This window comes from Grampus griseus (assembly GCF_964374135.1).
Source record: "Grampus griseus genome assembly, chromosome: 4".
NCBI classification, from domain to species: domain Eukaryota; kingdom Metazoa; phylum Chordata; class Mammalia; order Artiodactyla; family Delphinidae; genus Grampus; species Grampus griseus.
In genome coordinates this window covers 114,082,502-114,370,859 of record NC_138997.1, presented here as the reverse complement: position 1 = coordinate 114,370,859, position 288,358 = coordinate 114,082,502, and the positions used below count along the sequence as shown (strand labels likewise).

General features: G+C 39.8%; 7 protein-coding genes and 1 long non-coding RNA gene across 16 annotated transcripts; 4 read left to right on the top strand and 4 right to left on the bottom strand.

The window, feature by feature from the left end:
- Positions 1-18,549: 18,549 nt before the first annotated feature.
- LRIT3 (leucine rich repeat, Ig-like and transmembrane domains 3) lies at positions 18,550-43,293 on the bottom strand (the record flags this gene model as incomplete). The annotated part of the gene is made up of 4 exons (XM_082653669.1): positions 18,550-19,673; positions 21,084-21,389; positions 39,953-40,425; positions 43,178-43,293. The coding sequence occupies 4 exons, from the start codon at positions 43,291-43,293 to the stop codon at positions 18,550-18,552; spliced, it is 2,019 nt and encodes a 672-aa protein (XP_082509795.1).
- A 5,618-nt stretch (positions 43,294-48,911) lies between these two features.
- RRH (retinal pigment epithelium-derived rhodopsin homolog) lies at positions 48,912-63,583 on the bottom strand. The gene is made up of 7 exons (XM_082653595.1): positions 63,447-63,583; positions 58,180-58,370; positions 56,554-56,653; positions 55,862-56,015; positions 54,768-54,936; positions 50,598-50,776; positions 48,912-49,298 (listed from the first exon to the last, which is right to left on the bottom strand). The coding sequence occupies exons 1-7, from the start codon at positions 63,550-63,552 to the stop codon at positions 49,184-49,186; spliced, it is 1,014 nt and encodes a 337-aa protein (XP_082509721.1). The 5' UTR covers positions 63,553-63,583; the 3' UTR covers positions 48,912-49,183.
- Positions 63,584-72,874: 9,291 nt separating this feature from the next.
- GAR1 (GAR1 ribonucleoprotein) lies at positions 72,875-79,890 on the bottom strand. Of its 2 annotated transcripts, none has more exons than XM_082653654.1 (7): positions 79,664-79,890; positions 79,111-79,324; positions 77,458-77,612; positions 76,929-76,988; positions 75,492-75,630; positions 73,890-73,961; positions 72,875-73,530 (listed from the first exon to the last, which is right to left on the bottom strand). In XM_082653654.1, the coding sequence occupies exons 2-7, from the start codon at positions 79,310-79,312 to the stop codon at positions 73,517-73,519; spliced, it is 642 nt and encodes a 213-aa protein (XP_082509780.1). In that variant the 5' UTR covers positions 79,313-79,324; positions 79,664-79,890; the 3' UTR covers positions 72,875-73,516. The 2 variants fall into 2 exon arrangements, with proteins under 2 accessions (XP_082509780.1, XP_082509781.1); XM_082653655.1 differs by lacking the exon at positions 79,664-79,890 and adding an exon at positions 79,533-79,657.
- Positions 79,891-80,167: 277 nt separating this feature from the next.
- LOC309822086 lies at positions 80,168-91,455 on the top strand. Its single transcript, XR_014296690.1, has 3 exons — positions 80,168-80,282; positions 86,034-86,086; positions 91,301-91,455. It is a non-coding gene; the product is annotated as an uncharacterized lncRNA (long non-coding RNA).
- Positions 91,456-91,710: 255 nt separating this feature from the next.
- On the top strand, positions 91,711-129,405 carry CFI (complement factor I). 5 transcript variants are annotated; one of them, XM_082653752.1, is made up of 14 exons: positions 91,711-91,920; positions 104,655-104,934; positions 106,766-106,919; positions 109,726-109,892; positions 110,763-110,876; positions 111,021-111,131; positions 114,688-114,711; positions 114,876-114,896; positions 117,737-117,772; positions 119,612-119,715; positions 119,887-119,990; positions 122,819-123,096; positions 127,525-127,629; positions 129,001-129,405. In XM_082653752.1, the coding sequence occupies exons 1-14, from the start codon at positions 91,864-91,866 to the stop codon at positions 129,216-129,218; spliced, it is 1,773 nt and encodes a 590-aa protein (XP_082509878.1). In that variant the 5' UTR covers positions 91,711-91,863; the 3' UTR covers positions 129,219-129,405. The 5 variants fall into 5 exon arrangements, with proteins under 5 accessions (XP_082509878.1, XP_082509882.1, XP_082509879.1 ...); XM_082653756.1 differs by lacking the exon at positions 104,655-104,934 and having other exon boundaries at positions 91,717-91,920; XM_082653753.1 differs by lacking the exon at positions 110,763-110,876 and having other exon boundaries at positions 91,783-91,920.
- Positions 129,406-133,406: 4,001 nt separating this feature from the next.
- Positions 133,407-154,775, top strand: PLA2G12A (phospholipase A2 group XIIA). Its single transcript, XM_082652891.1, has 4 exons — positions 133,407-133,822; positions 150,980-151,056; positions 152,285-152,450; positions 154,501-154,775. The coding sequence occupies exons 1-4, from the start codon at positions 133,615-133,617 to the stop codon at positions 154,617-154,619; spliced, it is 570 nt and encodes a 189-aa protein (XP_082509017.1). The 5' UTR covers positions 133,407-133,614; the 3' UTR covers positions 154,620-154,775.
- A 6,061-nt stretch (positions 154,776-160,836) lies between these two features.
- On the top strand, positions 160,837-177,705 carry CASP6 (caspase 6). Of its 4 annotated transcripts, none has more exons than XM_082653139.1 (8): positions 160,837-160,863; positions 161,515-161,679; positions 167,244-167,283; positions 169,104-169,250; positions 169,690-169,766; positions 173,021-173,196; positions 176,339-176,498; positions 177,158-177,705. In XM_082653139.1, the coding sequence occupies exons 3-8, from the start codon at positions 167,255-167,257 to the stop codon at positions 177,394-177,396; spliced, it is 828 nt and encodes a 275-aa protein (XP_082509265.1). In that variant the 5' UTR covers positions 160,837-160,863; positions 161,515-161,679; positions 167,244-167,254; the 3' UTR covers positions 177,397-177,705. The 4 variants fall into 4 exon arrangements, with proteins under 4 accessions (XP_082509265.1, XP_082509264.1, XP_082509263.1 ...); XM_082653138.1 differs by having other exon boundaries at positions 161,515-161,705; XM_082653137.1 differs by lacking the exons at positions 160,837-160,863; positions 161,515-161,679 and adding an exon at positions 161,090-161,178.
- Positions 177,706-180,949: 3,244 nt separating this feature from the next.
- Positions 180,950-272,467, bottom strand: MCUB (mitochondrial calcium uniporter dominant negative subunit beta). The gene is given in 9 exon segments (XM_082653730.1): positions 180,950-181,125; positions 181,127-181,155; positions 182,520-182,636; positions 183,241-183,444; positions 185,311-185,471; positions 196,301-196,405; positions 200,408-200,578; positions 201,092-201,167; positions 272,328-272,467. Coding segments are annotated over 9 exon segments (1,002 nt in total). The 5' UTR covers positions 272,424-272,467; the 3' UTR covers positions 180,950-181,082.
- Positions 272,468-288,358: the final 15,891 nt, after the last annotated feature.

Here is a 288,358-nt window from a genome sequence, read left to right as displayed (position 1 = left end):
TGAACAAGTTGATCTTTGGTAGAATTAATCCATTTAAAAGCGGAACTTCATTTGATGGCTCTGTTCCTATTTTTCCAGCATGCTACACAGCTTGGAGCAATTCACACTTATTGACTCTGTACCTAACATTCACCTGGAAGTTACTGATAAAAACAATAAACAAATCAAGAGTCTGAGAGCACCGAGCTCACCAAAAGTCAATAACAGGCCTTTTACTTAGTTTCCTGTAAACATGCTATTTATTCTAAAATGAATAAAGGAAAACATTCAGCACCTAGCAATCTATTTCATGCTTTTTTAATGTTACTGAACACCCAGTTAATCGCATTCCAGAGAAGGGTGATATTTCTGGGGCACAGAAAGAATGGTATTCACAGCTATTTCCCCAATCACATTTACTACCTTGAGCCAAGAACATCCAGTTGATTGCTTAAGGGAATGTATCTCACCTGAAATCCCCTTGGGTTGCATGCATTTGTTTTATGCTGATTATGTTGAGTCAAATTCTATCGGACATTTAGTCCAGCAAGTCTTAACCAAATTCTGTTCTCCTAGTTTAATATCTGGCTTCGGGTAATTCACCTGCATGAAAGTGAGGAAACCTGGGTACCAATAGTGGCTCTGACCTTGGATAAAATGCTTATCCTTCTGGGTACTAGCTTCCTTCTCTGTAAATTAAGAGGGTTGTACCAGACGACTTCTAAGGTGTCTTTTGGCTCCAAGATAGTATGTGCTGTGATTGGCAGTGTAAGGGACTACCAGTTACTACTATTGTTCATCCACTGAAAGGAAGAAATCACAGCATTTCATGAGGATCATGGAGAGCCAACTCCAACATCCTCTGTTACCAAAATAAGGAAAATGAGGCCAATAGAAAAAAAAAGGTGTCCCAGCTAGATAGTGGTAGAACAGGCTGAGACCCAAATCTCTTGAGACGTTGTTGGGTACTTCTTCTATAAGACGCGGCCAAGCACAGTTCTTAAATCTCATACTGGAAGTGGAAGTCTGACATCAGCTAAGGAATGGAATCAAATTCCTCTTCTCTGTTCTCATTGCTCTTTGCTAATATCTCTTCCAGCATTTACCACGTTGCACTGTAATTAGTTGGGCGTGGGTGTGAACAACAGACACATACATACGCTCATCCCCAAAGGCACTTATGCACACTTTAGACTGTGAGCTCTTTGAGGACTTTGTCAACTCTAAAGAGTTTTACACATAGTGGGCACCCCATAAGTGTTTGCTGGATATCACTGCATGAAATGCTTCTAGAAGAATGTATGAGAGGCTGGGAGTACCAATATTTACCCCTCCTCTGCTCCATCTTCTACTCCCCGTCCAGATTTTGCTCCAGTAGCTCATAAACACAAACCCCTGACAGCTACATGGAGATCACAGTGACAGCCTTATTACTGGAGGCTCAGTAAATCTCAGCATACATGATATCCTGGTGAAGGTAGATTAGCAAACACCAGTTGCACTCAAGCCCAAAAGAGGCTTTATGCTTCCTCCCTTCTAGCCTTGGGAGCTACCCAGACAAAGAACTGGATCCACAAAGAAACTGAGCTTGCAGAAGACCACAAGCTGCCTCAGCAGCCAGCCAGGCACCCACAGAGCAGACAAGGAGACCTGTCTTCTGTCCCAGCCTGGGTCTGAGCATCCCATGAGACCAGACACCATGTAAGACATCTGGTCCCGACCAATCCACGAGGTGTGCTGGGCTGGGGGTTGGAGGTGCTCAGGTTTACAAGGCTGCTGTCTGGGGCCAGGACCAACTGATGCCTGACTTTCACCAGTCATGTTAGCAGCTCCTCTTCCTTTGAAGAAAAGGCTTGAAGAAGGGGGGAGAGAAAAAAAATACAAAGAAAACAACAACAAAAGAGCTCACCAAAATACCTCCTTGCACAAAAATATCAAGATGGAAAAGTAGATTCTCCCCCCTTAAGAAACCATTATTAAGAAGAAAAAGAATTTAAATCAAATAAAATGTTTAAAATAAAATCCTTTTTCAAAGAATGCTACTTAAATGGCTGTATTGGTTTTACAAAATGAAAGTTATTAAGAATATTTGGCTGATTTATATGAGCCTATTATGAATTTTTAATTAGTTTATATATTATTTTTCCTTTATAGAAGTAATACATGATTATTGTAGAAAACTTGGAAAATAGAAAAAAACAGCAAGAGGGAAAAAATTAATTGCCCAAAGTCCCAACCATCATATAACCATACAACCATCTTATATAAGACAACAACTTATATAACAAATGCATTCTTTCTGAATATTTTTTTACAGAGTTATAATCATATGATATAAATGTAAATTTTATTTAAAAAATAACGTATGTTTTCTGATGATAAAAGTAGTATGTATTCATTGTAAAAAAATTACTTACAAATACAGAAAATAAAAATCACTCTAAAATCCACAAATAGCATATTACTTTATAAAAAGGAAAATGAAAAATGACCACATCTGCGACTTCCCTGGTGGCACAGTGGATAAGACTCCAAGCTCCCAATGCAGGGGGCCGGGGTTCGATCCCTGGTCAGGGAACTAGATCCTACATGCATGCCACAACTAAAGGCCCACCTGCCACAACTAAGGAGCCCACCTGCCATAACTAATGCCCAACCAACACCCAGCGCAACCAAATAAATAAATAAATATTTTTTTAATGACCACATTTGTGCCAAAGTTTTGCTTTACAAAGGTCTCACAAATATCTGATTTTGAATCTGCAACGAAATTGTAGTAGAAAGTTATACTTCTAAGGTAAGCTTCTATAGTTACACTTCTAAGGTAAATTGATAATTTCTAAAGTAAATTCCCTCTCTTGTGGGAAATTATTCTGAAAACTTTTTAGCACATCACTTTTTCAGATTTCTAAAATCCATTGTCTACGTGATGCACCTAGAAGGAAATGAAGATTGTATCCAACCCAATGCCAAGTCCTAGTGATTCCTCTGGGCTGTAATCTAAACTGATTGTATAATCTGAACTGATTATAGCCCAGATACGTGAAGCCTTTAGAACTAAACTTTAGAGACATAACTTTACTTGAATCATGGCTAACCTTTTAGCAAATAATATCAGTTAGGCATCATTAAGAAGCTCTAACCGGGCTTCCGTGGTGGCGCAGTGGTTGAGTCCGCCTGCCGATTTAGGGGACGCGGGTTCGTGCCCCGGTCCGGGAAGATCCCACATCCCGCGGAGTGGCTGGGCCCGTGAGCCATGGCCGCTGAGACTGCGTGTCCGGAGCCTGTGCAACGCGAGAGGCCACAACAGCGAGAGGCCCGCGTACCGCAAAAAAAAAAAAAAAAAAGACGCTCTAACCTCAGCTGTGCATTGTGTAATCACCTGGGGAGCTTTTAAAATCCCAAATATGTAGGCCCAGACCAGGGAAATCAAAATCTCTGGGGTCTGGTATCAGTGCATTTAAAAGCAGGTGATTCCAATGTGCATTCAAGGTTGGGAACTCTGCTCTAGGGAAAAAGCATCACACGCCCCCCCCCCCCCAACCTCCAATAGTGCTTAGAATGTATAGAATGTCTTTCACCTCAATGGCAAAACATCTCTGGTACACTCGTCCCCCAGTGTAGATTAGAGATAGCCAGAAACAAAGTGTATTTTTTGTTTTCCAATTATATTCTTTTTTCCTAATTTTTATTATAAATATATTTCAAATATATATATAATCTGATTCTCTTATTGTAAAGTTTCAAGAAATATTCTTAAAATTTTCAAAACTAAGTTAATTTTAACTCATTGATAGTTTGTATCATATCTGCTCTCCACTTCACATCATACATACATTAAAATTGCATATAAGTTAAAAACTTCAAAGTAAAATACAACTGTAATAAGTGCAGGAGAACATTTGGAGAATATATATGCAATTTGGGGATGGGAGGGCCTTTTTAAGCAATATGTAAGTGTGAACATGACTGATTTAACTATACAACAAACCTCTCTATGAAAAACACCATAAATAAAGCTAAAATACATATAAAAAGCAAGGGAAGAATACTTGTGATATATGTAGCAGAGGTACAATTAATATCCTTAATATTTAAATATTCTTACAAATTAAAAAGGCAAAGACCACCAGTCCACATTAGAAAAATGTGAAAAGTCCAAAAATAAGCTATTCACAAAAGAAACATAAACAACCAAAATATAAAAGCAGATGTTCAATCTCAGCAAGGAAAAAATTAATTCAAATTGAAATAATAAAGAAATATTTGACCACTTACAGGACTGTAAGGAGACCTTGATTCTCTTGGCGGGAAAATAACTCCAAAATATCCTTTATCCAGATTCACCAGTTGTTAACATTTTGCTGCATGTGCATCATTAATCTCTTGCTCTCTCGAAATACATATTGAAGAATAGGTTGCATACATCATAATACATCACGCCCCTCCTCTCCTCAGTATTATTACATGTGCATATTTTATTATCCTTTCTAAGGAATTTGTTTACTGCCATTGAGTAAAGAGATAATAATCTAGCTCGCACTTATTAAATATATTAGTGGATATCAAAATCATAAAACTATTCTCCAGAAGAATTTCCTTGATCATCATAACACATATTAAACACCTGGAAAATGGACTGACATAGTTGTTTCCTTCTCAGAGTTTGGCTCCTAAAACATGACCACAGTGAAGAAACTTGTAGCCATACATCAAGAACTTTATTTGAATTCCAAGACAGTACCAGAAGGCCAGTTTATCCAGGAGTAGATTGTCACGCGCGCACATAAGCACAAACACACAGATGCACCCGCATGTTTAAAGAAGCCAAGAAGCTGGGATACACCCCTTGAGCAATGCTTTGAAAACTAAAACCCTAGGTGTCCAATTTTACAAATGTGCAAATTGCTAAAGTGAAATAAGATTCTGCTAAGGGTAAAATGATATCAGGATTGGCAGGGGTGTGTGGGAAGGGAGGTGAAGGACTACTAAGGAAAGAGAATTCGATGAATGTTGAGTTTGTATTTCCCTGGGATAAGGAAACTACTCCATTTGTCCAGAAGAAAGAGAATCAGCTGCTGTGTTTGGACCCTGGCTATAGATATGGTGTGTTTGGACATATGGCAAAGATCATGTTTAAACAAATACCAAAAATGCCTGCCCAAAGCAGTCATATTCTAATAATACACATGAACCGTTCGATTCTGTCTAGAGATGCATCTTAATTGCATTAATATCAGAGACAATTTTCTTTTTAAAAAATATTTATTTATTTTGGCTGCGCTGGGTCTTAGTTGTGGCACACAGGATCTTCATTGCGGTATGCAGGATCTTTTAGTTGTGGCATGAGGGCTTCTTAGTTGCGGCATACTTGAGGGCTCTAGTTCCCCATCCAGGGATCGAACCCGGGCCCCCTGCATTGGGAGCATGGAGGAGTCTCACCCACTGGACCACCATGGAAGTCCCATCAGAGTCAATTTTCAATTTTCACTACTTCTCCTTAAATGTTAGTCTTTCCTTAACAAGCTGAGGAACCTGATCTAATCACTTATGTTCATTGAAGTTCTGGTGTTTTTTCCAATGCAGGTTGGACATATGAAAAAGGATGATAATCATAAACTCTGTCAAGCTGAAAAAAATAATTTCATAACAGATTTCTATCTGTAATTCAGAGGTGGGTCTTTAGTTGGGTTTCTATTTCCTACCTTCATTCTAATCTTTGATCTACTGGCCTGTATTTTTTTTTTCTTTTTTTTACTTTGAAACAATGTCAAACTCACAAAAAGGTTGCAAATGAACTCCAAAATGTGCTTTATCCACATTCACCAGTTGCTGACATTTTGCCACATTTGCATTACCAATCTCTTGTTCTCTCCAAGTACATATTGAAGTTTGGGCTGCATGTATCATAATACATCACACCTCTTTACTCTTCAGTAGTATACATGCATCTTCTAAGAACACAAATATTGACTTTATTCTCTTATATAATCTCAGTACAGCTATTAAACTCAAAGAATTTAATATTATACTTTTACCTTATCAATCATCCTTATCCCAATTTCATCAATTATCTCAATAATGTCCTTTATACTTTTTTTCTCTTCAGAGTCCAGGATCCAGTCCAGGATAACATATTGCATTTAGTTGTTATTTAGTCTTTGTTCTCATTTAATCTGGAACAATTCTTACTCTATCTTTAATGACATACTTTTAAAGAATACAGGCCAGTTATTTTTGAGAATGTTCCTCAGTTTGGGTTTATCTGCTGTTTTCTCATGATTAGATTCATTCTATTGTATCCCCAGCCAGAACACTAAGTAAGGGATATTGTGTCCTTCTCGGGAAATGACATATTGAGGCAGGTTATGTCTGTTGTCTCCCATCAGTGATGTTCATTTTGCTATCCAGTCAAAGGATTGTTCTGCTCATCCACGGTACAGTAACCATTGTTTCCCATTGCAGCAGTGAGCAATCTGTGGGGAGACATTTAGAGACCATGCAAATATCCTGATCCTTCTCAAATTTTTTACCTGGATTTATCATTTATTGATAATTCTCACCCAAACCAATCTTTAATGATTACAAAATGGTGACTCTTGATTTATCAATCAGCTTTCTGCTATAAGGAAGGGCTTTCATTTCATATCTGTCTACCTGTCTGTCTACCTATCTATCTATATATCTATCTACCTACTTACTTACCTACCTACCATCTACTATGTATTATCAGTAATGACTCATGGATTTCTATTTTATTCAGTGAGTTATAAACTATTACTGTCTTTATTTATTTTTTGTTTAAATTTTCCCAGATTGAGCCAGAAGGAGAACCTTCAAGCTGGATTCATTGCCCTATCATTTTTTTGATAGGGCATTCATTGCCCTTCAAGCTGGATTCATTGCCCTATCATTTTTCTTTTTGAGCACTTCCTTATATTCTGGCACAAGAAAATGTTACCTTCCCTATCACAGTCTTGAAATCAGCTATTTCTCCAAGGAAACCTGGGTTCCTTTTAGTGTGGCATGGTATTTAGAAGGTAAGATTTGGGTGCTAGGTGTGCTCATTACTATTGGAGTGTAATTGCTTCTAGCTGTTCAAAAGGTAGAGCTAAGAGAGGAAAAACATATGTACATAGATAGATGATAAAGATAGACAGATGGACAGACAGACAGATATGAAATAGTTCATACCTTCAATTCCAAATTCCAATCCACCCCACAAAGTTTTTTCCTTGCCTTTCCCTATCCCATATTTGTATCTTCCTGCACAGTAAAAATCCTGGTTTCCAAGAATATCAATCCATTCACTCATTTATTTATTCCTACAACACATAAGAAATAATTTTAGAATTGCTACACCTATAATACTACAAAAAACAAATCTAGAAAAAAAAAAGGGTTCAAGCTTCATTTGTGGGTTAATTTCTCCCCCTAGACTGACAGTATATAGTAAAGGACTGTATTCAAAAGATATTTGAGGAAAACTTCTACTTCTAGTAAGATAGGATAAACATACTTTTCTTTATTTCTTCTGTTCAGTACAACTAAAAACCCTGGACTTTATATATAAAACAAACATAAGAAGACTGAAAGGTGGAGAGAAGGCAGACCAGCCAGGGACCTCAACATCTGAGGAACGACGTGATGGTGAATTCCCTGGGTTTTCTTTTTGCTTCCTGTATCCCACACTTGGAACTGAAGGAGCTAGCAATCCAGAAATTTCAATAGGCATAGATAAACACAAAACAACAAAAGCCTGTTCTCTCTAGCCAAATCGTAGCCTAGCAAGATGGAAATCTTTTGGACGATAACTAACTGCTCTACTCTAACCAAATATCACAGAAAAATCTGGGTCCCAACCCCACCCCATGCCAGCAAAAGCCAACTGGGGATCCTAGACTTTCACCCTTGCTGGGCTGTAATGAGGTATCCCCACCCTTCCCCAATTACAACTGCATGTAAATCTACAATGATCTCAAAATAAAAATTTTAATTAAAAACAAGAACAAATTATTTGGATTACTTCTTCCTTCTCCCCTTCAATGTGGATAGGTTATAAATTAGAAATGGTTGGGATTTGTTTTTGCTTACATTTAGTTTTATTTTCCCATACTTGAGGATTTCATCTTAATTTTTGAATATGTAGAACATTAATATGCTTCCAAAAGAAAAAAAAACTATACAAAAAGGCATAGTCGGGCATCACTGGTGGCTCAGTGGTTGAGAATCCGCCGAGCAATGCAGGGGACACCGGTTCGAGCCCTTGTCCGGGAAGATCCCACGTGCCGCAAAGCAACTAAGCCCATGAGCCACAACTACTGAGCCTGTGCTCTAGAGCCCACGAGCCACCACTACTAAGCCCGCGAGCCACAACTACTGAAGCCCATGCATCTACAGCCCATGCTCTGCAACAGAAGAAGCCACCGCGGTGAGAAGCCCGTGCACTGCAACAGAGTAGCCCCCGCTCACAGCAACTAAAAAGAAAGCCCACGCGCAGCAACGAAGATCCAATGCAGCCATAAATAAATAAATAAATTTATTTATTTATTTATTTAAAAAAAAAAAGGCTTACTCAGAGAAGTGTCCTCTTTCCCCTATTTTCTCCACATTAATCTCCTCTTCCCTCTTGCCTTCCACCTCCACACCCCTTTAGGCAATCTATTTCACTGCTTTCTGGTTAAACCTTCCTATGTTTCCTTTTGCAAGAGTAAGCAGATATATGTATGTATGTTTTATTATTTCCCTTTCTTTCTAACTAGGTGTCTAGCTCCAGAAAAAAAAAAAGTTTACTGGCATTTTTATTGGGATTTTTTTTTTAATTGAAGTATAGTTGATTTACAACATTGTGTTAGTTTCAGGTATATAGCAAAGTGATTCAATTATACTTATTTATATTCTTTTCCATTATGGTTTACTATAGGATATTGAATATAATTCCCAGTGCTATACAGTAGGACCTTGTTGTTTATCTATTTTTTATATAGTAGTTTGTATCTGCTAATCTTTATTGGGATATTAAATTTATAAATTAACTTTGAGAGAAATTATATTTTGATGATGTTGGAACAATCTAATCAAGATTAAAGACTGTCTTTCTCTCTGTTTGAATTTAGTTTTATATTTTTCAGGAGTGATTTTTTTCCTTATATAGATTTTAAATATTTCACATTTCATTTATTTCTAAGTATTTTCGATTTCTTGCTATTGTAAACAGGGTTTTCTTTTCCAAAATATCTTCTAGTAGTTATTATTTGCTTATATGAAAGTTATTAAGTTTGGTGTATTAATTTTATTAACCTTGCCACCTTGCTGATTTCTTTTATTGAGTTGTTTTTATCACTAATTCTCCAGGTTTTCTAGCATTACTATTATGTCACCCTCAAACAGAGTTAGTTTTAATTATTTTTCTGTTCCAGTTTTTATTCCTTTGTTTTCTCTTGTCTAATTGAGTTCGTTAATACCTCCCTTTTTTGGGTTTTTTTGCGCAGGTCTCTCACTGTTGTGACCTCTTCCGTTGCCGAGCGCAGGCTCCAGACGCGCAGGCTCAGCAGCCATGGCTCACAGGCCCAGCCGCTCCGCGGCATGTGGGATCTTCCCGGACCGGGGCACGAACCCGTGTTCCCTGCATCGGCAGGCGGATTCTCAACCACTGTGCCACCAGGGAAGCCCGGTCATGATGTTTTCTTAATGTGGTATTGAAGTCTGTTAACTAAAATTTTATTTTGGATTTTTTGCATCAATATTCATAAATGATATTTATCTGGAATTTTCTCCGTTTTAAACTATATCATATTTAGAAATTAGTGTTATACTCCCTTTGTAAGAAGAATTTGGAAGTTTTCCTTCATTTTCTCTGGAGCAATTTAAGTAGCACTAAGACTATCTGGTCTCTTTTGCAGGATTCCGCTATATCATCTGAGCCTAATGACTTTTGCAGGATAGTTTCTTAATAACTTCCTTTAATTCTGTTATAACTGCACTGCTTATGTTTCTATCAACACTTGGGCCCATTGTGGTAAATTGTATTTTCCTATGCATTTCATCTAGGTTTTCTAATTTCTTCACACACATACAGTTATGCAAAGTAGTCCTTCATGGCTTTTTAAAATTTTCTGTGAGCAATAGTTATTTCTCTCTTGTCATTTCATGCTGTATATTTGTGCCTTTTCCCTTTTTAAAATTAGTTAGTGGTTCATCCTTTTGTTGATTAAAAAAACAGGATTTTGGGCTTCCCTGGTGGCGCAGTGGTTGAGCGTCCACCTGCCAATGCAGGGGACACGGGTTCGTGCCCCGGTCCGGGAAGAACCCACGTGCTGCAGAGCAGCTGGGCCCATGAGCCATGGCTGCTGAGCCTGCACGTCCGGAGCCTGTGCTCCGCAATGGGAGAGGCCACAACAGTGAGAGGCCCGAGTACCGCAAAAAAAAAAAAAAAAAACAAAAACAGGATTTTGATTTAATCTCCTGTTTTTCTATTTTCTGCCTCATTAATGTCTAATTCTACCTTCATTATTTACTTCCTTGAGACTTCTTTTTATGTACTTTCTTGTTCTTTTTCTAGGTTTATTTTTTTATTTAGATATTTAATTCACTTATTTTTCTTTCTATTCACTTTCATTTTTATGTACTTGCCACTATGAATTTTCTGCTGATCGCTACTTTAAAAGTATCTCATTGGGCTTCCCTGGTGGCGCAGTGGTTGAGAGTCCGCCTGCCGATGCAAGGGACACGGGTTCGGGCCCCGGTCCGGGAAGATCCCACATGCCGCGGAGCGGCTGGGTCCATGAGCCATGGCCGTTGAGCCTGCGCATCTGGAGCCTGTGCTCCACAACGGGAGAGGCTACAACAGTGAGAGGCCCACATACCGCAAAATAAATAAATAAAAATAAAATAAAAGTATCTCATTAATTTTTATCTACAGATTTTAAAATCACTATTTTTCAGAAATTCTGAAATTTATGCTTAGATTTTAGCTTTCACACAAGTGTTAACTAATGAAAGATCTTTTAAAAATTTCTTAGTGGGAGGTTCTACTTGGTGGATTGATGATGGCCATACATTTTTTACATACTTCCACTGAGACGTGGGGTCTGTTTACCTTCCTCCTTGATTCTGGACTGGACTATTACTACTTAGATCAACAGAATATGTTGCTCTGGATGTATCTTATGAGAACTGTCAGTTACTGCTTTGGTCTCTTGAATCCCTGTACCACCACATAGGAGTCTGACGATTCAACTAGAGAGACCATGTGCAGAGCCTTGAAACTACAGAGAAGGGAAGGGAATGCAGTTAAACCCAGCCTTCCATGTCCCAGTTCCTGCCAAGGCACTGGATATGTGGATAGAGAAGTCATCTTGGAAGTGTATCCTCCAACCAAGTCATCCCAGCTGACACCATAGAATCAGAAATAAACTACCCAGCAGAGCTCTTTCCAAATTCCTCACCCACAAAATCATGTGCCAAATATAATGTTTTAAACCACTACATTTCAAGCCACTAAGTTTACACCTCTTAGGAAAAAGAGAAAATAGCTTTTTATCTCTTATAGCCTCAAAATGCAGCATAAATGTATAGAAAACTTTTGGCTTGCATTTTCTTTCCCTGAATTTTCTGAAAATGCACCTCTGCTGTACCTTGTTTTTTATGTGGCTTTTTAGAAGTCTGATGGCAGCCTGATTTCCTTAACCTTATAACTAATTTGATCTTTTTGCCTGGAGGCCCTGAGGATGTTTTTCTTTGTCTTTAAAGAGTAATAGTTTTAATCTTTCTGTATGTGGTGGCTTGCTTGCTTTTTTTTTTTAATTTCCCTTGGTTTTTAAGGAAGGCATGCATTTTGTTTTTGTTTTACAGGGTCTTTCAAAATGCCTTTAAATCTTTTTCTTCCTACTTAACATTTTACTGTCTGGTCTATAATTCTTAAATGGTATCCTTTCACTCCCACATATTACTTATACAGCAGGCAATTATCTTTTCTACTCTATTTTTCTCTTCCTTCTCCTCTCATTTTTTAGTTGCATTCTTTCTACTCTGTCGGTACGTACAATGCTCACATACTATCCTTCCACCCATATACCCACTCTTGTCTCAGTCTTTGTTCTACAATTAAATGTATTAAATGATGAACATCAGTGCATTTGCCTTAATTTCCCCCTTCTTGCTTCCTTCCTTTCTCTTATTGCCGTATCTTTGAAGGGTACCACACTTTTCTGACTCCTTCTCCCCTAGGAGCAATGCTTTTCCAAAGCTTCCAATTCTGGTCCCACTCACTTTCAAGGCCCTTCCCTGTAGCTCATGCTATGAACTACCAAGTCCCAAACCTCAGGTCAGTATATTTGCACTAGTTTGTCTTTTATTTTCTGGGTGTGATTTTTGTCTCGGCTTCACATGTATTCTCAGCTCTCCTCTTTCTTTCTTAAGCCTTCCTTCTCTTACTCTCCATACCCCCAGGCTTGCAGCAATGGCAAGACATCTGTTGGAATTTGATGTTTATTTCTCTTACAAGCAATGTGAGGTTCATGGTATTCTCTATCTCCTACGAATGCTAAAAATGTGGTCATGTGTGGTTTTTTAAATTTTTTTGTTAAACTAATAGGTTCTTTGGGAAGGGACGAAGGCATGAAGATAATAGGATACAGGTGGCCACCATTATCCTCCAGACTTGCTATCTTGCTTTTTTGAGATGTTTTCTCTCAAAATTCTTCTGTACTCTTACCCTTCTTTCTTTGCTCCTAGGAACCACAGAGAATATGATAAGGAATTCAGCATCAATGGAAACCTATGTAACTACAATACTTCAAGAATTTAACTCCTTACTACTGTCACAATGTTAAACACTTGGGAAATTCCTTAAGATAAAAACAACTAGCACACTTAATAAATGGTGTATTAAAATAATGGCAATGATAGGAAAATTGCTACTTTTCTGTAAGGACTTAATTGTGTATATAAATTATATCAAAATAATACATAAAAAACATTGGGTTTTTTTTTCCCTGAATAGTTAAGGAATGAGTCATCAGTGTTATACCCTATAGCAAGGAGAAGAAAAATTATAATGACTCCCTCATTCAACCACTTAGTTGAAATTAATTGTATAAAAAGAGGACAACACAAACTTATCCAATAGTTTATAGCCTAATTTTTCCACTATTTAAACAAATCAAGACTCATATGTTTACATACAAAATCAATTTTATTATAATTAAACAAAAAGAGGCTACTTAATACAAATGTTAGCATTCTCTTTCCACTGAAACCAAAAGATACAATTTTATTCATTTTCATTTCTTTCTGCTATAGTCCAAATGATTGAACTTTTAGTCCACAATGTCCTTCACTGTGTCTTTGCATCACTCCTGACTTCTGGAATATCCATGAACATCCTGAGTAATATTATAATAACACGTCTTACTCCACTGTTTTCTAACTCTGGTTGTTGGCACTCCACTGTTTTCTAACTCTGGTTGTTGGCAAAAAAAGAAGTTGTTTGTTTTTAACGTGGAGCCATTCTCCTTCTTTGTAATTGCAGTATTGCTTCTGTATCCATTGCGTAGAACAGTGTTTCTCAAAGTCATTACATCACCTGCATCATTCCCCTGGGTTGAGTGTCAAATTGCGGTTTCCAAGGCCCCAGGCTGCTGAATTTGAATTTCTACCTGTAGAACCCAGTAGCCTCCATTTTAACAACCTAAGCAGCCGCTCCTAAGCATAGTCCTCCAGGGAAAGAGTTAGTGCCTTGGGCTGCACTAAGCTAGCCTGGTCTCCCCACAGCCTGCTCCAGTCCTTAACCCTTTCTTGCATGATAAAATTTCCACATGCTTGGTGATCTTAGGTACCTTCCTATGGATAGTCCATAGTTGTTATCAAGGTCCATAATTATTTAAATTTGGCATCCGAAATTAAACCTGATCCTGTAGAAATGGTCTGTTAATGTAGAATACAGCAGAACTCTTACCTTCCTTGATCTATTACTTAGATTGAAGTAACTTAACACTAGCATTTTTAGCAATTACTGTACATAACTCTATTGGTTCATAGAATGATTGTAATCAACTAAAGTCACAGATTTTTTTTTTTACTTGAACGCCCATATTTATTCTAATCCAAACACAAAATTTTCATTTATCCCTGTTAGCTTTAATATGCCATCTTATTAAGATAATTTTCAAGATTTGGTTCCTTCACCTATCATATAAATATGTTCACTGATGGTTTCATACTGCATGAAATAGTCTCTAATAGAAAGCCACAGGTCTCTGTCCTTTACCCTATTTTTTTAAATATAATTCAGTTCTTATATGCAAATTCAAATATCCTCAAATATGTCCTTTACCCTATTCTATCTGGTTTTTATAATTGACTTGGGTGAAGATAAGGAGAGTATCTCTGGGGTACTCTGTACCAAGATGTTCAAAGGCACAGAAATGTCAATTTTCCCTAAAGAAATGAGAGAGGAAGAGTTATTTTATATTTTTAAAAATTATGCCATAGAATGCAAATTCACATGGTTTTTAATGAAGACAGAATAATTCACAGAAATATCTCTCTTCTGCCAGACACTTAGGACAATTGCCCTGGTCTCTCCAGACATACAGTTTTACTTTCCCCTTCAATTAGGAATATTCCAAGGAAAAGTTTGAGAAGCACCAAAATAAGATACCCTGTTTACTTTCATGTCCTCTGCAGAGTTGAGAAGCCTATGTTCATCCAGTCACTTATAAAAATACTGAACTGAATAGGGTAAGGGCATTCTACTAGAAAATTTTTCATAATATATAAAGCCATTTCTAGACATTATTGAGAGGAGGCAACTTATATTACTCCAACAAATCAAAACAAACACCAGTAACTAGCTGCTATTCGATTTTCAAGCAGTCCTTTATCTATCAGCTTAGTAACCTAAAAATAAACCATTTTAGTTTATCAAACCTTTTCCTAGGCTGACATTTGTTGGCTCCAAATGACCATAACATTCATTTCTGCATGCTCAAAAACAAGTCTTTTAACAACCTACTGTCAAATCTGTAAACATGAATCAAGTTGTCTATAATTTCCAGAATCCACCCTAGTCCCCTCTTTAAAAATAAAGATGAAACTTACCTATCTGTGGTCTTGCAGTATTTCTCCTATTTGTCATGACTTTTCAAATACTTTTCAAAAACAGTCGCTCTGAGATTATGGCTGAAAATTCTGTTACCACCCCGGTACCTAATATATCTGGCCTCATTTTAAATACCTTGGAGTTAGTTCACTAATCCCTTATCTATCGTGGGCTGAAATTCCCACTTCTCATAATTTGTTCTCCATATTCAGCTTAAAAACCCATCTAGAAAAGGGAAGGAAAGAGGGAAAGAAAGGGATGGGAAAGAGAGAAGGAAAAATAGGAGTTAAATGATTCTGCTACTTCTCTGATATACCTTCTGCTATCATCTCTAAGCAGTAGACTTATTATTTCCTTGTTATTTTTGACTAAAAAAAAAACAAGTCTTATAGTTCCTTCTGGTCAACTTTACCATTTTTTTTTTGGCCTTGATTTATTTGGGGACTTAATTTATGACACTTTTATAATAAATCTGCTAATTTCTATGCTCATCCTTGGCCACTCTTCCTTCTTTGTACCTTTTATATATATCATTTGAAATTTGAGATTACTAAATAGCCATTCAACCTTCCTAAGCTTTCTTCCATTTTATTAGAATTATTTCATAATTATTCAGCAGTTTGTGTGTGTGTGTGTGTGTGTGTGTGTGTGTGTGTGTGTTTAAATCTCTCTTTGTTAGCCATAATCCCTTTTTGAGACTCAAGTCCCTGGGTCAAAATTTTTTTTCTTTGAACTTTTTGCAAAAGTTTCCCAAGGCACCTGCCTGACTCTATTTAGGGTTTGCTTTTCTGGCCATTATAAACTATTTGCTTGGAGTTCTCAACATCTTTCATGTCATAGCACATCACTGATGATAGCCTCACATGTGACACACCCTCATCATGTATCCTGAGTTTTACAACCTCAAATATATTTTGTCTGAAAGTAAAATATTGTAATCATATTTAATTACCACGTATATTGCTATCTATCATTTATGAGTGCTCTTCACAATGCATATGGTGACACTGATAAACAGGCTGTTGCTTATGTGGAATTCCATGCCACTTGCTATAACGTCAACCTTTCTCTCCCACTCAAGGAAGCATACTGTAAGAACATAAGAGCAATGATATCATCAGGATAACCTTGACTACGTTCAAACGTATGTATTTTTAGAAAGTAGATGATTTATAATTTAATTTATCTTACTATGAGTAACAAATTACTTGCAACTCACCTCATGTGCCAAGTCCAAGTTGAGGATGACAAAGGTGCTTTCTCCTGCTGTTCCTATCCCCTTCACACCACCAATTACCTTTTCCTCACTAGGCAAAATTAAGTCCAGGCTTCACTTGACTTTAATTATGAGAGCAGTCAGTAATTTATCTCATTAGGATGGTCCAAGTCTCCTTTCTTGACAAATAACCTGCCTTCGTACAATTTGGATGTCTTTTGGCTCAGTAGTCTGTAACATTCTCCCACACTATTTCTAATGCGGTAGTATTTTGGCAGTCTGTTTATATGAGCCTTTTAAATATGGCAATGAAATTCCATGCTGTCTTTAGAGTAAAGAAATGCACATTTTTGTAATCATTAAATTTAAAATAAATTATCTAACATAAGTTGAAGTTAAACACAAAACTGTCTTTAAAAGGTATTTTTCGGGCTTCCCTGGTGGCGCAGTGGTTGAGCGTCCGCCTGCCGATGCAGGGGACACGGGTTCGTGCCCCGGTCCGGGAGGGTCCCACGTGTCGCGGAGCGGCTAGGCCCGTGAGCCATGGCCGCTGAGCCTGCGCGTCCGGAGCCTGTGCTCCGCAACGGGAGAGGCCACAACAGTGAGAGGCCCGCGTACCACAAAAAAATAAAAAAAAATTTTTTTAAAAAAGGTATTTTTCAAACAAAAAATCCTAACAATGAATACTGAATTAAAAACTGTTAGATCATTAGACAATGCACATAGTGATAAAAGCACCAAGGACAAAGAGGCTGGAAAGGAAAGGAAAGGAGACAAGAAGGGGAAGTTTGGGAGTTCTGAGCAGGCCATCCCTCCATGCTTGTCTTCTTCTAATACGCAGATTACGGCTAAACTAGAATTCTCTTTTTCTTTTAATTAAAAGCCATTTGGAATGAGCAGTTTTTCATTCTCCAGCTGCTTGTGTTATAATTTCCACAATGTGGTACAAACAAATTAAAGCCAATTTGTTTCTTATATAAAATATAGAACTTGCTTCTCAGCATATTTCAGGACTCCTGACACACCTGTATAAATCTGTTCTACACTCCAAAATCTTCAATGTAAAGGGAATATAATCTTTAGTAAATATGGTGAAAAAAAACTTCTTTTAAAAAACTAAATTTTATTTATGAAGCCCCTTTCCTATCTAATCACGTGACCCACTCCAATTCAATTTCCCTGATGTTTTTAACGTAGAGTTTGACTAAATAAATCCACTGAATTTGCTCTTTCAAAATCCTAAAACATCCTTTTGGGATCTAAAAGACTTTCAAAGTTCTTCCCTCTATCCAGGTAATCAAAATATAACATGGCAAAAGACAAACACTTTAGCTGTGGTCCTTTGGCTACCTGAATATCTTCTGACAAAGCAGAAGGAAAAAAAAGAAGTGAAGGAAGTAAGGGGAGGGAGGGAGAGAAGAAAAGAGGGAAGGGGAAAAGAAGAGTACATTACAAAATATTAAAGAGATTGTTTTAAAATGAGCACATTTTTAAAAAAGACCCCATACAGTCTGTTAGCAGGTGTATTAGAATGCAACAGTTAATATCTTCAGAATGGCCTTACTATTCCATGATCCTCTTTTTAAACTTATTTTTGCTAGTACCTATATTTCTAAGGAAAAATGTTTTCTTCCTTGCAATATAAATACCACTATACTGTGTTGCAATGCATAATGGTACCAAGAGCTAGAGCTCTCCCTGTCCTTGGGGTTGCATTTAACCTTAGTGAATGCAAAATTCTGTACTATTCCACTCTCACCTACAAGGCAATGGCAGCAAATGTGCCCAGCAAATGCCATAAAGCACTATGAACAAGAGTGAACATCAAGGCTTAGCTCATTATACTAAACTTTCTTTACTGCCCAAAAAACTATCTTTTTAAAATTCAGAGTTTACTTTTTATGACTATTTTCACATGAATTTATTTTTAAGAACTAAAACATTATCCTAAAATATATTATTAACTTACTTAGCCTACCTTGAAAATTATTTCTGTGGACATTTTCTCCACAACAAAAATCAAAATTATTTGTCTTTTCAGTTCATAAGTCTCGTGACTTTTTTAAAGCACACTTAAAAGCACTCCATTTGTGATTTTCATGAAGGATATGAAAGTGTCCAAAAGTCATCCAAACAGAGGGGCAACTATATACTCTTAGATCCTTAATTTTGTGAAAGAAATTTTGTGGAGCTCACATTTGCCTGAGCTGTAAAACCTTAGCAATAATACTCTGCTCTAGAACCCTCGCTTTTAAAAGTCATGAGATTCCACACTTGACTTAGAGCAAAGCAGCAATTTTTCTGAATCGTCTCTGGGCCTTCGCGTCCAAAGTTCCCCTACACTTTGAGACCTGGGGGACAGCGTTTCAAATTGGATATAAGTCTCTTTCGCCAAATCATCTTCCCAGAGGGAGTCTGACTTACACCGAAGTTTGCAAACTTTGTACAACAGGAAAAAAATCAATGGCAAGACAACAACACAGGCAGCACCACTCACCACCATAAGGAAAGACCCTTGAGAATCACCTTCTTCTTCAACTCTGTCAGTAGAAAAGGTGATACATTGGTCTTTCTGGGGAGGCATTCCTTTTGGACAGACACATGCTATATATTGCCAACCAGGCAACAAGCCACTTATGGTGACTTGGTTCTTGCTGGAGTCTGCATTAAGCAGTAGCAGGTCCTTCTCACCATACTTGGAATACAACACAGTCACTTCCAAATTCTGCGTGGTGTTAATGGTGTTCCACATCAAGATCACGCTTTCTTCGGTTTCGCTGACTACCTGAAGATTTTCTATTGTGGCATTCGTTTCCATCGGCAGGGCTTGATCCAACAATGCCAACTCTTCTCTTTTACTTGCACTAGCTGGGGGAAGCTTACCGCTACCCATCTCCACCTTGACATTTCTTTTCCCATCTGGGTGGAGTGACTGACGGCTGGCCATGGTAGTGCTTGTAGATATTCTAGTGCTGGGAGTTGTGGCTGAAGAAACAATGGAGGAGAAGAAAGGAGATAAGGAGAAGGAAGCAGTGGAGGGAGGCGATGAAGTAGAAGTAGGAAGAAAAGTGGAAGAAGCTGGGAAGGAAGAAGAGGAGGAATAAGGCCAGGGAGACGATGATGAACCAGGTAGATTTGCAGATGTTCTAGATCCCAGCTGGACCTCTTGCTCAGGGTGGTCCCCAGTTCTTCTTTCAGAAGTTTCTGATGATACGGTGGTCATGACAACACCAACCACTGTCACAGTAACCACAGCTTCTGACATCCCAGCCAAATTTTTGGCCTTACATTTGTAATCCCCAGCATCCATGTAAGAAACGCCTGTCAAGCTTATTATGGACCATCTGACTCCCTCCCCTGGAGATTCCTGAATTACTGGAAGAAAGAAAAATGCATAATCTGTGAGATAAAAGGAAGAAAAGATTCACACAACATGCCAACTCAAAAGGCAACAATTTCTGGTTCTACACGCATACCTCTCACATAAACCAAGAGGGAAATGGCACGCTGCAAGTCTCTGATTGCAGATGATGGTTCTATAAATGGTTTATATGGAAGTGTAGGACATTCTGGGTGCCATGAAGTTTCTATGGGAAATAGTATTTTTGGGGGGGGGGGAAATAGTATTTTAAAAAGACATGGGGCTGAGAATTAAGAAACTTTGGCTTTAGTAAACTTTTGTTTACTAAGTAGTATGTGATTCTAGACAAGCCAATTAGTGTCTTTAGGCCTCTGTTTACACATTTTTAAAATAAGGGGATAAGACAAAGTGATTTCAAATATCCCTTCCAATTTTAACCCATTGTGATTCTGTAAAATGTTTATCACAAGACCTTACTTAAATCTTTCTCAAAATACTTTTTCATTGTAATAAAGTGTTAACTATCCACATAGTCAGAAGGCATAGTGGACCATTTTCTGGCATGGAGGAGTCATAATTTCTTTTCTTATCTTTCACAGTATATTTAATTTAGATAAACAAGTAAATAATGAGGTTTTTATTTATGGAATAATACACAGTGTTTGCAAAATTGGAATTTTAATTTCCTAAACACTAAAATCTGAACATATTTCCTTTCTGTCTTGATTTCTGAAGCTTTCTGAAGAATAATAATATGCACAGAGTGGTATTTCAGTAGCTCCAAATTTAACTCACTGCCTTAAACTGTGGGCTTAGGCCTTGACTTTTGTTTTTAATTCTATCAGGTTTCATTGTTTCAGCCTCAATTTAAATTTAATTTGGAAGAATTTAAAAAATATATCCCTTTACTCATCAGAATATCACTATTGAAACTAAGGCCAAAGCATTGATTTGGTCATAGTAGGATCTAAAAACCTGTGTAATCGATATTTTTAAAAATTACACTTTTTGCCTCATAATAAAGTTCCTATGTAATTTATTATTTGAATAATCATTCGAAAATAAGAAACTTGTTTGAAATTCCCTTAAGGAAATTGTAATTGTTATACATTTTAAAGTGAGCAGTATCCAAGATGATGGAGGAAAGATAAAGACAAAGGCCTTATCTGCAACCATCCATCCACTGAGTCATGTTGTTTTCCATCTAAGAAAGAAATCAGATTGTCTAATTTCATCTACATAGTTAATCAGACAAACTGAGGAAAATATTAATCAATAAAGTATACTTTTCAAATTTCTTCCATTCAACAATCTTAGCATATTTTATTAGAAATAACCAGCCAATCTCAAATCATACAAAAACATAAGATTAAGTTCAGTCATTTGTAAACTCCTTGTTTCAAAGGCCTGAATTAAGAAGATACCTGTATAATTAACTGGCGAGCTGTCTGGTCTGGTCCAGGTGAGCTGCGGGGTAGGGTAGCCAGTGGTATCACACCGCAGCAGAACATTACTGCCCAGAGCAGATGTGATCTGGGTGGCCGAGGTCATCACTGATGGCTTCAGACACTGCTCCAGCTCAGCCCGCTGAAACGAAATCCCTGTGAGGCGTTCCGGTTCACTACAAACCATCAGTGGGTCGAGAAGTACTACCACAGGGTCAGCAACTTTTGACAATGCCATTATTTTGGAAATGTGACAGTCACAGAACCATGGGTTGTCCTGCAGGCCTAGACCAGAAGGGAGGAAAAGGTTGAGAAAGGTTTTCCTGATGACTTCTGTTTACATCACAGCCTCGTGGGATGGCATTTCTACACTGTGGCCCTAAAAACATAAGTGCTTTGAAGGATCAGAGTCACCTCTCTGTCAGTTTTGCTCTGCACTCCAGCCACCTAAATCAATATATCTTGTCAGTTCAGATCATTAATGATTATAGCTAACAGTTATGGAACATTTACTCTGTACTAGGCTCTGTTCTAAGCACTTAACCTGTATTAACTGATTTAATCCCAACAATTCTATGAAAAGAATATTATTTCCCCATTGTAAAGATGAAGAAGCCGAGACACAGAGAAACCAAATAACTTGACCGAAGTCATTTAGCTAAGCAATGTCAGAGTCGAGATTTGAATCCAAGTACCAAAGAATGACATAAATACAGTGATAGATTTCTAGGGTGCCATGAAAGTGTGTGTGTGTATATATATATATATATATATATATTTTTTTTTTTTTTTTGCGGTACTCGGGCCTCTCACTGTTGTGGCCTCTCCCATTGCGGAGCACAGGTTCCGGACGCGCAGGCTCAGCGGCCATGGCTCACGGGCCCAGCCGCTCCGCGGCATGTGGGATCCTCCCGGACCGGGGCACGAACCCATGTCCCCTGCATCAGCAGGCGGACTCTCAACCATTGCACCACCAGGGAAGCCCGAAAGTATTTATATTATTATAAGTATTATTATAGGGTGCTGTGAGGCACCTAACTCAGCCTGCAATATGTCATGATTTTGTGTGATTTTAAGGCATACTGAGGTAGTACAAGTTGTTGTAGCAAAAGTATAGAGTGAGATGCAGGCAATGTTAGGAGACAAGATTGGAAAAACTGGTAGAACATGGCTTGGCATGAGTGTTACATGTGGTGGCCACGGAGGTGCACTGCTCAAATCCCCTTTCAAGAGAGGATCAGCAGCAGGGAATACAGTTAGCTGACAGCCTCCAGTTGCAAATGCCTTCAGGATCTGCCTCAGCTTTCAGAACTGTTAGCCGAAGTGTTGTGTCCTTCAAAGAGGCTATCAGTGAAAGCTTAAAGAAAAGTGAGAAAAATGTTATTGGAAACTAGAGGAAAAGGCACCATTGTTATGGAGTAGCAGAAGGTTTAGCAACACTATCACCTGCGGTTAACGTGGGAAGTAGAAAACGTACTCAATGAAATGAATGTTCTGACTAAGGATATTTCTACACAGTGTTGAAACTGCTGCTTGGTGTCTTCTTGCTGCTCATAGTAAAATGTAAAGGAGAGACAACAGCTAAAGGAAGAACTGTTAAATGTAAAGAACTAAAACTTGCTAAGCTCAATTATAAAACTGTTTCTTACACCCAGCCTCTCCAAAATTCTCAGATTAAGAAAGGGCTTCAGAATAAAAGTCAAATCCATGTGGGTGGTTCTATACAATTAGTTGCTAAGATCTCAGAAGAATCTAAGATGGTGCTTCAGAGCATTCAGTCAGACAAGAATCTCCCTAAGGATCTTAAGGGTGATGTCCCATACCAGCCTTACATAAAAAGCCCAAGGCTGGAAAAGATTCATCTCAAAAAGATTTCTCGTTGTGCAGTGAATTATATATTGATTTGTAAGGAGAAAAGACAGAACAGCAAGTTTAAAAAAATCTAACCCTGGTGGAAGATTTAACTGTCCATTCATAAATTCTAGATTTCTGTTTATGCCTATTTTTATTATAACAGCACTATGTGAGTGGTTCATATTTCTCTGCCAGTATTGGTAAAGTTTGCTGTTTTTATTATCTTCCATATTAGAAACTTCTTTTCTTTCATGGGTGAATTACTTTGACCTTCCTCCTCTTACACTTAGTTCTGTGAATCTATGAGCAGTTCTCTAATACTGACTTAAATTCTACTCAACCTGCCAACAAACATCAAATTCACTCTGTCATATAATAATTAATATGTGTAGGGACTTTCCTCGTGGTGCAGTGGTTAAGACTCTGCCTGCCAATGCAGGGGATACGGGTTTGAGCCCTGGTCTGGGAAGATTCCACATGCCGCAGAGCAACTAAGCCTGTGTGCCACAACTACTGAGCCCATGTGCCGCAACTACTGAAGCCCGCGTACTCTAGAGCCCATGTTCTGCAACGAGAAGCCACTGCAATAAGAAGCCCACACACAACAAAGAGTAGCCCCCGCTCGCCACAACTAGAGAAAGCCCACACACAGCAATGAAGACCCAACACAGCCAAAAAATAAATTAATTAAAAAAAATTTTTAATTGCTTAAAACAAAAATAAATAACATGTGTAGAACGCTTCATACTTTCAAAACACTTTGAGTTGGTATGTCAGATTTTTTCTTTATAAAATAATAACAAAAACAGACTTACAGATATAGAGAACAGACTTGTGGTTGCCAAGGGGTAGGGGAGGTGCGGGGGAACGACTGGGAGTTTGGGATTAGCAGATGTAAACAATTACATATAGGATGGATAAATAAGAAGGTCCTATTGTATAGCACAGGGAACTATATTTAATATCCTGTGATAAACCATATGAAAAAGAATATATATATGTATAACTGAATCACTTTGCTGTACAGCAGAAATTAGACACAACATTGTAAATCAACTATACGTCAATAAAATTTAAAAAAATAAAATAAAATAATAACAACACAAGATGACAGTTATTGGTTGCTTCCTATGTGGCAAATACTGCACTTATCAAGAATTGTAAAGGGTCGACACTTTACCCTACTTTAGGGTGACCAACTCATCCCAGTTTGCCACTGTTTTATGGATATTGGTAGAAGATACAAGACTCCTAGTCAAAGATGAAGAATAATTTCTTAATCACAGATCTGGAAGGAGACATTATCTTTATTATATTGGGTAGTAAGCATATCTAGCCTTTGCTCTGGAGGGAGACATATCTCTGCTTTCCAAAGTGGTAGCTCTTGAAAAGGCAGTTCAGAACAAAAGGCAGTCGCAGTGTCTACCTCTGTTCACAAGAGAAACGTGAGAGACCATGGAAAAGAGAGAGACCATGCTAAAGCGTTTGTCTATCTCAATCCTCACAATAGCATGAGGTGGATAATATTAGTATCATCCTCATTTTAAAGATGAGAAAATGCTCAGGGAAGTAAAGGAATCTGCCCAAGGTCACACAACTGGATGCAGTCAGGATATGAATCTTGATATCCTGATCTTAAAGCTCTCATTCTCAACAACTGTGTATATGTTTTATACTGACCTTGGGAAGCTCATATCATTCTTCCAATTTCATACCAGACATTAAGGCACAAAGAAAGTACTGCCTTGACTTTGTAAGTAGCTGAGAGTCCTAAGTCCCATGTGTTTGAGCCTCCTAGTCTAATACTTCTTCCACCATAACTCATCTCTTTGTCACCTAAAAACATCTAGAGCATGGGTGGCAGCTGTAAGTGCTGTCATCTACAAATAACAAGTGTTAAAGTAGTGATGTCTGGAGCATAAATGTCTATAAAGGGAAAGATCAAGAGCTATAAAGTTAACATTTTCATTTATGCTTTGAAACTATTATAAAAATGTGTTAATGGTGAAACAAAATTCTTTAAAAAACAAATCCAATTGGTTATATCTAAAAGTTATGTAAACCAGGAGTAAATATTTTTAAATCCCTCAAAAATAAAATATTTATTCAAGTTATGAAATATCTAAGGTCAAGGGTACAACTTTTAAAGCCTGAATAATAATAGTAATATGAGGGCTGAACACATTCAAGTGTTTTTTCTTCTGGGGACAAAGTACAAGAACTCTCTGAAGTTAAACTATTACTTGTACTGTATTCCTTCAAGGCAAAGCACCAACCACAATCAGCAATTTGCATTAAGTAATTTATTTTATATAACTATTCTTGGATGGGGCAAAAGAACTTTGCTTTGTCCCTTTTCTAAAAGGGTAAAGTTTTTCATGCATCACAGTAGTTGGATGTGCTATTCTTTATGAAAAGTCAGCGATAAATTCTAGTACAAAAGTTATTCTGCAGACTATAAGTTCTTGAAGGCAAAATCCATGCCTCAGTCAGTTTTGTGGAGGCAGTTATGCTTAACAATTCAAAAGGGAAAGTAAAGTCTTTTCAACAAATGGTGCTAGAACTACTGGACATCTGCTTGGGAACAAATAAACCTCAACTTCTACCTCACACTATACTCGAAAACTATTTTGAGCTTACAGTCATAAGTACAAAAGCTAAGAATATAAAGGTAAAAACTGAATATAAAAGTTAAAACTATAAAGAAAGAATATCTCTATGACCTGTAGGTAAGTAAGTATTTCTTAGATGGGACACAGAAATCACTAACTATAAAAGGAAAAACTGATAAATCGGATGTCATCAAAATTTTAAACTTTCTGAAGGGCAGAGTCAAGATGGCGGTGTGGGAAGACACTGAGTTAGTATCTCCCTACAACTAGGGCACCTGCCAGCCGCTGGTGGGGGACCCTGATGTCCAAGGAGACGGGAGGAACCCCCAAGTGCACCGCTGGGGGTTGGGCCAAATCTCCTGCGGTGGGAGGAGTCTGAACCACTGGACCAACAGAGAACCTCAGATCTGAGGGAATATTCACTGAAGTGAGGTCTCATAGAGGTCTTCATCTCAGCACCAAGACCCAGCTCTACCCAACAGCCTACAAACTCTAGTGTTGGAAGCCTCAGGCCAAACAACTAGTAAGACAGGAACACAAACACACTCATAAACAAAAAAAAAAATGAGATGGCAAAAAAATATGACACAGGTGAAGGAGCAAGGTAAAAACCTACAAGACCAAATAAATGAAGAGGAAATAGACAATATACCTGAAAAAGAATTCAGAGTAATGATAGTAAAGATGATCCAGAATCTCAGAAATAGAATGGAGGCATGGATTGAGAAAATACAAGAAATGTTTAACAAAGTTCTAGAAGAACTAAAGAATAAACAAACAGAGATGAACAACACAATAACTGAAATGAAAAATACACTAGGTTGAATCAATAACAGAATAGCTGAGGCAGAAGAATGAATAAGTGAGCTGGAAGACAAAATGGTGGAAATAACTGCCCAGGAGCAGAATAAAGAAAAAAGAATGAAAAGAATTAAAGACATAACTGCCCAGGAGCAGAATAAAGAAAAAAGAATGAAAGAATTAAAGACAATCTCAGAGACCTCTAGGACAACACTAAATGTACCAACATTCGAATTATAGGGGTCCCAGAAGAAGAAGAGAAAAAGAAAGGGTCTGAAAAAATATTTGAATAGATTATAGTGGAAAACTTCCCTAACATGGGAAAGGAAATAGTCACCCAAGTCCAGGAAGCACAGAGAGTCCCATACAGAATAAACCCAAGGAAAAACACACCAAGACACATATTAATCAAACTAACAAAAATTAAATTCAAAGAAAAAATATTAAAAGCAGCAACAGAAAAACAAAAAATAACACACAAAGGAATCCACATAAGGTTATCAGCTGATTTTTCAGCAGAAACTCTGCAGGACAGAAGGGAGTGGCAGGATATACTTAAAGTGATGAAAAAGAAAAACCTACAACCAAGATTACTCTATCCAACAAGGATCTCATTCAGATTCGATGGAGAAATCAAAAACTTTTCAGACAAGCAAAAGCTAAGAGAATTCAGCACCACCAAACCAGCTTTACAACAAATGCTAAAGAAACTTCTCTAGGCGGGAAACACAACAGAAGAGAAAGACCCACAAAAACAAACCCAAAACAATTAAGAAAATGGTAAATGGAACATATATATCAATAAAAACCTTGAATGTAAATGGATTAAATGCCCCCCCCAAAAGACACAGACAGGCTGAATGGATACAAAAACAAGACCCATATATATGCTGTCTACAAGAGACCCACTTCAGACCAAGGGACACATACAGACTAAAAGTGAGGGGATGGAAAAAGATATTCCATGCAAATGGAAATCAAAAGAAAGCTGGAGTAGCAATACTCGTATCAGATAAAATAGACTTTAAAATAAAGACTGTTACAAGAGATAAGGAGGGATACTACATAATGATCAAAGGATCAATCCAAGAAGAAGATATAACAATTATAAATGTTTATGCACCCAACATAGGAGCACCTCAATACATAAGGCAAATGTTTACAACCATGAAAGGAGAATCAACAGTAACACAATAATAGTAGGGGACTTTAACACCCCACTTACACCAATGGACAGATAATCCAAACAGAAAATAAATAAGGAAACACAAGCTTTAAATGACACAATAGACCAGATAGACTTACTTAATATTTATAGAACATTCCACCCAAAAGTGGCACAATACACTTTCTTCTCAAGTGCACACGGAACATTCTCCAGAATAGATCACATCTTGGGTCACAAATCAAGCCTTGGAAAATTTAAGAAAATTGAAATCAAACCAAGCACCTTTTCTGACCACATGGCTACGAGATTGGAAATCAATTACAGGAAAAAAAAAACTGTAAAAAACACAAATACATGGAGGATAACAGTGTACTAATAAATAGCCAAGAGATCACTGAAGAAATAAAAGAAGAAATTTAAAAATCCATAGAAACAAATGACAACGAAAACACGACGACCCAAAACGCAGCAAAAGCATTTGTAAGAGGGAAGTTTATAGCAATTCAATCTCACCTCAAAAAACAAGAAAAGGGCTTCCCTGGTGGTGCAGTGGTTAAGAATCTGCCTGCCAATGCAGGGGACACAGGTTTGACCCCTGGTCCAGGAAGATCCCACATGCCGCAAAGCAACTAAGCCTGTGTGCCACAACTACTGAGCCTGCTCTCTAGAGTCCATGAACCACAACTACTGAACCCCGTGTGCCACAACTACTGAAGCCCGTGCACCTAGAGCCCATGCTCCACAACAAGAGAAGCCACCACAATGAGAAGCCCATGCACCACAAGAAAGAGTAGCCACCACTCGCCACAACTAGAGAAAGCCCGTGCACAGCAACGAAGACCCAATGCAGCCACATATAAATAAATTAAATAAATTAGTTGAAAAAAAAAAAGGAACAAGAAAAATCTCAAATAAACAATCTAACCCTACACTTAAAACAACTAGAGAAAGAAGAACAAAGAAAACCCAAAGTTAGAAGGACAGAAATCATAAAGATCAGAGCAGAAATAAATGAAATAGAAATAAAGAAAACAATAGCAAAGATCAATAAAAGTAAAAGCTGGTTCTTTGAGAAGATAGACAAAATTGATAAACCCTAAGCCAAACTCAACAAGAAAAAGAGGGAGAGGACACAAATCAATACAATTAGAAATGAAAAAGGAGAAATCACAACTGACACTGCAGAAATACAAAGAATTGTAAGAGACTACTACAAACAACTCTATGCCAATAAAATGGACAACCACAAAGAAATGGACAAATTCTTGGAAAGGTACAATTTTCCAAGACTGAGCCAGGAAAAATTAGAAAATATAAACAGACCTATCACAAGTAATGAAATTGAAACTGTAATTAAAAATCTTCCAACAAACAGAAGTCCAGGACCAGATGGCTTCACAGGTGAATTCTATCAAACATTTAGAGAAGAGCTAACACCAATACTTCTCAAACTCTTCCAAAAAATTGCAGAGGGAGAAACACTCCCAAATTCATTCTACGAAGCCACCATCACCCTGATAGCAAAACCAGAAAAAGATATCACAAAAAAAGAAAATTATAGACCAATATCACCGATGAACATAGATGCAAAAATCCTGAACAAAATACTAGCAAACGGAATCCAACAGCACATTACAAGGATCATACAGCATGATCAAGAGGGATTTATCCCAGGGTTGCAAGAATTTTTCAATATATGCAAATCAATCAATGTGATACAGCACATTAACAAATTAAGGAATAAAAACCATATGATCATCTCAATATATGCAGAAAAGGCTTTTGCCAAATTTAACACCAATTTATGATAAAAACTCTCCAGAAAATGGGCATAGAGGGAATCTTCCGCAACAGAATAAAGACTATATATGACAAACCCACAGCAAACATCATTCTCAATGGTGAAAAACTGAAAGCATTTCCACTAAGATCAGGAATAAGACAAGGATGTCCACTTTTGCCACTCTTATTCAACCTAGTTTTTGAAGTCCTAGTCAAGGCAATCAGAGAAGAAAAAGAAATAAAAGGAATACAAATTGGAAAAGAAGTAAAACTATCACTGTTTGCAGATGACATGATGCTATACATAGAAAATCCTAAAGATGCCACCAGAAAACTACTAGAACTAATCAGTGAATTTGGTAAGGTTGCAGGATACAAAATTAATGCACAGAAATCTCTGGCATTCCTATACATCAACAATGAAAAATCAGAAAGAGAAATTAAGGAAACACTCACATTTACCATTGCAACGAAAAGAATAGGATACCTAGGAATAAACCTGCCTAAGGAGGTGAAAGACTTGTACTCAGAAAACTATAAAAAACTGATGAAAGAAATCAAAGATGACATAAACAGATGGAGAGATATACCATGTTCTTGGATTGGAAGAATCAATAATGTGAAAATGACTATACTACCCAAAGCAATCTACAGATTCAATGCAATTCCTATCAAACTACCAATGGCATTCTTCACAGAATTAGAGCAAAAATTTTTTACAATTCGTATGGAAACACAAAAGACCCCGAATAGCCAAAGCAATCTTGAGAAAGAAAAACGGAGTTGGAGGAATAAGGCTCCCTGACTTCAATGCCACAAAGCTACAGTAATCAAGATAGTATGATACTGGCACAAAAACAGAAAGATAGATCAATGGTACAGGATAGAAAGCCCAGAGGTAAACCCACACACAAATGGGCACCTAATTTATGACAAAGGAGGCAAGAACATACAATGGAGTAAAGACAGTCTCTTCAATAAGTGATGCTGAGAAAACTGGACAGCCACATGTAAAAGAATGAAATTAGAACACTCCCTAACACCATACACAAAAATAAACTCCAAATAGATTAAAGACTTAAATGTAAGACAAGACACTATCAAATTCTTAGAGAAAAACATAGGAAAAACACTCTTTGACGTAAACCACAGCAAGATCTTTTTTGACCCACCTCCTAGAGTAACGGAAATAAAAACAAAAATAAACATATGGGACTTAACAGCAAAGGAAACCATAAACAAGACAAAAAAGACAACCCTCAGAATGGGAGAAAATATTTGCAAATGAAACAAGGGACAAAGGATTAATCTCCAAAATATACAAACAGCTCATGGAGCTCAATATCAAAAAAACAAACAATCCAGTTAAAAAATGGGCAGAAAATCTACAAACAATAAATGCTGGAGAGGGTATGGAGAAAAGGCAACCCTCTTGAACTGTTGGTGGGAATGTAAATTGATACAGCCACTATGGAGAACAGTATGGAGGGTCCTTAAAAAACTAAAAATAGAACTACCATTCAATCCAGCAATCCCACTACTGGGCATATACCCTGAGAAAACCATAATTCAAAAAAAGTCATGGGGCTTCCCTGGTGGTGCAGTGGTTGAGAGTCTGCCTGCCGATACCGGGGACACGGGTTCGTGCCCCGGTCCGGGAAGATCCCACATGCTGCGGAGCGGCTGGGCCTGTGGGCCATGGCCGCTGAGCCTGCGCGTCCGGAGCCTGTGCCTCGCAGCAGGAGAGGCCACGACAGTGAGAGGCCCGCGTACCGCAAAAAAAAAAAAAAAAAAAGTCATGTACCACAATGTTCATTGCTGCTCTATTTACAATAGCCAGGACATGGAAGCAACCTAAGTGTCCACTGACCAATGAATGGATAACGAAGATGTGGCACATATATACAATGGAATATTACTCAGCCATAAAAAGAAACAAAATTGAGTTATTTGTAGTGAGGTGGATGGACCTAGAGTCTGTCATACACAGTGAAGTAAGTCAGAAAGAGGAAAAAAAAATACTGTATACTAACACATATATACGGAATCTAAAAAAAAAAATGGCACTGATGAACCTACTTGCAGGGCAGGAATAAAGATGTAGACATAGAGAATGGACTTGAGGACACAGGGTGGGAGGGGGAAGCTGGGGCGAAGTGAGAGTAGCATCGACATATATAGACTACCAAATGTAAAATAGATAGCTAGTGGGAAGCAGCAGCATAGCACAGGGAGATCAGCTCAGTGTTTTGCGATGACCTAGAAGGGTGGGATAGGGAGGATGGGAGGCAGGCTCAGGAGGGAGGGGATACGAGGACGTATGTATGCATATGGCTGATTCACTTTGGTGTACAACAGAAACGAATACAGTATTGTGAAGCAATTATACTCCAAAAAAGATCTATTAAAAAAAAAAAGAAATTTAAACTTTCTTACCAAAGACACCATGAAGAAAATGAATAGACAAGTCCCAGACTTGAGAAAATATTCATAATGCATACAACTGATAAAAGACTCATATTCAATAATAAAAAGACAAACAACATTTAAAAATTATAAAGAAATATACCAATGGACAATAAGCAAATATAAACTGTCAACACCATTACTTATCAGGGAAATGCAAATTAAAATGATAATGTGATTCCACTCCCTGATGTATCTACTCCCAAGAATGACTGAATGAGAAAGACTGACATCAAGCGTTGGTAAGGATATGGGGCAAGCAGACTGTGTTAGTGGGAGTGTAAAACAGTATAACCTCTTTGGAATACTGGTAGTTTCTTTTTTTTTTTTTTTATAAATGTCTGTTGTTTATTTTATTTATTTTTGGCTTCGTTGGGTCTTCGTTGCTGAGCGTGGGCTTTCTCTAGTTGCGGCGAGCTGGGGCTACTCTTCGTTTTGGTGTGCGGGCTTCTCATTGCAGTGGTTTCTCTTGTTGTGGACCATGGGCTCTAGGCGCACAGGCTTCAGTAGCTGTGGCACGCAGGCTCAGTAATTGTGGCTCACGGGCCCTAGAGCACAGGATCAGTAGTTGTGGCACACAGGCATAGCTGCTCTGCAGCATGTGAGATCTTCCCGGACCAGCAATGAAACCCATGTCCCCTGCATTGGCAGGTGGATTCTTAACGACTGCGCCACCAGGCAAGTCCCTGGCAGTTTCTTAAAACGTTACATATATAGCCATCCTATGACCTAACAACTTCAATCCTAGGAATTTATCCAAGAGAAATGAGAACATATGCTACAAAAAGCTATGCACAAAAATGTTAATAGCAGCTTAATTCATAATAGCTAAAAACTGGAAACAGCTCATGTGTTCAACAACAGGAGAAAAGATGAACAATTGGTACAATCATACAATTGAATATGACTCAGCAATAAGTAACTACCGATACATGCAACAACATGGATGAATCTCAAAAACATAATGCTGAGTGAAAGAAGCCAGGCACAAGAGTGCCTCCTAAATGATTCCATTTACATGAAATTCTAGGGCAGGCAAAATTAACCTGTGGTAATAGAAGTAAAAATAGTAGTTTCCTGGGGTGGGAGGAAATTGACTGAGAAGGGGCACAAAGGAACTTTCCGGGGTGATGAAAATATTCTGTATATCAAGAGTCCCCGGTCTTCCCTGGTGGCGCAGTGGTTGAGAATCTGCCTGCTAATGCAGGAGACACGGGCTCGAGCCCTGGTCTGGGAGGATCCCACATGCCGCAGAGCAACTAGGCCCGTGAGCCACAACTACTGAGCCTGCGCGTCTGGAGCCTGTGCTCCGCAGCAAGAGAGGCTGCGAGAGTGAGAGGCCCGGGCACCGTGATGAAGAGTGGCCCCCGCTTGCCACAACTAGAGAAAGCCCTCGCACAGAAACGAAGACCCAACACAGCAAAAATAAATGAATTAATTAATAAACTCCTACCCCCAACATCTTCTTTAAAAAAAAAAAAAAAAAAAGAGTCCCCAACCTCCAGGCCACGGACTGATACCAGTCCGCGGCCTGTTAGGAACTGGGCTGCACAACAGGAGGTGAGCAGTGGGCAAGCGAGCAAAGCTTCATCGGCCGCTCCCCATCGCTCTCCATCGCTCTCATTACCTCCTGAACCATCCCCCAGCCCCACCCTACATCCATGGGAAAATTGTCTTCCATGAAACTGGTCCCTGCTGCCAAAAAGACTGGGGACCGCTGCTGTATCTTGATGAGGGTATGCATTTTGTGCAGGTATACGTTTATCATCATTTACCAAATTGTACACTTAAAATCCACTGTATGCAAATGATACTTCAGTTGCTCAATTTAAAAGAAATTTAAGGAATTCTCTGGTGGCCTACTGGTTAGGATTCTAGGCTTTCACTGCTGTGGCCCAGGTTCAACTCCTGGTCAGGGAACTGAGATCCCATAAGCTGCGTGGCATGGCAAAAAAAATAAAATTAAATTAAATGTTTAAAAAAAATTTTTTTAATAAAAGAGTGATGTCTCTGGAGATGGACTGTGAAGTTGAAGCTGACTCTGCCTCTTTACCAGCTGGAAAAAGAAGGTTATGACAATTACATGGGGTTGTCCTAAAGGCTGAGATAATGCCAGGCAGTCCTCAGAAGAGTGTCTGGCAAGAAGTAAGCCTTAACTGTGTGAATTTGTTTCCCCCATGCCTAGGAAAGAGCAGGCACACCAACAGAGACTGAGAAGTATTCGTCGAACTAAAACAATGCCATTTTACAGAATTCTGTGGGAATACTCAGGGCCACCACTGCCCTTCTGGCAAACCCCTTTCTGAACAGAAGAGCTCTTTTACGATGGAGCAAATTTGGGTACCAGTAAAAAGGACCAAAAAAGCATTTTATACTCTCTGCTACTGCAGGTTTTTTCCTCCAAGATAAACAGTGATAGGCCTTGCAGTTTGCCTGTGTAAATATGTCCTTATTCTTGAAAAAGAGGCCATGGAAATTTACCCGTATTGCAAATCAATAATCTAGTTTCATAGTTAATTTAAATGTTCATTTACAGGACTAGTTTACATTTTTACAGATACATTAAAGGACAATTTTATTAGGTTGATATTTTTATTCACACAGAAGACAGAGGAAGTAATTGAAAAGCCTCTCCCTAAATTATTTTTTATTAAATAAATATATGATTTAAAGAGATCAGTAAAATAGGATATATGAGGAACAACTAGTATTATTACATACCTTGCATTACAAAGGAGTGGGGAAGAGCATGGGTTCTAGAACCAAATGGCTTGTATTCAAACCCCAGCTCCATCACTATGTGATAAGTGACTTTGGGCAAGTGTTTTAACTTGTGCCTCATTTCTTCATCTATAAAATGGGGATGAAATGGTATTTACCATGGAGTGAGACTAGAAGAAGTTATATCCATAAACTTTTTGGCCATGAGTAAGCATTCCATCAATATTAGCTATTACTATTTATTATTACAAATAGAATCTGTTAACAGCAATAAACATAGGGCAATAAAAATGAAATGGAAACAGAATGTATCCCATTATAATAGTACAAAGGTAAATTCTACAGGGTACCTGGAAATATATAATTGCTACAGTTAAACACTGAGTTCTAGAAAATCTAGAGCTGGTTCTTATTACCATATTTTAATGATGAAATTGGAAGACTCAAATATAGTTAAAAATAACAAAAAAGCCAAACTAGAAAAATCTTTCTTTATAAGACACTCACATCTCAGTCACAGCTGCTATGGATTGTTATTGATCTAAAATCATAGCCTCAGAGGCTGTCCACTTTATATTCTAAAGAACTATCACATAAACTCAACATTTTATTACATTCCTATTAGCAAGACAGAATAAATCCTGTCATCTCCATTTTCCAGATGTGAAAACTGAGTTTTCTGTGTGTGATTCACACACATGAACTAGTCTTCTTTTGAGAGGGTAGCACTTCTTTTCCCCTTTTGTTACCTAGTAGTCATGACTTTGCTAAGGTCAGCTGCCACACATGGCTGGACATGTTTCAGAATATCTTTTGTTATTTATTATCATGATTAAAAAAGTAATGCATGATCATTGCACAACACTTTGAAAATACAGAAAAGCAAAAAGATATCAAAGAGAATAGTTAACCAATTACTGTAACTTTTCAGACTTTTTCTTTGCAAATTTTAAAATAGTGATCATGCTTTATATACAATTACATAAATTTAATGTTACACTAAAAGTATTTTCCCATTAGTTTTTAAAGAATCTGAACCCTTCCTCAACAAAATATTAGCAAACCAAATCCAACAATACATTAAAAGGATCGTACACCATAATCAAGTGGGATTTATTCCAGGGATGCAAGGATGGTTCAACATCCACAAATTAATCAATGATTACATAACATTGTATCCAACAAAATGAAGGATAAAAGTCACCTGATCATCTAAAAAGATGCAGAAAAAACTTTTGACAAAATTCAACATCCATTTATGATAAAAACTCTCAACAAAATGGGTATAGAGGGAAGGTACCTCAACATAATAAAATCCATATATGACAAACCAGCAGTCAACATCATACCCAAGGATGAAAAGCTGAAATATTTTCCTCTAAGATTAGGAACAATTCAAGGATGCTCACTCTCACCACTTTTGTTCAACACCATATTGGAAGTCCTAGCCACAGCAATTAGGGAAAAAAAAGGAAATAAATAAAAGGCATTCAAATCTAAAAAGGAAGAAGCAAAACTATCACTATTTGCAGATGACATGATACTATATATAGAAAACTCTAAAGAACCACCAAAAAAAGAACAAATAATTCAATAAAGTCACATGACACTAAGTCAATATACAGAAATCTATGCATTTCTATACACTAATAACAAACTATCAGAAAGAAAAATTAAGAAAACAATCCCACTTACAATTGCATCAAGAAGAATAAAATACCTAGAAATAAACTTAACTGAGAAGGTGAAAGACCTGTACACTGAAAACTGTAAGACACTAAAGAAATAAATTGAGGATGATACAAATAAATAGATATCCTGTGCTCATGGGTTGGAAGAATTAGTATTATTAAAATGTCTATACTACCCAAAGCAATCTATAGATTCAATGCAATCTAATCAAAATTCCAATGGCATAGCTCACAGAACTACAACAAATAATTCTAAAATTTGTATGGAAACACAGACGATCCCAAATAGCCAGAACAATCTTGAGAAAGAACAAAGCTGGAGGTATTATGATCCCTGATTTCAAACAATACTACAAAGCTACAGTAATCAAAAGAGTATAGTACTAGCACAAAAACAGGCATGAAGATCAATGGAACAGAATTGAGAGCCCAGAAATAAACCCACATACATGTGGACAATTAATTTACAACAAAGGAGTAAAGAACATACAAAGGAGAAAGGACAGTCTTCAATAAATGGAGTTGGGAAGACTGGACAGCCGCATGCAAAAGAATGAAACTACTATCTTACACTGTACACAAAAATTAACTCAAAATGGATTAAAGCCTTGAATGTAAGACTTGAAACCATAAAATTCCTAGAAGAAAACATAGGTGGTAACCTCACTGACATTGGTCTAAGTGATGTTTTTGTAGATCTGACTCCAAAGGCAACGGAAACAAAAAGAAAAATAAACCAACGGAACTAAACTAAAAAGCTTCTGCACAGCAAAAGAAACCATCATCAAAACAAAAAGGCAACCTACTGAATGGGAGAAGATATTTGTAAATCATACATCCGATAAGGGGTTAATCTCCAAAATACATAAAGAAGTCATACAACTCAACAACAAAAACAAATAAACAACCTGATTAAAAAATGAGCAGAGGATCTGAATAGACATTTTTTCCAAAGAAGACACAGAGATAGCTAACAGGCACATGAAAAGATGTTCAGTATCACTAATTATTAGGGAAATGCAAACCAAAACCACAATGAGATACCACCTCACACCTATGAGAACGGCTATTATCGAAAAGACAAGAAGTAACAAATGTTGGAGAGGATGTGGAGAAAAGGGAACCCTCATACCCTGTTGGTGGGACTGTAAATTGGTACAGCCAACATGGAAAACAGTATGAAGATTCCTCAAAAAATTAAGAACAGAACTAGCATATGATCCAGCTATTCCACTTCTGGGTATTTATCCAAAGAATGCAAAAACACTAATTCAAAAAGATATATGCACTCTATGTTCACTGCAGCATTATTTACAATGGCCAAGATATGGAAACAACCCAATGTCCAACAATGGATGAATGGATAAAGAAGATGTGGTATATATACATACAATGGAACACTATTTAGCCATAACAAAGAATGAAATCCTGCCATTTTTGACAACATGGATGGACTTTGATGGTATTATGCTAAGTGAAATAAGCCAGACAGAGAGAAATACTGTATCATTTCATATGTGGAATTAAAAAACAAACAAACAAACAAAATAAAAGAAAAATAAACTCATAGATACTGAGATCATATTAGTGGTTACCAATGGGTGAGGGGAACGGGGGGGTGGGTTGGCAAAATGGATGAAGGGGGTCGATTGTACAGTAATGGATGGTAACTAGACTTGTGGTGGTAATCACTTCATAGAGTATACAGATGTCGAATTATAATGCTGTACACCTGAAACATATAATTTTTTAAAAAGAATCTAAACCCTAAAACATAAAGCTGTTTATCTCCATGGACAATGAAATGTCATAACCCTTTCCCATTTGATCCCTAAGTTCTCATTCAGATTTAACTCACAAGTGAAAAATATTAATGTTCTATAAATTATTTATTTATATTAATATTAGGAACTAATCATTAGAGAGCTATTAATAGAAATTTAGTCATTTGATTTTATTTTCTATATGTCTCCATTGGGTAATTTTATTAGAACCAAGAATTGCATCCAAAGAAACTTTTAAAAATATGTAGAGAAATAAAATCTCAATGTTTAAGAAAATTTCTAACCATTAGTCTTACTCATAAGGATTAAATTAGTGACTAGAATAAAGTAAATATATACTTTAGTATGGGTTTGCATAGTTCCTATTAGAGTATATATTTTAAGGACTCCACAACTATTGTTAAATTAAACTAATTTTTTTCTCTAACCCATCCTACAATACCTCTTTTATTTTCTAATCAAAAATGTTTGAAGGACTAGATAGATAGTGGGAAAAAGATGAAATAGCTGTGTAAGAAAAATTTCTTTGACCTTTTCTCTATCTGGTTCTTATTATTCATATTTTTAGTTTCATAAGTACTAAAATGCATATACATTTCAACAAAAGTAATGCTAAAGCAATTTAAGTGTTGTCACAGTACTTTCTCTTTTTTTCAGTTAGAAAACTTTTTATGGAAGTATAGTTACGGTACAGTATTATATAAGTTACAGGTGTACAATATAGTGATTCAAAATTTTTAAAGGTTATACTCCACTTATGGTTATTATAAAATACGTAGTACTTTTCTTTTTATCAAAAACGTCTCAAATTTAACTTGTATTTTATTTATTCTTTATTTCAGCAAATATTTGGCAAGTGACATTGGTAGGAATTTCTGGGACAATTTCTTAACATCTAGTTGCTTCTCATTCCAAAGTCTTATAAGTCATGTCACTGGCCAAACACTCAGAACTTCTTTCATCCTTCTGACAACTATAACCTCTTCTGCAGCTATGATGGACATAACTTGTGAAATAACAACACAGCCTTATTGGGTGAACAAAACTTTAGCAAATCAAACTGCTTGGTCAAAGCCTCAGGCTTGTGTCTCATACAAAAGTGGAAAAGGCCTCACTGCCCACAGATACCGCTGAGAAGGGTCTCAGTTCATTGATTTCAATCGGGCAACCACATTTACTGGGCATTCACCATGTGCAGAGCACCGTGCAAAGCACTGTGGGAAGACACACAAAAAAGAGAGAAGGGTTTCCTAGAAGGACCTTACATGTTAAAATTCAAGGCAAATACCCATAGAACCTAAAAGAAGTTAGGATCAAAATACACAAAACTAATCACAGCTAAACTAAGAGACCAGACCCATTAGGATACCCATTTAGGGCCAGTAAAATAACTGGTGTCTAGACTAGTTCTTTTTAAATTAAGAATATTTGGAAGATACACTTCCTAACTAATTAAACCAATTAAACCACTGCTGCCTCATAAAGATGCAGATGCCCTTCTCCCACTCCTGAAGAGCCTGATGAAGGGTTGAAAAGAGACCAGAGCAAAAGGTTGGTTGTGGCAGCGTATGGAGCACTGGTGTGCTCATGAGAATCAGTGCAGGTTGGTAGATTTTGTCACTCTTCTCCAGGTTCTCTAAGAGCAGCATTAGTCTCTCAGTTTATGAGGCCAATTCCCTTCCTTCCCCTAACATACACAAACATACACTGCTGCCCTCACTCCACACACATGGATGCATACACGCACACACAAATACATGCGCGCTTGTGCACAGACACAAACAGAGCCATTACACCTTACACAGGGCAGATGGGTAAACTGACCTAGATCAAATGATAAAGTACTATTCCATCAAAAGTGCAAGTATAGAGTAAAACAACAAATTCAATAGACATGAAAATACTGCACAACTGAAGGTATACAGAGCAAATTATCTGGATCTGAGAAGCCCAGAGGCTGTGAGCTTACCAAGAATAATTCTTCTTGCTGAAAGGTCCAGGCTTCTGGATGATGCTGTAACTAAGTGGGACCAGCTGTCCAGGAAATCTGGCGGCAGTGTGGTTAATCTGTTGCTTGATAAATCCAAGTAGGCAAGGTTCTTCAGATACGTGACCGCCTCGTTTGGCACACTGGTTATTCTGTTATTGTGCAAATCCAGGGTCCTCAGACGAGGCATGTCCCTCAGAGATGTCCAAGGGAAAGCAGCCAGAGAATTTCCATCCAAGCGCAACTCATGCAGCTGCTTTAGGTTGTAAAAGCTGCTGGTGTCAAGGCTGGCCACAGAATTATAGGTCAACCAGAGGTACTGGAGCTCCACCAGGTAGTAGAAGGCCTCGGCGGGGATCCTATGGACAACGGTCTTCTCTATGCGAAGCTTCACAGTGTCCACGGGGAAGTTTGTAGGTACCTCGTTCATATCCAGGTCACTACATAGCACAGACCTAGTGTCACAGAGCAATGGAAGAAAACGTGTGTTCTGAGACTCATTTGAAAAAAATAATACTTACTTGAAACAAGCATTGAATTTTTCATTCTCTACTGGTTTGCACAAAATATCTATTCAGCCTGGCTAAACTGTTCATTAATAATTTGCCAATATCATCACCTTCTTCTAGGTTGAACTATATGAAATGGTCATTTTTGTAGGTTAAAAACAATCAAATATCAGCAATTTCATGTGATTCAACCTGAGCTCTTTAGGTGTCAGGCCTGTACAATACACATCACATCTATCCCTGTATTTAATCATCACAACAGCCTAATGAGTTAAATATTGGGTAATAGGTAAAGGCACCAGCTCTAGAGTCAGGCTGATCTTGGTTTGAATCTAAGCTCTATCACCTCCTTTGTGGCCACGGAAAGCCACTTCATCAATCTCTCATTCTCATTCTCTCACTTCACCAATCTCTCATTTTCCCACATGGCGCTGTTATGATGATTAATTGAAATGGATGGAAAATTTTACACCTTCCTGGCACATCATAAGCACCTAATGGGTATTTGCTATTATTATCTTCAATCTCATTTTTACAGATACAATAAATGAGGCCCATCAACATTAGGTAACTTCCCAGGAACACAGAGCGAGTGGTTACACAACAACCTTTCAGACCCACAACTGTCCAGCTCCAACGTGCACACTCTTAACCTCTTCAGGAAATGGCCCATTTTAAAGGAATCCCCTACTGAAGTTATAAATTGATCCTTTTAAAGAGGAGCACAAGAGAAAGGAAGAAAAAACGGAAGGAAGGTAGGAAGGGAAAGGAAACAGCAAGTGTTCATACTAGATGATTAAAATTGAGCCCTATTTTAACAATGTGACCCGTGCATTGCTTTCAGCCTAAGGAATAAACCAGGAACTGCAAGTTTATTTTTTTTTACCACTCACTAATTTAAGTGACCTTGAGCAAGTCACATTGTGGTCTTGTTTAGTGGCATGTGTAAAACAGGCATAGAAAAACAAGCCTGTCCCATGTGTGGGTATAAAGTATGAAAAATCAGAAAATTTAGATTCATTTAAACCTGAAAAAAAAGACCTATTTATCTCCCATTATATATTCAGTCCCACTGGATTGCTGAAAATGAACAATAAAAAGTTTTGCAAAGCATCATCTAAATTATAATACATTACACATATAGTAAATAATAATTATAAAACGGCCATTCAGTAAAACACATCACATTAAATCAGTGAATTTTTAAAGCCAGGCTATAATGTAAAGAGAGGGAAGAGGCATAAGCAACGTACTGGTCACATCATCTCTCTTTAACTTTAGGAGAAGAGCCTATAGCATCATTGGAATTCTCTAGGTACACTTCTCACTCTTCATCTCTATTTTGAATCACAAATTTCAGTGCTACTTTATACCAGAATGATCCAGCTTCTCCTCATTAAGTCAGCGTTCCAGTGTGTTGTAATGGAGGAAAGCCTGGATTGGAAGCTAAAAGACCTAGCGTCTTTGTCAGGCAGTCACTGCAGCAACTCAATGCTGTGACCTCGGACAAGCCATTTAGTCTCTATATGATTTAGTTTATTCATTTAAAAACGACAGTGGTCAAACTAGATTATTTCTGGAGTTCTTGTCAGGCATAACATGCTATGATTTTTATAAAATCCATCAATAATGGGGCCACCATGAAGAAGGAAACATTTCTGTGATTGTTTTCTCAAAGGTAGCCTGATCTGAGTCACTAACTGCAGCATACTTTTGCCAAGTAGGTCTTTAAATTGTTACATTCTTCTCACTGTCTTTAACCACCTAGTGACTATCTCAAAGAGATACCAAGAGTTAGTCAATTTTATACAATAACAAGACAAACTACACAAAAATACACGTTATTATTATTTATTTGTATAAAGTTGTAAGATATAAATTGAGCGATTCTTTTAACAAATTACTTTAAGAGGCTTACTGTTCACTTCAACCGAGTCACACAAAAAAATCTGATTTTGTTATTAATATCTTCTCCAAAAAAAATCAAGGTTTACTATGTTTAGCCAACAAGAATTCTGTTTTGCATTTAACTTCTATCTAAAAGGATTCATGCATATTGTAAATAAATACTTATTCTCACTCCACAAGTAGATATTAAAGCAACACAGAGGTTAAGTAACTTCTGTAAGGTCCCACAGTGTCTGCAACACAAAGTGTTGACCCATTTCTTTCAAACTCCAATACCTTAAAATGAGAAATTCTGATTATGAACCTCTCTAATTTCACTCATGTGATCGTCCTTCCTACTTCCTAAGGTCTATCCAGTTGCCATGAATAATCCTCAAAATGAAATGGAAAACACTGGAAGCAAATGATCTGGGCATGTCACACACCTTCTGATCGGCCCTGCCCTCTTGTGCTTTCTATAATCAGGCTGAACTGGCCACACGCATTTCAGTGGTTTGACCTCCTGCAAGGTTCATTTTGTGAATACAAGTGCAATGAATATTTTATTAACACGGAATGTGTCTGAGAGTCTCAAATAATTTGAGGGGCTTTGAAGGAGTTAAACTGCTCAAAATGAAAACATAAAGGAGCAGGCAACCAGGATTAACACAATTACGTTAAAGCTTATCTAGATTAAATCTTCTCATCTCTGATTTCTGATCAACAATTTGCTTTCAAAAACAAGGCCATCTGGTTTGAGTCCTTTTCCTCAGAATCATTAGAACACTTAGTAGCAAGGAGAGAAGCATACCTTGATCTCATGCCGTCATTTCTGCCATGATAATCACAGGTGCACTGTGAAGGACATGAACAGCTCACTCTTTCCAAAAAGCCAAGCGCAATGCACAGACTTGCAAAGAGACGCATGGTTCCTTTTAGGCGTTATTTGGACAAAAGGTAAAAACCAAATCCTAAGCATTCAGAAACTGCTGTGCCAAGAATACAAACGGCCATTTAGTAACAGCAGATTACACGGGATTAGATGAGATCTGTAGTTACTTAACCTTCAAGTGTATCTTGCAGGGGATCAATCAAGCTAGCCTTTGAATCTGGTTTCAGCAAAGTAACACATTCTAAGGGAAATGAACATCAAACACGTCAGAAAATTTTCAATAGTTGTCCATATCTAGATTTACAAGAAAATGCCTGTTAAATCCCTTTGCTATACAAGTAATTGTTACTACACCTTGAAGATACACATAATGCTCAAAATAATTCAATGTCTTAGCAGATGTTAGAAAACACTGTAGATTACTTGAATGTTGTAACACTACAAATTTTACTTTTTGCTTAACAGTATGAATAATACTTAGTTTTATAAAATTTAGCTTTAGAGACAGAAGCACATGACATAAAATTGATTTAGAGTAATCAATATTGCCACATACTGGTTAGCCCCCCAAAACAAACTAAACAAATTCCAGTACCTAGAGTTTTTTAGGCAAAATGCTTCAATCCATCACTGTCGTGGCAGCACTAAGACTGTGGTGACAGTGCATCGTGCAGTTCTCCCAGGTCATTTCTGTGTAGTGCAGGCTCATCCCAACACATTTAGTTTTTTAGTGAAGCCATTATCTTTTTTCAAGAATATATTTTATTCCAAGTTAGTTTCCCAAGTTATGGGCAATCAAACCTTATCTGAAGCTTAACTGTCCTGTTTTTAGCATATATTAGGCTCTATCAGAAAATAAAAATTAAATTAAATATTTTAAAAACGACTTCCATACACATAACATAGAGAATCCACAGGGTCAATCAAGGATTTAGGCAATAAATATACAGGGCATTTAGCCTTCTTTTGGGGCGGTTCTTTTCATCCCCTTTAAACCAAAATACTTTTTCAAAAGGAAATTAATTCTATAAATGTAAGAATATTATGGAAAATACTATTTAAAGCTAATAGGATACATATAGAAACAATATATTGAAACAATAGTGTCAAAAGAATTTTCTCAAAACAAAATACTGTGGATTTTCAGGATATGCACAATTCATTTATTCATCTGGTATTTACTGAGCATTTACTCTGTACCAAGCACGGAACTAAGTCCTAGGGGTCCAAAGATAAATAAGACATGATCACTACGTAAAAGGAACTCACGTGATAAAGAGAGGCACAGAGTACACTTGTGAGGAAGCACAAGAGAACACCAGACCAACAGTATTGGTGGGGAAAGGCTTCCTAGGGAGGGTATACCTGAGCTGCCCCTATAGGATGCATACTAATGTATTAAGTGGAAAATCAGGAAAGAGGCATTGCAAGCAGAATAACAAAAGGAACAAAGGGATGGAAGCAATAAACTGCATGTGGTCCTTAGAGAAACACAAGCATTTCAGGTTGTTCCAGCATATGACTTGAGGCAGGAGGTTTAAAAAGAGGGGAGGAGATAAAGCTGGAGAGGTGGGCAAAGATGAAGTCATGAAAGAAGGTCTCAGATGCCCTGTCAAGGAGCCTGCACTCAGCCGGTAGGCAACAGGCAGCAGTAAACGTTAAGCCAGGGAGTGGCACAGCACACTACCATTTCAGATAGATTTCTCTGGTATCTGTGCGGAGGAAAGGCTTAAATAGAGCAAAGCAAGGAGGGAGGGAGGCTGTGGTTATAGTCTAGGTGAGCAGCCACAAGCCTGCAACATGGACTGCCCTGTTGGTCACAGCTAAGATAATGCAACCTCCGGAAATGCCTAGGAGGGGAAAATGCCTGATTAGACAAAGGGATGAAGAAGACGGGATTTAAAAGCAACCCCAAGGTTTCCCAGCATGGAGACACAGTTGATTGGTAGTGTCCCTAAGTGCATTTGCAAGCAGGGGAGGAGAAAGGAATGGCAGAGAGGTGGATAGAGCTCTGATCACCAAATGACCAAAATGGTTTCTGAATTATTAATTTCATGAATGTTATGATCTACATAGACGCAAAATATGTTAAAGAGTATTAAAAAACTGCTTAAAGATAAAACATCAGAAATTAATAACTAAGAAGTTAGAGGGAGATACATAACCAAAGCTGGGTCTTCCCAGTCTTTTCATATACGCAAATTAATTGACTAATGTGGTATTAAAATATAATTACGATGTTGAAGTCCTTTATGCTTGAAGCAAAGTTGTCCCTTGATTATTGCTGGAAATGAGTCCAAGGCTTCGCAAATTGGAACTCTGAAACAATTGCTAAACAATATTACATATATTGCCCCTGCCATATACTGGTTCTGTGGCTTTGGGCTCAGACCCTCATTGTGCTTTCTCTGTAAATGGCTCAGCTACAGAGGATAGGACGAGCAAAGAGCTAGTGGCACAAAGGCACGCAGAGCTCTCTGGGAACACTAAACATTTAATTTGGCCAAGGGGAAAGACAAAAGCCTGAAAAGTCCCTGTGGGACCATGTTGAAGAGGGTCATGAAGGTCCAACTGACAGATTTATACTTGCTTGGCAGGTGATTGAAGATTTTTTGAGCTGAAGCTTTGGAAGATTGGAACTTTATTTTTAAAAAGTTATTCTAGTTATAAACTTGATGAATTGATTGCAGTGGAGAAAGGCAGAGGATGGGGAAATAAATTAAGAGATTATTAGGGCAGTTTACAATTCCAAATACATAGAGACAGTTGTATATATATAGGACTAATGCCCTTATTTTCCTTTATATGCAGCCAAAGGTGCTAAAGAGACAAATTTAAAAAATAAAATAAAATAAAGATAAGAAAATACAATATGCAAAGATACACAGCCTCACTAGCAGTTAAGGAAATATGAAATAAAATGAATTTGTTATAATATATAGCTTATAGTTTAAAAAAATTGATACAGCACTATTAGCAGGAATATGATGGGGAAAGTGAACTCATTCACTGACAGTGGCAGTGCAAATTAGATCAATCCTTCCAGAGAGCAAGCTAGCAACAATAATACTGTTTCTATATTTTTATCTAGTAATTCTAGCCTGAGGAAACACTCAAACAGAATAATCCCACCCTCCAAAAAAAAATATTTGTACTAAAATATTCCCAGTGGTTCATCCATAAACCTAAGAATTGGAAGCAATTTAAATGTCCACTATTGGTCCACGATTAGTACAGAACAGACTGGGTCAGGTGACCTGGGGATACACTGGGTGGCACCTAGTAGAAGTTCTTAGCTTAAATACTTACTTATGACCTTATTAATGTTACTAGCTATATTACTTATATTCAGCCTATTTTTTTTTTACCATCTTTATTGGAGTATAATTGCTTTACATTGTTGTGCTAGTTTCTGCTGTATAACAAAGTGAATCAGCTATACGTATACTTATATCCCCATATCCCTTCCCTCTTGCATCTCCCTCCCACCCTCCCTATCCCACCCCTCTAGGTGGTCACAAAGCACCGAGCTGATCTCCCTGTGCTATGAGGCTGCTTCCCACTAGCTATCTACCTTACATTTGGTAGTGGATATATGTCCATGCCCTCTCTCACTTCGTCCCAGCTTACACTTCCCCCTCCCCATGTCCTCAATTCCATTCTCTACGTCTGCATCTTTATTCCTGTCCTGCCCCTATGTTCTTCAGAACCTTATTTTTTTTTTTTAGATTCCATATATATGTGTTAGCATACGGTATTTGTTTTTCTCTTTCTGACTTACTTCACTCTGTATGACAGACTCTAGGTCCATCCACCTCACTACAAATAACTCAATTTCGTTTCTTTTTATGGCTGAGTAATATTCCATTGTATATATGTGCCACATCTTCTTTATCCATTCATCTGTCGATGGACACTTAGGTTGCTTCCATGTCCTAGCTATTGTAAATAGTGCTGCAATGAACATTGTGGTACATGACTCTTTTTGAATTATGGTTTTCTCAGTGTATATGCCCAGTAGTGGGATGGCTGGGTCGTATGGTAGTTCTATTTTTAGTTTTTGTTTTGAATTTTTGAATTTTATTTTATTTATTTTTTTATACAGCAGGTTCTTATTAGTTATCCATTTTATACATATTAGTGTATATATGTCAATCCCAATCTCCCAATTCACCACACTATTTTTAGTTTTTTAAGGAACCTCCAAACGGTTCTCCATAGTGGCTGTATCAATTAATATTCCCACCAACAGTGCATGAGGGTTCCCTTTTCTCCACACCCTCTCCAGCATTTATTGTTTGTACATATTCTGACTGGTGCGAGGTGATACCTCATTGTAGTTTTGATTTGCATTTCTCTAATGATTAGTGATGTTAAGCATCCTTTCATTATTCAGCCTATTTTATAAGATTATTGTTTCTTGCATTACTAAATGTGTGACTGAACCTCTGATAAAAATAATTATGACTAGACAACTTAAAACAATTGACCAAATATATAGTTCTACAATAAGATCAATGACTGTAATAGTGTAACTCTAGATATGGAAAAAGGCAACAAGAAGGAATCAGTTCCTGGACCATAGCAGACTAGTTAAGACAGGCGGTCCAGAGGCTTTGGCTACTGCCAACAGGGCCTAGTCCAGTAACAGCACACTGAGTGGCCTATCAACAAAATCCTCACTTGAACTGGGAATGAGCATTCCTAGCACTGTGGGACAAATTGGTCATGAAATGCCTGTCAAATCTTGGTCAAAATCATGACCAAAAAGGAGGGGATTATAAAATAAAGATATTGCCCACTATCCAGTTCTACAAGAATCAAGTCATTAGGCACTGCAGTCACGGACCTACAATACACCCTGAAAGGAATTCAGGGTGAAGATCAGGATGAGGCACTTTGTTCTCTGGGAAAACTAGCTGAACCAGCCCTCATAGTTAGATATTTTCAGGAGAAAATTTTATGAACCCAGTTTTTTGCATCTTCCCAAACTTAGAAAAGCACTAAAATCATTAACTAAGATATCTATTCCTTGCTATAGCAGTAACCTTCTACCGAGATGTGTACTTGATTGCACTATATACTGGCCTCCCACCTTACCTCTTTGGAACAGTCCTCAGAGCTTTCTTAAAGACTGTTCTTGAGATATAATCTTGAGGTTGGGTCAAGTAAAATTTTCCATTTCTTTCTTACACTATTAATTTTTTCATCAATAAAACAAAAGATAGGAAAAAAACATACAAAAACCCTCACTCTGATTAAACTTAATTCTAGTGCCAAATATATGGAAATACATACACATGAAAACAGTAATTAAAAATGCAGAACACATAATAGTATACACAGATTATAAACTGCTATATAAAATATGTATGTGCATTGACTGATGTGATTTAAAAGCAATAGTGCTTAATATTCATTTGATCATTTTTATTAAATAGACTTAATAAATAATTGCATTAAATTTTTTAAATTGTGAAGTGCTAAAAATGTTTTCCATTCTAGCTGGGAACATCCAACAACTCATTTCAGTAATTATTTATTAAAGACTATTACTTATTATTAATAATTTATTCTAATATTAAAATAGTATTTGTTTCCGATCTAACGGAGGGACCAGGCAAGATACCAGGTACAGCGTAATACATGCCATGATAGGGAGAAAGAGAAGAGGCCTTAATCTCATGTGCCTCTATTCACCAAAGGAGATAAGCAATAAGTTTACATATAAGGAAACAATGAAACATTCCCTACAGTGGCCAGTGCACCAACAGAAGAACTTATAAACTACACGCGAGAAATCTACAGTCTATTAGGACAATCCTCTATGTCTGCATTTGATTGAAATGGGCTCAGATTTTAAGTGAAATTAAATCATTGAAAAAAAAAAGCAAATGTTTTGATAATGTGTGCTTTCCTCTTATTTCAGACTTTTCCAGAAGTCAGTGGGTTTTGGGGTACATCCATTGGTAAGATACTCTCCACGGGCATTGCTTGATGAGTCTGACATTTGAACATGGCAAGCATTGCCCTCCGGAACCTACAATAAAAAAGGGAAAATCTGGCATTACCCATGAGGACCTGGCACTTTTAGAGTACTCTCAAACATGGCTATGATGCCACTACTACCAACTGGCATCTCCAGATAAATTCCTGCTTCCAGCTTTAACATCTGCTGTTGAGACCCTTGGTCAATGTATCAAGCGTATGACACAGTTAAAGACCACTTGTGCACCACTGACTATTAACATTGAAGACACTTAATAAAAACCACTAATTATGTCTAAGAGGGTGCATCTAACGTCATTTGCAAGGAATTATTTACTTGAACTAAGGATGTGTATTTCATGCATTTGTTCTTCTAAGCAAAGGCCAGTTTCAATTAAGAGGAGCTTGAGAATGCCTGACCTTTCCTAAAGAACTACCAAGAGACTCTGAATTTAAAATGTGTTCTTTATGCTTCTTATGCAGTCTGCTTCTTAAAAGTTTTTATGTTTCTTCATATATCTGTGGCTAAAGTTGCTTTCCTAACGTGCATAAATACATAAGTGTAATAGAAGCAGCACTGGCATTCCAGGATCAAATTACCTCACCTCTACTGAGATTTTTCTGGTCAAATATTTAAGCACAGTAGATTGGTTCATCCCAATCTACTGTAGATTGGTTCATCTACTGTTACATCTTTAAGCAGTAACAGGAAATGAAGCAGTGTAAGCTTCACTGATGAGGCAGGAAAGAAATCCTTGCTCAGAGGCTCAACAAAGGGGGGAAGGGGAAGATTCTCAACTATTCTGAGTGACTACACACTCCTGAAGCCCTTTATGTTAGCACTGAATTTTTCCTTGCATTTGAATGATATGTCTTCCTCCTAGTAAATATACAACTATGCTACCCACTTAGGGAGTCCAACTGGCCTTGCTTTGTCCATTTTCCAGTAATAGAACTACTCTCTTCTTTGCAAAATCAATTCCATGTATTTTAAATGGGGTAACCATGTGATCCAAGCTGAGCTCACCATTGACCATCCAGGGCCACTTCTGCCAGAAAGCCATGTGAGACGAAATTCACACTTGGGGATGCTTAGCTTGTGGAACTTGGGTCTTGAGTTACCCGTGATTATCTCGCCTCTGTGTAGGAAGAGCCTGTCACAGAACTGGAGCCCTAGACATTTAAGGTCCTAAATGCTTCTCAAGCTGCATGAACCAAATAACTTTTACATTCATCTGAAGTGAGTTTCTGTCACTTACCTTCCCAAAAGTTTTAGAACATTATCCATTGCCTTTTTAACATTCTTTCTGTATACTTGTTTTAGTTGAGAACCATTTTAGACATAACTTACTTTTTATTAGCAATCACATAAATACAGGGATTGTAGAATGTAGAAGATTTTGCAAACAGTGGAGCTAGGATGGCCACTGAGGGAGGAATCTTCTTCGGGTCACCAAAAGAAGCCCATAAGCACACGATGGAATAAGGGGACCATGCCACCAGAAACATGAGTATCATTATCACAGACATCTGTAAAAGAAATCAATATTCGCCAAACCCAATATCTAAAATATCAAAATAACTAATATACCTTAAACTGCATGAAAAATTATCTGGATTGGAACTTGAATAAATTTATGTTTTTGAAGACACAGAGGAAAAACTGAATTTTTCCCCTCATGCTTTGCTAATGTGCCTGAGGTCATCTATAACAAGAGCTTGTGAAATGGACAGACTGGTGCACGAATGTAAAGAATGCCGGCTTTCTTTTGGTGAGCTGGGGAGAATACAAAAGCTGGCCTGGATGACAGGCAGAAGGACCCACTCCTGGCCCACTTGGAGTAACTGTGCTAGGGACTGCTGGTGTTGCGCTTTCTTTTCCTCACTCTCATCTGCTAATCTAAAAAACAACTTTCTAACTCTTTAAACTCAATGTGAAAAAAAAAAAAAGTCCTCTATTGAGTTCAGTGAATTCTCATACAGGCCATTTGAGCTTGGTATATAATAAATCACATATAATACGTACAGTGCAGATAATTTTGTAAAGGAGCTATCCTTATATTTTGTTTGAATGAAAAATTATAATTACATTGCTCCCTCCTGATTGCCCACTAAAAAGATAGAAAAGGTTTAAAAAGACATAAACACATAAGGTCTGAGAACCACAGATTAGACAGCTCTGTAAAAGTTAAAATTGAATAACCATTAGACAAGTGGCATACTACTTATCAGACTTGAGAATGATTTAAAAAAAATTTTTTTTAATTTTAAAGAGTCAGGAATGAGGGGAAATCAGGTACAGGTGAATCCACTCCACAGAACTACAGAAAGCCTCAGGAATTGGAGATGACAGTTCTGAATGTGGGGCTTCATTTGGAACCTAAAACACAAAAACTCATTAAAATCTGCAAAAAGAAGCAGTTACACTTCTGAATCCCCTCTCTGTTCAGCTAGGAAACAGCCCCCTCTCCCCAGAAGAACCCCAAGGGTCAGTGTAAGAGAGGGTAAAGCAGGGAAACTTGAGACTGGGGGACACCAGGCTCAGCTGAGAGCTGGCGTACTGTCCTGAAAAGAGGGGGGCTACACGCTGTCCCTTCCCTGCACTGAGCCATGAGAATGTGGGTACACAGACTTTTATCTCCTACCCAGAAAGGCGAAAGAATCTTCTCGCCTTGGAAACTGACCAGCCCAGAAGAAAATACCCAGAGGTACAGATCATTAGAAACCCCCCTCTCCAAAGACATATCCCAGTGAAAGAGCACAGCGAGAGCTCACAATCAACTTTTTAGCGCATCACTCTTAAATATGCAGGGACAGTCCCTGATCACCAGACATTGAGGAAACACGCAAACTGACAGGCAGAGACCAAAACAGTGCAGGAACTCGGGGGAAAAAAAATATGTGATGAACAGAAGGAAAATGTAAATATATACACAATATCATCACAGAAATGAGAGAAGATACACATGCATTAAACAAGAAGAGGACACTATCAAAAAGAAGTATAAAATAATGCTTCCATCTCATCTATAAAAGTGAAAGCAGAATTTTTAAAATGCAACAGGAAGGTTGAAATGTATGGTCAGCCAGGGTAAGGGTGAGGTAAAAAAGGTGAACTGTGCAAGTGCAGGGTCAGATCCTGTCTTTATTTAATATTTTATATTTTGTTCAATGTGGACTTTCTACATAAATTTTGATTTTTTAAAATACTGCACTAACTACTTGATTTTTTGATTACTGAGCCTTTTGGCGCCTGCTTAAATTTTGCACCCCAGGCTTGAGCCTCACCCTCCTCACCCAATCCCAGTCCTGGACACGGTTGCGGAAATCTCTCAGAAAGTAGAAACAGGGACTTCCCTGGCGGTCCAGTGGTTAAGACTTCGCCTTCTAATGCAGGGGGTGTGGGTTCGATCGCTATTTGGTAAGCTAAGATCCCACAGGCCTCCCGGCCAAAAAACTAAAACATAAAACAGAAGGAATATTGTAACAAATTCAATAAAGACTTCAAAAATGGTCCACATCAAAAAAAAATTTTAAAAAAAGAAGAAAGTACAAACAAAAACAAACAAACAGGGGACTTCCCTGGTGGTGCAGTGGTTAAGAATCCGCCTGCCAATGCACGGGACATGGGTTCGAGCCCTGCTCTGGGAAGATCCCACATACCGCAGAGCAACTTAGCCCGTGCACCACAACTACTGAAGCCCGCACACCTAGAGCCCGTGCTCCGCAACAAGAGAAGCCACTGCAATGAGAAGCCCGCACACCACAACAAAGAGTAACCCCTGCTCACCGCAACTAGAGAAAGCCCACGCTCAGCAATGAAGACCCAACACAGCCAAAAATAAATAAATAAAAACAAAACAAAAATAATGCAGGAGAGAATATTTAAGAAAATTAAAAGACAAATCCAGGAGATTAAATACTCAAATAAAAAGAGTTCCAGAAAAAGAGAACAGAGAAAACAAAATGGGAGGTGAAACTCACCAGAGAAATAATACAAGGAAACTCCCAGAAGGGAAGACCTGAGTCTCGACATAGAAAGCATTCACCCAGTACCCAGCACGTGGGTGAATAAAGAGCCACACCAAGGCATATCGGCGTGACATTTCAGAAAACTGGAGACACAGAGAAAATCACAAGCTTCCAGAGAGAACGCAGATCACCGTAATGCTGTCAGCCTTCTCAATAGTGACACCTGAAGCCGAGAGACTACATAGAGTAATGTCTTCAAAATTCTTTGAAAGTCATTTTTCTACTTAGAATTCCGTACCAAGCAAACAATCGGTCAAACATAATCGTAGAATTAAGACATTTTCAGGCATGCAAAATCTTAAACATTTGACTTCCTTGTGACCTTCTCAAGACTCTATTAGAGAATGTGTTACACCAAATGTGAAGGAGTTAACCAAAAAAAAAAAGGGAAGACATACAATTCAGAAAACGGGTGATCTGACCTATAAGATAGGCCAAAGGCATTCCCAGCTGGTGACAAAGGAGATGTGGGGATGCTGGCTTCCTAGGTAGTCATCCTAAAGAACAGCCAGTGTAGACTAGGGCAAGAGATCTGGCGGGTATCAGGAGGGTAGCGCCAAGAAAAGGATAAAGTCGACCTAGTCTCTGATGTATTTGAAAATACTAAGAGGAGACTGAAGCCTCTGGTGGAGAGTTTAGAGATGAATTAGTGACAGGTACACAGAAGAGTCAGCAAACAAAGCTACAGAGAAAGAGAGAGAGGGAGAGAAGAGAAGGGGAGAGAGATGAACGGAGGAAGAGAAAGAGAAAAGGAATGAACTGTTAATTCCAAAGGGGAAAAAGTTGTATAAAAGAAGAAATATAAATCAGAGTCTTACAGAGATTTTCAATAAATAAAATTTAGATAATCACAATAATGTAAAATTGGCTCTTCATCTAACCAAATATTAACATTTTACTGATGAGAGATAAACACTGGTGGGGAGGAGTAGGAAAGGTTGGTGGTATAAGAAAAATTTTCTTTGTCTATAGTAGGAAATCAAGAAGTAACAGCAAAGAAAAATAACTAAAACAGGGCTCCCCTGGTGGTGCAGTGGTTAAGAATCCGTCTGCCAATGCAGGGGACACGGGTTCGAGCCCTGGTCCGGGAAGATCCCACATGCCATGGAGCAACTAAGCCCGTGCGCCACAACTACTGAGCCCGCATGCCTAGAGCTCATGCCTCGCAACAAGAGAAGCCACTGCAATAAGGAGCCCGTGCAACGCAATGAAGAGTAGCCCCTGCTCGCCACAACTAGAGAAAGCCCACGTGCAGCAACAAAGACCCAATGCAGCCAAAAATAAATAAATAAATAAATTTATTTAAAAAATAAAAAAATTACCCAAAACAGCAGATAAGCACATCATTTAGAAATACGGAGGCCAACACCAGAAAAAAGAGCCAGAGAGTAAGAATCGGGAGTTGGGGAGAGGTGACTGCAGGGGCCAAGGAACCATGTCCATGTAAAAGCTTGATTACAAAACCTTTTTAAGGATTTTAATGTCTTACCTTTGTTACATCTACCTGATCTGACCAATCTCTGTTGAGATACTCAGTGCAGTTACTAGTAGCATGATGTTTAATGGATCGAGTGACATGGTAATAGCAGTAAAACATCATTATCAAGGGCACAATAAAATTTATCGCAACAACCATCATGGTGTAAGAAACAAAAGATCTGAAAGTAAGAAAAGGAAATAATTAAATCATGACATTAAATCACTACTCATTTAATATACTAAATAGAGTAAGGGAAACAGGATAATTATCAGAAATAATACTGGCACTGTCCAGCAGTCATTATATTATTAAATAGCTTAGGAAGTGCATTTGACTTTGAGTTCATTTGGACTAGGGGTTGGCAAACTATGACCTGTGGGCCAAATCCAGCCTGTCGCCTGTCTTTGTAAATAAAACTTTATTGGAACCACATTCATCACATACAGTCTAGGGCTGCTATCACAGGCAGAGTTGAATAGTTGCAATGGAGACAGTCTTGCCTGTAAAGCCTAAAATATTTATTTTTTGACCTTGCACTAAATCTAAAAAGTTTTAGATTTAGTTTGAGAGTTAGAAATTTTCTATTTGCTTTTCTTCATAATCTTTCATTTCCTTTAATAAACTAAATTACCCCCTTTTCCCTGGTAAATATAGGAAAGCATCACTGATGAGCAAGCAAATCCTTGCAGTGACTGTGCTTTTGCTGCATAATTCTCAGGAGATGCTTTATTACCAGATCATCTAGAAAAGAAAGCCTGGACTTTTGCCAGATCTGCACACTGTCTAGCTCCACTAACACTCCTTTTCCCTGTCAGGTCCTACCTCTAAGGTGCGGATATTGGAAGTATTCTCTGTTTTGCCTTTGCTGCCAGAAGATAGAGGAAGGAACAGAGCAGGGGACAAGGGGAGCTGGATGGCCTTTCCTTGAAAATAAGCATAATTCACTTTTCTCAATTCATCTCTGCTGTAATCATATCATCTATACCAAGGAAGATCTTTGTCATCTCTGCATGAGAAACATTTCATCTGACCTTAAATTTGAAATGGTGAGAAAATGTCTACACTAGAAGCATTTGATTATAAAGTGTAAACATGTCTCTTACACATCATTTTTCCGCCAGTTTATGGTACAGGTGGCCCCAGTAGGATCTGGGGCATAACTAGCCCACCCAACAATAGGCATCAAAGCCCAAAAGAGGCCATTGAACCAGGCCCCCAGAATCATGCTGATGTAAGTGTTGGTGGTCATTCTTCTTCCTATTAACAAACATATGGAACATCAAAGTCATTTCCCAATGATGTGATTCATATCTTCATTTTGTTTTAACTGATTATTCAAAGTTGTCATCAAATAGATTCTTCACAGAGCACTTTAGTTCACACAAAGCCTATCTACATGAATTCACATTCTGAAAAAAAAAATGACATTTAAGCTGAAACCTGAATGATAAAATGATCAGTCAGAGGATAGAAATGGAGAAACACTAGGGAAATAGCATTTACAAAGACCCCAAAGTGGGAAAGGGTTTGGCTAGTACCCCAAAGTGAGAGGACCCCAGAACACACTGGAAAGGTAGCCCAGGGCCAGAATGCGTGGGACCTTGGAGGCTGTGTTATGAAATTTGGGTTTTATTCTAGGTATAATAGAAAATCACTGAAACTTTCAGTCAAGGATTATCAGAGAAATATGACTGACCGTGTTGCAAGCCATACATTTACATTTTGAAGTGAATGTGTATCGAGCAGTACTTAGGCAAAAATGGGTTCACTGAGAAAGCTGAGAAAAGTGCTGTACCTGCATCAGGACAGCAGATGGTCAGGTATCGATCCACAGCCACAACTGTGAGCAATCCAATACTTGCCATTCCAAAAAAGATATTCAATCCAGCATAAATCTGAAGATTAAAATTGGAAAGATTCCACCATTCTACACATCCTCCCAAGAGACATTTACACTTTTATCCCATTGCTAAAATATATTTTAAATACACTGAGAGTTTTTTATTTTACTAATTTTAAAATATATCATCTATTGTCAAATTATAAGTGGTTTAATAAAGGCATTCATAGAAAATGTTTTGAGACTTCATTAATTAAAATAAACTTTTTAAAAAATGTTAAGGCTTAAAGTAAAACTTCTATACATACTCTGTGGAGTGCAAAAACAAACCATAAATTAAGTGCAATGCATATAACCAACAAAAGACTGCTATTCAGAAGATAGACAATTCAACAGGCTGAAAAGACAAACAGAAAAATGGGCTATTAACACAAGAGGAAACCTGCATGTTTATGACATAAGATGTACAATCACATTGAATCTTGAAAGAAATGCAAATTATAAGATACTATTTTATATCCATCAAAATGCTACAAATTCCAAGTCTGACAACCCCAAGTGTTGGAGAAAATGTGGAGTAACAGAAGTTCTAGCAACTGGCACAACCATTTTGGAGAGAAATTTGTCCACATCTGATAAAACTGAAGATAAACATTATCTACAACCAAACCATTCCTTTCCTAGTAATGTATCTAAACTCTCACACATTGCAGGAAAAGACATGTATGAGAACAATTTATTGAAGCCTTGTTTGTGGTTTAAAAAAATTGGAAACAGGGAATTCTCTGGCAGTCCAGTGGTTAGGACTCGGTACTTTCACTGATGGGGCCTGGGTTCCATCCCTGGTCGGGGAACTAAGATCACACAAGCCAAGCCACACGGGGCAGCCAAAGAAAAAAAGAAAAAAATTAAAAAAACCCCAAACAACCTGAAGCACATATTGCAAAACATTAAGGTTTGACAAAACTGGTTGGTGCACACATGGGTATTCCCTACTCTCTACTCTTTTCATTTTATTCTCTATAGTTTTAGAGCTTAAAATAGCTAACTGTTTTAAAAAATTAGGCCAAAAGTCATTAATGCAAATTAATATTAATTTATTTTCTTGTCAGTAAAAATCATCGTAGATATATTCACCAGCAATTCTCTCGGAGAACTTTCCATAGAAAAAAATCAGCAACACGTTGTTTAACTACATTACTCAGATATTATGACACAGTCATTATTTTATTGTTTCAAATGAAAGCAGAGTATTTCTTTTTGAATTTGTAATATGCAAGTTTTTATTTGAATATGCAAATGTTCACTTTTCTTCTCTAGTTGACTGCTAATTTTTTGTTAGTTTAGCTTTTTCCTTTGAGTTGGGGAAATTTTGAAAATATAATGATGGCGACTGATTTCATTTCTCTTATTAAAGAATATATTTCCCAGTCACTCCTGAAGCCATTTTTATTAAGAGCACCATATCTATTATCCTACATAATCTTATTTGATTGAAACCCTTGGGATTTTTTAAAGACATTTAAATGTACATTTTCTTAATCTACTTTATTTTGCTTTGATTCTAAAGATCTCCAATACCTGACATCCTGCATATCCAAACTTCCAACTTCCATGCAGATCTGAAGCAGCAGACATGGGGTAACCAATGCTACTGACCCCTATATCAGTAACAGCCAAGTTAATGATAATTGCATTTGTGGGTGTCCGAAGCTCCTTGTACTTAATGAAGATGCCAAGAACTATTATGTTGCTGAGAACACTTATCATACCTGAGAACATAAACAAAAAAAATCACACATTTTGTTTAATTTGAATGAGTAAAAGTAGAATCAAATTAAATATTTAAGCTCCTTCAAAAATATAGCAAATCCATTTTGGTTCGTTTATTTGCAGAGCTTCAGCTATTCTTCAAGCTAGTTGTAATATCTTCACAGCCCTTTTGTAAAACAGAAATATAAAAATTAAAGCACAAAGAATCTACCAGTTGCCTAAACCAGCACTAAAGACTGGTGTTAATGTCATCACTATTGATCACTCTGTCCTTGATGTTATTCCCTTGCATGTCATGATACCACCACCACTGATTTTTAGGATATACATATGATCATACAATCTCCTTTGGCAGCTTAATTTTCTCATCCTCCTTCCTGAAGCCTGAGGCTCTCCTTTCTCTATAGTTTCTCAAGCCTCAGCTATCATTCTATCCTAACAGTGCTTCTGTCACTTTCCATCCCTGAAATATGCTCCAGTCCCGCATCTCTTTTCATACAATTCATTGCCATTAAACATTTATTAAGCATCTACAGTATGTAAGATCATATGACTGTTTCAATATCACTTGAAACTCAACATGTTCAAATCTAAATTCTTCATTACACATACATACACACACACAGACACACACACACAGACACACACACACAGACACACACACACACACACACACACACACACCCCTATAGAAGAATGCACACTGCAAGGTTTGGCTATCCAGAGAGGAAGTCGGACTGGCTTTCAGGTCCACTGAGAAGCCTCACAGGCCATATCACCCTAGTCAAGTCTCCACAGCCTGGGATCTGACTTCTAGACCTGCAGGCCCAGAAACTCAATGTTGTCGGTGCCCCAGAATTGGGGATTCAGGTAGACTGATGATGAGCTTCTTAATCTGAATGTCAGTGTTTTCATTTACAACAAGAAATATTGTTGAGTGGACTGGATGTGCATGTCAGCCTGTTTAACACTCCCTACATGCAACAAAGGATGCACACATTTCCCATAAGCCAGATGTGGGCCATATTAGGTTCTAACAGCTGAGAGAGGCTAGAGCTATTACCAGATTCCTAGGGGGAAAAGGAGGGGGAAGGAACAAAAAGCATAGAGTGGTGTTCACCATCATGAAGAGAACTCTGGTGATCAGCTCCAGCTATTGCCAGAGAGAGGGAAGGTTTCCAAGCACCAACACCCAAATGTATCAGCTAAGGAAGAACTTCTATTATATCTTGGCACCTTGGTCGAAACTTCCATTCAAAATCCTGTTATACCAAGCTTCCAGATTCCTGTTCTTTCCTCCTGCATGCTGCTGGCAGAATAAACTTTCTACAACATAGAATTAACCAAGGCTCTTCTCAAAACCTCCAACACACCCCAACATCTGTGTGATAAAGTCCACATGTCCCAGCCTGGTATTCCAGGCTCTTTGCCTCAATCTGTTTTTACCCTCTCTAAGCAAATTTTCACACTTGTCAAACAAGCCCTCCAACTAATTATTTATCAAATGCACTAGGCTTGTGGTAAATTTCAACTTTCATTTCTCCCACTTGGAACACCCTACTCCTTTCCTCTACCTTTCCAAATGCTACCCTTCAAAATTCTGTTCAAGGCCAATTCTGCCCCAAAGACTTGTCCTCTGCATAGTATCCTCTCTTCTCTAAATTCTCAAAGTACTTGTTTATATTATACTTTACCTTATGTGATGCTATATTACTTAATTCATATATGCCTAGTCTTCCTGTGTAGATTTTAGGCTTCTAATCATTTCTATGTTGTATATATGATATATAGCAGATTTATTTAATAAACGGACAACTAACACTCATATTGCTTAAGGTCTATTATTCCTGCAAGCATAATTAAGGCACAATGATATCAAATTTGATGATTCTTTGGCTCAATATTTTTGCATCTAGTATTGTAGCTCCAAAACGTTTAGTGAATTGAAGAGTCTTTCTGGGCTAGTTACAGATTTGATGATTTTTAAGTCAGATAAAAACACAGTGCAGTAAATTGTTGCCTACCAAATATGCAACCAGAATAAAGTAATTGTGCTTTGGGGGCGGTTTTAGATATAACAGGGAGAATGAGGTAAACAATTTAGCCCTTTTTCTATTTTCTCTGCAGCTGTCTCAAGCACTCTACTTTATTTCCTATCTGTAGGTGTTTTCTAATGAGTAGACAATAGATCATTTAGTAGTTAGGTCTATGTTCAGTTAATTTCCCCTTGGCTTCTGTGGCTCTCCTCCAATCTCTTTGGCAGATCCTTCTTAATCTACTTCCTGGCCTTTCTTTCTTCATCTCTACCTTATTAAATATATGCATTGTCCAAGTTTCTGTCCTGGACCTTCTTTCTTTTCACATTCAATATACACTCAGTGATTTCACACAGATCCAAGGCTATATGCTGTTACTTTCCAGATCAGTCTCATAAAATTCAAACTCATGTGCGCAGCTTTTTACGGGACTTCTCTCAGACGGAACCCAGAGATTTTCTCTCTTGACCCAAACATGTTCTTCCCCAGATGTGCTCCCATCTTGATGAATAGCTTCATCATCTATCCAGTGGCCCAAAAGAGAAGCTTAGATGTCATCTTTGATGCTCCCTCACCTTCTCCCCCAGTCTCCACATCCAACCATCAATTCTAACTTCTAGCTCTTGAATGTGTCTGTCTCCAATGCTACTACTTCCTCCTCAGAGTCTTTTAAATCTTAATCACACAGGGGCCACCTACCTGGTCTCTTAGCTACCACTACAGCACATTTCTAAAATACAAATTGGATCATGTCACTCAGTGATTCCCCTACCGCCTTTACGGCTTAGGTCTTTCATTAGCTGGTACACAGCCATCCTCTCAGCCTAGTACCTCTCACGCTTCATCCTACAGGTCACCCGTAATGAATCTATTTCAGATCCTTAATTCGCCATGCCCTCTTGCTCCCCAGCATTAACTGGAGAAAGGGAGAGTGCTCAAGTTGGTAACGTTTGTAAGAGCTACAATCTGAGAGAACTGTTAAATTAAAAATTAAATTTAAAATGAAAAATCTAAATAGGCTCTTGGTAAAAGTAACAAATGAAATAAATGCTTTGACTAAATTCTTTTCCTCACGGTTTTGGTTTCGATTTGGACATTTAAGTGAGTTTTGTTAAAGGGAAAGATTGGGGGGCCCAAAGAACAATAAACGTTTGAACAAAAGCATAAAGAAGTTAGATATGCTCCCTTCAGTTCATCTACTAAAAACACAAACAAACAACACGTACTCATAGTATTGATAAAACTGATCCTTGTGATTATAACTGAGGGTTCTAGAGTCGAAATACCTGAGTTCAAATCCTGGCGTAGCTACTTAGTAGATGTGTGTGTTGGGAAAGTTATTTAGACTCTTTATCTGTAAACAGGGAAAATAAAATTTGCTTACTGAATTAGCATAAGGATGAATTATTCTGTACATGTAAATATTTAGAACAGTGCTTGGTATATACCAAGTATTCCAATAATAACATTAGTAGTGGTAGCAGTAGTAGTAGTGGTGGTGGTGGTGGTTGGAGTAGTAGTAGCAGTAGTAATAGTAATTCTAGTAGAAGTCATCATTGTCATCATAGTAAGATTACTATTACTATTACTATTACTGTTACAGGGGTAAGAACCAGCAAGAATATTTTCTTAACAGGAAAATTTCTTTGCATGCTTCTTTTGTAACCAGATCAAAAAAGATAGCTTTTCTTGGTCATCTACCAAAAACTAACTAAACCAAAAGTTTGTATACAAAGTACTTCTATGTAATTGTGATAAGGAGCTTATCTCTTTAAGTAGCATATTGTTTTCTCCTTTCTGTTGCAATATCAAAAAAAATTCAAAAAGAAAACAGAACTTATCCAGTGCTTATCATACAGAGGTATTCAAATGAAAAAGTTGGCTGAGGAACCACATTTTCTACCACAGAAGTAATACTCTGAATTATGGGGAAACTAAGCAATTATAAAGAATAAACTGCGTACAGTAGGATTTGTTATGTTTTTACTCTACTTTTGAATATATTTGAAAATTTTCATAAGTCAATCCAAAAAATAATAAAGTTACTTCTAAAACTCATTACTAAGCATAAAGTTGAAAATGAAGTGACTGCTAAGCATAAAATTAATACCACAATTCAACCTATACATAAAAAAGGTAATCAGAGAACTTCTATTGTCAATTTCCCCATTCCTTTTTTTCAGCCAACAAGTCTTTATCTTAATCCAATATATGCATCAATGAGTGTGTGTATGTGGGAAGAAAGAAACATTTGTCCAACATATACTGTATATATCACTTAGGTATATTTGTGCATTATTTAATTTTACTCTTCAAAACAATTGTGACAGTAGCTTATTCTTATCCCCATTTTACAGATATGAAAATGGAAGAACAAAAAACTTGCTCACTGTTACAAAGATACTAAAAAATGAAAACCAAAGCTCAGTTTTCCAATACAGCATTCGAAAATGAGCTCAATTTACAAACTCTGTCCTCAGTGACAATACACTCTGCTCTCTCTTTTTATGACTTTAATTTTCTTTCCAGGATCTTTCGATCTTAACTAGATTCCACCACCAAGGACAAAACTACAGAAAGTATGTATGAGAATAGTAAATGCTATAAAAATACATCTTTGCCATGGTGCACACTATTCCCCAATAAAAACTTAATTTGACAATGTAATAACCAAACATATGGATATTTACTCATTTTATAAAAAACTTTTCTAAGCCCCATTTCACGGCTCTCACTGCCTATCAAAATTCAAAATAACTTGTTATATTAACCACCATTAACAATGTTTCCATTTATTTTCACCTACATTCTCTTTTTGATCTTTACAGCCAGGAAGTAGAGCAAGTATTATCATCCTTATTTATCACATGAGCACCCCAACTGAGAAAGGATAAGTGACTTCTCAAGGTTGGCCAACAATATAGAACTTGAAACATTATCTCTGAACCCATGCTTTTTCTACTCCCTTATGCTGAAAACCTCTGCTTTTCTTCACTTATTCAAAAACAAAATAACTATTAATGGAATAAACATCCATACCTGCCGTAATCAAGTAAGCTGCAACAATATTGTGTTCAGTCTGTGAAAAGGTCGAGCCGTCTTCATTCTTTGAGTCTGAACTGTTGCCTAAATTATTCCTTAGCATTTTGGAGGGAAGATATCAAGATAGCCTTCATAATGGGCCTTCAATATCTATGAAATGTTTCAAAAGCCACCTAGGGAAGAATTTTCAGAACCAATCATTTCCACTTAAAGACCTCAAAGAAGGGCCTTTTCATAGAGGCCCTCCCTTAACAAATTTAACTGGGCTAAAGAGGAAAGGATTTTTAATTCCCAGAACAAGGGAAAAGCTTATTAGCAAAATAAAGAGAAATAACGAGCAACACACATTTTAACCAATTAGGGCATCAGCTTTATATCCAAGGAGATTATCAAGTGCACACATCCCATTTAAACAATAAACAAACTCAGAAAATCAGATCAGGACCTGACCTAACTGATTTCTGCAGGAAATCAGTTTCAAAATTAAGAGCCAGACTTACTGCTCTAAAACTATTCAGATTAAGGTCCCTGTTTTCTGTTTGACCCTTTCAAGTTTTCCATTTCAATTCCTTTTGTTTTCTCCATAACAATTTAAATCATTAGAGTTAAGTAAAGAAGTAATCTCCCCCATCCTTCCAAATTTTACTCCCCTAATGGTAATAATATTGTTCGGTGTATATTCTGCTTTTCTTTGCTTGCAGAAACATGTATTTATACAACTGTTTGAGGTTTCTTCCACTTTTTTTTTCATTCTTTTCAAAAAATGGGGAGCTATGTATATATAAAATCATTCTGTAATTTGTTTTCCCCGAAAGCCATACCATAAATTCCAGGTCAATAAAGCATGAATATAGCATGATCTACCTTACAATTCACCTCAGTTCATTTACCCTACACTTTGATATGCACAAGTAGTTAATCTGGTAATAATCATAGCATGCACCAGCAAAGTATCTAGATTCAATAATTCATCTTGTAAAGTACTGGGCAATTCTAATATTCTGGATTATATTGTTATAACTCCAAAAGTGGGTAACATAAGTGGGTGACAATCTAATATGAACATTTATTGTTAGAATAATATATCTCTATACCTTTTTTCCTCATATTCTTTATGCCATGCAATATAAAAATCTTACTCTTCTCAATACTGAATTTCTAAAAATCAGTAACTTTACAGAAATGCTAGATGCACCAAAGTTAACAGTGTAAGCATATAACAGAACCACTAGAGGGCTATATTTACCCACTTAATTTCATTTTATAAATCTTAGAATGGCACAGCAAGAAGGGACTGGATAATCCTTTTGCCTCAATTCTCAGTTATACACATATATAAACTGAAGAAGTTGAAATCAGGTTGGTCGATCTGTCCCAGATCCCATAGCTACTAGTACTCAAATTTTTATAAACGTAATGAAATATTTGTAAGTGTATCTATACTAGGAAAGTGAATCTCTTTAGTATTCCAATATCAAAATATTTTCAAATGACCCTAAAGCAATGAACATAGTACCTAAGATGACCTCTCCCTGTTAAAAATCTATGGGTTGTTAGGTTTTAAGTCTCTTTTCTTTTTTTTTTTCTTTTTTTGCATTCACCATTCACTCAAAATTTTTTGAGTTTACTTTGGTTCATACTCCCTTCCTTTTCTGTAATGGATTATGCCTAGTTAGTTTTAGTACCCATTTAAACTTTCCAGAAATAATTTTTTCTATTTATAAGAACTGAAGAGGAGAGATTGGTTCAAGATGGCAGAGTAGAAGGATGTGCACTCACACCCTCTTGTGAGAGCACTGGAATCACAAGTAACTGCTGAACGATCATTGACAGGAAGACACTGGAACTCATCAAAAAAGATACCCCACATCCAAATACAAAGGAGAAGCTGCAGTGAGACGGTAGGAGGGGCACAATCACAATCAAATCAAATCCCATAACTGCTGGGTGGGTGACTCACAAACTGGGGAACACTTATACCACAGAAGTCCGCCCACTGGAGTGAAGGTTCAGAGCCCCACGTCAGGCTTCCCAACCTGGGGGTCCGGCAACGGGAGGAGAAATTCCAAGAGAATCATGCTCTGAAGGCTACCAGGATTTGATTGCAGGACTTCGACAGGACTGGGGGAAACAGAGACTCCACTCTTGGAAGGGCACACACAAAACAATGTGCACATCGGGACCCAGGGGAAGGAGCAGTGACCCCAGGGGAGACTGAACCAGACCTACCTGCTAGTGTTGGAGGGTTTCCTGCAGAGGCGGGGGTGGCTGTGGCTCACCGTGGGGACAAGGACACTGGCAGCTGAAGTTCTGGAAGTACTCCTTGGCGTGAGCCCTCCCAGAGTCTGCCATTAGCCCCACCAAAGAGCAGGGTAGGTTCCAGTGCTGGGTCGCCTCAGGCCAAACAACCAACAGGGAGGGAACCCAGCCCCACTCATCAGCAGAGGAGCAGATTAAAGTTTTCCTGAGCTCTGCACACCAGAGCAACACCCAGCTCTACCCACCACCAATCCCTACCATCAGGAAGCTTGCACAAGCCTCTTAGGTAGTCTCATCCACCAGAGGGCAGAGAGCAGAAGCAAGAAGAACTACAATCCTGCAGCCTGTGGAAGGAAAACCACATTCACAGAAAGACAGACAAAATGAAAAGGCAGAGGAATTTGTACCAGATGAAGGAACAAGATAAAACCCCAGAAAAACAAATAAATGGAGATAGGCAACCTTCCAGAAAAAGAATTCAGAATAATGATAGTGAAGATGATCCAGGACCTCAGAAAAAGAATGGAGGCAAAGATTGAGAAGATGGAAGAAATGTTTAACAAAGACCTAGAAGAATTAAAGAACAAACACCTAGAAGAGTTAAAGAACAAACAAAGATGAACAATACAATAACTAAAATGAAAAATACACTAGAAGGAATCAATAGCAGAATAACTGAGTAAAAAAAGAACAGATAAGTGACCTGGAAGACAGAATAGTGGAATTCACTGCCACAGAACAGAATAAAGAAAAAAGAATGAGAAGAAATGAAGACAGCCTAAGAGACCGCTGGGACAAGATTAACCACAACAACATTAGCATTATAGGGGTCCCAGAAGAAGGAGAGAGAGAAAGGACCCGAGAAAATATTTGAAGAGATTATAGTTGAAAAATTCCCTAACACAGGAGAGGAAATAGCCACCCAAGTCCAGGAAGTGCAGAGAGTCCCATACAGGAGAAACACACCAAGACACATAGTAATCAAATTGACAAAAACAAAGAAAAACTACTGAAAGCAACAAGGGAAAAACGACAAACAACATACAAGGGAACTCCCATAAGGTTAACAGCTGATTTCTCAGAGGAAACTCTGTAAGCCAGAAGGGAGTGGCATGATATATTTAAAGTGATGAAAGGGAAGAAACTACAATCAAGATTACTCTACCCAGCAAGGATCTCATTCAGATTCAACAGAGAAATCAAAAGTTTTACAGACAAGCAAAAGCTAAGAGAATTCAGCAGCAACAAAGCAGCTCTACAAATGCTAAAGGAAATTCTCTAAGTGGGAAACAGAAGAGAAGAAAAGGACCTACAAAAACAAACCCATAACAATTAAGAAAATGGTAATAGGAACATACATATTGATAATTACCTTAAACGTGAATGGATTAAATGCTCCAACCAAAAGACACAGGCTTGCTGAATGGATACAAAAACAAGACCCATATATATGCTGTCCACAAGAGACCATTTCAGACCTAGAGACACATACAGACTCAAAGTGAGGCAATGCAAAAAGATACTCCATGCAAATGGAAATCAAAAGAAAGCTGCAGTAGCAATACTCATGTCAGCTAAAGTAGACTTTAAAATAAAGAATGTTACAAGAGACAAGGCCACTGCATAATGATCAAGGGATCAATCCAAGAAAAACATATAACAATTATAAATATATATGCACCCAACGTAGGAGCACCTCAATACATAAGGCAACTGCTAACAACTATAAAAGAGGAAATTGACAGTAACACAATAATAGTGGGGGACTTTAACACCTCACTTACACCAACAGACAAATCATCCAAAATGAAAATAAATACGGAAACAGAAGCTTTAAATGACACAACAGACCAGAGAGATTTAATTGATATTTATAGGACATTCCATCTGAAAACAGCAGATTACACTTTCTTCTCAAGTGCACACAGAACATTCTCCAGGAGAGATCACAGCTTGGGTCACAAATCAAGCCTCGGTAAATTTAAGAAAACTGAAATCAAATCAAGTATCTTTTCCGACCACAATACTATGAGATTAGAAATCAATAACGGGGAAAAAAATGTAAAAAACACTAACACATGGAGGCTAAACAATAGGCTACTAAATAACCAAGAGATCACTGAAGAAATCAAAGAGGAAATCAAAAAACACCTAGACACAGATTACAACGAAAACACAATGATCCAAAACCTATGGGATGCAGCAAAAGCCGTTCTAAGAGGGAAGTTTACAGCAATACAAGCCTACCTCAAGAAACAAGAAAAATCTCAAATAAACAATCTAACCTTATGCCTAAAGGAACTAGAGAAAGAAGAAGAAACAAAACCCAAAGTCAGAAGGAAAGAAATCATAAAGATCAGAGCAGAAATAAATGAAATAGAAACAAAGAAAACAATAGCAAAGATCAATAAAACTAAAAGCTGGTTCTTTTGAGAAGATAAACAAAATTGATAAACCATTAGCCAGACTCATCAAGAAAAAGAGGGAAAGGACTCAAATCAATAAAATTAGAAATGGAAAAGAAGAAGTTACCACAGACACCGCAGAAATACAAAGCATCCTAAGAGACTACTACAAGCAACTCTATGCCAATAAAATGGACAATCTGGAAGAAATGGACAAATTCTTAGAAAGGTATAACCTTCCAAGTCTGAACCAGGAAGAAGTAGAAAATATGAACAGACCAGTAACAAGCACTGAAATTGAAATTGTGATTTAAAATCTTCCAACAAACAAAAGTCCAGGACCAGATAGCTTCACAGGCAAATTCTATCAAACATTTAGAGAAGAGCTAACACCTATCCTTCTCAAACTCTTCCAAAAAATTCCAGAGGACGGAACACTCCCAAACTCATTCTATGAGGCCACCATCTCCCTGATACCAAAACCAGACAAAGATACTACTAAAAAGGAAAATTATAGACCAATTATCACTGATGAATACAGATGCAAAAATCCTCAACAAAATACAAGCAAACAGAATCCAACAACACATTAAAAGGATCACACAGGCTTCCCTGGTGGCGCAGCGGTTGAGAGTCCGCCTGCCGATGCAAGGGACACAGGTTCGTGCCCTGGTCCAGGACGATCCCACATGCCGTGGAGCGGCTGGGCCCGTGAGCCATGGCTGCCAAGCCTGCACATCCGGAGCCTGTGCTCCACAATGGGAGAGGCCACAACACTGAGAGGCCCACGTACTGCCAAAAAAAAAAAAAAAAAAAAAAGGATCATACACCATGATCAAGTGGGATTTATCCCACGGATGCAAGGATTCTTCAATATATGCAAATCAATATGGTGTATCAATTACACACCATATTAACAAATTGAAGAAAAACCATATGATCATCTCAATAGATACAGAAAAAGCTTTTGACAAAATTCAACACCCAGTTATGATAAAAACTCTCCAGATAGTGGGCACAGAGGGAACCTACCTCAACATAATAAAAGCCATATACAATAAACCCACAGCAAACATCATTCTCAATGGTGAAAAACTGAAAGCATTTCCTCTAAGATCAGGAACAAGACAAGTATATCTACTCTCGTCACTACTGTTCAACATAGTTTTGGAAGTCCTAGCCACGGCAATCAGAGAAGAAAAAGAAATAAAAGAAATACAAATTGGAAAAGAAGAAGTGAAACTGTCACTGTTTGCAGATGACATGATACTATACATAGAGAATCCTAAAGATTCCACCAGAAAACTACTAGAGCTAATCAATGCATCTGGTAAAGTTGCAAGATACAAAATTAATACACAGAAATCTCTTGCATTCCTATACACTAATGATGAAAAATCTGAAAGAGAAATTATGGAAACACTCCCATTTACCACTGCAACAAAAAGAATAAAATACCTAGGAATAAACCTACCTAGGGAGACAAAATACCTCTATGCAGAAAACTGTAAGACACTGATGAAAGAAATTAAAGATGATACCAACAGATGGAGAGATATACCATGTTCTTGGATTGGAAGAATCAATACTGTGAAGATGACTATACTACTCAAAGCAATCTACAGATTCAATGCAATCCCTATCAAATTACCAACAGCGTGTTTTTTTTACAGAACTAGAACAAAAAAATCTTAAAATTTGTATGGAGACACACAAGACCCCAAATAGCCAAAGCAGTCCTGAGGGAAAAAAACGGAGCTGGAGGAATCAGAGTCCCTGACTTCAGACTGTATTACAAAGCTACAGTAATCAAGACAATATGGTAGGGAAGAGATATGGGAACATACAGATATATATAACTGATTCACTTTGTTATAAAGCAGAAACTAACACACCACTGTAAAGCAATTATACCCCAATAAAGATGTTAAAAAAAAAAAAAAAGACAATATGGTACCGGCACAAAAACAGAAATATAGATCAACGGAACAGGACAGAAACCTGAGATAAACCCACACACCTATGGTCAACTAATCTATGACAAAGGAGGCAAGGATATACAATGGAGAAAAGACAGTCTCTTCAATAAGTGGTGCTGGGAAAACTGGACAGCTATGTGTAAAAGAATGAAATTAGAACACTTGCCAACACCATACACAAAAATAAACTCAAAATGGATTAGAGACCTACATGTAAGACCGGACACTACAAAACTCTTAGAGGAAAACATAGGAAGAACACTCTGACATAAATCACGGCAAGATCTTTTTTGATCCACCTCCTAGAGTAATGGAAATAAAAACAAAAATAAACAAATGGGATCTAATGAAACTTAAAGGCTTTTGCAAAGCAAAGGAATCTACAAGCAAGACAAAAAGACAACCCACAGAATGGGAGAAAATATTTGCAAACGAATCAACGGACATTAAAGGATTAATCTCCAAAATATATAAACAGCTCATGCAGCTCAATATTAAAGAAACAAACAACCCAATCCAAAAATGGGCAGAAGACCTAAGTAGACATTTCTCCAAAGAAGACATACAGATGGCCAAGAGGCACATGAAAAGCTGCTCAACATCACTGATTATTAGAGAAATGCAAATCAAAACTACAATGAGGTATCGTCTCACACCAGTTAGAATGGGCATCATTAGAAAATCACAGACAACAAATGCTGGAGAGGTGTGGAGAAAAGGGAACCCCCTTTCTCGCACTGTTGGTGGGAATGTAAAATGATACAGCCACTATGAGAACAGTACGGAGGTTCCTTAAAAAATTAAAAATATAATTACCATATGACCCAGCAATCCCACTACTGGACATATACCCAGAGAAAACCATAATTCAAAAAGACACATGCACCCCAATGTTCACTGCAGCACTATTTACAATAGCCAGGTCATGGAAGCAACCTAAATGCCCATCGACAGACGAATGGATAAAGAAGATGTGGTACATATATACAATAGAATATTACTCAGCCATAAAAAGAAACAAAATTGGGTCATTTGTAAAGACGTGGATGGATCTAGAGACTGTCATACAGAGTGAAGTTAGAAAAATAAATATCGTATATTAACGCATATATGTGGAACCTAGAAAAATGGTACAGATCAACCAGTTTGCAGGGCAGAAATAAAAACACAGATGTAGAGAAAAAACATATGGACACCAAGTGGGGAAAGCGGCAGTGGGGGTGGGGGTGGTGGGATGAATTGGGAGATTGGGATTGACATATATACACTAATATGTATGAAATAGATAACTAATAAGAACCTGCTGTATAAAAAATGAATAAAATTCAGAAATAAAAAAAAAAAAGAACTGAAGAAAAAATAATTCCAAAAATGGCCAGCTATTTGCTGTAGCTACAAGTTTTACAGATTATGAGTGTGGTAGATGCATTCAACGTACTTTTTAATGCTTCCTTCACGAGTGACATGAAAAAGCTATATTGGGATGAGGCTTAGAATACTAAGAAATATAAGTATGTCAAATTTACACAGCTCATGATTCTTCAATTTCATAAACTTTAACTGGCTTAAAGTCAGTCCTCCTATCATAACTCCTCCCAAATTTTCAGGAATGCCAGGAAATATTGCTTGTATTCCACTAAATCTTTTCAGTGCTATGGTAACAAGTACATTTTAGCATGATGCAAGCAGTCAGAATGTTATTTGATTAACAACTCAAAAGATTTAACATCTGAATAATCATCAAATTTTCTTTTACAGTGGAGCTCAGTGATACCACAGTACCAAATGCATTAATGTTAGGCTCCCTAAACATATGAACTCAATTCAAAACCAAATACGCTGGGAACTTCCCTGGCTGTCCAGGGGGCATGGGTTCAATCCCTGGTCAGGGAACTAAGATCCCACATACCACGCGGTGTGGCCAAAAAAAAAAAAAAACCTAAATGCCCCAAAGGAAACCCAGGAAGAACTACTATAAGGAAGAAAAGAGAAAAATAGAGTTTAAAGATAGCTAATGACCAAAAGATATACCTAAGGTAAAAGGTGAAATCTCAAGTGATTTGTCTACCGACCATCAGCCAGTTTAGACTTTTTAAATGTTAAAAAAAGCGTAGGAATTTGCACTATTATTTGTCCTTGGGACAATACCAAGGACAAATAATTGCTTGCTATGTCTTTTACAGACCAAGAGTAAAAGCCCTGGCCCTAACTCTCACTGAAAGTTTCAACCCAAGTATTCTAAATCAAACAGTCTCTTTTCCCAAGTTGTAAACGCATAACCGCTTCTTCCTGTGAAAAATTTTCAGCATATTTGTTCATCATATATACTTATGGCTTACATACTTATTCATCCTGCTGCAATTCCATTAATCAAAAAAGTTACGTAAAACCCAAAACACTGATTTAGGCAGTATTAGGTAAAACATGCTAGAAAACTTAAAAGATATGGCAACCCCATTCCTTCTGAGAATGGACACATGTGAGGGGGGAAAAATCAGTGGCAGGGAAAATTATCCTGTATCACAGTATTCTAACTTGCTATCATGGTTACGTCTTGATACTACAATAGCAGTGAGGACCAAAACCAATTTCATTTGTAATGTCCCTACCCAGGAATCTGAACGTGTAGCAGGCAATCAAATATTTATTTATGGTCAGTAACATCTTAAACCTTGAGTCCCTTAAAAAAAGGAAAATAAAAACATTCAGTAAAACTTTCAACATTCCATCTATGTTAAATGAGAAAAATTAAACATTTCTTAAGAAATGTCATCAACTTCTAGTTCTCAACTTGAACAGAGCTGTTCCATCTTTAACAGATTCATAACCAATACTAAAATTTTCTAATCAATTACTAATTACAACTAGAGAAGCTGCCTTACTAACTTTGATTTATGTACTAACACACAAAAGGGAAAATACAATAAAGTGTGTTGATGTTCTCATATACAAAAGGCAAACATTTTGAAAGGGAGTGTTAATTTATAGAGAATGTTGAAGTACTGCTCTACTAGCCTATTTTTTTAAAAGATCAGTTATATATGCAAACACCTTTTTTTCTATCTTAAATCTACTGGGTTGTTCCTTTTAACTCAAAAATAGCTCTGGTTTAATAAACACAGCTCTAAATAACTTAAAGGAATAAAACACTTTATTTTAAAAATTCAAATACGCTTCAGATGAAAGCTGCCCCTTTACTGAACACCCACAAGTTCCAAGCACTGTACAAAACATTAAAACATTTGTTCATACTCTTTTAGAGCAAAACTGCCTCTTCTGCTACACTCGTTTTTGCATGACGTTGACATTTCAGCTCCACTGTCATAAAATGACCAGCTCTTCAAGATTTGATCATGAAACGAGTTTCTGATCCATAGGTTAATGCCGAAGTCAACTGGTGAAGTTTCTCTGTCAACTGTTACACTTAACGTCCTCTTCCTGATTAAGAGAAAATGAAAGTATTAAGGGTACAGAAAAATGAATATTTAATAATACTATTACCCAAAACTCAAGTCTAAAATCAGCATTAGTTCTTGTAAGCCTTAGCAAAAGTATTTTACCAAATTTAACTGTCATTTGTATTATACTTTTTTGTTTTTCAAATTAATAATACAGCAAAGTAAAGTAGAAGTAGGTAAAAAAATTCAAAGGGAAAAGTGATATAAAATGAAACTATCTATTAGGCTAAAGCAAAGAACACCATGGTGTTCTACGTACTTGCTGGCAAACAGAAATAAAAGTTGGTAGACATTACCACTCCTAGAAATTCAGTCATTTAAAGTTTTTTTTCCACTCACCTCTAAAACCACCACCCCCTCTTCCTCCTCTGAAACCTCCACCTCCACTTCCTCTTCCACCTCTAAAACCACCTAAAAATAAAGGAAACATTCATTAACTGTAACTTATCATATTTTGATAAGCCTGTAAATATCAATATAATTCTTGTAATAGTAATGAATATATATTCACATATTTTACCTCACAGAAAATTTTATGATAAAAATGGAGAAACTGTCCAGCAGCAGGCTAAAATCCTAGGTTACAACTTTTTAAACAAGCTTTCTGCTTTAATAAATTAGAAAAGCTTGTTACTTTAAAGGTCAATTTAGCCCTACCATTAAATGCATGAGTACCTCAACTTTTGCTTATTATATATACTTTTTTTTAAATTGGTTTTATCCTAAGAACAAAGGGTAACAGGTATGGATGGTTTAGCTCTGGGGACACTAGCATAAATACAATGTTTAAGGTCAATGGAGCTGCAAACAGATCAACACTGATGGTCACATGCTGATGAGCCTTGAAATTTAAAATTTTTAAAGCATTTTTTTCTATTATCCATCACGTTTGGCTTCCTATTGCAGTCTCTATTTTTACTCATTTTGGGGGCTAACTTTGTAAAGAATGATGAAATATAAAAAGAGAAATTATAAAATGAGGAAACAAACACATACTTCCAAAATACTGATATAAAAAAATTAAGATTTTAAGAAAATATAGTTGTGAATGCTTTAAAATGTCATATACGAGACTGAATATAGAATGGAAATGAGGGGATCTCCAGTCATCAAATTCTTAAAGGGGTACTCCCAAAAATACTTAAAGATATATGTTAATATCTCTTTAGAGATTATCTCCAAGCTATTTGGACCCAAAAAAAGGTACATTTAAGGAGTGAAGTGATAATTACATTGAGAGGCAAAAGTGAGAACAGGATTCTCTCTTTTCTGACCCTGTCCCAGAAGCTGTCCAACCCCGCTGTGCAGCTCCTCTTCCTCATCTCTTTGGCTCTGCCCATCACCCAGTCACCCACCCACCACACCATCTGCAGATCTAAGCACAGCCAATGCTGTATCCCACCTCATCCCCAGCCCTGCTCATCATCCAACTGCCCACAATGATGAATGTACCCAAGCTGTGGGGAAATACATATATCAAAATACTGAAATCAAAGCAATGAACTTATGGTAATAGTCTTTGGCATGACATCAGAAGATACGGGTTTTATTTCTGAGCTGCCAATTGTGTGATTAGAGCAAATTAACTTTTGTAAGCCTGCATTTCCTCATCCATAAAAAAAGGGTATCACCCACCTTCACAAGGTTTTGCTAAATATTAAAAGAATATACTTGGATGTTAAAAGAATATATGACCAGCTCTTGGCATATAATCACCACGCAATGATGTTAACTAAAAATTTAAAATTCAATTAAGATAATACTATACTTTACAGAAACTAAGCATTACTACTATGGTAATGTGCCAAGACTGGAAGCAGCTTTATTAAAAAAGACAAATAAGCATAAGGGAGGTCCGCCTCTATACAAGACTAAATTGTGCTATACAAGTTGGCTGCGGCTTTGAAATCTCATTAGAAATCTCCCCCGCAGGTAACTTACCACCCCTCGCACCTCTGCCACCTCCGCCTCTTCCTCCTCCTCGACCTCCCCTGCCACCGCCTCTGGGAGGCCCCTTCTCACCCGGAGGTCGAGGTAGAAACCTCTGCAACGGCAGCAGCTTATATGGGTCTATATAAAACTGGAAGTATAACAGAAATAATTAGTGTGATGTACTTCACACTCATTACGTCCAAAACTGAATTCATTATCTTCCCCTAATTCCCTTCTTCTCCAGTACTGCCCATTTCAGTGAATGGTGACACCATCCACAAAGCTGTTGCAATCAGACATCTGAAAGATGGTGATAGTTTTTACTTCATCTTCAATAGCTAACCAATTACCAAGACCTATCGATTCTACTTCCTATATTTCTCATTAAACCATCCACTTTTCTCCATTTCCACTCTTTCAGGACTGAAGCAACAGCATCCAACCTGGCCCCTTCACACACAGTACTGACCTCTTTCCAGGGTGCTCTTTTATTTTTCTAACACTCTCTTTTAAGTATAAATTTAACCATATATATCCTGATAGTTAAAAACAAAATGAAGACTAAAGTCTAAATCCTTTCCCATGACCTGAAGGCCTTAAGTAATCTAGCCCCTGCCTACCTTGCTAGTCATTACTTCACAACTTTCCCCACCCCTCCTAAATGTTCTGTGTCCAAGCTCTACCTCTGCCTTTTTCAGATCCTTAAGGTGGCTTTACTGTCAGACTTGCACACGCTGTTTTCCTTACTTGAAATGCACTTCCTCCTCCTCTGTGACTAGAGCAGTGGTTCCCAAGTGCTAGCCTGACCTTCATCAAAGTCATCCAGAAGTTTCCTTTTAAAAACTGAATCCTCGTCCCTACCTAACACCTACTCGGTCAAACTTCTAGGAGTGGGACCTAGAAATACATCTTCTTAAAAGCTCCCCCAGGTAATTCTGACGTGCAACCAGGTTTGGGAGTCACCTGTGGTCAACTTTGAGGTCTCTGCTTCAAACTCACATTCTCAGAAAGCCAATGCACTAAATTTGGTCTCACGACTAACATTCTCATACCAACATGTATTACTCCTTTACAGCATATATCATAATGTTATTGAAATATCTGTGAAATCATTTAATATCTGATTTCTCCCAAATAATATAAGCTTTATAACTTAACATTATACTTAGAATGAAAGCTTTTCAATAAGATTTGTACATAAAATAAAAAATGTACTCCAGCAGTTACAGAATTGCTAATATGACCACAGATTACCTTCTGAAAACCTGAATTAAACACATTACTTTTAAAGATTAGTAAGTTCAATGTCTAAAATACAGAACATCTCAGTTTAAGAGCTTCACTAGTGATACACTGGAGAAGTCTCAAGTGCCTTAAGTAAAACTGTCCTAAGGTAGATCATTCGTTTATAAAACCAAGGATCCAGGTATCATAAACTTGACTCACCTTCTGCAGTTTTTTAAAGGAAGATGCCTTCATGTTCTCTGACAATTTAACTGAAAAATACTATTAATTTTATTAAGGAATAAGCAATTAATATCAAAGATAATCTTCTGAATTCACGTGTAATTTTTAAAATAACAAGGTTAGAATATACAGAAATATTTAGGAAAAGTAAGAAATGAGTCTCCAAACAGAAGTGAAATTTTAATTTTTGTTTTAAAACTTCCAATTCCACCATCCTATTGCAGTGGCATCATCACATCCAAAGCAAAGTACCTCAACCCTGTGGCACTGATCCAAGTGGCAATCATTTCTAAAACCTTCCAAAAAGGAAGTCACACTTATAAGGCCTATCTTTTCAATATATGTGAAAATACATCCCCCCTCTTGATTCTCCTTTATGGTCCAATCTTAGCAATACTCCATCCACTTTAATGAAGCAGCAAGTTTAGTTTAATCAATACTTAACCCCAGAAAAAACAAACAGTAACCTTTTAATGAGATAGCTACATCTTCCAATTAAAAAGGATACAAAATCTCTAAGTTGTCCAAATATCTCATCCACTTTTCCAATTTGTTCTTTGTTTTCTAAATAAACTGGAGCATTGAAATAAGGCACCTTATTTTCATCTGTGGTACATTTACAAACTATGTCATCCTCACAGGGGTGCAGGAACTCTCCTAATACTGAAATAGGACATGAAAATGTTAAAATATAAAACAATTTCAAATGATATTGACCAACCTCTTCTGGAAGCTTTCCTCTTGGCCGCCTGGGATTTCACCATATCTGTTCTGAGGCAGAAAAGTCTTCCTGGGTTAGTATACCAACTCCACAAAATACTAGCTATGTGACCTGGGGTACGGGTCTCACCTTCTCTGTGCTTCAGTGTCTTCATCTTTAATGTAGGGCTAACAACAGTACTGACACCTAACGTATAGTATTGTGAAGATCAAGTGCAATAATAAATGTCAAGTGCTTAGAAAATGCCTGGCATACTGAGACCACTCAATCTACAATAACAGTTATTTTACTATAATAACTATTATTATTTGATTAAACAACACTACGCCTCATTCTATTGTCTCTTCCTTCTCCCCATCCCTAAGTCTAAGTCAGTCTTTGTTGTTCTCTGGCCCTTTCTTTTTTTCTCCCCTTTCCTAAGTTCCTACTACCACCTCTTCACCAATGACTTTTCAATCTTTTCCAAAGAAGTCTGGAATCTCAAAATAACTACCTATGTATCTGACTCACAGTCACCCCAAACTAAAATACTCAGCATATTCCTGCAAAACCGACTCTCAATTCCTATCACCCAAGCTCAAAACCTGGAGCCTTTTATTCCTAGTATTAGCCAAGTTCTACTGAGTCTGTTTCCACTGAAATATCTCTCCCATCGAACCCTTCTTTTTTTCCTCACTTTCACCATGCTCTGATGTGTCATGCATGGACTGCTGTGGGGCGAGGACCTTTGACTCTAGCCGTTGACCTCTTCAAACCATTCTGCATACTGATCCATCCTACTCTTTATATTAGACTCTGTTCATCCTTTCTCTTCTCTGATGTAGGCTTCTACCGTCAAATCTCTGTCTCACTTTCCATGACTTCCATCCTACCTCTTTGATAATTACTCCAAAACTCCTCTAATTAGGTCTTTTTCTTGACTCCCCCCAGTAGTTTCCCTTCTGAGCAAGTTTTTTTACTCAGTTCACTTAGTTATGAGTAGCAATTAAAAGCATGGGCTTTGGGGTCAGGAAACCTGGCTTTGTATCTCAAATACATCACTTACTGATCACTTCTCACTATGACCCTAGCAAAGAAACTTAACGCTGAATCAGTTTTCTTATCTGTAAAACGGGGACAGTAGGGGTAAACGCACAATATTACGTAGTTGTATCTCCCTTTCAGCCCAAACCCAAATTCCATCTCCACGATGCATTCTAACTGTCCTTCAGCTTTATCTCCCCCTTACTTCTACAGCACGATTATACGTCACTTTACAGCCTCTCCAGAGGCTTGACTCCCCGATCAAGCAGCAACCTCCGTAGGAGAGAGAGCTGCTGGATCTATCTTTCAGCACCTGACTCCCGGTCAAACTTACTAATAACACAAACCCACAACCTCCGTCCCCCGACCCCACTCCATCCTCGCCCCGCGGTGGGCCAAGCTTTGAAGCCTACTTACAAACTACTTGCTCTGGAGGTCCGTGGTCCTGGCCTCTGTTAAAAGCTCCGCGGCCGCCCCCTCGTCCAAATCCTCCTCTGCCGCCGCCGCCGCCTCTGAAATTGCCGCCGCCTCCACCTCGGAAGTGGTGGTTGCTGCTGCCGCCGCGACCGAAGCCGCCACCTCGACTAAAGCCTCCGCGACCTCCGCCACGAAAAGACATGCTCGCTCCCACCTGGTTAGAAAAACAGGGCGTGCCTTTCAGTCACTGTGGCCTCTGGGAGCACCACCGAACCCCTCTGAGCCTCAGTCAGAAACCATAAAAGTAGACAACAATAATAATAGCAACCCTGCCACCTCACCCATGGCCAGGCGGCCAGCGACGAGCCCGAAGAGTGAGTGTCCTCTCCCCAAAGCCCTGTGAGCGCTGACCATCCACTCACCAGCCCCGTCACCCCCGGTGAGTACTTCCTCCCCCAGCTGGCAGCAAGGTCTTCAGCCGCATTCCCCTCCTCCCTCCGCTGGGTTCCACCTCCAGCATCCTCAGACCGACCGGCCCCCTCCCGCCACTCACCGGCGCCACGTGCACCTCAGGCCCGGAGGCTCACACTCTCCCGCCCGGTACTTCCGCCGCACAAGAGCCTCTTCGGCCACCGTACCGGCACAAAACGGAGGTGGGGAGGGAACCAAATAGAAACTCGAATAACTGGTTCAGAAAGCCAGCCAGTCACCCGCGGAATCAGGGACGCTGTCACCTGCCCGAAAAAGCCTTCAGCGATGGAAGGGTATCAATAATATCTAACGTCAACCGCTACTTTACGACAGTTAGGTCTATTTGCCTACGGCGAGCGGAGGAAGTGACGTACAATAGCGGCGTCCTTTGCAGCGTGACGTTGCAGGAAGTGCCGCCCCGCGGCGTTGCCCTTGGCGATGGCTGGCGTCAGGGACCGCCCCTCTCCCAGCGGATCGGCTTGTACCTGGTGGCAGCTGAGTGGCCGTGCACCCTGTCCTCTCAGGCTACGCTGCAGTCCCCTCGCTCGTCAATTGGTTGCGGCTCCAGCAACTGTGCTGCCGGTGGCTCTGAGGACGTTTGAGCCGCGCTTTGCCGGGAGGTGGATCTGGCCGCGTCGGAACTTAGTGGAAGGGCTTGTCTGCGTTCTTTCGAGTCGCTTGTTTCTTCCGGATCTTTCCAAGTACGCGAGATTGTGGGCAGTACTGTGCCCGTCGTTTTGTACTATGGTTTCACGAAAGGAAGAAAAAAAAGTGTGTGTGTGTGTGTGTGTGTGTGTCCTTTTAAAGAAACTGTTACCTGACAGAAAGCCAGACCATGTTTTTGTCTTTTGTACCAGATAGTTTATTCCTTTGTCAAGTACGTTTTCAGCCCCGCAGGACACTGTCTATACCACAAGCCCCTCTCCCCTTCTGTCTTTAAGTCCTTGATATTTTACTTCAACTTCCGCTAAAACTTCTCTCCCAAAGAAGGCTAGCCACCCTCTATTTGTTAAATTTGGTTGGTCTCTTTTCACTCGAATCTTCTGAGACCTTACCTTGATATTTAGCGCAGTCAACCGCCTCTTTGAAAGAGGGTTGGGATTGGTACCTTCTTTAGAGGGTTATTTTCATATTGGAAGAACTTCATAAACTTAACTATGGAAATATTAGGAATCACAGTATGTCTTCTACACTAAAGTGTAAGCTTCTTGAAAAAGCATCAGTCATATAGATTAAAAAATTTTGGTAAATGAACTTTTATTCAGATTTGATAAATGTACTTTAAATTCTATACATCATACAGAGGTAGAATTATTCATAACTGCCCTGCTCTGTTTTACTCTGTTTACGTTCAATGTTTTATCTCCATTTGGTGTCCCAGTATTATCCTCAACTCAGTGTGATGAAACCATTGAACTTTTATGGGACCTTCAAGATTACGTGGTGCCCCTTTATCTTACGTGTAAGGAACTGACAGAGAAGCGAAGTAACTTCCCTAGCTAGTTAGAGGGACAAAGTGGAACCATGGATTCTCACAGCCCTCAGTCCTTTGCTGTACCACCACCCCCAGTCTCACTCCTTGCTCTCTCCAAATTATTCATCATTCCAATTGCCTGTTTGTCCTCATGGTAGCATCATACTCTTGGTTTCTGCATCTTTGGACTCAAGCCTTTGAGCACTCTCCATCATCTTTGTCACCATCCCCACCCAACCTTAGTTGCAGTCTCTTTTATCTAAAGCACTCAATTTCTGTTCATTCCATCTAAAGCTTGTACTGTTACAGGCCTTCTGTTGCCACTACCACACTTTCCTCTGTTATTCCTAACTGAAATCACCCAGTATAATCTACGGCAACTCAAAAGTTGAGAAATAATTACAGTGAACTATAACTTCCTCACGTTCTGAGCATCTTTGTTGTCTCAAATTAAATGCTTCCAGGCTTTTCTTCCTCCCATCTGTACTGCATGTGATGACATACTGAACTTATTAAAAGTTTCCTCGTACCATAGCCATCCTCAGGATCCCAAATAGTTCTCCATGTCCTTTAACAACAAGTCTAAAGTAAAATCTCTACATTGACTAGGCCTTCTGTATAATTAATTTTATTTCCTTCCAGGGCTGTACACCATTTCTCTGCCCCATCAGGCCAGCATCATTGCCTTGCTTCTTTTTTCCTGCCATTGGCAATCACTTCCTTCTTGGAAAAGCTCCGTTTGCCATCCATTAGACCAGCCTTTTTCTATCTTTTTACCCTGGAAGAACCATTGAAGTAATTTTTATGTCTCAGAAAACCCTGCATAATATAAATATATATGTAATATATATATACATATATGTATATATCCATCCTAGTACATTAACATGATCAGCAGCTTATAGACACATAGACATGGTAGTCCAATAATAATTGTCAATGCTCTTTTTTTCAATTGTAGTAAAATACACATAACATAAACTACCACATTAGTCATTTTGAAGTGTATAGTTCAGTGGTTCACATTGTGTAACTTGGTGCTCTTTTGAGTAGAGAATGGTGTTTTTCTATGAATCTGTTTATTTTTGTCCAACTTACTACCCTACTCTGTGTAGTTTCCCCCCTCTCACAAAGGATCTCAATTCTTTTTTTAAATTTTTTTTATCCAAGTAGAGTTTCTGTACAATATTATATAAGTTACAGGTGTACAATATAGTTATTCATAATTTTTAAAGGTTATACTTCATTTATAGTTATTTTAAAATAGGATATCAATTCTGATGCAAATTAAGTGGGAGAGGAAACTTCAATTTTTCATTTAATTTATTAGATTGCAAAAATTGATTTTAATGAATATTAATCATTTTATAGGCCTATATGTGCATAAAAGTGTTATTTTTGAAACTAAAGAAAATAATGTGAAATCTTTGCTTGTCTTTTGCTACGTATATGGTCAATTCTGAGTCGATCCTGAGACTCACATACACAGATCTCATTTTCAGCTGAAATAAGATTATTTCAGTCACTGTTTTTAAGCTCAAAGAAAAAGCTTGCTCACACAAGTAAGAAGTTGGAAAGTACAGTAAAATGTTATTTCGTATGAATGGCAGGATACTCTTTCACAAAAATCCAGAACTTGTAGAAAGGCAAATCAGTTAAGTTTCATCTTATGTTTATAATCATAATCTTACAAACTCTCCCTCTTCTCTCAAAGTCAGGTGCACAGGTTGAGGAGCAGATTCAGAGAAAGGAACCCTCATTCAGTCATTTACTTGTGTTAAAGGGAGGGAAAATATGGTTCAGTTTTGTTCTGCAGTTCCCTCAGGTGGTTTGGTCTTAACTTGAGACCCTCACTCTAAAGTGCAAGCAACAGTAGAAACATTTCAAGATTTTTTTGGCCGTATGATTTTTCCAGAGTTTCAGTTTCCATTTAAAACCAAGAATCTTGTCACTTGAAACCAAGATATTTTCTCCAGACCCTAGTATTCCCACAGTTCACTTTTCAGCTGAAGCATCCTGTTAAGAACCAAAATCAATATTAGTTTCTCTTACTGTATAACAAATTACCCCAAAACTTAATGGCTCAATGTAATAAACATTATCTTGAATAATCTCCATAAGTCAGAAATTCAGGAGCAGCTTAGCTAGGTGGTCTGGCTCTGGGTCTCATGACGTAGCAGTCATGATGTTGACTGGGGCTGCAGTCATCTGAAGGCACGACTGGGAGTGGAGGATCAATCTCTGAGGTGCCCTCAGTTCCTTGCCACGTGGGCTTCTTTACAGAGTGCTTAAGCATTCTCATGACATGGCAGCTGTCTTCCCCCAGAACAAATGCTCTCTTAAGTCATAAGATTTTATGCATGTGGCAGATTTCCGTGGTCTCTGTCCAGATTTTTACACAGTTTTTTAAATGTTCTCAGGTAAACTGGTCTTTGATAAGGTTAATTATTTTTGTATCATTATCCAGAATTTTTTTCATTTCAGCTCCAAAAGTTTCTACCAGCAACTCTCCTGGAGGAAAGAAGGGTGTTGTGAATTCATTAGAATTTTCTCTTTTAAGAAAGTGAACCATCTCAGGGAACAATGCTCAAATCATTGAAGGGCACCGTCGGTCAGTTGCCAACACATTTCTTCCAAGATGTACCTTTTGTTTCCAATATGAAGACAAAACAGTAAATGTATCTTGGCCTTTGCTTGTTTTGGGCAGCATTTTATAGCAGAAAAATTTTCTCAAATTTCACTACAATTTACATCATATAAGTGCTATCATATGACATTTGTTGTTGAAATCTGTTGATCCATCAATCTGGATAAAAGGTTGTTTTTTGGTTTATTATACAAAATCTCTTTAGCATCATGTGACATGTCATCAATTACATCAACTTATCAAACTTTGAGAGTGAAACCTTTCTAGTTTCTCATATAAAGTCTTATCCTGACATTTTGCTCTCTCTAAATTTACATACTAGAATTGTGAGGTTCTTCCCAACTCTGGTTTTTTTTTCCTTTTTTAGTCAAAATGTTCTGCCACTTGATAACTACCTTTCTAAAAGGTGACTTTTTTAAAACAAGTTTTTCACTTTGGGATTCCAAAGGCCATTTGAAATTATTTGCTCTCTTACTGTGATTTGAGTGTAAGTTGTGATTCTTTATTACTATCAGAATTACCTAGGCCTAGAATTCTCTTTCATCTCCCACTTTGTCTTCAAAAATCACCACATTGAACTCTAAGTCATGTTTATAAAACAGGTGTTAATAAAGTGTAAAACAAACTAAAAAGAAATCAGAAAAAAATGAAATCGTTATAACAATTCACTATTAACATACAAGCTCTATCCACGCATTACATTTGATTGATATGTCTCTTAAGTCTCTTTTATTCTTTATCAGTTTTCTCTCCTTATTTTCTTTCATGGCATCTACTTGTTGTAGAAACTGAGTTTTTTATCTTGTAGAATTTCCCATCTTCTTGGTCATATAAACCATGTTTCTCTGTCCTCTGTGTTTCCTGGAAACTGGTAGTTGCCTGGTAGTGAGATCTGGAGAATCGATTATGTTCAGGTTCAATTTTTTTTTTCCAAGAACACGTCTTACAGCATCACACGAGGAGGCACATGACATCTGGTTGTTTCTCTTTGGGTGTTGTTAAGATTGATCAGTGGGATCAGTATATCACCCTGATCCATCTGTGAGAAAGCTCCCTGCAAGCTTTTCACCTGACGGCTTTAGCAGGTATCAGTGATCCTCATCTAGATTCGTCTACTCGTGAGGGATTGCAAAATGGTGATATGCTAATTTTATCATTCCTTTAGCAATTATTAGCTGACATAAAGAACTTTTCTTCATTATTTTTTAATATTTTTTTTTCCTTAAATCCTTTGTTATCATTGTCCTTTTTAATGCTTAAAGTGTTTCATCTTTGGCTGTGAGAAACCCTTCAAGTTTGGTCCTATGTCTGTTAATACCACTTACTAGCCTCTGATAGCTTCCTTGCTCTCTGACACCAGATGTCTCTATCTAACATATCTTATACATTTCCTGCCGCAGCCCTTTCTTTAGGGAGCCCTTGTTCCTTTTAGTAGGAAAGGGTATGTAAAGAACACAATCTGGCACTAAGGGGTGGTGATTGCTTCTGGATTATCACGACTTCTATGCCTTATCATTGGACAGAGATAGGAGATATCTTTAGTACATATTTTTAGAAAGAAAGAAAAAAAAACATGGTTTGTACTGATATGTCCAAAGTTAAGACTAAAGGGTTTTTGCTTCTTTTGAATTTAAACGTGTGCCTCTCCTACCCTGAAATTATGACATTAACATAATTATTTACTTGAGCCTATATACATATGTATGTGTGTGTGCATAAAAAGTTGTCAAGTGTTAATATTATTATTAGCACTGCTGAATCCTATTTAAGATTTTGTTTGTATCAGTTTGCTGATATTTTGTTTAGGATTTTTGCACGTATAGTCATAGATGAGGTTGGTCTTCCTTTTCATTGTGCCGTACATACTGGTTGTGTAGCTTCTGACTACAGAGCACTGTGTGGATGATTATGTAGGAGAAGGTGGGGTGGGATGTGAGGCCTTGGGAGATTGCCTATAACTTGCTTTTTTAAGTGCAGAGATACCCTGAACCCCATGAAGTTGTACCTGGAATGGTTCTCTGCTTCTCCTGCCCCAGTGTTCACTCCAGGGGAACTAGGTTAGAACATGCACTGCAGAGAGCCTTTTGTAGGTTTTATCCTGGAGCAAATGCTGAAGTAAGTTTCCTGAAGAATGGGGTACTGGCTCAACTGTTTTGCTCTTCGTTTAATTGATTACCTAGTCTATCACTTCTCACAGATTCCACTGTCTTTATTTACTTTGTGGTCTCCCTTATTCTGGATACAATTGTTGTCACTTACATCCGTTTAACATTTCAAAACCTCCTTTAAGTTTTGCAGTTAATCTCTTCCTCTCTGTTTTATGTCTTCCAGTAAATCTTCACTGTTTGTATCCTGTTGATGGACTCCCTCTTCATTTTTCAATGGTACAATGGAATTATTTTTATATTTATTTTTACTGAGATGTTGGAAGGGAAGAGATGTAAACTGTATAGAATGTCAGTCATTGTGAGCCGTTTATTACATTTTCTATTTGTTAATTGCTGACAGATTAGGAAAAGTCATTTTCTTATGTTGATTGTGTATCCAGTCGCTTTAATAAACTTTGACTTTAGGTCTAATAGTTTTCAATTAATTTTATCTAAGTAGACAGTCATTTCATCTACAAATAATGGCAATTTTGTCTCTTCTACTCCAATATTTATAATTTTTTTCATGTTTATTCCCTCCAATAACAGCAGTATTGAAATATTGCATCCTTGCTTTTATTCCCAGTTCTAATGGGTTTGGCTCTAGTGTTTCACCAGTGTATATGGTGTTTACTGTTGGTTTCTACCCTTTATCAGGTTAATGATATTTGTTCTTTTCCTAGATTGCTCACTTTTTTTAAAATTAAGAATTGGTGTTAAACTCATATCAAATACCTTTTCCATATCTTGTGATATAATTATATGGACTCTCTTATTTAATCTATTATTTTAATTAAAGATTTTAATATACTGAATTACTCTGATATCCTAATGTTGAACACCCCCGTATTTCTGAAATGGTCCCCACTTGGTCATGGTATGTTATTCTTTTACTATATTGTGGTTTATGGTATATGGTTTGCTAACATTTTATTTAGGGCCCTTGCATGTATATTAATAATTAAGAGTAGCTTATAGATTTCTTTCAGAGGCTTGTCTTACCCAGCTTTGGATAAGTATATTAGAGTATTGCTAATAAGTTGGAGAGCTCTTTATCTTTTTTCATGTTCTGGAAAAGTTTAAATAACAAGAATGATCTTTCCTAAAAGAGTTGGTAAAACTTCGTATCTTGGGGGTTTAAATCTTTAACTTTTCCATGTCTTCTTAGCTATTAATTTATTTGAATTTTCTATCTCTTCCTGAGTCAATTCCAATAATTCCATTTTCCTGGAAATTTTCTTCCACATCTTCAGATTATTTCATAAATTGCACATGATTTTATCACTTAAGGTTCTAAGTGACAAGCCACCAAACCAACTCTGGCTAACTTTAGTAAAAGAAAATTCACTTGGAAGATAATAGGATGTTTACAGTACTGACAGGTGACTAAGCACCTAGGCTTAAGAACTAAAGATACTTAACAAGGCCAAAAGGAATCAAAAGAAGCTTATCTTATAGCTGAAGCAGTCTAACCAGTATGCTGCTGCTGCTTCTGCTGCCTCAATAAATAATTCACAACTGTTTCTTTGTCCTCTTATCACTTAACTCAAGACTCAAACACCAGAGAGAGGGAGAGAGAGAGACTCTTTGATCAGTCCTTGGGCTATAAAAAGGAATGGAAAGAGGCTGGATATGGATTTCTCAACTTCCATTTGGAAAGCAGGTGCCTGGAATTACTCTCCCACCAAAACAACTCGTAATAGAAGAAAGATAATTCCACACAGAAAATTGGGAACCTATTATGAAGGATAATGGATGTTGGCAGCCCCCTAAAAATGTCCACTTAAATAGCTTTCCTCTAAAATTGTTTTACTCTCTCTTTTCAAAAATTATTACTCAAAATGACTCGTGTTGGGCTTCCCTGGTGGCGCAGTGGTTGGGAGTCCGCCTGCCGATGCAGGGGACATGGGTTCAGGCCCCGGTCCGGGAAGATCCCACATGCCGCGGAGCAGCTGGGCCCGTGACCCATGGCCGCTGGGCCTGTGCGACCGCATCCTGTGCTCCGCAACGGGAGAGGCCACAACAGTGAGAGGCCCGCATACCGCAAAAAAAAAATGACTCGTGTTATTTATCAAGTCTACTACTTTTTTACTTTTTGGTTTATTTACTATTGTTTATGTCTTTATTAGTTCCTTTCTATTATTTTAATTCTTTTTGTTATTTTTTAAATGGTATCCTGAGTTGCATGCTTAGTTCATTTTTTTCAGTGCTTTTTTTGTTATAAAATTTTTAACATAACTTGGATATATAAATGTCTTTTTATTTTCTTCTTTCTAAGCTTAGAAATTTCACCCCTTACCTAAGGTTTAATATTTGTTTCAATAAAATTTCTTTTAGAGATAAGAACCTTGATTCTAATTTTAGCAATATTATAAAGTATATCAATAAGAATTTGGTCAGGAAAACCAAAACCACTATAAGAATTTTAAGCAGAAAAGAATATTGGAATATTTGCATTCTTGTGGGATGAACAACAGTATACATTTAGAATTTTTTCATAGGTCTTATGTCCCAACTTCTGCCATAATAAAGTCTGAAGAAACCTGGGTATCATCTGGACTTCTTATAAAGCATTACATTGTTTCACTACATTAATGGCATTACCTTAATCAGAGCAGATAAGCAAGAGGTGGCTAACATACTGAATGCCTTGATTAGACACACATGCTCCAGAGGTGATAAATCCTGGCACATCAGTAAAATTTTAGGAAAACAGGGCTCAGAAACCTTCCAGAACATATTCTCTAAATTAAAAGATAAATTATTTTGTCTTGTACTTCATTTCACAAAGAAGGAAGCACAAAATTTAGTGAGCCTTTTTGGGGATATTCCCTTTGGGGAATATTTGACTTCTGGGCAAATATTTCACACTGAAGAATAGTTCATTGGCTACCAGAGCAGGAAAGAGTTCTGCACTAATCCAGAAGACCCTGCAGTGTTGGAGGTATCAATGGTGGGAGAAAACATTGTGGAGTGTTTGAGGAAGACTCTGGGAGAACTACAATACAGGACCCTGGGGTTCTGGAGCAAGGCCATGCCATCTGTAGCAGAGAATTATATTCTTTTTGAGAAACAACCTAGGCACTACTGAACCCTGGTAAATGTGGAACAACCGAACATGACACTGTGTCACCTTGTAGCAGAGATGCCCGTTATGAGCTGGGTCCTAACAGACCCATGAAGTACAAAGCTGAGGAGGCCTAGCAAAAACATAAGATGAAAATGTTACATCTGGAACCAAATACAAACAGCAAAAAAGGGCACAAAGTACATGAGCAAGTGGCCCCAATTCCCCCTTTTCCCCCAAATCCAAACCGTTGCACCTGTGTTCCTCCCTCAGCTCACACCTGTGGCTCTGTGGGGACTCTGGTAATGACCAGCTAAAGGAGGAGGGAGAAGTTTGGGTTTGGTTCACAGATGGGCTCAGTATGTAGGTACAACCTGAAAATAGCAGCTGCATTACAGCCATACTTAGTAATGGTTCTGAAAGACAGTGGTGAAAGAAAGTCATCCCCATGGGCAGAGCTTCAGGTGGCACACCTGGCTCTCCACTTTGTGTGGAAAAATAAGTGGCCTAAGGTTAGACTATATACGGAATCACAGTTTCTAGAAGGGGAGAAACGTGGATGTACATATAGGAGTAGGGCTGAAGTGTAAAAATCTTTTTATCACATGTTAACGCCCACCAGAGAACATCCACCAGAGAAAAGTAATAAATAATCAACAAAATGACTCAGCCAATTGATAATCAGCCAATCTCAGTCATCAACCACCTCAGTACCAGCACAATGGGCACAAGAATAAAGTGGCCATGGTGGCAGAGATGGAAGATACCCATGAGGCCCATAGCATGGACCCTGAAGGTTTCTTTAGCTACTGCCATCAACCAATGTCCAGTCTGACAGCAACAGAGACCAATGCTGAGCCCCCAAGATGGCACACAGTTCATCAAGGATACCAGCTAGCTACTTGCTGGTAAATTGACACATTCGGTTCTTTCAATCTTAAAAGGGCCAGTGGTACATTCTCACAGGAATAGGCATAAATTGTGGGTAAGGATGTACCTTTTCTGTCTGCAGGGCCTCAGGATCATGAGCTAAAGGATTACAGAGTATTTAATCCTCCAACAGGGGATCCCGTATAACATCCTGCCGGACAAGGGAACCCACTTTATAGCAAAGGAGATGTGAGCTTGGGCCTATGACCATGCAATCCACTGGTCATATCACATACTATACCACTGTGAAGCTGGCACCTTATGGAGCATTGGAGTAGCCTGGTGAATGCCAAGCTGAGGTGCTACTTAAAGGCAATACTCTGTGAGGACTGGGTGCTATCCTCCAGGAAGCAGTATATGCATTGTATTCCCAACAGAGAGAAGACACAGGCCTGGGAGCCACGGAACAGAAGCAGGAATAACCACACTTACCATCACTTCTGATGACCACCTGGAGGCCGTGTGCTCTTGTCTCCACACTGTACTCTGAGGCCTGTTCCTCACAGGAAGCACACTTTTGTCCTTTGGCACAACAGGAATCCCACTGAATTATAAGGTGAACCTTCTGCCTGGTGCACACTGAGCTGCTTGTGTCTGGGGACCAGCAGGAAAGAGGAGGCGTCACCATCTTGACAGGAGTAACTGACCCTGATCCTTCGGAGGAAGTTAGGCTGCTATTACACAATGAGGGTAGGGAGAAATGTGTATGGAACCATATGAGCTGCTCAGGTGTCTCTTGTGACAGTAAAGGGATAGAAACAGCAACAATGGTCTGAGAAGTGAATGGTAATCAGGGGCTGGATAACTCCTGGAAGAGGTTGTGAGTCATCCCACCAGGTAGGTCACTGAGGTCAGCAGAGGTGGAAACTCAGGGTGAAGGAAATCCAGAATGGATAGGAAGGAGGCAGGGGGTGAGTATCAACTGCAGCCCCAAGGTCAACTGCAAGGGCAGGGGCTACAGTTCCCTCCCCTACCCCTCTCCGCAACCTCCCTCTCCTAAATAATCTCTCAGGAAGAAAGGTCCCCTGCAGTTTTGAAGGGGCCGCCCTTGAAGCCTATATGGAAAGTAGGTCTAAAAGGTGCAAATGGTAGACTCTGAAAGACAGGGAGATGAGTTTCCCAGATCCGCCTTCAAGGAAGGTCTGGCTACCTGGCCGTGAAGTGTGTGGTCAGCTGACACTTCCTTCTGACAGCCACTAACTGTCAGATCCTTCAAGGTCTGCCTCAGCGACAGAGACCTGCCTCACCTAAGGGCAATCATTTCCTGGGCAACCCTCACCAGGTGACTGAGTAAGGCAGGCAGGATCCAGCCATTTCTGCACGACCCAGGGCCACTGTGACTGGCCACTCTTGCTCCAGAGGCCCCCGTGAGCTGGGCAAGGCTTTGTCGAACCTGCATTGCGGTCTGATTTCTCTTTCTGCTCATTCCTGCTTCTCCTCCCTTCCTTTCCCAGGAGCTGATTCCTGATAAGTATCTCACACCCCGAACTCTGTCTCACATCTGCTTCAGGAGAATCCAAACTGTTGACAGCATTTCTGCTTAGAGAAAATGATTTGATCACAGAACAACTTGTGAATGAAAGGAAGCGTTTTGGTGAGGATTTCTAATGTATTCAGCATAACCTTCAATATTATGGACTTTTACTCTTACCATTTCCTAGTTTTTGTCCTTAAAGAAAAATATATAATTCTATTTTACCAAAACATAAGAAATTTCTTCTAGTGATTTCTGTCTTCTCTAGAAAACAGAACGAGGCATTGTTCAGTATCAAGGTGGGGCATCAGTTTCCTCTTCAGGAAACACAGTCCCTCAGCCATTTACTGAGGACTTTTTTGGTTTCAGTTACGGTAAAACTCTGAAATTTTGCCAAAATCTACATGAGTTCAAAAGTACAAAGCTCTTTAGGAGGCGTGCTCTTTTTAAATATTTTTTCAGAGGTTAAAAATTAAATTTCAAAAGAATATCTGAGGTGCAGACGAGTCCACAGTAGAGATAAAGACCCTGATTGTCTCCAACATGAAGCCTGCTCATGCCGTTCTGTTACTTTTGTGCTTCTGCTTAAGTTTTTGTGAGGTAAGTAATTCAATATCTATGCAAACTATTTTAAGTAGATATTTCAAATACTATAAAAATACAGAAAACATCTTAAGGATACGATTTTGACTTAAGGATCACATAGTTCAGTTGCCAACAATGACAGTATCTAGTCAGTAACAAAGATTTTATGTTAACATCTTGATGAAAGAGCTTTAAGAAATTGCTTTTTTCATATGCTATTCTCTGTGCATAGAAATTGAACTGAATGAGAATTTTACTAATATAGATCTATATTTACAGTAATTATCAAATCAGTAAACATTTATCAAGCTCCCTCTATCTATGTGCAAGGTAGAGTGCTGGGCAAACGGCAAGACTGATCTCTTCCTACAGTAACCATTTGGTACGGTTGTAGAAAGACGATACAAGTATGCCAATGAGGAAATAAGCAAAATTTAAATAATATATGAAAACACAAGAGAAGGAACTTTTAAAAGACATATATATTTAATTGCCAAAAAATGGTACAAATGCTATCTGCCAAGGGACATTACGAGAGGAAAAGTCCCTTCCTGCTAGGAGGTCAGGGAGAGTTTTTGGGTCAAATAGGATTTGAGCTAGGCCCATAATTCTGGATTAGATTTGATCAGTGGAGAGAAAGAAGAAGTGATTTTCCAGCCTGAAAAAGCAGCAAGTGTTATGGCAGAAAGATAGCACAGCACTGGGCTCTTCCAGATGAATAAACCTGTTTGATCAGAGTAGAGACTTTATAGGCAACTCAAGGAGATAAAACCGAAATGACAGGTTGTAGGCAGTCTGAAAGCTGATCTATTAAAGTTAGAAATGTTTAAGACATTTTAGATACTTATTGATGATTGCCTGCTTTTGTGATCAAAGAGTTTTGAAACAATTCCAAAATTTGTTTTAATGCCTGTTTATAGCAGCAAATATTTAAAGAAAACTACCTAAGAAATCAGAATTATATACTTTGTTTCTTGTAACTTCTAAAGTATATATTCAATGTTTTTAGTACAGAACGAATGGAGGTAAAGTAAATGCTTGTTGATTAAAATCGATTAAATTTTTGTAGTCTATAAATGAACTATCATGTAGCCATTAAAATAGTGCTTTTATATTTATTGAAACAAAAAAGCCCTCACTAAAAATCTTATTTTTGTTAAAGAGAAAAATACACACACACACACAAATACACACATATAACTGCTTATATAAATGGCAATTTAAAAGTTCATGAAAGGGCTTCCCTGGTGGCGCAGTGGTTGAGAGTCTGCCTGCCAATGCAGGGGACACGGGTTCGTGCCCCGGTCCGGGAAGATCCCACATGCCGTGGAGCGGCTGGGCCCGTGAGCCGTGGCCGCTGGGCCTGCGCGTCCGGAGCCTGTGCTCTGCAACGGGAGAGGCCACAGCAGTGAGAGGCCTGCGTACCGCAAAAAAAAAAAAAAAAAAAGTTCATGAGGGATGTATGTCAGATAAATAACAGTTGGTATCTCTGAGTAATGGGATTGTTGGTGATTTTTATTTTATGTTTTATGCATTTATGAATTTTCAGAGTTCAGAAATTCTGTTTTATTCATTCTTTATTTTTCTTTTTTAAATACCAAATAAATATGTTACATTATAACAAGAAAAATTTGTTTTTTGAAAAAAAAGATATTTCAGCCACATTTTGGATTCCTGGACAAAAAACAGGAAAAAAAAAAAAAAAAACCAAACCTGAATATAGCAGTTTTCACTTACACAAAGGAAAAGAGCCTCTTTCTTTTACTGAAAAATCATCCAACAATAAAGTTGTCTTCATTCCTTTAAGAAACAGCATTTTGAAAAGAGTTAATATCATATTTGTGAAAATTCCAGAACTTCTTAGAATATTAGTTTATAAAAGAAAATGGAATGACTTTTTATCCCACCTGCTGAGAAATAACCATTTTAAAATGGAGGTTACCATAGAGACAACATAAATGTGTTCAAAGAAGTTTTAAAATATATCTACATTTTCAACATGAAATAAAATATGTACAGCTAGGAAGAACGTTATTTTGAAAGCTGGGAGCAGATTTCCTTCTAGAGAATGAAAAGGCCCACTCCCTTTTTATATCAAAACATTCTGATGGACTGATTTGGAGTCCATTTTGATGGACTGATAAGCCACCCATCATATATCAATGATGGGTGGATTATGTCATTGAATCAATGATGTCAATGATGGGGTGGGCTGGCAGTGGGTTAGACTTAAGTTGTTCTGAATAGTGAAATGAGAATTCTGGTTTTACGGAACCTACCCAGACAAAGAGGTAAGGGAACTTAGGAAAGGATGGGAGAGAAACTCAGAGCACAGAGGGAGTGGCTGCTGTATCAGTAACCAAAGGATATTAAAGAACAGGGAAGCCAGGTATTTCAGTCAATATGGTTACCTACAGTGATAGTACTGTGCTGTGACATAATCCCTGACTGAAACCTTAAATTTTTACTTTACCCTACAAGCATATTGCAAACCTTGGTAGTATTTTGGAAGGAAAGAAGTAGGGTGATGTTCAGCAGAGTGACAAAATGCTGGAAAGAGGATATGCACAGGAGGCAACACACAATGCAGAGAGTGATGTCAGCAACCATGGCAGAGTAGGCAAATCCAAACACTTGTCCCTCCACAAAAAAATAGAAAAATCAAGCAAACTTTCAGAACCACCTTCGTCAGAACTCCAGTTATCAGAGGCCTACAGCACCCAAGTGAATGCTGAATGAAGGAAAAAGGCAATTTAAAAACGGTAGGAAAACTGTGGCATTTCTACTTGCCCTTACCCCACCCTGTTCCCAACTCAGTGGCAGTCTTAAAGATGGCAGTCCACATTCCCAGCATGGAACTCTAGTCCCTAGCTCTAAAAGGAGGAGAGCAGACTTTATTTAAAAAGAACTGTGTTTGTTCTAACCTACCCGGGGGCTACTTGAAAGACTGACACAATGTACTTGTCTTTGTTTCATCTAACTTGGAACTCAGAGTGGAAAGGCAGCAGACTGTTTCTCAAAAACATTAGAAAGCAAGCAAAAAAACAACCTACAGCCACCTGGGACAAAAGATTACAGTTGAGACATACAATAGGGTGCCAAAGCTTGGAAGGAAAAAGTTTCAATGGGAAATTAGTGCATTCAAAAGTCCCTGTGTATACTGGGGAATTTCGAAAGCAGCACACATGCCCAGGGCAGGATGCAGCTCAGAAAACACCTAAGAAGACTCTAAGCCTATACCTCCAGGCTCAGTCCAAGCATGAAGTAAAGACTAAGACATAATTGTAAATGTCCTGGCTAAGCATTGAAGGAGTGCCTCAGCACAGAGCCAATTTGCAAACCCGGGGGAGTTTTTTTGTTGTTGTTCTCAATTTGAGAGGTTCCTTTTTCTTTCTTTCTTTTCTTTCTTTCTTTCTTTCTTTCTTTCTTTCTTTCTTTCTTTCTTTCTTTCTTTCTTTCTTTCTTTCTTTTCTTTCTTTTCTTTCTTCTTTCTCTCTTTTTCCCCCTCTCTCTCCCTTTCCCTTTCTCTTTCTCTCTTTCTGGTTCCTTGTTTTCAAGGAAATCTTTGTCTAAACCCTAGCTGAATGCAAGGTAAAGGAACCAAGACTTCAGGGACCACACAAGACAAAAAAACAAACTTTACAAAAACAGTTTAGAAAAGTTACTAAACAAACAGTTACAATCTACAGAAAGCAAGGGAAGCAAACCCTGAGGAGAAGAAAGAATTTGATTTCAAGAATTACTACATTATAATATTCAAAATATCCAGTCTTCAACCCAAAATTATGAAGCATGTAATGAAACAAGAAAATATGTCCCATTCACATGAAAAATCAACAGAAATTATTTCTGAGGAAGAACAGACTTTGAACTTACCAGACAAAGACTTTAAGTAAACTATCTTAAATATGTTCAAAGAGCTAAAGGAAACCAGGAGGATGATGTATGAACAAATAGAGAATATCCATGAAGAGACAGAAATCATAAAAGGAATTAGACTGAAAAGTATAACAAAGAACTCACTAGAGGGTTTTAATAGCAGATTTGAGCAGGCAGAAGAGTAAATGAACTTGAAGATTGTTCAACTAAGTTATCCAATCTGAGGAACAGAAAGAAAAAAGAATAAGAGCCTAAGAGACCTGTATGATACCATCAATATATACAAAATAGGAATCTCAGAAGGAGAAGAGAGAAAGGGTCAGAGAATATTTGAAGAAATAATAGCCAAAAACTTGTTAAGTTTGATAACAGATAATGAATCTACAGATTCAGGGTGCTTACTGGTCCCCAAAAAGATAATGCTAAGAAATCCACACCAAGACACAAAATAATGAAGTTATTAAAAGCCGAGAAACAAAACAGAAGATCTTGAAAGCAGCAAGAGAAAAGCAACTCATCATGGACAAAGGATCCTCAATAAGATTAGCAGCATCTTTCTCAGCAATAACTATAAAGGCCAGAAGACAATGGGATGACATTTTTTAAGTGCTGAAAGAAAAGAACTATCAGCCAGGAATTCTCTATCCAGCAAAGCTATCCTTTAAGAATGAAGGAGAAATTAAAACATTCTCAGGTAAACAAAAGCTGATGAAGGTGCCAGTATACCTGCTCTATAAGAAACACACTACAAGAAGAAAAAGGAAAGATGGAAGGAAGGAAGGAAGAAAAACACTACAAGAAAGGGAGTCCTTTAGGCTAAAGGAAAGGACATTAGACAGTAACTTGAAGCCATATGAAGAAATAAAGAATTCCAGTAAAGGTAACTACATAGATAAATACAAAAGCCAATGTAATTTTATTTTTGGCTTGTAACTCCTTTTTATTTCCTACACTGTTTAAAAGACAAATGTATTTAAAACTTATTAATTAACGGGCACACAATGTATAAAGATGTAACGTATAACAGTAACAACATAAAAGGGGATGGAACCGTACAGGAACAGAGTTTGTATATGCTCTTGAAGCTAGGTTGGTATGAATTCAAACTAGACTGCTATAAATTTAAGATGTTAAGTATAATCCCCATGGTAACCACAAAGAAAGTATTCTTTTTAATAATCAAACAGAAAAGAAAATGAGAAAAAAATCAAAATTGTTTACTACAAAAAAATCAACTAAACATGAAAGAAGGCAGTATGGAGGAAATGACAATAAAGGTATAAGCCATACAGAAAACAAATAGCAAAATGTCAAAAGTGAGGCCTTCTTATCAGTAATTAATTTAAATGTAAAAGGATTAAGTTCTCTAATAAATAGGCATAGATTGGTAGAATTTATTTTTTTTTAAAAAGACGTAATTATATGCTATCTGTAAGACAAATTTGTGATCCAAAGACACAAATGGGTTGAAAGTGAAAGGATGCAATGGAATAAAGCTAGAAATCAGTAACAGAAGGGAAACTGGAAAATTCACAAATATGTGGAACATAAACAGCATACTCTTAACCAGTAGTCAAAGAAGAAATAATAAAGGAAATTGGAAAATACTTAGAGATGAGTGAAAACAAAATACAATATTCTAAAACATATGGGATTGGCAAAAGCAGTACTTAGAGGGAACATTGTAGCAGTAAATACCTACATTACAAAGGAACAAAAATCTCAAATCAATAACCTACCTTTACACCTTAAAGAACTAGAAAAGAAGAGCAAACTAAATCCAAAGCTAGGAGAAGGAAGGAAGTAATAAATATTTGAATAGAAACAGAAAAAATTTTAAAAATAGTAAGACAATAAAATCAATTAAACCAAAATTTTGTTCTTTGAAAAGATCAACCAAATTGACAAACCTTAGCTAGACTGACAAAAACAGAGAAGATTCAAATAAATAAAATCAGAAAGTGGAGACATTATTACTGACCTTACACAAATCAAAAGAATGATAAGAGAATACTGTGAACAATTATATGCCAACAAATTAGATAACCTAGATTAATGGACAAATTACTAGAAACATACAAATTACCAAAACCAACTCAAGAAGAAATAGGAAATCTGAACAGACACGTAACAAAAGATTAAATCAGTGATTTAAAAAGAAAGGAAGAAAGAAAGAAAGAAGGGAAGAAAGAAAGAAGGAAAGAAAGAGAGAAAGAGAGAAAGAGGGAAAGAAAGAAAAAGAAAGAAAAGAAAGAAAGAAAGAAAGAAAAGGAAGGGAGGTAAGAAGGAAGGGAGGAAGAAAAGAAAGAAAGAAAAAACTTCTATCAAAGAAATGTCCAAAACCAGATGGCTTCACTGGTGAATTCTACCAAATAACAACACCAAATCTTCTCAAACTCTTTTGCCCACCCCACCCCCCCAAAAAGGAGAGAAAACTTACTTCCTAAATCATTCCATGAGGTCAATGTTACTCTGATACCAAAGTCAAAGATACTACAAGAAAAGGTACAAAGCAGAGATAACGGCTACCTCCTCCCCACCCCCATATAAAAAATTCCAGATATTTCCAGTATTCTTCATTCCTGCATGTAGCTACAGATTTTCATCTAGGATAATTTCCCTTCTGCTTGAAGGACTTCTTTTTTTTTTTAACATTTCTTGTAGTGCAGATACACTGGTGATTAGTTCTTTCAACTCTTGTATGTCTAAAATGGTTGTTATTTTGCTTTAATTTTCAAGTGATATTTTTGCTAGGTATAGAATTATAAGTTGACAGGGGTTTTTTTCTGGTATTTTTTAAATGTTGCTTCACTGTCTTCTCACTTGCATGAGACCTCTGTTGTCACCCTTACCTTTGTGCCTTTGCACATGGGTCTTTTTCTTTGGCTGTTTTAAGGATTTTCTCACTGTTGTTATTTGAGCAATTTGAGATGATGTGCCTTGGTGGAGTTTCCTTCATGTTTCTTCTGCTTGGGATTCATTAAGTTTATTGAATTTGTGGATTTATAATTTTTATCAAATTTGGAAAAGTTTCAGCCATTATTTCTTCGAATAACATTTTTGTTCCCATCTCATTCTTATCTCCTGTGGAACTCCAATTACACATATACTATGTATACTACACCACTTGAACCTGTCCCACAGCTCACTCATACCCTGTTCTTTTTTAAAAAATTCTCATTACTTCCACATTTCATTCTGGATAGTTTCTATTAATAAATCTTTAGGTTTGTTAATCTTCTGCAATGTCCTATCTGTTGTTAGTTCCATCCAGTGTATTTTTATCTCAGATATTGTTATTTTCATCCCTAGAAGTTCAATTTGGATCTCTTATATATTTTTCTTGTCTCTACTTTTTGAACATATGGAATACAGTTATAATAAATATTATAATATACTTGCCTGCAAATTCTGACATCTATATTAAGGATTCTGGGTAAATTTCAATCAATTTAATTTTTCTCCTCACTGTGGGTCATATTTTCCTGTATTTTTGCATGCCTGTATTTTTTATTGGATGCCAGCTATTAGGAATATTATCCTGTTAAATACTGGGTATTTTTGTATTCCTGTACATATTCTTGAGCTTTGTTCTGAGATGCAGTTAAGTTACTTGAAAACAGTTTGGTCCTTTCAGGTCTTGCTTTTGAGCATTCATAGGTAGGACCAGAACAATGCTCAGTCTAGGACTATTTGTTCCATACTACTGAGGCAAGATCCTTCTTTGTACTCCTTCCAATGCCCCATGAATAATGAAATTTTCCAGTCTGAATGTTGAGAACAAGCACTATTCATGGCACTGTTTGAGCGTGGGCCCTGTTACCTTGATTTCTATTGGGTGGTTCTTTCCCCAGTCTCTGGTAGTTTCTTCACATTTGGGTGCTGATAAATACTCAGCTGAACAATTAAAAGGGGATCGTCTACAGAGCTACAAAGTTCTCTCTCTATGCCACTTACTTGTTTCCAGTACTTTATTCTGTGAAGTATAGCTGCCTTGGTCTCCCAAGACTCTCAGCTTTGTCTCCTCAAGAAGTCCCTTGGGCTCAGCTCAAGTTCCTCCTCTCTGCACCACAGTCTGGGAACTCTCTGAAGGAAATCACATGGAACAGCTGTAGGCTCACCTACCTCATTTGTTTCTTTAGTCTCAGGGATCTCTACTCTTCATTGCCTGATGTCCAGTGTCTTGAAAATCACTGTCGTCTGTATTTTGTCCATTTCTTGATTGGTTTAGGCTGAATAAGAACTAGGGTAGCTTTATAAGTACCTTTATAAAGGGTACCTTTATAACTAGGGTACCCTTATAAGTCTATCTTGACTAGAAACAGAAGAATTCCCATTTAATTTTAATAATTTTAATTTAAATATCTACTTTTTTTTTTTTAAAGCCAGGGACCGTAGGAAACCAACTCAAAGGATTCTTATTTATTTATTTATTTTATTTTATTTATTTATCTTTGGCTGCCTTGGGTCTTCGTTGCTGCGTGCGGGCTTTCTCTAGTTGTGGAGAGCGGGGGCCACTCTTCGTTGCGGTGCGCGGGCTTCTCATTGCGGTGGCCTCCCTTGTTGTGGAGCACGGGCTCTAGAGTGCAGGCTCAGTAGTTGTGGCACATGGGCTCAGTAGTTGCGGCTCACCGGCTCTAGAGCACAGGCTCAGTAGTTGTGGCGCACGGGCTCAGCTGCTGTGCAGCATGTGGGATCTTCCCGGACCAGGGCTCGATCCCATGTCCCCTGCATTGGCAGGCGGACTCCCAACCATTGCACCACCAGGAAAGCCCAAATATCCACTTTTGGTTAGTGGCTATTTTATTAGATGGCACTATTAACAATTGCTGGGGTTGCTGAGGTTGAGTTTTTAAAATACAAATGTAAACTTCAAATGAGCACTTTTTAAAACTTATTCTTTAACAGACATTGTATTAAAAATGGAAGTTAATTCAGCCAACTTTCAGTTCTACCCTGACATAGGCAGTCTCATATGTATTATGCATTGGAATTGTTCAAATTCGTTTCAAGTATAGTTCATCTTCAAACTCTATGTTCTTACGTTTTCCTGAATTTATAATAGATTCAAAATAAAGTGTTGTCACAGTGATTATAAGAATGAAGAAACAAAAAAAGTTGAGTTTTTCAGTTTTGTCATTCCAATGGCCATTTGGAATTTTTGTTTTCAAAATATAAAATAGTAAAAACAATGCAGCCTGAAAGGTGTAATATTTTTGTTTGCTGAGTGCAAACAGTAGTTCATACAGGAAATATTTTACCTAATATTAGGTAAAATATCAGATTAGGTAAAGATACTGAAAGATACTATTCAGTATCTTTAAAATGAAATTTATTATTTTTATTAATATATTTAATTATTCTTAAACTGTAATATTATTATTCATTACTGCAACAGGCCTATATATAGGTATAGTTTTTCCTTTTTCATTAAGTATATGAATGTAATTTAAAATATTTGTCTAGTACTTTTTTCCTTATTTGTACCATACTATGAATTTTACTTTTTACTTTTTTATTTTTCACAAGCATGATTTTGTATATATTTATATATGAAATTTCAATACAAGAAAATATTTGTGTTTAAATTTTTCTCTATAATTTATTATTCATTTCTTTCATGATTTTTACTGAAAATAATTTTGTTCTATAGGGGGGTTGTTTAAAAAGTACCTGTTGTTTAAAAATATACTAGGCTTGGGACTTACCTGGTGGTGCAGTGATTAAGAATCCGCCTGCCAATGCAGGTGACATGGGGGTTTGAGTCCTGCTCTGGGAAGATCCCACATGCCGCGGAGCAACTAAACCCGCGTGCCACAACTACTGAGCCCACATACCACAACTACTGAAGCCCATGCACCTAGAGCCCATGCTCCTAAAATCTTCAGCTCCTAAAATGTAAAATTCTCCTCGGTGTTCTCTTTTTGTTTTTGTTTTTGTTTTTCACCATTCATTCAATGAATACCAGGCCCACCATGCCCCTGAAGAAAGTCTGAGCTAGGAGAAAGGACCTTTCAACTGAAATGAAAGTCAGAGTCTAAATGATGACCCAGAACTGGACATTGTAGTATATGACTGTTATATATGACTGTTCCTGGGACCAAAATTCTTTTAATCTTTCATTTTTGCTCTAATCTAAGAGTGACTGAAAACTTGATGGCACTTGCCCAAGTTTCTTTCTAAAGATCAAGGAAAAATGACACCTCAGAAAGGGATAAATTTGGGGGAAAATATCAAGTTTTTTCTGCTTGCACCCAATTAGAGTATTACTCTTTCAGTAGAAAGGTGATACGTAAAAGCCGACAGTCCCAGCTGTCAGGGCAGTTAAATTTTGTCAGTGGAAGACACAGGAGCTAAGTAATTACAAAACTGTCAACTCTAATAAGTGCTACAAAAGAGGTACATGGAACCATGAAAAGTATGTAATTACTAGATTTTATTCTAGATCGGTGTGTCAAAAACCAGTGTAGTTAACGGCAAATTTGTCAAACTTCCTGGCTATTTGATAAAGTTTACTGAAAAGCATGTTGGATAGAATGACTTTCACAGCTTCTGCAAATTTGTGTGTGGTTTTTAAATGACTGGTTTTTATTTGTCTTCATCATAGCCCTTAAAGATCGTTCAATTTGTTTCTGCCCCAGCTTGCTGTTAACTGCAGCTGGAGGGCACTGAGCAAGGTCGGGGCGGGGGTGGGGGGAGGGTGTTATGGCTGGAGGCTGGGGAGACTGGACCAAAGGATGCCCATCCTCCAAAGGGGGGTGTCTAGGGGACAGAGAGAGAGCCTTGACTTTCCACAACTGGCTTTTGACCCAGTTGACCTATTCCCAGCCTTCATTGTATTTCCTCTGGATTCCTGCAGGTCTAATTGGCCTCCTGCCTGTTTGTCTGATCTGATCTCCAGAAAGATCTTCCTCAAATGCAAATTTGCTCCATTGTTTAGTCTCTCAGTGGCTCCCTGTTCTTGCTGTTCTTGTTCTCACAGTCCTGCCCGGAGCACCTCCCACCACCCTTGCCAGCTGACTCCTCAGTGCTCTCAGTGCTCATCGCAGACATCAGCTCTTCTTGGAGATGTTCTCAAGCCTCCTAGTCAGGCCATGGGACCACTGTCCTAATGGCATCCCCGGCCCACGTCTACCAGGGAAACTGTCAGTCAGGCTTGCCTGTCTCTCTTCTGGTTGGTGTACTCCTTAGGCAGGGATTTTTATCCCTCTGACCCTAGCCTCAGGCTGTTCCCTGGCACAGAGTGGTGCTTACTAAATCATTTAGTGAATTAATTGATGAATGAGAGAATCGTCTGTTTTCCAAGCTTCAGACACACATTTCCCTTTTCTACAAAATATCTCCAAATGCACATCCTTCAGGCATATCAGAATCAACAGGTCCCAAGCCAAACTCATAACTCTCTACCTTAACTTAATATCTATATCGATTAATGGCATTATACATCCTTACTAGCACTCAGCCTCAAAATCTAGTTCTACTGTCAACCCCTACATGCATTAAATTGTCCAGTCCTCTTGCTTTTGCTTGTTCAAGTGTCTTTCCAAATCATTTTCTTGCTCCACTCCTGCTTCCTCTTCCTCCCCAGTTTCCTAACCAATGACTATCCCAGTTGAAGCACACAAGCCCAACCATCACTTGGGACTGCTCACGATTCCCTAAATACATTGTGCACCATTCCTCCTGTGTTTTGCTAGCACCTACCCTCTGCTAACACCTGACCTTCCTCACCTTGCTCAGATGCCCCATGAGGCTGTTTAAAATGCCCCTGGGGGGAATTCCCTGGCGGTCCAGTGGTTACGACTCTGTGCTTCCACTGCAGGGAGCACGGGTTCAATCCCTAGTTGGGATACCCGATCCTGCTGCCACAGGGGGCAGCCAAAAAAAAAAATGCCCCTGGAAATACTTGTTCTCTCGCACTCTGGATCTCCAAGAATACTGTATCTTATTTGTATGACTGTTATATCACTTACCCCAGTTATTATGCATGTTTCTATCTTATTGTCTAGATGTCAAGCCCTTGGAAGACAGAGTCCATGTCATGTTCATCTTAGCAGGATTTTGCACAAAATAGGAGTTTAGCAAATGGTTTTGCATTTATTAATAGAATTAATCAATTTCATTCCTCAATTCATTCCATGAGACTATAATTACCACCAAATTTTCTACTCCTTAACCTAACTGTCGAGATTCATTGATTTCTTCAAAGGCAGAATATTATGTTGGCTTTTGAATAATAACAGCTCCCACTGATTTCATGCCTAGTACCTGCCAACCATTATACACATTTTATTTCTAATGCTTACAATAACCTTGCAAAATAGAAGGATACACTTTACAGATGAGGAAACATGTTTCATGAGGGTAAGTAACTTGCTCAAGGCCATATAAGTGCCCAAGTTGAGACTAGAAGCCAGGGTTGTTTGATTCTAAAAACCACCAGACCACATTACCCTCATCTATACTGTGGGGTATATGAGTCTGTTTTGTTCCTTTCCTTCATGTATTCATCTTTTCTTTTTTAATGTGCCATAATATACCTAAATAATGTCCTGATAACATAGGTTTAGACTATTTTTCTATTTTTAATAAATTCCAGGAAGGGGAAGCTTTTGGTACACAGCATCTGAAGAAGGTTATATCAACATTTATTTCCATGATTTGAGTTTAAAAATTATCTGTCACGCTTCCCTTATCAGCACAGAGAATTATTACTGATGAAACATGTCTCACACTGTATGCATTTCTTTGTGACGGTGATACTGATGACTCTGAATACCCATGTATCACTAGTCATTTGTAGCTCATGTATTCATCTTGAAAAAGATTTTAGTTTGTTGCTAAGCTAATGTTTATTTTGTGCTTTATAGTCCACTTCAACATCAGACACATCTCAAGAGGATCTCGTGGAGAAAAAGTGCTTAACTGAAAAACACACATGTCTCTCCTGCAATAAAGTCTTCTGCCAACCATGGCAGAAATGCATCGACGGGACCTGTGTTTGTAAACTTCCTTATCAGTGCCCAAAGAATGGTACCAGGGTGTGTTCAGTTAATGGGAAAAGCTACCCAACTTACTGTCAGCAAAAGAGTTTTGAATGTCTTCGTCCAGAGGCAAAGTTTTTAAAAACAGGAACATGCACAGGTGAAGGTAGGAAAAGCCTAGTTTATTTTGTAAGAAGAAAATTGTCTACTATATTTTCTATTAGAAAATACTTTTCCTATGAAATGTTATGACGACAACTCAAAATTCTTCTCTGGACCCTCACTAGTAACTGGGGTGATAACTAAAGAAATTAGGGGATCATCAGAATCTAGCCAGCCCTTGAGTCTAGAGCATGAGGCCCTGAGGCTGGTCCTTCCCCTCAGTGCCTATGCCACTCTCTGCTGCCCAGCCCTTCAAAATTATCCCCACTCTCACTTCTGCTTGGCTAAAGGGATTATTCCCAGAGCTGTTGAGTTGGTTCAGAACCCAGTGAAAAGGGCTTTGCGTGAGACTGGTACTCATATGGAACCCCTTTGAACCCCAGCCCCAATCATTTCTTCCAGCATCCATCCCACCAGTCCCTACCCCTTTCCCTAGCCCCAACCCATCAGCCCTGATCCAAGGTTTAGCTCAGGCCATTGCTGGCCTAGGATATACTCCAACCTAGCAAACTTGGCACATCAGATCAGAGAGCTTGTCAAGACTTCATCCAGGTGCCTAATGTAGTGAGGAGGTCTGGGACCCTAATATGTAGATTAGCAGAGTGCTTACGATTTAAGGGTCTCACTGTCAGTCAGATTTAGTTGTAAGCCCCTCCAAGCCCCACCTCAATCACTGCAAACTCTGTGGCCTCTCTGGAATGCAGTTTTCACATCTGTAAAATGTGAGTAACAGTAGTTCCTAACTCATAAGACTCTTGTGAAAATTAAATAACATGACGTATGTAAAGCTCTGTGACTAGTACACAGAGAGCGCTCATGAAATCTTAGCTATGACAGCAAACCTTAAGCTCGTTGTCTTCTGATATGAATTATCACAGACATTTCATGAATTTACAGAAGAATGCTTAAAACGTTCTTTTTAAAGTTACCATGTTGTGTGCCAGCACACAGTAGCCCAAATATTTTTGTATTGCTGAGTTAAGATGTTAAGATACTGTGGAAGAGGAAGAAGAAAGTTCCGTGATTGAGTCCTTCTCTCTTACTTGTTGGAGAGGACGAAAGCAACTGTGGAGATTATTTTGTCAGGGTCAGACTTCTGTTCTCTTGAGGCATGAAATGTCTTAAATATATAAGAATACATAAACCTTTCTTACATTTTCATTATTTGCTTGGCTAACTTTTAAGAGCACAGATTTTGGAGTCAGATCAATATAGCAGGTTCAGATTCCTGGCTTCAGTCCTTGAGCAAGTAACTTAATCTCATGTATAAAAATGGATAAATTTAGATTCCTCACGTGTAAAAATGGGGATAAATATCACCCTAATCTTCATAGGGTTGATATGAGGATTTTATAGTACTTTTTTTTACAACTGGGTAGCACAGCCACTGACACATAATAAGCCCTCATAAAATGATTGCTTACCATTTGTTAAAATCTTCATGGTGGGTCTTCCCTGGTGGCGTAGTGGTTAAGAATCCACCTGCCAATGCAGGGGACACGGGTTCAACCCCTGGTCCGGGAAGATCCCACATGCTGCGGAGCAACTAAGCCCGCGAGCCACAACTACTGAAGCCCGTGCACCTAGAGCCCGTGCTTTGCAACAAGAGAAGCCACCGCAATGAGAAGCCTGCGCACTGCAACGAAGAGTAGCCCCCGCTCACCACAACTAGAGAAAGCCCGTGCCCAGCAACGAAGACCCAACGCAGCCAAAACAAGAAAAAAATCTTCATGGTGTTCAAAGTTAATTAGAAATTATGTATTTTATTACTTTAGAGAATCAAGAGGAGGAAGAATGCCTGAATATTGCTCATTCTTTTTTTTTTTTAATTTTAGAAGAATTTAGTGTTTCCTTGGAGAGTGAAAAAGGACATTCAGAAGGAATTGTTGAAGTAAAACTTGTAGACCAAGATCAAAAAATGTTTGTGTGTGGAAAAAGCTGGAGCATTACACAGGCCAACGTGGCCTGCCTTGACCTTGGATTTCCACTGTGAGTGCTTCGTGTCACTGAATTTCCCAGGGCTGATTTGATTATTCCAACTTTTTTTAAATTTTTGATTACCCTATCTTTCTGTGCCTCAACTTCCACAACTGTAACCTGAGCATATTAACTGCCTGTCATGAGGATGAAGTTTGTTTATGCTCAACTAGCACTTAGAACACTGCTGAGCATCCAAAGTTTGCTCAGGTATCTGGATGCAATCCTTTGCCCGTCTGTAGACTTGCAAATACATTCATCATCATCTCTATTCACCTATGATTACGTCCACTCCTTCATACCTAATGTTGTTTATATATGCCTTCTCTCTCTTTTTTCTCAACCTTGCAGAGATGTGTCTATTTGATTAGTGTTTTTGATTTTTGTATTTGTAAATTTTCTTTTGTTTCTTTATTTTCATTAACTTTTATCTTTGGCTCTCTCTCTTCTTTTCCCTATTGTATTTTTTCTAATTCTTTTAGTTTTTCTTATTTTCTAATGTAAGCATTTAAGGTACAAATTTCCCTCTAGGTAATGCTTCATCTGCATGCCATAACCCTCTATAAGTGGATATTTTATTTATTGTTCAGTTCAAAATATTTTCTCATTTTCAATATAATTTCTTCTTTGACTCATACATAATTTAGAAGTTTCTTTTTTTACATTCGTAATGAGTATATTAGTTCGCTTTTGGTTAACTTTTTTATATAGATTTACCATTTAAGTTTATTGTGGAGAGAGAATGTCTCCATATGATGACAATTGTTTAAATATTTTTTTGAGACTTGCTTTGTACTGAGTATATTTTAAATGCTTCATGTGCAGGGTTCTGCATAATAGATGTGTTATCCATTAGAAAGCTTGTTGATTGCTTTATTCAAATAGTTTCCCATTTATTTACTTACAAGTTTTCTATGCTTTTATCTTTTAAGTGTGTCCCTTATAAACAACACATATCTAGATTTTTAAAAAAAATACAATATGACAATAACTGTCTGAAGAGTTTAGTCCATTTACATTATTGTGATTATTTACACTGTTGAATTTATTTTTCCTGTCTTGTTTTGGGCTTATTAGTTACCCTGCTTTTTCTGTCCTCTTGTTTCTTCCTTTTTAAATTTCTATTAGGTTAATAAAGCTGTTGTTGTTGTTTCTTAATCTTCTCCTTTTTCTTCTTCTAATTTGTTTGAAAATTATATACATCCTATTTCTATCCCTTTAGCGGTTATCTTTACATTTATACTATGAACCCTTAACTTAGAAAGTCCTTGGCCTCTTCAGGAATAATATCAATACAAAGAATGGCATTACCGTGTCAAGTTTCCAGTATTTTGTTCAACCTTATTTTTATATATTCCTGAAGTTAATTGCTATCATTATATAATAAGCAATTATCATTACTTTTGTTCAGTCAGTGCTTACTCAGATGTACTTCATGTTTACCAACTTCCTGGTTTGTTGTTGCTTCTTTCATCTCACTTCTTCGTTCTGGCTTCAATTTTCTTCTTCCTAAACCACATCTGCTAGTAGTTCATTAGTGAGAGTCTCTTATGATTAAATTGAGCCATAGAGTATTTCTTATTTTCGACAGTTTGTGACCTACAACCTGTGATTCAACCTAATGGCAAACTCTCTCACTCCTTGATCTCCCAATTTTTGTTCTTATATTTTGTATAAGCTCATGAACAGACTTCTCTGATTTTAGCCAGTGGGTATTTCCGTTAATTCCTTAAGAGTTCATTGAGAACATTTATCTAGTCCTTTTAGATATTTATAGGTTGAGAGGTTTTACAGATTATTCACGTGTCAGATTGCCCCAAATGGCTCCCATCTGTTCTCATATTTCGATGTGGTTTGGCACAGTTTCATGACCACTATATCTTCATTATGGATCTGAACTTCTTTGTTCCATTTAATTGCTCTCTTTTTCCCTTTCATTGTAATTTATCTGATATTTATATTGCCATTACTGCTTAATTTTTGTTTACATTTGCCTGATGCATCTTTGCTCAACCTTTTATTTTTAACCCATTTTCCCCATTAACTTCTAGAGAAAAGCAGGGAGCAATTGAATATTCTGGAAGAATAGCTCACTGTAACTCATCATCTCTAGGATATCGGGTCACTGAGGTAGCCTCTTAGCTACACAAATTCTGAACAAACTGAGAAGTCCAAGCAATGGCACATAGATGTCAAAATATCACTTAATACTGTCAAGACTGAATTGAGGATGTAGCTTAGCGTAAAAGCAAAATGGACCTGCTAGAATCAAACTAACTGAACCTCCCTGATCCCAGGCAACAATGGGGCCAACCAGGTAAGACTTACAGCATTCGGCAGGTGAAGAGGACCCAAAAGGAAAAAATGGAAGAGCTGGGCTGACCTTTCCTGGTTTACATTTCCAAAATTCCCTGATAAAATTAATCCACTCCCTTCCTGGAGAGAACAGGAGTTAAGCCGTAGAGAGAGGCCAAGAATGACACATCTCAGGTTGGAAAGAAATCAGCAGTGTGGACGAAGAGGCATTCCTCCTTAACAAGAAACAGAGGAGAGGAAACCAATATTTTTGGGTGCTTGCCATGTTTTGAACTTTGGCCAGTCAGTTTAAACTGATTGTTAATCTTTGCAAAACTCAATGAGGTAGTTATATTCCCTGTTACAGGTGAAGATATTGAAGCTCAGAGAATTTAAGCATATTGCCCAATCTATCACCCTTATGTAGAAAATAAGAGGAAATAGTCCTTTACCTCCTACAGTAAAGTCATAAATACAAAGTACTAATTATTCTACCTTACTGTTTCATTTATTTGATTTGCAGAGGTGCTCTTGATACTCAAAGCAGAGATCGTCATATAAATTCCATTGAATGTCTACACGTGCATTGTCGAGGATTTGAGACCACTTTGGCTGAATGTACTTTTACTAAGGGACTAACTAGCAGTCCCGAGGGTTTGGCTGGTGTGGTGTGTTACACAGGGAGTGAAGGTTAGTGGAGAACTGGCCTGATATTTTCCCTTCCTTCAAAGGTGTTTATTTCATGTCAAGTCTGTAGTAAACAAACAAATTACAGATACCCTCTTGCCAGGGAAACACAATGGCAAAATCATATTTTGGGTTTTAGAGCCGAAATGGGTGCTTTTCCCCTATTATACCTTTTTTGCCATTCAAATATTACTTCTATCCAGGTTCCTATATGGGAAGTAAAGTTGCTTGACGCCCCTTTGATTCCTTGAATATATGGATTAAAGTTGATGTAGCAAACACAAGTTAATAAAACATTAGAAGAAACTCAGCATCTCCCTCGAGAGGTCCGGCCGATTACACATGCCTTTAAAATGGTTAAGTGACCACATCTGTGCCTCAGGCAATCATTGCCACTTTTCTCCTTCATGCTGACCTTGGAATATTTTTGCCATATATACAATATTAAAGACCAAAGCCTTTTTTAGTGCTAAAAAATAAGTACCATCAAAATGTAAACAGCACTGCCAAGTAAGCCTCAGGATGGGGGTGGGGGATAAAGTAGCAGCGTGAAAGGAGTGGATGAGCACCAGAGTTCGCCAGTGTCAGCAAGGGCTCCTGATTCCCGAAACCCGTGCCCCATCTCGGCGAGCAGAGACCTCCATAATGAATGCTGGTTTTCAGAGATTATAAAAGGGCATCCACAAGCCAGCTTTGGCGTTTCGTTTCCTTATTAATCATATATACTATGTCAATGCTACCACCCATACATTTTATATCATTTTTTATTTGTGCCTGGTTTTATCTTCAGGTCCCCATTAATCCAAACATGTGATAAAGATGTCACCCACAACTCCACAGATAAATTTCACAAAGATAATTCCTACTTTACAGTTTATCCAACAAACGACTCCTTTCAGTGTGTGAATGGGAAACACATTCCTCAGAAGAAGGCCTGTGATGGTGTCAATGATTGTGGAGACCAGAGTGATGAGTTGTGCTGTAAAGGTAGAAATGAATCTAGCCTTTAAACTCTCAAAAGCATTCTTTTGACTAAGAAAGTAGAAGCAACTTTACCATTGAATTAAGATTCCATCTCATTCCATTTTAAGAATGAAAAAACACACCCCTCTTGTATTTATGTTTGCACAGAGTGCCGAGGTGAAAGTTTTTTCTGTAAATCGGGTGTTTGTATTCCAAAGCAGTATAAGTGCAATGGTGAGGTGGACTGCATTACTGGAGAAGATGAAATTGGTTGTGAAGGTAATTTAAAGTTTCATGGTTACTTTTGTTCATTATTTGACCCAGGGGTTTTTAGCAGGCTTTGTAATTATTGCCTAGAGCCAATTCATCAATAAGGACTATAAAATGGCTATTTCATTTTTTAGAATTTTTATTGAAGTATAGTTAATTTACAATGCTGTGTTAGTTTCAGGTGTACAGCACAGTGACATATATATATATATATATATATATATATATATATATATATATATATATATTCTTTTTCAGATTCTTTTCCCTTATAGGTTATTACAAAATATTGAGTAGAGTTCCCTGTGCTATACAGTAGGTCCTTGTTGGTTATCCATTTTATATATAGTAGTGTGTACATGTTAACTCCTAATTTATCTCTCCCCCCTTCTCTTTAAAAATGGCAATTTCTAACTCAACATTCCTTCTGCATTTATTAACTGGAATTGTATAGAGAAGAACTATTTTGTTTTCACGAAATTCAGTTCATTGTAGAAAGGCAGAATGATATAATTCTTTCCCTTTACTTACCAAGTTTCAAAGCAGTGAGTAGGCGCTCTTTGCTTTTTGGTGCTCATTGGAAAACCTCCAAAGGTGGAAAATATTTACTAGGTACCTACCGTGTCCCACACAGACTGACTTCCTGCTCCCATTGATGCTTTCTGGAGGAAACATCTCCCTAAGTTAATATATTCATTCATCTACTCAACGGATATTTATTAAGTTCTTACTATGTGTGCCAGGTCCTGTTCCAGATGCTGGGGTTACAATAGTGAATAATATTTCAAAATCCCTGCCCCTCATGGATCTTATATTCTAGTGGAGGAAGAGAAACAATAGAGAAATAAGTAAAAATATCTAGTAAAATAATAAGTACTAAGAAAAAAAATAAAGCAAGCAAGGAAGATGTCAAATGTCCCGGGGAGGGGGGTAGCAGTAAGTTCTGAAATTTTAGGTAAGGCGGCTTGGGAAGGCTCACTCACTATTACTTTTAGGCAAAGCGCCGAAGGAAAAGATGGAGCCAGCCATGCAGACGTCTGCGGAAGAGTATTCTAGGCAGAGGCAACAACCAGTGCAGTGTTCCTAAGACAGGACCATTCCAGTATGTTTGAGAGCCAATCAGCAAGGAGGCTAGTGCGGCCGGTATTCCAGGTGGGGTTAGTGGGTTAGAAGACAAGCAGTGGGAGAGGTTGGAGCGGTGCTTGGGTGGAAGATCAGGGCAGATCCAGTGAGGCCTGTTACTGAGTGAAATTGGGTCTCTAAGCAGAGGAACGGCATGATCTGACTTACATTTTAGATCACGATTACCCTGACTGCTGGGTGCGGAATAGGCTGTATGAGGGCGAGGGGCGAAGCGGGGCAACCAGGGAGGAAGCTACTGCAATAATCCAGGGAAGAGATGATAGTGACTAGGATAAGTTGGTAGGAATGGAAATGATGAGAAGCAGTCAGATTCTGGATATGTTTTGAAACTAGAGCCAAAAAGATTTGCTGATAGATTGGATGGGGGTGTGAGAACAAATGAGCAGTCAAGGGCGGCTCCGGGGGCTTTGGCCTGAGAATGGAAAGGATGGAGCTGCTTCTTCAAAGATGGGAAGGCTGCAGGAGGAGTGTGGGTCCTTGAATCTACCTCACTTATGGAACGAATCCAGGGGTGCGCTGGTAAATGTTTAACAGTTGGCTTTGAAGAGGGACGGGGACTCCCTGATTTGTAGCTTTGGCTAATTTCTGGGCTCTAAATTACTCTCACCGTGGGTGATTTCAAGCCATTGACATGATGTCACAGAACACAAACCGGGAAGGGACACAACAGCCTCCTGTGTAGTGGTAAAGTCCGTGAATTAGTGGTAAAGTCCACTGAATTACCGTTAATGGTTTATTGTAGGTTTTGTAGGTTTTTGTACTCGTCTTACCTTTCCTTCTCAACAGCAAACACCTTTAAAACAGGATCAAATTATTTTTATGTTCCAAATGTCCCAGGTAAAGTGCCTTCCATATAAGCATTAAATAAATGTTGAAGATATGTATGGATAAGTTAATTGACATTAATTATGTATAATTGCTTGGTATGCCAAGTATTTGACTTTAATGAAATTTTGTTTAATTTTCCATTGATATCAGTTCTTAAAAGACACACTTTTTAGGATTTCAAATCACGTTAATTTATTTGAAGAGTATAAAGCAGTTGAGCAAAATACTTTAATTTGGTTAAATGTAGTGAAATTCTTAGTGAAGAGAGGAAAGAAAGAAATTTCAAAAAATTTTTCAAGGAGGAAGACAGTGCCCTGACTTTTGCCAGTGCAGCTTGATAGCTTCCCTCACCCTCAGTTTTACTGAGATATAATTGACATACAACACTGTAGAAGTTTAAGGTGTACAGCATGAGCTTGACTCATATACTGCAAAATTATTACCAAAATAAGTTTAGTTGATATCCATCACCTCATATAGTTACAATTCTTTTTCCTTGTGATGAGAACTTTCAGGATTTACTCAAAGCAACTTTCAAGTATACCATACAGCAGTGTTAACTATCGTCGCCATGCTGGTGACGTCACTAGCCCCAGTGCTTATTTACCTTATAACTGCAAGTTTGTACCTTTTGACCACCTTCACCCAGTTCCCCACCTTCACCCAATCCCCTAGCCCCCAACCCCTGCCTCTGGTAGCCACAAATCTGACCTCTTTTTCTATGAGTTTGGATTTTTTAGATGCCATATATAAGTGAAACTATACAGTATACAGCTTCTCTCTCTGAAGCTCTACAGTTTGATTTCACCACTTCAGTATAATAATATTTTGGGTTTCCTCTCTACCTCCTCCTCTTCTTCCCATCTCCCTCCCTCTTCTCCTCCTCAGAATTTGTTAGTTTATCAGGAAAAAAAAAAAAGAATCCTACTGCAAGGGAATAACTACAACATAAAGCTTACTTTTAGTAGTAATTTCTTGAATCCGTATCAAAAATACATTTTGTCCACTGTCATTGTTACTTCAGTTTATCCATCTTTAGAGTGAGCTGTGCTTTGTATTTCAATAATGATTCTAATTTTTCCCTCTCTGAGAAAGGGCAAGTGAGAGCAGAGATGTGAAATAAATATATTAATATATTCATTGATCTCTCCTTTCAGGGAACAGATCAGAATCACTAAACCAAGTGAGGTTTGGAATATACCTTAATTTCATTTATCCTTTATAAACCCACTTTTTATTAATATAAGCTAAAAAGAGTAAATAAATTTTGTTTAACTATATAATAAGTCTGCTGTTGGGTATGTATTCAAATATATCTAAAATACGAATCTTTTTTTAAAACTGAAGTTAAAATGATTTCCTTGCTGTGGTGAAACTGGTGTGTGTTTAAATGTAAGATGAAACATGTGTTAAGCAGTATTAAAAATCAGAGTATTTGGTTGTGCCCACAAAAAATGGCATAATGTGGTTCCCTTTTATCTTTTTGTAAATATTAAAATTGTTATACTATTACTGAAATATTAATGATTAGTGTATATTTAATTCAAGTGAAAATGATCTCTTTGCTACAGTGAGTTTTTTGTTTTGTTTTTAGGAACTGGACATCCTGAAATTAAAGGTAAATCTATTTTTACAATAGATTTAAATAAATAAATTTTGTAAATTTATATTACAAAATTGAGAAGAAGAATAAGGTGTTCTAGCTTGAAATGGTATGCATTTTCTTCCAAATAAAAATTATCCTTTGCTGTGGTAATTTTTTTGTTTTTGTTCTTTTTTCAGGCGATTTACATATGGCTCAAGGTAAAAAATTTATTAAATTTTCGGGATATTGCAGAATTGAAACAAAATACAAGCAAGCACTGCTGTTATCTTATATTTTAAGGTAACTATTAACTGAGGATGACATAACCGGTTTTAACATTTGTTTAGGCACAATGGCCTTCCCCACCCCCCAACCCCGCAGTGTGGTAAACTTTCATTCCCACACTCCCCGTTCACAGCCTGCTAGCCAAAAACCACCCAAGGCGCATTCCCTGCACATTTCACCTCTGCCAAATACCCTTCTCTTCCTTTGCTTTTTCCCCAAAACCAAGGCAGCTCCTGAAGAAATTGTCACCAGAGGAAAGATAACATCTTTTTATGACAGGTATTTCCTTATTTACTTTTGTAACAGATATCCCGAAATCTTCCAGCTCTTTAGGGTCATCCCTTTCTTCATTATTCATATAAAATGACTACTAAAAGTTTATCGTCCTCCTTAGGGTTCCTGAGTGACTTTTATATGCTCAAGATCAGCCCTGTTCTAAATGGCAATTTCAACTATTTCTTTGTATTCCCTCCCTCTTGTCATTTTGCCCTCCAAGGCTGCTGTCCTTTTTGTTTTGTTTTGTTTTTGTTTGTTTGTTTCCTCTTCTTTATTCCTTTTCCCCTTCCCTCCTTCTTGTCCTTCCTTCCTTCCTAGTTTCAGACCTCAGGGGCAAAGAGATGACTTAATTATATTCCTTAGCTCATTGCACATGATCATCTCTGTCTTTTTGTTTGTATACATTCTTATCCAGTGTGTACTGCTACCTTGTGAGCATACATCTGTAATTCACATAGTAGTGTGTTCTAGATCTTATATTTCCTTTTTATCTTTTCACAAAGCATTACGTTTTTAAGATCTGTCCATGTTGCGATGTTTCCATCTAATCTGTTGCTTCTAACTGCCACATGATAAAACACTGTGGTGTTCATCTTTCACAAGTGACTCCCTACCTTCTCAGTAGTGGACTTTCAGCCCGCACTCACAGTGCAGTGAATATCCTCTCCTTAAGGATGTGTGGGAGGATTTCTTGGAGACATCTAGCTGGGCCAAGAATTGTTGGGTCTTGGGGTATGCCTCTACTTAATCTGACAACCTAGGGCCTGCTCCTTCTCTGGCAGAGTGGTCCTCACCTCCACCGACAACACCCAAGGGCTTGCCTCAAACCCACTAACATTTAGTACCATACAGCTTTCTAATTTTGCTAGTCTCATACTCTCCAGTGATATGGCATTGTTTATTAATTTGAATTTTTGTCGTAACCAATGATTTGGGGTTTCTCTTCATATGCATACTAGCTTTTTGAGTTTCCTCTTCCTTTCCTTTCTTCTGTCCTTTCTCCAGTTCACATCGTTGGCCTCATTTCATATTGGGACTGCAGTCTTCTTTCTTGTTGCATTCTAGATATTAATCCATTTTCAGTTTTAGACATGCAAATACCTTCTTCCATTCTGTCACCCATCTATTAACTTTAGCCAAGATTAAAGATTAAATTTAATCTTTAAATGTTTAAATCTTTATTTAATCAAAGTCATTGATTGTTTTTCTTACGGTCTGTGCTTTTGGAGTTTTATGCTGCTCTTCTAATATCCAGTATATCTCAGCTACACTGGACTTTCCCCATCTTCCTTTGTTGAGCATTTAATATGAAGTCTTCTCTTTGGTTCATGTTGTTGCTTTTGTGAAAGCTCTGAGCAGAAAATAACCTAGATGTGTAGCATAACAGATACATGTATGTCTCTCCCCAAAAGAAGTTGGGAAATCCAGTGATAAAACACAGGATTGCTGCAGCAAAGTAACATTGCCCCTCTAGGCTGCACCCTCATCCAAGACAGAACAACACGTTGTGGGAATTCACCTTTGGATCCTCAGGTCAAAGAACTGATGATCCTGTCCATGACTGAAATGTTCTAGGACAGTAGAGTGAAGATGGAATCATCCCATATAACTTCAAGCAAAGGTCTAAGAGAAAAAAAAGAAGAGAGAATGTGTTTCTGTTTTTCTTTTTGTTTAACTTTTGACTTCTGCATCCCAGATGACTAATAATAACTATGCCTAACACTGAAACCAATTAAACATTGCATAACCCCTGTTAAGAGGTGCCTTAATATATACACAAAATGAGAAGACCCTTTTTAATGTCCCCTCAGGACTATTTCGGTCAGTGTCTATAACTGCTCCCTACCTTATATAAAGACCTTGCAGGGCTTCCCTGGTGGCGCAGTGGTTGAGAATCTGCCTGCTAATGCAGGGGACACGGATTCGAGCCCTGGTCTGGGAAGATCCCACATGCTGCAGAGCAACTGGGCCCGTGAGCCACAACTACTGAGCCTGCGCGTCTGGAGCCTGTGCTCCGCAACAAGAGAGGCCGCGATAGTGAGAGACCCGCGCACCACAATGAAGAGTGGCCCCCGCTCGCCGCAACTAGAGAAAGCCCTCGCACAGAAACGAAGACCCAACACAGCCAAAAATAAATAAATTAATTAATTAATTTAAAAAAAAAAGACCTTGCAAATGCAGAGTTGAAAGAGATGCTTTTCTTCTCTGAACTGGGCACTTCGCCTGCTCTAAATGCAGAACTCTGCAGCACCATGAGTCTCACCATTCACTTGTGCCAACAGACACCTGTAGTTTGTGCCTGAAAATTTTCTTACATCATTCCTCTTGAGCCTTCACAATTACCTAGCTATAGAAAGGAAATAAGATTTTGTACTGTCCTTTTTAAAGGTAGGACAAGGTTTAGACAGATAATTATTAATGAAGTTTAAATGATTTTAATGATTGAATTCTTACTATAAACACAATATTAAACATTGGAACTTTTGTTTGATTCTAGAAGAAACAGAAATGTTGACTGCTGATATGGATGCCGGTAAGTTAGCATTCTTCTTTTTTACTGGTGCTTCTCTGGTTAAATTTGCATTTTAATGTCATTTGCGTGTGTGTGAGTATGTACACATATATGCAATATAATCGATTCAAGCAACAATTACCTTTGATATCAACTTAAATAGAAAAGAATAACATTACTACTTTCCTTATCATTTTTAAGAAAAACAAGCACAAATGCTTCTTGAGAACTGCTTTTAAAATGGGTTGATTCATATGGCTACTTTTGAAATGAAAACAATACTCTAGTCCTACAAAAGGTTTTTCTATTCGTTATGAGATTTGTTAGGTCAGTTTTGTCAAGAACAACCAGATTTCAAGTGTGACCCAGGACATACATTTTGAAATAGAAAAATAATAGATGTGAATTGAATGAACCTGCTCTTTTGCAATATTTTAAACCATGATAACAGGAGGTCTGTGAAGATCTGTATGTTGGCCAGTTCTGCACTGAGGGCCAAATTTAATTAAAGTATTAAGTTTCTGGGAAGACAGTAATTGTTAAGAGCTTTTGAGTCAGACTGACTCGTATTAAATCCTGACTCAGTTATCTGTTAGTTGTGTGACCTTAGGTGAGTAACAAGCTCAAATGCAAATTAGGAATGAAGTATCTCCCTATTTTAGGAGGTTTAAAAACTGAAGTTCATGTAAGACTCCCTTCCAATTGCCAGGCCCAAAAACTATCAACAGTTTTTTAAAAATCAGGCAATGCATGAAAGATTTAGATCTCAAAGCTACAGATATTAGTTAGAGGGATTTCCAACAAAGGCCCTTTATTTTCTATTCAAGGTAACATTAATTTTCAGATACTACCCAAGCTGGTTTCATAGTCCTCAAATGATGGGGTCCCTCTTCTTTCAAAGGTCCAAGCAGAAATTTAAAATTTATCATCACACTCTTCCCCCAACACAGTTCTTAGGATGGATGGGACTCCCCCCAAATTCTTTTATCCACATTTGTTCACGACTTCTCTCCCTTGAGGACCTACCTCCTTCTTGTATGTTCAAAGTAATTGAGAATGATATTAATTTTCCTTTCTCATTTGGGATGGCAGAAATTTTTGTGACATGATAAAATAGAGCGAGAGAATAAGAAGAGCATCTTATACTTTTACTTTCTTCCTTTGTCATGAATTCTCTTGCAAATTCATGTCTTAAGCCTTGGTCTACCATGCCTCCCAGTGACAAACGTGCCTTGTCTGAGTGCTCACAGAGGAAGGAAATATCAGCACATGTCAAGTGGCTAAAAACACAACCCCCCTCCCAGCCCATTGATCCTGGATTGTCCAGGGGTTCCTGGCACATTACCTCTCAGGGTTAATATGATGATTAAGTGATATAAACTATATACAAAGTACTTAGCATGGGGCCTGACAGAAAGTACTCAACGTTAACATCATTAATGTTAATATTATTGAAAAGAGTCCCATATAAACAACCTCGAGAAAGTAAAAACTATGAAAGTAAGAAGCTGGAGTTCTGCATGTGACCCCCATCCTGAACTGTCATGGTAGTAATGCCTGGGCATGTGGCTTCTCTTATCTTCCAGAGGCTGGTAAATGTTTAACCCCTCAGGCAGCCTCTTTCTGCCACTAGTCCACCTTGGGCAGAACTTCAGAGAATCAAGCCAATTTTAATATTAAGCCAGAATTTTTAAACAAGGTGACTAGCACAGCTTAGCATCTAAAATAACTTACTAATGAATCTGGCCTGTTTCATATTAGTTGTGACTCTGCTGTTTTTATGGCATAGATAATCAAGAAGTTTGCCCAGAAGGTAATGGTTTCAAAATCGTAATGATGCAATCTCTTCCTTTCTTAAAGAAAGAAAATGGATAAAATCGTTTTTCCCTAAACTGTCCTGTGGAGTTAAAAACAGCACGCACATTCGAAGGAAACGAGTCATAGGAGGAAAGTCAGCAAAAGTGGTAAACCCGCACAAAAAGTTACAATGTCACTTCCCAGGAGCAGCCCAAGTTTGAAAAAATAGAGGTGGGGGTGGAATGTGGTAATTACAAGAGACTGAGAGTCTTGCCATGGAAATATCTTCGAGCCACCTGTCTGGGAGGATGGCAGTGACCACACAAATGTCTTTACAGGGAGACTTCCCATGGCAGGTGGCAATTAAGGAAGGTGAGAAAATCAACTGTGGAGGAATTTATATCGGTGGCTGTTGGATTCTGACTGCTGCACATTGTGTCAGGTAAAAAAACGTCTCCAGTAGATGTTGGATTTCCTGAAACAATGAAGTTAGGTAACAGAGATTGTGGCAGGTGATAAATAAAAGCATATATAAGAAAAATAATTGACAAGTTCCACTCTATTATCTGCTAAACGCCCTCTGATATTCATGATCGGGATCCCAGAGGCCAATTCCCCAGAACCCACTGTGTTCCCCTCACACCAAACTGTTGATCCCAGCTGGCAAGGGCAGATCAAACCTGTAGGTACCAAGTTATTTCACGTGGCTCATTTGCATGGATCAAGGTCAGCCTGGAGAACAGGTTCAGAATTCTGCCCTCAGTTATGACCTTTAGAATGAATGAAGCACCATTTATTGAGCACCTCTTACAGACCAGATACTATGTCCAGCACTTTCATATATGTTATTTTGTTTTAATATTCTCAACAGTCCTAAGAGGTAAGTATTATTCCTCCCATTTTCTAGATAAGCAGACTGAGACTAGAAGTTACATAACTTGGCTAAAGCAACACTACAAGTCAGTTGCAGAGCCAGGGTAAAATCAAGTTCAACGTATCTGACAGTAACTTAGATGAAGGCCTGCTTAGAAAATCCGCAGGTGACCCGAAGTTGAGAGAGATAAGAAATCTGTTGAATGACACCCATAAAAATCCTCATGGATTGGAGCAATGCACCAACTCTAAGTTCTTCCTTCTGAATGACCCTTTTCTCTTGGCTTCTGTTACACAACACTCTCCTGGTTTTCTACCTACCTCTCTGGTCACACCTTCTCTGCCTTCTTTGCAGCTTCCTCCTCCAGTGACTGAGCATTATTGCTCCCCTAAAATACCTGAGTTCCTCAAGATGTATCCTGGCTTCCTCTTCTCTTCTTACTTCTTCTTCCTAAAATTTTCTGTCCTTTAAAATACCACTGTATGCTGACACAACGATATTTCCAGCCTAGACCTCTTCTCCAACCTTGACCCTACAGTACACTGACTATCTTGGCTCTATCAGAAGTAAATCAAATTCAAAAGGTCTAAGACCGAGCTCATGATATGCCCCTTCCCCCAGATACGGCCCTGACCCAGTGTTCCCTATCTCAGCAAATGACAGCACCATTCATCTAGCTACACGGGGCAGAAATCTAAAAATCTTCGCACTTCACTCCCTTAACCCTACCATAGCTCAGCCAGTGTATCACCAACTCCAGATGGCTTCTTTAATTTCCAATTATTTAATTCTCAAAACTTCTTTCCACTATTACCCTGCTCCCACCTCTTTCCTGGATTATACCAACCGATTCTGAATTGGCTTACCCACTGTCACTGCCCAGCACTGCCCCCATCTATCCATTGCCTACTGTGCAGCAAGAGTAGTAGTTCCATACCTGGTTTTGACCACTTCCCACTTAAAATTCGATGGCTTTGCATTCCTCTTGGGATAAAAAAACTAAACAAAATGTTTAACACAGCTCATTAGGCCCCGAGTGATGTGACCCCTATTTACCTTTGCCGATCTCGTCTTGCCCCACAGCGCCACTTCTTGCCCCTATTCCACCTGCTCTGGCCTTCTTTCCATTATTCAAGTGTACCTTGCTCCCTGCTGCAAAGAGACCTTCACATATGGTTTCCCATGCCTGAAAGCATCTTTCCTACCTTGTTTCCCTAGTTAGTGCTACTCGTTATTCAGATCTCAGCTCAATCTTCACTTCCTCAGAGAACCTTCCCCCACTCCCTAAAGTCTAAGCCCTCCTGATATGTTCTCAGAACCCATGTGCTGTGAGTTCCTCTCACTTTTTACAGTAGAATACATATCTTCACTGGTGTGATTATCCACTTAATGCTGCATCCTTTCCTAGACCCTGAGTTCCATGAAAGCAGGAACTATTTGCGATTTGCTCATTTCTGCATCCCAGTGGCTAACACAGTGCCTGGTAATAGTAGGTACACACTAAATATTTGTTAAGTAAATTGAATGGATCAACAGTTAAACATTAAACAATATTCAGGACCTCTGATCCTGAAAAACAACCAAAAGTAATATGAAACACAGCATTCTTGGAACTCTACATTTAAATAAAAGCATCTTGAACACTCATTAGTTCCTAGGACATCACTGTTTAACTGTAAGGTGATTCCCTGAGAAAGTGATGGTAGACACCCAATTTGCTGGAAACCATGAGGTGAAAATTGATATGAAAATAGAGTGAGGCATCGGGACAGGCAATATTTAGCTCATTCACCATCTCAACCAAATTCTAAAACAGCTGCTGTGTTCCAGGTATAATACTCAACACAGACATCCATCTATAGATGATAAGACCCTATCTTTGACTTCAGGTAGCACAAACAGGAAGAAAGGCTTGTGAGCAAATAAATACAATGCAGAGTTAGGATGAAGTCAGTTTTAAAGGTCAGAATGATGACAGCTGTGGTCTTCACCCTGGGAACCTCCGGGGTTCTGTGCTCTGACTCCCTATTTCCTCGAGCACATTTCTTGCTAGACGCTCTCTGGTCTCTGCTTAAACACCTTCAGTGCCGGTGCTCTTACTTCAGAGGCAGCCAACTCATTCTAATTCTGGCATATCTGGTAGTTAGCAAGATCTTTATGTCCCTAATATTGAGCAGTTAGATGAACTATTCCTCTCTTCATTTACCCGCGGACTTTAATTCTGTCCTAAGCAAATTTAATTGCACTGTTTCATGACAGCAAAGATTAAAAAAAAAAATCCGGGAAAATGAAAAACTTCCTTAAAAAGGGAGAATTTAAAGATGAAGCATCAGAAGTCCAATTTATAGTTGTTTTTTTTCTCAATATATTTATTTCCCTTTTCCTTTCTGTTACAGAATCAGCAGAATTCGTCGTTACCAAATATGGACATCATTTACAGACTTGTTAAGACCTGACTCTCAGATAGCTGTTCAGTTCGTAAATCAACTTATTATCCACGATAAGTACAATGGAGCCACCTACCAAAATGACATAGCTTTGATTGAAATGAAAAAACACCCAAGACGAAAAGAATGTGTGTTGCCTCATTCCGTCCCTGCCTGTGTCCCCTGGTCTCCCTATCTATTTCAACCTAATGATAAATGCATCGTTTCTGGCTGGGGTCGAGAAAAAGGTATGTTTTACAGTTTGTTAATCAGAATCCAGGGGCTGAAAAATGAATAGGAATAGAAATGCATAGGAGCTAATCTCCTAGTGTCCAGAGAGAAACATTGCATCAAATCCAGAAAAATGAATGTCCAGCCAAGGCCAGCTCATGGGCATAGGACCTGTGTGGTTGCCCATGGGCTCTGGGCACCGAAGAGACTTGTGCTTGGTGTACTGCTCTATTGTCACCATCAAGAAATTCTTAATGAATTTTGCAGGGGCCCCACCTCACATTTTCAATTTTCACTTGGTTCTGCAAATTATGTAATTGATTCTGACCTAGAGTTTCAAAGGATACCTATACTCTGTGATATAGAAAAAAATAGAGTGACGGGGGACATATAGCATGGGCCTTCTGGATTTGTTGGAATGATATGGATGAAAGATAAAAAGGTTTTCAAAGGGATAATCATAGTATATGCTGAGTCAGTGATCCCACAACCCTTCAGCTCTCTCCGCTGCCCTCCCCTATTCTCCATGCCTCACACCTCCACATCCCACAAAGAGAAAGAGAACATGAAGAATTCATTCTTTGAGCTTCTAAGAAGACTTGAGGTGAAAATTCGTATGAATAAGAGACGTAGACCCTTAGGGACAAATTATTAGCAAGACATGCTAAATTGGAGATAGATTAGAATTAATTTAGGCCATGCTTTTCCCTTCTTCTCGAAGTCAGCCTAGAAATTTAGCTTCCTTTCGACCTCTTAAACTCTTTGTAAATAACTTCACTGCATTAGTCTAATAGACTCCTATTCCAACACATTCTTTATAATTGCCATATTGAAAAGTATAAAATACGCATGTAAATGAACCTGGATTTGTGGTATGTTTGAATACCCAAGATTTACAAAATACTAAAATTTTATTAGTAATTAATTCATCCAGAAAGTATTATGTCCTTATAGTCGTTCTTTTTTTTTAATTAAATTTTTTATTGGAGTATAGTTGATTTACAATGTTGTGTGAATTTCTGCCATACAGCAAAGTGAATCAGTTATACATATACATATATCCACTCTTTTTTTAGATTCTATTCCTATATAGGTCATTACAGAGTATTGAATAGAATTCTCTGTGTTATATATTAGGTTCTTGTTAGTTATCTATTTTATATATAATAGACTTTGTATGTCTACTATGTCATATGTCAATCCCAATCTCCCAATTTATCCCCTCCCTCCCCTTTCCCCTTGATAACCATAAGTTTGTTTTCTACATCTGTGACTCAATTTCTGTTTTGTAAATAGGTTCATTTGTACCATTTTTTTACATTCCACATATAAGCAATATCATGTGATATTTGTCTTTGTCTGACTTACTTCACTCAGTATGACAATCTCTAGGTCCATCCATGTTGCTACAAATGACATTATTTCATTCTTTTTATGGCTGAGTAATATTCCATTGTATATATGTACCACATCTTCTTTATCCATTCCTCTGTCTATGGACATTTAGGTTGCTTCCATGTCCTGGCTATTGTAAATAATGCTACAATGAACACTGGAGTGCTTGTAAAAATTCGAATTATGGTTTTCTTTCTCCACACCCTCTCCAGCATTTGTTGTTTGTAGATTTTTTGATGATGGCCATTCTAACCGGTGTGAGGTGATACCTCATTGTAGTTTCAATTTGCATTTCTCTAATAATTAGTGATATTGAGCATCTTCTCATGTGCCTCTTGGCTGTTTGTTTTTTTAATATCAACATTTTAATATTTTATGTTATATTTTGGCTGCACCTTGAGGCTTGTGGGATCCTAGTTCCCCAACCAGGGATTGAACCCCGGCCTTTGGCAGTGACAGCGCAGAGTCCTAACCACTGGACAGCCAGGGAATTCCATGTTCTGTTTTTTAAAAACTTTTATTATGTACATTCACATGTACTCACAAAAGTAGAGATAAAAGTAAAATAGACCTACCTTTCCTCACGCAGCCTTCACAGTTATCAACATTCCACCATTCTTGTTTTAGCTCCCTGAATTGATCACAATCACAATCGGATAATTAGGAAAGTTTATTCGTAAAGGAGTTAATAACAAAGATGTAGGTGGGAGGTTGGGGAACCACAAGGGCTATGCAGGAACCCAGGACTAACAGTACCAGAACTGAGACCTTTCCTGGATCTGAAGGTATAAGGTGAAGGAGAAGTTACCAGAAGGAGAGTCTTAGGTAAAGCAGGCTACCTTGAGAGAAGTAATGACCTTGGGTTGAAGGTTATAGCCAGCCCCAATCTCACTATCCTCTCTCCTTCCCTCCTTCCCTTCTGCTGGAGTCCTCTGCTGGAAACCAGAGGTGAAGGCCTTCCTATCGAGGCAATCCCTCCAGCTCAGGCTCTCAGGGCAGAGGGCAGGGCATTGAAGGGTGGAGAAAGGATCCAAAAGAGAAATCAGGAGCTTTTCAACATATTCCCCCACATGCACTTACTTTTTCCTGGAGCATATCAAATCAAATCCCAGCTATCATGTAATTTTACCCATGAATACTCCAGTATACATCTTTACCAGGTAAGGACTTCAAAAACAAAAACAAAACCACAACACCCTTCATACTCAACAAAATAAAAATGATTCCGTAATATCGTCTAATAACCAGCTGTGTTGAACGTGCCTTAATTATTTACAAAAAATTTTTACAATCAGATTATTTCCATTGGGATCCAAACAGTGTCCACACATTGCATTCAGTGGCTATTTTTCTTAAATCTCTTTTAATCTAGAACAGTTACCTCTTCCTTTCATTTAAAACGTATTTATTTTAAATGGAGCTGGGTCATTCTTATTTTAGAATTTCCGCACCTTGGGTCTGGATGATTGTATCCTTGATGTGGCATTTAACATGTGCTTCTGTTCCATGTATTTTCTATAAACTAGTAGAGATATTCTTATGCACTGATTTATTTATTAATCAAATGTGATTCCGCACATTTATTGAGCCCTTTCTGTGAGTGCAAGATAGTAAGGCTAAAGTGCTAAGGTCTCACTGCTGAAAAATATGGACCCAGCCAACAAACAGGAGATGCTGAGCCTACAAAGTGGGATGGCAAAGGCCAGCTCTCAAGGGACTTACAGTACAGAGGCGCCATCAGACGTGAATGCCACCACCAGACAGCAGAACGTGACAGAGGCTTCAAGAAACATACAAAACAAGAGTTCAGGGGAGGAAGCAATCTCCCGATTCTTAAAAATCTCTCACATGTTACAAGAGCTCCCAGTTTTTGAAGGCTTATCTTGAGTTAGGGGAAATAATAAATTACTAATTTTTGAAAAGCTGTTATCCTGAATAAGGTAGTCATATTAAGACTAACTTGAAGTAGGACTTGAAGGAGAAAAAAACTCTTTCCTGATTTGCTACATACATTGGTGGATTTGTTTCTTCCTCTGCTTCCCAGAAGAGAAGAATATTAGTCCTACAGTTAACTACTACATGCTCAATACACTGCTAGGGTCTGTGGCGGTGTCCTCTCAGGATAAGCAAGAGGTCTCTGTCCCCAGGTAGTTTAGAGATTAATTGAGGAGCCACGTCATTTGGCATAAAATATTTAGTGTATAATAGAATTACTGAGTTCCTGCATTAATTACATAAATATTTATTAAGTAACTGATCTGTGCTAGCATGAGGCTGGGTGCTGGTGCAGCAGTGAATGAATCAGGCCTAGCCCCTGCCCTCTTAGAGCACATAAAAGTTGCTGCAAGCTGGGAGAAAGGAAGAGGGGAGACAGGGCAAAAATTTACTCCTTGTACCTGAGACATCTCACCCTGTGTTCTTAGGTTGTTGTCATCTTCCCTGGACTGTCAGTCAGCAACAGCACCTGGTCCTTGTCTTTCCTTGGACCAAGTTCAAGTCCCAAATCTGTGACTTAAAAGGAAAGGAAATCCTAAATCCTCTTTCAATCACTTTCAGATCGTTTAGGAGATAGAGTTCCTCACAGAAGCAAAAACACATAGATACTGGTAACTTCATATGTATTTCCTTCATCTTAAATTCTTATATTAAAAAGTTGTTTGCACTCTAACAAGCCCTTTCAAGGAAATAAGGGACTATAAGAAGACAGGAGCTATTTACGTAAGCTGATAACAGATTCCTAGCCATCCCCCAGCCCTGCCACTGGACTCAGTGATCAGAGTGGAATAGTCTATCCTACTCATCTCACAGTACCCAGGCCAGACGTTCAATAATGCCCCTTGACTATTTTTAGAAAGACAATTCTAGAAACTGGGGATACCATCAGTTGTATGACTAAGTTTGCTAATCAATTATCCTCAAAAGTTTACATATGTATTAAAGAAAATATATATTCTTATATGTTCCTAATGGTTTACTAAATTATGAAAGTAAATACTTAGAGCTCTCATTTGTAACTTCAAAATGTCTACTTGTTTTCTCTCTTTGTTTAGATAACCAAAAGGTCTATTCACTTAAGTGGGGTGAAGTTCACCTAATAGCAAACTGCTCTAAGTTCTACCCAGATCGCTACTTTGAAAAAGAAATGGAGTGTGCAGGTAAGCACTGAGTGGCTTCTCAGAAATGTCTCTACACTCACTAACCAAACATGTTTTTCCTCCCCACTGAGTCACCCCCTTTATCTGGGCCTCCAACTCTTTCCTTTGGTCTCTGGCTCTTGCATCATCAAACTCTTTCAGCCCCTTTCCCTCAGCTCAAGTTCCACAATCTGATACCAAAAGGAAAAATCTTCCTTAAGCCATCATGCAGCAGTCTAGCAAGGTGATTGAGAGCACAGCCTCTGGAACCAGACTGCCTGGGTTTACATTCCGGTTTTTACCAATTACTACATGTGTGACCTTGAGCAAGTTTCCTCACCTGCAACCTTGGTGATCTTAATAGATGAGGAAAGTGAGATGCAGAGCAGCTATATAAGTTGCCCAAGTCTTACAGACGACAAGTGGTATATTCGGGATCAAAACCCAGACTTCTAAGTAAAAATCCAAATGATCTCATTTCAAATGCGTCCAGTTGGAAGTAAATTCTCCCTCCTCGGAAATCCCTTTATACTTCCCACAATACCTTCCACTCTCTCCTTTAAGATCACAGGGATGCTACTGCTACTACCTAACACAACTACAGCAGTCCCTACTTTTGTTGGTGACCCAAAGGCAGGGTACCAGCCAGAGTAGTGCATTTAGGACACTTTATTGAAACCATTTATAAATAGTGGGTTATAGAAAAAGGCAGAGTTATTGACCTCCTATAACTTCTTGGATACAGTGATTTAAAATCTTAGAAAGTCATAAGAGTGAGAAGAAAGTAAACAGGCCATTTCCTGTGCCCTCCCATCTTGAAATGGAGTTCAGGATTACAGAGGACAAAAGGGGCAATAGCACAGTTAAGAGGACAAGCTCCGAGGTCTGGCTGCCTGGGTTCAAGTCCAGGCTCTGCCACTTATTAGCTGTATGACCTTAGACAAGTTAGTTAACTTCTCTGTGTCTTGTCTCATCTTAAAATAGGGATAATAATGATACTTCTCTCATAGGGTTGTGGTGAGATTTAAAACAATGAATGACTAATACATATTAAGCACTCAATGATCACTAGGTACTTCTATTATTTTCCCACTCAGCCTTTGAAGCTACTTTCAGATTGCTATCTCATCATAGTATATGCTTCCACAAAGTAGAGGAAGGAGGGGGAGCCCTTGCTAAACTTGGAGAATGAGTAGAAGACACAGCATTTCCCAACCTGCATCTCTACAAGTCTGTGGGCCCGCTCTGTAAGGGAGCGCACGTGTTATTGCCTGTTAGGCAAGTGTAAGAAAGTCAGTGTCAGTACAGTCATTGGTGGAAGAGGCAGGAAGTCGGCATGGCAGCCTTGACAAATGGAAGTAAATGATTTTCTTTTTCCTTGGTCTTTCTCAGGTACAGATGATGGTTCTATTGATGCCTGTAAAGGGGACTCTGGAGGCCCCTTAGTCTGTAAGGATGCCAACAATGTGACTTATGTTTGGGGTGTTGTGAGTTGGGGTGAGAACTGCGGAAATTCAGAGTTCCCAGGCGTTTACACAAAAGTGGCCAATTATTTTGACTGGATTAGTCTTCATGTAGGAAGGTCTCGTATTTCTCAGCACAATGTATAAAAAACTGTGCTCTCTTCTTTCTACTCTTTTTCTCTCAGGAGTTACATTTTAATTGAAATGATACTGCATAAGTAGTACTTCTTCAAGGAAAAAAAATAAAGGCAATTTTATTGGACATTTTTTTAAAGGTCTCTACAAAGTTTATGCCTTTTTGGAATTCTGTACAATTCTCAAATAAAAATTCTAGTCAAGCATACATATTTTATTTATTAGAAAATGTGATTGGGCTTCCCTGGTGGCACAGTGGTTGAGAGTCCGCCTGCCGATGCAGGGGACACGGGTTCGTGCCCTGGTCCGGGAAGATCCCACATGCCGTGGAGTGGCTGGGCCTGTGAGCCATGGCCGCTGAGCCTGCGCGTCCGGAGCCTGTGTTCCGCAACAGGAGAGGCCACAACAGTGAGAGGCCCACGTACCGCAAAAAAAAAAAAAACAAAAAAAACCCCACAAAACACAGCTTAGGGACTTCCCTGGTGGCACAGTGGTTAAGAATCCGCCTGCCAATGCAGGGGACTCGGGTTTGAGCCCTGGCCCAGGAAGATCCCACATGCTGCGGAGCAACTAAGCCTGTGCACCACAACTACTGAGCCTGCGCTCTAAAGCCCGCAAGTCACAACTACTGAAGGCTGCGTGCCTAGAGCCCGTGCTCCGCGACAAGAGAAGCCACCGCAATGAGAAGCCCGCGCACCTCAACGAAGAGTAGACCCTGCTCACCACAGTTAGAGAAAGCCCACGTGCAGCAACTAAGACCCAACACAGCCAAAAATAAATTAATTAATTAATTTAAAAAAAACAGAAAAAACACAGCCTAGTTGCAGCCACCCATAAGTTCCCATTCCAAGGCATTTAATCGTTCAGACAAGAATCAGCACAAAACAGCATATTTTGTATTTTCATAATTTGTTTTGATAATTTTGACCATAGTTTCTTTCCCTAGTTCCTCTTTCTATTTTTTCTTGCTGCACTACAATTGTGTTTTCTCCCCAGTACTCCATGGACACGTCTCTTGTGAAGTTCACCAATAACCTACATGTTATTAAATCCAGTGGTCAATACCCTGTCCTCACCTTCTTGCACACCCGCTGAAGTGATGGTTCTATCTTTCTTAGACACACTGGAATGTAGCGCTCTCCTGCTGCACTTGCCTGTTCCTTCTTAGTCTCCTTTGCTGCTGCTTAGTTACCTGACCCCCTACGGCTTAGACCCTGTTCGCTCCTCTTTACATGCTCACATTTTAGAGGATCTTATCTAGTCCCATGGCTTAAAAGCCGTTTCTATGCTGACGACTTCCAAGTTTATTTCCAGCTCTTATCTCACTTCTGAACTACAAATTCAGTGCAAGCTTCTCAAACATGGTATGTCTGAAATTGATTTTCTAAATTTTCCCTGAAATCTGCTTCTTCTGGACTCCTCCCCATTTTAGCTGGTAAGAACTCTCTATCTTTCCAACCGTTTAAGCCAAAACCTCAGTGTTATCCTTGAGTCTTCTTTCCCTTTATACCACATTCAGTCCATCAGTAAATCCTGTTGGATCTACCATGACGTTACATCTAGAACGTGACCACTTTTCACACCTCCACTGCTTCCTCCTTGGGCCAAGCCATAATAATATCTTACCTAGTTTATAATGTCCTAACTGGCTTCCTGACTTCCTCTCCTGTCCATCCACAGTCAAAGTATATATAGACAAACTAGCCATTTGCTAGCAGGCAAGACCTGGAAGCTGTGGGTTTGCAACCAAGTGTCTGTCTCGATAATAACAGGTTTTGCTGAGTAGATGAAAGTGCTCTGTAAAGAAGCCTCAAATGCTATTTGGGAGAAAAGATGGAAGTGGGTCATCTAGGAGTTATGTGATATGGTCAGTCAGGGCTGGCTTCACCAGCAAGCATCCTGTGCCAATGCACAAGGCCCTGAACCTAGAAGGGTTCCAGACTTGCTTTTGTATCTCCCGTTATCACCTTGAAGTTCTTAATAATTTTTGAACAAGGGGCCTTGCATTTTTACTTTGTGCTGAGCCCTGCAGATCACGTAGCTGGTCCTGTGGTCAATGCCACACCCTGGTATCTGACAGCAGGAATTCAGAGGAAAAAGTAAATCTTGGAATCGTTGCAGCAGAACAAATATCTAATGATTGATTATGAAAGAATGTGAAAATAAAACTTAGAACCTTGTTTTCTGGAAAGATGGCAGTGACTTCCATGAAGAACACAGTAGAAAAGGAGATCTGTTTGAGAGAAAAAGAGAAGATCTCTATCAGCCAGAGGAAATGGAGTTTGAGAATTTAATCCCTAAGGAAAGATGCGACAACAAAGACTAAATCTGAATCCTCAGAGCTGAGGCTGTATTTAGGGTAAAGAAATTAGATGAGATCACCAAGGAGTAAATGTATACAATAAAGGTAAAAAGGAGAGATTTGGGGTGTCTATAACAGGGCTGGACCCAGGTAACGTTACTATACAGTATTCTGTCTTTTTTTCTGAAGACTTATTCCCATACCAGTGAGTTTCTCTGAAAGAGCCGAGCCTGGTTTAAATGTTCCCCTGGTGCAGCTAGGTGGGACCTCAGAGGTAATCTGGTACAACATCCAAACTTCAGAGATGAGAAACCCAAAGCTCCAGAAAGCTTAAAAAAAAAGAATTCTGTTTCTTTTTCCCAACTGTTGAAATGTGCTGTCCAAAAATTAAAGAAAAAAAAAATCTTTGGCATCTGGTGATGGCAGAAAGAGACCTTGGGAAGTCCCTGGAGGTCCAGTGTTAGGACTCGGCGCTCTCACTGCCAGGGTTCCATCCCTGGTGGGGGAACTAAGATGCCGCAAGCCACCTTGATTTGACTGGATACTGTCACACGACTGCTCTGCGGGCCCCTCAACTCCTTTACTGTAAAAAGGATAATACCTCTCAAGCACATTTCTCCTCTTCCTTCCACTGTAGTTCAAGTTGATCACAGCCCAAGGGTGCCTGGCTGAGCATCTGAGGGCAGACTTAAGGCAGGCCGGTCTCCACTAACCTAGCCTGGGGTTGGGCTCATCTGGCGACCACCTTTTTTGTTTCTAATTCGCCCAAAGTTTGTATTCCTGAAAAGCGGTGTTCTGAGTGTAAGAGATCAAGTCCATGAAGTGCCTGGCACAGACTAAGCTCTAAATAGAGAGATAATTCTTATGAGCTCTGCACTGCACATGTATTATAAACTCATGAAGCTTGTAAGAAACACAAAACGGCAAACTAGAATTTATTGGTAATTCTTATAGAAAGGACACATCTTTTCTCAATACTTGCAATACGGCCCTGGATCTTACTGTAAAATTCTTGGAAACTGCCAGGATACTAAGATAACTATTTATAGCTCTGGTAGAAATTACTGCAATTGTTATTTAAGGATTCTGCGCTGCACTGGGAAAAAATACAGGGAAATGTCACTGGAGCCATCAAGTTACAAAATATCTTGAGTAGGAAAACTGTGCTTTCCTTTTTTTTTTTAAACTGCGTTGAAGTATGGAGGACGGCTTCTTCCTTACCAGGGAAGAAAACTCATGGTTTTATTGTCAAACCATTTTCTTCTTCCAAAATTTCTAAACTAGCATCTAGCTCGTCTTTGTCAGCCAGGCACCACCACGGCCTTGGGTTAACATGTTCCAATCCCGTTCCCCCAACGGCGGCCACCGCGGTTAGAGAGGACCGGGTAAGGACCCGAGGAGGTGAGATGCGCGTTCGGCCCACGTATCCCGCAGAATCACGATTTCAAGCAGCGCTCTCTACAGGGGATTACGGGTAGGGAGGGTGGGGGGTGGCTCATTTCTCTGACGTTGTCTACACCCTGAAAAGCTTGTCGCTCGGGGTGACTGGGCTGCACCCCGACAGGTCAGATGAGGTCACAAGGGTTCGCCACCTGACTGCACCCTACAACTACCCAGGGATCTTTCAAAAAATACCGATGTCCACTGACACCGGGACGAACTAATCTGCCTGTCTGGAGTACGGGGCCCGGCATAGGTATTTCGTTAGTACCACGAACCCCAAAGGTAGTACTAACGAGGGCCAAGTGAGCCGGCCTCAGGGGCGCGCCGCGACCACCACGTGGGTGGGGAGGACGCACCGGCCGCTCTGGCCCGCCTACCCCGCGCCTCTGACGCACCACGCTTGGCGCAGGCGCACAGGAGCCGCGGCCCGCCCAGGTGGGCGCGTGTGCCGCTCCCTGATCTCTGCCGAGGCACTGTGTTCCAGCGGGAGCTCGTTGCAGGCGGTGAGGGCCCGCCTCCCAGCCGGGCAGGAGGCGTGGGCATGGAGCTGGCCGCCGTCGCCATGCCCCGGGCCCGCGCCGCTGCCTAGGGCGACCCGAGGGACGCTGCCTAGGGCGCGGCTCCGGGGACCCGTGCGGCCTATCACGGCCCGGCGCTGCGCGGATGGCCCTGCTCCTGCGGCCCGTGCTCGCCGTCCTTCTTCTCCTCCTGACCTACGCTTTCAGGTGCCAGGAGCAGGCCCAGACCACCGACTGGAGAGCCTCCCTGAAGACCATCCGGAACGGCGTTCACAAGATAGACACGTACCTGAACGCCGCCTTGGACCTCCTGGGAGGCGAGGACGGGCTCTGCCAGTATAAGTGCAATGACGGTGAGGGGAACCCCAGGCCCTGCGAGGCCCGTGCTATCAGGGCTTTTGAGGGGGACCGAAGTCGTGGAGGTGTGAGATGCCGGCCAGACCTTGACGGTGTCCTCTGGCCCTGGGAAAACTTAACCATCGCTAGATTTGTGCCATTCTTGTGATTGAGAAACCTGCTGACGAGTTCACGCCACTATTGTTAGAATGTGAGAGATCGCCTGAGAGCGTACTCTCCGTTCTGTTTTCGTTGCGTCTGATTTTCTTTTGTTGTTGTTGTTGAAATTGCATGAAAGTTGCCTAAGAACTTAGTGACATAGCGTCATGGGAATGGAGTGAAACAGACTGATTTTATTTAGCGCCTTTAAATTAGTCAGCTGAACACGCAAAACATACCAGGAATTTTAAAGTCATGCTTTTTTAACTTTCTCAAGAATTGGTTTAAATTTTTTTTTTCTGCAAAGCTACAGACAATAAATTGCGACCTTTGTACAGACTTTTGGTGTACTTTACTGTTGAGAAAGAGTTCTGATTAACTCTAATAGGAAATGATTCAAGCAGTACTTAACAGGAATTTTCTTTCCTTAGATACCAGTGACGCTGCCTCCTCATTGTTGGTTGCTATTAATATTATTCTTTTGATTTACTTTTTCATATTTTTAAACTTTAATTCTGTTTGAATCTGAGAACTTGTTTGGTGGCGTTGTTGGTGATTAATAACTTAGTATTTCAGGCAGAGATCTTTCTTTTGAAGCACTTGACTTTTTTGAATGCTTAGATGTAATAGTTCAGACAAAGTACTTGGGCTTCTTTTTTGAATTTCAAAATGCTAAGAAAGTAATTGGGAGATCATGTTTCCGATAAAAGTGGACAAGGTTTGGGCCTAGTTAATTTAATGCTTGGCAGCCCAAAATAATAGGGAACTAAAGGACTTTAGAGGTAAAACTGGACTATACGGAGGTGAATTGAAAAGGGACCTCTGTCATGTGAAAACGTGATGCAACATGTGGTCATAATTTCTAGTTTTCTGTTAATGGAGGTAAAGAATGAACTATATCTTGTATGCTATGAACTGCTAAATTTCATTCCTTCTTAAATGTGTGCCTAAATGTTACCACGAGTGTTCAATCGGGAAGGATGTTTTTGTCCTTGTAGAGCTTGTTAGGAGGAATAAGTGAGTAATTTGAAGATTAAATGGTTGCCTTTCCTGAGGCAGATGTCATAGTTTTACTTAGTCATCCCCATTCATTAAACAAATACCTGAGTGCCTGCTATGTGTCAGGCATTGTACCAATTGGAGATTTGGCAGTGAACAAAACTGACAGAATTTCTGTCCATGGAGCTTACCTTCTGGTGGGGAGAGACAGTAAACTGAAGAATAAGTAAAACAAGCCAAATCTGCAGTGTGTGTAGATCTGAAGTGGGCCATTGCTTCCAGAACAGTACAGCAGGGGAACCATCAGTGACGGTGTTGGGAGGTGTTAGTTTACTCTTTTAAATAGGTTGGGGGAAGACCTCACTGATGAGATAATATTTGAGAAGAAATCTGAAATGGGGAAGGTGGCACTGTGATGATCTAGGGAAAGAACAATCCAGGCAGAGGGAACAGCAAGTGTAAAGGACCAGAGCTGAAATGCCAGTCAAGGATGATTCTGAAGGTTTTGGCCTGAGCCAGAGGAAGGATGTAGTTGCCGTTTACTGAGATAGGAAAGACTTGGAAGGATCAGTCCTCATAAATTTATTATGAGTCAAGCGTTCCAGAGTTTATTTAGTTTAGTTTATTACATTTAAAATATCTCTGAAGTTAAATGGATACTATTCTTATTAAAAATATTATTTTAATCTTTCCTTTTTCTTAATCCTCTTCTCTTCCACAAGCCTCACAAAATTTACCATTTGGAGTTTAGAGCAAGGTCTCCAGCATAAAAAACACAAGTGAACTCGAGAATTTAGGAAACGGTATGCTTCAGTGAAAACCTTTTAGTACTTAGTAAGTACTGTCTGCTCATAGGACTGTGGTTCCAAGTCACCGTGTTGATAATTCCAACATAATGAAGATTGATCTTTAATTGCTGTTACTTGAGAAGTCTCCCTGGAACACTATCTCAACCTTTCCTATATTTTGGAATGTTAGTGACCAAATCAGAACCAAACAGAAACAGACAAATCTCAAAATTAAAGGAGCGTGGTGATGAAGGGGTGTTTAATAGTCGCAGTAAAGAGGTCAAGGGAGCCTTAAAAAAAAGACTTAATGGAGGGAGAGGTGTCGGATTAAAGGGCACAGATTTGTTGCATCCATTTATCTTTGCTCTAGTGAAGGACCAGCATTATGGAGACTCGCTCCTTCTGGCCATCCTCCCTAGGGTGGCAACAAGGCTTTATGGAGAGTGAAATAAAGTTACGTAGGGGAGCAAATTTAATGATCACTGTTTTTTTCTTTTAACTTTTTTCTCGCTGACAGCAGAAAAAATTGAGGAAGAAAATTTCCCAATCTCCTTGAAAAATAGAAAACAAAATTGGCTTGTAAAATGTTTTTAGGATTATGAATAAGTATTCAATTCATTCAGTAATTGATATCTTAACAGGATCCCTTTGGCTGTTGTGCTCAGAATAAAAAGGGTCGAGAGAGGTGGGGGAGCAAGAATGGAGGCGGAGTGACAGGTGCAAAAATTCAGACCAAACATGGTGGTAGTTTTGTTCAGGGTGGTAGCAATAAAGGTGGTGAGAAGTGGTTGGATTTGGGGTATATTTTGAAGGAAGAGCCTAAAGCATTTGCTAATGGCTTAGAAGGAGGGTGTGAGTAAACTAAAAAAGGATTCCAAAGTTTTCAGCCTGAATAATTGTAAGGATGGAGTTGCCATTTAACTGAAAGCGGGGGTGGGGTGGGGGTGGTGAACATGGAAAAACTAGTTTTCGGTTCATTAGGAAAAATAACAGCATATTTGTATGCTTTTGAGAATGATTCAGCAGAGAGTAAAAACACTAATGAGGGAGAGAGGAAGGAGAATTATTGGAGTCATGTCCTTAGGTGAGAGGAGTGAGTTCTAGTACATAAATAGATTGGCCAAGAGCAGAGAGGATATGGGCACAGATGCCGGTTAGGTGGGTAGTGTTCAAGTTATCCTCTCATTGCCTTGGTTTTCTCAGTGAAGTAGGGATCGAGGTCATCAGCTGAGTGAGAAGGTGGGAGTAGAAGTGTTGGAGATTGAGGAAAATAGGAAAGTGAATGTACTAGAAAAATAAAGTAGCATAAGGGCCTTTGGAGATTAATAATCAGGAATTTAAAGTTTCAAGTGTTTGGGAAAGCAGGTTGGAATTCTGTACGGCTTCATACAAAACACAGTGATAAGATCTCTCTGTGACCCAACAGGCTTCCCCTCATGCTTCTCATCCGTTTCAGTGTCTTTCAGGTGAAGGAAATTGGTCTGTTGAAGGTATTTACACCAAATTAAGAAAAATATGTAGGAAAGAGCTATCGTTGTCTCAGTCCAGGAGAATCTGTAGATTTCAGCTGCCCATACAGATGATAAAATATAAAGCATCAAGATAAGAGCAGTCGCGTAGTCAGAAAGTGAAATCGATGAATAGTGTTTCCATGTAGTTGTACGTAGTGGATTTGGTTTTTGTTTTGTTCTGTTTTGTTTGGCAGCGCTCTGTGGCATGTAGGATCTTAGCTCCTGACCAGGGATCAAACCTGCGCCCCCTGCAGTGGAAGGGCAGAGTCTTAACCACTGGACCGCCAGGGAAGTCCCTGGTTTGTTTTTAAAACTCTTATTCCTATCTCATTTTTTTTTTCTTAGCTTTCTGTACAGAAAAGCTAAGAGATTGTAATTTGTAATTTCTGCTTACACATTCTAGGGGACGGTGACCCCAGCACATCATGGATTTTTGGTTTGACTCTGATGTTGTTTCTTCTACTGTTGAGTTTTTGCTTGCTTTGTGTATTAGTCTGCCCAGGTTGCTATAATAAAATACCACAGACTGCGTGATGTAAACAACAGGAGTTTATTTCTTACAGTTCTGAAGGCTAGAAAATCCAAGATCAAGGTTTAGCCAACACTTTTCTGTGGTGAGAGCTCTCTTCCTGGCTTGCAGACAGCTGCCTTCTTGCATGGTAGGGGCAGCAGGTGAAGGGAAAGTAAGTTCTCTGGTGCGCCTTCTTATAAGGGTACTAATCCCGTCATGAGGGCCCTACCCTCGTGACCTCATCTAGCCCTAATTACCCCCCAAAGGCCCTATCACCATATACATTGAGAGTTAGGGCTTCAGCACATGATTTTGGCAGGGACACAGTTCGGTTCATAGCACTTAGTAAAAACTGGCACAAGTAGAAATGCTAAATATTTTTAATGATCAGTGGATTATAACACCTTTTATAACAACACTTAAAGTGATATGAATGCAGTTGTAATCATGGTATCCATATCAACTGAACCATTTTTTCTTTTTTTTAACTCTTTTATTTATTTTTTAATTTTTATTTTACATTGGAGTATAGTTGATTTACAATGTTGTGTTAGTTTTAGGTGTACAGCAAAGTGATTTCGTTATGCATATACATACATCTATTCTTAGATTCTTTCCCCGTATAAATTATTACAGAGTATTGAGTGGAGTTCCCTGTGCTATACAGTAGGTTCTTGTTATCTGTTTTATATATAGTAGTGTGTATGTGTTAATCCCAACCTCCTAATTTATCCCTCCCCCACCTTTCCCCTTTGGTAACCATAAGTTTGTTTTCTAAGTCTGTGAATCTGTTTCTGTTTTGTAAATAAATTCATTTGTATCATTTTGTCTGACTTTTGTCACTTAGTATGATAATCTCTAGGTCCATCCATATTGCTGCAAATGGCATTATTTCATTCTTTTTTATGGCTGAGTAATATTCCATTGTACATATGTACCACATCTTTATCCACTCATCTGTCGATGGTCGTTTAGGTTGCTTCCATGTTTTGGCTATTGTAAATAGTGCTGCTGTGAGCATTAGGGTGCATGTATCTTTTCAAAGTATGATTTTCTCTGGATATGTGCCCAGGAGTGGGATTCCTGGATCATATGGTAGATCTATTTTTAGTTTTTTTAAGGAACCTCCATACTGTTCTCCATAGTGGCTGTACTGATTTACATTCCTACCAACAGTGTAGGAGGGTTCCCTTTTCTCCACATCCTCTCCAGCATTTATTGTTTGTAGACTTTTTGATGATGACCATTCTGACCACTGTGAGGTGATACCTCATTGTAGTTTTGATTTGCATTTCTTTAATAATTAGTGATGTTGAGCATCTTTTCATGTGCTTTTTGGAGAAATGTCTATTTAGATATTCTGCCCATTTTTTGATTGGGTTGTTTGTTATTTTTGTATTGAGCTGCATGAGCTGTTTGTATATTTTGGAGATTAATACCTTGTTGGTCACATCATTTGCAAATACTTTCTCCCATTCTGGGGCTTGTCTTTTCATTTTGTGTATGGTTTCCTTTGCTGTGCAAAAGCTTTTGAGTTTAATTAGGTCCTATTTGTTTATTTTTGTTTTTATTTTCATTATTTTGGGAGGTGGATCCAAAAAGATATTGCTGCAATTTATGTCAAAGAGTGTTCTGCCTATGTTTTCCTCTAAGAGGTTTATAGTATCCAGTCTTACATATAGGTCTGTAATCCATTTTGAGTTTATTTTTGTGTATGGTGTTAGAGAATGTTCTAATTTCATTCTTTTACATGTAGCTGTCCAGTTTTCCCAACACCACTTGTTGAAGAAACTGTCTTTTCTCCACTGTATACCCTTGCCTCCTTTGTCATAGATTAATTGACCATAGGGGCATAGGTTTATTTCTGGGCTTTCTGTCCTGTTACATTGATCTATAAGTCTTTGTGTCAGTACCATAGTGTTTTGAATACTGTAGCTTTAGAGTATAGTCTGAACTCAGGAAGCCTGATTCCTCCAGCTCAGTTTTTCTTTCTCAGTATTGCTTTGGCTGTTGAGAGTCTTCTGTGTTTCCATACAAATTTTAGAATTATTTGTTCTAGTTCCATGAAAAATGCCATTGGTAATTTGATAGGGATTGCATTGAATCTGTAGATTATGTTGGATAGTAGAGTCATTTTGACAATATTGATTCTTCCAATCAAGAACAGGGTATGTTTTTCCATCTGTTTGTGTCACCTTCAATTTCTTTCATCAGCATCTTATAGTTTTCAGAGAATAGATCTTTTGCTTCCTTAGGTAGGTTTATTCCTAGGTAATCTTTTTGTTGCAGTGGTAAATGGGATTGTTTCCTTCATATCTTTTCCTGATCTTTTGTTAGTGTATAGAAATGCAACAGATTTCTGTGTATTAATTTTGTATCTTACAATTTTACCAAATTCATTGATGAGCTCTAGTAGTTTTCTGGTGTCATCTTTAGGATTTTCTGTGATGTATAGTATTATATCATCTGCAAACAGTGACAGTTTAACTTCTTCTTTTCCAATTTGGATTCCTTTTATTTCTTTTTCTTCTCTGATTGCCATGGCTAGGACTTCCAAAACTATGTTGAATGAAAGTAGTGAGAGTGGACATCCTTCTCTTGTTCCTGATGATAGAGGAAATACTTTCAGCTTTTCACCATTGAGTATGATGTCAGCTGTGGGTTTGTCATATATGGCCTTTATTATGTTGAGGTATGTTCCCTCTATACCCACTTTCTGGAGCTTTTATCACAAATGGGTGTTGGATTTTGTCAAAAGCATCTGCATCTGTTGAGATGATCACATGGTGTTTATTCTTCAGTTTGTTAATGGTGGTGTATCACACTGATTGATTTGCAGAATTAAAAAAATCCTTGCATCCCTGGGATAAATCCCACTTGATTATGGTGTATGAGCCTTCGAATGTATTGTTGGATTTGGTTTGCTAGTATTTTGTTGAGGATTCTTATGTCTATGTTCATCAGTGATATTGGCCTGCAATTTTCTTTTTTTGTGGTATCTTTGTCTGGTTTTGGTATCAAGGTGATGGTGGCCTCATAGAATGAGTTTAGAAGTGTTCCTTCCTCTGCAATTTTGGAAATAGTTGCGGGAGGATAGGTGTTAACTCTTCTCTAAATGTTTGATACAATTCGCCTGTGAAGCCCTCTGGTCCTGGACTTTTGTTTGTTGGGAGACCTTTAATCACAGTTTCAATTTCAGTGCTTGTGATTGGTCTGTTCATATTTTCTGTTTCTTCCTGGTTCAGTTTTGGGAGATTGTACCTTTCTAAGAATTTGTCCATTTTATTGGCATAAAGTTGCTTGTAGTAGTCTCTTATGATCCTTTGTATTTCTGTGGTGTCAGTTGTAACTTCTCCTTTTTCATTTCTCATTTTATTGATTTGAGCCCTCTCCCTTTTTTTCTTGATGAGTCTGGCTAAAGGTTTATCAATTTTGTTTATCTTCTCAAAGAACCAGCCTTTAGTTTCATTGATCTTTTCTATTGTTTTCTTCATTTCTATTTCATTTATTTCTGCTCTGATCTTTATGATTTCTTTCCTTCTGCTAACTTTGGGTTGTTTGTTCTTCTTTCTCTGGTTGCTTTCGGTGTAAGTTTAGGTGGTTTATTTGTGATTTTTCTTGTTTTCTGAGGTAAGATTGTATTGCTATAAACTTCCCTCTTAGAACTGCTTTTGCTGTGTCCCATAGGTTTTGGATCATATTTTTGTTTTCATTTGTCTGTAGGTATTTTTTTTTATTTTAGTGGTCATAGTCTCCTTTAGTATAAACCAATAGGTATAACTTCATATAATTATATGAATATAATTTCATAATGTCTGTAAGTAGTTTTTGATTTCCTCTTTGATTTTTTCAGTGATCCATTGGTTGTTTAGTAACATATTGCTTACCCTCCACATGTTTGTGTTTTTTACAGTTTTTTTCTTGTAGTTGATTTCTAATCTCATAGGTTGTCAGAGAAGATGCTTGATACGATTTCAGTTTTCTTAAATTTACCAAGGCTTGCTTTAGGGCCCAGCATGTGATCTATCCTGGAGAAGGTTTCTTGTGCACTTGAAAGGAATGTGTATTCTGCTTTTGGATGGAATGCTCTATAAATATCAATTAAGTCCATCTGGTCTAATGTATCATTGAAGGCCTGTGTTTCCTTATTGACTTTCTGTCTGGATGATCTGTCCATTGATGTAAGTGGGGTGTCAAAGTCCCCCACTATTACTGTGTTACTGTTGATTTCTTCTTTTATGGCTGTTAGCATTTCCCTTATATATTGGGGTGCTCCTATGTTGCGTGCATATATATTTATAATTGTTATATCTTCTTCTTGGATTGCTCCCTTGATCATTATGTAGTGTCTTTTGTCTCTTGTAACAGTCTTTAAAGTCTGTTTTGTCTGATATGAGTATTGCTACTCCCACTTTCTTTTGATTTCCATTTGCATGGAATACCTTTTTCCATCCCCTCACTTTCAGTGTGTGTGTGTCCCTAGATCTGAAGTGGGCCTCAAGACATGGGTCTTGTTTTTGTATTCATTCAACCAGTCTATGTCTTTTGACTGGAGCATTTAATCCCTCTACATTTAAGGTAATTATCGATATCTATGTTCTTACTGCCGTTTTGTTAATTGTTTTGGATTTGTTTTTGTAGGTCTTTTTTCTTCCCTTCCTTTTTTGTTCTCCTGTCTTGTGACTTGATGACTATCTTTAATGTTGTGTTTGGATTCCTATTTTGTCTATGTGTGTCTATCTATTGTAGATTTTTGGTTTGTGGTTATTATGAGGTTTTGCTGTAGCAGTCTATACATATACAAGATTGTTTTAAGTTGGTCACTTAATTTCAAATGCACTTCCTGTATCCTGCATTTGTACTCTCCTCACAATTGCTGGTTTTTTTGTTTTTTGTTTTGTTTTTGCGGTACGCGGGCCTCTCACTGTTGTGGCCTCTCCCAGTGTGGAGCACAGGCTCTGGATGTGCAGGCTCAGCGGCCATGGCTCACGGGCCCAGCCGCTCCGCGGCATGTGGGATCTTCCCAGAACAGGGCACGAACCCATGTCCCCTGCATCAGCAGGTGGACTCTCAACCACTGCGCCACCAGGGAAGCCCAGCTGGGTTTTCTTGTTTGTTTTTTTCTTTTAATTTATTTTTGGTTGTGTTGGGTCTTTGTTGTTGCGCACGGGCTTTATTTAGTTGCAGAGAGTGGTGGCCACTCTTCATTGTATTGTGCGGGATTCTCATCGTGGTGGCTTCTCTTGTCGTGGAGCATGGGCTCTAGGCGTGCGGGCTTCAGTAGTTGTGCCACATGGGCTCAGTAGTTGTGGCTCGGGGGCTCTAGAGCACAGGCTCAGTAGCTGTGGTGCACAGGCTTAGTTGCTCTGCGCCACGTGGGATCTTCCTGGACCAGAGCTTGAACCCATGTCCCCTGCATTGGCAGGTGGATTCTTAACCACTGTGCCACCAGGGAAGCCCCACGATTGCTGGTTTTGATATCATATTTGTGTGTGGATGATTTCCTATCTTTACTGTGTGTTTGCCTTTACTGGTGAGCTTTCCCGCTCATAATTTGCTTGATTCTAGTTGTGGCTTTTTCTTTTCCACCTAGAGAAGTTTCTTTAGCATTTCTTGTAAAGCTGGTTTGGTGGTGCTGAATTCTCTTAGCTTTTGCTGGTCTGTAAAGCTTTTGATTTCTTCCACGAATCTAAGTGAGAGCCTTGCTGGGTAGAGTATTCTTGGTTGTAGGTTTTTCCCTTTCATCACTTTAAATATGTTGTGCCATTCCCTTCTGGCATGCAGAATTTCTGTTGAAAAATCATCTGATAACCTTATGGGGATTCCTTTGTATGTTATTTGTTGCTTTTCCTTGGTTGCTCTTAATATTTTCTCTTTGTCTTTAATTTTTGTCAATTTGATTAATATGTGTCTTGGCGTGTTTCTTCTTGGATTTGTCCTGTATGAGACTCTCTGTGCTTCCTGGACTTGATTGACTATTTCCTTTCCCATGTTAGGGAACTTTTCAACTATAATCTCTTCGAATATTTTCTCATACCCTTTCTTTTTCTCTTCTTCTTCTGGGACCCCTATAATTCGAATGTTGATGCCTTTAATGTTGTCCCAGAGGTCTCTGAGACTGTCGTCATTTCTTTTCATTCTTTTTTCTGTTCCATGGCAGTGATTTCCACCATTCTGTCTTCCAGCTCACTTACCCGTTTTTCTGCTTCATTTGTTCTGCTCTTGATTCCTTATAATGTATTTTTTTAATGGGATTTAAAATAAATCCAAATTCTTTTTTTTTTTAATTTATTTATTTTTGGCTGTGTTGAGTCTTCGTTGCTGTGCGCAGGCTTTCTCCAGTTGCAGCGAGTGGGGGCTACTCTTCCTTGTGGTGCGCGGGCTTCTCATTGTGGTGGCTTCTCTTGTTGCAGAACACCGGCTCTAGGCTCACGGGCTCAGTAGTTGTGACTTGCAGGCTCTAGAGCGCAGGCTCAGCAGTTGTGGCGCATGGGCTCAGTTGCTCCACGGCATGTGGGATCTTCCCGGACCAGGGCTTGAACCCGTGTCCCCTGCCTTGGCAGGCGGATTCTTAACCACTGCGCCACCAGGGAAGTCCCCTAATGTATTTCTTAGTGCATTTATTGTATTGTTGAACTCTGTTTGTACTTTAATTCTGCTAGTTCTTTGTTAAAAGTTTCTTGTATATCCTCGATCTGTGCTTCCATTCTTTTTCTGAGATCTTGGATCATCTTTACTATCATCACTCTGAATTGTTTTTCGGGTAGATTGCTTATCTCCACTTCACGTAGTTGTTTTTCAGGGGTTTTATCTTTTCCTTTGTTTGGAACATACTCCTCTGCCATCTCATTTTGTCTCACTCTCTGTGTTTGAGGTCCCACAGGCTGTAGGATTGTAGTTCTTTTGCTTCTGTGGGTGAGGGTGATCTAAGAGGCTTGTGCAGGCTTCCTGGTGGGAGGGACTGGTGCCACTGGTGGGTGGAGCTGGGTGTTGTCCCTCTGGTGGGCAGGGCCGTGTCAAGCAGTGTGTTTAGAGGCGGCTGTGGGCTCAAGAAGACTTTAAGTAGCCTGTCTGCTGATTGGTGGGGCTGTGTTCCTTCCTTGTTGGTTGTATGGCCTGAGGCTTCCCAGCATGGGGAAGGGTGGGGCCAGGTCTTGGCATCAAAATGATGGTCTCCACGACAGCTCATGCCAACGAGTACTTCCAAATAACTCTGCCACCAGTGTCCTTGTCCCCACAGTGAGCCATAAGTGCCCCGCATCTCCCCAGGAGACCCTCCAAGATCAGCAGGTAGGTCTGGTCTTATGAAGTGACTGCTTTTTCCCCTGGGTCCCAATGCACCCAAGGCCTTGTGTGTGTCCTCCAAGAGAGGCCTTTCTGTTTCCCCCCGTCCTGTTGATTTTCTGCAGTCAAGCCCCCCTGACCTTCAGAGCACAATGCTCTGGGGGTTCCTCCTCCTGATGCCACACCCCCAGACTGGGGAGCCTGACCCAGGGCTCAGAACTCTCACTCATGTGGGAGAACCTCTGTGATATAATTATTTTCCAGTTTGTCGGTCACCCACCTGGCAGATATGGGATTTGATTGTATGGTAAATGCACCCTCCTACCACCTTCTTGTGGTTTCTTTGTCTTTGGGAGTAGAATATCGTTTTTGGTAGGTTCTAGTCCTTTTCAATGGTTGTTCAGCAGTTAGTTGTGATTTTGGTGTTTTCATGAGAGGGGGTGAGCTCAGATCCTTCTGCTCTGCCACCTTGTCCTCACTCCTCTCAACCTACTCCATATCAACTTAATCTTAAATAAACAACCTTCTATGTAAGTTGTTCAGAAATAATTATTTCATAAAGATGAAGTTAGAATTTAAAACACTGTAAAAAATTTCAGGAAACTAGTTCAATTTTCTGGGTTTTTTTGGGGGGGTTGTTTTGGTTTATGTTTTGCTGTGGATAAAGAATATTTTAATTTCAGCAAGGAATGCTTCTCATTTTTTCATCTGGTGATTTCCTGTGCACCCACTTTGTGCCAGGCATCTTCTAGGTGAGCAAGACAAAATTGCTGTCTCCATAGAAACTAATTATGTTAATTTGGTTAATAAATGTTAGAAAGAAAAATAAAACCAACCATGGATGTATGGAATGGATATAAAAGTGAAGGGGCACTATTCCAAATAGAGTGAATGAGAAAGGCCTCTCTGAGGAACTGATATTAGTAGGTTCCTTCAAAAGAAACAAAAAAGAAATACATGCTCCTTTTTCCACTTACACTGGGGAGCCAGTTTTACCAGCACTTATTTCATGGTGTTATTGTCTAGTATTTCACATACAGTAGATCTAGGTTCTTTATTACTCCATTTTAGCAGCTTCTCTCTTAAGACAGTTTTAAGCACTAGCCCTGTTTGAGATGACTACTACTTCCATCCTTGCTTCCATTTTCATTTTTGCCAGCTGATTTTCTCTGTACTGTTTTCCTCTTTATTCTCTTATAATAAGCATATTTTGTTTTGTTTTCTCTGACTTCATTTGCTTCTAATCATTCTCCCATGCAAAGGTAATTATCTTTTACAAAATGAGGTAATGTCTGTACATACTAATACATATGCACACAGGTGTGTATCACTATCATTGTACACATCAGAATGTTCAGAAATGTTTTTATAGACTCAGAATCGAAGGAAAGTGCATGGGTTTATATAAAAAACAAAGGGAAGGGAAAATAGAAGTGCTACTGTTGTATAACATTGAGAGAAATAACTTTCTGGTTAAAAAAAAAGAAAAGCAGACACTTGAGAAGAAGAGATTAGACATCCACATGCCTTTAAAACTCTAGGCCTGTATCAGTTGTCTGAGGGTGGTAATCTTTGATCCTCATGGAAAAGAGATAAGTGCCAGAAATCTGGAGACTGGCAGGGGGAATGTATGGGGTACCCACAAAGTTGGAAACAGGATAAACAGTTTGTTGGTTAGATTTTCAAGTAATATGCCTGATATGTGTTGCTTCAGTCTCCAGACACCTTTTAAGGTGATATGCTTCTAAATTTAAAGCAAAAAGTCCAGTTGTTAACCTCAAAAAATTATGTATAGTAAATACACTATTTTTTCTGTTTCCAGACTTTTTGAACACTCTTTGGCATACTTATTGTACTTTTTTCAGACTATAAATGTGACCCACTGCTTAGTATTTCTTGCTACATGAGTTTCTGAACATTTTAGACGGTTGATTGTTAAAACCCTTGACAAGAGAGAACTTCAAGGAGCTAGAATGGCTTCCGCAAGGATGTAATGCTGATCCAGCCTTCCTCCCTTTCAGTGAAGAGGTTTCTAGCATGGTAGGGTAGATCAGATGCCTAGTCTCTCATGATACTTCCATGCAAAGTGTAGGCTGGATAGAACTTGATTTAGGTGAAATCACAGCTGGCTAAGTGGTCTGCCCAAAGGGTTGGGTTAATGACGTCATGGCTTCTTGTAGAGAGGGCTCATCTCCAGCAGGGTGTTGCAGGTCTCTGTCCTGGTTAAATCAGTGTCTCAAGTTTGTGACTATCTGGGTATAACAAGTAACACTGGGTGAATACCTCTACATTTAAAATCTGCTTAACGGTCCTGAATGATGAACTAAACCTAACAAGATAAGAGTTTTATAGTCTAGTGTTTTAGGCTCAAAAATTGAATGGCAGAAGTGCTGAGCCTCAGCAGTAGATGTTAAAAAGTTCATTTTAGAAAAAAACTGTTTTTTTCTACTGTTATTGTGCTGTATTTTATTTTTTTTAATTAATTTATTTATTTTATTGTTTGGCTGCATTGGGTCTTCATTGCTGCACATGGGCTTTCTCTAGTTATGGCAAGCGGGGGGCTGCTCTTCGCTGCGGTGCGCGGGCTTCTCATTGCGGTGGCTTCTTGTTGCGGAGCATGGGCTCTAGGTGCATGGGCTTCAGTAGTTGTGCCATGCGGGCTCAGTAGTTGTGGCTCACAGGCCCTAGAGTGCAGGCTCAGTAGTTGTGGCACATGGGCTTCGTTGCTCTGCGGCATGTGGGATCTTCCCAGACCAGGCCTCAAACCCGTGTCCCCTGCATTGGCAGTCAGATTCTTAGCCACTGTGCCACCAGGGAAGTCCTGTGCTGTATTTTAGCATGGAGACATAGCTGAAACATATGCTGTCTTAGGTTATATTAGTACAAGTAGTTTATCCAGCTCAAAATAGGCCCATCACTCCTAATGGTGTTCAGTTTGGGGTGCCACATTCTGGATGTGACAGACTAGAAGTGATCAGTCCTTGGAGGCTGATGAACGCTCACCAAACTCAAAAGAGACTGAAGGGTAAACAGCAGTACCAGTTTATTTATAATGAGTATTATAACTGCCGTGAATATTAGGCTTCCAAGTCTTCTGCTCATTCATTCATGCATTTATCAACAAATATTTATTGAGAACCTAACTATATGCCAGACATTGTTCTATGCGTTGGGGGTACAAAATAGACAAAAATTCCTGCCCTCAAAGGGTTTCTATTTTAATATGGGGTGACAGATAATAAACAGAATAGGTTAGTGATATGTTAGAAGGCCATATGTGCTGCAAATGGTATGGTCAGAAAAGGCCTTGAACATGAAGAAGTATGTAGATGTCAGGAGGACGAGTATCCACATAGAAAAATAGCAGCTTCAGTGGCACTAAGGCAAGAGCAGAGCTGGAGCGTCTGTGGCCCAGCAAAGAGGTCAGATGTGATGGAATGGAGTGAGGAAGGAAGGCAGAGGAGAGAGAACAGTAAGGAGATGAGGTCAGAGATGCCATTATATAGGGCTTATAGGCACTGAAAGGACTTTTGGCCTTTTTTTTTTTTTTTTTCCGGCTGTGCAGCATGGCATATAGGATCTTAGTTCCCCAACCAGGGTTCGAACCCACGCACCCCTCAGTGGAAGTGCAGAGTCTTAACCACTGGACCACCAGGGAAGTCCCAGCTTTTATTCTGAATAAAATGAGAAGCCATTGGAGGGGTTTTGGCAGAGCAAAGACTTAATCTAACATATATTTTAATAGGATCACTCAGGTTCAGTGTTGAGATTGGACCATAGCTGGAGGTGGTGTTGGGTGGGGAAACCAAAGAGACTAGTTAGGTTATGGCAGTAATCCATGGTGACTTGGAGCAGGATGGTAGCAGTGGAGGTAGTGAGAAGTGGTTAGATTCTGAATATTTTGAAGGTAGAGTCAACAGGATATGCTGTTGAATTGGATGTGGGATATAAGAAAATGAGAGAGTTAAAGATGGCCGAGATTTTTTCCCCTGAGCACCTGGAAGGATGGATATCTATTACCTGAGAAGAGGGAACGGTGGATGGAGCAGGTTTGGGGGTGAATGGCAGGAGGTACACCTTAAGTTTGAGGTGCCCATTAGATATCTAAGTATTGATAGTTAGAATATCCTCTCTGTAGGTCCTTTAAAGTGGAATGCCAAATCATAAAGAGTTTTCTTAAGAGTGAAGGACTAAAAGCAGGAGTTGAAGGATTACAGTGACTCATCTGAGATAGCCTGAGGCATCTACCTTCATCTTCCAAGGGCCCAGGAACAGCCCTCCTCTTGGACAGTGCTAGAGAAACTTCTGTCATTGGCCTCCTCTTTTCTAGATCCATCATAACGATTCCCTTTTGTACACATTGTTCTTCAGACTGGGTGGAACTTTATATCTCCATGAAGTTATGCTCTCTCTTTTTTTTTTTGCGGTACGCGGGCCTCTCACTGTTGTGGCGTCTCCCGATGCGGAGCACAGGCTCCGGATGCGCAGGCTCAGCGGCCATGGCTCACAGGCCCAGCCGCTCCGCGGCATGTGGGATCTTCCCAGACCGGGGCACGAACCTGTGTCCCCTGCATTGGCAGGAGGACTCTCAACCACTGCGCCACCAGGGAAGCCCTGAAGTTATGCTCTCTTGAGGCTCTACTTGGTCACCTCAGTTGAGCATGTGAGTCTTAGCAGCTCACTTAAACCATTTTTAGTTCATTACTTTGAGTGGATTACTTATTTTGATGGCTGATTACTGGAAGGGTTGCTTTTTTTCTTCCTCACTTTACTTTTGGAGGGCAAACTTCAAGTCTCCTAGTAATAAACGTTAATTGAATGAAAGTTGGTGGAATACTTTGTGTCTCTCCTAAGTATCCAGATGTGGGGTGGTATTTGGAATAACTGGGGATATTTTATTTGTGGAAGGTAAATGGTAGCCCCAGGTGTTTGAAAGGATTATCATGTAAAATGGGGAATTGGGTGGCTTTGTGTTCCCCAGAGGTCAGAGGATTGCTTACAGGTAGAATTTACACGAAAAAGAGAAGAAAGAACTCAACTGTTAATGCCAGTCCACAATGGAGTAGGCTGTTTCTTGACACTATAGGATTGTGGGAAACATTCAAAGACTCTTTGGTATATTGAAGTGATTTCTGTATTACATGAGGAGAGATATTTCTGAAGTATCTTCCAACATTTAAGATTGCTTTGATAATGTCATCTTTCTCCTTGTTACTGAACTATTGGTGCTATTAAGGAGAGTATAACTGGAGTAATAGTTTCCCAAGCTATCTTTGTTTCTTGCCTTTTTCCTTGGATAGCAGAGGAGTATATTTGTGAAATGGTTGGTTGGAGTCTGGGCTAGAATGGTCCTGTAATGTCTTAGAATGATATTAAAGTAATTAAATGATCAGGTGACCTTGTCTTCCTTAGCTTTAGGCTCTAGTTAATGGTTATTGAGGTTTGTGTACAATGGAGCGTTGGCTGAGGATGGGAAGATACAGTTCTTGCCTGTAGGTTTTAACCTAAAAATATTAGCATTAGAATGTACAGGAAAATAGGGTGGATTTTATGTTTCATATATATGGACCCAGTCTGGCATGTAACCTCTGAAATTGACAGCAGTCCAGAATAAGGATTTACATGTTTGTATGGTGTAGGCTTGCAAATATAATTACATTTTATGAACCAGCGTAATATTTTATGAACTGCCATCTATGTGTACATGTACACATTTGTACATATTTTGCTTCAGGAGAAGTAAAAATAATTCGGTAGACAAATTAACATTTTTAATGCCCATCCGAATAAACACATACTCACTTATGTTAGCATCCAAATAGTAAATGTTTCCAGGGCTAGTCTAGCACATTGTAGACCTTTTTGTGTATGTATTCTCTAGCATACTTGAAAATTAATTATGATACCATTTATATTTTATAGGATCTAAGCCTTTTCCACGTTACGGATATAAAGCCTCCCCGCCGAATGGATGTGGCTCCCCACTGTTTGGTGTTCATGTAAATATTATTTTTTATTTGATAAGTTTTTATGATTGGTAGGCTATCTAATACTCTTGATAAACCATCAGTATGTTTTCAGGCTCAGAAGTAATTTTGTTTTTTGTAATAGTGATCAGGTTTGTTATATTCTTTTATAGCTAAAACACATTTAATAAGTCCTAATGAAGCTAAATGGAGTAAAAGTCATGTTTTATTTTTTAATCTTGTAGATGTTAATACCATTTAAATGATATTTCCTCACATCACAGATATGATTGAAAAGTTTAGAGTATAGAAGTCACACTACTTAGGATGAAAAAGGACAGGAAAGCATAATATTTTCTATATTAAAACTAGGCTAAGTGGGATAGCTGTGTGTTTGTTGTAAGGGAGGCTGAATCTGAGCCAGTATTATGGGAGAAAAATGTTTTATGAAAGTGATTCCTGGACACAAGCATTTTGCATATAAAGTTATTTAAAATAGTTAAAGATAATTACAGATTCGAAGGAATAATGTCTTTAGGGAATGGATGAACACTTAAAGATTAAACCATAAAAACCAAAAACAAAGTTTGAGTTGTAGGAGCTTAGAAGTTGTTGGTGACATTTCACATAAAGTACATTTTATCGAAGGAGGAGGTGCAAAATACTTCGGAATATCCAAAAATCATGCTTGCATAGCCCCTGCAAAAGTCTTCTAAAGCTCTTAGCTTTATCTTTCTATTCTTTTTTTTTTTGCGGTACGCGGGCCTCTCACTGTTGTGGCCTCTCCTGTTGTGGAGCACAGGCTCCGGACGCGCAGGCCCAGCGGCCATGGATCACAGGCCCAGCAGCTCCGTGGCATGTGGGATCCTCCTGGACTGGGGCACGAACCCGTGTCCCCTGCATCGGCAGGCAGACTCCCAACCACTGCGCCACCAGGGAAGCCCTCTATTCTTAAAATTATGTTTTGTGTTTTGGACAATTGGAAGTTGCGTTTGCTACCGGCAAATGACTGCGAATTCTCTAACATTGCAAAATAGGGAGCTTTGAGGCATGGCTGAGAGGGAGAGGAAGGAGTAACATGGGTGGGTGCAAGTGAGGGTAATGGAGAGATATCTAACCTGGAAAGCATTTGGAGGCAGAAACGAATTTTGGAAATTATCTATATAGCAGTGTTGTCTTTGATTTGTAAGTTTCTTTGATGCGCTACTTCAGAGAAGGTTTGAATTTCATCAGCAGTCATCCATCCAAATGTCTCTTTCAGCTTAACATTGGCATCCCTTCCTTGACAAAGTGCTGCAACCAACACGACAGGTGCTATGAGACCTGCGGCAAAAGCAAAAACGACTGTGATGAGGAGTTTCAATATTGCCTCTCCAAGATTTGCCGAGATGTGCAGAAAACACTAGGGCTAGCTCAGCATGTGCAGGGTAAGGCTGATTCGGTGGGATGGGGATAAGTGCAGTCTGCAAAGTTTTATTAGATGCTTTTGTGTTAGTATAAGATATACCGATAGAAATCTTTCACTATGTATTATCTTATCTGTGGTGAAACAGCCCCTTCAATTTTCTGAGATGAGAAGTCAGTGATTTTGTCATCTAAAATGGTTTACAATCACAGAAGCAAGAAGTGTTAGGAAACCTTGGGAGGAGGGTGTGTGAGCTAGAGAAGAATTCATCCAAAATCTTGTACCTTGTAGTATAGTTCTAATTACCCAGAGCCTGAAGTTTGAAATTCTGGATCCAGTGAAGTTCGGAGTATAGCACATTGGATTTGGAGTAGGAAGTTCTGGAGGATTTGAGTCTTAACTCTGTCTCTTCATATGTATCTGTGTCAGGAGGGTCCTCAAAACCACCACCACCACCACCACCACCACCACCACCCGCCCAGGTTCAGTGATTTGCCAAGAGAACTCACAGGGCTCAGCATGTAGTCATACTCACAGTGATGATTATTGCAGTGAAGGGATACAAAGCACAGTCAGCAAAGGTAATAGGCATTTCAGTGTCCTCATTTATAAAATGAGAACGGTAATACCCATCTTGTAGAGTTGTCGTAAGGGTAAAATGAAATATTTGTAGAAATACACATTACTGTACAAATACTAGTAGTTAACGAGATTTCTTTACTGTCAAGCCAAAGAACGTACCATACACTGAAATCAGAAGAGGAGGGGCAGTAAGAAGGGTCAGGAAAGGAAACTACCATTTTTAAGCACTTTCCATAAGATACTGTGCTAGATACTTGAGACATGTTTTCATTGATGTTCACAGAAACCCAAAGTGCTAGTTGGCATTATGCCCCTTTTTAAAGGAAGGAAACTGAGGTTCAGAAAGAAGTAACTTGCCCCAAGTTGCATACTTCGGACTTTAAAACTTGTGTTCTGTCTATTCCATTATTCCCCAAATAGTCTCATATTATAGGTGTTATTCTGAAATTCTAGTAGTAACTAGGAAGTAATAACAAGGAGGAAATCTCTGCTCCAGGTGAAGCTTGAACTCAAAACCTCTGAATCCCTTTGAACGCTTTTGGCTAAGGTAAACTAGTTGTCCAGGTGAAGCACAGATAGATGTGTGTCCTGTTTTCTGACCTAAGGATATGCTAACGTTGTTAGCAATTTCCTTGCAGTCTCCTATTTAGTAATCATAACCTTTACACTTCTGTGGTTGGTTGTATTCCTTAATGGCACAGCCTTTTGGAAAACTTTGAAAATGCCAAGATTTTGTAATGAAAAGTTTCTTTCTTAACATGAATATTGGAAATTAGAAGTATTTGGATAACTAAAAGCCACTCTGTGCCGTATCTCTGTAAGTATAGTGTATTAAGATAATCTTACCTGAATGTTCCAGGTTTCTTAGAATAAGAAAAGTTAAATCTGTTATCTTTTTTATCGTCTTTCAAAAATATTAAGAAACCCCACCAGAGGAAAAACACCTTGGATTCCTGTTTCTCCCCTCCCAAACCAAATTTGGATATTGGTCAAAGAAAGAGACTGGAGTCCATTTAATACTTTAAGCATCTTAAATTATGTGTGATCGTTAAAAGCTGTTGACTATAATTAAATGTTTTGAGGTTTCTCTATTTTTAACCTTAATTTTTTTCTGCACCTAGAAGTCCTTCCTTAAAGTGCAAACTTAAGAGTGTTATCAGGCATCTCTATTAGTGATATTTTTCATATAAAAGGAAAATTAACAGTGATGAACTGATCAGTGCTATTGAGGGAGACTCACTGTCTAGTACAGAAAGTTGGTTTGAATAGTTGCATGCAAAGAAAAAGTAGTTACAGGTAGAGAGGCTGAAAGGGAAAGTCTTTGTATATATATGTTACCAGTTTGCGAGGGTTGGGAAGACTTTCACCTAAAATAGGTGTAAGTGCCCACTAAGGCCGTGCCTGACATTGTGCTGAAACATGTAATATACGTGAAGAGAGAGTGATGCTTTGCAGTTGCCTAACAGTAACGGCACTTTCTTACTTTGCAGCATGTGAATCCACCGTGGAGCTCTTGTTTGACAGTGTTATACATTTAGGCTGTAAGCCGTACCTGGACAGCCAACGAGCCGCATGTACGTGTCGCTACGAAGAAAAAACTGATCTTTAAAGAAGATGCTGACAGGTGGTGACAGCAGATGAGGACAGAAGAGCATAACCTTTGACGAAGAGCTAATGTTTTCACAGCATAAAGCTGCCTTATTTTTGTGAAAGGATTATTTTAAGACTTTATTTTGACATTAAAACTTCAAACTAAAGAAACAAATGCAGGTTATCTTCCTGGATGTTGCTGCCTTAGTGTGCCATATTGTCTTGACAATCACAGGAAGAGGTGCATGTTAAGGGAGAATTTTTTAAAAGAAAGAGTCTAGCTCAGTTTTCACAACTATATTTATCAAAAAATAAGGTCAAATGTAAAATTCATTATAAGGTATGTTCAGCAGTATCTTATTTGGAAATATGGGGAAATCTTCACTTAAAAGTATGTTTGTCAGGGCTTCCCTGGTGGCACAGTGGTTGAGAGTCTGCCTGCCGATGCAGGGGACACGGGTTCGTGCCCCGGTCCGGGAGGATCCCACATGCCGCGGAGCGGCTGGGCCCGTGAGCCATGGCCGCTGAGCCTGCGCATCCAGAGCCTGTGCTCCGCAATGGGAGAGGCCACAACAGTGAGGAAAAAAAAAAAAAAAGTATGTTTGTTTACTGTAAAAATTAAAATATACATTTATGCCGAGAAAGATCTGACTTTATTTTTGCTCTTTTAATTAACACATACAGTTTTTTCCATTGCCCATTGAGCATATGAATAAGCCACACTTCTGTGAATGACAGGACTAGTTACAAGGACATGTCTGTTTCTCTCGTAAAATTGGAACCATCTCCTGGACCTCTTAGGAAACAAAACTAGGATATCTAGGTATTAATATGTGCCTAGAAGGTGACTTGAACAAAATTCAGAAGCATAGCCATCCCATTTTATGAACCACTCATGACAAATTTCATTTCATTTTGCTATAAACTTTGCCTAAATTGGAGAAAAGATGGATTTAATGAGACAAATGAAAAATTGTTTAATATACACATCAGAGCATTATATGCGTTACATGCTTTGGTGTTTACTCCCTAGGACTTAACTCTTGGTAGATTCTGGGATATTTTTAAAAGACTGTAAACCTTTTACTAATATTGGCCTTCATAAAAATTGTTCTTGATATTGTTGGGTTTTTTAAGTCTTTAACTGTGGAGTCAAAAGGGATGGAAAAGCAGGATCCAGAGAACTATCTTTTATAGAAAATTATTAACAGATGTTTAAGAGCAAAGCCCAGAACTTCAACTGCCTCTGAAAATGTCTGTGAGGATTGAAAGCTTTTCAACCCCTTGGAAAGCTCAGCTGTGTTCCTCTACCATTCTTTGCTTACCACTGGCTGTCGACTTTCCCTAGCCCAAGATCCCAAGCCATGTATAAATTTGGGGTAACCTCTGGCCAAAGTTATTAAGATGAACTGCTTGGAAAGTCAGAGAAAGACAGCACCAGCAGAAGTGGTTCTTTCTAAATCAATACAGGCAGAATTGGGATGAATGAGAAATATGTTCTGGAAAAAGGGCCACATTCCTAACTTTGAATATATGTTATTGCTGAGAACCTGATGGCTTTCCAAACTGAGATGGTGGCAGCTATTCTGCTAATAGATGTGTCCTCTATTAGACAAGGCAAGTGTATCCCTCAGGGCTAAGTAAGCAAACTGGGCTCCAGGTAACTTTAAACTTGTAATAAATTCATGGATTTTCTTGGCAGCATTGGCTTTCTCAAGAGGACAAAATCAGAATGTCTCTGTAAAATATTTAATTCATGGTCATAAATTATGTACAGAAATCAGTAGAAGCAGTTTTTATGTTCAAATTTAAAAATCTTATCTAGGAATAATTTTAGATTTACAGAAGAGTTGCAGGGATAGTATAGAGGCTTCTTGTTATACTCCTTACCCCTAATGTTAACATTTTACGTAAACACGAAACATTTGTTAAGAAACCAACATTGGTAATTACTATTAACGAAACTCTAGACTTTATTAGGATTACACTAGTTTTTCCACTAATGTCGTTTTTCTTTTCTAGGATCCACTTTAGGATACACCATGTCTAATTAGCCTCTAGTCTGTGACGGTCCCCTGTCTTTTCTTGTTTTTCATAACCTTGACAGTTTTGAGGAGTACTGGTCAGGTGTCTTGTAGAATGTCCCTCAGTTTGGGTTAGTCTTAACGTTTTCCTCATGTTTGGATTAGGGTTATGGATTTTTAGGAAGAAAACCAAGAGGTGAGTGGTTCTTCTTATCAAATCATATCGGTAGTTGACTGCTATCAACTTGATGTTGTGTAAACTCTAGACATTTGGTTAAGGTAGTGTCTGTTAGTTTCCTCCACTGTAAAGCTACTGTTTTTCCCATTCCATGCTTTTGTTCTTTGGAAACCAGTCACCAAGTCCAGTCTGGGGGAGGCGAGGGGTGGGCAAGATTATATTCCGCCTCCTGGGAGGGGGATGTATCTATTGTAGTACTTGAAATTCTTGTCACCATCCGCCCCTCCCCACACCTGTTTATTATTCAGTTATTTGTGTCAGTATGGATTCGTGCCTACTTCTTTTGTACTGTGGGTAGTATTTACAAATTGTTCCAGCTTGGCCTTTGGGAGTTACGTCAGGTTGACTCTGTGTGTCTTTGACCTGCACCATCCTTTTGACTTCTGAGCATCTCCATCCTTTCTGGTAAGAAAGTAGGAAAGTTGCTTCAGGCTCATCTTATATATTCGCAGCCCCAGCCCTAGAATCAGCCTCTTTTCAAAGGTTCCTTTTATTGAAGAATGGTATACAGTGGAACTTAGAAACCAAGATCTGGACACTGGATAGCTTGTTTCTACTGGGATATCACTGCTTCTGGACCCTCCCAGCAAACAGAGCTAGAAAATATGTGTATATTAACCCATGTACATGTACATATCTGTAATTATGTGTATATATATTAAGCTGAAGATAAGTTTGTACTGTCTTCACTTGAATTCTGTACGACAGGGCATATATTTAAGCTTTAAGGATGGTATTTTCCTTATCCACAGAATAAATTAAAAAACAAAATCACCCCCAAAAAACTAGCTTTTAGCAGCTGTTTGCAAGACATATATTGATATTTTAAAATAATAAAACTATATTGCCTTCAAATAATGCCTGTCTTTTTAAAGTCTTTTGACACACCTTTTCGAGGAACAGATATAGCTGTATGCATTTCATAGGTGGAGAAACTGAGGCACAAAGAAGTTGTAAGGAAGACAGAATTGAAATATGAGGGCAAACACATTTTTTGAGCAGGATTTCCTTCAGTGACCCCCTAGACTAGTCTAGACTAGTAGTACTAATTAAAAAGTTGTTTTGTTAGCTTATAACTACTTCCCCCTAAAATGAAAAAGTGATATTTCTGCCAGTACTTATAGAAGTACAAGGTTGGCAGGAGGTCAAAATGGTCATTATTTTATCCTGGTACAAAATAGGAATAACATCTAACAAAATGAAGACAATGGAGTCCTTCTGTATAAACAACTCTTTTTAGTACACTGACTTTAGTAACTTTGGGGAGTAGACTGAAACCTATTAGGTAAGGATCCTTCCACGTAGGTTACATTGCATTGGTCAAAATTCACAGATAACTCCCTGCAGTATATTCAAGTCTTGTATAACACCTGGCTCTAATGATTGAAATAGCCCCTTTAGTTTACTGTTTTTCTCACAGAATTGTGTACAACCAGTATATGAAAAATAGCTAAATTAATAGTTATCAATAGGGCTTCCCTGGTGGCACAGTGGTTGAGAGTCCGCCTGCCAATGCAGGGGACATGGGTTCATGCCCCGGTCTGGGAAGATCCCACATGCCGCGGAGCCTGCGCGTCCGGAGCCTGTGCTCTGCAACGGGAGGCCGCGTACTGCAAAAAAAAAAAAAACAAAAAACAATAAAAATAAAACCAGATCAGCAGTGTCATATTTGTGTACAGGTCACCGTGATGTTATGCTTTTTTTTGTCTCGGGCTTATTAGGTTTCCAAAACATCCTTCAGAGTCTCCTTGCTGCCTACCTTACAAATGTCTTTGTTGGCTCTCAAGTTTTCTTAAGTGTAGTAATCAGAATTGTAGAAATTTGGTATTCCTATGATTCATATAGGAAAAAAACAAGGTTTAGTGGGGTAACACTGAAAAAAGAGAAAAGGCCAAAATTTAAGTTTTAGAATTATCTCTGAATTTAACTTTATTCCATATATTTCATTCCTGGGATAGGTAACAGTGGCTAAGAGCTTCAGTTTCAGAAAATCCATAAAAGTGACTTCTAAAAGTCACTAAAAATTAAAGTCACTAAAAGTCACTATAATGGCAAGAATCAAGCCATCCTGTTAACTTTTGGTCTTTAGTATATCTTAATTATTTTAATAATATGGAAATGCTTTGGGTTCTTTTCTTCTTTGAGAAGGAAGAGATTCCTTGGTAGGATTCTAATTAGTCTATGTCTCAAACGTGAGCCTGCAGCAGAATCACTGGAGGGCTTGTTAAAATGAGCTGCTGGACCCCACCGCCAGCTTCTCATCCAGTAGGTCTGATTGTGTAGGTCCCAAGAGTTTTCATTTCTAGTATGTTCCCAGATGATGTTGATCCTGCTGGTTCAGAGACTACGGTTTGAGAACTGGTGTAGGTAATCTTCAGTAGCTAAAAACATGTACTGAAAGCTTATTGTGGGCTGGGTACTGTTCTGGGACTTTGGCAGTTACTATCTCAGCTATTGAGTAAATTTGATCCCCATTTTACAGAGAAGAATTTGAAGCTGGGGGAGGTTAAACTGCCTTAAGTACTTGTCCATGGTCTCACAGCCAATAAAATGGTGGAGTCAGGATTAGAACCTAGGCAGCCCATTTCTCAATCCCAGGCACTTACCCTTTTTACTGGGGGGATAGCTATTGCTTTAAAAAGCTGGAATTTAGCATTTATAATTGTGAAATAAGTACCCTAATGCTTTGTATTTATATCTCTTAAGGTAGACAATATATATAACCACATGCTATAAAAGCAATACAATATTCTGAGATAAGACACTTAGGGGGAAAAATTAATTCCTTTCATCTGCTCCTTTCAGATAAATGGAAGGTCAGCCAGTTGGAGTTCCACTTCTATATAAGGAGTGTTTTCAGGGCTCAAGCAGAGGAGACCCTGAAAACCAGGCAGAAGGACCGGAAAGCTCTGGTGGTCAGATAACTCATTCAAACTGGGTAAAGTCCAGAGTGCATATGCTGAAACCCTGAAGCTCATTCAATGGATAAATATTTATTGAGCACCTCCTACATACTAAGCAACTGCTTCGTAATGGGGAAACCGTAGGAAGGCCAATTTTACTTTCCATAAGCTTCAGGTGGTGGCAGTAAAAATGTATTGAGCTCTTCACAAGCCAGGCACTGTTCTGAATACAGTGATTTAACTCAGTTGTTACAACCACCATGCGAGGGAGATACCGATCCTCCATGTCTTCACCGCAGAATAAGGAACAAAGCTAGTGACTCCTGAAATATGCCTACAAGGAACTGAACAGTAAGTGGCGTGGAGTAAAATCCTTTGATTTCATAATCTATTCAATGACCAAGCATGGTCCACAAGTACATGTAGGAAAAGTTACCAAGTTAGATTTTATTTTTCCCTCCCCAATAAAGGGGTGATGCTTATAGAAGACGGATCCCTTATACTTACTTTAATGTATTAGAAATGGTGCCTTAACACATTTTTCCCCCAGTCTGATGTCGGTTACTTGTTAAATGGCAAGACCCAGAGAAGTTGGGAAAGAGGAAGCCACCTTTTCTTCCGATTCAGAGTTGTTCGTTGAAGCAAATTTACACACTAGCCAACCACCCGAAGAGGAGCTCAATTAAATGTAACAGACATGCTCTGGGTCGTTAAAAGCCATAGTCTACAGACCCCAGAGTCCGGTCTCCTAATTTCTGCATGATTCCTTCCCCGAATTACCTCTACTTATAAAAGCCACATTTGAGAATCCTGGAGTGGCATCTAGTTTACTTTGGCCCGAATCCGCTATACAAACAAAGAGCGTTTTAAAGTATTGTAAATTCTTACAAATCCTATCAATAACTCGTACTGGAGAAAGGACTACTAGGGAAGCAGGAACACAACCGCCTGCACCTTTGAGGGAGTGAGGAGGAGCAAACGCTTGGGGCGGGGCTTGAGCGTGGAGCTCGCCGCAGGTCATCTGCAGTTGGCTGGAGCCTCGCACCCCGGGGCCGCCGCTCGTGCTCGGGACGGAATCTGACGTCTCCCTACAGCAGGGTTCGGCTCTCCAAGGCGCCAGGCGGAGGAGACCGGGTCCCCTGCCGTGCCCGGGCGCTCTTGCCTCGGCGAACTCCGCGTGACGGAAAGGGGCCTTAACTCTGCGCGGGGCACTGCCACCACCGACCCCGTCCCACCCTCCGGCAGGCGGCGGGCAGGGAGCGAGGGCGCGGGGGTAGCGGAGGCGGGGGCGGGGTGGAGGAAGGGGCGGGGGCTGCAGCCCGGCTTCAGGAAGCGGAGGCCGCCCGGGCGTCGGTGCTGCGCGCTCTGCCGCGATGAGTTCGGTGTCGGGGCTCCGCGGGGCTCGCGGTGCAGGTAGGCGGCGGGTACCGGGGGGGTGCGGGGGCGGGGACGCGGGCTCCTCCGGTTTTGCTCGGCGGCCAGAAGAAGCTGAGGGTCTTGGAGGGAAGCGCTCAGGTCCGGTGGGCGCAGCTTAGTTTCTGGGCTCCGAAAAACAACTCGGGAACCTAGCCGCCTCCTCCTTGCGGTCCCTGGTGGCGGCGCCGAGCGCTGGGGCGTGCCCTGGCCGCTTTTGTCCTCCGGGCGCTGATCTCTCTCTAGCCGTCGGGGCTATTTAAACTTTAACTGCGCTTGGTCATAAGAAAGTTAACTTTTGGAGGTTGGATCTTGTTTTGTTTTCTCACTTCTCAGTTAAAAGAAGTGGTTGCCTGCAGTAACAATGGAGCGTGACCGGCCCGAGGCAGTGCCCGGGCAGAGAGGCCCCCGGGCTTGCCCGCTCTGAACCTGGAGACGAAATCCAGGCGTCGGCGGCTGCACAGCCGCCATGGCTCTCCTGCCTCCAGGAAACCTGCAGTTGTTCGTGAATTTAAGTTAAAGCCACAGTAACTATTCTCTACAAAATGATCTTCTGCAAAACGCATGCTTTAGAACGTTCTTCCCTGTCACTTATTATTTTACTGATAAGGTTTAGAAATTCTGGCCATAGTAAAAAAAAAAAAAAAAAAAAAAGTGGGGGGTGGTTTGAAGCGCTGGCAGTCAGTCGATGCAGAGCGCCTTTATTTCAGAGCTTTTTATTCTTCGCCGCACAAAACAGGCCTTTTGCCCCAGAGGCAAGTTGTAAAAGTCACCATGGTTGTTCAGGAGGAAGTGGCATTACCCTGATGGACAGTGCGAGGTCCAGTGGCCGTTTCCCTTTTGGAACCAGTGGTGAGGGGTGGGAAGCTGGGGCAGGGGTCCAGGATGCTTGAGGGACCGCTAGTCACCGCATGTCGCCCACAACTCCTTCCTTTTCCTACTTGCTCCCTTTTCAATCCCCACCCTACCCCTTTTCCAGTGTGTTCCAGGCCTGACATGAGTCACTCAAAGTAGGATTAATAAACCAATTGTTGATAGGGAATATGGGTAGATTTTCATAGATACTGCAGTGAATGAAGATGACAACAGTAGATGCTGAAGAAGTTGGGAGAAATGAACAAACACTTAGTTTAGAAAGGTTTTTGGTCTCTCTCTGGTGGGAGCGGTTTTAACATGGTGACAGGGAGTGTAGGGACTTTGGAATCTACAGTCAGAACGGTGTCTTCAGTACCAACTCCAGGGCACTGACCTTGGACAAATCTCTTGCACTTTCTCTGTCTCACAGGGCCTGTGGAGCAGAGTGAGATAAAGTTATCTAAAGTGCCACGCCATCAACAAATGGTAGCTGGGGGCATTGACAGGTTAAGGTGTGGAGGAAAAAGGAATGATTGATTGGTTTTGTAAAAATTAAACTTGTTTAAGGAGCAATGAGGTCGTGGTTGCATTGTGGTGGAGAGGAAAATTGCTTAAATCAGAGGCAAGGAGAGGGGAGAAGAGGTCAAGAGTCAGGTTTAGTGGCAGAACCTTTTTTTTTTTGGGGGGGAACCATTTTTGATGAAAAGATTGCCGATGAACAGGAATTTGTAAATGTTATATAGGGTCTCTCCCTCATTAAGATTTATTTTCTCCATGTCAACAGAGCCAGTTTGTTTGTACTCATGCAGTACGATGATACTTGTTAAAGCACACCCTTCCTGAAAGCTGGTCTGCTGGGTTTAAACATGCAGTTTAAAGTGACTGCGACAGAGTCGCATTGTATGTTCTCTGGAAGCAGGGTAAAATTGATCAACTCCAGGAAAAGTGTTGGAACCTCAGTTCTAATGTCTGTCTTCATAGCTTTCTGTTCTGATTCAACAAACTGCTAGCACAGAGTGGCAGCTGGACTTGGTCAGTAATTGGTATTGCAGGATACAGGGTGCCTGTTTATAGCAGAGTGAAGGTTAGAGCCTGTGAGGATCAGAACTGAAGTTTTCACAGCCCAGTGTCTTTCTACAACTATCATGTTAACAGTGACAACAAAAAAAAAAACTTTAAAAAATGCCTCACTGAGATTGTCCTGTCTGTTTACTTTGAAACTGAATGTCATTTTAAACAAATTAATCTTGAGCTACTTAAAACTGGCCATCTTTCCTAAGTCTGTAAGCTGAGGGCAGTATTTGAGATGACCCAAATGCACAGCATAAATTACATCCAGCCCAGGAGAATTGGGAAGCTCCTTCCTCAGACTGTGAAAAAGGAACTTTAAAGACCCAGTCGGGTGTACCTCTCCAGTGCTTTCACCCTCAAGGTCCTGAGTTAGTTTGGTGACCGGCCAGTTGGCACAGCTTCCGCCAGGGACACTTCAAGCTGCCTTAGGCTCACTAGCCAACAAGGTGCAAAAGCTGGGAGAGGTGAACTGCCGGGTCTGCTACTGCTCTGGGCATCACAGAAGAGACTCAGGTGCTCTCCAGCCTGTGCAGGTTCTTGGCGGGTGAAGGAGGTGATTGGCTTTCAGATAGGGATTTCATGTGTTTAGTTTGAGTGGTTCTATTTCTTTATTGTATAAGTGGTTTAATGATAAGCACGTGAGGTTATTAAAAGGATCCTGGAACAAAAGCTTTTGAAAATGGAAGGAGAGAAAACCCTGCATTACTCTGGTAGGGCAGTGTGGGGAGCAGGAAGGTACCCGGGTAGACAGGGTGTGGAGCTCTTCGGGGGAGAGCAATTGTGGGGCAGGAGGAATCCCAGTTAGAACAGTGTGTGAGTAGGACGTAGCCCAGGAAGAGCAGCGTGTAGAAGTATCCCCAATGGAGCGTTGTCAGAAGTGGGAAGTGTCCCAGGGAGAGCAGTGTGTGAACTAGAAAGTATCATGATGTATCAGTGCGTTGTAGGAAATCTTCTGGGTGGAGGAGTTTATGCGCTCGAAGAGCAGTGTGTTCAGAAGGGCAGCATCCCTGAGTAGCGGGGAGTCTTAGTAGGAAGCATGCCATAGAGCCGTGTGGAGTGGGAAGTATCCCAGGAGAACAGCGTGTGGAGTGGGAAGCATTCTGGGTATGGCTGTTTGTGGAGTGGGAAGCGTAGGATGTACATTCAGTGGAGCCGTGCGTGGGGCAGGAAGTGTCCTAGGTGAGCACTGAGTGCAGGAAGGAAGTGTCCCTGGGCACAGCGCTGTTGAGGAGGAGGTATCCCGGTAAAGAGGTCTCTCTATTAAGGAACTCTGCTCCGGTGGAGCCCCGTCCTCGTAAGCAGTATGTCACAGAGAGCAGTGTGTGGAGTAGGAAAGGTAGGATGTATCCTCGGGCGAGCACTGAGTGGAGCCAGAAGTATCGCCGGTGGAAAGTGTGCGGAGAAGGAAGTATCCTCCGTAGAGCAGTGTGTGGAGTGGGGAGAATTCTGGGTAGAGTGATCTGTAGAGTAAGAAGAGTAGGACGTGTCCCGGGGAGAGCGGTGTGTGGGTGCTTCCAGGTAACCTTGGTAGATCAGTGTGTGAAGTAGGAAGTCTCCAGGATAGAGCATGGTGTGGAATAGGTTGTGTCCTAGGTAGGGCAGTACGTGGAGTCGAAGTATCCGTAGCAGAGCAGTGTGTGGACCACGAAGCATCCCGGTTTATCACTGTGTGCAGGCGGAAGTATTCCGAGTAGAGCAATTTCTGTATCCCGGGTAGAACAGTGTGTGGCACCGGAAGTAACCCTGGTAGAACGGGGTGTGTAGGAGGAGGTATCCTGGGCATAACTGTGGACTCGGAAGTATCCTCCAGAGAGCCGTATGCTCACTGGGTCAGCATCCCAAGTAGAGGGGTGTCTCATTAGGGAGCATCAGCTGTACAGCAGTGTGTGGGGTAGGACGTGTCCCCAGTAGAGCAGTGTGTGGAGAAGGAGGTGCCCTGGTAGTGGAGTAGGGCTGGAGGTTTCATGGTAGACTGGTGTGTGGTACAGGAAGTATTCTGGGTAGAGGAGTTTGTGGATCCCTGGAGAGCACTGTGCGTGGTAGGAAGTATCCCCAGTGTCGAGTGTGCAGAGCAGCAAGTGTTCTAGTAGAGAAGTGTGTGGAGTAAGTACTGTCCCTGGGAGGACAGCGTGTACAGCAGGAAGTATCCCCAGCATCAGTGTGTGGAGGAGGAAGTGTTCTGGTGGAACAGTGTATGAGCTACCATGTAACCTTAGTAGAGCAGTGGGTGGAGTCGGTGGGATCCCTTTTAGAATACTGCGTGGAGTAGGAAATCCCCCAGTAGAGCAGCTGTACAGTAGGGAAGTCCCCCTGGATAGAGGAGTGCTTGGTAGGAAGTATTCCTAGTAAAGCAGGGTGTGGAATATGAAGTATCCACCTTAGAGCAAGATGTGGGGTCGCACAGAAACTTTGGGAGCGTGGGGAGGATGCACTAGAGGCTGCTTTTGACTCATCTTTGGTGTGAGTAAAAATCACCTTGTTAAAAATGCAGATTGTCACCTTTCCCAGGATTCTGATTCTGTAAGTCAGGGTTAGGATCCAGGAATCTGCATTTTATCACCCAGGCCAGGAACTGATGCAAAAGGTTAAGAAAAACTGATTGGGGCCTATGGCACAGGGGAAGGGGAAGGCCGCTGTGGGGTCTTGGCTGGAATGCTGGGTGCATTACGTGAGGAACAGGCTGAGAGTGACTGGTAAAGGGCCCTGGAGTTGAATTCCCCATCTCACCTCATCCTCCCTCCCTGGGCGGATTTTTGTCAGTGAGGAGACGCGAGGTTAGAACAGTCAGGCGTCAGGGAGAAGACTCCAAGGAGAGAGGGGGACCCCACCCTCTTGACTAGGAGATGATGGGTAGGAGTCTACCCTGAGGGTCTGTTGCGCTTCCTTCAAAGACCTCAACTGAGAGGTGCATCTTGCTCTACTGTTGATATTGTATTACCTTCTCTCCCCTCCCCTCTTAAGCTCTTAAGTTTATCAGGTAAAAACAGATTTATGAGCGTATGGGCCCTTCTTGTAGAAGATGCTTAGACTGACTGTGCTGTCCAATACAGAAGCCACGGGCCACACGTTTAAATTAATTTAATTAACTGAGTTCGTCAGTTACACTAGCCACATTTCAAGTGCTCAAGACCACATGTGGCCAGTGGCTGCCCTATGGGACAGCTCTGGTGTAGGGAATTCTGTCATTGCAGAGAGCTGTGTTGCACAGCACTGTTCCCGGGAGTAGAGAGGGATTCAGTGAGAGGCTGTCTCGGGGGTGGGGAAGTCTGTTCGTGGGTCAGGAGCAGAGGGTCCCGATTACAGGGTCGTAAGTGCACATGTGTCATTCAGGAGATCAAAGTCTGAGCCTTTGCCCTTTCCCTTCCTCCACCAAACGTCTGCCTCTTCCAGGTGGCAGGGTAATCCAGTATTAACCACGCTCTGTTCAGTTCTCTTGCTTGACTTAATCCCTTCTCTGTTTCAGAGAATATTTGCAAAAACATTTTCTGCAATATCAAGCAATTTCATATTTCATTTGAGCTGCATAATCAGAGCTACATTTGTTACTTTAGACATATTTTGCAACGAATGTGTTTGAGTAATATTTTCTCCATTAAAAAAATTTTTTTAAATTTTCTCCATTTCTAATCTGTTTTATTTTGCATGTAAGAGTTGGGGGTGAGAAAAAATTGAGCTGTTAATTTATAGTTATTTATTTTTTTAACATCTTTATTGGAGTATAGTTGCTTTACAATGGTGTGTTAAGTTTCTGCTCTATAACAAAGTAAATCAGCTATACGTATACATATATCCCCATATCCCCTCCCTCTTGCATCTCCCTCCCTCCCACCCTCCCTATCCCACCCCTCTAGGTGGTCACAAAGCACCGAGCTGATCTCCCTGTGCTATGCAGCTGCTTCTCACTTGCTATCTGTTTTACATTTGGTAGTGTATATAAGTCCATGCCACTCTAATTTGTTTATTATTCATAGCACTTTCCCTTCCTTCTCCCTTACTCCTTCTCACGTACTTTGACCTTTAAACTAACCAAGACAGAAGGGGCTTAAGAGTATAGGAGTCAAGGCAGCTGGGAGTTCCTGATGTGTTTTATGCCCGTAAGTCAAAAAGTATATTAACAAAACCCAACTTTTTTTTAATAGGTGAGCAAAACATGACAGAAACAGATGCCTTCCCTACGAGGTAAAAATGTGCTCTTTACCAGTAAAGGTCTTTTCCTTTGATCATGATCAGCCTACAGAAATCAAAGCAAGACAGGGACCTGGGAGCTAGAAAGCAGAACTGAGAATGTCAGGTTTTAGCATTTGGAGGGTTGGTTTGTAGAGGTGCAGGGTAGTATAGGTGTGCTGCCCCTGGCTGTGAAGGGACCTAGACTGAGGTTCAAAATACTGAACAATTGGGATGGCATGGGCCCTGGGGCTAGGCCTGGGCCAGGCCGTTGTCCTTGGTCGCTGACTCCTGGAGACCTGGGGGAAAGACACCCATGCAGAGGGATTGGGGTGGGCGTAGGGGTGCTCAGCATGGCTGCTGTTACCCGTTGGTACAGGAATACTGGGTGGGCCAAAAAGCTTGTTCGCTTTTTTCCGTTCGATGGCTCTAGTAGCACTTAGTTGTCTTTAACTTCATTCAAAACAATTTTGTTAGATTGTATTGTGACAGCCGTCATATCAGCATGCATTTGAAAAAAGACTTATCAAACTTGGTGAATTTTTGTGTAGCCATTTTAATATGGAAGATGGAAGGAAAAAAGCAACATTTCCAACATATTATGCTTTATTGTTTCAAGAAAGGTAAAAATGCAACCGAAACGCAAAAAAAGATTTGTGCAGCCTATGGAGAAGGTGCTGTGACTGATCGAACGTGTCAGAAGTGGTTTGCAAAGTTTCGTGCTGCAGATTGCTCGCTGGACGATGCTCCACGGTCAGGTAGACCAGTTGAAGTTGATAGCGATCAAATCGAGACATTAATTGAGCACAGTCAACGTTCTACCACTCGGGAGATAGCCGACATACTCAGAATACCCAAATCAAGCACTGAAAATCATCTGCACCAGCTTGGTTATGTCAGTCACTTTGATGTTTGGGTTTCACATAAGTCAAGTAAAAAAAACCTTCCTGACCGTATTTCCACATGCGATTCGTTACGTAATGAAAACGTTCCATTTTTAACAAATTGTGACGGGCGATGAAAAGTGGATACTGAGCAATAACGTGGAATGGAAGAGATCGTGGGGCAAGCGAAATGAACCACCATCAACCACACTAAAGGCTGGTCTTCATTCCAAAGAAGGTGATGTTGTGTCTGTGGTGGGATCGGGAGGGAGTTCTGTATTATGAGCTCCTTCCGGAAAACCAAATGATTCGTTTCAACAAGTACTGCCCCCAGTTAGACCAACTGAAAGCAGCACTCGATGAAAGCGTCCAGAATTAGTCAACAGAAAATGCCTAATCTTCCATCAGGATAACGCATGTTCCTCTGATGACCAGGCAAATACTGTTACAGCTTGGCTGGGAAGTTCTGATTCATCTGCCGTATTCACCAGACATCGCACCTTCAGATCTCCATTTATTTCAGTCTTTACAAAATTCTCTTAATGGAAAAAAATTTCAGTTCCCCAGTAGACTGTAAAAGGCACCTGGAACAGTTCTTTGCTCAAAAAGATAAAAAGTTTTGAGAAGATGGAATTGAAGCTGCCTGAAAAATGGCAGAAGGTAGTGCAACAAAACGGTAAATATGTTGTCAATAAAGTTCTTGGTGAAGATGGAAAATGTGTCTGTCTTTTACTTAAATTCCGAAGGAACTTTTTGGTCCACCCAATATTTCAGGACTTTCCTTGCCAGTGTGGCTGGGAGGCTTCCCTGGGGCACACCAGTGGTCTGTCCGCCTAGCAGAGGAGGTGGATGCAGCAGACCTCTATCTACTCTATATGTTGACCTTGGGCTTGGAGGAGCTCGTTATTTAATATGACTTAAGTGATTGTTTTTAAAACTTTTCATAAACAGAGAAGTGTTTGATCCGGCAGAAACGTACAAAATGAACCACAAGAGGAGAGGAATTGCTTTAATCTTCAATCATGAGAGGTTCTTCTGGCACTTAACCCTACCAGACAGGCAGGGCACCAGCGCCGACAGAGACAATCTTAAGCGCAGGTAGTATGGTTTGATCTATATGTCGAGATGGTGAGATATTTAAGTGATAACTACTTATCAAAACTTGTCCACACTGATGAAATAACAGAGCAAGAGTATTTGAGGATGAACCTCATTTGGGCCCAGCCTCCCTTAAGAACTTGCCTGAATTTCCCCCCTAATCCTGTTCTATTAAATGTTAACATTCTTTGCATTGTTATAAGTCTATCTGCATAGTAGATGGCAGTATTGTAACTTAAATCAGTTATCATGAATAAATCCCTTCCTACCGAGGGTTATCAAGGAAAATGATCATTGTCATATTTGATTTTTCTTTCTCTCTAAAGAAAAGTCAATTTATATGTCATAAAAATGTGTATAGATTCCTTAAATAATTAGGGGTGTGTGACAGCTCTGAATAGCTCATAAGCTAACATCCAATTTAATTTATCATCTCCAGGTTTTCAGATCTAGGATTTGAAGTGAAATGCTTTGATGATCTTAAAGCAGAAGAACTACTGCTCAGAATTCACGAGGGTAGGTATCAATAGTTTTCTTATTCATATTCCTCTGATGGGATTGAGCAGTTTTCAATTATCCTATGTGTAAAGACAGGTCCAAATAATTAACCGTACTGTGAAAAAGCCTTGTCAATTAATTTAGCATGGGTTATAGGTTCTGGTTGCGCCTCTCTGATTGTGCTACCTACCAGATTTAGAGACCTTTGCAAAGTATTGTGCCTCCAAAGATACAGTCTATTACTCTAGAAATGAATAAAATGATCTTTTCATTTGGCAATTAAAAGCCGAAAATGCAAATACTACAGATGCTGGGTAGTCATTTTTTAATTGACTCCTTCCATACCCAAGTTTTTTACTGGTTTCATAATACTGTTGATTTATATACATTATCTCTTTTTTTTTAACATCTTTATTGGAGTATAATTGCTTTACAATGGTTAGTTTCTGCTTTACAACAAAATGAATCAGTTATGTATATACATATGTTCCCATATCTCTTCCCGCTTGCGTCTCCCTCCCACCCTCCCTATCCCACCCCTCTAGGTGGTCACAAAGCACCGAGCTGATCTCCCTGTGCTATGCAGCTGCTTCCCACTAGCTATCAACCTTACGTTTGGTAGTGTATATATGTCCATGCCTCTCTCTCGCTTTGTCACAGCTTACCCTTCCCCCTCCCCATATCCTCAAGTCCATTCTCTAGTAGGTCTGTGTCTTTATTCCTGTCTTACCCCTAGGTTCTTCATGACATTTTTTTTTCCCTTAAATTCCATATATATGTGTTAGCATACGGTATTTGTCTCTTTCTGACTTACTTCACTCTGTATGACAGACTCTAGGTCTATCCACCTCATTACAAATTGCTCAATTTCATTTCTTTTTATGGCTGAGTAATATTCCATTGTATATATGTGCCACATCTTCTTTATCCATTCATCTGATGATGGACACTTAGGTTGTTTCCATCTCTGGGCTATTGTAAATAGAGCTGCAATGAACATTTTGGTACATGACTCTTTTTGAATTATGGTTTTCTCAGGGTATATGCCCAGTAGTGGGATTGCTGGGTCACATGGTAGTTCTATTTGTAGTTTTTAAAGGAACCTCCATACTGTTCTCCACAGTGGCTGTATCAATTTACATTCCCACCAACAGTGTAGGAGGGTTCCCTTTTCTCCATGCCCTCTCCATCATTTGTTATTTGTAGACTTTTTAATGATGGCCATTCTGACCAGTGTGAGGTGGTACCTCACTGTAGTTTTGACTTGCATTTCTCTAATGATTAATGATGTTGAGCATTCTTTCATGTGTTTGTTGGCAGTCTGTATATCTTCTTTGGAGAAATGTCTATTTAGGTCTTCTGCCCATTTTTGGATTGGGTTGTTTGTTTTTTTGATATTGAACTGCACGAGCTGCTTGTAAATTTTGGAGATTAATCCTTTGTCAGTTGCTTCATTTGCAAATATTTTCTCCCATTCTGAGGGTTGTCTTTTGGTATTGTTTATGGTTTCCTTTGCTGTGCAAAAGCTTTCAAGTTTCATTAGGTCCCATTTGTTTGTTTTTATTTCCATTACTCTAGGAGGTGGGTCAAAAAGGATCCTGCTGTGATTTATGTCATAGAGTGTTCTGCCCATGTTTTCCTCTAAGAGTTTGATAGTTTCTGGCCTTACATTTAGGTCTTTAATCCATTTTGAGCCTATTTTTGTGTATGGTGTTAGGGAGTGATCTAATCTCATACTTTTACATGTACCTGTCCAGTTTTCCCAGCACCACTTATTGAAGAGGCTGTCCTTTCTCCACTGTACATTCCTGCTACATTATCTCTTAATTTCTACATCACTATGCAGTAGTAGGTAAATTCACAACTTACGTTTGTAATAATCACTACATGTCATGGATTTTTAAGTAATTTGTCAAAGGACTATTATAACATTTACATAATTAAACTTTCTTCCGAGCTCTTTTTTTTTAAATTGAGGTATAAGTGACATATAACATTAGTTTCAGGTATACGGCATAATGATTTGGTATTTGCATACACTGGGAAACGGTCACCACAGGAAGTGTGGTGACCGTCTGTCACCGTACGTACTTACAAAGACTGTCCTTTCTTGTGATGAGGACTTCTGAAGCTCTCCTCTCTCGGCAGCTTTCCAGTATGCGATACCGTATTGTTAACTACAGTCACCATGCTGTCCGTTACGTCCCCGGGACTTATGTATTTGTGGAACTGGAAGTTAGTACCTCTGCCCCCTCCCCCATTTGGCCACACCCACCCCACCCCTGCCTCTGCCCCAGCAGCCACCAGTCTTTTCTCTGCATCTTTGAGGTTGGTCGCCTGCTTGCTGGCTGGCGTTTTGGATTCCACATATAGCAAGACCATGTCTTTCTCTGCCTTCCCTCACTTAGCATAATGCTCTCAGGATTCAGTCAATGTTGTTGCAAATGGCGAGATTTCTTTTCTTAATGGCTGAATGGTAAGCCTCTGTATATACACACGTCTTTTTTATCCATTCATCCACGGTTGGACATTTAGGTTGCTTCCGTATCTTGGCTATTGTAATAATTGCTGCAATGAATATGAGGGTTCATATATCTTTTCAAATGAGCATTTTTGTTGTCTTTGGATAAATACCCAGAAGTGGAAGTGCAGGATACAGTAGTTCTATTTTTAATTTTTTGAGGAAGAGTTCTTCTTTAACCTGTAAATAATTTCAGCTGGCTGCTTACCAGGTTTTCTACTTTGCTTGCTCCTCAGCTTTGGAGGACATCACTCTCCTGTCTTAATACTCTTTCGGAAGCTCTGAGCGCCGCGGACATATAGTGAAGGTGCTGCACACCTTGGAGGTGCAGCGACATGTAGGGAGGTGTTATGTAGTAGTTTTGGGGTCTTTCCAGAAGGTCTCTGCTGATTCAAAGAAACTTATATTGCCAAAATGACTTGGATCTTTTAAGGGCGTTCCCCACAATAATCCCTTTAGGTTTTCCATGTCATTATTCTGTGTTTTAGGAGAGCTAACAAAATCTGTTCACCTCTATTACTTTGAACTGTAATAATTTGGATTTTTAAAAAATCAGATATAGTATGGTATAAATTATTGCTTGATTAAATTCTAAGTTGTTTCATTACAGACATTTTATATTATAACAAATTTTCCCCCTCCCTCAATTGTATGTATGTAACTTTATTCTAATATTAGTAAATTAAATTTTTAGATGTAGATAATAAGCACCTTATTTTCATTTCTGAGTAACTTTTGGGTGCCTTTTTAGCATCAACCGCTAGCCATGTAGACGCCGATTGCTTTTTGTGTGTTTTCCTGAGTCACGGTGAAGGCAACCACATCTATGCATATGATGCCAAGATTGAAATTCAGACACTGACTGGCTTGTTCAAAGGAGACAAGTGTCAGAGCCTGGTTGGAAAACCCAAGATATTTATCATTCAGGTAAGACTGATTATGTTATAGTCTTAATTATCAAGGCCATGGTTCTGTACATGTGACTAGAAAGAACTAAAGCTGATTTCGGAAGTAACTTTCTCCAGTAGATCGGAAAGGCCCTTTTTGAATCCTAGCCAGAGTCGCAGTTTGAGCTGTTAGTAATTCTTTCTTAACATAAAGATTCTCAGTATCTTTATTACTTGGATTGACATTGGAAATGACTCAAAATAACGAATGTGCTGCTCCCTGGCCCAGCCCAGTGTCAAGGCAGAGCCGCTGGACGAGCACCTGCTGGTGGGCAAGTGCAGTGCAGGGCCACCTGTTAAGACCAGGGTTGGTTTGGGGGCTGGAGAGCGTGCTAGCTGGTGGGAAGAATGTGGGCATAAAGACTTCTAGTCCTAGCTTGCTTCGTCCTTTCACATCTTCGTCCTTTCACATTTTCCCTTAGGCCAAGATGCGGTTACCCACTGCCAAACTGGTATTAGGGATAAAAATATTTGGGGGCTTGAATAACATCATTTGGTACCTCAATAAGGATTCTGAACAAAAAAGGGAATTCCTCACGTTCCAGGGCTGCAATCCTCTATTTCCATGAACGGCATGGAGGACACAGCCACGTTTCACACCCTGCCGTACCTTGAGGAAGGGAGTAGGGGGGCTTAAAAAAAAAAAAGTCAAGGATGACTCCCTGGTTTCATGTTTGGACAGCTGCACTGGGGTGTCTGTGAGACATGTCATTGGAGATACAGGTCTAGAACTTGAGACAGGCAGCCCGGCTTAGAGAAGTAAGTTTGGGAGTAATGAGGGGATGGGTGGGTGGTACTGGAAGGCATGGGAGTAGATGAGTTTCCCCATGTCAAGTATAGCCTGCAAAACGAGTGTAGAGGGAATTCCATGGCAGTCCAGAGGTTAGGACTTAGTGCTCTCACTGCCAGGGCCCCGAGTTCAATCCCTGGTCGGGGAACTAAGATCCTGCAAGTTGCGGAGCAACTAAGCCCGTGTACCACAACTACTGAGCCTGCGCTCTAGAGCCCGCGAGCCACAACTACTGAGCCCACGCACCACAGCTACTGAAGCTCGCGCGCGTAGAGCCTGTGCTCCGTGGCAAGAGAAGCCACCGCAATGAGAAGCCTGCACACGGCAACAAAGAGTAGCCCCTGCTCGGCAAAACTAGAGAGAAAAGCCCGCCTGCGCACAGCAACGAAGACCCGTCGCAGCCAAAATATAAATAAATATTAAAAAAAAAATGACAGGTGAGACTGCTCATGAAAAAGGGAGTGGCCAGCACTGTCAGACAGGAGAATTGGAAATAACTCATGGGCCACAAAGGAGGAAAATGTTTTGCCAAGTTATTTCATTTCTCTATGCCTCAGGTTCTTCATCTGTGACACAGGGATAAAATAGCACTGGCTCATGGGGTGGCTGAGAGGATAAAATGATCTGGCCTAACATGAAAAACACTTCGAACAGTGCCTGGCACACGGCAGGCCCCCGGTAAAGGCTGGCTCTTATTCTTGCTGCAGTTGGTTTGGCAAGTGATGGCACTGAGTTCCATGTGTTCCACATTCCATTTAGGAAGACAGTTGAAAATAAGGTCTGAAAATAAGCCTGGTAATACTATATAAGATCAAAATCTTCCTGTAAAAAATAGGATATTAGGGATCTTCTATTTATATAACTCTGAAATCCATCCGAACTGTTTCTTTTAAAGCTTCTAATTCTTCAGCCATTTCAGAACTGATGAATGCATTTATAATACTACAGCAGAATCTTGTTAAGAGCACTGTATTAAGTTTACCGGGGCTCCTAGAACAAAGTACAGGCATACCTCACTTTATTGCACTTTGAAGATAGTGGTTTTTTTTTTTAAACAAATTGAAGGTTTGTGGCAACCCTGTGTTGATGCCGTTTTTCCAACTGCATTTGCTCACTTCATTTCTGTGTCATATTTTGGTAATTTTCGTATTTCAAACTTTTTCATTATATTTGTTATGACTGTGATTTTGACATTACTATTGCAAAAGGATTATGACTAGCTGAAGACTCAGGTGATGGTTAGCATTTTTTAGCAATAAAGTATTTTTAATTAAGGTCTGTACTTTTAGACATAATGCTGTTGCACACTGAACAGACTACAGTATAGTGTAAACATAACTTTTAGATGCACTGGGAGACCAAAACTCCACGTGACTCACTTTATTGCAGTACTCACTGTGTTGCTGCAGTCTGGAACCGAATCTGCAATATCTCTGAGGTCTGCCTGTACACAAACTGGGTAGCTTAGACAAGAGAAATGTATTTTCTTGCGGTTCTGGAGGTTAGAAGTCTGAGATCAAGGTGTCAGCAGGGTTGATTTCTTCTGAGGCCTCTCTCCTTGCCTGGGAGGTGGCTTCTGTTCACATGGTCTTTCCTCTGTGCATGTCTGTGTCCTGGTCTCTTTTTATAAGGATGCCAGTCATAGTGGGTTAGGGCCCACCAATAGGACCTGATTTTACCTTAACTATCTCTTTAAAGGCCATATCAGCAAATACAGTCACATTTGAAATACTGGGGCTTATATATTTAAGTCCTTAGTGTATAAATCGGGGAGGGACAAAATGCAGCCCATAATAGTTATTTGAGTAGAAATTAATGTTAGCCCTTGTGTGAGTCAGAATTAGTAAGAATTTGAGCCCTCACTTTAAAGTAGGAGCAAAAGGCAGGAGGCACATTAATAGATGTCCTCCCAGGTCATGTGGTGTCATTTTGACCCTTAACAATTTATGGCGGCCTCTTGGCAAGGAAAACCCAATCTGGGAATACATTACCTGATTATATAGAAACACTTAGGCACATACTATAGCTTTTAAAAGAAAGGGTGACTCTTGGTGCCATGGTGTGGGTAATCCCTAAGAAACTGTAAAACACAGATGCTCTCCCTTTTACAGTGTACCATTCAATCAGCATTAACTATAGGAAAACGTAAGTAGGAAAAAAACCTGTCAGCTTTGGCCTGCTCTAAAGCTGAATGCATTGTTTCTGAAGCTCCTGTAAAGTGGCTTCTGTTGATGTTGCAGTGGAGGCGAACTGGAGCACACGTTCACTGTGAACGTGAAGCACTGGGAAGAACAGGTAGGTAAAGGAAGGGATTTTCCTGCTTGTCTCGTAGGCATGTCGGGGAAACCAGCACGACGTGCCAGTCATCCCTTTGGACGCAGTGGATCATCAGACCAGCAAGCTGGATGTCAACCTAACCCAGGTGGATGCAGCCTCAGTTTACGCACTTCCTGCTGGAGCAGACTTCCTCATGTGTTACTCTGTGGCAGAAGGTGTGTGGGTGTTTGATACAAATGTATAATTGGCTTTCTTGGCTAAGTTCCTGTAAGTTTCACCTGGGCTTGACTTGGCTGAGGTCCTTCTAATGGGGCATGTGATTTGGTCGTGAAGCTCAGAGGCTTAATGGACTTCTTTGTGCCATGTGATCAGAGTGATATCTAAAAGGATAAAATACCTTACAGAAAAATCCTTCCTGAGAACTATGTTAAAGAAAGCTACAAGGCTAATTATATTGAATATGAGCAGCAGAATATGTCAGTTACTGATGGTGACACTGCTTCTGTGGTAACGCTCACGGAAAACGTTGAAAACTATTCTGATGACAGTTGTTCTCTGCTCTTGCACTAAATAATTTTATGTTTTTCTTTTTTCTAATCGCTTGTATCAGAAATCATTGCCTGGTTACTACTATCTTGGGAATTTTTAGGAAATGGAGAAAATTACATAGCATTAACCCTATTTTTATAGAACTGTATGGAATTAATCGTTTTTCCCACATGAGAATAGTCAACAGAGAAAACTTTTAAAACTGTATCACGGCACATCTTAGTCTTCTCCAAGGAGTTTTAAGAACTCAGACTTTCTAAAGGTGTTTTTCTGTCACAGTAAGTGACCAGAAAACTTCAGTGGCTCTCCTGTCTATCTTTTTTAGGTTATTATTCTCATCGGGAAACTGTGAATGGCTCATGGTACATTCAAGATTTGTGCGAGATGCTGGGAAAATTCGGGTCCTCCTTAGAGTTCACAGAACTCCTCACGCTGGTGAACAGGAAAGTTTCTCAGCGCCGAGTGGGCATCTGCAGAGACCCAAGTGCAATTGGAAAGAAGCAGGTGCCCTGCTTTGCCTCAATGCTAACTAAAAAGCTGCATTTCTTTCCAAAATCTAAATGATTGATAGGTGCTATTTTGTTTTATGTATCTGTATTTTTATATAAAGAAGTATCACTCGGTAATGGTACAGCAATTTTAAATGTCTTAAGCTCTAATGAGAGAACTTTACAAAAAAACAGCTCACATTGGACATGGTGAAGGGGTTTGATATGTGTAGAAATGAAATCCTCAGGGAATTCCTATAAATAAAAATCCACAAGCATTTGTAATACTTGACTTTTGTAGTAAATTGCAAGGTTAGTCAAAATACCTGACTGATTTAACTTGTATTCTGTGACTTTTTATAAAACTTTATAATGTTTTTAAAAGTTTTTGAACCTAATAATTTGTTGTTTTCCTTTAATATCTGAAATTCATCCTTTATTAAATTTTTCAAATTCACATTCTTACTCATTTGTGTAATTTATAGATGCTTGTTTTACTTGGTCATATAAATTAATCTACATATGAATTATCACTTTTTATATAAGACTTTAACTCTCACTTAAAAAAAAAAAAGAGTCTTCAAGAACTATTACATGGCATTCTGAGGAAGAAATATAAAAACACAGTTAATTCTTAGTCAGTAGAGGCTACACACTTGCAAAGTTTGATTCTGTCAGTATCTTGCATGTTAGTTACTATACACTGTCCGGCAGTCCCACTCACAGACCATCATCATGTTCATGGAATAACAGATGTTACCTTTTTTTTCTTTTGGCTGTGCCACGCGGCATGCGGCATGCAGGATCTTAGTTCCCCGACCAGCGAATGAACCCGTGCCCCCTGCAGTGGAAGCTCGGAGTCTTAACCACTGGACCGCCAGGGAATTCCCAGATGTTACTTTTAAGATTCAGTTCTTACTAATATGATATGTAAATTTTGAGTAATATGTTTTGTTAATAACCTGCCGGAGGCTGAATATGATTAAAAGTTTGGGCTTTGATAACAAACTTGTGAGTTGCTAGTTCAGAAGCAGTAGTTTGCCTGTGCTGTTTCAGTTGTAGTTCAAAACACGTGCCAACTGTACGCTAAGGTCCGTGGGACATTTATACCTTTTTTTTTGTGGTCATGACAGGGACTTCACTGTCGGTTGAACATTGTACCTTTCCTTTAACCCCCGACCCACAGGTGCTGCCGGCTCTTCTTGCAAGAGCAAATGACTACAGAAGCTCTCCTCAGTTCATCCAACGAACACGGGCCTGGACCTCTAGGCAAAGAATATACAGCTTTGGTTACCTAAGAGACATTAGCTCATGTTATTAAAAGGCTCAACAAACCCCCCTCACACACACACACATTTTTTTTGAATGTGACCAAAGGTTTATCTGAGTAAAATCCTCTTGTACAGATGACACTGGTACCTACCTATCTGGGCGTCAAAATGCCATCAAGTTTGAGCTGTGGAAGCCATAGGGACACAGCTGAATTTCGTTTATAACAATTGTCTCAGGATAAAACAATCCTTTTGTAATAAAACTAACGTGTAATTTGGATTCCTTTAGTTTTAGTTCCAATCTGTTTAACTTACAGCTTGGAACTTGAGTAGAAATTTCGTACTCTCTGTTAATAACTGATCTATAAAGGTTTAACATAAATGACATGTCTCATCTGAGAAACTACAGTTTAAATAGTAAAAAGGTCAGAGAGGCTTGCCTCTGATCACTGAGCTGTCATCCCCTGGGTACTCAGAAATCAGTTTCACGTGTCATAAAGTAAGTACAATGTGACCTACGTGTAGCTCCTTCTCTGAAGAATTAAACTTTATTTTACTTTGTCAAGTGGGAAGATCCAAGTCAAAGGGAGCTGTCTTTACTAAGAATTAATTCATTTTTTGCATGACAACTTTACTGAAGCCCTAAACACACAGCAGTGTTCTTTGAGAATTGTCTTTCACATTCTAGTTCAGGGGTCAGTAAAATTTTTCTGTAAAGAGCCAGAGAGTAACTATGCTGGGCTTTGCAGGCCTGCTGTCTCTGCTGCAGTCAACCCTGCTGCTATAGTGTGAGAACAGCCACAGTCAGTGCATCAGTGGGCATAGCTGTGTTCCAATAAAACTTTATATACAAAAACAGGCTCTTGTCTACCCCTTTTTCCCAGGTTTTCCTTTAGACAGTTTGAGAATTCAGAAGCCATCCTTTCTACTTTCCTAGTCTCAGCTTTTCCCCAGCACTATACATGAAATTTCCACAGACCTTAAACCTGTCTCTCTTGGGTACCTCATAGGAGCCAGGTATTCTTGGGATGGATGCATCAGTGAATAAAGCAAACACCACTCCCTGTTCTTTCATTATATTGACAGTCTTGTCTTGCTGGGAATAGAGTTTCTCAAACGCAGAACATGTCCTAAGAATTTGTCATAATACTTAACCTGGTGAAATTCATTATAAAGACATTAGTGCATATTCTTAGCTTGTTAATAAAACACACTAATATACTGCTAATTCAGCATCTCCAGGTTTCGGAGATACTGATACAAACCAGCAGGTGATCACAGTGTGTTGCTCTACTTAAGGTGTAGGAAGTTTGAATCTGATTAGGTTGAAAGATATACCCTGAAAACACTGGTATTTTTTTAAGCAAATCTCTTAATATCAGGGTGTCATCATTACCCTTTCTGTCCCATAGTCAAACATGTAAAAGGTGACATCCTGGATGTTGGATTAAATACCATTAGTTGTACATTTATAAAGATTTATGATCTACTATGAGTAGATGCTTAAATCTTTTCTAGGGATTTCCCTGGTGGCGCAGTGGTTGGGAGTCCGCCTGCCAATGCAGGGGACACGGGTTCGATCCCTGGTCCGGGGAAGATCCCACATGCCGCGGAGCAACTAAGCCCGTGCACCACAACTACTGAGCCTGCTGCGCTCTAGAGCCCGTGAGCCACAACTACTGAAGCCTGTGCACTTAGAGCCTATGCTCCGCAACAAGGGAAGCCACCACAATGAGAAGCCCGCGCAACGCAATGAAGAGTAGTCCCCGCTCACCCCAACTAGAGGAAGCCCGCGCACAGCAATGAAGACCCAACGCAGCCAAAAATAAATAAATTAATTAATTAAAAAAAAATCTTTTCTAAAACCTAAAAAAACCTCTCTGAACCTGTTTCCTTATTATTAAATTGGGATTAAAAACAGCTACCTCCTAGGATTATAGGATTACAAATAATATATATGTGAAGTGCCCAGAACAGTACGTGACAACAAATGATAAACAGTATCTAAGTAAATATTAGTTACGATGAAACATTTCAAATGACATTTTATAATAATTTTAAGTATATTTAATGATAAAAATCTTGCAACTACTGTGAATTTAAAAAGCAATTAATGACCAGATGATTCTAGATGAAGCCTAAGAATCAAAGTGGAGCCAAGAACACTGACCGTTTCACCTCCGCACGGGAATGACACAGGACAGGCTGACAAAGCTTCTTAAATGCTGAACTGTAATAGTAGCAGCTTTGATTCTGACGGACGCCTCCAAGCTCCTTCCAGCGGTAAACCTCAACAAGCCGTGAGAATCCACAAACTGAAAATCTCAAATGAGAACATCAAAGAATACCTGTGTTTTGCAAGCATTTTTTTTTTTATTAACAAGAGACTGAAACAGTCAAATTCAAATGAACTATGGGACAAAAGTTCCAGTTGCTAAGTTGCAAAATGAACACATAATGGAAAAATTCACTGACATTTAAAAATGTAAGATTACTTCTTTTCATCGAATTCCTCTACTTGCATCGCAGATAGAGTGGCGCACCTGTCTCAGGGCTTCAGTAGCCTGTCCGTGGGAAGAAGAAGAGGCACTGATCAGAGAAGACCACGAACGTATCAGATTACTGTTCACAAGGAATTCTATACCTTTAACGTCTCCTTAGGTCAATATATAGATCTAAACTATGAGTGGAAACTGCCTACAATATTTCAATTTATGTGGATCCTTTTGTAAAAGGTGAGTTTAGAGTTTCTCGTTCATCCTTATAGTTCTTGTAATGTTAGTTTCCCCCTTTACAGTGGTTTTTGCCGTTATAAAAAATCAAACAAAAAAACCCGCTACTCTGACCTATCAGTTTCCCTTTTTTCCCTCAACTTTATTACCTTAAAAAAAAAAAAAAAAACTTTACAGTTTGCTACTCTAAATCTTCAATGCCCAGTGCTATAAACTAGTTGAAAGAACATTCCTTAGCCTTCACGGATTGGATCATTTAAATGCAAAAGTATCCACTAAATTAAAAAAAAAAAAAAAAGATCATTATATTTTTCCTAAGTAATGATTATATGGAATTTAAACGTATTTTTTAAAGGCTCTTTATCTCCAAGTTTGGGACTACAAATTCTTGTTATATCCTTCCTTTTTTTAAATTTCAGGGATGGGTAGTTTAGAAGTTACGGGTAACAAAAGATAGGATGATTACTGGCTATTAAATGATCATGCATTGAGCAGTAGAAGGTATTTCTACCAAAACTTTTTTCTTATAAAATTACTAAGAAAAATTTTAAAAGCTAATGAGCCCACTGGGAGGCCAGAGGTAAAAGCTGCCTAGGAAACATTATATGGAAGAGCCCCAGAGCACAGGATCCAAACTGAGCTTCATACCTTGCTTTCCCCACTTTCTAACCGTGTATAACCTCTGTTTTCACATCTGAAAGAAGGAAATGATGAAAGGAGGAATAGCATATTGATTCTGTTTTTAAGGAGAAGAAACTTGTAAAAACCTTTCGAGAGCTTAATAAAATTGTTTATCAGAGTGCTCATCTTCCTAAAATTCTCCTTTCTTTTAGTTCTTCATAGTTACAGAATCTGCAATTGAGCTTGATATTGGACTTTGTTCTTTAAAAACACATATTCACTTGGAGATAGATTTCTATTGAAACTGTTATTTTACTATCTCAAAGTCACTTAAGACATTTTCCATATACATGTAAAGCTATGCCAATGTAGAATACAGATGACAAGAATAAAACTGTAGGAAATTAGTATCAGGACATGTCAGCTATTTCACTGAACAAAACCACAATGCAGAGAAGCCTGTGCAGGACCACGATTTAACCCACGAGGATGAGCCACCGATTGTATTTCCCTGACACTGAATTCTGGCTCCCAAACAAGACCAGCTATAAGATGTGGTATTTGCAATAAGGTACCTTAGCAAGATCTTCTTTTAACTTGTTGTACTGCACCACATCAAAATGCTGTTGCTTTGATTTCTTGTGGAAGAAGTGAAGAAACTGCCTACTCTTAACAGCTGAGTAAGTATAATCCTGAAAAAAAAAAAAGACAAAAACCCAGAACCGAACATGCTTTAAATGAACATAATACCTCTGCAAGAAACGTGCCTTAGCAACAACAAAGCAAAGGAAGGCAGATGAGTAAAATACGTGCCGTGGCCATCAGAGCAAGCAGAAGGCAACACAAGAAACACATTTAGTCTCATTTGAGATCAGCTGCTCCTTTCAAAAGCAAGCAAGCTGGGCAGAGAAATCACACATACAGGGAAAGAAAAGAGAAACAGGAAAATGCAGATTCTTGGCAAAATAATCGCGAGATAAGCTAAAGTTACTGGGTGGTTTGCAATACAAATTCAATTTTATTTATAAACAGGATACAGAGTACACAAATTTGATGTGTTTATCTCAACGGAGGAATTTGTTAAGTTGTACTATTTATTTCTCTATAGAGGTTATACACAGTTTCTCTAGGGTATATACAAATCTCCATCCTCTGGCAAACAACAAAATTCAACAGCTGATAAAAACCCAGATAGCAGTAATTCAATAGCTAAAAAGGTTTTATTGCTCATGACTTGGATAAGAAATTATTTATAAAAGATGTTATAACTTACCATTTTCTTAACAAACTACTCACCTGTCGAGTGACTAAAAAGTATGCAAAAAAGACCATGGAATTTGAAAATGTGATGAAGTATGTAACTGGCTCCATGATGTCCCAGGAGTACACCCACCAAGTGAGCCAGGCCACTGCCCCACCCTGAATGGACAGCAACGCTAACCCAGCCCACAGAAGTCCGTTGGCTTTGACTTCTGAGTGAGCTTCGATTCTCGCTTTCATCTGAGGGGAAAAAAGCGACTGTTAGTTCAGTTTACGGTGCACCAACTTAAAAAAAAAAAAAGCAGAAAAGGAAGAAAAGTAAAGTAATGCACATCTGTATTACTTTAAAGAGGTCTGATTTATGAAAAAATAGAATGTATAAAACATATACATTCATGAGTGATCACTTATTTCCAAATCAGTTCATTAATAAACCATTTTTTAAATTATAAAGGCAATACCTGCCCATGGAAAAAAATTTAAATAGTATAGAAGGGTATACAATGAAAAATTCAGAAGTCATCCTCTGAAACCTAACTAAAAATTACATGTCTATTTTCTTTGACTCAGCAATTTCACTTCTGGGAATTCATCCTACAGGTACACTTGCACATGTGATTCATCACAGGTTCATTCTTAAAAGTAAAAGACCATAAATTATCCAATTTTTCATCAAGGTATCATGCAGCTATGGTGAGAAGGCTCTCTATGTACCAATACGGAGATCTTTCCAGGATCTACTGTTAGTGAAAAAAGGTGAGAAAAGTGTATAACAGCATATACTGTTTCCTAGAAAAGGGAACAATAATATATTTGCATTTGTTTGCACATAGATAAAGAAAATCTGAAATGATTCACAGGTTCAGGGATATGGTACTAGGAGGACAGTAGGAAGAAAACTTTCCATTGGTCACCTTTTTAGGTTTTCAAATCTTAACACAAGTAAATATCACCAACTTTTTAAAAAGTAAAGAAAAAATTAAAACGTACCATCCAACAAATAAAAAAGTCCCTTTCTCTGGCATCCCCTAAGTATTCTTAGAGGTAATCACTATCAAAAGTTTCTTTTAGGGACTTCCCTGGAGGTCCAGGGGTAAAGAATTAGCCTTCCAATGCAGGGGATGCAGGTTTGATCCCAGGTCGGGGAATTTAGATCCCACATGTTGTGGGCCAACTAAGCACATGCACCACCAACTACTGAGCCCACCTCAACTAGAGAGCACGCACGCCACAACTACAGAGCCCAAGTGCTCTGAAGCCCACGTGCCTCAATGAAGACCCGACACAGCCCTCCGCAAAAAAAGTTTCTCTTAACAACAAGGTCCTACTGTATATAGCACAGGGATCTATATTCAATACCCTGTGATAAACCATAATGGAAAAGAATATAAAAAAGAATGTGTGTATATGTATGTATAACTAAATCACTGCTGTACAGAATTTAACACAACTATACTTTCATAAAACAACAACAAAAAAAGTTTCTTCTACCTCTAGAAACTTTTTATTCTTACACAAAGATACACATACACCTACCCATTTTTAAAAATCACAAGTGGGATCAGAGGTTTAAAAAATGCATTTTTCGCTTAAATTAAAACAGACTCCTGCCCCTCCTCCCCAGAAAAGTTTTTTTTTTTTTTTCCTCCACCACTGATTAACTTCAGATGTTAGGAAGCCACTGCTAACTTTCCAGCTGCAATTCTGCTGAGCAGAGTGGGAGCCGTGGGCCTATTCTCTGAAAAACAAACAGTGGTAGTGCTCCAGCTAGTGCATCCCAGCTCATCTTATACTCAGTTACCAAGATACTATGGCCAATCCATGGAAAGGATGCACGGCACAGAGTTTAAGACAGCAGCCTGGAGTCAGACCACCAGAGTTCAAGTTCTGGCTCTAATACGTATTAGCTTATATACCTTTGCTGCCTTAGTTTCCTCAACTGAAGAAGGAGGATGGTAACAATACCAAACTCAGAGGCTCGTTGTGAGGATTAAAGGAGAAGATAAGCCTATGTAAAGCACTCAGAAAAACACTCAAATGGAGCAATAATACCAATAAATATTGGGTATTATTTACAAACAGACTCAACAGGTGACGCTTCCGAACCTGTTCGAGGGGCTGCAGCTGTCCCTTCAGGTGGTCAATTTTCTCCAGCAGATGGTACTCTCTCTTTTTCTGAAACTCTTCTAAATGCAAGGCTATGAACAGTCTGTGAACCAAGGATTTCATGTTTTCCATCTCAGTAGTGTGCTCACTACTCAGTTTTTCTGAGAAAAGAAGACACAAGGGAAACATAAGGCAGTTAACACATCTTTTCCTCCAGGGTTTGTAAGTCTAGGGAACCAAATCTGAGTTCCCCCGTCTGGCCACTTGGACGCTCCCCACTCCTCGGGGAGGGGGGGGGGGCATTTGGTACCGGCCTTTATTCCTGTCTCAGGTGATTCCACTCATCTCTCTCTGGAATAATAAATAACCAGACAGTAGGTTTAAAATTCATTATGTTTTTGTCTTTTTTCTTTTGTAATATGACTAGTACTCTTTCTTTTTTAAAAAAAGGAAGAATAATACAGGAAAAGGAAGTATCCATCTACCAGAACCCAGGTGAATACCTCACCTGAGTTTGTAACATTAGTTACAGGTTCACTTTTATACCTGTGTTAACCTAAGATCCTTCTTCACCCTCAACTATCTATCCAAAATCATTTTAGGATCCCCTGGGGAGGGAAACTGGTGTACAAACATGTAAACAAAAGTATAATATACATTTGAAAAGTCATTCAAGTGTAAGTTCTTTTCAACAAGGTATAGATCTGAAGGGAGGTTCATACTGACGAAAGGGAATCGGTTTCTGAGCTTTTAACACAGAGTTCTTTTGATTCTGAATTTCTCTCATACTACCACTTCAGTGGATCTATAGATCTACATAAAACTGTGCTATAGTGATGCCTTTCTGAGGGTTATAACTGCTCCCCACCACTGTAAGAGAATTTGAGATAGGGGGACAAAGTGAGGGGAGAGAAGACAGACCTTCCTGCCAGACAGCAGAAGCAACTGCAGATACGGGAGATTTATGATCCTAGTGTCAGTATTATCCCAGCGGCTTTCCAGTCTGTGACAGCACTCAACCAGTCTGTTACAGACTGAAGTTAATTTTCCTCTATCTCCACCCACTTCTTCAAGACTTTATTGTGGTCTTTAATCCCTTCCACATTCTAGGCTAAAACTCCACAAAGAGGTAGAAACGAGAAGTTCCCTTTTAGCCTTTTGAGATTTGTAGAACAGTCAGAGCCCTTTTGCTGTGATGGAAAAAATGGACGGATACATAAAAGGTCTACATACAGAAAAACGGCAGAGATGGGGCACGATTTTGTCCAAAGCTGGGGAACGTAACAAAGATAAAGAAAGCCAGACACTAGTTCAAGTGGTAAGGATAGATGCTATTCAGTAACTGTTGTACTAGGGAAGGGGATCTGGCATGAACTGAACTCAGCTTCTATTTGTGCAGAGGTGGAGGGGCGTTTTCAGGGAGCGAGGAGAACATCAAGGGGCTTAAGCAGAGTCAGGGAAGTGGAAATTTACAAAAAGTGGGAATGGAAGTTGCTTAATGTGACCAGGCCATTTGGGTCTGTTAACTGGCGCTTGTCCAGAAGAGGAAGATCAAATAGAACAATGAGGTGCCCTGAAAATGTTTATCTCCACTTATTCCCTCAAATGCTAAATGGGAAGTAGAAGACCTCGCAGAGTGCTGGGAACTCACTGGACATGAAATTTCTATCTCAACATGGATTTTCATTTTTCTCAATTTCTTCCATCCTTCTGTCTTTGGGGTTAAATACTGTCCTGATTTTTAAAAAGAATCAAGAATAGAAGAATGTTCATAATTGTTGAAATGATGGATTTGTTTTAATTTCTCTATACTTAATTTGTGTTTGAAAATTTAAAAAAATATTTTTCCTCAAGGGATCTTCAGAGTAATTGCTGATATCAGTGCTGGAGCACGAGATCAGCCTGGATCGTCTAGTTATACCAGAAAGTAAGAAAATGCTTAAAATAAAAACGGGGGCAAGTCATAAGGACATGGGAGCCAATGATCTTCAAATTGATATGGTTAGCAGGAGCCCCTTAAGCTGGCTCCTGTGTCCTTGTGACTTACTCCCATTTTTTGTTAGTATTTCCTTATTTTTTCTTTTGTTGAAGTATAGTTGACTTACAATATTATATTAGTTTCAGGTGTACAGCATAGTAATTGAGTATTTTTACATATTACACTCCATTAAGTTATTACAAAATAATGGCTATAATTTCCTGTGCTGTATAATATCTCCTTGTTGTTATTTTATAGTTTGTATCTCTTAATCCCCTACCCCTATCTTGCCTCTCCCCAGCTGGTAACCACTGGCTTGTTTTCTATACCTCTGAGTCTGTTTCTGTTTTGCTATATACATTCATTTTATTTTTTAGATTCTACATATAAGTGATATCATACAGTATTTGTTTTTGTCTGACTAAGCATAATATTTTCTAGGTCCATCCAGCTTGCTGCAAATGGCAGAATTTCATTCTTTTTTATGGCTGAGTAATATTCGTGTGTGTGTGTGTGTGTGTGTACATACCACATCTTCTTAAGCCAATCGTCTGTTGATGGACACTTGGGTTAACTACTGTAAACAGTGTTGCTATGAACACTGGGGTGCATGTATCTTTTCAAATTAGTGTTCTCATTTTTTTCTATATGCATACCAGGAGTGGAATTGCTGGATCATATGGTAGTCCTATTTCTAGTTTTTCTGAGGAACCTCCACACTGTTTTCCATACTGGCTGCACTGATTTACATTCCCACCAACAGTGTACAAGGGTTTCCTTTTCTCCACATCCTCTCCAACATTTGTTATTTGTAGACGTTTCGATGATAGCCATTCTAACAGTTGTGAGGTGATATCTCATTGTTCTGATTTGCATTTCTCTAATAATTAGCGATGCTGAACATCTTTTCACGGGTCTGTTAGCTATCTGTATGTCTTCTTTGGAAAAATGTCTATTCAGGTCTTCCGCCCAGTTTCCATTTGCATGAAATATCTTTTTCCATCCCCTTGTTTTCAGTTTGTGTATGTCTTTAGCTCTGAAGTGAGTCTCTTGTAGGCAGCATACAGAAGGTTCTTGTTTTTTTATCCAATCAGCTGCCCCTATGTCTTTTGAGTGGAGCATTTAGTCCACTGACATTTAAAGTAATTATTGATAGGTATGTACTTATTGCCGTTTTATTAACTTTTTCTAGTTGTTTTCGTAGTTCTTCTCTGTTTTATTTTCTGTATCTAAATCACCTCCCCCCACCTCTCCCCATCCCCTTGGCATCTACTGATGATTCCTGTCTGAATTTGGCTGCAATATAATGATTTTTCAACTACAACAGCCCTCCCATATTTACCAGTCAGAACCTGGCATTCCAACTAAAAACATGAACCTTCCCTTATCTACTGATTTATTTATCTCACCATCTATTTATGAAGGCATAAACTCAGTATTACCTTATCCTAACCCCGATAGTCCACAACCACAGCTTACTGAGAGCAGAAACCTCTGGAGCCAATACTGATAGGAACACTAAACTATAATGGTTGAACTGCTGAAGGCTCAGTGCTGACTAGTTTGAGAAATAAAAACAGTCATACATTCATGAGTTTTACCTCCAGGAGTCCCACCAGGTTCTCACAGTGAAGGTCAGAGATCAGAGAAAAATACTTCCCTGCTTCCAGCAGAGAAAGGAGAAAAGTAACCATTTTGAAACAGTCCTGAGCATTACTTTCTCCATGCCAAGGAAATTACAGTTGACCCTCAAACAATATGGGGGATAGGGGCACCAACCCCACATGCCGTCAAAAATCCACGTATAACTTTATAGTTGGCCCTGTGTATCCATGATTCCATGGACTACACCAACTGTGGACCACTTAGTACTGCAGTGTTTATTGAAACAAATGTGCATGTAAAGTGGACCCACGCAGTTCAAACCTATGTTGTTCAAGGGTCAACTGTACTTTACCAGAACCTAGTCTGGCCTGGAGAAAGGGCAATTAGCCAACTCCAGGCCCCTCTAGCCTTCCTGTCTCATATAGGGGAGGGAAAAAATGGCTAAGAAACTCTTCTGAAGGTTACAGCACAGTAATCCTGGCCCAATAAAAACCTTGAGATTTAATCATAAAATTATAGAATGCTTCTCCCCCCCCCCCCCCCCCCCGCCAACACCTTAACACCACATCAACAGGGCTCTAGCTCTGTGCAAGACAAAGACTCTTTTCAAGAAAGAATTTCTAGGGAAACTCAAATACAACAGGGTAGAGAAACAGGGACACTAGAAAAAACTGAAGCCTCTGATACCTACAGCTATAGCAAACAGTAAACAGCTGAGCTCCTGGTCAGATACACATAAAACCTCACACTAAAGACCTACTTGCTTCAGTTTCTATTTTTAATAATATCATGTCTAGTTTTCAACAAAAAATTACAAGGCAAGAAAAAAACAATCTAAAGAAACAAAGCAAGCATCAGAATCATAATCTGATATGGCAGAGATTTTGGAATTTTCAGACCAGGAAATTAAGACAAATACGATTGACACGGTAAGGGCTGTGATGGAAAAAGTTGACAACATGCAAGAACAGATGAGTAATGTAAACAGAGAGATGAACATTGTAACAAAGAATCAAAAAGAATTTCCAGAAATCAAAAACACTTTAATAGAAAGGAAGAATGCCTTTGACAGACTCACCAGTAAACTAGACACGGAGGGGGAAAGAACCAGTGAGGCTGATCATGGTGATACCCACATCCAAAGACAGAGGAGAAGCTGCAATGAGACGGGAGGAGAGGTGCAATCACAGTAAAATCAAATCCCATAACTGCTGGGTGGGTGACGCACAGACTGGAGAACACTTATACCACAGAAGTCCACCCACTGGAGTGAAGGTTCTGAGCCCCACGTCAGGCTTCCCAACCTGGGGGTCAGGCAATGGGGGGAGGATTCCTAGAGAATCAGACTTTGAAGGCTAGCAGGATTTGATTGCAGGACTTTGACAGGACTGTGGAAAACAAAGACTCCACTCTTGGAGTCCACGGCTGCAGAACAGAATAAAGAAAAAAGAATGAAAAGAAATGAAGACAGCCTAAGAGAACTCTGGGACAGCACTGAATGCAACAACATTCAAATTATAGAGGTCCCAGAAGGAGAAGAGAGAGAGAAACGACCCGAGAAAATATCTGAAGAGATTATAGTTGAAAACTGCCCTAACATGGGAAAGGAAATAGTCACCCAAGTCCAGGAAGTGCAGAAAGTCCCATACAGGATAAACCCAAGGAGAAACATGCCGAGACACACAGTAATCAAATTGGCAAAAATTAAAGACAAAAAAAAATTCTTGAAAGCAGCAAGGGAAAAAAGACAACATACAAGGGAACTCCTAAAAGGTTAACAGCTGATTTCTCAGCAGAAACTCTACAAGCCAGAAGGGAGTGGCATGACATATTTAAAGTGATGAAAGGGGAGAACCTACAACCAAGATTACTCTACCTGGCAAGGATCTCATTCAGATTCAATGGAGAAATCAAAAGCTTTACAGACAAGCAAAAGCTAAGAGAATTCAGCACCACAAAACCAGCACTACAACAAATGCTAAAGGAATTTCTCTAAGTGGGAAACACAAGAGAAGGACCTACAAGACAAACCCAAAACAATTAAGAAAATGGTCATAGGAACATACATATCAATAATTACCTAAAACATGAATGGATTAAATGCTCCAACCAAAAGACACAGGCTCACTGAATACATACAAAAACAAGACCCATACATAGGCTGTCTACAACAGACCCACTTCAGACCGAGGGACACATACAGACTGAAAGTGAGGGGATGGAAAAAGACATTCCATGCAAATGGAAATCTAAAGAAAGCTGGAGTAGCTATACTCATATCGGATAAAATGGACTTTAAAATAAGGAATGTTACAAGAGACAAAGAAGGCCACTACATAATGATCAAGGGATCAATCCAAGAAGAAGATATAACAATTGTAAATATATATGCACCCAACACAGGAGCACCTCAATACATAAGGTAACTGCTAACAGCTATAAAAGAGGATATCGAAAGTAACACAAAAATAGTGGGGGACTTTAACACCTCACTTACACCAATGGGCAGATCATCCAAACAGAAAATTAATAAGGAAACACAAGCTTTAAATGACACAATAGACCAGATAGATTTAATTGAGATTTATAGGACATTCCATCCAGAAACAGCAGATTACACTTTCTTCTCAAGTGCGCATGGAACATTCTCCAGGAGAGATCACACCTTGGGTCACAAATCAAGCCTCAGTAAATTTAAGAAAACTGAAATCGTATAAGGCATCTTTTCTGACCACAACACTATGAGATTAGAAATCAATTACAGGGAAAAAAACATAAAAGCACAAACACATGGAGGCTAAACAATACGTTACTAAATAACCAAGAAATCACTGAATAAATCAAAGAGGAAATCAAAAAATACCTAGAGACAAATGACAATGAAAACATGATGATCCAAAACCTGTGGGATGCAGCAAAAACAGTACTAAGAGGGAAGTTTATAGCTATAGAAGCCTACCTCAAGAAACAAGAAACATCTCAAATAAACAACCTAACTTTAGACCTAAAGGAACTAGAGAAAGAAGAACAAACAAAACCCAAAGTTAGCAGAAGGAAAGAAATCATAAAGATCAGAGCAGAAATAAATGAAATAGAAACAAAGAAGACAATAGCAAAGATCAATAAAAGTAAAAGCTGGTTCTTTAAGAAGATAAACAAAATTGATAAACCTTTAGCCAGACTCATCAAGAAAAAGAGGGAGAGGACTCAAATCAATAAAATTAGAAATGAAAAAGAAGTTACAACAGACACCACAGAAATACAAAGAATCCTAAGAGACTACTACAAGCAGCTCTATGCCAATAAAATGGACAATCTGGAAGAAATGGACAAATTCTTAGAAAGGTATAACCTTCCAAGAATGAACCAGGAAGAAATAGAAAATAAGAACAGACCAATCACAAGTAATGAAATTGAACCTGTGATTAAAAGTCTTCCAGCAAACAAAAGTCCAGGACCAGATGGCTTCACAGGTGAATTCTATCAAACATTTAGAGAAAAGCTAACACCCATCCTTCTCAAACTCTTCCAAAATATGGCAGAGGGAGGAACACTCCCAAACTCATTCTATGAGACCACCATCACCCTGATACCAAAACCAGACAAAGATACTACAAAAAAAGATAATTACAGACCAATATCACTGATGAATATAGATGCAAAAATCCTCAACAAAATAGTAGCAAACAGAATCCAACAACACATTAAAAGGATCACACACCATGATCAAGTGGGATTTATCCCAGGGATGCAAGGATTCTTCAGTATATGCAAATCAATCAATGTGATACACCATATTAACAAATTGAAGAATAAAAACCATATGATCATCTCAACAGATGCAGAAAAAGCTTTTGACACAATTCAACACCCATTTATGATAAAAACTCTTCAGAAAGTGGGCAGACAGGGAACCTACCTCAACATAATAAAGGCCATATATGACAAACCCACAGCAAACATCATTCTCAATGGTGAAAAACTGAAAGCATTTCCTCTAAGATCAGGAACAAGACAAGGATGTCCACTCTCACCACTATTATTCAACATAGTTTTGGAAGTCCTAGCCATGGCAATCAGAGAAGAAAAAGAAATAAAAGGAATACAAATTGGAAGAGAAGAAGTAAAACTGTCACTGTCTGCAGATGACATTGCACTATACGTAGAGAATACTAAAGATGCCACCAGAAAACGACTAGAGCTAATCAATGAATCTGGTAAAGTTGCGGGATATAAAATTAATGCACAGAAATCTCTTGCATTCCTATACACTAATGATGAAAAATCTGAAAGAGAAATTAAGGAAACACTCCCATTTACCACTGCAACAAAAAGAATAAAATACTTAGGAATAAACCTACCTAGGGAGACAAAAGACCTGTACGCAGAAAACTTTAAGACACTGATGAAAGAAATTAAAGATGATACCAACAGATGGAGAGATATACCATGTTCTTGGATTGGAAGACTCAACATTGTGAAAATGACTATACTACCCAAAGCAATCTACAGATTCAATGCAATCCCTATCAAATTACCAATGGCATTTTTTTACAGAACTAGAACAAAAAATCTTAAAATTTCTATGGAGACACAAAAGACCCCGAATAGCCAAAGCAGTCTTGAGGGAAAAAAACGGAGCTGGAGGAATCAGAGTTCCTGACTTCAGTCTATACTACAAAGCTACAGTAATCAAGACAATATGGTACTGGCACAAAAACAGAAATACAGATCAATGGAACAAGATAGAAAGCCCACACATAAACCCACACATCTATGGTCAACTAATCTATGACAAAGGAGGCAAGGATATACAATGGAGAAAAGACAGTCTCTTCAATAAGTCGTGCTGCGAAAACTGGACAGCTACATGTAAAAGAATGAAATTAGAACTCTCCCTAACACCATAGGCAAAAATAAACTCAAAATGGATTAGAGACCTACATGTAAGATACGACACTATAAAACTCTCAGAGGAAAACATAGGAAGAACACTCAGACATAAATCACAGCAAGATCTTTTTTGATCCACCTCCTAGAGTAACAGAAATAAAAACAAAAATAAACAAATGGGACCTAATGAAACTTAGAAGCTTTTGCAAAGCAAAGGAAACTACAAACAAGACGAAAAGGCAACCCACAGAATGGGAGAAAATATTTGCAAACGAATCAACAGACAAAGGATTAATCTCCAAAATATATAAACAGCTCATGCAGCTCATTATTAAAAAAACAAACAACCCAATCCAAAAATGGGCAGAAGACCTAAATAGACATTTCTCCAAAGAAGACATACAGATGGCCAAGAGGCACATGAAAAGCTGCACAACACCACTGATTATTAGAGAAATGCAAATCAAAACTACAGTGAGGTATCACCTCACATCAGTTAGAATGGGCATCTTCAGAAAATCTACAAACAACAAATGCTGGAAAGGGTGTGGAGAAAAGGGAACCCTCTTGCACTGTTGGTGGGAATGTAAATTGATACAGCCACTATGGAGAACAGTATGGAGGTTCCTTAAAAAACTAAAAAGAGAATTACCATATGACCCAGCAATCCCACTACTGGGCATATACCCAGAGAAAACCATAATTCAAAAAGACACATGCACCCCAATGTTCACTATTTACAATTGCCAGGTCATGGAAGCAACCTAAATGCCCATCAACAGACGAATGGATAAAGAAGATGTGGTACATATATACCATAGAATATTACTCACCATAAAAAGGAACGATATTGGGTCATTTGTAGAGATGTGGATGAATCTAGAGACCATCATACAGAGTGAAGTAAGTCAGAAAGAGAAAAACAAATATCGTATATTAACGCATATATGTGGAATCTAGAAAAATGGTACAGATGAACCGGTTTTCAGGGCAGAAATTGAGACACAGATGTAGAGAACGAACGTATGGACACCAAGGGGGGAAGCGGCCGGGCAGGGGATGGTGGTGGTGTGATGAATTGGGAGATTGGGACTGACATATATACACTAATATGTATAAAATGGATAAGTAATAAGAACCTGCTGTATAAAAAAATAAATAAAATAAAATTCAAAAATTAAAAAAAAAGATAAAAATGGAACGTTTTCATTACATTTCAGTAGAGAATCACATGTGGAAATATGGTCAAGAAGGTTTTTTTCGCTTAACTTATGTGGAACCCAAACATCAAAGCGATTAACGTAACCAAGATGGTACAGATTATTTTAAACACTTGATTTGGATATTTTGAGTATGTCGGCTATCTCCCGAGTGGTATAACGTTGACTGTTCTCAATTATTGCTTCAATTTGATCGCTATCAACTTCAACTGGTCTACCCAACCATGGAGCGTTGTCCAGAGAGAAATCTCCAGCACGAAACTTCACAAACCACTTTTCACATGTTTGATCAGTCACAGCGCTTCTCCATACACTGCACAAATCTTTTTTTTGCGTTTCAGTTGCGTTTTTACCTTTCTTGAAATAATAAAGCATAATATGCTGAAAATGTTGCTTTTTTCCTTCCATCTTCCATATTAAAATGGCTACACAAAAATTCACCAATTTTCCTTTTTTTTTTTTTTTTTTTTTTTTTTTTGCGGTACGCGGGCCTCTCACTGTTGTGGCCTCTCCCGTTGCGGAGCACAGGCTCCGGACACGCAGGCTCAGCGGCCATGGTTCACGGGCCCAGCCGCTCCACGGCATGTGGGATCTTCCCGGACCGGGGCACGAACCCGTGTCCCCTGCATCGGCAGGTGGACTCTCAACCACTGCACCACCAGGGAAGCGCAAATTCACCAATTTTGATAAGTCTTTTTTTAAATGCATGCTGATATGACAGCTGTCACAATACAATCTAACAAAATTGTTTTGAATGAATGAAAGACAGCTATGTGCTACTAGAGCCATCGAACGGAAGAAACCGAACAAATGTTTTGGCCCAGACAACAGAAAATGTTCCACTCCAGCGCTTGACAGTGGGGGAGGCTGTGGGGAAGGGGTGGAGCTCATGGGAACTCTCTGCTCTCTGCTCCACCACGCTGTGAACCTGAAACTGGCTAGAAAAAAGAAAACCTACTTAAAAAAAAAAAAAAGTGAAGACCTGTACAACGGTATACACTTGAGTTCCTGATTTTCAGGTCCACTTCTTCTTAACCCAATAATGTCAGATTAAGCATTCAAGATCCTAAAATGAAGCCTTAAAAGTCTAAAAAGAGTATATGAGCCTAAAAGCTCTGACAGATGACTTCTACCAACCATTTCTACCCTTGCTAGAAAAGCTTCCACATTGGCTCTCCAAAGCCTTCTTGGTCATTTGGTTAACTAAAACAAATTCTTAGGATAAGGCTGCTCCCTGAAAAAGGCCCACAGCGAAAGGGAAGTGTTAAGATACTTGCATAGCTGTGTTTCTTACCTTTCTTAGGGCACTGTACGTCGTATGTGATTTTATTAATGACAAGTCTAAAATCATTCATTAGCAAGATTTCCATCAAGGTTGAAGCTGCAATTTCACTGCCATCTGAAAATGCAAAAATAAGTCCTTGTTTTACAACAGTAAGAACCATGTTTCAACGTATGGAAAAACACTTGCTAATCCAGGTCTCTACAATACAGTAGTGGACATCTGTCTGTTCTGGGGTGGAGGGCTTTCCCATACCCGATACTGTTCCCGCCGGGAGGGAATCCTCTCTTGCTGCTCTACTGCTCATTACAGTGGACCAAGAAGAGCAGGCAGGCACCCCATCTCCCACTCTGTCGGCGGCGCTGGGACCCAGGCTGACGTCCCTCATGGGACTGTACCTGCGGACGGTCATGCAAGGCCAGAGCAGTGCAGGTGACGGCGGAGGGGCTGAGGGTGTTGGCAGCAAAGCCCATCAGGCCGTTCCCAGCCTAACCTCTCTACTCACGTCCTTCTTCAGCTCCTACCCTCTTCTTTCTTTTTTTTTTTATTTTTTTAAATTTATTTATTTTTGGCTGCGTTGTGTCTCCGTTGCTGCGCGCAGGCTTTCTCTAGTTGCGGCGAGCGGGGGCTACTCTTCGTTGCGGTGCGCAGGCTTCTCATTGTCGTGGCTTCTCTTGTTGTGGAGCACGGGCTCTAGTAGTTGTGGCACGTGGGCTCAGTAGTTGTGGCTCGCGGGCTCTAGAGTGCGGGCTCAGTAGTTGTGGCGCACGGGCTTAGTTGCTCCATGTGGGATCTTCCCGGACCGGGGCTCGAACCCACGTCCCCTGCATTGGCAGGCGGATTCCTAACCACTGCGCCGCCAGGGAAACCCTCCTGCCCTCTTCTGGGCCTGGCTTTCTTTCAGTTCCAGTCAGAGAGCCTGCTGACACACACCCCTGCTTAGTCAGAGCCCATTTCGGCGGCTTGCAGCCAAACGCGCCTAACCGCTCTGTGGAGGCACGTGGGCAGGAATGTTTGTGGAAGCCTGCCTCTCTCTTACTTTTAGCCGCTAAGGGGGAGTGATGTGCGTTGACTGAAACTTGGTAGCACCGCAACCACCGCCACACAGGGCTCCCTCCCTTTCTAGCCGAGCTAAGACCACAAGAGGCAAAACTGCAAGTGGCTGGGGGTGGCAGGGAGAGCGACAAACATAGCTGAACCGAAGGAGTAAATCTGCACTTGTGCGGTGTATTTCCTAGAGGTGGAGAGATTCTAATAGTGATTTCAAATATCCCAGGAACAGTTCAGAAAAAAAAAAAAAAAATCTCTAGGAGAATGTCAGAGTCAGCGTGCTTCGCACAGCCTCTTATATAGCCTAGCTTTTGCTGTTATATTTTTGAACTTTCATGTAACCCAGGTGTTAAGATTCAAACTCACTGAACAGTAAGCAAAAAACTGGCGCTGGTAGGGGTTTCTATCATTCTTCTTTCGGAACGGTCTACATATAATTACGCGATACAGAGTCCAGGATGTATATTTTCGCCTGGCCTGGCATTGCTTGACTGCATTCAACCGGATATGCGTGACAACAGTAATACTGCTAGTAAAATCAGGGAGAACCTGCTTGCCTGCCTCCTGTCTGGCTCTCAGCAGTTCTTTTGTTCAGAAGGCAGCAAGTCAAGGCTGCACCTGGGGCTGTTCCTAGAATTTGGCTGTTTGGGTTCCTGTTCATCAGCTGCGGTGAGATCATCTTCCCAGGAATTGCCAAATAACTCAGCCCACACTGTGGGCAAAACTGTGACAAGCTTAGAACACTCTTTTCAAGCCCAAATTAAATGCAGGCAAATTCCACCCACAGAGCCTCTTTTGAAAAAGATCAGCAACACACCAAATCCTTGTATCTGACTTTGCAAGTGTCATTTAAAAATTTACATTTAAATGACTTCACACCTGCTCCTTAAAATATTATTATAAAAAGAAATCAACTGAGTATGATTTCTCAGTTGAAGTACTACATTATCCTTTATGCTATTATAGGAACAGCAAGAGATTGATGTGAAACACTTTTAAGGAGGTAACGATACAGTGATGAATTTTTCACTTATTCTTGGGCAAGTACTGATATGAACCCCAACACAGCGTTTTCACTCAGTCCAAAGAGCCCCTTTACTCTATGATTTCTAGGGGTTTTCTCTGTGTTTTATGTTTCAAAGCTACTCAAATTATTTTTTTAGAAACAAGCAGGGTACACATCAATGTTTTAACCTTATTTCAGGCAAGCACTGTGCTCAGAGCCCTTCTGAGTTCTGGGTTTGCACTTCCCTGCTCTGAGGAAGGCAGGCCCTGACCTGCAGGGAAGGCCCAGGGGTTTCGATGTTCCTGTGACTGGGGGGCAGGAATGTCGGTCCAGTCAGGGATGAAGTATTAGGCCACTGTGGTCACGGTACTAAAACCTTTCTTTGATCCTGGTTTTAGCAAGAAGAAACTCCCCTTCCGGTTAAATCCAAATTCCTTACAATAACCTACAACAAGGCTTTCCCTAACCTGCCCATCCCCTCCTACTTGGACCCAGCTCCCTCCCTTTTCAGTTGAGGGTGGAGTTAGCTCCCACCTCAGGACCTCTGCCTGGAGAGCTCTCTTCCCATCTACATCTTCTCTCATCTCTTCCCGGTCTTCACCTAAATGTGACCTGAGTGAGCACCTCCCACCAACACACACAACTCCCACCCCCCATCACTCTGCTTTATTTTTGACTGTAACACTAATTATCTAACATTATATATTTTATTTCTTTACCTTGTTTCTTTCTCCTCTTAAAATGTAAGCTCCCTAAGAACAGGAGTTTTAATCTCTGTTGTTCTTTGCTCTATCTCTAGCATCTAGAACAGTGCCTGGCATATGTTAGTGTAAAAAAATTAATACACAGAAACCTCAATTAAATAGAGTCCAGAGACCAGAAGGGGGAGCTCTCACACCCTGTGAGGACAGCAGAGCCCAACAGGAAGAAGAAAGACTCCTCTTCTTTCCCAGCAAGGACTCAGCCAATGAAAAGCCATGGACTGTTTGTTTACTATAGCCCTACTCACTTCCTTTTCCTCTATAAAAGCGGTCTCCTCCCCTTGTCCTGCAAGTCCTCACATGTGGCTCACCATGGTTGCAGACCCTGAATTGCAATTCTCTGCTGATCTGCTATAAATCCATCTTTGCTGGAGAAATATCTGGCAGTCTCTTTGTTTCAGGTCAACATTTGTTAGGTGCTCAATATTTGTTGAGTAAATAAATTCTTTAATCTCTATTTTTCCAACTTCCATGTCTACCTCTTAATTGGTTCTGAACTTGGATAGGGAAGAAGAATGTTAATTTCCCTTTCAAAACTGCAATATTAATCATTAACTTCTAAATAAGTTTATTCTAAGTATGTAATACTACAACAAAATAACAGTGCAAATTTATTCACTTATTTATATTTATAGTAGCCTCTGTATATTGGACTGGGGTAAAGAATTCTTTATTCTCTTTTAGGGGCAGGAGGACGTCCTTTTATGTCCTCAGACCATGAAAACATAAAAGCTATATCCTAAATTTTAAATGTCTATGTGATTAACCACCTCTGCTGGTATTAAACTATATATATATATATATATATATATATATATATATTTATACACACACACACACACACACACACACACACACACACATACTTTCCTGAGAACTAATTCGTCAAAAAACACGCTAGACTATAACTGCTTTATAACAAAGGTTAATGAACTATTTGTGTATTTTAGTTATTCACTGGCTATTTCAATCATTGAGCCTGCATTTCATTTTCTAATTATTCAAATTTCTTACAGAAAATTAGACACTAATGACTGTGTCATTAAAATTTTCTCAGAGAAAAATCTGGGGGCTAAGTTTATGAAATAAGTAACCAAAACATGCATAAACTTATTCCATTTCTTTTTTATTCAATAGGGTTAATTTTTTTTATATTACTGATGTTCAAAAGTGACGGACTCAGTAACTGCCAACCATTTATTATATAATGAATTAAAGAATCAAGTTTCTAGAAAAGTAAAGAACCAAAACAAAGGTTCAGAAGAAGAGAAAAAGACAAAGTTGAAGAAAACATATATATACCTGCTGTGAAGATGGCAGCCGTTTTGATACCTTTATCTTCATTTTGTAGGTCCTGAAGGAATGAACCAACCGTTGATAACATTGGTTTGACTACAAACTGACAGCGCTCTTTTCTGGACGGCAAAGTAAGTGTTACCAAGGGAAGGCCATGTTTATAATTAATTGTGATTTCTGTTAAGAAAAAAAAAGATGGTAATAGAGGATGGATAACATTTCCTTTAAAAATAACTGTTAAAATTATTATTAAAAGATTATTAACTACAAAAATTCTAGAAGGGATGCCTATGGAATTCATAACCCTCTGAATGCCTATAATCATTTACATCACGCCTACAGTGCCTTCATTATACTAGTTTACATATTCCCCCCATTCTATAACATTTTATTAAGCATGTATCACACTTTATTATAATTATCTGCTTAGAGTCTTCCTAGGTAAAAACTTATTGAGGGCAGAAACTGCTTCTAAGTCATCTGTAACTCCTTTGATTGCTGGAGTGGGAGTTTGCCAAAAGACATCAGAGATCTTATGGGAGCAGAAAAGGAAGGAACTGAACTCCGAGGGGGGGTGGGAGGGGCAATACAAGAAAAGTCTGTTTTGCTCAAAACTCACACTTCTCACTTTATTTGGAAGACTGGAAATAAATTAGCATGGGGAATTAAAGAAGTGATAAGAAAACTTACCGTCAGATGGCCCCACTGTACTATAAAGATTTGACTGATACAATTTCAGATTTCCACACAGTTTCACACACAAAACCTGTAAGAAAAAAAAAGATTTTTTTTTCTTTTAGGAAAAGTGGGAAAGCTGAAATAAGTGTCTGTACTTGAAGATTGTTTTAACGTTGCATGGCAAGCATGACGAAAACTTCAGCGTCCCACACATACCCAGGTAAGCCCTTAGAGAAGCTCACTAGACCTTTCTGACTGTGTTGTCCCATATGCGAGCCACTAGTCACATGCAGCCATTTAAAGTTAAATCAGTTAAAATTAAATAACACTAAAAATTCAGTTTCTCACAGTCAGTCACCTTTGCCACATTTCAACTGCTCTATAGCTCTGGGTCTAGTAGCTACCGTATTGGACAGCACAGAAACAGATCATTTCCATCATCACAGAAAGTTCTACTGGACGGCACTGCTGGGTCTAGAACATCTGAATGGCTACCTTACTATGGGATGTATTTTTAGGGTTTGTATTGGTGGGTTTTTTTAAAATTAATTAATTAATTAATTAATTAATTAATTATTTTTTTTGGTTGTGTTGGGTCTTTGTTGCTGTGCACAGGCTTTGTCTAGTTGTGGCGAGCAGGGGCTACTCTTCGTTGCGGTGCGCGGGCTTCTTGTTGCGGAGCACGCGCTCTAGGCGCACAGGCTCAGTAGTTGTGGCTCGCGGGCTCTAGAGCGCAGGCTCAGTAGTTGTGGCGCACGGGCTTAAGTTGCTCCACGGCATGTGGGATCTTCCCGGACCAGGGCTCGAACCCATGTCCCCTGCACTGGCAGGCAGATTCTTAACCACTGCTCCACCAGAGAAGCCCTGTATTAATCATGGCAGTGGTGACAAAGACTCCCTCCTCAACCAAACTTTAGTCAGTGTCCTCTAAGCCTGACTAAGCCCCATCCTTGTGCATGTCCTCCAGGAGGCCAGCTTTAGCAAGAATGTTGTTGAGTTAGTTTAGCCAGAACCCCCCAACCCTCAGTGTCTGATCAAATTCCTCATCCTCCACTATTCCCCAGGTATTATCTGATCACCCTAGTCTGTCTTCAACAAGAATCCTGCTAGGTCAGGTGAGCAAAGAATTACTCCATCCTCTTAGTATTCCCATCCACTGCCCCTCCAACTCTGCTCGTTGGATATAAATCCCCACTGTTCCCAGATGTGAAAGGGATGAACCCAATCTCTCTCCCCTATTACAAAACCCCACTGCAGCAGTCCCCCAGAATAAAGTCTACCTTACATTCCTTAACAAGTGTCATGAATAACTTCTTCTTTAACAGTGGTTTGGTGTGTATCCTTCCAAACTTTTTTCCATATACTGCCACCTTTACACGTTGAGTTAAAATTTATGCTAGAGTTTATATAATGCTAAAGACAGTTTATAAGTCAAATTCCTAGATGCCAAAGATGATAATTCCTGCTCATAAAGTGCTTACCATTTAATGTGCTGATGAAGTTTCTCTACTACAATTATCATTTTAGAGGCAACCGCTTGACAACCAGGAAATGTTGAAAGAAGGCAGAGTGGCCAGGGAAGAATATTAAAGCTTTCTCAAGCTTTTGCGTACCTAAGAATCACCTGGCTACTACAATACTGTCCACTGCTAAATAGACAGAGCTTGTTAAAAACACAGCTTCCTGGACTCCACCTTTACTAGATTTTTGATCTAGTAAGTCTGAGGTAGGGGTATGAGAATTTGCATTTTTAATAAGCCCCAGGGTTATACTGAAGTTACAGGTGTGAAGGTCACCCTTTTGAGTAGCTGGGTTCTAGCAGACCCTCTGAGGCCTTCAGGGCACGATTTCTAATCTTCTGCATAGAATCTCTTTGAACTCTAAATTTTAGTGCTGGGACAAGGGTTACTGCCTTCAAATGATATTCAGTATCAGGTCAAAAGGTGACTCAGGCTTCTCTTTTATCACATCTTTTTCCTAAATACAATTCTAATCACTTCACACCCTGCTTAAAACCCCAGGGACTTCAACAGTTTGTATAAAGTAGAAAGAACAGTGACCCCGGAGTTCTAAACTCAGTTTAGCCACTTAATAGCTGGAGATCACAGATAAGTCACAGGACTGTGCTTTTGTTCTCTGAAGGGTTAGGTGGGGATAACAACATCTATCTTGCAGAGCAGATATAAAAATTAAACAAAGCGTCAAGCAAGTATAAGGTAGGGTCTACACGCCTCACATGAGCAGTATAGTCCACCTCCCCTCCACAGCTCCACCACTTACTGTTCTCTTACGACAGGAGCTTAGGCCCCAGGCAGACGAGCTGTGTGCCACCGATGTATTAAAGTGTCGCCTTCTTTATCCACTTCTGCCTAACAAACCCTGTCATTCCCTCCAGGCCCAGCTCAAAGGCCATTTCCTAAGTCTTCCTGCAGAGTCATGATGGTTGAGTGCGAAGGGCACAGGCTTTGCTATCAGAACTAAGCTGGAATTCCAGCTTCAAGACATACCAGCTGCCATGATCTTTGACAGGCAGAGGGTTCGGGAAGAAACGGGTTGTGAGAAAAAGAAGGGGACGAGTTTGGCAGAAAGGAAAGGGAAAGGGAAAGAAAAGAATGTTCATTCCACATATATGTTCATTCCACATATAAGTGATATCATACAGTATTTGTCTTTCTCCTTCTGACTTACTTCACTTAGTATTATAATCTCTAGCTGCATCCATTGTTTCTGCAAACGGCATTATTTCATTTTTTATGGCTGAGTAGTATTCCACTGTGCATATGTACCACATCTTCTTTATCCATTCATCTGCTGATGGACATTTAGTTTGTTTTCACGTCTTGGCTATTGTAAATAGTGCTGCTATGAACATACGGGTGCATGTATCTTTTTTTTTTATAGTGTTTATTTTATTTTTACTTGTTGACAGTTTTGCTTTATTTATTTTTTATTTATGGCTGTGTTGGGTCTTCATTTCTGTGCGAGGGCTTTCTCTAGTTGTGGCAAGCGGGGGCCGCTCTTCATCGCGGTGCGCGGGCCTCTCACTATCACGGCCTCTCTTGTTGCGGAGCACAGGCTCCAGACGCGCAGGCTCAGTAATTGTGGCTCACGGGCCCAGTTGCTCTGCGGCATGTGGGATCTTCCCAGACCAGGGCTCGAACCCGTGTCCCCTGCATTGGCAGGCAGATTCTCAACCACTGCGCCACCAGGGAAGCCCCATGTATCTTTTTGAATTATAATTTCATCTGGATATATACGCAGGAGTGGGGTTGCTGGATCATATGGTAATTCTATTTTCAGTTTTCTGAGGAACCTCCATACTGTTCTCCACAGTGGCTTTACCAACTTACATTCCCACCACCAGTGTAGGAGGGCTCCCTTTTCACCACACCCTCTCCAGCATTTGTTATTTGTAGACTTTTTTCTTTTCAGGAAAGGCATTTTATTTTAAATACAGCAGTGTGTACATGTCAATCCCAAACTCTCAATCTATCCCTTCCCCCACCCCTTCCCCTGGTAATGATAAATTTGATAATTCATTCTCTAAGTCTGTTTCTGTTTTGTAGATAAGTTCATTTGTATCTTTTCTTTATTAGAGTCCACATATAAGTGATATCTTATGATATTTGTCTTTCTCTGTCTGACTTACTTCACTTAGTACGATAATCTCCAGGTCCATCCATTTTGCTGCAAATGGCATTATTTCATTCTTTTTAATGGCTGAGTAATATTTCATCATATACATGTACCTACTTATCTGTCAGTGGACATTCAGGTTGCTTCCACGTCTTGGCTGTTGTAAACAGTGGCGATGAACATTGAGGTGCATGTATCCTTCCGAACCATGTTTTCCTCTGGACGTATACCCAAGACTGGGATTGCTGGATCATACGCTGGCTCTATTTTCAGTTTTTTAAGGAACCTCCATACTGTTCTCCATAGTGGCTGTACCAATTTACATTCCTACCAGTGTAGGAGGGTTCCCTTTTCTCCATGCCCTCTCCAGCATTTATTGTTTGCAGGTTTTTTGATGATGGCCATTCTGACTGGTGTGAGGTGATATCTCACTGTAGTTTTGACTTGCATTTCTCTAATAACTAGTGATGTTAAGCATCTTTTCATGTGCCTCTTGGCCATCTGTATATCTTCTTTGGAGAAATGTCTGGGTAATACTCCACTGTATATATGCACCACATCTTTATCCATTCCTCTGTCGATGGACACTCAGGTTGTTTCCATGTCTTGACTGTTGTACGTAGTGCACAGCACACTTTTTCAAGTTATCACGTTCTAGTCCTGTTCACTGGTCTGAAGCCATTTTGGAACTACTTGTGAGCTGTAGGTAACTGACAGGTATGTCACTTTTGTCCAATCTGGCAGTGATGTAATTGACACCCCACACTAACCCAAACACTGGTTTTATCTCTACCTGCATTCATCTTAACATTCTTTTCTCCACATAAATTTGTGCTGTTTTGATTTTTCCTTTTAACTGGATATTACATCTGCCTGGTTTCCTTCATATCATAAGAGTAAAATAAATTCTTTGATGCATGTTCATTCTTATAACTGTATGAGAGTCGTATTTTTACCTTTTCCCAAAAATTATCTGTTAATAGTCCAGAACAGAAGACGTAACTAAGAGTTTGACTCTTTTTGGGTAGGACAGACTAAAGTAGCCCATGGCAAGATCAAGCCAAGCTTTCCAGTGATTTGATGACTTAATCTGTGATATCACCAATATCACAGCAACCTCCCCGGACAGGGACCTTAAGGTGGCACTTTAAGAACCAATTCTGAGCTCTGGCCACAAAAGCCCAGTTGGAGGCAATATAAAATTACTAGCCAGAAAGGGGTGAGTACAGAATGAAAAATAAACTCCTACTTAGAGTCTGTAATCCAGAATTTTACTATATGAGAAATTAAATGCTAAGAAGGAACCAACCAATTTATTTAGACGATTTCCCTTAATTCCACTTAGGGAAAATAAAAATAAGAGAGTCGTCCAAAACTGACTTTAACACAAATTATATTTAGAGTCTTCAAAGAGATAAAAAGGAGAATCAGCCTCCAGAAAATCAATAAGAAATTATGATACTAAACTGGTAGAAATAAAACAAAAATTAGTAACTTGGATCAACTAATTAGGGATTTCTAAGGCAAAAATGGAGAAAATCTATATACATGTAAAAAACCCAGCTTTAATGAACTAAATAAATTCTAGACTAGATAAAGTCAATAGAAAAGAAAACTAGTGAATTAGACAATATTTCACCCAGGTACAACACAGAAAGATACAGAAACTTTAAACCTTTAAAAAGCAGTCAATCTCATACACTACTGGCAAGAATGTAAAATGGTACAACCATTCTGGAAAACCTTTAGCAGTATTCTTATAAAGTTAAACACACACTTCCATGTGACACAGCAATACCACTCCTAGCTGTTTACCCAAGAGAAATGAAAACTTATCTTCATACAACTGTACAAATGCTATTTCATTTTGTCCCTCTAGAGAGCATACTCTCTGGCTGACCACTGTAGTTCCAGCACCTGGAATAGTATAGTACCTGACATACTACAGGGGCTCAATAAATACATGGTAAATGAATGTATGAATATCTTCAAGGTGCTAAGGGAAAATAACTATCAATCTAAAACATTATATTTAGGAACATTACTTAAGGTTGAAGGAAATGAAGAGATTTTCAGATGTACAGAGATCATAGCTAAGGAACCTCCTAGAGAGAAGGGAACTAAACCCAGATGCAGGAGAACACAGTTAAGGGCTGAGTTGTGTCCCCAACTCCCCACCAAATTCATATGTCAGAGTCCCAATCCCCAAGACCTCAGAATGTGACTGTATTTTAAAGAGGTAATTAAGTTAAAATGAGGTCATGAGTGTGGGCGCTAATCCAATGTGACTGGTGTCCTTATAAAAAGAGGAGATTTGGACACAGACACGTGCGCACACAGAGGAAAACCCTGTGAGGACACAATGAGAAGGCAGCTGTCCACAAGCCCAGGAGAGAGGCCTCAGAAGAAACCAACCCTGCCGACACCTTTACCTCGGACTTCTGGCTTCCAGACTTGTGAGAAAGTCAGTCTGTTGTTTAAGCTACTGAATCTGAGGAACTCTTACTATGGAAGCCCTAGGAAACTAATACGAAGCCAAAGCCGTAAAATATGTTGGTAAATAAACTACTTATTGTAAGAAATTTTAAACCATTTTTTGTGTTAAAACAAGTGGAAAGCTAAACAAGATGTGGCATATGCTCTAGTCAGTGGATTCTTAGAACCTGTGAAGACCCTCGTCACGTTCAGAGGAGGGCAAAGATGGTGAGAAACCTAAGACTTTGTTAGGAAAGTTATAATTGAGTATGTGTACATTAAACACTTAAAGGAAGCCATTCGAAGTACAGTTTCTACAGTGGTAGAAAAGGAAAAAGGATAGAACAAGCTTTTTCAAGGAAAGTAGAAAAAAGAAGCAAAAAACCCTACAGAAATCAGAAAGTTTTTCAAAAAGATGAAAAGAAATGTAATGAAAGCTCATTGTGGAAACTTGGAAAATAGAGAAAATGAGCATCCCCAATTCCACCAACCCCTGACTTATGCCAGCCTTTCCGTAGATATATATACGCTCATATAATCATAGAGTTGAGAGCTGATCATTAATGTTTTATAAGCATTTTCTTACTTCATTAAAAACTTTCATAAACAAAGTAATTTAAACTGCTCCACAGCCACTTATCCTACAGATGGAAGATGCAAGAATTTATTACTTATATACCTTTTGTTGGACATTTCCATTTTATATACCATTTCTATGAATTTTTTTCCTGTGTCAGAGAGGAATGCATGCTCATTTTAGAAAGATCTATAAATCACAGACTCACAAAAAGAAAAAAATAAAAGTCATCAATAAGGCCATCATCTGGAATTATCAGTTAACACTGACGTATACCTTCTAGTTTATTTTCTATGTATATTGTATTTCACTTTCACCATTACAACTAAACTGATTCAAAACATCTTTGCACGTAAATCTGTTTGCATTTTTTTATATAAATTTATGTTTTTATTTTTGGATGCATCGGGTCTTCGTTGCTGTGCGCAGGCTTTCTCTAGTTGCAGCGAGAGGGGGCTACTCTTCGTTGCAGCACGCAGGCTTCTCATTGCGGTGGCTTCTCTTGTTGCAGAGCATGGGCTCTAGGCGCATGGGCTTCAGTAGTTGTGGCACGTGTGCTCAGTAGCTGTGGCTTGTGGACTCTAGAGCGCAGGCTCAGTAGTTGTGGCACACAGGCTTAGTTGCTCTGTGGCATGTGGGATCTTCCCAGACCAGGGCTCGAACCCGTGTCCCCTGTATTGGCAGGTGGATTCTTAACCACTGCACCACCAGGGAAGTTCTTTGTTTGCATTTTTTTTTTCTTTAGGGTAGATTCCAGAATGACTGGATCATAAAGCAGTAATAGTTTTAGGATCCTGATAATGTATTATCAAACTTTGGGGGGAACATTTTCTTTCTTTCATGTTTTACTCAGTGGAACACCCAAATTATTAATCTGAACCCAAAGAGGCAAATCTTCATAAGATTCAGAATCAAACAATAACAGACCCGGTTGAGCATCCCTGGAGCAACAAACTTCCCCCTAGAGGCTCATCCTCAGACAGGCTTACCAGACATCTTCACTGGGTCAGCCCGCAGGTACCTCAAGCTCAGTACCTCCTGAACAAAGCTCTTTCTTGTTCCTCCATGGATCTCCTTGATGGACTCACACCACTAATTACTAGTCATTAGATTAGAGGCGCAGATAACTAGAGAGTTATCCTAAGCAACTAATATTCCATAAAATAGCTGGTAGACCAGTAGTTACAACTGAACTGTCACTAGGGCCTACTGGTTCTTTTTTTTTTTTTTTTTTTTGCGGTACGCGGGCCTCTCACTGTTGTGGCCTCTCCCGTTGCGGAGCACAGGCTCCGGATGTGCAGGCTCAGCGGCCATGGCTCACGGGCCCAGCCGCGCCGCGGCATGTGGGATCTTCCCGGACCGGGGCATGAACCCGTGTCCCCTGCATTGGCAGGCGGACTCCCAACCACTGCGCCACCAGGGAAACCCTAGTTCTACTTCTTACAGAGCTCTCAAACCCATCCTCTCGCGTCTGTCCCCACCTCCACTGCTCTAGTTTAGATCCTCATCATCTCACCCAGATCACTGTAACAGTTTCCTAACTGGCCTCTCCCACCAATCTGTTCCAGATTAAGATCTACTCCAATTTTCTAAAATTACATAAAGTCAAACTATTTCTAGATTTAAAAACCTCTATTTGTTCTCTACTGCAAAGGGAAACAACTCCAAAGAAAGCTTTCCACGAGCTGATTCTTGTCCGCTTATCCCGCCTCCCCTTAACATGACCAGCACCGGCCCCCTCCCAACCCTCTATTTCAGATATGCAGAGCGTGTTGCCCTTTCTTGAATATGGCACACTGTTCACGCTTCCTTGCCTTCACACTCATTCCCATCCCTGCCTGGAAAGCCCTGCCCAGTGTACCCACCCTGTGTGGCCAACTCTTACACTTAGTGCTCTCATATTCCCACCATAAAACCTACAGAACTCCATCTGTTCCCACCATTGCTTCCTTCCCTCCTGCTGCAGTCAAGTGACCTTCATTTTCAAAGGTCAATCCCTCCTCAGGTGTTCTCCATCTTATACCTGGCAAAGCTTTCTCAGAATCCTAACTCCCTCTTAATCACTGCCTCTCACACTCTACAGGTTCAATACAATCAGCAAATATGCTATAATATCTCTCATCCTCCTTGGCCAAACTTTTCATTTTGTCTACACTGGTTCATCTTCAACTCCCATTCACTCTTTAAAAAACTGTTTTTCTTCCAGTTTTATTGAGACTTACAGCACCGTACAAGTGTAAGGTTCCCATTCAGTCAAACAAACTACCAACGGGGGTGGGGCAGGCAAGACAGGGGTAACAACCTATCTTAAGATGTACAAACTATTATGTATAAAATAAATAAGTTACAAAGATGTGTTGTACAGCACAGGGAATATAGCCAATATTTGATAATAACTATAACCAGAGTATATATAACCTTTAAAAATTTTGAATCACTGTGTTGTACACCTGAAACTTATATAATATTGTACAACAACTATACCTCAATAATAATAATAAAAAAAAAACCCCAACATACTACCAACAGGCTTCTATCTCCAGCCCCTCAACCACGTAGCCACACCCCTCCTGAGGTCCAGACTAGGACATCCAATACTTGACTAACACCTCCCCTCACATAATCACATACATCTGAAAGTGAATTTATCCAGAACAAAACTCTTGATTTCCCCCTGAAACCCCTTCCTCTGGTTCATCTTTCCCTGTAATAACTGACCCGTCACCTCCCTGGCTGTTGAAGTCAAAGCCAGGAGTCATTCTTGAGTCCATCAATTCCATCCACCCATCCATTCTACCTACATAGTTCATCCATTTCTCTCCATTTTTATTGTTAATGCTCCAGTCCAGGCCACCATTATCTACTGCAGCAGTTTCCAAACTTGTTCGTTTGCTTCCACCCTTGCTCTCCTCCATGCTACCCTCCTCAACGCATCAAAAGTGATCTTCTTAAGAGGTAAATAGTATCACCACATTCCTCTGCTTAAAATTCTTCAATGGATTCCCCTTCACACTTCAACAGAATAAAAGCTTATCACGGCCAATGAGATGCTACATGACCTAGACACTGCTTGTCTTGCCAATCTCATCTCATTCCCCCCTTCTTCCTTGCTTTCCTTACTCTGATCCTACTGTCATCCCTCGATTCCTAGAACACGACAAGTTTCTCAAATCTCAGGGGCATAACATGCTGTTCTGTGTTTAGGATACTCTTCTCCCCTGTTTTGTATAACTAAATGTTTTACATGCAGTATCTTACTTATCTTTATAGAAACTGCATGAGCTACATACTATTACTTCCCATCTTTTTTCCATTCAAATGTATTTAGTGCTCACTTATCACTTGACTGAACATTGATATAATAGGAAGTCACTGGAGAACTGGAGTTGGCAAACGAGAGCCTGTGGGGCTAACCCCGCATGCCTCTCCCCCACTTTTTTTTTTTTTAGCTCAGTTTTAGAACAGTAAAATTGAGCAGAGAGTACAGAGTTCTCATATACTCCTGGCCTTTCATCCAGCACCAGAGTGGTACATCTGTTACAATCCATGAACCTATATTGAACACCTTTATCACCCAAAGTTCGTAGTTTATATTAGGGTTCACTCTTGGTGCTGTACATTCTATGGGTTTTCACACATCCACCATCGTAGTATCACAGGGAGTAGCTTCCACTGCCCTAAAAATCCTCTGCTCTTCCTATTCATCTCATCCCTTGCTCCTCTCTAACCCCCGGCCACCACAGGTCCTTTTACTGTCTCCATAGTTTTGCCTTTTCGAGAATGTCACGTAGTTGGAATCATATAGATGTAGCCTTTTCAGATTGGCTCCTTCCACTTAGTAATACACATTTAAGTTTGTTCCATGTCCCTTCATAGCTTGATGGCTCATTTCTTTGTTCTTTATAATTTTTTATTTAAATATATATGACATACAACATTCTGTAAATTTAAGTGTACAGCACGTTGATTGGATGCATTTATACACTGTAACATGATTGCCGCTGTAGCGATAGTTAGCATCTCTATCACATCACATAAGTATCATTTCTTTTTTGTGGTGGGAATAATTAAGATCTAGTCTCCTAGCAAGTTCAGTGATTATAACACATTATTGTCTATATTGCTCATTTCTTTTTAGTGCTTTAATATTCCTTTGTCTGGATGTACCACAATTTATCTATTGACTAACTTAACTTGAATGCTTCCAATTATGAATTTGGCCATTATGAATAAAGCTTCTATAAACATTTGTGTGCAGGTTATTTCCCATCTTTCAATTATCAGAATACTGAACACAGGGAGATTAAGTACTCTGTCTAAAGTCACACAGCTGATAAGTGAGCACACTGTCAAGCTGTTAGGAGCCCCGACTCTTTAAACTGCTCCGCTGTACTGTCACCCTGTGGGAAAAGGGATCCTGGCTCAGGTTATCACACACTGTGCCCACACCTGTGGGGAGCCAAGGGCTCTATTTCCAGATGAAGAGGAAAGAAGGGATCCTGGGAAGATAGAAACACCTGTTAAAACCAGCTCCACACTGTTGAAACCCATGTAAAGAAGGCTCCCAGGTACAAGTGATCTGAACCAGAAGGATAAAATACTAGGTACTTCTATTACAAACAAATCTTAAGAAACTGCATTCATGCAATGATGTTGAAACCAATTTATTAACTGTGAATAATTTATGTTTCAGTCAGTATACCTACTATTTCAATATGTTTTGTAACAGACTAGAGTAGGACAAGCAAATTAGTCTAGTATCTTCTCTCTGGGTTGTAATCCTTCTTTAGAATTTTGCTCTCATAAGCATTTCTTTGTTGAATGAAGAAAGGAGGAAAGAAGGAGGGAAGGGAGGGAGGGAGGGAGGGAGGGATATACATACATATACATACACACACACACACACACACGAATGTAATTTCAGGGCTTCTGCTGAGGTCAGTCCAGAGAACGAAGGATCACTGGCTTAAATGCCAAGTGGTTAGAGTGATATAAATGTGGCCTTGGGCTTCCCTGGTGGCCCAGTGGCTGAGAGTCCGCCTGCCGATGCAGGGGACGCGGGTTCGTGCCCCGGTCTGGGAAGACCCCACATGCCGCGGAGCGGCTAGGCCCATGAGCCATGGCCGCTAAGCCTGCGCGTCTGGAGCCTGTGCTCTGCAACGGGAGAGGCCACAACAGTGAGAGGCCCGCGTACCGCAAAAAAAAAAAAAAAAAACACGTGGCCTGGCTGAGAATCTACAGTCAGTAAGTGAAAGTTATTATTGGTTGCTAGCCAAGTGCTATATGCTGTTATTCCTGTTTCTTTTGTTTCAATCATGTTGCATATTAACTACTCTTCTCGGCCTGCTCAGATCAAAAAGAAAAATTTATTTTAACAGTGATGATTCATGTAGTACCTGAAAGAGACTGGAGTATTAATTAAGACAACTGCCTAGTGTGTGCTACAAAATGCAATTTTTGTTGGGCAGATTTAAAATATAAATCTAGAGACAAGTCAGAAGAGAACATCAAAAGAGAGTTGCTATATAGGAGTTTGATTTTTGTTTTTGTCCAGAGAAGCAAAAAGAAATGAAAGCTTGGAGCTCAGTGTGAGGTTCTACAAAAAATCATGATGCACCACAGGGTGGAAAACTAATGAACCCAAGGATAAGCTTCAAAGCAAAACAATTATGTAACCAAGGGGTTTATCTGCTTGCTTCAAACATTCCACAGAACTCCACTGTAGGTGGTACATAAAATATGGTTTAAAATGACTGAGTTTCATTCTTTTTTTATGCTTGTATTTTACCCATTTCCTTGTTCAACATTTCTTCTGCATTCTTATTCCTTCCATGTTAAATTTTGCTCACTAGAACTCTGATTAGTGTGTTCACTGAGAGCCTATGTATGAGTAGTAAACCCTCAGTCTATGTTATAAATTCAATTTCTGTCCTTTTCCTATTGAGTTTAATCTGTTTACATTTATTGTAGTTCAGATAAATTTGGATATCTGTCACCTTATTTTGTGCTTTCTGTTTACCCTGATTTTCTTTTGCTTCCTTCTTCTTTCTTATCTCCTAATAATTTAACTGTTTCTTTAGACTCCTTTATCTCTCTTTATTGGTTTGGAAGTATATGGGTTTTGTATTTTTCTTCTATCCTTTTAGTGTTTGCCGTTTATATTCTGAGACATTCTTACTTGGCTTAGTGTGTAAAGTTAATTTCTCTACCCTACGGCTGAACAACAACAGGATCTTAGACAGTATCAATCACAATTAAGAATGGATTATTTTGACCTTATTTTTTTAGAACCCCCAAATTAGCATCTCATGTTGTTTAATATAGTGATTGTTTCTTAGATTCATCTGTAAGTTTTCCAAATATTTTGCTCTCCATTTCTTCTTACATCCTGTTTATTGATGTGTTCGATTTCATGCTTCCTGAGAAGAACTTTCAGTAAGAATCTTTTAACCTCTTAAACTTAATGCTGTTGAAAATAACAGTTTACTGGATATAAAGTTCCAAGTTGTTACTTCCCCTCAGAACTTTGAAGACATTCCTTTGCCTTCTGCCCTCTATTATCACATCTTCTGTAAATTTAAGACTTTCTGAAAGATTTTCTTCCATCTTTCTACTTCTGGGGTTCTACAGTTTCCCCAAAGTGTGTCAGGTACAGATCTAATTTCATTTTCCTGCTTGGGATTCAGTCTATTTAATTTAAAGATTCATTCTGAGAAGGGTCCTCAAGGGGAGAGGAGTGGCCCGAAGTGGGGAGTCTGAATCCAAGCGTGGCTAGAGGGCGTCCACACAGAGCGGCAGCTGGCAGGGGTGTGTCGGAACCTAAGCATGGCAAGGAGGCTGTCCACATAGCGTAAGGGGGATTACTGGGGGGGTAGCAGAACCTGAATGGGAGTGAAGAGGGCATCCACGTGGAAGGTAGGCTCAGAAGCAGGTGTTGGAGCCCAAATCGGGTAAGGAAGTCATCTATGCAGGAAAGGACTAGTGGCAGAGATGAGAGGCTGTCACATACCGGAAAACTTACCAAATAAGCAAAAATATCAAGAATAATGGAAGCCAGACTTATTCTGTCAAAGAAGGGAGCTAGCTACACTATGGAAATTGAGAAAACTGGAATGAACCCTGTAGTACTGGAATGAAATTGGAAGTATTGGTATGAATTCATGGTTTTTAATATGTAAAAATATAAATAAATAAAACCAACAAAATAAATATAGTACTTCAAAAAAGACTGAATGTATATGTGTATATAAATGAAAAAGATTTCAATTTTATATACTTATATTTTTATATTAAAAATATATATATAAAAATTGTTTGAAGGGGACTGTGAACAGTAACTCCCAATAATGAGCATATGTGGCATCCCGTTCTTGGCTTCTAAATACAATTCTTATCCAAAGGGAACCAGAGCTCCTTGAAGAAATGGCTAATTCCAGCGCTGGGGCATGGAAAGGACAAGATGAGCTTGGAAAGCAAGGAAGTGCTCAATGAATGATGGGAGACATAGCAAAAGGACACACCAGTCAGCTTGAAGGGAGTCTCAATGATCAAATCTGGAACGATTTGGGCAGTAAAACAAATACTGATAGTAACAGATTATAATCCATTGAAGAAAATAGGAAACCATGAGCCCACTCTGATATAATTAAGTAAATAAATGAATTTAAAGTTTGATAAGGAACAAGACGTTTACAAGGTTTTAATGTGCCTCCACACAAAAGCATTAATACCGAAGGGAAAACGGTAACTGCAAAGGGAAGAAGTCTGGCAGACACCACCTCAATCAAGTGATCAAAGTGCACACTATCAGTCATGGGGAAAAGTGACGTCATGCAGTGAGAAAGAATACATGCAACACTTCCGTGATATTCCTGACAAAGATGTATAACCTGAATCAAACCCCAAGGGAACACCAGACAAACCCAAACAGAGACATCCTACAAAGTAACTGTAATCTTCGAAAGAGTCAAAATCGTTGAAAGTCAAGGAAAGAATGTGATACAGTTCCAGATTGGAGATAAGACAGCTAAATACAACTGTGATTCTGAACTTTTTGCAATAGAGAACATTATTGGGAAAACTGGCAAAATTTGCACGCGGTCTAAGAATTAAGATAGTGGTAATGTTAGTTTTCTGATTGTGATGGCCTTTTATGGTTAAGTTGGAGAGTGTTCTTGCGCTTCAGAGGGAATGGCATCATGTCAACAACTTTATTCTCAAATTGTTCAGAAACAAAACATTCATATAACTTTTCTACAAGTTTGCAATTGTTTCAAAATAAAACAGTGCAAAAAACAATAGGTTTAGACAAACACCAAGATTACCATTTACAGAGAGAAGTGACTTATTAACAAGGGGTCAAACATTTTTTGCATGCCACTGGGAAACTATGATTACTTAGGGAATTGGCATCCTTCTGACATATGTCAGTAAAGCTTAAAGGAGAAATTATCATATTTATCCTACAACAACCCTTTCTCAGAAGGATATTATTAAAAGACCATTCTGAAAATCTTACACAAACCCACCACACATGCAGAATTAATTTCAAGACTGACTCAACCCAAACCCAGCTCCTCCTTTCAATTTACATCCTGCTTATGACCCATCTTGAGAAGTCTATCAGCTATTGTACTAACCCAGTCAGGGGCTCACATTTCCAGGACAGCATCAGTTACTTGTAAAATAAACTGACCTATACAGTCAAATTTGAGTAATACTGCTTCTCTTGGATGTTAACAATCAATTATTTTAGTAGAGAGTATATCACAATAACTCTACTACATGCCATTTCACTAAAAATACATCGGGGAGAGTGGCTAAAGGAAAAAATCAGTTTAAAAAAAATTCACTGGGCTTCCCTGGTGGTGCAGTGGTTGAGAGTCCGCCTGCCGATGCAGGGGACAGGGGTTCGTGCCCCGGTCCGGGAGGATCCCACGTGCCGCGGAGCGGCTGGGCCCGTGAGCCATGGTCGCTGAGCCTGCGCGTCCGGAGCCTGTGCTCCGCAACGGGAGAGGCCGCAACAGTGAGAGGCCCGCGTACCGCAAAAAAAAAAAAAAAAAAAAAATTCACTGTTTTCATCCCTTTAAAGTAGCAATAGCAGCTTCTTGTGCTCCAACCTTTCAGTTAAAAAAAAAAAAATTTACTGTTTTCATCTCTTTAAGGTAGCAATAGAAGATTTTTGTGCTCCAACCTTATATTCTAGATGCATTAAGAAAATGTCAAGTATCAAGAAGTAGAAAATATGGCCTAAAAAGAAGTCTAGCTCATTTGAAAAGGAAAAAGATGCAGCAGCCTGACTTAGAAGAGGAAATAACTTTTTTTTTAAGAGTAACCAACACATTTTATTTATTTATTTTTAACATATGTATTGGAGCATAATTGCTTTACAATGTTGCGTTAGTTGCTGCTGTATAACAAAGTGAATCAGCTATATGTATACGTATATCCCCATATCGCCTCCCTCTTGCGTCTCTCTCCCACCTTCCCTATCCCACCCTTCTAAGTGGACACAAAGCACTGAGCTGATCTCCCTGTGCTATGCAGCTGCTTCCCATTAGCTATCTGTTTTACATTTGGTAGTGGATATATGTCCATGCCACTCTCTCACTTCATCCCAGCTTACCCTTCCCCCTCCCCATATCCTCAAGTCCATTCTCTACATCTGTGTCTTTATTCCTGTCCTGCCCCTAGGTTCTTCAGAACCATTTTTTTTTTTAGATCCCATATATATGTGTTAGCATACGGTATTTGTTTTTCTCTTTCTGACTCCCTTCACTCTGTATGACAGACTCTAGGTCCATCCACCTCACCACAAATAACTCAATTTTGTTTCTTTTTATGGCTGAGTAATATTCCATTGTCTATATGTGCCACATCTTCTTTATCCATTCATCCGATGATGGACACTTAGGTTGTTTCCATCTCCAGGCTATTGTAAATAGAGCTGCAATGAACATTGTGGTACATGACTCTTTTTGAATTATGGTTTTCTCAGGCTATATGCCCAGTAGTGGGATTGCTGGGTCATATGGTAGTTCTATTTTTAGTTTTTTAAGGAATCTCCATACTGTTCTCCATAGTAGCTGTATCAATTTACATTCCCACCAACAGTGCAAGAGGGTTCCCTTTTCTCCACACCCTCTCCAGCATTTACTGTAGACTTTTTGATGATGGCCATTCTGACTGGTGTGAGGTGACACCTCACTGTAGTTTTGATTTGCATTTCTCTAAGGATTAGTGATGTTGAGCATCCTTTCATGTGTTTGTTGGCAGGCTGTATATCTTCTTTGGAGAAATGTCTGTTTAGGTCTTCTGCCCATTTTTGGATTGGGTTGCTTCTTTTTGTTTTTTGATGTTGAGCTGCATGAGCTGCTTGTATATTTGGGGGATTAATCCTTTGTCAGTTGATTCATTTACAAATATTTTATCCCATTCTGAGGGTTGTCTTTTCGTCTTGTTTATGGTTTCCTTTGCTGTGCAAAAGTAAGTTTCATTAGGTCCCATCTGTTTGTTTTTATTTCCATTCTCTAGGAGGTGGGTCAAAAAGGATCTTGCTGTGATGTATGTCATAGAGTGTTCTGCCTATGTTTTCCTCTAAGAGTTTTATAGTGTCTGACCTTAAATTTAGGTTTTTAATCCATTTTGAGTTTATTTTTGTGTATGGTGTTAGGGAGTGTTCTAATTTCATACTTTTACATTTAGCTGTCCAGTTTTCCCAGCACCACTTATTGAAGAGGCTGCCTTTTCTCCATTGTACATTCTTGCCTCCTTTATCAAAGATAAGGTGACCATATGTGTATGGGTTTATCTCTGGGCTTTCTATCCTGTTCCATTGATGTATATTTTTGTTTTTGTGCCAGTACCATACTGCCTTGATTACTGTAGCTTTGTAGTATCGTCTGAAGTCAGGGAGCCTGATTCCTCCCGCTCCGTTTTTCTTTCTCAAGATTGCTTTGGCTATTCGGGGTCTTTTTTGTTTCCATACAAATTGTGAAATTTTTTGTTCTAGTTCTGTGAAAAACGCCATTGGTCGTTTGATAGGGATTGCATTGAATCTGTAGATTGCTTTGGGTAGTATAGTCATTGTCACAATGTTGATTCTTCAATACACAAATCAATGTGATATACCATATTAACAAACTGAAGGATAAAAACCATATGATCATCCCAATAGATGCAGAAAAAGCCTTTGACAAAATTCAACACCCATTTATGATAAAAGGAAACAACTTTTTGACGTGGGGTGAAGAAGAGATACTGAAGTATAATGGACAACAGCAGGAACTAGTCTAATTTGCATAATGAATATAAATCAGGGAGTAGCAGTTTATATTTAAATTTCTTAGCTGAAAGGCAACCGTGATACGCTGATACAGAAAAACAAAATCAGAGTACTTCCAAATATAAGCATTTTTAGAAGGACTTTAATTACTACAAAAGCACTCCATGTGACACTAGTCTCAGTATGAGGTTTTCAACAATAATGCGGTGCTACAATTTGCCCTTTCCACAGCCACAAGTGTAAACTCCATTATTATTGCTTCTTTTCAGGGATTGTTCAGTTGTATCCCATAGATATCAGTAGATCACACATATTTGTTTATAGTCACAACTTCATATATTGCAAAAGTACTTGAAGATCTCTCTATGACAAAAGTGATAGTTGTATAATGGGAAACAAACGGGCGCTATATAAAGGGAACATATCAGGATTTCTTTAGCAAGCACAGAATTCCAGTCTATTACACACTCTGCTGTGGGGGACGTGGAATTGACTGCTCCCAGGAGTGACAGAAGCTGTGCAGCAGATCTCTTTGCACCGGAGATCTGCATGTTTAGGAAACTGATAAATGAAACCGCAGTACACAATGTCTGAAAGTATGGAGTCTTCCAGTCAACAGTTAATTCAACAAACATTTACTGAGTATCTGCTATGTGCCGAGTGACCAAACTCCTTCAAACTTCTGCACCAATCCAGCCATCCTTCCCTGCCTTCTTAGTGTTACAGGGATGAAGTCCGCCTAAGGCTAACACATTTCCCCTGAGCTTGGGATTCCATCCCTTCCTGCTACACTAGAGACCTCACTTTTCCCAATTAGATCATCAGCAGGTAAGCCTGCTCAAGCCTCTCCTACCTTCTGACTGTCTCCCCTCCATCTCCATCCGCCTTTTCCCTTCTTAGCTGAGTGAGTCGAAAGGGTTGGTCACATCTGCTTACACTTCTTCAGCTTTCACTCATTCTCTACCTACTGCAACCTGGCTTTTGTTTCATCGTTTCACTGAAATTATTACAGAAGGCTACTCCTCTCCTTGTCTCTGAAGCAAATGAAAACTCCTTAGTCACTGACTTCACAGAAGCAATCGTCACTCTTGATCACTCCTTGAAACATTCTCTTTTTTGGCTTCCATGACACCATGTTCCCTTGGATCTCCGGTCACATCCTCTCAGTCAGCCTCCTTTAGAGCGTCTTTGTCTTGTCATCCTTTAAATGCTGGTGCTTCCCAGAGTTCCACTATATGCTACCCTCCCTCACCTCACTCTATGAATTCTCTTTGGGGAGTCTCGCCTAGTCACATGGCTTCAACTACAATATTTTCCTGATGATTCAAAGCTATATGTATCCCCAATTCCGAGCCTCTCTTCATGCATTTAATTTGTATACATGATGAAATCTTTTAGGATATCTACCTAGCTCATACAATCTCCCATTTTCTAAAGACTGCCTCTCATTCTACCTAGAGTGTAGCAATGATAGGATGCCCCAAACCAGGTCTGTAATATGTGAGCCCCAGTCCCTTCATCACAACTGAATAGACATCTGCTCCAAGCTGGGCCGATCAGATTCCCATGCCAGGAATCCGACTGAGGCTAAATCTGTGTTCAAACTGGAATTCCCAAACACGCTGGTGAGTGTGTAAACTACAACTCTGAAAACTGGCAGTATCTCCAAATACATACATACCTAATGACCCAGCAATTCCACTCCTAGATATAAACCAAGAGAAATAATCGCATATGTGCTCAAAAGACAAACCTAAGAACACTCATAGAAGCACTCTCTGTAATAAGCAAACACTGGAAACTACGGAAATCTCCATCATCAGTACAATGAATAAATGGAGGTATATTCATCAGATGGAATATTATAGCAATGCAACAACATGGATGAATCTCACAAATATTCTAAGCAAAACGGTACAAAAGAGTATATGCTCTAAGATTCCGTTTACATAAATTTCAAAAACAGGGAAAAGTATTCTATGGTGTTAGAAGGCAGGATGGTGGTTATAATTCAGGGTTTATGCAGTGACTAAAAGGGAGCATAAGGGGGCTTCTAGGGTGCTGGTAATATTCTGTTTCTTGATCTGGTTTTAATAGCACAGGTATGTTCACTCTGTGAAAATGCATCTAATTTATGCACGATGCACTTCCTATATGCATGTTACTGTTCAAGATTCTCAGCTAAATCTGAACTGGACTCCTGAACTGAGATTTAAATTCTCCTTTGTGATAAGTCTTTACAATAACAGATTTAGTACAGGAATAATGAGAGTAAGTATAGTAATGGAGAGAACAAATAAAGTATAATAGAGCCCCAGAGAAAGAAATCATTTAGGAAGAAAAACTTTACATGGGAGGTGCCTTTCAGATAAGGACATTTACCAATTTTTTGCTCCTTATCTAGGCTAATTATTGTCAAGAATTCTCTCAAAGGAAGAGAATCAAGACTTGAGAGGTTTAGCCAGATGGAGCTAATCAAGTCGTCTTCCTGGCTTTGATGCCTGGGTGTCTGAAATGATAGAAGGCTGGGGACCCCATGGGGTAGCACTGCTGGCAACTCCACTCAAGTCCTGCAAACCAACACACAAGATGCTTTCAGTCTATTCCACTGCAGGTGTATTTAATGACATAGTTACAGTTTCTTTTAAAATTTCTTGTAAAATATTATGTTCTATTCAAATAAATGCAAAACAAAAGACTTCAACTGAAGGCCAGGATGATTTAAACTTTAACAGGTATTTCTTTGCTTCTGTCATTTCTAATGTTATGAATTTATAATTATATATTTCATTTTGGACTCCTTCCTAAAATACAATGTATGCATTTCTATTTTATGTCTTCCTCTTACAGCTCTGCTTTCTAACCTCACATCATACTGCCTCCATCATTAGTTTGGAGTATCAGCCTCAGGGCCTGACATTCACTTGGCCACCACACCCTGACACCTATCAAGATGGTGCTGAAACAGAAACTGGCAATGACAGAAGACTCCAAGGGGATCAAAAATGAAAAGCAACTAAAAATATCATCACTACTTAGTGAGTCACCCCTGAAAATAACTATACAGCAGAACACATCTTACGGCAAGATGCTCTTTTAGGTCTACTGGCATCTAGTAATTTATTTTAGGAAAGAAAGAAAATAGAAAGGAAACCGACACAAAAATCTAATTAAATCTAGAAAAGATGATTATTTTTTAAGGTGGTTCAGTGAAACCATAATATGCAATCCAATGACAGTTAGCCCAACACATAATGGCAGAGTGAATATGAGTTTAGGACCACAGGAGGGACAGAACACTGTCTGTGCCCTCAAGAAACCAGCCCTCTGGCTGTGAAGAAAACATAACCTCAGAAGGAAAAAACAGTGTGTAACTGGTTGCTAAGGGGCATGGGGCAGATTACATGTGCAACAGTCTTTCAGAGGAGAAAAACCATTCATTGAATATGCTAGGCCTAGAAGACAGATATAAGTGTAAAGGAGGAAAGGCCTGGGAGAAGGTACCTAACATGGGAAGCAGGCACTCACACAGTGAGGGAATGGAGAACAGAGAACTGATGGGTTTGATGCAGGAAAAGATGAAATAAAGTATTTAATAAAATAGAACTGAGTTTCCTTTTGATCCGTCATAGGTCAAAACAGCATCGTTTTTAACAATAGAGGTTCACTATTTCAGTATATAAAAGCTCGTTAGACTTCTTACATTTTGAATTTAGCAAGATGCAGTTAAAGTTTATTTAAATGCAATATAAGGTTAAGAGGCTTGTAAAGGAAAGAATGGCAAAAAAAAAAAAAAAGAATTATCTCAGAAACTGCTTAACCCATTACGGAGACAGAGTGTAGTGAAGCAGGAAGGTAACGCAGAGGCATCAGCTCACTAAGGCTTTTATCTGATTGGTTCTTTCACTGATTCACTCTAGCTATGTTCTCTTGGGCAAATCCCAAAACTTCTTCCAAGACCTGTTCAAGGGTATAATTAATAAGTTAAATAGAGAAGTGGTTTCAATTTTTTTTTTTTTAAATGTGAAACCCTTGAACGTCCAAATCTATTTCTACCCGGGAGGAATATATAAAATAGACACATGAGAAACTGCTCTGGAAGACCACAGCCCCAGTGACCGGACGACCCTGTGGCTCTCCCTAACCCAGCCCACCACTTTTGCCTCCCGTATATGTGGCCCCAGAGATACTTCCCAAGCCCGTAGGCCCCTCTGGGACATAAGTTATAAGTCTCCGACTACACAATTCCAGAGTCCTTTCTAGTTTAAGATGGGGGGGCTGGGGTGTTGTTCCTCTTATCGAGTGAAATCACAAGTAGTAGTTAGTTGGTAGAGAGGAAAGATGTTAAATAATACAAACATACCTTCAACATTTTAATTTTAACCCAAACCAAATAAGTGTTCAATCATTTGCCAAGATTTTGTTTAAGGTTAAATTCTTTCCTTTGAGAGGGAATCCATTGATTGTATTCTGCAAAAACCATATCCATGAGATACCATCTGACACCTCCAGTTTCTGTTTCTTTAGAGAAAGACCTTTAAGACCCCTCAGAAGCAATCAGAGTTCAGAGTTTTTCTAGATGTTCATGATTTTTGTTCCTAGGCTTTCACTGTTGGCTTGCCAACGTCTAACTCAACAACAGATCTGAGTAACTCATATTCATCAAATTGTCCAAAGCATTCCACTTAATTTTCATAGAGATAACTCTTATAGTCATATTTCTTTGGTTTATATACATTTAAAGTACATAATTACAATAACAAATACAACTAATAAACATGCTTGGGAACCAACAGCTAATTCTTGGTAAGTCAGCAATTCCATTGACGGGAACAGCCTTAAGAATTAAGCATGCCTGTATGTTTTACAGATGGAAGGAATAAGTATAAGTGGGATTTGGTTAAGAGGAATTTGATTAAATGGATAGTAGAGAGCATTTTTACTGTGCATAAGTCTATCAAAATTAAGCATTTTAGAAGTTGCTGTTTATATGTAATTGTGTGTTAATTATACATTATTTCATTAATTGAATTGCTAAATAGAGTTGGGTTTGCAAGATTCTCTACTTGTCAACACCATTAACTTAGTAAGCATTACTGAATACACTTAAAAACAATTACATGTAAAAGTCTTGTGGTAGCCAGCTTCCAAAATGGTCCCCCCAAATCCCTACAACCTAGCATTCACACCCTTGTGTAATGCCCTCCTGCACTGAATTAGGGCTGACCTGAGTGGCCAACACAATACCACAGAAGTGATGGTGTGTGAATTCTGAGGCATAAAAGGCACTGTAGCTTCTGCCTAGTCTCTTGGATCACTCTCTCTGGGGGAAGCCAGCAGCACATGATGAGAATGTCCAAGGAACCCAGCGGAGAGGCCAATGTGAAAAGGAACTGAGGCCTCCAGCCAACAGCCAGACACGTGAGCCTTCAGGTGACGGCAGCTCCAGCAGACCTGCAACCTCACGGGAGACACTGAGCTAGAACTGCCCGTCCAAACTGCTCCTCAATTCCTGCCACACAGAAACCAGGAAAGTTAACAAATTATTTTCATTTTAAGCTACTTAGTTTTGGGGTGAATTGTTATGCAAGTCTCTGATAAATCTAAAATTCTCACTGTTTTAGGTCTTTTTAGGTTAAACTTATCTAGTTAAAAAAAAGTGAGAATCTATTCATCCTCTAAATTTAGGGGTCAGCAAACTATGGCCCCTGAGCCTTTTTTTTTAAATTTTAAAGGTTGTTTTAAAAAAATGAAGAAGGTGCAACAGACGCCATATGTGGCCCACAAAGTCTGAAATGTTTACTATTTGGCCTTTTACCAAAAAAGAGTGCCGACCTCTGCTATAAACTCCTATAATGGAGGGAAGTACTGCTTTGAGTTCATCGTCTGCATCCTAGTGGGCTCTAATAACACTCATCTAGGCTGATGAAGAGTGGAGGACTCAGGAGGGGCTTCTTTCCCCAAGGCTGAGATTCAGACACCTTCGAAGAGGCTGTGGCTATTGGCTATGTGAGAAACATGCAGCTGCTGGTGGCACAGAAACTTCCAGGAGAGCACCAGCCAGAGCTGGGCTGTGCAAGGGGCCTGCCGTTTGTCAAGACCAGCTCTCTCAGTGGGAAGAATGCAGCCTCGGATACAGCTGAAACTGCTGAAGAAACAGCTGGCGGGTGAGGAGACAAAGGCTCCAGGGTGTTGCTTAGATTGGTCTGTGAGGACCCCTGAGCTCTTGCACTAAAGAACGGAAATTCAGACCTGGGAAGAGAAGCACAGTTGACCTCTGAACAACGCATGTGGGTTAGGGGACCCCTCTGCACAGAGGAAAATCCACACATAACTTACAGTCAGCCTTCCACACCATCCTCAGGTCCTCCGCATCCACGGGTTCTACCAATTGCAGATCATATAGCACTGTAGTACTTACTATTGAAAAGCATCCCATATAATTGGACCCACACAGTTCAAACCCCTGTTGTTCAAGGGTCAGCTGTACTTCCTGCTACTCTCACCTTGTATTGGGCTGTACCCTGCAGATCTACAAGGCTCAGCTTTAAGACCGAAGAAAGAGCCCAGAGTCAGCGACAGAGACATCAATGGTTTAATGGATGGGAGAGCTTACACGTCTGAAAGAAGGTCCTGGAGCAACACCCCACTGTGTGTGGCCTACAGTGGGCAGGACACGGTGGCAGTCTTCACTCCCAGGGAAGGGGAGATTGCCAGTCATAGGGGGAACTGGTGTCAGGTTGGCTCATCGGTTAGCAGGGAAACTAGCAAAGGGGCACGTTCCTCACCACCCCTTTGATAAGAACAATCGCTAGCTGGGGCTGGAGCCAGTATGTAGGAAGGTCAGTCATGTGAGTAGGGTGTAGGTAAAACAGGCACTGGTTGAGCAGGGCCAGTGCAGAGAGCAAGAGAACAGCCATCTTGAGTGGCCTGACCATGCACCTTGCAGTGTCTCTCCAGTCCCTCTACTGACAAAGCCTAACACCGCACCGGCTGGCAAAAGGGAAAGGTTCACAGGGTCCAATTCCAATATCACAGAGCAAAGAAGGGGAGATTTGAAGCTGAGGGATAATAAACTGATAACGGACACCATACTTCCTCTTTTTTCTCATCTACTTCATCCTTTTTTTTTTTTTTTTTTTTAAGGAAAAGCATGTTAGCATATATTGTGAGGTTCAATATTTCTGTTATTTAGTAAAACAAGCCACAGGCACTCAGCTTCATTCTATTATGTAACTTATTTTCAGAGTTAAAAAGACCTCTAGTGAATTGGAGGAGTTTCACATTCCTATCTAGTTATCCAATGTTGGGGGGGAAAAAACAAAAAAGCAAGTGTGATAGCTGAAAAACAAATTCCTAAGTCCCAAAGCATAAGAGATTGGGTAATACTCATAAACTAGAAATGTGTTCTTCATCATCGAAAGCTACAAGTCAGCTGCCCAACTGTGTGTGGCGGGTGTTAAATACTACACTAAACAGAACTATAGAGACTGGATAGGTACTCAGTTGTTTCCTGAGCAGAAATTATTTATGCAACTTGCTTCCTCTGAAAGAATATCCTCCATGGCAAACTACCCTAGCTTGGTCACATCGGTGATGTCACTGACCTCACCCGGAGATTGCTATTTAGGCAGAAAAGATGAAGATGAGAGCAAACTATTACATAAAGAATTAAAGGGAATTCTAAATGCTCTGAAATCTGTGAAATGGCAAAGCTCAGGAACTCTTCAAATAACAAGTCAGCTCATATAACATGAGAGTCCAGGGAAGGCAGTTCATATAATTCAAGGGAAAAAGAGGACTTTTGCAGCTAAAAATAACCCTTCAGAAGAATTTTAGAGGATTCTTTTTTAATCCGATAAAGGAAAAAGAAAAAAGAAGCCACGTTTCCCAAATCAAATTTCTAGTAAACCATCTAGCCTGGAGAAATGCTCTAGCTTCAGCTCTTAAAAGTTCTCAAGAGGATGGACTGAATTTTAAGATTTTTTTTTTTTTGATGTGGACCATTTTTAACGTCTTTATTGAACTTGCTACAATATTGCTTCTGTTTTATGTTTTGGTTTTTTGGCCGTGAGGCATATGGGATCTTAGCTCCCTGACCAGGGATAGAACCCGCACCCCCTCCATTGGAAGGCGAAGTCTTTACCACTGGACTGCCAGGGAAGTCGCGAGGATGGACTGAATCTTAACTTAGGGAGATCAAGAAGGAAGCTAGATGTAGGTTTCTCTGAGACCCTACCAGCCAGGACCCACAAAGAACTCTTCTCCATCAACAAGTCCCAAATTGCTGCTCCAAGGCTTCACACTTTGTTGCCCACGGTCTCCTCTGCCTTAAGTGCCCTCCCCTCCTTGCCTCTATCCTTAAAACTCTAGCCAAACATGAAGCCAAACAAGGGTGCAAGGGTGAAAGCCAGACTGTTTGAATTTGAGTCCTGGTTCTAGCTGCAGGACCTATGCCCAGGGTCCTAACCTTTCTGGTCCTCACTTTCCTCTCCCTCAAGAAAACCCCAACTAAGCAGAAAGGCTAAGTTTTCTCTCCCACATCAGCCACTGCTGACTCTCCCCATCTCAGTAAAGGCTACCACCATCTACTCAGCTGCTCAAAACCAAGGAGTCCTTCTTCACTGCCCTTTCTTTTCACACATACAATCCCTCAGCAAGTGCTATCCGCTCTACTTCCAAAACGAACTCCAAATTGATCAAACTCTTCCTATTTCCACTGTTGCCAACCTTCTCCAAGCCACCAGCACCTCTCCAGAGCTCCTCTAAGTACCTCTTAACTGGTTTCCCAGCTTCTATTCTTGCCCTCTTCAATCTATCCTCCATACGAGACCCAAAATGATCTTCTAAAAGCATAAATTAAATCTTGTTACTCCCTTGCTAAAAACTCAGTAGCCCACCAATTGCACTTAGAATAAAATTTGAATTCCTCCACTGTCTGGCCTCTGTCTACCTCTCTGTCCCCCTCTATTTCTCCTCCCTTCGCTATGTCCTCTCTAGGCTACTGGCCTCCTCTCTGTTCCTGAAATTCATCCATTTCATTCTTGCTACGGGACTTTGCGCTTGCCACTTCCTCTGCCTGGAACACCCTTCCATTCAGTCTGTGTACCACTGACCCCTATCATTCAGCTCTCACTCAAAAGCTGCCTCAAGTGGAGCTCCCATCGCCCCGTCCAATGCTGTTCCCGCTGCAGGACTCCCTGTCCCTCACTTCGCCCTGTTTTATCTTCTTCCTAATTCTTATCTTGACCTGCAATCGAATCAGTTACATGTTCACTTTTCACTCGCCTCTCCCCACTAAAACTTCAAGAGAACAGGGATCTTGACTCGTGTTCTCCTGTCAAGGAGCCATATTCTGGGCTCATGTATCCCGAACCTCATCAAAGGTTATTCACTTCCTAAATTACTTCATGGATTCCATTTGAGGAGGCAAAGCCCGGACCCTTTAATTCCCCTAAATCATGCAGCACCTCACCTTATACTCAAATAATTACTGAGATGAATTTAATTCTTCCTGAGTACCCTTAGGCTTTGTCGGTTACTCTAAATATTTCAATAAAAAATTCAACTTCTTTTGTCATTCCTTCCAAAATGCTTCCAGATACACGCCAGTAAACATCAGTCATCTTCTACTGGTCACAGAAAAACTTGAAGGATTAAGATCTACTTGGGGATAAGCTTAGTATCTTTTGAGGAAATTTTTTTAAATCTCAAGAAACTAAATTTAGAAATAACGATAATGGTCAGAAGATTAGAACTGAAAGCTGTGGTGCATCTTGAGCTATGTTAATTTTATTAGAAATTAAAAAAAAAACCAAAAACTAATCTCCCTAGCAAAGGTGCATAATGGAATCATTTATCCATTACTCTAACATGTAATAGTAGCATTATTTTTCACATATTAATCTCCACGATTCTTTTTTTTTTTTTTTTTTTGTGGTACGCAGGCCTCTCACTGTTGTGGCCTCTCCCGTTGTGGAGCACAGGCTCCGGGCGTGCAGGCTCAGCGGCCATGGCTCACGGGCCCAGCTGCTCCGTGGCATGAGGGATCTTCCCGGACCGGGGCACGAACCCGTGTCCCCTGCATCGGCAGGCGGACTCTCAACCACTGCGCCACCAGGGAAGCCCCTCCACGATTCTTCCTTTTCTCATCTCTCCCCTTCAATGTTTAACAAATATCCACAAATAAAAAACTGTTGTGTGATGAAGAAAGAAAAAAAAAAAGGAGCCTGTTTTAATCATAATATAATAAAACACAGCAAATACGTCTCAACTTATTCAGTTCAATCCTGCAAGTAAGAATGCTATCCAGGCTTCCTTAAAATAGAATTCTTAGAAACACAAACAATTAACAGCAAATTCCTAACACTTCTGCCAGCTCCCATTTATCTTAAAACCCAGCTTTAACTCCCAAAAGCTGTGGACAACAGCATCCAGCCTTTTAAAATTCTAGCTCTTTCTTTGAGCTAGATTACAAATCTAGCTTAACAAAATGAAACCAAATTAGTCAAAACACTCAGACACCACCTTGAGAGCATAATTAAGTCTAAGCAGCTGAACTGGTAGCTAGGCATTTGTTTGGTAAGTAACATAACATCACTTATGTATTACAGTCATGATTTCTTAAAGAAAATATCAGGTATTAAGATCAAAGTTTGCATTAGTTTTAAAAAAAAAAGAGGTGAGCATTTAATGATAATAGGTAAGTATGGTATAAGCATTTTCCCAGAGAAACTTAGTATCTGCTATACCTTCCTATTTCAGAGGTCTCTCATCTCTGCTCCATATATCTTTATCCCAAACTACTCGAAAATTCTCATACATGGAGGAAAGACTGGATTTCTGAAACAGCCTGGACTGAAATGAGTAACAGCCGGAGCACCAATCCTGATTCTGTGACAAGATGCATGACTGACAAGCCACCTAACTTCCGTTTATTCATCTGAAAAAGATGTAATGGGATGAGGTGATTTCTACATTACCATCATCTTTGAAATTCTGTCCTTGTGAAAACTCACAAATAATTACAACAATTAATACTACAAATAGATGCAGAAAACACAAATGTCAATCAATAAAACCATTACTTCCTAAAAAAAGAGATGTAGTGTTCTCGCAAGGAAACGGGGACGGAGGATGGTGGGGGGGAGTGAAGAACAGATTATGTCGGGCGCCTACTGGCGATCAAATTTCAAAGTTACTCTCATTTTGTCTCTGAAGTAAACTGCAGAAAAATCAGACTGCCGCTAACTGCATGTCTTAGGCTAGTCAGAAATAAATCCTTAGTCATTTGTGAAATCAGGCACAGGGACTGGCACATAGTAAGTACTCAAAAAAAATTGTTAAATGAATAAATTTATTCGTTTAAATGTGGACAAATACATATGCGGTTTTACTTCTTACCTCAAGAGCCTAAGTTTTACAAATTAAAATGAAAAAAATTCAAAAATACTTCAAATGCTATACAGAGGAGAGGCAGTTGGGCAGCTGGCCTGTCTAGAATGATTTTCCAATGGCCAGACTCTCTTTAGCCTTTTTAGCTGACCAGGGCTACAGACCTGAGCCAGGCCACCACCTTCTCCTGGAAATGTGAAAACCTGAACAAGCAGGCAGTGACCGAGGTTGTTGGAGCATCATATAGAAGTGCCCTGGAGAGACAGATGATTCCCCGATGCAAAGTTCACGGACTTGCTCTGGTTCCCATCCCCGCAGAAAACAGGTATCCAGCTATTCCTCCTAGAAACTACTAAAATGTTCTTCCAATAGATTTCTTGTCATTTAAGAAAGTCAGAGTAGGATTCTGTTGTTTTCACCAAGTTTAATTGTAATTAATATAGGGAAGGTACAGGACAATACAAATGTGCTGTATTGCCTTAACTGTAACACTACTGTTGAGACAGGAGCTACCAGCTACTGAAAATCTATATAGCAGCACTTTGTCCGTGTTACATGATTTAATCCTCAAGTAAACCCCATGAGGTAGGTGTTCTTCTTCCTGTTTCCCTAAGGGGACTCTACGGGTTAAGTAGCTTGCAGGGCCCAAATCACAGGGTCCAAGTTCACATGCAGGCTGGTCTGACTTCAAAGTCACCAGGCCACATTGCCTTTACTATTATTTTTTTTATTTTCAAAACCCCCTGGCTTTCAAAGGACTTTTCCTAAATCTGAGTATTCAGAATTATAATCACTTATCCATGTGGCAGTTGATATGATATCACTTATGTACTAGAGACATGATTCTGAATATTAAATTTTTGAATGTTAAATTTACTAAATCTCTTCTATAAAGCCTTTGTATTCTTCTTCAGACTAGTTTCTTTTTCAAAGAAAAAGAAAATTGTGATAAAAACTTTTTTCTTGTAAATTTTCTCTGCTAGAAAAATCTTCAAACTTTATCTATTTTCTGTAAGAAACTTCTAGAAGGAATTTGGAATGGGCGAGAACTGTAAAATTAGGAAGGAAGTGAGGAAGAGAGAATCTAGTGCTAAGAGTAAACAGTGCTGACAAGTCAGAATTGGCAGAGTCTCAGACATCTACACTACAGCTGGGGTGCTGCCTCAGAATGTAGGACACTGGCTAACAAGAACCCTAATCTAGGACACTCATTTGTAATTGAAATAACAACAGAAAAGATTAAAACTCAATCCCTTCTGAGCTGTAACACTGAGGACCAATGCATTATGGAAAGATCACGAAGGAAATGACTAGGGCAGATAACCTAAATGAAGATATTTCTGACTATACCCACTGGAAAAATTGTATTCCATTCAGAATGCCGAGGTGCCTTATCTCATCCTGCATCCTCTTTCCCTTTCAGCCAAAACCATTTAGTGAGCACTTAACTGTATCTGCTATATAATGTACCCTGGAAATATACTAGTAAACAAGATATAATCCCTACACTGTGAGACAAATGAGTAAATAAACAGTTGTAATGGTGTGTGATAGATCTATGATGGTTTAGGGTGTTCTGAGCCCATCCACAGAGACACCTGTAGGATTCAATCTTGAAGAAATTAGAGCATATTTTAACAAAATTAAATAATTGGTTTTTTAAATGCCCCAGATGGTCCTTGATTTTAAATCATACTGATGTTTCTATTAAAAATAAAACAGCCTTGAAGTCACACAATTACTTTTCAAAATCCTGAAGATCCTTTAAGATCTTTCCTATAGGTTTTAACTTTTTAGTTTCCATCCATTCAAAACTCTTTGCCAATAAATAATTTGGCTATTTTACATATTTCATCCAAAATTTCAGAAACATTAGCTTTTATATTCCTTATTCCATCTTTTTGTTTAAAATAAACAAACATGTATTATTACATGTTACCACTGGGTGTGGGAAGGGAGAGGGAATGTGGAGAATGGATTCTTTAAGTTGCTTACAATAAGCACATACTCCTTTTGTAACTGACAAACATGTACTTATTAATAATGCCACAAAATCCACACAGTTTGATGTATATGTTTTCTACGGATCAACTACAGAGGTGCAAGTACACTAAAGTCATTTCATTGTGATTTAATTATTCTTGGGTAATAACTCTGGTAGTGACATTATAATTTTGTGGCTTGGCATTAAGCAGAAACAAGTATAAAACTGCTCTGTTGGGCTTCCCTGGTGGCGCAGTGGTTGAGAGTCCGCCTGCCGATGCAGGGGACACGGGTTCGTGCCCCGGTCCGGGAAGATCCCACATGCCGCGGAGCGGCTGGGCCCGTGAGCCATGGCCGCTGAGCCTGCGCGTCTGGAGCCTGTGCTCCGCAACGGGAGAGGCCACAACAGTGAGAGGCCCGCGCAAAAAAAACCCAAAAAAAACTGCTCTATTTTATGTGCTCTGTCCCTACTTTATTATAGTATATTCTATAAAATCTTGAGGGATAAAATTTGCCTCTGTGTGCAGCTACTATAGAACACTGTGCTCCTTTCTCTCAGGGTATCATAATTCAATACTGCCAACTCAGATTCACATGGTTTTTCTTCTAAGCATTTCAAAGTGTTAGCCAGCCTTCATTCCATCTATGGTGCAACATTTATGCGTGGTATATTAGAAATAACTAGGGTAATCACTAACTTCTCTCAAATGTGTAGGAAAAAGTTGGAGAAGGAGTATACAAACTCTTCCTACGACCCAGACTCTGAGCCTTCAGTTGTAGAATTTAGAACCAAAACCACTCTTTCTAGTCTCTTAATCTTTTCTCTTCAACCCATTTCTTCTTTCTAACCAATCCACTCTATTAATAGTTATGGAAAATCAAAGAAATAAATTCAACCAAACTGGCGAGGTTTACTATAACTTACAGCTAGAAGATGTCGACACTGTGGCTTCTTGAGCTAATTATCTAGTCCCTCTGAGCCTCAGTCTCATCACCTGTACATGGGGATCAAGTTGCCTCTTTACCACCCGGAGGTACTTAACAGCACAGAGGAAGGGGGGTCTGTAAATTTATCAAGCATCATAAAGACAATGTGTTGTTAATATAATAAATGCTCTTTACCTTTTTTTGCTTGTTTAAAAATATTTATTATATCAACATACAATTCGAAGTATGGTATTCTGTATATATGAAAAGTATCCCATAGTAAGGTAAAAATGTTATAACCAACTCGAAAAACATATCTAGTACAAACATGGCCATAAATATTCTAATGAACATTGTTATTACAACCAAATACAAGAAATAAACTAAACTCACTATGCCATGCACCCGTTCGAGGGCCTGATTTTTGGTTAATTGCTCTTTATGCTTAATCAACTGCCTATCTCTTTATATCAATAACAAAGAGAAAAAACATACAAATTATTGCCATCAATAGAATCAGCTATGATAAAAACTGAACATTAATGCACGCATGTGGGAGATTACAACATCTGGCATTTGGGAGGCTCTCAACAAACATGCCTTTCCTTAACCTCATATTCTTGTTACATCTAATAAGTTACTTGAAGTTTCCTCATAAAGAGCTATTTAGGGCACATGTACAATAAATTATAGCAGTGAATGGGACCAACTACAATCCCTCTATGGTACAAGTTTGAATAGTAAGGCTAGAAAAGGAAGAGAATTGTGATGCTAGAACTTGGAATTAGTACTGTCCCGTGATGAACTGTTTCCTGCACACAATATGCAATAAAGAAAGAAATCAGTAAGAGAGAAGGGCAGGCCTCACTCCTGTCCTGTCACTGGGGTTGGTGAGCCAGAAGGAGTCGCTGTAAACCTCTGCTGTGGGGTTCCAGAATTTAAATTGACCCTCGTGTTAGAGGTTATCCAGGCATCTGCCTGGCATCTGCAGGGCCTGTGCACAGAAAGTGGAAGAACAGAAGGCTTGGCAGGTAATGCCTCTACCCCTGTCTCAGGGACATCATGTCAGTCCCCAAAGGCCTCAGAAACCATCTGATGAGAAAGGATAAAGTATTTAAAGGCAGAGTTAAGTTAGGCAGACAGGAATGAGCGTCCAAACGGTCACTCAGCAGCTATGTGATCTGGGGACATTAACTTCTCTAAACCTAAAGTGCTCATCTACACAACGGGGACCACAGTGCTACCTCTCGGAGTTCGCATAAGTGTCCAAGTTGAGGTGTGTAAAGTACCTTAACAGTGAGTCCAACATTACTATTACTCTACTATTATGATTACTGTAATTTCTACGCAGAAGCAACATGACTCCAAAACACAATTACAGACTAACTCCACGGATAACCTAAAAGCTCTGTTAATTTTTTGAAGAACAGCACAACATAGAAAGAGATTCAATATTCAATAATGGAATGAACCAACTGGGATGGTTGGTATAATATATAAGACACCAGTTTGGGGAGGGTAGTAAGCGCATCCTCTAAGAAGCTTATAGTTAAGTTGACAATTTTCTTTGCTGTATGTAAGTCATAAACAAGAAAGAGCCTATGGAAAAAGACCATTACTTAAAGTACACTTTAGACAATGTAACTATTTAAAGACTAATGATGTTTACTAGAAAAATCATACCCTCAGTCAGGTCATAGGATATTTTATTTCTACTACGGTTCCTACTTGACTCTGGCGTAGGTGTTCTGTATCTTTGCTAACCATAATTTGTTATTAGGCTGTTTCCTCACTTGCCATTTGGTTAGGTAAAAATGCAATATATTAATTTAATAAGAAATATAGTAACCAAAAAAGTAAATTATTATATGAGTCTTAGTTTGGGTTTCTCCGAAAGTAGAGCCTAAGACAAGGATGTGGGTGCAGTAATCTATTTTGGAGGTGATCCTATGAAACTAGAGTGAGAGATGGGAGGCATGAGACAGGGAAGGAAGAAAAGCTAAATCTACGAGCATTACCGAGGTCACTGCTAGAGACGATAGGGGACGAACTCGGCCAGTACCCACGAGAAGCATTTTTTTTTTTTTTTTTTTTTTATGCGGTACACGGGCCTCTCACTGTTGTGGCCTCTCCCGTTGCGGGGCACAGGCTCCGGACGCGCAGGCCCAGCGGCCATGGCTCACGGGCCCAGCCGCTCCGCGGGCATGTGGGATCGAACCCGTGTCCTCTGTATTGGCAGGCGGACTCCCAACCACTGCGCCACCAGGGAAGCCCCCACGAGAAGCATTTTAACTATCTCCCAGGATTGTAGATCTGGAAGACAGGAAGCCAGACTGTTGACTCAGCCTGGTTGAGGACTGCCCCCTGGGGGAGGGGGAGGGGCACTAACTCCACTGCCCTTCCAGGCTGCGCTTGCAGAAAGACAGGGTGTACATGAGTTTGAGGTGGAACACCCACAGTGGAAGGTGAGTCTGAATTTGCAAGACACCATCCATCACAGCCACAACCGAAATCAGCGGCCGACAAAGTGGATGTGCGCAAGGACCAGGGGCATCTGCTAGACATAAAATACCAAGAAGCTACATGTGAAAACAAGACTTCCCAGGCTCTTTCAAGGAATAAAGGGAAGGTACTCTTATTTTCACCTTCCCCAAATAGTTTTGAGAGCATCATTACCTAAAGTAGGTTTTAAAAGAGATTAAGTAGGAAAATAAAATCTTTGCATATTCCTTATTGTGGGCTTAAGTATCTAATTAGATTTTATCTCCACAAAGAGATTAACTGCAATATTATTTACAACAGCAAACCAAAACAAAAAAACCGTGAAGCAAACCCAACTATCCAATAATAATGGAAGCGTTAAATAAATTATTAATCTATAAAATACAACTATTATGCATCCATTAAAACTGTTTTCAAGGGCTTCCCTGGTGGCGCAGTGGTTAAGAATCTGCCTGCCGGGCTTCCCTGGTGGCGCAGTGGTTGAGAGTCCGCCTGCCAATGCAGGGGACACAGGTTCATGCCCCGATCCGGGAAGATCCCACATGCCGCAGAGCGGCTGGGCCCGTGAGCCATGGCCGCTGAGCCTGCGCGTCCGGAGCCTGTACTCTGCAACGGGAGAGGCCACAACAGTGAGAGGCCCGCATACCGCAAAAAAAAAAAAAAAAAAAAAAAAAGAATCTGCCTGCCAATGCAGGGGACACGGGTTCATGCCCTGGTCCGGGAAGATCCCACATGCCGTGGAGCAACTAAGTCCGTGCGCCACAACTACCGAGCCCGTGCTCCTAGAGCCCGAGCTCCGCAACAAGAGAAGCCACTACAATGAGAAGCCCGCGCACCGCAACGAAGAGTAGCCCCTGCTCACCGCAGCTAGAGAAAGCCCGTGCCCAGCAATGAAGACCCAACACAGCCAAAAATAAATAAAAATAAAATAAATAAATTTATTAAAAAAGGAAAACTGTTTTCAAGAAAGTATTTACCACACGAGGAAAGACTCATGATAATGATATCTGAAAGAAGTGAGATCCAAAACTACATATAATGTTAATGCATTTGTATAAAAGTATGAATAAATTTATTTATAAATAAAATTTTTTGTAGTTCAAAACCAGCACTTTCATAACTATACATTTTCACTTCCTTTACACCAAATTTGGACTCTAATGCATCAGCTAACCAACTGTGGTTTGTTGCCCCCACCCCCCGGCAGCCCAAGCACACGCGGAAATGTGTGGGGAGCTTTTCTCAGTTGCCATATCGACTGGCGGGTGTTACAAACACGATAGCTAAACAGAGACGCTAAACATTCTGCAATAAACTAAAGAGAACAAAAACCCGCCTTGCCAAAACACCAACAGTAAAAACCATGAGCTAAGGAATAAACACTTAGAATGATCCTATGCCAGACAACAGCTCAGTTTTGCAAGCATCTGTGCCAGAAGGTTGAAGCAAATTTGGACTACAGTTTGCATATATCACTACTATTTTATAAAACTGAGTGGAGATGGGTACCTCAAAATGCTAATACTAGTGTTACAAAGCAGAGAGACTACAACAACATGGTTGGGACAAAGAAGGAAATCAAGAGAGGTGCAAAGGGTGGTGACTTTTTAACATGAAATTGCATATTTAGGTTTCTGCCAACTGAACACGCATATATTCAGTTGCAAATCAAAAGAACAAAATTAAACCCCATGTTCCAAATATAGAAATTCATAATCACAAATTGTGTCCAACAGATGAGGTATTGTTTGCAATTTTATAACATGTTCTTACTTTCTTGGAAGAGAACAAATCCACATAAAGCATATTATACACCATTTGTACTTCTGACTTCAGTACATGTTTTTAAGAACATGTTATGTACAAACATGACTGTGTACAGAGAAAGGCTGTAAGGAAAATAGCAAAATATTAGTATGGTTATTCCTTAGTGGTGGAATTATCAGAGGTTTCCATTTTCTTCTTTACTGAAATTTTAAATGAAAAACATAAGTCTGCAATGCCCTCAAGAAAATCTGAAGGTCAGCAAAACAGGCTAAGTTACACATGTTTAAGGTTAGTGTCAAGTCCAAATGAAAGCAAAATAAGCTCGGTGAAAGGAAGGATGACAAGATTCAGAGCTGAGCTACGTCCTCATAGTTGGTTATCTGCTGGGCAGTAAGTGGCTCAGACCATGGACAATACAGCCCCACTGTGTATTCTCTACTAGAGGTAAGGTACTATCAAAACTCACTGGCAAGGGACTTCCCCGCTGGCGCAGTGGTTAAGAATCCACCTGCCAATGCAGGGGACACAGGTTTGAGCCCTCGTCCAGGAAGATCCCACATGCCGCGGAGCAACTAAGCCTGTGTGCCACAACTACTGAGCTTGTGCTCTAGAGCCCGTGAGCCACAACTACTGAGCCCACGTGCCACAACTACTGAAGCCCGCGTGCCTAGAGCCCGTGCTCCGCAACAAGAGAAGCCACCGCAATGAGAAGCCTGCACACCGCAATGAAGTGTAGCCCCGGCTTGCTGCAACTAGATAAAGCCCGCATGCAGCAACGAAGACCCAACACAGCCAAAAATAAAAATTAATTAATTAAAAAAAAACCTCACTGGCAAGTCTTTTAAGATTCATACAAGCAAAAGGTACATTAGTCAGGACAGTACACATAATGAAGACCTAAAGTTTGTTCTATTACTAAGATAAAGCAGTAAAAATAGCACATAAAATTCTCTAGCAGGAGGTAGTTACAATTTAAGCAAAGCTGATTACTGGGAAAGGAAATAATTAGAAAGATAATTTAGAAATATGCACTAAAGGGGAAAAACAAGTATCAAAATATTCAGTCATTTATTCCTTTATCAAGTGTTTTCTGAGTGAGAACCCCAAAGCACCATGCATCTATCACTCCTCATTTTACTTGTATCCTCTTTGAACTTAAACTTTTGGTCTATGCCCTCTGTTTCATAAGTTTCTACTCACCATGTTGGAGGTACTTCCTTTTCTTGCCTAAGTGGACATGATGGTGCATAAGTGATGACACCTGTTGCTCACTGAGCTTGGGAACTGATATGAATGACAGGTGTCACTAGTCAAGAGTGTCCTCTCCCTCAGCACTACATGTAGTGACCCTTCTCAGATGTGCCCTTGGAAGAAAAAAAGAGTCTTTCACAGGGACTTCCCTGGTGGCAGTGGCTGGGAATCCACCTGCCAATGCAGGGGACACGGGTTCGAGTCCTGGTCCGGGAAGATCCCACATGCCGCAGAGCAGCTAAGCCCATGCACCACAACCACTGAGCCTGCGCTCTAGAGCCCACAAGCCACAACGACTGAGCCTGCACGCCACAACTACTGAAGCCCGTGTGCCTAGAGCCTGTGCTCCGCAACGAGAAACCACCCTCATCCTTGTGGGCTTATATCTCTTTTGTATTCCTGTAGTCTTCCTTTCTTAGGGTTTCAGAAGGAAACCATTATGTATTTGTTGAACCTGCCATTTTTTTACTGTAAGTCACTCTCAAATCTTCTGTTAGGGACAAATTATTTGTGTCCCCCCCTCCCGCCCCAAATTCGTATGTTGAAGTCCCAACCCCAAATGCAATGATATTAGGAGGTGGGGCCTTTGGGAGGTAATTAGGTTTAGACGAGATCTTAAGGGTGGAGTCGCCATGATGGTACCAGTGCCCTTAGAAGAGGAAGAGACACCAGAGCTCTCTCACCGCCACGTGAGGACAGCTGTCAGTTACCCAGGAAAAGGGTTCTCACCAGAAGCAAATCTGCCAGCACCTTGATCTTGGACTTCCCAGCCTTCAGGACTGTGAGAAATAATGTCTGTTGCTTAGACCACCCAGTCAGCGGTGCTGTGTTATAACAGCCTGAAATGACTAATATACCATGAGACCAACAAAATTAACGAGAAAAACAAATTAACAAGCAGTCTCTTTTAAATGACAGTCATTTTATTCTAAAATTTTCACATCATGAGTCTAGTCCAGAAGATGAGAATTCTGCTACAAAATGACCCTTTTCATTTTAATCACTTGATCAATGTAGCGTAATCAGAGGGCTTTATCTTCTTATAGCCTTCGCTAGCAATGGAATTTAAAATGCCCCAGTTTGCCATCTGCTTCATTTTCACCAGCATGAGCAATACCAATAAAAAGGAATAGCCTTCAAACGTCAGCCTTTTTTTTTTAACAGAGGAAAAGAAATACATGCCTAGACTATGGGTTCTATTTGAATCACAGTGAGATTTGGCCCTAATTTCCAGAAATCTTGACTCATATGATATAGAAGCAACTGAATTACTCCTTTTACTTCTCTATTAAGTTTCTATTTTAAGAAAAAAAAAAAGGGAATGTCAGAATTGTGTAAGCATCCTTGGTAGACGGGGAAATAAAACTTCCCTGGATTTCTCAGTGCTCCTGTAAAAAGCCCTAGCCCTTTGAGACACGGAAATGTATATAATATAAAGATAATGAATGTTTGCTTTCACATCGCTTATATGCATTTTACTTTTCACATACCCTAAGGATTAGATCTATAGCCATCTGTCTAGTTAATTGCTCTGATCTGAAACGGATGATAAAACTTTCTTATCTCCATAAGAAGCCAAATAGTGACAGTCCAGACTAGGCCCATTGGCTGAGTTCCCAAAGTGCCAGGAAGACTGGAGAACTATCTCCAGATAGCTACGTCTACCTCTCTAGGTATTTACAGAAGCCCAGGCCTTGGAGACATCTCCTGGTCATAAGCACCTTCAGGAATGCTTAACCTGCCCTCACAAAGATGCATGTACATTCTAAAAGGTTAGGGTCAGAACCCAGGTCACTTTCCATCTTATCTCAAAGGAGCAAAGGTTTTCCTCCCTCCTTTTGTGAGGGGAGGGGAAGGACTGTCTCTAAGAGAAGAAAATACACTGTTCTCTGTCTCTCACAGTGAGGTGAAACCTGCCACCTCCACAGAGAAATTCCATGAGCTTTCATGTGTTGCCTGTGGGCCCCGGTATAGGGGCCCAACACTGCGATGGTACACTGGTTGTATGAATAAAGAACTCTATTCCCTGACCCAGATGCCACATCTTTCTACAGTACACACACACACACACACACACACACACACACACACACACACACACACACATATCAATCACATAACTACACCAGTAGGCTAGCATCTCAAACCCTTCAAAGTTCCTAACAAAACAGTCCAGATTAGCAGACCTAAGAGCAAACAAGCAAGTTAGAAAAGGAACATCCACTAGGAAGCAAACGAGACTCCCTCAATATATTTTAGATTAAGTCTAACAGGAAAACCCTTTGCAGAGGTGAGAGATTCATACAGTATCATGGAATTAAAAGATATAATAAAAACATGTCTTAAAACCCCTCAAGATCCCCCATGGAGGGGCCTTGGGTCTCTCAATTCTAGCCCATCCTAAGTAGACCCTGTTCTCCAAGCTAAGTTCAGGAATCAGGGGTTTTCCCAGCCCCCTCTCAGACCTACTCCGACCACTAGCTAGTAGGGCCCCAGGGATGTCTAAATACCTAATGCAGTGTTTTAGTCCCAAAGAGCTGATAGCTTTTAAATCAGTGTGGGCTCCCCCAAACATCAGACGGATGATTGTGTTGGACTCTCTTTAAAATAGCTTTGAATCTATGACTCGACCATTTTACTACAATAGCACCAAAAAAGGAGAAGGAGGAAAATGTAGGCTACTCCTGGTATCCGGATGAGAGGTGGAATTTATTACAGGCATTGAACACTAGTAAGGCGAGGCAAATGCTGCATCTGATTGCTAAGGCTCAGACTCTAGGCCACCTCATTCCATCCCTTCTTTTTCAGACAAGGGCACCAGGGCCCCAAGAGGTAAAAGGACTGCTAAGGTCATACAGGTAGTGGCAGAACTAGAACAAGAACCCAGGACTCTTGAAGCACGATAAAGTACTTTTGCTATTTAATCACTAAAACTCCACATTTCCTATAGAGGAAATGGGTTGTTCATCACAGCCTGGACAATACATCCCTTAAGCCTCTGTGCAGCGAGCAACCTTCTGACTGACTGGCATCTCCAAGGTACCCCAATATAAGGAAAACACTGTCCCGCATCTGACATACAATAGTTCTAACTACCAATTCATGTTCACGTGGTTTTAATAAGACGTCTAAATTTGGCCAGCACAGCTCAGCTCTCACTGGGGCTGGACCAGTCCAGTGAATCCATAAAACCAAGATTTTTGAATCCAAGAGACCACTCAGAGGATCCAGCAGAGAACATTCTAAGGTAGAGCTGCCTCCAAGGACCTTCTAGACAGCCTTCCCTCAACACTAATGCAGTATAAAGACCCTAGATACTCTAAACGCGTGCTTTGGGGCTAAAAATACTTAACTCCAGAAAAAAGAGTAAAGACTGCAAAGTTGTTTCCAGTAGCTCTGATGTTTTCCATAGCTCCCAAGACTTACTCTGTCATATAAGACATAGAGCCAAAAAAGGTCCAAGAGGATCAGACAACCCTGGGAGAGATGGAAAGGGGTCTTGAATGGAAATGAGGTATTATGAGTTTCACCTGATTTGACATTCAATCCTCAGCAAAGCTCAGCACTTAGTTAGGGCTTCAAATTCCACAGCAAGCCATGATATCCAATTCTGTTCTTGGACCACAGGGCTTAATTGAATATCCAGCATTAAAAGTACCTTCTACCTTCTCCACTTTCACCTTTTTTCTCCAAATGAAGTGATAGCTGGCTGGTTGTTGTTTTTTGTTTTTTTTTTTTAACATATTAAATGTCAAGGACAGTCAATGCCTTTTCATCCCAAAGTTAAAATATAAGCATTCTTCAGAGATGATAAATGTCCACCCTATTTATTCTGACACAACACTTGGCTGATGTAGAATGGCTGACTGACTATATTTTGAACAGCTGAATACAGATTGGTCTATTGAAATACGTTCACAATTTATTTCATTTGATGCCAATTCAGGGAACAAAACAAAATAAACCATTTGACTGCAGAAAGAAAACTGCATGTATGTATTTTAAAAGTAAAAGGAATTCAGTGAGAGAAGTCTTAGTTTTAAGTTCTTAAACAAATCCTTTTATTTTTTTGAGATTTTTTTGATGTGGACCATTTTAAAGTCTTTATTGAATTTGTTACAATATTGCTTCTGTTTTATGTTTTGGTTTTTTGGCCACGAGGCATGTGGGATCCTAGCTCCCCGACCAGGGATCGAACCCACGCCTCCTGCATTGGAAGGCTAAGTCTTAACCACTGGACCACCAGGGAAGTCCCTGAACAAATCCTTTTTAATCAGGCCTCACTGGCAATATGAAAAATCAAGGGCCCAGATCAAAAGTAAAAGAGAAGTGATCCAATGTTCCTGAGATCTAAACTCACTCCAGAAGACCCTCGTTCATAGTTACTGCAGTAGCAGGTCCTCCCCACTGTCCCTCTGTCCCAATTTGGGACACTTCTGGTGGTCGCCCCCTTCCATCCGAACTGCAGGCTGAGCTGCCATGTCTTTGTGAGTTCTCTCCAGGGGCTAGTCAGGGGGCTGCCTTTCCTGCCCTCTTTTTTTTTTTCTTGTTTTAGTTTTTTGGCCACGTTGCACGGCATGTGGGATCTTAGTTCCCTGACCAGGGATCAAACCCGCACCTTCTGCATTGGAAGCACAGAGTCTTAACCACTGCCAGGTAAGTCCCTCTCTCCCTCTTTTTAATGCCAGTGTCTAGCCCGGACAATATGCCCCCATGCTGCCCCTCACGGTGCTCCTGGAAAGCTGAGGAATCTCATGCAAATAGGTCACCAGGTAGACTGCTGCGACATTCCTGAAGGATACATGCAAACTGGACCCCACTGTAACCCTCACAACAGAACCACACTTTTCAGCAACCTGCAGGGAATATAAGAAGTGATTTTTAAGGCAGATATCTACTGAGCGCCCGAAATCCATACAGATTGTACACCATGGTAAACGCCCTGTTGTAGAAATTCTCGGGAGATCTGCTAAATTTAGAAGTGGCAGCCTGCAAGGCAGCAGGTGTCATTAAATGTAAATGGAAGAAGTAAGGTTACACCTCTTCCCCCAGGCTTTTCTGCTCTGGTGAGAGGAGCAACACCTGGCCAATTACTGTGTCTGCCAATAAGTTGACAAGTACTTCTGGAGGGCTGACACTACCCCTGGACTGGCTACACGTTCAAAAGGCAGAGAGGCAGCACCAGGGAAATTTGCACAAACTTAAATTCTGCCTCCCTGACTGTACCTCTCTGATAAAATGCGAGGGAGTAATTGAGCTAAATGATCTAGAAAGTATACTTACTGTCATGTATTACTGAAGGTGATGATTACAGAAAAATTCAAAATGGCTAAAACTTCTAATGTGGCATCATTAGCTCACTTTATGACTAGATCCAGGGTAGGAGATATAAGTGTATATTGCACTGACAATCTTATAATCGAGTTCTCTCAATTATAGGGGCTGTTTACAAATAAAGCTTTTCCATCATTCTGAGTAAGAACATGCACTTTGGTGTTCTAAATAAATTCTACTAACAATCATCATTTCATGCTTTGGATGCTTTATCTGATCAGTATTACATGCAGACACAGAAAGGAATGGGATACATGTACTTCTCAGAAGGCCCAGAAGTGACCTCAAATAATCATTCAGTCTCCATCTTACATATACTTGAAAGGCAACAGGGCTGCACCAGGTGGGTCTTCAAGTTCCAATAGTTGCTTTACCCAACTTTGTGACAAAACTGGAAATAAAGAGTGTTTGGTATCTTTCCCCAAGTTTGCTTTTCAACAGAAGGCTGGACTACACTGTTTCTTTCTTTCTTTCTTTTCTTTCTTTCTCTCTCTCTCTCTCCCCCCTTCCCTCTCTCCCTCTCTTCCCTCCCCCTTCCTTCCTCCCTTCCTTCCTCCCTTCCTTCCTCTCTTTCCTTCTTGCTTTCCTCCTTCCTTCCTTCCTTTCTTTTTCTTTTTTTTTGATACAGCTTGTGGGATCTTAGTTCCCCAACCAGGAATAGAACCCAGGCCCTCGGCAATGAAAGCATGGAGTCCTAACCACTGGACCTCCAGGGAATTCCTAGGACTACAGCAGTTCTTAACACTCTAGTGATTCCCTATACATTGTCCCCAGTCTTGAGGGAAAGCTCCTGTTTTTCCTCAATTACGTAGAAAAATATTGATTGACATGAAATATGATGTGTGTGTTTATACTTGCACACACATACATGCTCTAGCCTTGAAGTGAGTACTGGCACTTTTGGCATTGAAAGAAACATTAGTCTGCTGCCTGGAAAAATGAAGAAAACACTAAACCATGAGTGAAGTCTCCCAAGTAAGTGCCTAAAAAGGACTGAATTTATAACACAGAACATATCTTAATGTTTTTTCCTGGCTCTCTTACTTTCAATATCTCCACACGTACGTTACTACTTTTAAATTCTTCCCGTGACTGATGGAGAAAAAGCATGAGGGAACTTTCTGGTGTGATGGAAATATTCTTCAGCTTTATAGAGGGATAGGTTACACAGGTCTATGTCCTGTCAAAACTCATAAGCTGTGCACACAGGATGTGTGTGTTTCATTGTATGTAAACTTTACCTAAAAAAGAACTATAAACCGATATTGAACTCTAGGGAGTAGCTTTTCTAAGCAGTGGCACAGAATGCTTATTTGAAAACTTCTATTTTATGCATATTCAAGGCTTGACCAAATTAAATAAATTGAAATAATACAGGGCTTCCCTGGTGGCGCAGTGGTTGAGAGTCTGCCTGCCGATGCAGGGGACACAGGTTCGTGCCCTGGTCCGGGAAGATCCCACGTGCCGCGGAGCGGCTGGGCCCGTGAGCCATGGCTGCTGAGTCTGCGCGTCCGGAGCCTATGCTCCGCAATGGGAGAGGCCACAGCAGTGAGAGGCCTGCGTACCGCAAATAAAAAAAAAAAAAAAAATTGAAATAATACAGAAAGGTTCCTCACTGTTAGACATGCACCTTTGGTGTTAGATTGGAATTGTTGGTACCAAATATGAACTCATGGTATATGTGTGCGTGCGTGTTACATAAAATACACATACTGTGTTATACAGGAATAGTATACATATATTTATTTATTGTTTATTTTTCTAACTAGCTTGGTCTTCAACTGGTAGCAACAGCTACAACTGGTAGCCAGGAACACACAAAGCCACCAGATCTTGGTTTTTAAATCACCATTAGGCACTAAAAGAAACCTGGATTCTTTGGAGGAAAAGCTACGTCCAAGGTTATGGCAGCAAAAACACAAAATGAGCCTAGAACACCTTGTTGCACCACAAAGTAAGGGAGCAATCGGAGAATGTGAGAACTCACCAATTAAACAGAAAAATTCCCCGAGCAAAAGGACGTGGTCTCCAGATTCAAACAGCCTACTGATAGCCAACACAATAAAGATATTTGCCTCGGGCCCATCTTTACGAAACTTCTGAATGTCAAATTTCTCTGTAGGGCAAAGGCCCCGTAAGCTTCCGGAAATTAAAAAGAAAAAATTGCATACGAAGAACCAAGAAGCAGAGTGGCACTGGATTTAACACTGGAAGCTAAAATATAATGGAGAAATGCCTCCAAAACTCCGAGGAAAATGCTTTTCTTTCCAGAGATCAATACACAGCTAATGCAAGCAAACTACTCAATGTAAAGTCTTTAAAATATTTATCATTCGTGGGGCTTCCCTGGTGGCGCAGTGGTTGAGAGTCCGCCTGCCGATGCAGGGGACACGGGTTCGTGCCCCGGTCCGGGAAGATCCCACATGCCGCGGAGCGGCTGGGCCCGTGAGCCATGGCCGCTGAGCCTGCGCGTCCAGAGCCTGTGCTCCGCAACGGGAGAGGCCACAGCAGTGAGAGGCCCGCGTACCGCAAAAAACTATATATATATATTTATCATTTGTGTATGTAAACCCCCACGACCCGCACCCCCGCCCCCGCCAAATCCACTGGAAGAGCTGCTCTAGCAAATTGACTGAATAAACCAAGAAAGCTCTCCAGGGATCAGGAACCAACACGTCAGAAGACTATGGCAAAGGTAGGGATCAGAAGGGGCAGCTGCAGGGAGAAGCCTCCAGAAAGAGCTCCTCGGGAAGATACAATTGAAAGCATTTCTAATGACTTTCAACACATTGAGAGGAGACTTACCCAACCGAAGGGAGGTCTAAGGCTGAATTACTGAGTAGCAGGAAGAAAATTCAGTGCAAGTGTGTGTGCACACCTGGATACAGAACAACAGTTTTTAACTTTGGGCAAGACAAATCTTGGACAGAAAAGGAAAAGGAAGCCCTGAACACTGAGCTGAGATGAAAACTTTACAGAGAGAATTGGAGACAGAAGTATGGGGCCAGAGTGAAGACAGCTGAATCCTCATCTTGCGCAGAAGTCAACAGAAAGTGCCTAAAACTGAAATGTCAAAGGACAGCAATATAATCATATCATTTAGAGCCATGGTGGTAAGTCAAGGCTGTCAGCTAAAAAGAGGAAGCGCCTGCTTTTAGTAAATGATGTTTTCACAGCAACTGGTATAACTATGTGACCCCTAATGATTGCACGTATAAATCCAATAAAAATAAACTAAATTTTAAAAACTCAATGGGTTTTTTTGCCCTTACTCTCTTTCACAGCCCTTCCAATAAAAAAGAAGTTCAATTTTAAAATTCCATAAAACAGCTAGATTAGATGGAAACTGCATTAGATGTAGTTTTCACTATTTTAATGAAACGATATTTTAAAAACTGGATTAGAAAGGACGTAAACTATAAGCAAACAAAAGCAAAAGGAAGTCAGGTATAGAGCAATGACAACATCGTAAGCACCTTACTTTCACAAAATACTTCCAAATGTACCCCTAATTCATAAAAATTCCCAAAGGTGGAGAAACTGGGGATCAGAAGGTTACTAACTTACTGTAAGAATTAAGAGAAAACAGACGTATGATATTACTCTTAGCATAATTCTAACAGCCTTCCAGTAGAAAATTTTTAAAGAATATTCCCTCCTCATAAAATGACAAAAAACTGATAAGAATTTGTTGAAGGGAACTTCTCCCTAGATAAAAAAAAGAAACACCGTAGGGAGCCTACCACCAGATGAACTGTCAATGGTAACTTTTTCGGATCTGTATCAACTAGAGGGAAGAAACACCAAATGTTCCTAACATTCTTATGATAAAGCAGCTCTGAATACAGGCCGTGTCTAAGAAAGAAATAGTAGCATTCCTACCTGCTTAGGCAGATGGACAAAAGTCAGACAGGGAAGTAACATGTATTGAGCACCTACAAGGTGCCCGGTACTATTCCAGGCCCTGGGGATATGAAAGGGACATAATCCCTGCCCTCATAAAACCTACTGATCAGCAGAATTGAAAGAAAGAAAGACACCATGAGAAATGTGATTAAAGTTCAACCAGGAGTTAATCTTAAGCAACACCAGTGAAAAGACAATTCCATAAAAGAAAACCTGTCTACATCTTAGTTTCCATATCCCAGAACAGGAGGTAGTGACTGAAATGAAGGTTATTTGTAGAACTTTGGCCAAGATGCCTAAACTGAAAGGCTCTCTCTATTGCTTTGAACTAAAGCAAGCGGGGTGAAAGCTAACGTGTGGAGCACACATCCATGTCTGCAGAGAGAGGGAAAACACTCAAGCTCCAAGTACTTGAATGTTATTCCTACAGAATAACAAGAACCAAGAAGACAGACTGCAGACAGACCGCCTTGAAAGTTACTCCTACAGGGGAGATAAATGTTAGCGTGTAGATACTGAGTCAGACCAAGGAGTCAAACCCCTCCGCCCTGCCTTCTGACAAACAGGGTTCTCTGGAACACGGGACCCCAACCCCCGGGCCATGGACCGATACCAGTCCGCAGCCTGTTAGGAACCGGGCCGCAGAGCAGGTGAGCGGCGGGCGAGCGAAGCTTCATCTGCCGCTCTCCATCGCTGCCCGTCGCTCGCCTTGCTGCCTGAACACCGCCCCCCCACCCCCCGCCCATCGAAAAACTGTCTTCCATGAAACCAGTCCCTGGTGCCAAAGAGGTTGGGGGCCGCTGCTCTGGTACATCAGCCCTACTCATCCACACAAGGCAGGACTTGTTGGGCCAGGCATGGAATTCACCCTGAAGCAAAAGGAGCGGCTAAAGACCATACACTTTAGGCTCCACCTTCCAAAGAAATTTATGAGAGCAACAGTGGCTGTCATTTGGAGGACTGCTAGAAGAACGCCAACATGGCTACACAAAAATAACTTCCAAAAGCACAATATATTCGCTTTAAAGAAGACTGGCACTTAAATCCTGGGAACCTCACTAGTCCGTTAGCCTGTTCACTACACCTTTGTGCTTTTTTTACCCAGGCACTCTTACTGTCAATCAATGGTTTTCAAAGCATGTTTCAAGAAATCTGCAGAGGTGCCCCACAAACATGGAGGGATGACCAGACGGAAAGACCAGACACATCAGAGTCTGGAACCCCAGCGCCATTCACCACAGGTGTCCATTTCATCTGTTTTATATTTGGGGTTTCAGAAACAGACTCACAGACATTGAGAACAGACTTGAGGTTACCAAGGGGGAGAGAGAGGGGCAGGGATGGCTTGGGAGTTTGGGATTAGCAGATGCAAACTATTATACAGAGAATGGATAAACAACAAAGTCCTACTGTATAGCACAGGAAACTATATTCATTATGTGTTAAACCAAAATGGAAAAGAATACGAAAAAGAATGTATATATAGTGACTTCCCTGGTGGCGCAGTGGTTAAGAATCCGCCTGCCAATGCAGGGGACATCGGTTCGAGTCCTGGTCCGGGAAGATCCCACATGCCATGGAGCAACTAAGCCCGTGCACCACAACTACTGAGCCTGAGCTCTAGAGACTGCAAGCCACAGCTACTGAAGCCCACGTACCTAGAGCCTGTGCTCTGCAACAAGAGAAGCCACCACAGTGAGAAGCCCGCCCACCGCAACAAAGAGCAGCCCCTGCTCACCGCAGCTAGAGAGAGCCCGTGCACAGCAACGAAGACCCAACACAACCAAGAAAAAAAAAAAAAGAACGTATATATAACTGAATCACTTACTGTACAGTAGAAATTAACACAACATTGTAAATGAACTATCCGTCAATAAAATAAATTGAAAAAATATGTATTGGGGGTTTCATCCAAACACAGCCCTTGAAAACAAGATTCCAGTATTTAAATTTGAAAATATTTTAATTCTAGGTTGTTTATACCTTGTTAGATTCCTAATGGTTTACCAGGTAGTCATAAATAAAATAGGGGAACAAATAAATTGTTAAGAATAAAATACATCTAAAAACTAACTTTAGGGCTTCCCTGGTGGCGCAGTGGTTGAGAGTCTGCCTGCCGATTCAGGGGACACGGGTTCATGCCCTGGTCTGGGAAGATCCCACGTGCCGCGGAGCGGCTGGGCCCGTGAGCCATGGCCGCTGAGCCTGTGCGTCCGGAGCCTGTGCTCCGCAACGGGAGAGGCCACAACAGTGAGAGGCCCGCGTACCGCAAAAAAAAAAAAAAACAAGCAAACAAAAAACTAACTAACTTTAAAAGAAAAATGTTAAAATGCAACTTAAAAAGTCACTTTTTAAAAAGAACAGGGACTTCCCTGGGGATCCAGTGGTTAGGATTTGACACTTTTACTGCCAGGGCCTGGGTTCAATCCCTGGTTGGGGAACTAAGATTCTGCAAGCCACACAGTGTGGCCAAAAATAATAATAATAATTTTAAAAAATAAAAAATAAATTAAAAAAAATAAAAAGAACAAATGTAAAAGGGCACTTTTTAAGTTAATCAGAAAGTCAAATGTGAAATGTTAAGAAAGAAAGTATCTGGACCAAGAGGTGCTTCTAGTTTAATGGTTTTCCTGGATTATCTGAACCAGTTCAGAGTATCATCTTTTAGAAAACATAAATTCACTCAAGGATGTCAGGAATTTTATATGAGAACTTGAAATGCAACTGAGAACTGTTATGGTACAGCTGCATTGTGGAATATTATGCAGCCTCTAAAAATTATGTTTAAGAGTTTTACTAATATACTAATAACTGCACAAATCTTATTACAAATTTTATTACTTTGGTGTAATTAGTTTAACATGAAATTTATCAATATTTTCACTTATATCTCATTTTTAAGATTTTAAATATTCTCCTAGATTTCCTTCTAGTACTTCCAAAGTTTCTCATATTGAGTTTTTCAAATCATATGAAGTCTATCTTGTGAATGTATTAAGTACAAACTTACACTTCTTTATTTCTCCAAATGGATAATCAATTATCCCCAAATCACTGACTGAATAATCTACCCTTCTCTTACTGGTCTGAAATGCCACTTTTATAATATACTAAATTCCCATTAGTATATAGTCTGTTTCTTTACTCATTCTTCTATTCCCTCATCCGTTTAGATATTCCTGAACCGATACTACACTTAACTATGATAGTCTTAGATGACATCTGTTAGGACAAGTCCCTCTCATTTTTCTTTTAAAAAATTTTGACTATTCTATTTTTTTCCAATCGAATTTCAAAATTATTTATCAGGTTCCATGAAAATCTTACTGCACTGACATTACAGGTTGATTTATCAATCATTATTTATGACCCCATTCAGTTCCCACAAAATATGGAATTACCAAAAATGACAGACATAATTTAAAACAGGTGTTAAAAAATAAAAGCCAAGGGCTTCCCTGGTGGCGCAGTGGTTAAGAGTCCGCCTGCCAATGCAGGGGACGCGGGTTCGTGCCCCGGTCCGGGAAGATCCCACATGCCGCGGAGCGGCTGGGCCTGTGAGCCATGGCCCCTGAGCCTGCGCGTCCAGAGCCTGTGCTCTGCAACGGGAGAGGCCACAACAGTGAGAGGCCCGCGTACCCCCCCACAAAAAAAAAATAAATAAAAAATAAAAGCCAAGAATTGGTGATGTTTGGCCAATGAAAGCTATCACAGTGAGGCATAAAACTTGACCCTTGTCTATGATAGGCATGGCAGGAAAAAAGGTCAGACTGACTTACTTCACTCTTATCACCCAACAGAAAAGGAAGCAGTTTGTCAGGAAAGGAATTTTTGCTAGTCCTGAACTAGGAAATGTAACCCTTCCTAAGGGATAAAAATAGCAGACGGAATCCTCAATTTGGGGGTGAGGGTAAAACAAGATTTTCTTTCACTTGGCCATTTCCAGCATCAAATGCTGCTAAAAGCTATGGTTTCAGCATCAGAGGCAACTACCAAAAACTCAGCAGAAAACAGAAATGTCAGTTCAGCTGCCACGGAGTAAGACGCAACTGAGTTTACTGACTCAAATGCTGAGTTCATTCTCACTGCAGTCACACCCAATGCTGCTGCCCAAGGAAAAAGAACAAGTTACCTGACGCGTTGCGTCACAACAGCAAGACAACAACACACGTCTATCGGCTGCAAAATTTCACCCTCCCTTTGATATGTCACCTGTTAGCATGAATATTTTTAAAGATGAGAAATAGGTGATACATTTTTCAAGATGTAGTCTTACCAGTTCCATCACAATTCTACCTGGCCCTTCAGTTGGGGCATTAAGGTGAAAGTTGTGATTTGGCTTCTATGACCATAAGGTGAAGGTAACGGCTCAACTTAGTTTTGAAAAACCAACTTCTTACATTACAAACAAATGAACCTTTTCAGATCTGTCCCTTAGATACTGGATGTAGCTCTTTAAAGTTTCTGTATTTTAGATCATATTATAGCCATTAACCACTTAGGATTTTGCTTCTAACTATTTCAAACGTATCAACTGAAACAGCTTAGAAGTTTTCATTTCTACTGTGTTCATTTTCCAGTACAACAAAGGCAGCAAAATTACTACTTATAATGGCTGAGAAAAGAAATAAATATTTTTGAATTTAATTCATTTATAAAGCTTCCAGCATAGGCTTATATGTGTTTTTATACGTGCCTAAGTCTTAGAAAAAGGTTATGATCTCAATAATGATGCAATACTTAAAACACAGCTTTATAATTTAGTCATAAATTTAGTCACTGTTTCTTACTAAAATCTAGAACTCTATCTTTTAAAGGAATAAGCTGAGTTCCACAAAATTTTGTTTCAAGGTTGTTGTGAAAGTAATTTTCAAAAGTTTTTTGTTCTGTTACAGGAATTTGGTTATTTCTCTGCCCATCTAATTGTCATTTTCAGTCAGATTTCAAATATTTTTGTTTTGACTCAATCTCTGGAAAAAGTTTTTTTGTTTGGGGTTGTTTTTTTTTTTTTAACAGCTTTATTGAGGCTTAATTTACATGCCATAAAATTCATTAATTTCAAGTATGAAACAATCAATGATTTGCAGTAAATTTATAGAGTTGTGAAACCATAAGTTTGGTAAACTTCACGTTGACTATAATACATAAATCTCTTCTACGTGGCAGTGGTCAGGGCTTTTGCACTGACTCATAGTTGCCTATGAATGAATTTAAAAGTCAGCTCTCCTTCCTCACATACATTTATGGCCATTTATCAGAAAAGCATCATAAACTGACCTATCCACAATGTCTATGATAAAATGTCCCCACTTCGATGTGTGCCCTTGAGTAATACAAAGCCTGCACAACTCTACATGGGGGTCCTGCTTTTCTTTAAATGTGAGGTTTAATCAGAGTCCCAACAATAAAATACGCTATGGAGGAAAAGCAGAAATTAATCTCCACACCTTGAGTTTCTAATCCAGAATTATACACTTTAAAGTACAAAAGAGAAGTCTCACATACGGTCCCTGATCTCAGAGAACGTCTAGGCTAACTGAATTAACAAGTACAAAACATGGGGAAAATCAACCCAGTGTACAATAGAATCAATGACGACACAAACAGTGGAATCAAGCATCAGTGGCAATCCACCACCCAGAGCTAAGGCGTGTGAAGAGAACAGAAGGTCGGAGGCGGGACTCCAATGGGCGGGACCTGGATATTCAAAAAGATGGAAGTGGATATGAAAGTCAGGGCACCTTCAAACATCAAGTTGCTTTTTCTTGCTTCTTTCTTACCCATTTTGATCATCCAGGAATTAAGAGAATTTCCTCTTTAGGGGTAATCTGGGGTTTGCCCAAGTCTAGGTATTATTTTTGTGCCCCAAAAGGGAGAGGAGAAAACTGGGGCAGTGTAGTTTACTGAAAGTCTATGTGGGATTCATCATCAGAGGACCTGGATTTAAGTTCGGCTCCACCAATGACTGTGTGAATAATTTAATTAACCTTTCTGGGCCTCAGTGTTCCCATTTATAAAAGAGTAATACCTGTATGACAAGGCTGTATAGAAATTACATGAGATCTGAGATCACGTGCACAGAAAATATCTTTTAAACTTTTAGGTAGTAAGTTATTCTTAGTGAGTTATCAAATTTTCATCCATCAACTGTCTTGAAATTCAGATTTCAAGAACTACATTACTATGTATTGTTTCATGAGCACTTAAGAGAATAAGTCAAAAATTTAAGACACTGGACTACTTTCTTTGTGGCGGGGGAGAGGGAGAGAGAGAGCGGGAGAGAGCGGGAGAGAGCGGGAGAGAGCGAGAGCGAGCGAGAGAGAGCGAGAGCGAGCGAGAGAGAGCAAGGCGGGGGAGAAAGAGATTAATTGAATGACTGATTTTAGGCGACATGAGATGGCTATGTACTAGTTTAACTATAATTTTGCTATAATCTTGCTACAAAATATGATGCTGACCCAAATTGTCTTTCGCAGTTCCTTGCCCAATATTCTTGGACTATCTGAATTCACACATGACACTGACTGACTCTGCAAAGAATTCTATTTTAATTAATTCATGTTAATTAATTTTCCCTTTTGAAAGCCAACTGCTTCTTTGGGAGAAAAAGTTTATTTGGAACTTTATTCAACAATTTATTTACTTATTTAGAAACATTTTAAAAAGGTTTTAGGAAACTTTATACTTATACTTTTACATCATGAACAAATTTCCACATGAAACTGGTACAGCGAGGTCATCTTTGTGGTACACTTTAAAATTTAATCCCATGGCTCTTACAGAACTCAAGTATCCATTTCAGACTATGAAACAATCAAGTTTTAGTGGGGTTGAAAGCTCTTCTTCAAATGAACCTGCATACTCAAAGCCTGAAAAGATATCATTAAAAAATTTTTTTTCAAAGTAGGAGAGAAGGTAAGGCCACTGTAAAGCAGACTAGCTGTTGGGAGTGGAGGCCTGAGAGGGGCCAGCCGACTTTGTGCCTTAGTTGCTTCCTTAGGTGGCGAGTGAATGGGGGGCAATCTGGGAACCTGTCTCCCAGGACTTCGGTGAGGGGGCTGTGAGATAACACAGGGAGAGAGCGGACGTCAGTGTCCAGCCGCTGCTCTGTCTGAGCTAGCATCACGTACAGTGTGACGCAAACAAAAGCAGTGCTGACTTCAATTGCCGCTGGTGTCAGAGGGAAAACAATACCTAGAGGCCTGACTTTGAAAAAATGAGCTTCTTCATTAAAAAACGAGTTAATAAAGCACCTGAAATCTTAAACTGGACCAGTAAGACTGTGAATTTTGTAATTTCAGTTTTAATGAATGTTAATATTTAAAGGAACAATAAGAAAATAATTTCTGAGTGACTATCTGGCCGGGTCCTTCAACTCAGGGCCAGTACTCCCCTCGAGGTGGCCTTGGGTCCGTCTCACCCCAACTCGCCACCACCAGCCCAGAGTTACTGCACCATCCCTGGCAGTTCCCCTGTACCCACAACTCTGTGAATAGTCCTTTGTGTATAAACTCTCCTCTAATTACCCTTATCTGACTGAGCCATCTGTTGGGACTCTGCATCGTACAATGGCTTCACACTCTAACAGTCCAGAGGAGTTCCCACATCATGACATGCTTTATGCTTTGAGTATTATCTTTGGTTTTCTTTGCTATTTGTTGTTTTTCTGGCTATCAGTGATGTTTACTATTTTTCATATGCTTATTAGGTGTTTTAAATTTCCTTTTTCTGAAAATCACTTATGCCCTTTGCCCATTTCTCTATAAAATCTTAGATTTTTTTAAATAAGTTTGAATGATCTTCAAATATATCTTGTCATTTGGATGAAAGGAATAAACATGTACTTGACTTAGCTTAAGCAAGAATGGGAGTTTAAGGACAGAGGGGTATCTCCCATGGAGCCTAAATGAAGGATTCAGCTGAGTGTTGGGAATGGACTAGAACTAGGGACTGGAGGGTCACATTCAGATTGGGAATCCTCTTGATCCATAGCTCATCTCTCCTTTCCTCTGCATGTCAGCGTCATTCTGCTTTATCACTACAAAATGATTTGCACTGCTTCCTGGTCCACGGGGTAGAAAATGATCATCACCCAACAGCTCCAAGTGTATAACTCCACTATTCAACAGGGCAGCCAGCAGAGATGGCAATCCTATACCCAATTCCAAGTTCCTCGGTCAGGTGACCAGTTGAATGAAAGTCATGTCCTACTAAGATGGCCAATTCTGTTATAACCGTGTATTTAAGAGCAAAGAAGTTTCCAGAGAAACTTACCAATATTTTTTGGATCTGTCTCTTCAAGCAAGGGAAACAAAAGCAAAAATAAACAAATGGGACCTAATCAAACATAAAAGCTTTTGCACAGCAAAGGAAACCATCAGCAAAATGAAAAGACAACTACTGAATGGGAGAAGATATGTGAAAATGATATTTCTGATAAGGGGTTAATATGCAAACTATACGAAGAGCTCATACAACTCAATATCAAAAAAACAATCTGATTAAAAAATGGGCAGAAGACCTGAATGGACATTTTTCCAAAGAAGACAAACAAATGGCCAACAGGCACATGAAAAGATGTTCAACATCACTAATCATCAGAGAAATGAAAATCAAAAGCACAATGAGCCATCATCTCACGCCCGTCAGAATGGCTATCATCAAAAAGACAACAAATAATAAATGTTGGCAAGGATATGGCAAAAGGGAAACCCTAGTACACTGTTGGTGGGAATGTAAATTGGTACGGCCACTATGGAAAACAGTATGGAGGGTCTTCAAAAAATTAAAAATAGAATTATCACATGATCCAGCAATTCCAATCCTGGGTATAAATCAGAAGAAAATGAAAACACTAATTTGAAAACATATGCACTCCAATGTTCATGCAGCATTATTTACAATTGCCAAGATATGGAAGCAAACTAAGAGTCTATCAACAGATGAATGGATAAAGAAGATTTGGCATATATATACACAATGGAATATTACTCAGCCATAAAAAAAGAATGAAAAATTTCACTTGCAACAGATGGATGGACCTGGAGGGTATTATGCTTAGTGAAGTTATGTCAGACAGAGAATAACAAATACTGTACTTTTTCACTTATATGTGAAATCTAAAAAATAAAACAAACAAATGAATATAACAAAACTGAAACAGACTTGCAGATACAAAGAACAAAGTAGTGGTTATCAGTGGGGAGAGGGGTTGGGAGAGGGGCAAGATAAGGAAAGGGGATTAAGAGGTATAAACTAGTAGGTCTAAAATAAGATACATGGACTCTCCTGGTGGTGCAGTGGCTAAGAATCCACCTGTCAACGCACGGGACACAGGTTCGAGCCCTGGTCCAGGAAGATCCCACATGCCGTGGAGCAACTAAGCCCGTGCGCCACAACTACTGAGCCTGCCCTCTAGAGCCCGTGAGCCACAGCTACTGAGCCCGTGTGCTACAACTACTGAAGCCCGCACACCCTAGAGCCCGCACGCTGCAACTACTGAAGCCCACTCGCCTAGAGCCCGTGCTCTGCAACAAGAGAAGCCACCGCAATGAGAAGCCCATGCACTGCAACGAAGAGTAGTCCTCGCTCTCCACAACTAGAGAAAGCCCGCGAGCAGCAACGAAGACCCAATGCAGCCAAAAATAAAATATAAATAAATTATTTAAAAAATAAAACAAGATACAAAGATGTAAACTACAGAACAGGGAATACATTTTATTATTCCCAATATTTTATAATTACTTTAAATGGAGTATAATCTATAAAAATATCAAATCACTATGTTGTAAACCTGAAACTAATATGAGACTGTAAATCAACTATATACCTCAATTAAAAAAAAAAAGCAGTCTATGCATTGGTGGACAGGCAGAATATACCTAGTTTCTTAAACTAAGCTGAACTCTGCCCTCCTATTCTGCCCAACCTTAGGGGTAATTTCCTTGCTCTGAAGCAACCCAGAATGACAAATCGTTCACATAATACCTTCTCAGATGTTTGAAAACAGATTTTGCTTCTTCTTTGCCTTCTTTTTCACCAGATTAAAAATATCCACTCCCTGAAATCGTCTCTGATATAAATCCTCAACATCTTAACCGCCTTCTGGATGCACTTCCCTCCCACCAGCTTGTCAGCGTCCCTTCTAAAGCACTGCCCCAGTAACAAAACATAAGGCCCCGATGCAGTCTGACAAGCCTGGTGCAATGTAATGGGACTATCGCTCCCGGTGATTAAGACTCCGCACCTCCCTTCAATCAGTTAGGAGCCAAACTAGAGTTCTGGAAATTCAACATTCAGAGGTGGCTTGTGGGTAAACTGAAACTCCCAGATCCCATGCACACAACTAACTACCAAGCAGGATTTACTCATCCTATACTTTTTTCCATCATCAAGAGAGACTCTGCCTTTTTCTAGCGCTGCTAAATTGCTTTTTTCCCTACTATTCTTTTTTTGTTGTTGTTGTTTTTGTTTTGTTTTTGCAGTACGCGGGCCTCTCACTGTTGTGGCCTCTCCCGTTGCGGAGCGCAGGCTCCGGACGCACAGGCTCAGCGGCCATGGCTCACGGGCCCAGCTGCTCCGCGGCATGTGGGATCTTCCCGGACTGGGGCACGAACCCGTGTCCCCTGCATCGGCAGGCGGATTCTCAACCACTGCGCCACCAGGGAAGCCCTTCCCTACTATTCTTAAAGCAATAGCCCAGATTAATCTGCTGCAGTATGGAATGAGAATAAGAAGCCTCCAGTAAAAGACAATTCCATACGACCTAGGATGATCTTTTATGTTTGGATACTGCCAGGCCAGGCACAGGCCCAGTTCAAAATATTGTAATATGTTCATTTTGGTGATAATATTTCCAATTATATGTATTTATATATATATTATATATATTACATAATATTATATATACACACACACACAGCCCTTTGGACAACTCTTTCATTGAAGCCTCATTTAATGTTTCATAGACAATATAGTGTCCAAGTTCAAGAAATACATAGGAACCTATGACAATCTAGCCATTTCATTATATAAAACAATAACTACGTTGAAGTGCATGAAAAGCAATGAGAAAGGAAAACATTTCTAATATTCCAAAGTCAAAGTTACATGTTTAAGACTGATCAATAGTGATATCCAAGCCTGACAAATTAAAATTAAAAAGCCTGTGATTAAAAAGATGTGATTAAGTAAATAATGTGGTGAGGAGACAATATACAAGGTCCTACTAATAAATCTTTCTGAATATGCCCTGAACTGTAGTAGATTAGTCTCACTATCGTTATATACTAAGATACATTTTATTCAAAGACTCAGCATCTTTCAACCACCCTAAGCATCTGCTTAAGATTTCCCTTTTTTTAGACCATATTTATAACAGGCTAGCCTACGAAATGCCCCTAAATTCATATACTAGATATGCATGATCTTTCATAACTTTCACTATTGCTCCTTTATCTACTGATCACCACAATTCCTCTAAAGGAAGTCCTTCCCTAAGACTATAATGTCAGCATCTTCTCTCAAGTATATTTCTTTTCCTCCTTATCAGGTGTCATTGCACAAACTTGAATTCTGGCTTCAAATCCTAATTGGACCATTAGAATTTATTTCTCTCTCTTCCTTAGCTTAGAGTGTACAAGTGAGACTACACCCTTTCCTATTAAGTTACAGCCCCAAGGGCAGCTTATAATGAAGCCAACGAAGTGTCAAATGTTCCTGTTCTAACCTAAATTAAAAATGCTGAATTTCCACCATTTCCTTTTTAAGTTTTCCAGGGAGAAACAGTTTCCCCATAAATATCTACTGCTGAAGAACACATACAAACGAAGCACAGTAGAGCCTTGAAAATTCAGTGCTCACAAAAAGCAAAACTGTCCTGTTTCTAGTCAAGGGGAATGCAGCAGAACATCTAAATGTCCACTAAAATCCTATCTCCCTTCTTCCATGGTTACCAAGTGTTCACTGGAATGTGGCTCCCAGCCAGCACTATATCTCTCAGCCCCCTTGCAGCTCAATATGGCCATCTGACCTGTTCAATGAAATATTCAATGCAACATGAACATAAGCGTTATGTGATATCTCCAGGCCTAGCCCGAAACCCCTCACAAGTCTAAAAAACCCTTCCATGCTCTTTTGAGTTTGGAAGCCACGTGCTGAAGACGACAGAGGAACTGGTCAGCTTAGGGTCCCTGAATGACTGTGGCGCAGACCTACTGCTGACCTAAAAAGCTACCTCAGAACCACTTCCTGAGAGACAGAAAACTGACTTAAAGAATACAGAAGTTCAAGTACTGTTGAGTCTTTTGTTTCAGCAGCACAGCTTATGCTAATCAACAGAGATAATAGAAAATTCATTAAAAAAAAAAAAGGTTTGGGGAAAGGAAATGGAGGAAAACCATACATAATGACTGTAACCTCTAATGTTGGATTCACATGAAAGACAAATGGTGCCCGTGGTTAAATAATTCCAAAGAGAAATAACCGACTGGAATAAATGCCTGGGCCAACGCACGGCCTCTTGAAGATTACTCGGCCAAGTCTTCACCTCTTCACCCATCACATCACCTCTCCCACAGGAATGAGAACTCACCACAGGACTCTGCCTCTTCCCGATTTCAGACAGCAGCTCATTATCTCAGTCCCAGCTGTCCATCCTCTTCCTTCTCTCACGTGCCAGCACTGTGGCCTCATGGTTAGATGTAAGCCTAATAGTGGAGAACTGCTGGAACTCCTACGCGTCTTCACATCCTTCCTCTTGTTTGTCCAGTGTACCAGTTCCTGTTATTTCAGCTCCACGTACAGTGACCATGACTTCGTGACTGGTCCTTGTTAATGTACTCACTTGCCTCATCCCACTATACATACACCGGAGTACTAAATCCAGATTCATCTTCTAAAATAACATTTCTATGACTACTGCCAAAATCTTGGTATAGAGCCTACAGATCAGGGGCTGGCAAACTACAGCTGGCAAACGGGCTGAATCTGGTCTGTTGCCATTTTTGTAAATAAAGTTTATTGGAACACAGCCATGCCCTGCATGGCAGCTTTTACACTGCAACGGCAATACTGCGGAGTTGTGACAGCTCATAGGCTGCAAAGCCTAAAATGTTGACCATCTGGACCTTTATAGGAAACGCTTACCAACACCTGGTATAGACCAACATCATTTCTCAGAAAGACAACGGCAGCTATCTTCTTATACCTCATTCGTTTAGCACCACTACGAGCACCTGTACTAGCAGAATAAGAAAAACCAAGATATATAAATATATATATATGGCTCCAAAAATTTTAAAGATATGGTACTTACTCTTCAGCAATTACTAGTGTACAGAGAAAAAGAATATTCATGGCGGAGCAGGCATGCTGGTAAGATACAGACACAAAAAGCCCTGATGTAAGGGAGTGTACAAGTACCAAACGAGTAGTAAAATGAGTCAACTAGGCAGACACAGGAAGGAAGGATGGGGAAAAAAATGGGCAGAGGGCCTGAGTATACATTTTTCCAAAGAAGATACACAAATGGCAATATGTACAGGAAAAGGTGCTCAACATCACTAATCATCAGAGAAATGAAAATCAAAACCACAATGAAGTACCTCCTCATACCTGTTAGAGTGGCTCCATTCAAAAAGACAAGAAATAACAAGCGATGGTGAGGAGGTGGGGAAAAGGGAACCCTCCTGCGCTGCTGGTGGGACTGTAAATTGGTGCAGCCACTATGGAGAACAGTATGGAGGTTCCTCAAACAATTAAAAATAGAACTATCATAGGATCCAGCAATTCCATTTCTGGGAAGTGGAAATGAAAACACTAACTGGAAAAGATATCTGCACCCCCATGTTCACTGAAGCATCATTTATAATAGCTAAAACATGAAGACAACCTTAGTGTCCATCAATGGATGAATGGATAGAGAAAATATGGTGTACATATACACAATGGAATATTATTCAGCCATAAAAAGAAGGAAATCCTGCCACTTGAGGGGTGGGTGAAATGGAATGGATGAAGGAGGTCAAAAGGTACAAACTTGTAGTTATAAAATAAATAAGTCCTGGGGATGTAATACACAGCATGGGGACTATAGTTAATAATACTGCACTGTATATTTGAAAGTTGCTAAGAGTAAATCCTAAAAATTCTTATCACATGAAAAAAAATTGTAACTATGTATGGTGATGGATGTTAACTGGACTTATTGTGATGATCTTTTCATAACACATACAAATATCAAATTATTATACTATACACCTAAAACTAATGTAATGTTATATGTCAATTCTATCTCAATTTCAAAAAAAAAGGAGGAAAGATGATTTCCATCTAGTAATCAAGACAGGTTTTATTTATGAAAATGGTGAAGCCAAGGTCAGACTTTTAACCAGGAATAGAACATCGGCATGGCAGGTGGAGACAGCACAAGGCAAACTGTTATTTATGCTCTATGAAACATATTCCATCCACGAATTGGTTGTTTTTCAACTTCAAGTTTCAACCATCAGCAACCATGCTTTGGGCTTTTGTAGTACTGCTTTCTGTGAGCCTCCAATAGCATCGGTCTCATAATGCCTCTGGCTTTTCTCCTTTTTTTTCTTTTCCTGCTCTTCTGCTTTAATCCTTCCATTCAGAGACTTCTGGTTGGGCTGCTCTTCCACCGGACAAGATAAGGCACAAGCTAAGCTGCTGTAACAAAGAGACCTAGAAGCACGTGGGACTCAAGAGAGATGTTTGTTTTTCTGGTAGGTAGGCAGTTGAGGGTAAGAGGACACTAATGCCATCCAGGGATGCAGGTCACTTCTATCTAGTTGTCCCACCATCAGCTAGAGGGTTATATGCCTCCACAGGGTCCAGGCTGGCTCACCCCTTCCACATCTTCATTGCAGCCCATGGGAGAGAGTAAAAGGTAGAAGAGAGAAATCAGTTTCCTAATTAAGGATGTGAACAGAAATTACACTTCTATGTCACATGAGATATCCAGAACTTGGTCACACGCTAGCTGCAAAGAAGGCTGAAGAACGTAGTATCTAGGAATGGTCCAATACACTAGAGCTGGAGTGGCAAGATTAGTTATACCTGAGCAAATAGGCTCGGAAGTAAGAGGATCGCTTGTGTTTTTCAACATAATCCATCCCCAGTCTAATTTTTTAATGCAGTGCTCTCCAAACTGTATCCTGTAGACCACTCTCCTGGGAGAAGTTACTAGGAATGCTGTGGAGTAACAGAGATCTGTGATCAACCTCCTTCCTGCTCTCAGATCGTCCCAATGCCCATTAGCAAAGGTACGTAGTGAAGGAACACATCTAACTTGGTATGGCTTAACCCAGAATTCTTCAAACTTATAAGAAGAGGGAATTTGTTTTTCTGAAACATCTATTAACATCCTAGGAATCAATATCCTACAGGATATCAGTTTGTGATACAGAGTTTAATTTAATAAACATAATTCCTATAAGGTTTTAATATGGTATCTAAAGCTCTAATACAAGTCAAATCAAGGACCATACTTCCCAGAGAATACTTCCTGCTGCCTCATCAGAGTGCTTACTAGACCCCCAACTCCTTTCAGATTCCACCCTCTGTGCTTATGCCCATTCTTCCTACTCCAAATATGTCTGCTAAACCCTTCCTTACCCTGCTCTCAGAGCTTAGTCAAAATCTTACCTCTTTTCATCTCTTCAATTTCTAATGATGTTTCTTCTCTGAATTCTTTTAGTGTTTGTCTCTGATGTTTGACTCTCATGAGCCAACTGGTGAATGAACACGTATGTATCTCTTTTACGTGTCTTGTCTTCCCCATAACTTTTAAGGATCTTCTCTGCAAGCTTTCAGATCTAGCATGAAGCACCACAACTCCTCCACTGAGCTCTCAGGGCTTAGATAAGAGTCAAAACCCACTTTAGACACAAGGGAAATATGAGCAATTAAAATGCGACAGACCAGGGCTTGGCTCTGAAAGACCAAGAGCATGAGAAGTGGCACCTACATCTCAGAGGAGACGAACCTAACACCAGGATGGGGGAAATAGAAGCCAAACTTCCAGCTAAAGCATTCTGAGGAATCAAGCCAGAACCAGCTCTTAGAGCTCATGAGGGTGACGGCAGCACGAGTTCAGGTAGCAGCTGGAACCTCCACTGCCATCCTGTTTACCCCCTCTGTCCCCAAAGTCTAGAAATGCTGGGACAGTGGCATGAATCTTCGGGATTTATCAAAAGTCCCGATTCAAAGACCTCAGATTCTAGGCTGTACAGCAAAAGAGATGAATGGCAACCACTATACAGGTTTACCGATCCAATATTTGAACATTCAACAGTATTCAACACATTTTGCTATGTACCCTGAAGGCACTCCCTTAACCAGCCACCAAGTTCTGGAAGGCCAATGGATGATAATCTTACTCATGGCAATTCCATGCTCTAGAGGAATATGCCCCGCTTCTGCAGTGGTAACGGGGGCCTTGTAATAGGTAAAGGTCTGCATGTTTCTTAATGTCAAAAATTATATTCCTTTTTTTTTGGGGGGGGCGGTTTCCAAAAGGTTAATTTTATATTTTGCCCAGGAAAATATAAAATTGTATCTTACAAATAAAAATTTTTATAATTGATTTTAAAATTACCATTCTAGCTCGTGCACTACAACTGCTGAGCCTGTGCTCTGGCGCCCGCGAGCCACAACTACTGAGCTCACGGGCCACAACTACTGAAGCCCGCGCGCCTAGAGCCCGTGCTCCACAACAAGAGAAGCCACCGCAGTGAGAAGCCCGTGCACTGCAACGAAGAGTAGCCCCCGCTAGCTGCAACTGGAGAAGGCCTGCTCACCCAATGCAGCCATAAATAAATAAATTAAATTACCATTCTAAATTATTTAAGTTTTCATGACTGAGCTTTTAGTACCAATGATCTAACACTCCGAGAATCCCATTTAGGAAAGTCCTCAGTGGAGAAAAGCGCTGCCTTCCCCACATATAAACAATCATCCTAAATCACCACCACACTTTCAGAACAGCCAAGAAAACACTTAGACGCCAGGTTGTCCTTACAGAATTTATGTTTCACTAAACTATGTTGATTATGTCCTTTAAAAATCCTGATGTGAAAGCATATCTACAACAAAGCAATTAACCAAATATAATTGAAGGCTGCTTTCTTTCACTAGAAAATACAACACATACAAAGATTACTTTGATTTACTTTAAAAAATCTTCAATATTCAAGCCTCATATCACAAAAGGTGGATAATAACGATTTAGGTGCCCCCCCTGGCTAGAGTCAGTGGGGAAGAGGAAATTGAGAAGTTCAGACCTGAAGAGAATACACCATTAAGGAGTCTATATGACATTGAGTTCTTTATCATCTATCCCTTCATTCCTCTACCCAACAAGCATTTATTATGCACCTACTGTGACGGGGCAGAAGCCATCAGAGATAAGGAGAAATTTGGGATTGACATGTGTACACTGCTATAGTTAAAATAGATAACCAACAAGGACCTACTGTAGAGCACAGGGAACTCTGCTCAATATTCTGTAATAACCTAAATGGGAAAAGAATTTGAAAAAGAATAGATACATGTATATGCATAACTGAATCACTTTGCTGTACACCTGAGACTAACACAACATTGTTAATCAACTATACGCCAATATAAAATAAAAATTAAAAAACAACCAAAGGGCTGAGAGAATCCAGGTGGGAAAATCATATGAACCCAACTAACTATAATACAGGGTAAGATGAAGTACTGCAGTTACCGTGGGAGTGAAAAGGAAGGTGTAATTAATTCTGCCGGCAGACACCTGCACAAACCACATAAAAACTGGGGTGAGGTGGGGGTGGGTGGGTATTGGAACTCAGCCTTGGGGGATGAGAATTCAGGAAGGTGAAGAGGGAGGGTGATGGGGGCAGGGGCAACGCTGCCCAGGGAACATCATAAACGCCACCAGGGACAAGCCACAAGGAGAGGTATTAGTCCATCGTGGCCAGATGGAGGCCTTGCAGGGCATGGAGTGGCAGGTGGGACTGGAGGGATGAAGCCACACGATTTCTGGATCATCTGTTGCTTCTGTTTTACAGTTGGCTTACCTTGGTTTGGCTAATAACAAACCCACAAAAGCGTATTTACAAGGTCAAAAGAAACCATACTTTCTCCTGAAAAACGAAAATTGCTTCATGATGCGTTATCTGAAACATTCCCAAAGCAGAGTTGCAGAAATGAGTTATCAGACTATAAAATGTCACAACATATATCCTCTAGCAAGGGCTTCGACAGCCAATGCTATGCTGATCTGTTTGCACACATTTTCTAAAAAATATTGTTTTTCAGGTTTGTGGCCACATTACTGTCAGTCTCTCTAATAAAAATGCACACTTGTATTCCAGTTGCATTACTGGCGGAAAAAGCAGTTATTCACCAACAGCTTTTAAAACCCCCTCTTCAAACAGCCACTCCCCTACTAGGGAAACTTATATACCAAAACAACATATTTAACAAGAGACAGCCACACGTGAACACACACACACACCAACACACATGGCCAGAAAAACAACAAGAATTCATCAAGAAGAATGGTAACTTCTTTCCTCCAAACAGGTTCAGGGCATTTATTATTTATTGTTATGCCTAAGAGGTTGAAAATAAGCAAATCTATCTTTTGGTCCCAGAAATGAGATTTGAGCAATGCATTCATTATAAAAACACTCCTACTACAACAAAATAATTGAGAGTTCCCAGTGGAGTTAAATATTTTAGGATTACCACCTGTGTCCACAGCACTTTTATAAACCAAACCGCCTACTCAACCTGGTAAATACCGTAAGACCCGCAGACAGAACCCAGATTCATGGTGTGACCCTTGTCAATCCTGAAGACTTTTTCCTCCCTTAAGTCTGCCACAATAAAACCTTGTGTACCTGTCAGTTTCTTAATATGAGGTTCAATGTTTTATGTTACTTCTTGTTTCTGCTCACAGGCTATAACAATTTCAACTCTAGCTCCATCTCTCGCCTCTCTTTTCACTGCTCCCTATTTCTGGCCCTCAAATCAGAGATATTCTCTTCAATGGACTTTGCTGATAGTGCAGGTTTCACATATCATTTCTCACCAGTATTGTGAATCCTACATTGAGCTCTAATTATCCTCAAAAGAGCTGCCTAACAAAAGCCTGGACTGCATGCCCTCCATTCCTGCAAACTAAGGTTAAAGTGATGTAAAAACAAATAACATCGTTTATGAGTTAATTTACATAGGAAACTCAGAATTAAGAGATTAACAGGACTTAGTAGTTGACCCAAACTCGATTTTTACCCAGGTGAGGAAAGTGGAGGTGGCAAGAAAATAGGAAGATTTAGAACAGGTGAGGGTGGTAAGAAGAAAAAAGGTGAGAGGAGAGTAACCACCACCTTTAAGAGACAACAATATTTGTGAATTAAATCTCAATTAAAACAAAAAGAGAACCATACCATCAAAAGTAGATTCTTAGAGCAACTCAATTCAGTGCAGTCAGTATGTGTGGAACACTTTCTGTGAGTGAAGCACTAAGCAGGCTTCCGCCATTAACTACGTAGAACATATTTGTTCAAACGCCAAAGAGCTGACTTTTGAAATTTAATAAAATCTTATTTATGCACCACTTTTTCCCATTAAAAGAGATCACAGAAAAATGAGTGAGGATATGCATGGAGGGAAAAATGAAGGCAGAGAGGATGAAACCATAAGGATGGTAAATACATAAAAGGCATGTCACAAGGTCTTAAACATTTGTTAGAAGATGGGTTGAACATCTGACCATAAGCTTTCTGGCAGCCAGTGCGTAGAGAGAACACCTGTGGCTGTATACCTCACTGCATAATAAACCCCAAATCAGTTCAGGAGAAAACCAATTCTAAGACTAAGACTAGACAGCAGTTTCCTTCATGGGTCCTCGTAAAGAGTACCTCTTAACTGACTACCAGGTTTCACAGGCCTGTTTCTTGAAAGGTATGCCAATGAGGAGAGTTTAGTAAAACATTTGGGTGCGGGATCCCATACCACGCAGTCTAAATACCTAGCTCAGAGAACAGAGCTGGTATTTGTTTTAAAAACCAGGAAAATTAATACTGTGGTAAGTTAAATGGGATCAAAAATTAGATACTTCTAGAATATAGCTAAGATAATGCTATTTTATTATCTATTGGTTTATAGCCTGTACGTTAGGCCAAGATGTCTACTCTATAATGGCTTTAGGGTTCTAATGCTAGATTCTCTTGAATAAGCAACAAGTCACAGGCCATGACAGAATTAAGAATTAGAGCAAGACAATTCTTAATTCCTAAGAGAATACTATTATGCCATGCTCGCCCCATGTCAAATAAATTCCAATTTCTTTCTAAAGGGGAAAGTTATTACAATCATTAGTTAAAACTGCCACTTTACTGGCTGCCTAAGGTCATAAAAGAGGATTTTCAACCATTAAGACAAACATTCTGACACTGACAATATTTTATTATTTTATAATATTTACAACCCGCAGTAAAATAACAAAATGGCAATTTTAGAGATGGAAAGGGCTTTTGAGGCCACTTAGACAAACCTTGTTTTGAAAAGGGAGTAAAACAGGCTCAAAGTAGACTGAATGACTTGGCTAACTTCAGGAGCTAAGTGGCAGGGCCGGGTTAGCCCTCAGATGTCCCAGTTGCCTAACACCAAATGAATTAGCTGCTCATTTCTATTCTGTGAAGTAAATACATCTGGTTTTATAAAGCTATTAGATTAACCAAATTGAGCCTCTGGTTTTCTACCGTAGTTTCATAGGGACCTCATTCAACAAATATTTATCTGCCAAGCCACAAAATGATTTCCCAGCTTAGAGCTCGCTGTAAAACAGAATACTGGTAAATTGCAATAAACAGTAAAGTAAACCAAAAATAAGCAAACAAAAAACCCAGCCCTAATACCTAAGTGCCAGGAAGGTAGTAATGTTTAACATTTAATAGACAAACCGGTCTTAAACTACTTTGAGACCAAAGCATCCATGTCTTTTCTACAATGTAAGTACCATCACCAACATACAAATCAACCACTGTCCTCAGGAGAGAGCTCTGAAATGAGGATTATAGTACACAGCGCACCAGTTACAAACACATGAGGTAGAATCATAGGAACGTGTCAAACGAGGATGACACGTTTATTAAATTCAAAAGATAAAAACAACGAAAACAACTTCTAAATTAACATTTGGTGGTGGCATTATAACATGTATATGCTTTGTTTCTATGAGTTAAAAAAAAAAGCACACTCAATACTTAAACTTCTCTGCAAAGTACACCTGATTTTTTAAAAATTTTAAACATAGCCAATGTAGGGACCCAAACACTGTACTGGTGGCTTGAAATCACATCAGGGAGTCCCTCCAACTAAGTAGCAGAAGAACCAAATTAAGAAAGGCACAATCAGGCAAGAGCTTTCTGTTTAGTGATAATTTATCAGGCACCATGATCACTCAAAGCTGTGTCCTGGAGAACAAGACAGGCCAGCAGGAGCTGTGGATTGCTGGGACAACCACTCAGCCACAGCGCTGCAAAGAAGCAGAGATGCTGAGACTGGAACGTAACCATGGACAACAGGCCATGCCTTGGCCAAAGGTAATATGGCGTGCTCTGGCTCTCTTATGCTTCAGACTTATGTCCTTTAAAAAGCAATTCTGGGCTTCCCTGGTGGCGCAGTGGTTGGGAGTCCACCTGCCGATGCAGGGGACACGGGTTCGAGCCCTGGTCTGGGAAGATCCCACATGCCACGGAGCAACTGGACCCATGAGCCACAACTACTGAGCCTGCGCGTCTGGAGTCTGTGCTCTGAAACAAGAGAGGCCACGATAGTGAGAGGCCCGCGCACCGCGATGAAGAGTGGCCCCCGCTCGCCGCAACTAGAGAAAGCCCTCGCACAGAAACGAAGACCCAACACAGCCAAAAATAACAAATAAATAAAATATTTTTTAAAAAAGCAATTCTGCTATACTAAACATACTCATGTTGACAAACTTTTTTTCTACCCAAAAAAACACTGGCAATTACTTACCTACCATGTGAAGCATAAAAACTGTCTATTTTTCAAAATCACTAAATGCTCCTCTAAGGCACACTCCTTTCAGAAGAGGCCAAATATAACTGGTAATGCTTACTTGAGATACTATTAATGACAAGTCCTTTCAAGCTAGGATTTCATGAGCTGTCAGGTCACATGTATCACTTCTTTTTTTCCTGCTGCTTTCAGAGGCTCTAGGGATCTGAATGTTTACAGCAAAAACGTATGGAAATAACACCTGTCTTTAGCCACAGGACTTTTCATATCAAATGGAGCAATCACAAAACAGTGAGACCTTAGAATGAAAGATGTCCCTACAACCAGTTAATGTGACTTGCAGAAAATGGTTTAGTAGCCCTACCTAAAACTCCTAGGCAGCCAGGATATTTCTGTCAGTTTCTTTATGGTACAATTTCAAAGAGCATATAAAGAAGCACACTCAAAGTTTCTCTTTATTCTTTGGGGGTCTTTAATCAGACAAGTGAAATGATGGAAACATTTCTATTTCTAAGGTTCAGCAAATTGACTTAATAGCATGGACAGTCAAGACCTAAAACAAAAATCTGCAGATTAGACACAGTCAAACATAAGGCTTCTTAAGATGATTCCCCTATGATTAAGCCTAATAAGCCCCACTGTATCACTTTCGACCTCTTTTAAAAGAGTATCCAATTCCTGCTGGGGCATGCAATGGCACTACCCTGGATAGCATCAGGTGGGAAACATGAAGAGTTTAGAGTTGATAACCTGAGAAACAGCAGCCAGTCTTAGGATCCATAAACATTCTACTCAAAATGTTAAATAGATTTAACAGAAAAGTGAATCAATCATTTAAGTTTAAATGGTGTACAGTGAAGGGGGTTCCTTGTATCGGGTTGTCTTACTGTTTAGTATATCTTTGACTGTAAAGTGCATTTATAATAAAAACACAAATTTCACAAAATGAAAAAAGCCTCTCTCTCCCATTAGTCTATTAAGTCTACCCTTTTACATTTTAAGAAGTTTGCCCCTGTCCTAGTTATAAGGAACAAAATGCCCTTCCTCATTCCCTTTCTAACATTCAGGGAAGGCATTTTAAAAATGCACTTAAACATTTCTCCAACCATTCCAAACTCTGAAGCCCTGAGAGAGCTGGAGGGGGAAAAAAAGAGAAAAATTAAAAGGACGTGAAAGTGACAAGATACTGGTAATGACATCGCTTACTTTCTGCTCTTCTTGCAAAGTGCACGCACAACTGGAAGAAAAAATAAATCTTTTCCCGGTTAACAATCTGAAACTGATTTATGAGGGTGGGGAGGCGGTGCTGGGGACTAAAACGCAAACCACGCTCTCCGCAACCGCGCACACCTGGAAGGCTCTAGTTTAAAGGCTGTCTTTCCTCATCAGGCTCAGAGTTTGGGCTCCTGGGCGCCTGTCAGGCTCCATCACAATCCCAGTTACAATCAGTACTTTCCCCCGTCTTCCTGTGTCTTTTTTAGTGCACATCCACTCTCCTCCCTCCTCCCAAGCGACGGCTCTTCACAGACCACAATACAACTGTGTCAGGCCAACCGTTACCCACCAACACACACTCATGATTCCCCCGACTCTCAAGTCTCGGAACAAAACGCGAATTTTTCTTCCCTCTTTGAAAGGGAGGTGCTCGCGGTTTTCAGGATGGAAATTCCACTCTCCTACGACAGTGCACACTCGGGGCACTCACTCTGCTCGCGCTACCGTTTTCTTAGCCCTTTTCGGTCATTTCGGCACCGACGATCGAGCCGACAGCAAAACGGCTCTGAAAACTTATTCAAGACCGTAGTTTGGACGCGGAGAAACTGCCTGCCGAGGTAACTGTGCTGCGCCCCGGGCCGCAGCCCCATGGTCGCCGCACCCCAACTTAACCGAGGTGATGCGCCGACGCACATCCTTTCCTTCCTGGCCTTTCCTTCCCTCAGCCCCTGGGGGTGACCCCGACTTTGGACCCCGGGGCCCACTTCCGCGGCCCGGGCGACCACCTGTCGGGGTCCTCCCGCGCGCGAAACCGGGGAGCCAGCAAAACGCAGTGAACGTCCCGGCCGCCGGGCTTTCGCTCCCGCGGAAGTTGCCCCACGCAAACTTTTCCAGCCACCTCCCCCCAGCTCCCCCCCGCCGCCGGGCTCGGGCTTAACCTGGGGCATCGGCGGTTGCGGATGCGTTCGGCCTTGGGTTCCTGGGGTCTGCAGCAGACGCGCGCGCCAGGGCCAGGGGCCCCTCCGAAGCATCATTCCGCCCGGCGCGTCGCTCCCGCCCCAGTCAGCGGGCCATCCTCCGAGCCGGAAGACTGGGAGAGGGCGTTCCCGGTGGGCGCAGCCTCGCCGGGCCCCCGCCTCCCAGCGAAGCGCAGCGCGGGGCGGGCTAAAGGGAGGGTGTGTCACTCTTCTCTCCTCGTCTTCGCACGCAACTGGGCGCTAGACTGTTTTCTTTCCTCCGACCAAAATTTTAAAACGGAACGGGGAGAGAAAGAGAGCGCGGGGGAACAGCCCTTCGCATCTCGGGTTTCCAGGGGCAGCGCGGACGCTGGGACGGCCTCGCTTCTTCCAGCGGAAGCCCCCTCTGAAATGAACGAGAGCGGGCCCCTCGCACCTTGCGGGCTGTTGATTTCAAAACTCGCGAGTAATTCTGGGTACTCAGTGCCCTTGGGGCCGTCTGCTGCCTTCCACCCCGCCGGCAGGGAGGCGCGGGCCTGAGTGGCCATCTGGAGAGAGGCAGGGTCTCTCTGAAAGTTTCCCTCCTGGACTGAGAGGAAAGGAGGGAGAGAAGCAGGTCCACCAAGGCGCCACCTCTCAGTTGGCTCAGTGCGGACTGCGGGCTGCGCTGCTCATTGTTGAGCGCTGTGACGGTCACCCCAGACCTACTTCTGCCAGACGTTTGCGGTGACCCACCCAGAGCTCTTTGGGACGAGCTCTCCCACAGTCGAATTGGCTTCTCCTTTTCAGCACGTTTTTAACTGAAGGAGCTAAGGAACAGGAACTGTCTTCTCGACAGCTGGGAAATCTAATGTTTTGTCTTGGAGACTTTTTGTTTGTGAAAACAAACACAAACCATTTAAGAGCAACCTAGTCCAACTTTCAAAGAGCTTACTTACAACAGAGTTGCTAGATAAAATACAGAATGCCCAGTTAAATTTGATTTTCAGATAAACAAAACATAATATTTTTTAGCATAAGTATGTCCCAAATATTGCATGGGTCACACTTATACTTTTCTATGAAATATTTGGGATATACTTATACTAAATTATTTATTGATTAGCTGTAATTAAATTTAGCTGGGCATCCCATATTGTTATTTGCTAAATCTGCAAGAGGCTTGAGTTAATGAGTCAAAGCTAGCAAACAGTGCAACAAGTGGCAAATCTCACCTGATGACGATCTCCTTTCTTTATTGAAAAAAAGATGTAAGTTTCTATGATAGCAAAACCTTTGTCACCACTTAAGGCTGATTCATATGTGTTAATGAGCATCTGTGTTTCAAAATACCGTTGCCCTGCACAGATAGTGACGCATTAAACATTAAGTCCACATGGGAAGTAATTTACCTTACCTGAGTCCTTTCCTTCTATCTGCTAGTGCTCCAAATGAAAGAGACTTGTCTACCGTGAATAAAGCTGCAATAAACATGGGGATGCAGGTATCTTTTTGAGATACTTATTTCATTTCTTTTGGATACATATCTAGTAGTGGGATTGCCGGATCTATATGGTAGTTCTCTTTTAATTTTTTGAGGAACCATTATACTGCTTTCCATAATGGCTGCACCAATTTACATTCCCACCAACAGTGTACAAGAGTTCCCTTTTCTCCTGTAGCCATAATATGGAAACAACCCAAGTGTCCATCAAAGGATGAATGGACAAAGAAAATGATATATAGATGTTGTTCATATATATAATGGGATATTATTCACCGATAAAATAGAAGGAAATCCTGCCAGTTTGACAATATAGATAAACGTGAAGGACATTATGCTAAGTGAAATAAGTCAGAAAGACAAATACTATATGATCTCTCTTATATGTGGGAGCTAAAAAAGTCAAATCCATAGAACCAGAGAGTAGAACAGTGGTTTCCAGGGGCAGGAAGGTGGGGAAAATGGGGAGATGCTGGTCAAAAAGTACAAACTTTCAGTTATAAGATGAATCAGTTCTAACAGCCTAATGTACAGCATGGTGACTATAGTTAATAGTACTGTATTATACACTTGAAATTTGCCAAGAGAGTAGATCTAAACTGGACTAACCACACCGAAAAAAAAAGGTAACTCTATGAGGTGATAGATGTGTTTATCAACTTGATTGTGTTCATTCACAATGTATACATATGTCAAACCATTGCATTGTCCATTTGAATATATACACTTTTTATTTGTCAGTTAATTATACCTCAATAGAGCTGGGAGGGGGTCGAAGAAAGAAGTTTTATTTGGAGAGAAATGGAGAAGAGGAGGAGAAAATGTCCATTTTGAGCACAGAATCTGCTGCTATATCACTCTAATACTCTTTTTCCAACAGGTTTTTTGGGGGCTACATTCCCTTCAATTGCCTTTTCATAGGACAACAATTTTGTAATACTTTCTATGGAGAGAATAGAAAAGATTAATGTCTTCACTCTAGCATGCTGATTTGTTTTTACATATCATTGAGAGTTTAGAAAAGTGTTTTTAAGCGTTAAAACTCACTATTGGTAATGTCATGTTAATTCTTATGGTTGTTCTTAAATTGGCAAAAGTTCTATCAAGTGTTTTTCATACCTGAGCTGTAACATTTGGAAGAATGGTCCACAAGTAGCTTCTGAGTCATTCATTCCAAGCGTCATTTCTTTTTTGTTGTTTTTTGGGGGGGTTGTTTTTGTTTTTGTGTGTTATTTTTGTTTGCTTTTTGGGCATCATTTCTTTTTACTAGCCACAAACTCTGGTCACTTGGCACTGCAGGGCACATTCATACTGCATTGCAATCTCTGGCCCTGCACTTTTGTCACAGCAGTAAGTGAGAGGAGTATTCTTGGAAGTCATTCCTACATGGGCATGGTTAACAATACTTAATAATACATGGAAATCACTGTGAGCCACATACAGTTATCCCACTAAACCCGAAATAAATGTATCTCCAACTCAACTTACTTTTTGTTGGATCTTGAAAATGGCCATGGCCACTCAGCCACCTGACACAAGGGGACATGTGTCAGAGGGGTGGTTGGAGAGGAAAGAGACAGTGAGTGATCTTAATCGATTCCAGTTAAAATATTTTACTTTTAGAAATATTACAAAAACATCTCACCAAGTGAATGCATTGCTAGGGACCAACGCCTCACCAGGTGCCTTGGGAAAGGCTTGTGCAAGTGAAGACCCCTGAAAGCTTAAGCTAAATCAAATTCACTGACACCTAAGTCATCAATACATGCTATTACTATTACTCCAAACCGTTCCGTAACACTCAGTGCCTGCCTATTTTGTAGAACTTATCACACTTTTTATTTACATTCATATCTGGCTCTCCAGCTCAATTATAAATGCAGGGGCAGGTGCTCTGTCAGAGTGCCTGGCACAAGACCTGTTTTAAATTAGAGACCCCGTCAACAATGAATAGATGAAACTATGCCAATAGACAGGAAGAGATATTGCAAGAACAACTCAAAACCAATGCGACCGAAGAAAAGTCCGGGAGCTGTGGCTCCAGATAGGAAGGATAACAATATGCAGAGAAGAAAGAGCCCTGCCAGGGCTGTAGGACAAGGATCAGAGATCTCAGGACTAAAGAGATGGAAAACAGGTACAGGAAGGGCCTTTAAAACAACCAGTGTGGGCTTCCCTGGTGGCGCAGTGGTTGAGAGTCCGCCTGCCGATGCCGGGGACGCAGGTTCGTGCCCCGGTCCGCGAAGATCCCACATGCCGCGGAGCGGCTGGGCCCGTGAGCCATGGCCGCTGAGCCTGCGCGTCCGGAGCCTGTGCTCCGCAACGGGAGAGGCCACAACAGTGAGAGGCCCGCGTACCCGCAAAACAAACAAACAAACAAAAAAAACCCAATGTGATTCCATTTATATAAGATGTCCAGAAAGGGCAAATCTATAGAGATGGAAAGTAGATTAGTAGTTGCCTGGGGCTGTAAGTTGGGAGTGAGGCAAACAAGCATGAGGAATCTTTTTTGGGGTGATGGAAATGTCCTAAATTGACTGGATTGTGGAGATTATTGCATGTCTGTAAATTTGCTGAAAATCATTTGTACACTTTGAGTGAAATTGGTGGTATATAAATGACACCAATAAAGCTGTTTATGGTTGTTGTGTTTTTTTTCTGAAAAGGGAAAGCAGAGATTCAAATGTGAAGAGGTTCTAATACATAAGTATATTAATGAACTAGCTCGGAGTAACTGTCCTGTCTCACCAAGATTCCCACACATTGTGGTGAAGTGTGTTGTGCACCAAAGTGATCCACATGTGCTGAGCCACCATGTGGACAGGGCAGCCCCAGTAGTCTTTCCATCTGCGGTGTCCAGAGCTCTCTCACTTTGCTGACCCCCCAAATTACTAGAGTGTGGGTCTAGTAAAAAGAAGCGACATGTGAAATGAATGCCAAGAAGCCGGTCTGTGGCATATTCTTCCCAATATTACAGCTCACATATGAAAAACACTTGAAGAATTGACAAGACATTGCCAATAGTGAGTTGTATAGCTGAGACACTTTTCTAAACTATAATGATATGAAACAAAACAACATGCGAGAGAAAATTCTCTTTTCTATTCTCTTTTCTATTCTCTCTATAGAAAGTATTGCAAAATTGCTGCCCTATGGAAAGGCAGTCAAAGGGAATGTAGCCAAAAAACTGTCGGGGGGGAAAAAGTATGACAGTGATGTGAGCGGCAACTAGTTTTTTAAAATGTTTTATTTTGGGGGGTTTTGTGCTTTAAAAACTTTTGTTATTTATGACTTATTTTCTCACTCTAAATATTCATTACCATGCCAATTTTGCATTCCTAATTTTTTATTATTTTTCTTAAAGACGGTCTCCCAAATTATATAACCTCAGGCTCCACGAAACTTGGATCTGCCTCTGTGGGTCAGGCATAACCACTTGGTTTAGTTATTATAAAAACCTTACAGGGGCTTCCCTGGTGGCGCAGTGGTTGAGAATCTGCCTGCTAATGCAGGGGACACGGGTTCGAGCCCTGGTCTGGGAGGATCCCACATGCCGCGGAGCAACTAGGCCCGTGAGCCACAACTACTAAGCCTGCGCGTCTGGAGCCTGTGCTCCGCAACAAGAGAGCCCGCGATAGTGAGAGGCCTGTGCACCGCGATGAAGAGTGGCCCCCGCTTGCCACAAGTAGAGAAAGCCCTCGCACAGAAACGAAGACCCAACACAGCAAAAATAAATTAATTAATTAATAAACTCCTACCCCCAACATCTAAAAAAAAACAAACCTTACAAATTAACGTTATTAGCTCCCTATCACAGATGAAGAAACTAGTAGGTTAAGTAACTTATCTAAGGTCATATAGTCAGAACTCAAGCCTGGAATTGTATAACTATGATGCCAAGATTTTTCAACTCCAAGACCCCAAGATAACCTTGACCTTATATTGCCTGTCTCTTCTGACATCGCTTAACCACCTGACCTTTTCATAGCCACAGCTGGGATTAGGGTGCGGTGAAGGGAGGTGAATCAATTGCAGGGTCAAATCCTTTCTTTATTTTCAATGTTGATACTCTGTTCATCATAAATTTTTTGCATTAATTTCGATTTTTAAAAATATTACATTTAAATATTATCTCAATGACTGAGTTTTTTGGTGCCCCTTTAAATTTGGTGCCCAAGGCAAGTACCTCAGTTGCCTCACCCTAGTTTTAGCCTGGCATCAGATCCTTAATGAGGACATGAATATCCAGATTTGTGCTTTAACTTCTAATAAAGGTGGTCCCCAAATTTCCCCATTGACGTTCATACAACTGGCCTTTGCAGGCGTTATTCATTTATGTCCTCAAACTATCATTTGAGAACTCAGTTTTTCACAGATAGGCTGACCAGTAACGATACTGGATAATCTACCATTAGTATCACTTGCCTACCATTGGCAACGGGGCTAGATTCAGTCAAGGTAGAAGGAAAGTTTATTTATGAAAAAAGTTTTATATTTATGTCACCTGGTCTTACTTGTAAAATCATCTGAATCCAGCAACTTCTCATATATCCTCCGCAGATGCCAGTAGCACTGGATTGCAGAGGCGGACTGGCTAAGGGGTCCCCTCGAGTATCCTACTTGGAGGTCCCTACGCTGATTGAATTCTAGAGATAACTAGAGAAGAATATTCCTAGGCTTTCATTTTTAACAGAGTCATAAAGAACTTAGTACCCAAATGAAAATACATATTATTTTCAAACTCTGTAGGGAAGATTGATAATATAATGACCGTATGTCAGGCCTCAGAGGAAATCTCAAAAATATTTTTTTAACTTCCTCACATATAAGCTTTATTCATGAAATTAGAAGGTAAAGCATCACTACCATTGGAATTTGAATAACACACTTATTAAAAATATTCATGGATTAAGTAGGAAATAAGTGGAATTTGAGAACTATTTTAAAACTGCATAGTAATGAAAGCACTTAATATCAAAAGGTTCACTACTCAGGAAAATGTATAGACTTAAATGCATTTATTAGAAAACAAGAAAGTCTGAAAGTAAACTACGCTTACAATCTAAGAAGCTATGGGGCTTCCCTGGTGGCGCAGTGGTTGAGAGTCCGCCTGCCGATGCAGGGGACACGGGTTCGTGCCCCGGTCCGGGAAGATCCCACATGCCGCGGAGCGGCTGGGCTCGTGAGCCGTGGCCGCTGAGCCTGTGCGTCCGGAGCCTGTGCTCCGCAACGGGAGAGGCCACAGCAGTGACAGGCCCGCGTACCGCAAAAAAAAAAAAAAAAAAAAAAGAAAAAAAAAATAAGAAGCTATAAAAATAGCAAAACTAAGCCTAAAGGATGTAGTGGGAAGAAAATGATAGTGGTAAAAGCAGAAAATGAATCAGACTTCCTCTACCCTTTTTTCTAAAGCAACGTCTCCCCAAAATAGAGTGAGTCAATAAAACCAAAAGTTGTTTTTTTTTTTTAAAGGCACCAAGACTGACAAAACTGACACAAGAATGATGAAGAAAAAAGAAGGAATACATATACATAACAGAAAGGATAGAAAAACTAACCCCCAGTAATTGCTTATATCAATCAATTTAAAACTATAAAAACCAAACTTGGCTCAACAAAGAGAACCTGAAGAGACCAGTAGTCATAGATTGAAACAGTGTTTAATGATCTACCTGGAAAAACGTCCCAAGCCCAGAGCTTACCGGGCCAGTTCAACCAAAACTTCCAAAATAGATAATACCTATCTTATATACCTAAACTTTAGCTAACTGATATGAATTGTTCCAAAGCATCAAAACAGATGGGAAGCTATCCAATTCATTTAACAAAACTAGCATAATGCTGATATCAAAATGAAACAAGTAAACATGATAAAAGCAGGTCACAGACCAATCTTACTTATAAAGGAAATAAAACAGATCTTAAATGAAATGTCAGCAAATGGAACCAGTAGTGTAATAAAAGAATGATCAAGTAAAAATTGATCCAAGCTGCCAGGGTCAATTCCTAAATTTCACATTCTCTTAATCCAAACACGTCCCATCTGAACTATGCTGGGGGCTGCTTTATTCATGAATTGTTCTCTTCCGCCTCCTACAGTAGGCTGGCTGGCCGTCTCCTGTTCACGTCACCCCTCTGTTCAAAGCCCTTTGAAGGCGTTACACCTTTCAGAATGAAACCCAAAGGCTTCACCATAGCCCACAAGACCCTAAAAGATAAGTCTGGCCGCACTACCTCCTACTCATTGCCTGTAGCCCTCACTCTGCTTTATTTTTCTTCTTAGCATTTCATCATCACCTATATTTATTTTTTATCTGTCTCCCCCAACTAGAATGCAAGCTCCATGATGGAAGGGACCTTGTCTGTTTTGTTCACTGCTCTAAACTCATCACCTAACAGAGCCTGTCACAAAGTAGGTTCTTAAATATTTCATGAATGAATGAAAGGATGAAAAATAAAACAGGACTTGTAAGTTTAAAACATCAACCACTTTAAGAAGAACAAAATCACACATACTTCTGGTTATACGTGCACAAGGGTGTGTCAGACATTGTTCAAGGCTCTGATGATAGAGTGATGAATGAAAAAGATGAGTTTCTCGCCCACATAGAACATAGTGGGGAAGTTAACAGAACAAGAAATTAAAGCGGAATAAATGGAAAAAGACCAGGGCCCAAGGTCCCAATTAGCGGGGAGGTCCAGGTAGGCTCGGGGTGAGGGTCAGGCTGACATCAGTGCACATGAATAACGGGAGGAGGAATGGCAGCCAGTCAAATGAAGAGGTGAGGATGTGTTTCTAGCAGAGGCTCCCGCATGTTCAAAGGCCCAGGGGCATAAGAATTCATAAGTCTCTCCTAATAAAGAGATTATCAGGTAGAAAGTTAAAACTTGATATCAAAGAAAACTTAGCATAACAATTTAGGCTCTCTGGTGAGCATCACATTTTGAAGTCTGGTGGTAGACGGATGTAATGGACAAAGACCGCTTGCTTCTGTATATCCAGCAGTACTGGGTGGTCTGAAGCAAATATAAGTGTGCTTAACAAATGAATCCTAGGAAAAAGGGAGTTAAGGTGGCAGTAGCTAGCACTAAAACTTTTGGTCCTTAGTCTCAAGCAGGGAAGAATTTCAGTGAAGGTAGAAACTGGTAGGTATGAGGCAAACTGACACTGGTGATACAAGGGCAGAGAGCAGGCTCAACATGGGCAGAGCATTGCTACTATTACTGTTGTGCTGCGATTCTGCCAAGACATTGACCGACATTTACTGAGTACTTACTATATGTCAGTTGTTAATGGATAACTTTACACATTTGTTCCATATAATTCTCACAAAACCCTTACCACAGAACTATCATGTCTAGTGACTTCCCTGGTGGTCCAGTGGTTAAGACGCCGAGCTCCCAATGCCGGGGGCTCAGGTTCAATCCCTGGTCAGGGAACTAAGATCCCACATACCACAACTAAACCCGTGCACCACAACGAAGACCCAGCACAGCCTAAATAAATAAACATTTTTTAAAAATTAAAAAAAAAATTATCATCTCTAGTAGGACTGTTAAGGCTCAGAAGAGTTTAGAGACTTGGCCCAGGTCACACAGCTAGCAGAGGGACTAGAGCTCAAATTGTGTTCTGTTTGGCTCTCAAACACTTCTTTCTACTGGAGGTGGTCTAATATAACATGACAGATACAGGGCTAGAATCGAGTTCTTCCTTTTCACTCTCAAATTTGCTCACCTTGCACCTCTCAGATCGTGTACCATTTTCTATTTAGCACGGTACAGGATGTTGGTTGGCATTCTTTACCTAGTGGGAGACAGAAATCATTTTTTGAAGAGTTTGAGTCATGTCATCAGTGACCCCTTCTTTTACTGAGTTACTGTAGTATTTCGTTAATTTTTTTTTTAAGCTGACATTCTTTTCTTGTTTTATTTATTTTTTTATCTATGGCCACATGGTGCAGCTTGTGGGATCTTGGTTCCCCAAGCAGGGATCGAACCCGTGCCCCCTGCAGTGGAAGCACGGACTCCTAACCACTGGACCACCAGGGAATTCCCAGTATTCCATTAATTTTGAATGTAGAAGTATTAAGAGGCCCTCTGGAAAATTCTATAGGTTCCAGATATAGTCCTCCCTACCCCATTATATAGCAGCAAATTAATTCCTATTCACAATCAGGATAAATCCCTTTCCAACTTATTGGCATAAGGAGCCCCAAGCAGTCAGCTGGTAGTCATAACTTCCAATTCAGTAGGAACAATATTGTGTCCCTCAGTGGAAGCATGCTCCTTTGGGGAGTAAGACCCTAAAATTCTGTGAATAGGTTAAGATGGAATGCTGATCCCATCTTGATTTTCAGGACTGGCTATGGGAGAAAAATGCTGGTTTCGGAATCAAAGCATATGTTGCATCCTGTAGGACAGTACATCAAAAGTCACTCTAACTGTGTCTTCACCTTTCTATCAGGCCAGCTGCTTTTGGGGGTGACAGGTCGTGGTAAGACCAGTGAATTCCCACTGCCACACTCCTTTTGCCGTGAAATGAGTTACTTGATCAGAAACAATGTGGAAATCACATGGTAATTCTGTAAGCCCATAGATGGTGGTGTTGGCAGAAATGCTACAGGCAGGGTAGGCAAATCCAGTCTCAGACTGTGTGTCTATTCCACTGAGGTCAAACTGCTCCATGGTGGAAGGGTCCAATGTAATTAACCTGCTATCACGTGGTGCCTTGTTTCCCCAAGGAATAATGTCATATCGAGAAATCAAAGTAGGTCTCAGCTGAGGACAGGTTAGGAATACAGTAGTGCAGCCATTTCAGCCTTGGCGAGGGGATGCCCATAGTATTTAGCCCAAGCATAGCTTCTATCCTTGCAAGTAAAGCAAATCTGTACACAGGCCATTGAGCAAATACTGGGGTGACTAAGGAACAAGGCTGACATTCACAGATGGCTCACCTGAATCAGGTGGACAATTTTCACTGCAGATGCCCTGTGGTGTACGTTCACATGGAATACAAATATCTTCACAGTGTCACTCTGTGAAATCCATCCAAATACCTGTTCTCTAAACCTTTGTCACCAGTTTCCAATCCTGTTCCTTCCAAGTCCCTGGTCATTTAACTAGCCATTAGCTTCTTGCCTATGAAGCTGTATAGGCCTATATCTCTTGGGAGCCTCATTGTCTAGACAAATGTATGGCTTGAAGTTCTGCCCACAAAGACTTCCCTTCACCACTAGACTAGTCCTACAGCAGTCCAGTTGGTGTCATAATTTTGTCTTAAAAGCAGGCTCTGTTTTTTTCTTCCTTCTTTAACTGATCATAGGGAAATAGCTCATGAGGCCATGGATGTGAACCGAGGGAAGGTGGCCATGCAGCAGGAGTGGCCGTAAGAATCCGAGCCACCTGCTCATGCAACTTGCTTCAGGACAGCTGAGCCTGGTACCTTATATCCTGTTCACATTTAGTGATAGACTGCTTCTGGGCACGCGCAATCTTATTACTCGCTTGGGGCATCCAACGTCTTGCAGTGCACAGCTCAGTAGCAGTCTAGGAGCTGTTCTCAAAGAGATAAAAGGTTTTTTTTGCAGAAGATATGGCTGTGCTCCCGAACCATAGAGAGGTCTGTAATTTCCAGTTGAGCCCCGCATGGCATTCGCATTTGCCACAGACACTCCAGTTAGACTTGCTGGGTCAAAAGAGCCCTAGGGGCAGAGCGGTTTGCACCACAGCCTTCCTTTACGTAGAGCCTTCTCTTGCTCTGACTGCACTGCAAATTGGCAGCCTTACCAGTTACTTGGTAAATGGGTCATAGTGGCACATTGAAATGGGACGTATGTAGCTTCTAAGACCCCAAAAAGTCACCAAGCATTGTACAAGGTGTTGTGGAAGGTGACCTGGGGGGAGTGACTTTTTCATTTTGGAGGCTATCTTGCAACATGGTCCAGACGCCTGAAGCTCCAGAAACCTGAGAGGTGGTTACACTCCTGAATTTTCATGGGGTTTATATCCACCTTCTGGCACTATTCCCATTGCATCCATCTGGTTTTCTTTCCATTTCTATCCAGCATGGTATAGTATGTTTCTTCTTTCATCCAAAAGAGACTGTTTCTTTACTTCTGTTTCCAGATCTTCAACTCATTTTATCTCTAACTTAGAATCATTTAAAACTGAATCAACAAACATTTGCTGAATGTCTATTATGTGCCAGGCATGGGGGTGGGAGGCACTTGCCTTAGTTTAAGAGAGAACATAGTTCCTGTGTTAAAGGAGAATGTCAATGATAACGCTGACAAGGGCTATGGCAGAGAAAAGTGGAAGGTGTTATGGAAACACACAGGAGGGGGAGTGGTCAGGAAAGGCTGCCAGAAAGAGGTGATCTTTAGGCTGAGTTCTAAGGATGAGTGGGGTTCAGTCAGTGAAGCCAGGAAGGGATCGAACGGGTTTCCAAGTAAGGGGAGAAGGACATGCAAAGCCTGGACATGGAGAAGGGCAGCCCCTATAGTGATGTACAATCAATCTTCTTTTACTTTCAGAGTTACCCTTCTGGTTCCTACCCATTCTCTATCCCACTTTGGTTCCCATTCCTTCCTAAACTATCACTCAAAAGATTGTGGTAAGTTCTATGAAGACAACTTAGGTTCACTAGATTTTGGGGAAAAACACCTTTTCAGACCCCTTATTTGCTTGCGGACACAGTACTCAGGGTCCTAATTAAATAACTCAGCTTTAAGCTTTGACCTTTCTTGCTTAAACCTCTTATTCCTTCATCTCTCCGTCTCCCTGTTATTCTTGACTCTGCAAATAATTACCTATCAGTTTCTGATAATAAGAGATAGTCTAGAGGCACAGTATCTTTCATTCTAGTAAAATCACTCAGGTTTCAATAGGACGCACATATTAATAGGTCTTTCCTATTGTTACTATGCAAGTCATAAAACGTTAAGTCCCAAAAGAGCAGGATTTGAAAGAAACTGGAATATAGAAAAAATTCCATAAAAACTTCATTAAAAATGGGGCAGGCTTTCCAAACTAGTACAGTGTTTTACAGCTTTCCCAAGGGTCATTCTGAAATGACTCCATGGTAAGAAAGGCTAATAAGTTTTCCACTAAATTAACTTAACGTGTTTCTATTACGTAGCTATATAAGGACAGGAGCTTGGGGATATGTGAGTTGGGAGACAAGAAGTACTAAAAAGACTCAAGGTAAAATCCCTGACCTAAAGTAAATTTCAATGTAATAAAGAACTGAGAGAAACATATACAAATTGCTTTTTATTTATTTCTAAAGAGAATAGGCTTAACCATGATTTAATATTATAAAGCCATAGCCTATTAACTTTAAAAGAACCTAATAATTATATTTACAAATTACTTAAACTAGCACACATGTACCAGCCACATCATCAATAAAGTGTTACAAGCAAGGTAGAGGGGCTTCCTGGCGGCGCAGTGGATAAGACGCCACGCTCCCAGTGCAAGGGGCCCAGGTACGATCCATTGTCGGGTAACTAGATCTCACATGCATGCCACAACTAAGAGTTTGCATGCCACAACTAAGGAGCCCACGTGCTGCAACTAAGATCCGATGAAGCCAAATAAATAAATAATATATATATTTTTAGAAAGTGAGTGTATAAGCAAGGTAGAAGGGTAGGTTATACATATTTCTGTTTTAACAATGAGAGTATAATCATTTTACGTCTACCAAAAAGTGTATTTCAGAATCTAGTTTTAGACAATTATAGTGTAAAAATAAGCATATACATCACTACACCCTAATCAAATTATCAACAAATTAATTGGCTATTGAGCTAAAATAATAGGTACCTGAAAAACGAGAATAGTCGCTTGACTAAAACCATGAACATGTCTGAGCAGTGATGATTCACTCATAAAAACTGACTGATCACCAGCTGTAGGGTAGTTTCTGTCCGTTGTCTGACAGACTGTCTGTGGCATAGCACCTGTCGCGGGAGGAGGCCATCAAAAAGACACGACTGCCAGTTGACCCTGGCACCTGGAGGCTCCCCGCCCGCTCCCCTAGCCTTGGATTCTGTATTCTGCTTGCTTTCCCTGCTCCCAGCAGCTGCTCCAAGGATCCAGTCTTGAAACACAAATACAGTGTTGAGGCTCCCGGGACCGTGTACGTGACTGAAGCCAGTTAAGGTCTCTATATAAACTTCTAAGATTCTGGCAGGTAGGTGTGGAGTCCTACTGGTTTTGTGGCCGCCCGAGACAAGCCTTGTAAGTAAGTTCCCTTGCATATTAAAACTGCCACCTACCACTCTGGAGTGGCTGCCTCTTTCTTCGGCTGCTCCCTGCCCTCTGCATATGTGGAGGCATGTTTCAGATTTCACCCAAGAAGCTCCCGAGGAGGTGGCAACCGAATTATCTGTATACACGCACTTCAGGGAGTTTTTGCAAAATTACAAACTTGCACAGGAACCAGGTTTCTTAGGAGAACAGTAGAGTGTCAAGTAATCTTTAATAAAACAGTGATTTTCATTTGTGACTACCAATTTAGCAATCTGTAACAACTCATTTAGTGGGTTACTGGTAAGCAATGCTTTTTGGCCCCCAAATTGACATGAAAATCTACAAAACTGTGCACTGTTTACTAATGGGAACTAAAGAAAGGGCTTTCATTTTTGGATCAGCTCATGACCCATGAGAAGGCAATGCGTTAACAGCCTCTGTGTCTCCTAACCGAGGCTAACTTCTCTGCTGCTCATAGGTATTACAAGAAGGCAGGAGGAAGAGGATACCCAATTTTCTGGTTGATGCAGATTCCATCTCTGAGTTTAGAGATAAAAGATGAGTGATTCGGGCTTCCCTGGTGGCGCAGTGGTTGAGAGTCCGCCTGCCGATGCAGGGGACACAGGTTCGTGCCCCGGTCCGGGAAGATCCCACATGCCGCGGAGCGGCTGGGCCCGTGAGCCATGGCCGCTGAGCCTGCGCGTCCGGAGCCTGTGCTCCGCAACGGGAGAGGCCACAACAGTGAGAGGCCTGCGTACCGCAAAAAAAAAAAAAAAAAGATGAGTGATTCATAAAATATCTACCTACCATTTTTATTTTCCAGGAGGTCTCCGTTTCATGTGCCAAAGAATAAGGTTTTTTTTTTTAAAATCTTGAACTGTCTTCTTTCAGTGATTAGCAATTCCACCTAAATAGTATCTTCAGTGTTGTTTTCAGCTTCGTTAGTTTTCATCTTCTTTTGGCCTTTGAAAGTATTTTTAGGGTCTTCAAAAGTTACTTTGAATAGAGGACGCATAGTTTTCTTAACAACACTTTGCTACTATGTGAATTTTATAGCCTCATGGGTTGACTACAACAGATTCAAGCTCTAAATGGCTTTCAAATAGGTTTTAGCACACAAATATACATTAATGTATAAATAAAGAATAGAATTCTTTTTCCATCAATGCTCTTGATTTGTGCTACGGATATATTCTTTAAGAGCAGTATGTAAACTATAAATCAAATTGTATGTTCCTATTAAACAATGGTTCTAGTAAGGGATTAGGAGATTTTCACATCACCTGGGATACTCTTAAAAAACTGCCGACTTTAATGACAGTTTCAATTAGTTGAAAAGGGGCTCAGAGAACTCCTGGTAAGCATGCCCCTTCCTCTTGTCAACTTCCCGCCTCACAAATAAAAAATGGCCAGAGACTTGCTGCACTGGAGGTGATGAGGACGATTATCCCCGTGAGGATCAATCGCCTCAGGCCGATGTTCTCGTTGATGTCAGTCTTCACATTCTCTAACTGAAGTCTGGCCATCTTCAGAGGACAAAGCCTTTCAAGGTGGCTGTTTCCGATCTCACACCCGAGGCAGGCATTCCTCTGCTCCTCATTTGTAGACATCCAGATTAAACTTCCCTCAAATCTCAATTCCAAGCATCCCATATCCTGACCACCACTTCCTATCTTTCCAGCTCATTCCCTCTGGTATCCATACCCTAACAGCTCTCTGACCTCAACAGGACCTCCAAACTACTAAGCCCATGACCTTTTTCTATCCATCACTCAGTATGTGCCCCTTTCACTTAAATGACACAGTATCTTCCTTGTATACATCCTCAGTTCCCTTGCTCTTCTGTTCCAACTTAAATCCAACTTTCCACCAGGTGGTGAATGTGGCTAGAAGGAAGAGGCATGCTAACTGGGTTCACTTGAAGTTCATGGCTCACATCGAAAGAAGGGCCCTCGGTGCTGCTTGACCTCTCACTCTCCTAGGTGACTATTTCTTGGAATCTCACACTCTTTCCCCTTTCGCAGCTGATAACTCCAATCGCTTCTTTTATAGGGAAAGTCAGAGTGATCAGAAGCTAACTTCCACATTCACTCACTGCAAAGGTCCCCCCTGGGACTGTTTCTTCCAGACAGCCACATGGCTTTAGGGCTCTGCTCAACTGTCACCTTTTCAGAAGGGCCTTCCCTAGTTACTATCAAAAACAGCATTCTTTTTTTTTTTTTTAAGACAATCATGTTTAATTACCTCACAACTGAAGCTGCCTTTGGGGCCAAGGGAC

Coding starts and splice junctions, on each gene's coding strand:
- PLA2G12A (XM_082652891.1), top strand. CDS start 133,615: ATGGCCCTGCTCCTGCGGCCCGTGCTCGCCGTCCTTCTTCTCCTCCTG. Junction 133,823..150,979: donor CCAGTATAAGTGCAATGACG/GTGAGGGGAACC, acceptor TATATTTTATAG/GATCTAAGCCTTTTCCACGT. Junction 151,057..152,284: donor CCCCACTGTTTGGTGTTCAT/GTAAATATTATT, acceptor TGTCTCTTTCAG/CTTAACATTGGCATCCCTTC.
- CASP6 (XM_082653137.1), top strand. CDS start 161,139: ATGAGTTCGGTGTCGGGGCTCCGCGGGGCTCGCGGTGCAG. Junction 169,251..169,689: donor AGAGACAATCTTAAGCGCAG/GTAGTATGGTTT, acceptor TATCATCTCCAG/GTTTTCAGATCTAGGATTTG. Junction 173,197..176,338: donor CCAAGATATTTATCATTCAG/GTAAGACTGATT, acceptor CTTGTCTCGTAG/GCATGTCGGGGAAACCAGCA.
- CFI (XM_082653752.1), top strand. CDS start 91,864: ATGAAGCCTGCTCATGCCGTTCTGTTACTTTTGTGCTTCTGCTTAAGT. Junction 104,935..106,765: donor AGGAACATGCACAGGTGAAG/GTAGGAAAAGCC, acceptor TTTTAATTTTAG/AAGAATTTAGTGTTTCCTTG. Junction 114,712..114,875: donor TGGACATCCTGAAATTAAAG/GTAAATCTATTT, acceptor TTCTTTTTTCAG/GCGATTTACATATGGCTCAA.
- GAR1 (XM_082653654.1), bottom strand. CDS start 79,312: ATGTCTTTTCGTGGCGGAGGTCGCGGAGGCTTTAGTCGAGGTGGCGGC. Junction 75,631..76,928: donor CCTTTAAAAAACTGCAGAAG/GTGAGTCAAGTT, acceptor TTATACTTCCAG/TTTTATATAGACCCATATAA. Junction 73,962..75,491: donor TGGCAGAGGTGCGAGGGGTG/GTAAGTTACCTG, acceptor CTTTATTTTTAG/GTGGTTTTAGAGGTGGAAGA.
- RRH (XM_082653595.1), bottom strand. CDS start 63,552: ATGCTAAGGAATAATTTAGGCAACAGTTCAGACTCAAAGAATGAAGAC. Junction 56,016..56,553: donor CATCTGCTGTCCTGATGCAG/GTACAGCACTTT, acceptor GTTTGTTAATAG/GAAGAAGAATGACCACCAAC. Junction 50,777..54,767: donor ATCAGGTAGATGTAACAAAG/GTAAGACATTAA, acceptor TTTCTTTTACAG/ATGTCTGTGATAATGATACT.